Consider the following 265,953-nt stretch of genomic DNA (forward strand, 5'->3'; position numbering starts at 1 on the left):
TACCTGAGTCTTAAGCAGTCAGCTATAATAAATACAGAGCCTGAGGACTACCTAAAGCCATGATTAGGGACATAGACGTTAGAGTCAGATTGCCTAGGTTCAAATCCTGGCACTATGTTTTATATGCTTCTTAATGAGGTGATTCTGTGCCTAGCTTCTTCATCTGTTAATAGGGGATTGGTGGATTAAATGAGAACTAGTAAGAGGCAACTACAACAGAATTAGGTATCTAGGAAACACTCGGTAGTTACTTTATATATGCAAGTGTATTCACCATTTCCTAATTGATTTAAAGGAATGTAGCACCTTCACTTATCTTTCACGCCTTCATTTATCTCCCTCGCCAAAAAAAAACAATATATTTTTAAAAGATGCTGTAATCTGTAAGATCCCACACAATTTAAACCATAAACAGCAGAAAATTTAGAGCCTCACATATAATTAATAACATATATTCCACTGCTAAAATTTTTTTAAATTACATAAGTTAACCCCATGGAATTTACAAAATGGAAGACAGAACTCATGATTTTGTGATAAAGGTGTTACCTCACCAAGCTGCAGGTCTCAGTCTGTACATTTATTTCTCCCTTTACTCATCTATTGGCATCAGTTAATCTAAAGAAAAAAAAAAGAATGATTTGTCCTGACACTAGAAGCACAATGCAGACTCTGCATATTCTTTATACCTCCGGGCATAAGGGCGAGTTGTTTTTATGAGTCGCTAAAATCAGCTGCTCCCAAATCCTTTTATCATTACAACCTAAGCTTAGAGCTGTGTTTTTGCTGGCTGCATAAAGGAAAACAACATCTTGCCTTGCAAATGTTCTGACTTGCTTATTATGTGAACTGGTATCTTAAAATGGGATTGGCCAAATTTTCAAAGAACTTCAGAACAAATACTCAGAAAAACCTGTATTTCAGAAATGTACATTTGTTGACCTGCATCTCAGGCTTTCATGCATTGTTAGAACTGGAATTATCTCCCTGTACGTAAGTTTTATTTCACTTAATCTTTTCACATAACAAATTTAAACGCAATTTCCTCTCAGTTTCATGTTAGAGATCTGGGATGTAGCCCCTATACTTTTTTTTTTTAATAGCCCCTGTACTTTTAATTGTAGCTTTAGATAAAGCCTAGCATACATTTCCATGTTTTAGACTTTGACATAAGACATTTCCAGTCTCAGTTCCATGTAATATAACTTGAAATCTATTAGCCTGTGAAGACATTGGTGTTTCTGACACCGGACATTTTATGTTTCATATGAAAGTTTTCAGGCAGGAAAAAATAGTGGCCCAGCGAGCCAGGAAGCAAAGACAGCTTACCCTACCATAGAGAACAATTTAAGCAATAAAATCCAATAATAATAGTAATTAGTATCAACTTAAGTCAGGCTTTCCATGTGTTTTAAAATTTCTTCAGTACCCAAGGCTACTGCTGGCTACTTTGTTACTCATCAGGGAGTGGTAAAATGCTTCGTTCTTGTCTGTAATTATTGTTGGTGGGATGATGATATAGACCTAAAATCCTTATGAGGTTTTTTTTAAAATTTTTTTCTAATGGCAAGAATAGTGAATAGTCTCTCTTTCTCAGTCTCTTTCTACCTACACACACATGCACACACACACACATGTACTTTTTAGCCACAATTAAAATTTTCATTTTATTTTTTAAATTCTCAACTTTAGTATTATTTGTAAAATCTTAACAATAATCTCAAGGTAATCTAAATTATATTCCCATAGACTTTTCTTTACTGACAAAAATTTTTGTGTCATGTGGACATAACTAGTATCCACAGATTTTTTTAAAGAAACAAAGATACAAATATACATTTCTGAAACTAGGATTAAAATCCACTTGGGTGAGGAACTGTGTAAAATTCACATGATTCAGTTGATTTATAATGTTCATTAGGACAAATTAAGCAAACAATTTAATACAAATTTATAACACAAATTAATACAAATTTATAACACAAGAAAATCTGCCAGATTCTTTTAGCTGACTTTCAACACTTCTTACGACATTTGTACCTAAGTTGAAAATGCCCTTAAAAAACTTTTCTCTGGGTTTCTCTTACCATGAATTTAAGTCACATATTATAGACCCGTCCATGCTAAAGTGATGTTTATGTGCCCTGCAATTTCATAAATTTCCCTTTGAGAATAATTGACAAATATTTCTATTTTTTTCTCTAGTACATGAAAGATCTCATATGGAATTCCATAATGTGTAATGGCTGCACTTGCAGAGACTTTGTTACCAAACAATGACCTTTATGGGTTAACTATGTAGTATTCTTTAGCCAAGATATGCAAGAGAGGGTTTTATTTTCAACTTCAAGATAAAAGGGCCCTTGACATAGCTGTTAGGCATGCCAGAGAGATTGCCTTACTGAGTAGGATGGTTACTTAGAACATGGAGATACAGCGAAGATCAGTATTATCAGCACAGTGAAACCTTTCCATCACCAGGCAGCTAGAAAATGTAGCTGATAACTAATATTCAGGACAATGTACTAAAGAAGAACGTAAAAAGTTCCCTTCACCTGAATTTCCTGTCCTTTTATTCTCCCAGATCTGGCATTTTGTCAAATCCATTAGAGACTAGAGAGGCAATAATGTCTATGATTCACTGTTATTACTGGGTGTGTTCCCTTGGAGAAGAATAGAGTGATTCAGGTTAGATTAATAATGGTGAGGGAGAAGGTAGAGCAAGTGGGTGGAGGGGGAGGGATAGTGAAATAGGAGTTAAGATTCTTAAAAGGTAATGGGAATAAAAGTACTGCTCAGGGCCACATTCTTCTCAGATTCTTTATTAACTCAGAAATAACACCCCTGCATTTATTTGGAGAAAAAAAAAGGCATTAGATGTCAGCAAATCCTTAAGCAAGAGAATATGTCTTTTAATCATCTTTAACCACCTTGAAGTTTGAGAAAACAACCCCCAAGATAATTTCACAGTATTGAAATCTGTTTAAAGTGCCGACAAACAAGTCAGCTCAGTTTTTTTACCCTTGCCTCTCATTACTGCTTCAGTCTTGAAAGTATAAAAGATTTCTTCTTGGTGATGTTTTTTAGATGGGGGAGCAAGGGTGTCTAATGGTGCCAAGAATATAAGGAATTAAGAGACCATATTGTAGGATACTATTGAGAAAATCTGTCAATTTAGCCTATCCAGAAATTTTCTGGCTCACTTCAGGAGCTGAGAGCTAGAATGAAATTTAATCCCTTTCCCACCACTCTGCCAGTCAGGAGAAAACACTAAGTCTCCACGCCCAAAGGCAAGGTAACATTACATTAACACCATCAACCTTTAGGAGTAGCATCAAAGCCGCTGAATGCAGAGCCCCAACCAGGACATCTGAAGTCTCAGTGAGGACCAGGTGGAGAGGGATGATCAAAGATGGGGGAGGTGGCTTGAGCAAAGGCACCTCTTCACGGATCCTCTCTCTTCCACCTCCAAGATTGTGTCAAGATCTCATATCACCCATACTGTGTGTACATTATACCACTTGTCAGTGACAGCAGTATCACGCAGCTCTCCACCTCCATGATACATCTGTGGCTACCAATAAATAATGTATAAAGTTTAATGATGATGTTGGTAATCCTCAGTTGGCAAGTGATATTATTACTTTTTGATATTAAAAATATGTCTTTCTTACAGATAGGATCTTGGAAAAGAAGTATGGAATAAAAAATCATCCACTCTGACATAGTCCTCTAAGATTTCACCCAGCTATTTAGGCTTTATTAGCACAAGATTAAGACAGATAATACTTTTCCTTCAACAACATAAACTTTTAACTCAAACCTTTCCAAACTATTTCACCCCACAAAGTTTCCTCTTATGTTCCACTCTGATTGCTATATCATCTATCAAGCAGCTATTTTTCACTTGATTTAAGTATCTACCTCTGAGTCAAGTTGTCCTCTTCTTACAGCCACCTTCAAATCTTTCTTTTATTATTATTGTAATCAAGAGAAGGGTTATTTAAACAGTTGTTCCCCAACACTCCCTGCTACGTGGGAATGATGGCTTAATCCATCTCCATTTTGCTGTTTACTCTCTTTCTTCTGCTCTGGTATGACATGAATCTACACACTTCTGTGAATGCTGTATATTGAAAACACACTTCTATGTTGCTGAAGGTCTGATGTGAAGGGAATTAATACTAAGCACAAGAATAACACCCACCAGCAAAGATGGTCTTCTTAGGCTTTTGGAGGCCTGTCATTTGGCAAACAGCATTCCATGATACCAAAGAATACAGTTTTGGGTTTTGGAGGCCAGGCAACTAATCACGTCCGCATTTGTTAAGCAAATTCCTTTGAAACTATAAATTATAAGGTACCCATAGGTTAAAAAAAAAAAAAAGCATTACTACAGGTTGATATTATCTGAAATGTTTTCCTAGTCTAACTCTGGGGCATTGAAATAGAGATTTCAAACCTGCATGTACAAGTTTAGGATTTTTGTAAAGCTGCCAAATCTTTACTGTAACAATAATTAGCATAAAGCTTGTGCATTTAAGTTGCCCTGAAAAGAATGAGTTTGAATCTTTTGCAAGATGTCTTTTTTTAAAAAAAAAAAAACAGTTTTACCAGTATGTATTATTTTCACTCAGCACTGTTTCCCATCGGTTTTGAAGAAATGTAAAGCTGACTTTGCTTTATTTCAATAATTGTCTGTAAGGATAGCAGTTTATTTTCAGTCACTAGTTTTTGGAATGAATCAATCAATCACATTTACTCACCAATATCTCATTTTTGTAGTTGAGAAGAATCAGTTTTATTGCTCCCCACAATCTAGATAAAATTCCTTCGTGCTCAAAATGGGATTAAGTCCCCAAATCAAATGTGAGAGAGAGAAATTCAGACATATTAAACAGTAGATGCAGTAAGCCAGTACCTATAGTGACTTGATTTTGATGGGTGAAAAATAGCATGTTATCACAGGTTTGAACCACTACAGGTAAGAATTACATGGACTAATGAGAATTCTTACGAAGCTGAAATTAAACATTTGCATACTAATTAGCAGTTCTCAAGGCAAGTCTTACAAAACGCTCAGCTTCCAATCAATAACTGCTCATACTGAGATTACAGGAAGCTTTCTTGTACCACTATGTTAGTAACTGAAGTCAGTCGTCATGAGTGTTCAAATGTTTTCTGCCAAGAATTATGCAGGAGGAGAGGGAAGAATTGAGGAGGTAGGGGCAGTAGGGAAAGAAGGGAGCTTAGGGAGCTGTATTTACTACATGTTTCTGCCCTTAAGCAGAACAAAAACTAGTGTTTCAAAATGAAGTTTTTCATAACAAACTACTGACTACTCCATAGTTTCTTGTTCACTCCATGCTAAAGTTATTCTGCAGATTTGACCTGTGTTTTGAGGTCTAAGCATCAGCTCAAACACCAAGAATCCTGGGCACACTTAATTTGAGCTAAATTCTGACAAAGTCATGATTTATTTATTTATTTATTTATTTTTACGGCAGCACTTTTGTTTTTCCTTACACAATGACGTGTTGCTGGGGCCTAATGTTCTCACATACAGTAGAAAACCAAAATTTGTCATCTCTTTAAAGAATCGAGAGTTGCGTACAAAAAAACCTTACATAAATTAAAAGGATGAATACATTTACAGGTGTAAATGCAAACTGCTTCCAACTCAAGGCAAGTAACAGCCCATGATGCTCTGGCAGGAAAACATCAGCTAAGAAAGGAAACCGGGTCCTATGGCTTGGACTTTCCAACCCTAACAGACTGGCAGCCCTTGCCAGCCTCTAGAGCAATCCCAGAACACTCAGCCCTGACACATGAATACCCTGCACAGATAGGAGACTGCTGGCCACACAGACTTACCAAGCCAGACTTGTCTGCCCACAAGCACGTTTTAACCTCAGCCACGAAGTGACCAAGCCACATATATACTAAAGGTTGAAATCAAAGATATGTACAGGGTACCAAACAAATAACAAGGGGAACAGTTAACTTGAATACAAGGTCAAAATCAGCAACAAGTTCTACAATCCAGTGCTGATATCATATAACAAGCTTCAAGGACAATTTCTTTTCGAAGGCTTATTCCAGTTTCATGAGGCTAGCATGAGGTGTATGCATTTGCCAGGGGCAAATTTATACTTCCGAATTAACCCATGCAGCAACTGCTCATAGTCCGTTTAGAAGCATTTGCGGTGGATGATGGAGGGGCCCGACTCGTCATACTCCTGCTTGCTGATCCACATCTGCTGGAAGGTGGACAGCGAGACCAGGATGGAGCCGCCTATCCACAAGGAGTACTTATGCTCTGGGGGTGCGATGCTCTTGATCTTCATGGTGCTGGGTGCCAGGGCAGTGATCTCCTTCTGCATCCTGTTGGCGATGCCTGGGTACATGGTGGTGCTGCCAGACAGCACAGTGTTGGCGTACAGGTCTTTACGGATGTCCACGTCATACTTCATGATGGAGTTGAAGGTGGTCTCGTGGATGCCACAAGATTCCATGCTGAGAGAGGAAGGCTGGAACAGCGCCTCTGGAGACCGGAACCGCTTGTTACCAATGGTGATGACCTGGCCGTCGGGCAGCTCATAGCTCTTCTCCAGAGAAGAGAAGGATGCAGCGGTGGCCATCTCCTGCTCGAAGTCCAGGGTGACATAGCACAGCTTCTCCTTGATGTCACACACGAGCTCCCGCTCAGCCGTGGTGGTGAAGCTGTAGCCGCGCTCGGTGAGGATCTTCATGAGGTAGTCGGTCAGGTTCCGGCTAGCCAGGTCCAGACGCAGGATAGCGTGGGGAAGGGCATAGCCCTCGTAAATGGGAACCGTGTGGGTGACCCTGTCTCCAGAGTCCATAACAACGCCAGTGGTGCGCCCAGAGGCGTAGAGGGACAGCACGGCCTGCATAGCCACGTACATGGCCGGGGTGTTGAAGGTCTCAAACATGATCTGAGGCATCTTCTCTCTGTTGGCCTTGGGGTTCAGGGGGCCCTCGGTCAGCAGCACGGAGTGCTCCTCTGGGGCCACACGCAGCTTGTTGTAGAAAGTGTGGTGCCAGATTTTCTCCATGTCATCCCAATTGGTGACGACGCCGTGCTCGATGGGGTACTTCAGGGTCAGGATGCCACGCTTGCTCTGGGCCTCGTTGCCCACGTATGAGTCCTTCTGGCCCATGCCGACCATCACGCCGTGGTGCCGAGGGCGCCCGACAATGGAGGGAAACATGGCTCGGGGGGCGTCGTCCCCAGCAAAGCCAGCTTTGCACATGCCGGAACCATTGTCGATGACGAGCACAGCAATTTCTTCTTCCATTGCGACCGGCGGAGGAGTAGGGCGGCGAAGCAGCGAGAGAGCACTGTACGCGAGCTGGTAGCGGTGACTGAGCGATTTCTTTCTTAATGAGAAATGTATCCTTCATATTCTTAAGGCCTTTTGACACAATTGAATTAAAAGGATTATGGAAGTTCAAGATTTCGTGTTTAATGCAGGTGTAAGCGTGCATTACAGATACATGTGTACTTTCTTAGCACTGGTGGAATAGTATAATGATCAGGTTAAACTTGATTATACCTTGTAAATTAGATAAGCCATTTCACAGTAGGTGAAACTTTGGATGGGTAAAGCCACAGACCTTACTTATTTGGTTTTTTTTTTTTTTTTCATTCCAAATCTTTTCTTTGATGAGATTTGTTGCTGTATGGAGTCAATTGGGGATGAAATGGTCTGTGGTCACAAACTGTGAAGGTTGCTTAAATCTGTACTAAACATGAGATAATCATGGGTTGTCAGTTTAAATTGAGGAAAATGGGGAAGTCTTTTGGAATTTTTGTTTGAATACAAGTTTTGGTGAATACAAATGACACTCATTGATGTTTACAACATTTTTCTCCAATTCGTTCATTCTCTTAGAAATATGGCTGCAGAAAGGGGTGTAGGCCTGGGTCAAAGCATCTGAGTTATTTGCTGACCATGTCACTAAGAACTAATGAGCTGTATTGACTTTGGTGGGTTCAATTCAGTTTTCTCATCTATAAATTTTGAAGAGAAAACTGATCTTTTCCTAGTTCTGAGTTAGTTCCTACATTTCCAGGTTGGGTCATTTTGGTATACCTAAAATTACCACTTCCCACTAGAGTGTTAAATTAAGTTACAGGTAAAATTCTCTATAGAAATAACCATTATGATAATATGATCAAAGATGTACATTTATGACAAATATAAATATAGATGAGAGTGCAGAACAAGGAAGAGGAAATAAAGCTGTATGACAGCACAGTTTCTATATATATTAAAAAAAGATGTATTAGGTGCTGTAGATGGAAAAGTAAATATATTCTTTAGGAGTTTACAAATGGATACCAGTACTTACCACATTGATTAAACCAGAGCCAGCTCTGGGGAAAACTAGCACACAGAAGATTTTTTTTCTTCAGTGACTTTTCTTTCCTCTTCGCAGAACTCCCACATTATCCTAATTTGACCCTTTCAAGCCCAGGGTTTTAGGCTAACTCCCGTCAACCACCTCTTGCCATTGCAGGGCATACTCCAAGTTATTTTTCTTACTTGTACTATCATCTTCTGGAACTCATCCCCCTGCCTTTATTAACACTGGATGCATGGAGTTTGTGCTCAATAAATGTGTTGAATGGATGAATTTCAGAATGAATGGATTAATTATTTAATCAGTAACTCAAAGAGCATCCCAAACAAGGTAAGAAGTGGAAGTGATGCTGTAGCAGTCTAACAGAGAGAGAAGCTGGTGAATATAACAACCAGCAGACCTTTCACTGTGCCCTTCAAATTACTCATAGAACCTATGCACTGAATTTACCCTTCTCTAAACAAAAATAGATGACAAAAAGACAGACTAAATACAGTCAATACAAGCAATATGGCTAATAATTTTTTTTGGCATGGTAAGTAAAGAGTGAGTTATGGGAGAAGCAATTACAAAACCCAGGCATAATTCTCTTTTCAAAAAATCTCTTGCATTGCTGGTGGGAATATGAAATGGTATAGCCTCTGTGGAAAACAGTATGGTGGCTCCTCAAAAAATTAAACATAGAATTACCTTATGATTAAGCATTTCTGGGGATGTACCTGAAGAATTAAAGCAGGGATTCAAACAGATATTTGTATACTTCATTTATAGTGGCATTATTCACAGTAATCAAAAGGTGGCAATAACCCAAATGTCCATCAGCAGATGAATGGATAAACAAAATGTGATATATACATACCACAGAATATTATTCAGCCTTAAAAAGGAATGAAATTCTGATATATGCTACAACATGGATGAACCTTGAAAATATTATACTAAGTGAAACAAGCCAGACATAAAAAGATAAATATGTATGATTCTACTTATATAAGGAACTTACAGGAATAAATCAATAGAGACAGAAAGTGAAATAGTGGTTACTAGGTGCTGAGAACAGGAGGGAATTGAGAGTTATTGTGTAATAGGTATAGAGCTTCAGTTTGGGATGATGAAAAGTTCTGAAGATGGATGGTGCTGATGGTTGCACAACAATGTGAATGTACTTAATACCACAAAACAGTACACTTAAAAATGGTTAAAGTGGTAAATTTTATTTTGTATATATATATAAAATCATAATTTAAAAAAATCTCCAGGGAAGAATATTTTTGGTGCAACAGATACCAATGTGGAACAGCTTCTGCAAGGGGAAAACTGTTCCTCCAATCGAATATAAACCTTTCAGCTGTATGTTTTCTAATTATTTTTTATCATTGCTTTGTATTATTCTGTCATTTGACCAAGGAAGATGACTTTTACCAGTGTAGAAACATACACGAAACTTGTGGTTCCTTTCCAGTTGATGATATTGGCAATATTTGAAAGTGGTGCTTCTGGTTGGGTAGGGTGGCTCACCTGTAATCCCAGCACTTTGGGAGGCCGAGGCAGGCAGATCACAAGGTCAAGAGATCAAGACCATCCTGGTCAACATGGTGAAACCCTGTCTCTACTAAAAATACAAAAATTAGCTGGTGGCACACTCCTGTAGTCCCAGCTACTCAGGAGGCTGAGGCAGGAGAATCGTTTAAATCTGGGAGGTGGAGGTTGCAGTGAGCTGAGATTGCACCACTGCACTCCAGCCTGGAAACAGAGTGAGACTACATCTCAAAAAAACAACGGGTGCCTTTTGTTCACAATGGGATGGGTTTTAACGGCTTTGTCTTTCCTCCCCCTTACCCAGTTCTTCTGTGAAAGGTAGTATAATTTTTAGTCTGTGTAGCCAGGAAATAAGAGTGAAAGTAAATGAAGTTTGTGGAAACCAACCATAACTTCCGCGTCAGGAAAACAAGATACTGTAGCAGGAAGTAAATATATGTTGGGTGGTATACAGAGAATACTGATTTTCATTCCACAATGTATACAAGTATCAAAACATCACATTGTACCCCATAAATATATACAATTATTTGTCAATTAAAAAAAATTAAAAAACGAATTCTAATTTTATTAATTCTGCTAACTGTGCTGTATACTTGTAGTACAACTTCTGAAAAAAGTAGAGAAATGTGCGTCCTTTCAGGGATAACATAACAAGGTAAATAAGTTTAATTTTTTTATCTGAAAAATTGAGGTTACTATTTTATTTGCTTCATTTCTCCATTTTATTTGCCTAAATATGTCCTGTCTCTCACTCCTCTTCAACATCACTGCTGCTGTTCAAACTCAGGCTGGCCTGCCTACCTACAATAGCTCCTGACTGGTCTCCTAACTTCTGGATTTATCTGCCACTTTTGCTATACCATCCCATTTCCCATGCCCATCAATTCTCTCTACATCGCTGCTAGAATGATTTTTTAGAGATATTAAAATCTTTCAATGACTCTCAATTCTCTTCAGGATACATCTAAACTCCTTACCAAATCACTCATACATGTCTTTCCAGCTTCATCTTGTGCCACTCCCTGCCACTCATCCTGCACACCAGCTTTACTGAATTATGTACTTAAAATTCCCAGAATGGACCAAGCTCCTCTCCTTATCATCTTGCAACTTCCTTCTGCCTGGAAGGCACAGGCATGTGTATGCGTGTGCATGTGTGTATGCATGCACACATGCACATGCTTTCATCACCTGGCTAATGTCTACTCCTATCTCAAGATTAGGATCTTGTGTCAAAATCCCTACTCCCTCTCACTTGCTTCCCAATTGCCCATGTTCTCCTTTTATTCTTCCCCTCCTTAGAGTATTCTGGCTAGAGTTAGATGCCTTTCCTATTCCATGGTACCCTGTAGGTGTCATAATACATATTTATCATGAGCTATTTGAGAACAGGAACTGTGTCTTTGATCTCTATATCTGCAATCCCCCAACAACAAGCTTAGCAAGTTTTCTTGGGTTCAAGCAGAAGATGAAGTGCTAAGAATACACAGGGAAAGTGCTAAGGGAGTTCAGAGAAGTTTGAGTCAAGGAAGACTTCATGAAAAAAATGGTATTCGAGTTGTATTTTGTTGTCACAATAATCTTGATAAAATCATTTTGCTTTCCAATCAAAATTTTTAAAAAAATTGTTAAAACTGTCTGGGCGTGGTGGCTCGTGCCTATAATCCCAGCACTTTGGAAGGCCGAGATGGGTGGATCATGAGGTCAAGAGATCGAGACCATCCTGGTCGACATGGTGAAACCCCATCTCTACTAAAAATACAAAAATTAGCTGGGCATGGTGGTGCATGCGTGTAGTCCCAGCTACTCAGGAGGCTGAGGCAGGAGAATTGCTTGAATCCAGGAGACAGAGGTTGTGGTGAGCTGAGATCGCTCCATTGCACTCCAGCCTGGGTAACAAGAGCAAAACTCTGTCTCAAAAAACAAAACAAAACAAAACAAAAAAATTGTTAAAATTAACTTTGTAAAATATATTCTACAAATATACAAACCTGATTACAGAAAACAGATCTCTCTTGGGTGATATAGTAATAGATTTATGATTGAAAGGTTTTTTAAACACCTTCCTAAGAACTGATTGACTGGCATGTGTAAAACGTCATAGGTTGGTATTTTCCACTCTTGTTGGATCATAGAGTAGAAAGCACAGGGTAGCAGTTAAGGGAATGTACACTGGCGTTAGACATACCGAATTTAAATTTCAACTCTGCCCTTATAAACTCTATTGATGATAATCTCCCTAAATGTTTCCTCATATATTAAATGGAGAAATAATATCTACTCCATTAAATGTGATACTGCAGATAAAGCAATTAACACAGAACTTGGCACATAGTAACATTCAACAAAATGGTGGTGAAGGTCATGGTGGTAGAGGTGGTGGTTACCTTGAAGCCAGGGATGGAGATGGGTGGATGGGGCAGTACAAGAGAGAGCTGCTTGATGAGAGTTTTCTTATCTCTTTCATTTAGCCAAAATGTCTCAAATTGTGCTCCAGGGGCACAATGGTTCTATGAGCTGATCTAAGGTGTTTCATAGGTAAAATAAAATTCAGGTGATAATTTCAGATTTATAGAAAAAAAAATAAAAAGTAGAATGTTTTCTATTTTAATTTTTTTCTATGTCCTTTAAAAATTTTAGTGCTTACAAGTGGATGATAGCAGATAACAGAATGAGTAGGCTACAAATAAATATTAAGAAGAAAGATCAGTAAACTGATTTATTTTTTGTTTTTGTTTTTGTTGTTTGTGAGACAGAGACTCACTCTTTCACCCAGACAGGACTTCAGTGACTCAATCATGGCTCACTGCAGCCTCAACCTCCCAGGTTCAAGCGATCCTCCCACCTCAGCCCTCCATGTAGCTGAGACTACAGATGCATGCCACCATGTCAGCTAATTTTTAGAATTTTTGTAGAGATGGGATCTCACTATGTTGTCTAGGTTGGTCTCAAACTCCTGGTCTCAAGTGATATTCTCTCTTTAGCCTCCCAAAGTGCTGAGATTACAGACGTGAACCACCATGTCCAGCCTGATTTATTTTAAATATTTGTTCAACATTCAACAAATATTTGCTTTTTGAAAGATTGTGTGTGTGTGTGTGTGTGTGTGTGTGTGTGTGTGTGTGTATCTGTTTTGTAAAGATTCATACTCATGTAGTCTGGTCATTTTTCTTGCTAGTATTATTGCTCCTAGTTCATACAACAGAACCAAATATGGCTGCATTTCATGCTGTTCTGCAAAGAGCACCATGACACCCCCATCCTTGACCATCAGTAGGAGTATGTGGTCTGCTAGCCATCATCCCATTGTCTGAAGCTTTGGAGCCCTGGTTTTTAAGACATACTTAAGATTTTATTGTGATAGGCCAGGCACGGTGGCTCACGCCTGTAATCCCAGCACTTTGGGAAGCCGAGGCGGGTGGATCATGAGGTCAAGAGATCGAGACCATCCTGGTCAACATGGTGAAACCCCGTTTCTACTAAAAATACGAAAAAAAAAAAAAATTAGCTGGGCATGGTGGCGCGTGCCTGTAATCCCAGCTACTCAGGAGGCTGAGGCAGGAGAATTTCCTGAACCCAGGAGGCAGAGGTTGTGGTGAGCCGAGATCACGCCATTGCACTCCAGCCTGGATAACAAGAGCAAAACTCTGTCTCAAAAAAAAAATAATAATAATAATAATTTTATTGTGATATTTATGGAGAGCCCAACCATTCCTCTCCTTATTCCTCTTATATTAGAGGAGCACTTCTTTACAGATACCGATTTTAAAAACAAAGAAAATCTTGGTTGCTGCACACTTGTATTATTTGTGGCATATACCGTGAATAAAAGACTACCTCTATGCCTCCTGGAGTCACTGTCCACTAGGATATTTCAAAGAGTTGGAATTAGAAGACATGGAAGTAGAGAGAAAACATACCCTGCTCCAGCCGTATTCTATACCAGTTATCCTCAAGAAGAGAAAACCAAGCTGTTCACAGCTAATGATTGAACAAGGTTTGGAAAACACAAATGACTAATTCTTGACTCATCTTCCTCTCAGAAATCCTCTGAGACTTAGAGTCACTTGTCTATTGCTTGTTCTTGATAAGTGAGTGAACCTAGAACATTTCTATGTTTTGACAAGCCTGACAGATTTCCGAGGACTGTAGGGAGCCAATTTGTCAAATAGCTCTGGGCAGCTCTCATATCATGCATAGTATGGCTCAGTGTTACATCTTCCATGTTTATCCTAATAAGCCTTCTATGTTTATTCAGAGGTATGGAAGAAAAGAGATTGGGAAGGCTCATTATCCAGACACAAATGGAAAGGCTCAAAGGACATGGCATAAATTTTCGGACCCACGTCCTGCTTTTCCAGGTGGTCTCACCCTGCTGAGAGTCTGGATGAACCTTACCTCAGTTTAAATGAAGTTTCATTTTTGCAAGTATTTCTTTACATTCAGGAAGGTATCATGGACATAAATTTAATTTGTATTTTTATTAATTGCTTGCCTCAATTGCTAGCTTTACTGCATTAAAGTGAATCTAATATGTGAACAAAAGCTAGAAATAGCAATCCATCTTCCTAATGCTTCTGTACCTAGAACACAATTGATTTTATTTTAAGAAATTTAGATGGTAAGCTCTGGTTCGAAACAAGGAGAACTCATAATGCTTTTAGAAAAGTTTTCTGAAAGATTCATCTTCTTTACTGTAGCATGTGAACCCTGATATTGCTAAATATACTACAAAGAAATCCTTAAATCCACAAAATCTTTTTCTGTACTTTATCAGCTTTGCACTTAAGGAATTAGAATCTTAACATTTTTTATTCCTAAACAAAAAAACTAGCCAAATCTCTAATGTATTTAAAAAATGACCAAACTGGGTTTATTACAGGAGTGCAAGGCTAGCTTTAATATTTGATTATCAACATATTAGCAGAATAAAAAATTTGAAAGTTATATGACTATCCAAATAGATGGTTAATAAAAAGCATTAATAAAGCTTAACATTCATTCATTTTTTTAAAAAAAAGGAAATTAGTTATTAAAAGGAATTTCTTTATATAATAAAGGATTTAATCAAAATATCTATGATAAATGTAATAATGAAATGTTGAAAATTTTCCCCCAAACTTGAGAGTAATAAGGATGCTGGTTATTATTGTATCTATTTATCATTGTACTGAAGCTCCTACAAAGTATAATAAGGTAAGAGAAAGATACACAATAAATAAGAATTGGAAAGGAAAAAATAGAACTCATTATTTAAGATATGATTGAGTATATAAAAAATCTGAAATAACTTACAAATAAATTATTCAAATTGATATGTGAGTATAGCAAGTTTACTACATACAATGTCAATATAGTAAAAAAAAATCTATTAAACTTTAACAGAAAATATAATTTCAAAAGACATTGTTTCCAATAGCATCAAAAACATGAAATAGTTAGGAAAGACATAAAACCTCTACTCAGAAAACTATGAACCATAAACTGTAAAACATAAAAACTACATATTTATAAAACATATAAGCATATAAACTATAAACATTAAAATGTAAAATATATGTTCATAATGCATATAAACTATAAAATAAATAAAACACTTAACACATTATTACAAAAAATTATAGACCTCAAATAAATGGAGACATAGACATGGCTCATGAGTTGGAAAACTCTACGTTTTACAGATGTTGATTCCAGCTGAGTGCAGTGGCTCATACCTGTAATCCGAGCACTTTGGGAGGCCAAGGTGGGCAGATCACTTGAGGTCAGGAGTTCAAGACCAACCTGGCCAAGATGGTGAAACCCTGTCTCTAGTAAAAATACAAAAATTAGTCAGATGTGGTGGCAGGCGCCTGTAATCCCAGCTACTCAGGAAGCTGAGGCAGGAGAATTGCTTGAATCCAGGAGGCAAAGGTTGCAGTGAGTGGAGATCACACCACTGCACTCCAGCCTGGGTGACAGAGTGAGACTCCATTTCAAAAGAAAGTAAAAAATTTTAAAAAAGATGTTGATTCTCCTGAAATTGATATATGGATTTTGTGCCATTTCAATTTTTAAAAATTCTTGACAGGTGTGTGTGTGTGCGCGCGCGTGTGTGTGTGTGTGTGTGTATGCAGTTGACAAGCTGACTCTAAAGTTTAATTAAAATGCAAAGACCCAAGAACAGCCAACATGTCTTGAAAAAGAACAAAGAGGACTAACTTGCTTTACTAGATATCTTAATACCTAGGCAGTGTGGAATTAGAGCAAAGACAGATGAATAGCAGTGAAACAAATAGAGTCCAGTAACATACCCTTGCATGTGTAGGGTCTTCATTTGTGATAATGGTGGCACTGCAAAAAATGGGGAAAGAATTATCTTTTTATAATGGTTGTAGGTCAATTGAATAGTCATATGGAAAAATGCAAAACTTGACCTATACCTCACATCATATACAAAAATCAGTTCCAAGAGGATTTAGATACAAATGTGAAAACAAATTTAAGTGACAACTTAGGAGATTTATACAAGAGAATATCTTTATGACTTTGGGAAATGGAAGGATTTCTAAAGTAGAACACAAAATGCACTGATCGTTAAGGAATTGATTGATTAAGTGGACCATATTAAAATTAAGAATTCTGGGCCAGGCACAGTGGCTCACATCTGTAATTACAGTGATTTGCAAGGTCAAGGAAGGAGGATTGCTTGAGGCCAGAAGTTTGAGATCTGCCTGAGCGATATAGCAAGATCTCATCTTTAAAAACTTTTTTTTAAATAAAGAATTCTGTGGCCAGGCGAGATGGCTTAAGCCTGTAATCTCAGCACTTGGGAGGCTGAGGCAGCCTCCCAAGTGGGAGGTCAGGAGATCAAGACCATCCTGGCTAACATGGTGAAACCCCATTTCTACTAAAAATACAAAAAATTAGCCAGGCGTGGTGGCACACACCTGTAGTCCCAGCTACTCAGGAGTCTGAGGTAGGAGAATTGCTTGAACCAGGGAAGCAGAGGTTGCAGTGAGCCGAGATCATGCCAATGCACTCAAGCCTGGGTGACAGACAGAGAGTCTGTTTCAAAAAAAAAAATGAATTCTGTTTATTGAAGACATTTTTAAAAGTTGAAATGAGTGCCACAGACTGGGAGAAGATGTTTACCACATATATAGCTGATAAAGGAAATGAATAAGGAAAAGACAATCCCAATTTAAAAATGACGAAGAGACTTGAATACGCACTTCACAAAAAAGAATATCCAAATGATGGCCAATCAATGTATGAAAATATAGGAAACCTCATTAGTAATCAGGCAAATTCAAGTTAAAACCACAAAGAAGCCCAGGCATGGTGGCTCATGCCTATAATCTCAGCACTTTGGGAGGCCAAGGTGGGCGGATCACTTGAGGTCAGGAGTTCGAGACCAGCATGGCCAACATGGTGAAACCCCATCTCTACTAAAAATATAAAAAATTAGCCAGGTGTGGTGGCAGGCGACTGTAATCCCAGCTATTCAGGAGGCTGAGGCACAAGAATCGCTTGAACCTGGGAGACAGAGGTTGCAGTGAGCAGAGATCGCACCACTACACTCCAGCCTGAGTGATAGAGTGAAACTCAGTCTCAAAATAAATAAATAAATGGAACCACAAAGAAATACCACTACACACCCACCAAAATGGCAAAAATGAAAAAGATTAACCATAACAAGTGTTAATGTGGATGGAGAGCAACTGGAACTATAGAAGAAAATCTGGTATTATTTACTAAAGTTAATACATGTACCCTAATATTCAGTAAGTATACCCCAGGTATAAATCCAGTGAGAATTTTGTGCATATGTTCAACAAAAGACATGTCCAAGAATGTTTCTAGCATCATTCGTCATAATAGTCAAAGTCTGGAACAACTCAAATGCCATCGACATTGTGAAAGGAAATTAAATTTCAAGACCCCCAAATCACTAAGCCAAAGGGAAAAGTCAAGCTGTAAACTGCATCAGGCGAACATGCTTCCCATTTTATTCCTAAAAAAGATAGCTATAAAGATTTAAAAAAAAAACAAAAACAAAACAAAAGCTACATACCTTCTCCACATTTTGCCCACTAGGAAATTCCTTGTGGGCCCTAAGGCCTTCACCCTAAAATGGTTCTGTTGAATTTTACCCTCACAATATATGTTGATTGCTTATCTTCACAGGTGTGGGGCAGAATGGGGGGTCATCCCTCTGCTCACCTGAGACAAATGCATTACCTGATTGCTTCCTCTAATGTAAAATGGAGATTCACTGAGCTAGATGAATGTATAAGTGACTATTTCTCTACCCTCCTCTTACATGTAAATTGTTATTTGGTCAAAGGCTGATCAAAGACTCAAAAAAATGCAACAATTTATCTCTCTTATCTACCCACATCCTTTACAAATGTCTTCCTCTTTCCCTAATATCCACCCTTTCTCCTTTAAATATTAATGCCCTCAAAATCATCTTTGGAGAAAGGTACAGGTCTACTTCCCAGGCACACATCCTGAATCATGGCAAAGTAAACTTTCTAAATTGATTTCGAACTGTCTCAGACACTTTTGGCTTACAACATAGAATAGATAATAAATTTAATGTAATATATTCATACAGTAGAAAACTTCACAGCAACAAAAATAAATTACACATGACGACATGAATGAATCTTATAAATATAATGTGAAGCAAAAGAAGCCAGACACGAAAACAGTACACACTATATGATTCCGTTTTATTAATTTCAAAAGCAGACAAAATTAATGGTGTTAAATGCTTCTAAAAAGTGGGTTTCTGAGGTGCTGATAACATTTTATTTCTTGCCCTAAGTGGTGGTTACATGAGTGTGTTCACTTTGTGATTATTCATAAAACTCTATGTTTATGACTTAAATACCTCTCTGTATGTGTATTATTCTTCCATATTTAAAATATTTTTAAAATGTCTCAACATTTATTCCTTTTTTGAATTTAGGCTTTTTGAGGCAGCAACAATAATATACGTCAGATACATATTTTATATATAAATTGTTTTTCTCTTTGTTTTGTTAATAGACTTTATTTTCTACAGTAGTTTAAGGTTTACAGAAAAATTGAGCAGAAAGTATGAAGAGTTCCCATATACCCCTTTATCTCTACCCCCAAACACAGTTTTTCCTACTATTAGCAACTAGCATCATTACTGTGATACAACTGTAAACAATTGGTGAGCCAATATTGATATATTACTATTAACTACAGTCCATAATTTACACTAGGGCTCACTCTGTGTTATACATTTTATGGGTTTTGACAAATGCCTAATGATACATATCTACCATCACAGCTGAATGAGTTTCTAAATTATTTTTAATTTGTTAGTGTTTGGTTTCCTAAATTCATACCATTTCCATAATAATTATTCTTCACATTACTGATTGATTTTATCTTCTTTATAATTAGTCCTATTTTGAAAGAGGATGCACATTTTTTTTTATGCCATTAGCCAATGGCTTAAGTCAAGTAACAACAAGATAAGGATTTAAGGCCAAGTTTTTAGGCAAAAGATTTGCCCAGGCCTAAAATTTCTAGGATAGCCAATCTTCCACATGTCTTTGGCAGTTAGAAGATGTGTCAACATTATAGTGAAAGATTCTATTACAATGTTTCAGGGAAGACCTGCCATGGGCCATTCTACCTTTGGCCTCCATATTAGGGATCACTGAGTCAAGCTCTGAATCAACATTAGACTCAGGACAGGATGTATAAGTCCTGCTCTAGTACAGTTGTCTCAAAACGTCTAGTACACTCAACCTGAAGTGGGTCTGACAGCAAATTTCTTCCCCTGCTCCTCCCTCTACATTCCTCAGGGAAGCATCTCAGAAATGACTAACACTACGAAAGGAAAGGAAGACAACTGTTCTCACCTGTCTTAGTTCACAAAGAAGAAGCAGTAGTGGTGGCTTCTAATAAATACTCAAGACTAAAGAAAAATCTCTAATGACTGTTTTAGTCTTAGAGTGAACTTCGTTGAACCTGTAACTATGAGCACCGGATAAGAGACAAATCTACTTATTCATCATTAAATATAACAACATACGGGAGTGTTGATTACATGTTGGAAGAAGAGAAAGCAGATATAGTCAAAGATGTTTTAAAACAACCAAAACTGCACGTTAGCCTAGGCAACAGTGAGACTTTGTCTCAAAAACAAAAACAAAATGAAACCACAACCAAAAACCTTGTCACACAAACACAATCCATAAATATAACTGCTGAATTCTAAAGTCAAGAAACATCAAAGGCAGCTCAAAGTTGTCATGGGATGGGTTTACCAACATGTTAAACCAGATGATATCAAAATGACCACTAGCACAGTCTTTTTATAATGCTAACTTTACTAAATCAAAGCACTTTACTAAATCAAAGGGAAGGATTAGATTGATGTTTACCCTAGGCTTAATGAGATTTTCTTCATGTAAATATTAAAACAATAAGATTATGGAGAATTACATAGAGCTCTAAGAAAATGAAATTATCATTAAACACTTTAAAACCTATTCATACACCTACAGTCATGATGACAATTACCTACTCAGCAAACAGTGCCACCTGGGGCTACAACAAAGCAATGTGGGTGTTACCCGAGATTCAGTTACTACAAAACAGAAACTCAGAAAGTAAACTCTGGACGTTGGTTATTTCAGATTTTCTCGTGTATCATAATTCTCTGCATGAAGCTCACAGGAGCTCTCAGAGTAACCTCCTCTATCAGTCATCTTTGCTATTATTTAGAGATTTCCATTCACCATATCATAAGTCTTGTTTTAAAATGGTAAATATGTAAAATTATGCTTTTCTGAACACATTCTTACCTGATGATAAATCATGACCTGTGCATTCAGGAGTAGCTGAAAGGGTCTTCAAGATAGCAACAGGCTTCCCATTCTGAGGCCAAGTTGAGTCTGCTCTCTGATAAAATGCTGTTAGCTGCTTTCTACAGGGCAGAGTTCTCAGAAATGTTTAGGTAAATAGAACTGCACAAATACCAGCACTGGCAATGGACTACAGGGTTTATCTGTGGGGTAGGCATGATTTGCGGACCATCAGGACCCATGTGAAAGTGGGCTCTGTGCTCATTCTGTTTGCTGTGTGGTGGGTGTCATTTGCTTTATTAAGAAAGGATGTGTTCTTTTTACATAAAAATAATTCTTGCCTTTGAACTCCCATGTTTTAGGACAATCCTTTGAGTTTATGTGGTTGTTGTGTCCTAAACCATACTGTTGCCATATTTCTTGTGAGCACCATGCCTGAAGGCAATAGCTGTTATAATAATTTTTAATATTCATTTAGACTAGAAATCTAAAGAAAGCTCTTGATAGAGTGAACAGTGTAAATAATTTGTTTCTATGAGTTCTTGTATTGTTTTGCTTAAAGATTGCAAAAAAGAATATGCCTCAAGTCTCTGGGACATCCGAGGGTTTCAGCAGGAAGAGACCTCCTGTGTTCATTTTCATAACCTGCCTCACATGCTGACTGAGGGAGTTAGTTCACAAACTCTTGCCCATTTAGTAAAACTCTTCATTCCAATAGAAAAGCCTCCCCCAGGGATACCAGCAGCTGTGGTGTATAAATTGATAGCATGTGAGGACAGCTACCTTAAGACTAGCAGGTGCTTCCACAGTGTTTAAAAAAATCACAGGAGTCCTCTAAGCTTCTTTTCAGAATAAGTGTTGAAAAAAATAATTTCTCTGGAAAATGCTCCTTTTATAGATCTAAGTGCCCTTTAAAACGATCAAACATCAGCATGCCAAGCTCCTTACAATGACAGAATATTTCTTATAGTTTTCCCTGTGGGCTAGAAAGTTCCTCTCACAAATAAAATCAAGGAGTGCCTGCATCTTGCCTTTATCTGAAAATGTCTTGGGGTTACAGTTATGACATGTCATCACTCAAGGAGATTAGAGCATTAAACTTAAAATAAGCTCACAACAAAACCCCAAAAAGAAAACATACAGTAAGTTACAAGATTGCAAAAAGTCAAGGACCAGAAGAGCAAGCCAGGGTTTATCCCTTTACCTACCTAAAGCAAAATGGGGATCGTTCCCCATGGGAAAGACAAATGAACCCCAGTCCCAGGCTTATTTCAGAGCCTCATCTCAAGAACTATGAGGTTAGGAATGAGGTGTCTGATCACACTTTTTACTTTGTTCACTGCTATACAGTCATACTAGTGCAAAAGGACTCAGCCACTATTATCTGCAGGAGTGGCTGAAAAGGGTGGAAGTGTGCCGATAAGTCCTTTCTCTCATCACACCCACAAAACATTCAGAGTCTAACCCAAACTGCACGCAGTTAAGAAAACACTGGAGGGGAAGAGGAATGAGATGAAGAATTGTACTTTTCTATCTAGCTCTTGTTTGGAGGGTTCTACATTCTTTCTACCCCTCCTGCATTTGGGAAAACCAACCTAAAACAGTCTTCTTACTCCTAGCCAACTTCTTCTTCTCCTTTTTCCTCTCTCTGGCCTTCATGACTTCTTTATTTTACTGGGTTTTTTCTCTTTTTTTTTTCCCTGTCCTTCCTTTGCTCACTTCTCTACTCATTCCACTTTCAATGAATACTTACAGTGAGCCCAATACAGAGCAGGCCCTGCAGACACAAAGATGGCTACAACAGCAGAGTCATGGCCAAGTAGAGGAGAGAGAGGAGGAGAAAGAAGTAACAGGTCTGGTTTTTAACATGTTGAGTTTGAAGCACTTGCTGGACATCTATGGTGGTAGACAGTAGTGGTTGGGAATGCTAAGCAGGAGTTCAGGAGAGAGGAAGTTTAACCAAAAACTATATGTACTGTGTTTGGAGTTGGGAATACAGTGAAAAGATAAAACCCATCCATTTTTCCAAGGGCCTTAAGAAAACAAGCAAGAGCATTAAAGTGTTTGAGGTGCCCAGATAAAAGCATGGGCAGGTGCTGAGGAGATAGAAAGCAAAGCAGTCAGATAAACCCGAAGTGGGGGAATGGGAAAAACTAGCCAGTTCCTCGGCTTCATAGAGCTGATCAGCCAGGAGGATCTCTGTAGGCATTATGTGTGGGGTTGGCACTTGACGCTTTGTTGGTGCTAAATTGTTCCAGCCAGTCTCATCCATGGAGGGTTAGCTTTTCAGATTTGGGTTCTCATTTCTATAACTGGATATTGACCTTCCCTTAGCAGAACAGTCTCCATCTCTAGATGGGGAAGGGAAACTCATGATTACCTGCAAGTCCTCCTTCCCATGACTTTTAACACTATGCTGATTTGGCAAAATAGTGTAACTGGGTTTTTTCTTGGGTGCTGGCGAGGCACAGCTCCCCCAGGAGAAGGCTGTGAGTTCTTGCCCTCCAACCTCTTAAAGAATAAGCAGTGGGGCCACTGCAGGTGCACCATATGCTGGTAAAAGTAAATATCGGACCCAAGAAGTGTTGCAGAAAGGTGATCTTATTAAGGTAGAGAAAAGAGAAGGAAAGGAGAAGAAGAGAAAGGTTTCCACAAAGAATGTGGAAGGGGATTTCAGAGGGGAAATCCCAGAGGGGAAAGGGAGTTCCCACCATGTGGGAGGGGATTCCAGAAAGCTGGAAATCCAGCATGGGTGAAGGAGCAGGGGAATTTATCCTGGGAGAAATTCTTACCTTCCCAAGTTCCTTTGGCCAATGAAGGGAGTTCCTTAGAACTTCCGCTGGAGTGATTGACCTTTAGTTTCTTCCTGTGCCAGCAAAATTCAAACATAAACTGTTGAATCTCCTGGATGGAGAGAGATGGGAGGGGGGCATGGCACTGGGAAATTCTTGCCCTTAAAACTATGCCCGCTCAAGGACCCGGAAAGAGAACACAGTCCCTCATTAGCCAACAATCTCTTACACTTCTTCCTATTTTATAGGCCCAAGAATAAAGCCAAGGGTGTTCTAGGGTGAGTGTATAGACTTAAATAAATTTGTACAAAAATTTCCTGAGAGAATAAGCAGACCATTGCCATGCAGTTTTCTTTCTTTTTTTTTTTTGACACGGAGTTTCGCTCTTGTTACCCAGGCTGGAGTGCAATGGCGCAATCTTGGCTCACCGCAACCTCCGCCTCCTGGGTTCAAGCAATTCTCTTGCCTCAGCCTCCCAAGTAGCTGGGACTACAGGCACATGCCACTATGCCCAGCCAATTTTTGTATTTTTAGTAGAGATGGGGTTTCACCTTGTTGACCAGGATGGTCTCGATCTCTTTCCCTCATGATCCACCCACCTCGGCCTCCTAAAGTGCTGGGATTATAGGCGTGAGCCACCGTGCCTGGCCTGCCATGGAGTTTTCTATCTTGTGAGATCTAGTGAAACTAACTTTCTACTCCAGAAACACTTTTCAGTTTTTGTGATGAAATCCTTTTGACCATTAACTTATCAAATCTTGGAGCTAATGGAAACTCTTCCACCCTAATCCACCCCAACTCTATTGTGTGAGCATCAGAGAAAACTTTCATACTTTCATCAGTTTTCATCTGTGTTTCTCTCTCCTAGCCTAAAAAATCCTCATAGGCCAATTAAGTAAATCATGGTGAGAAGCAGGAGCCTGGCAGCCACTAGCATGTACAGAACGAGTTCGGAGTTCCTTCAAAGCTGCACTTACAGAGCATTGTCATGATTTGGCCTGTCTGGTGGTTTTTGGAAGACTCCACTTACAAGGTTGTCTTTATTTGACCTGTCTCAGAGCTCATTCAGTGTAAAAAGCCTTTTCCATGGAGCATTTGTCAAAAACAATTCAATGTAATTGTCTAACTTTGTAGCTACCCAAGGATAACTGTTGAGGCAGATAAAAGGCTAACCAAAAAGCTTAAAAGGAAAAGCTAGGAATAAGATATCCATAGGGGCTTTTAAAAGTTCTAACATATTTCTGGGAATCTAGAAGACCATGTACATGTATAGACATGTGTACATATCTAGGGCTGTGTACAATGCTCAGGAAAGACCTAAGAAGGCCCTATGGATGACTTTGAGGCTCTGTGAAAGAAGAAAGTAAAGGCTAAGGAAGAGTTGTCAACTGGCTGGCTGAATGTTGAATGTGTGTCCCTGCATGCACACAGAATCCCTTGTCAAAGATTCAGAGACTATTTGTTCAGGGCATTTAAAAAAAAGTCTCTATCTAACTATTAGCTTACCACTGAGCTAACTGGGCAAAAACTTTAGTGGTCACATGTAACAAAGAATACAGACTTTACATAACTACTCCAGGAAAATTATGGCCAAAATATAAGAAAAAGTAGCAAACAACAAAATCTGGAGAGAGAGGAGAATCTAGTTTTCAGAGTTGCTGTATTATATTATTTGCAATGTTGAATTTTCAAAAACAAAATAATTATGAAATATGCAAAGAAACAAGAAATTGTAGCCCATATAAAGTTTTAAAAAAGCAATTAGTAGAAACTGTCCCTGAGAAAGCCTAGACATTAGATTTATTAGACATAAAATTTAAATCAGCTATTTTAATGTATCCAAAGAGATAAAAGAAACCATACATAAATAACTAAAAGAAAGTATGAGTACAATGCCTCACCAAATAGAAAATATCAGCAAAGAGATAGAAATTTTTTAAGAACCAAATTCTGTTGAGGGAGGGGGTATAAACGTAAAAGTGTATATAAATGTATTTATCACTGAAATGTACGCTTAAAAAATAGTAAAGATAGTGAATTTTTTTTTTTTTTTAATTTTGAGACAGAGTCTTACTCTGTTACCCAGACTAGAGTGAAGTGGCATGGTCATCACTCACTGCAGCCTGAACTGGGCTGGAGTGATCTTCCCACCTTAGCCTCCCGAGTAGCCGGGACTACAGGTGTCACCACCTGTAGTATGCCTGACTAATTTTTAAATTTATCTGTAAAGTCATGGTCTTGCTTACATTGCCCAGGGTGATCTTGAACACCTGGCCTTAAGTGAGCTTCCTGACTTGGCCAAGCAAAGTGCTAGGATTACAGGTGTGAGCCACTGCATCCAGCACCCCCACCAAAAAAAAATTATTAAAAAAAAAAGAATTTGCTCAGGAGGGTAGAGGGTGTAAAAAAAAGAAAAAAGAAAAAAAAGAATTTGCCAATCTGTAAGCTTTGTGAGATATAGTAGTAAACAGTTAAAAAGAAAAAAGAGAAAAAAAATTTAAAAATCAATGTAACCACCATATCAACAGACTACAGAAGACAAATAACAATTATTTTAAAGATGCAGAAAAAGCATTTGACGATCAACATGCATTCATGGTTTTAAAAAACCAAACTCTCAGGAAACTGGTAATGAAGAGACTTTTCTCAATCCAATAGTGAGAATCTACAAAAATCCTATAGCTAACATGATACTTAATGGAGAAACACTAAGTGCTTTTCTTCTCAGATGGGAATAAATCAAAGATGTCCTCTATTTAACATTGTATTGAAGATTCTAGCCAGTGTGAAAAAATAAATAAAGAGTATTTCTTTATTAGAGAATAAGAAATAAAGCTATTCACAGATGACATGACTGTCTACATAAGAAACTCCAAAGAATATCCAAAATTGTTTAGCAACATTACAGTATACAAAGTCAATATATAAAAACTAACTGTGCTTCTATATATCACTGATGAAAAATTAGAAAATAAGATTTTTTAAAAGCACTTTAAATAGCACCATAAAATATTAAGTACTTTGGTATAAACCTAACAAAGTATGTGCAAAATCTGTTTGCTGAAAACTGTAACACTAATAAAAGAAGTCAAAAAGATATATGTAAATGAAAAAATGTGTCATTTTGTGGATTAAAAGACTTACTGTGGATAAGATATCATTTATTTCCCAAATAGATCTATAATTCAATGCAATCCCAATATATTTACAAACAAGATTTTCTTCTCAAGGATCTAGAAATAGAAATTCCATTTGACCCAGCAATCCCATTACTGGGTATATACCCAAAGAACTATAAATTGTTCTACTATAAAGACACATGCACACATATGTTCATTTCAGCCCTGTGTACAATAGCAAAGACCTGGAACCAACCCAAATGTCCATCAATGATAGACTGGACAAAGAAAATGTGGTACATATACACCATGGAATACTATGCAGCCATAAAAAACGATGAGTTCGTGTCCTTTGTAGGGACTTGGATGAATCTGGAAACCATCATTCTCAGCAAACTGACACAAGAACAGAAAGCCAAACACCACATGTTCTCACTCATAAGTGGGTGTTGAACAATGAGAACACAAGGACTCAGGGAAAGGAGCATCACATACTGGGGGCAGTTGGGGGGTAGGGGAGAGACAGTGGGGGGTGGGAAGGGAGGGGAAGCTGGGGAGGGGTAACATGGGGAGAAATGCCAGATATAGTATGCACCTAAAGTAAAATTAAAAAAAAATAAAAATAAACATAAAAAATAAAAATAAATAAAAATTCTTTTAAAAAAGATTTTCTGTGGAAACCAAATTTATATGAAAAAAACAAAGGAACTAAAATAGCCAAAACCCCAAATTGAAAGATTTACACTCTCTCAATTCAGAGTCTAGAGTGTACACCGTTATGCAATGGAAAACATTCACAGGATTTGTACCTTCTGATTTCAAGACTTACTATATTGTTATAGCAATTAAGGCAGTATGGTGTTTGTAAAGGATAGACACATAGATCAATGGAACATAATAGAGGTATGAATAAATCCATACTTATGTGAGTAGTTGATTTTTGACAGATTTGGAAGGAAAATTCAATGCAGAAAGAATAATCTTTTAAATAAATAATCTTTCAAATAAATCTTTTAAATAAATAAATAAATCTTTTAAATAAATATTTGTTTTAGAACAAATAGACAGTTTTATATTTCAAAATGAACCTTGAGCCAGGTACAGTGGCATATGCCTATAATCCCAGCTACTTGAGAGATTGAGGCCAGAGGGTCACTTGAGCCCAGGAATTTGAGTCTAGCCTGGGCAACATAGGAAGATCCCATTTTCTAAAAATAATAAAAAAAAAAGTTTTAATTTTTAGAAATGAACCTTGATCCACACTTTGTACTTTACACACAAATTAACTAAAAAAGGTCCACAGGCATAAACGTAGAGCTGAAAGTATTAAAATTTATAGAAAAAATATGTAAGAAAATCCTTGTAAATGTGGGTTAGGCAAAGATTCCTTAGACATGACATCAAAAATATGATTCATAGGAGGAAAAAAAATGACAAATTGGACTTCCTCTCTCAAAGACCTTGTTAAGAAAATGGTCATCTAACTGTAGAATGGCATAAAATATTTGGAAAAACACTTATCTGATAAAGGACTTGTATCCAGACTATATAAAGAACTATCAAGATTCAATAATAAGAAAACAACCCTGTTTTAAAATGGGCAGAGATTTGAACAGACGCTACCAAAAAAGATATATGAATGGCAAATAAGCACGTAAAAGATGATCCACATCATCAGTCACTAGAGAAATGCCAATGAAAACCACAATAAAATATCACTCTACCCTTATTAGAATTGCTAAAATCAAACAAACTGATAAAGTCAAAAGCTGATAAGGATGTAGAACACCTAGAACTCTTATACACCGCTGGTAGGAATGCAAATGGCACAAAATTTTGGAAAACTGTTTGCCAGTTTCTTATAAAATTAAATATACATTTACTAGGCAAGCAGTTTACTCCTAGGCATTTACCCAAGAGAAATGAAAACTTACATTCATATAAAATATGTATATGAATGTTTGTAACAACTTTATTTATAATTGACAAAAATGAGAAATAATTCAGATGTCCATAAACATATAAATGTGTAAAAAATTATAGTTCCACAAAATGGAATATTACACAGTAATAAAAAGATATAAATTATGATGCTCACAGCAACATAAATGAATCTCAATGCTAGGTCAAAAAAGCCAGACTCAAAAATTTACATTTTGTATGATTCCATTTATATGACATTCTAGAAAAGGTAAAACTATAGAGATAGAAAACAGATGAGTAGCTGCCAGGGGCTGAAGATGGGAGTGGACCACAATGGAGCATAAAATAATTTTACAGTGCAATGGAACTGTTGTATATCTTAAATGTGGTTGTGATTACATGACTATATGTATTTGTCAAAGCTCCTAGACCACTAAAAAGTGAATTTTACCAAATGTGAGTTTTTTTGTTTGCATCTGATTCTGGCAAATTGCTGATACCAGGATCCTCAAAACACATATTGGAAACCACTGGCATAATGACAGTTCAAAAACTTTTAGATGACTGTTATAATCAGTGGAAAGTTAAGTCAATGAGTATGTCAGGCAATGAGACCCGATTCTTGGCATGAGTTCATGTACTATGGATATATCCGTGAGGAAAATAGTGGCAACAACAAGCCGGGTAATAGGGTGCGGTCTTTATATTAACGAAGACAGTCCTTGTGTAGACATGTTTTGTTAAAACCAAGCCCATCTCCTGAATCATGGCCTGCAGCATAAGAGAATGTTCATCACCTAACGCAGACTTTTCAGCTCTCTGGCAAATCCATCGATCAGGTGGCTTCCAGCTGTTTTGCTGAATTTTTTTTGTTGCCTTCCCCCAATAGGGATCAAACCTAACACAAATTTCAAAGAACTGGTCTATTTTTAAAAAATAATCAGGTTTTGAGAGCCTATCTTTTTCTGTGAGCAGTATTAAACTTTTTCTCTTGTTGATGCTTCTGACATCCTTCCCACGTCATTTCTGAGCAAATAAAGTACAGATGACTTGGCTTGCCCCAGTTCTTAGAGAGGCTTAACTCTACCAGGGTGGGCAGCTAAACACTGCCAAGCATAAAACTAGAAGTTACTTCCCATCCTGATGGGAGGATTTTCATTTCTTCTGCTAATAAGGGGAATCTTTTGGAATCAAAGGGATATTTTTCTCTGATTATAAAAGGTGTCCTAGTCTGATTTGTGCTGCTATAACAGAAACCAGAGAGCAATTTATTTTAAAAAAAAAAAATTCTCACAGTTCTGGAGGCTGGGAAGTCTGATTCAGGGGCTGGCTGCTGGTGAGGGCCTTCCTGTCGTGTCATAACATAGCAGAAGGCATCATATGGGTGAGAGAGAGAGAGAGACAGAAGGGGGTCAAACTCATCCTTTTATAAGGAACCCACTCCAGAGATAACAAATCCATTTTTGAGATAATGCCATTAATGCATTAATGAGGGTAGAGTCATGATCTAATCAGCTCTTAAACGTCCCACCTCTTAATACTGTTGCATTGAGGATTAAGTTTCTAACACATAAACTTTGGGGAATATATTCAAACTCTAGCAAAAAGGGTACAACTGCTAAGGCTAACACTTTACAGGTTTTTCTTTGGCTCATTTTTGTCTTTTGATAAAGCTAATTTATAATTGTTAAATTCTTAGAAATAAGTTACAGAAAATTTAGTAGGCCGTGTGTTAGAAATAACCTATGGTAGCTTTAATTAAATGCATCATCTATAGGTAATCTTATATAATCCTATAGTTTTAATATCTAAGTTCTTCAAGTCCAGAGAATGGAACATTTTATTTTTTTAATAAACCTCCTATTGATAATATGTTAGGTGGTGAACACAGGACAAAATGGGAGCAGGGAAGAGTGCAAACCAAAGGGAATAATCTTTTTGTTGTTATTATTGTTTTCATATCCTCCACCAGAAAGTAAGCTCTAACATGGGGACTTTTGAAAAAGATAACTTGGCAGAGACGGGGAGGGAAGTGCTGTGGTCAGTGGTTGGCTTGGAAACATCTCAGCATCATCCTAGGCCCTGCCGTCTCCCTCATCTTAACAGCAACCACTAAATGTTATTGTCTCTGTCCAGCCTTGCTGATCTTGCCCTGCTCAGTTCCTTTCTCTTTTTCATCCTTGCCTTGCTAAAGCTCAGACTCTTCGCTAAACTACTGCCAGAGCGTCCCCATAAGTCTATCTTGTCTCTTTCTGTTCTACTCCGCTGTTTACACTATCACCAAATTTATCTTTGTTCAGCCCAGCTGAGCCTTCGGCAACTCCCCCTCACCCTCAGAATGACATAGATGTGCCGCAGACTGGCACTTCAGACTCCCTTTGAAGGGTAGGTGCATCCTACCCTTCCCACCTCTCCTCATCTTCTCTCCTTTCTCACACTATGCTCCACCACTCTCCACCAAAGCCTTACTCTTTCCTGCATCTGTACCTCTCGTGCTGGACTCTGCTTGAAATTTCTTCTTCACCCATGGCTTCTTACCACCATCCATCCTTTAAGGCCCAGCTCAAAGGACACCTCTTTTGTGTAGCTTTGGCTGATGCTCACAGCTAAGAGTGGATTCTCATAGTTCTTAACTGTTTTCTTGTGGTTTATATTCTTCCGTACGTTGTAATTATTGGTATCTGTGGTGACTGCATTCATATATTTTTCCTTATTACATTGTAAATTACTGGAAGGCAGGTTTTATATCTCACCCTCAATTGTACTACACACCTCATGCCTTGCTCATGATAGACACACCATAGGTAGTAGTCGACTCAACACATGTAAGTTTTGAATGGAAAAATGAATGAATACATCTGAAGTTGGGAATGGAAAAAAGGAAACCTGGGTGCTTTCTTATTGTAATCAAGGCAGCAAGGAACACAACTGGTGATAATTCAAGAAGCCCACATAGGAAGGGCAGGAGTTGGTACTCAGCTCTTCTTCTCAGCTTTGTGCTTCCAAAAGCTAAACAATTCCACACACCATGACATATGATGTTGTCACAATTGTGTATAGAGAAGTCTTATCCAGGAGCATGTGCTAAGCAAAGAAGCCAAGCAGGAAGATGGTCTTTCAGTCTTAGAACAGTAGTAGAAAACTGTAACAAATAATTGTTGTATTATTTTTATTTAATATGTGAGAATTAGTTTTTTTAAAAAAATCAGTCGCTTTACTGTCCAACAAAAGAGCTGAATCAATAATTGTAGATACTAGAATTATCTCAGTAAATATAAAATTATTTTCTCTCACCTCCTTCTCAGAGTACTTCATTTCTTGTTGTCTCTTGAGAATAGAGGGAAAAATGTGTCCCAAAGCTGTAGGATACCTGGGTGAAAGGATCACGAGCACATCATGGCACTATCATGTGATACTGTTTTTATGAGAGGAGAGTCATAGAATAGGTAGAAATCCACCTATTGGGTACACCCCCTTTAAACCAAACACATAAAGAAAATCTGCATCTACAAAGAGTTGTGAGGTAGTGAATAGTCGCTTGACAAAAGCACTCACCCTGATCACCAAAAACAAATCCCTTTTCAGAAACACATCAGCCATTTAAAGCAGAGTCTGCCTGTATTCATGCTGCTGAGAGAGTGACGCATCTGGTCACCTGGTGCCAATCTGGGCCACATGTGAAAAGACACTCTTTCTCCCTAGCCTATTTAAAAATCAGTAGAGAATTTTGGAAGTATGACTATTTTTCCAGGTTGCCTTTTAAGGGACTTTTCTTTCTAGTCCATCAAAAATGGATTAGTGTGACTCATTAACTCCAAACGCAGTCAGAAAGCAAGAAACACCTTTCCGGTTTCTTAATCACTTCAATTTCCTAAAGCTGACTCTTTGCTTCTTCATTTTGGCAAGAATTTTGTCGTTTTCTGGTTAATTTAAAAACATTTAAAAGACTACTCCCTTACTACTAGGCATATTAGGTAGGAACCTAATATATAAACGTTAAATGAATATAAAGTTTATTTCACTCCGTGTACCAAGTCTTACGGATTTGCCAAGTACAATAAACTATGAACACTGAGTAGCTAGAATGTGAGTACTTGAATTCTTTTTTCTTTTCCCGCAAAGTGCCTAGTATTGGACTCTATGAACGCTATTCACACATGCACATCTGAATATGTGAGAACCTGCACATGCACACACAGACATGCAGTCTTATTAGCTGTCGAGTTAGCTTAGAGGATCCTTGATTAATTAACTTTGAGGCTTATCTGTTATAGATCTGACTGTTCTATTTTACCTGGAGAATATCAATATTTTTATAGGAACTCAAGGGGAGGAAAATACCATCTATGCTGATTCTGATGGTTGCTTAGCATGTTATTTTATTTTTTAATCTATTTTTATTTTGTAGAGATGGGATCTCACTATGTTGCCCAGGCTATTCTTAGACTCCTGGCCTCAAGAGATCCTCCTACCTTGGCCTCCCAGAGTGCTGGGATTACAGGCATAAGCCATAGTGCCTGGCCTGTGTGTTTGATTTTATATAGTTGTTACAGTTGAATAATTGATTGGTCTGTGGTTGCCGAGTTGTATAAACAGATTTCTATCTAAAACTATCAATAAGTTATTCCAATACCATACTGCTGTTAACTGAAAACATCCCCACTGTTCAGATGGTTTTGGTTTTTCTTTAAGTTGTAATTTCCCCTCAGTCTATTCTCTTCTGATATTGCCTATTTTCTTTCAGTTCAAAACTATGAGCAGATTTAAATTTTAATAATATACAAGTCAGTGGGAAATGAAGGTTTAAGGGTCAAGTGGAATCTATTAGTCTGTCACTTATGAAATGTAAGACCTTTGGCCTGTTACGCAACCTCTCAAACTTCACTTTTCTCAGCTATAAAATGAAGATAATAATGGTATACAGCTCTCAGAGTTGCTGTGAGGATTCTGTTAGAGAATGGATGTGAAATATCTGGCTCACGATAGACCTAGAAAGCATTAGTTGTAGTTGCTCTTCTTTCCTGGGATCTATAATCCAAACACCCACACAGTGCCTGTAGGGAGTTGCTCCTTAATGTCAACTTAGGAACATTTGCCACATAACCCAAAACATGTCCCTCCATGGCCTGTGTGGCCCTGTGTGATCTAGTCCTTCCTTGCCAGCCTCTCACCTGCTGCCTCCCTCCCTTCACTTGATGCTTTTGAGCAAATTGGCCTCATCACTGTTCCCCCAACTCATCATGCGGCTTCCACCTGAGAGCCTTCTCAGAGACTCTTGCCCCATCTAGATGTTAGAACACTCTCCACCCTGCCTTTCACCTGTGTGATCTCTTGTCAGACTTCATCTATCACTTACATAGCAGGACTTTCCATAACACCCCTCTCCAAGATTATGTCTCTTATGCTCTCACAGTAGCTGTACTCTTTCTTTCTGATCTTCTTCTGTTATCCAGGCTAGAGTGCATTTGTGCCATTATAGCTCACTGTAACTTTGAACTGCTAGGCTCATGCGATCCTCCCATCTCAGCCACCTGAGTAGCTGTGACTGCATGACTGCAGGTACACACCATCATACACAGGTTTTTTTTTTTTTTTTAGTAGAGACAGAGTCTTGCTATGCTGCCCAGGCTGGTCTTGAACTACTGGCCTCAAGTCAGTACACTTTCTTTATAACAGTTATCACATTCTTAATTATATATTGTACATAATTGTTATGGACTGAATTATATCCCTCCAAAATTCATATGTGAAGCCCCCATCACCAGTACCTCAGTAAATTTATTTGAAGATAGGCTCTGTCAAGAAGTAGTTAAATTTAGTAAAAATGAGGCCATGAAGGTGGACCCTAATTCAATCTGACTTGTGTCCTTATAAGAAGAGGAGATTAGGACACACAGAGAGAGACACCAGGGATGTGCATGCCCAGAGAAAGGCCATGTGAGGACACTGCAAGAAGGCGACCATCTGCAAGCCAAGGAGAGGGGATCTCAAGAGAAATCAAACCTCCTGACACATTGATCATGAACTTCCAGCCCACAGAACTATGAGAAAATAAAATTCTGTTGTTTAAGCCACCCAGTCTGTGGTGGTTTGTTACGGGAAAGCTCACTGACTAATATATTTTGTAAGCCCTGTCTTCCTCCATTAGACTGTGAACTCCATAAGCACAGGGAATATGTCCATATTTCACCATCAAACTCTTACCACATAGTTTAATGCCTGGCTCCAAGCAGCCAATATATTTTTGTTTAATTTATGAATGAAGGAATGAATGATGTAGGGCCATGTCAATTTTATGCTGAAAGCTCTGTGTGTTCTGGATTCTTCAACGTTCTTCTCTTCTCCTATGAGATTGACAGAAGACATGTTGAGTATTTATTTGGGGAAGGCAAGAACATTCTAGAAAGCAAATGTCAAATTCTGCATAATTGAAAAGGTTCTGAAATGCATGACTCTAGTGCAGAATATGGGCAGCTTGGGAGCAAGAGCCCCACAGGTGTTCAGTGGTCTGCTATCCTTCCATGGGATGCAGTGCCCACAATAGCAAGGTGCAGTCGCACGTCAGTGCTATGCTGTAGGGGTCCCACAGCTCCCCTCCAGTATCATAGGATAACACCTCAGAACTGGGAATCTCAATGTGATGCTGGGTCCCAGGAATGTGCTATGGCCTCAAAGGACTGCCTAAGTGAGTTCCAGGTTCAGACTTCCCATTTTACCAACACAAGGGTCTCAAGCTAGTCTTTGGGCCCCCTGAAAAGCCAGATACCATCCAGGTATTCATAAGAATTATCCTGACTGATGCAAGTTGACCCTCTAGGGAAATCTAAAGGTCCCAAAATGTACTTGGAGTTGCAGGACATCTGGGAGCCCACATATGTCTTTAGGTGTATGGAGACTATGTGGTCACCTGATTTGAAGGACAAAAAAGTCCGTATCCCTCCCCAACAGCGCCTCTCTCCATTATTAGGTGGCCAAATGCCTAAAATCCCATCATTAACATGTCACTCTTTTAGGTCAGCATCACTATATCTGGTTACCTTTTTTGTAAAATGAACCCCTGGCCCACCAACTGCTCAGTACTTTCAGTCATTAGCATATTATGAGTTAGTTCACCAGCTATTTTCTCCAGACGGGCTGGACCTGGCTTGAGTTAGAAGAGGGGAAAGAAGACAAAGACATCTATAGGGGAAACAGATCTTGAATATCAATCCTGCCAACTTCAGTTTCTCTAGGGTTCAGGTACTTTGACCACAGGCCATCCATATGCCTAGACCACCCGTGAATCATGCACTGGGATTCCAGTCCCCATGGCACTGAGGAAGGGTACTACCACAAAGCTGTGGCAGTTCTCCAGCTGTAGAAGGTAGGCAATAAAAGGGAATTTCCTTTATGTTGGTCCTTTGTTACTTTTTCCCCACGGACCTATAAATGGTTAACCTTCCTAAGCTGGAAGGAGACATTTCTGAGTCCTGTAAAGTTTGATTCCTGGAGGCAGATTTTTTTTTTTTAAATCCAGCAAGTGTCAGATAATTGGAAGGGTGGAGTAACGCTGTAAACCACGACACACCTTTGTCAGGACTTGTTTGGAAGCAAAGAGTTGAAAGAAACAAGGTGGAGAGAAAGAGAAGAGAACATTTTTCAAAGATCACTCAGCTTTAACACACCTTGGCAGGGTCTGGATAAAAAAAAGTGAGCCCTGCAAATTTCTAGAAGAAAACATCAGGGGAAGAAAGAAAGAGGGGGATTTCTTCAAAGTTGTTTTTAATTCCTTCAAAACCTCAAGCCAGGTAAGTAACAGGAAGACTGACCTTTCTCCCTTTCTCTGAGTCTTTGATTTAAGGTGTGTCATTTAGAAATTAAATGTTTATTGGAAAATAGAAGATGAAGGTCTGTAGTTTCTAGCATTCTGGTTGACGTGATTAATTGGTTATAAAAGATGACTTTGGTGTATGCATTCTGCTTAGGGTAGGTCTTTCAAAGGAAATAAGTGGGGAAAAGGAGAAGGCTGGTTAAAATATACTGGGCTGTAGTGGCAAGATCATTCTGTATTGTTTTCAGTATTGTAAAATGACTTGTGTTGTTTTATTTAGAATATGATATGGGCTTAAAATTCCTTCTCTCCCAATCTCAATTCCTCTCTCGCTATCTTGCTCTCCTCTTCCTTCTGTCTCTCTCCACTGGACAGAAGAGAACAACTCAGAGGTGAAGTTAAAGTATAGGTAAGGGGCCCTTCTAGAAGCAGCGCCTGTGCTGACTGGGCCTCTCTGATTGAGCTAGACATGGTAAACATTGCTCTTTACCATGCTTAAATTAACCTCTAATCTAAGTAAAGTCTGATCTTTGAAATGATCTAATTAATCCGGGAATTTTCCAGGATCAAACTTAGAGGAAGAAAAAAGAAGAAGAAAATTGTTTCCCGTATATACACTCTTATGGGTCAACTTGGGTTTCCCCCTGTCAAAAAAAAAAATCACTTTGAGATGAGAATTACCAGTTTAGATACCTAAATGGTCAAGGTTAACTGGTAATTGACAAATTATCACCTTACTTTTTGAAGCAGAGGCAAAACCTCTGGCACATGCCTTCTTTTGAGCAGCAGTTAATCAGTAGTCCAACAGTGGACTTGTTATATCTGTAAAATGTAGCAAGATTTTTTTTTTTTTTTTTTTTTTTTTTTTTGAGACGGAGTTTCGCTCTTGTTACCCAGGCTGGAGTGCAATGGCGCGATCTCGGCTCACCGCAACCTCCGCCTCCTGGGTTCAGGCAATTCTCCTGCCTCAGCCTCCTGAGTAGCTGGGATTACAGGCACGCGCCACCGTGCCCAGCTAATTTTTTGTATTTTTAGTAGAGACGGGGTTTCACCATGTTGACCAGGATGGTCTCGATCTCCTGACCTCGTGATCCACCCGCCTCGGCCTCCCAAAGTGCTGGGATTACAGGCTTGAGCCACCGCGCCCGGCCTGTAGCAAGATTTTTAAAAGGTATTTATTTGAAAAGCAGAATGGTTTCTTCTTACCTCCATATGTTCTCTCTTAGAGTTAAGGCACAGATCTGTCAGAGCTAACCTAAGACAGATGTCTATCCCCACACAGACGCACTCCAGAGAATCAGAGGGGTCCTGCTTTATTCTTAGGCCCTGCAAAACACCCACATGAATCTGATCAGAGTTTACGCAGGAACAATTAAAGTGAACAGTCCTGCTTCAAACTTGCATAGAAACTTACCAGCCTGGGTAACATGGCAAAACCCTGACTCTACAAAACATATAAAATTAGCCAAGCGTGGTGATGCACACCTGTAGTCCCAGCTTCTCAGGAGGCTGAGGCAGGAGGATCACCTAAGCCCAGGAGGTCCAGGCTGCAGTGAGCTGTGATGGCACCACTGCACTCCAGCCTAGGCAACAGAGCCAGATTCTCTTTTATAAAAGAATAGGAACTTTGGGAGGCCAAGGCTGGTGGATCATCTGAGGCCACCAGCCTGGCCAACATGGTGAAACCCCGTCTCTAATAAAACTACAAAAATCATGGGGGCAGGGTGGTATGTGCCTGTAATCCCAGCTACTTGGGAGGCTGAGGCAGGAGAATCACGCATCCAGGAGATGGAGGTTACAGTGAGCCGAGATTGTGGCACTGTACTCCATCCTGGGCTACAGAACAAGACTTTGTCTCAAAAAAAAAACAAAAAAAGAATAGGAAAAAGACTCCTTACATTGGTGAAACTGACCAGACCTAAGAACTATCCACCTTCTCAGATTATGAAAAACAAAAAGAAGTCTGTTCACATTGTTTCATTTGCCATTATTAATGGTGGCAGGACATAGCTGTAAACAAACCAACATAATCACAAAGCTCGTGCCCTATCCCACCTGCCCCCAGTTATGAAAATCCAGGATGCCAAATTTAGCAAGCAGCAAACCCATCTCCAGGGAGCTGTAGAGACAAAGCCTCCAATACAGTCAACTCCAGGGAATTGGCTTTCCTGGCATCAAACTGCTGGGCCCTTCTGTGTTAACAGGTCAATAGCCAGTGGATGGTTTTCTAATACTTTGGCAATTTTGTTGTTGCTTTGTTTTAAAATTTAAAGTGTATAGAGATTGGAGTAATAGAAGCTATAAAAATACTTGCAATTCATTAGCAGAGTATAGAAACATGTGTTCCTAAAACAAAAAATAGAGAGAAAAACACTTAGCTTCTTCATTCTCTTTGTTATATCAAGAATAAAGTGTTTCATGTGTGATTAGAATAAGATAATGTGATGGTTTAAATCCAAATGTGATGGTAAGCTATAAACATGATGGTTTACTATCACAAACAGTGGTGTGTGTGTGTGTGTGCGCGCGCACGTGCACGTGTGTGTGTGTGTTGGACAGCAGCAGTGTCTGAATAGTTTTAGATCAATATGACATTATTTAAATAAAATGGAAAGGAAAAAACTCATAAAAGTAGAAAATGATTTAACATTGTGCCTTCTTGCATAGGAAAGTGACATGGGATCATTTTTACGTCTTCAAAAAAACATTAGCTATAAAACAACCACAAAGCAACCCTCCAGAACTGTGGGTGGAAATTAGTATAATTTTGGAATTGAGAGCTTGGATGATCTGCTTGTCCTTAGTTCTAGTGAAGTGGCCCAAATATCTAAGAAGTTAAAAATCACATTATTTGACAGTGTTTCCATTAAGTAGGACTTTTGGAAGATAAACGCACTGGTGAATCCTGCTGGGGTAGGCAGGCTCAGGCACATACCTGGGCAGGAAATGTTCTTTTTCCTAATGCTACACTTTAAAAAACTATCAGCACTTAAAATGTGTAAAAAAGGAAGTCCTGGGACTACACTGTAGGTCTTATGGGAAGATCCTAGTCCAGGGTTGTGCTCCAAGCCATCGTTCTCCACTTAATATAACTCACTTATAGAAAGTTTCCTCTTATATTTGGTTTAAAAGAATCAGTCTCCCAACAGCTCCCTGACACCTCAGGTTGGCAGTGGGACACACAGACATTGGGGTGGCTTCATATTGAGAGAGAGACATCTACCTGTACCTGCCTAGAGCAGGTTCTATACACAGGGTACCTTCCAATGAGGAGCTCCCAGGCTCTGAAGGAGGGCATCTGATTTCTAAGGAGGTCAACACTTCACCCTCTGGTAGTTGGGAAACCCTTGGCTTTTTACTGCAGAATCGGGGCTTTTTCATTGGGATTCAGGGAAAAGATGGAGGGCCCAGAAATGCCTGCTATTTTTCTGGATAAAGAAAGAACAAGCAAAACTTTCCAGGTTTGCTTCCTGGAAACTGTACTTTTTTTTTTTTTTTTTTTTTTTGTGAGACAGAGTCTCCCTCTGTAGTCCAGGCTGGAGTGCAGTGGTGCAATCTCGGCTCACTACAACCTCCGCCTCCTGGGTTCAAGTGATTCTTCAGCCTCAGCCTCCTGAGTAGCTGGGACTACAGGTGCATGCTACCATGCCCGGCTAATTTTTCTATTTTTAGTAGAGACGGGGTTCCACCATATTGGCCAGGCTGGTCTCGAACTCCTGATGATCCACCCTCCTCAGCCTCCCAAAGTGCTGGGATTACAGGTGTGAGCCACCGCGCCTAGTGACCATAATCTTAGTAAACAGAGTCATGATCCGTCTGCCTAAGTGGCTGCAAGTGGAACCCATCCAGCCAATCCCAAATGTATAGCTGCCAGCAGCAACTTTCACTGAAAGATCAAAATAAGCAATAACTTGTGGGAAGTAAAAGATTCCATGGATTGTTATAAACAGTTCATTTCAGGATGATATTTCATATCTATTCAGGTACCATCTAGAAAGCTATAAAAGTCACCTCCCTACTGACTGCCAGGGGCATTTAAAGGTTTTATCTCCCCAAATGCCTTCCAGTCCACAGCCAAATTTCTATTTTTTAAAAGAAAGTCAGAGAAGGGTTTCAGAGCTATTAAAGGTAATTAATGCTTAAACAAAGGATTGCAAAGGTGTCCAGTTGCACGTAGGTTTGCATGACATAAGTCATACAGGTTATAGCTGGAATGCAGAGAGAGTCACTGGCCAGATTTGTCCTTGTAATGAGGCTAGACTCCTTTGTTAAGCTGTGTATGGAGCCCCTCCTCTGGGCTCCAGGAAACATACCTATAAAGACATTCTGTGGCTTCTCAGATCCAGCTAGGATATTTTCATGATGCCTCATTCCTTGCCTCAAGCTGTGTTTGAGAAACACCGATGAGCAAGAAGTTGGCACATTTACCAGGCCCTGAAGCTAACTGTACGGATCTTGGTTATTCCACCAAGTAGTTAATCAGTTGGTCTCGGTTTTCATCAGGGAAGTCACTCAGAGCTACATGATGACTTTCATGGTCCCTAGACACTTTCGCCTTTTTGGGCCCCTTCCTCCATCAAAAAAACTTTAAAATTCTGTTTTACAACTGCATTGGTATAAAGAAGGACTTAATACAGATTAGATTCTGTTTGTTTTTCCTTCTGATTTTAAAAGAAATTAAAACATTTGTGGGCTCCAAAATTGCTGTGGGCCTAGGCACTGTGCCCACTTTGCCTACTGGGTAAGTCAAGCCTGAAGGCACTAGGCAGAGACTGGAAGAAGTGCTCTTCAAACAAGGGGTACCTGGCAGAAGCAGTGTGCCTCAGCATTCTAGAACCCAGTTTGAACTACAATCAAAAGATAAACTAGGAGGAAGAGAAAGTTAGAGAAGGAGAGAGAACCACAGGGAAAGTCAGATTTCAGGTTCTTTCAGAACCTGGGGCCAGGCAGCACAGCAAGAAGAGCCCAGTTGGGACAGGACCCTTGCTATGCATTCCTGTGTGTTTAAGACTTAAGCCTTCATCCCCATCACACTTTAGCATCAGCCCTGCCTCATACCATCCTTGCTTAGGGACACAGTGGACAAGATCGCACTGATTTTCTTTTTCAAAGCAGAGTAAGAGTGAAGGGAGAACATAGATAATACACACAAATATGTATTTTCCTACATGTCTCTATAGATTCTGCAGGCTTTCTTCAACTGTTTTTCATTCTTATGTCTGCAGATAAGCATGTGAGAGCCGATTATAGTGAATGTTTCATAGTTTGAAAAGAATAAAGTTCCATGCAAGTATGACAAATATAATTATTTTATCCTGATTTAAATCTATCAAGTGCCATTCTTACCTCCAGACTCTTAAATAATGAAGCATGAATGTCTCATATAGAACACTGAACATTATGGGAGACATTAAAATGAATTAGATGATAGCACTAAGTGCCTTGATAGACCCCCTTCAGCTATTTATTACCATGGCAAAGAATGGAGGTTGTCTAGTCAAACAAAAGTCAGGACACCCCATCTTGATGCTCAGCAGGGGGCAGGCTGATCAACTAGACGCTGAAAAATAAGATCCCAGCACAAAGAAATAAAATCCAAAGTGAAACTATTAAATTACTCTCTATTATACCTGTGATAAGAAATGGGAATGACCCTTGTAAAAAATATGCACATGAAAGAATTATGCTTTAAATTCTTGAAATCATGTTTTTGATTATCAGCTTGAAGAGTAGGGACCTATACTTACTAAAAACAATGGCGGCTGGGCACAGCGGCTCATGTCTGTAATCCTAACACTTGGGGAGGCTGAGGCAGGCAGATCATCTGAGGTTGGGAGTTCGAGACCAGCCTGGCCACATGGCAAAACCCCACCTCTACTAAAAGTACAAACTTAGCCTGGCTTGGCGGTGCATGCCTGTAATCCCAGCTACTCAGGTGGCTGAGGCAGGAGAATCACTTGAACCCAGGAAGCGGAGGTTGTGGTGAGCTGAGATCGTGTCAGTGCACTCCAGCCTGGGCAACAAGAGCGAAACTCCATCTCAAATAAAAAAAAAAAAGAAAGAAAGAAAGAAAAGAAAACAATAGCAAGTATGGCTATCATGGTTTCTGACTTTTCTTACAGGTGGCTATGGTATGGATGCAACCAAGAAAAACAAACGAGATGGTACTGAAGTCACTGAAAGAAGTAAGAGCATTGGAATTTTTTACATGCTTTATTATAAAAGTAATAAAAATTTGGAAACAGAATAAATAATTCATTAATAATTCTACCACAACCACTATATCATGTTTAAATGTGCTCCTAAATGGACTTTAATCCTTCTGATAAGATAGATCTTGTTGATTTTTTTTTTTTTTTTTTTTGAGACGGAGTCTCGCTCTTGTTACCCAGGCTGGAGTGCAATGGCGCGATCTCGGCTCACCGCAACCTCCGCCTCCTGGGTTCAGGCAATTCTCCTGCCTCAGCCTCCTGAGTAGCTGGGATTACAGGCACGCGCCACCATGCCCAGCTAATTTTTTTGTATTAGTAGAGACGGGGTTTCACCATGTTGACCAGGATGGTCTCGATCTCTTGACCTCGTGACCCACCTGCCTCGGCCTCCCAAAGTGCTGGAATTACAGGCTTGAGCCACCGCGCCCGGCCGATCTTGTTGATTTTTATGTCAAAAGATGTCCTGCTTTTTCTTCAATGATGAAGGTTGTCATTTCCACATAGTTTTCATAACCTTCATTTTTAATAATTCATAGCATTCTACTAAATAAATTTACCATACTTTGTTTAACCATTTCCAATTTTAGGGGTACAAGGCAACAGAAATCTAAATAACATCCTAGTTATTGCAGAGACAAAGTTGAAATAAAACTAATATTATAGTTGACATCTACACTGAAAATTGAAAACAGATACACTTATTTTGTGAAACTGCCCAACAAAAATTTAAGAGACATTTAAACTGTCCCCCTAGCAACTCTAAGTTAGGAAACTTTTCTACTTATTCTGTGACTTTTTTTATCTCCAATAAAAAAAAAAAATTCTGGCTCCATAGACATGAAACTTCTGATTAGGAAATAATTTATTTTTATGTGTCAAAGAATCCCAAAGTTCTATACAATGAGAAGTTTAGTGAAAACTCAAGGACTATTGTTCAAATCAAGCTGCAACTGTACTCTGGAAAACCATTTCCTTTTATGTGCTGTTTCTGGTATGTCCATAACCACATGTTCTTGCTAACACAACCAAACTAATTAGCAAAATGCAGTATGAAGAACAGTGTGAATGAGAGTCATATGGGATGGAGCAGGTGTCAGCAGCACAGCTGAAAGGCGCACAAAATGATCCTGCACCATCTTCCTTTACTCTTTTCTCCTTTCACCGCCTTCCCCACATGTGTGTGCCAATGCCTGCCACACACACACACATGCACACATACACACATGCATGCAAGCATGCACACTGGAAACCTGCTTTTAAAGGACAGAGACCCCAGATAGGTAGGTGCTCCTGTATACCCACCAGAGACAGAGGTAGTGGTGAGGGCCACAATCAGAGGATATGATGGATTCATCATCACTCAGATCAACAGGAACTAAATTTCAGAGGCCAAGGGACTGGTTCTTCAAGTCTATCTGTGATGTGCCTGGATCACTGATTTTGCAAAACCCCAAATGTGACTTACCAGGAGCCCCCTTCCTTCCCACAATTCCCCACATTCAGAGGTTGCCCTAAAGACATTAGAACGAATCATGTTCTTGAACACCTCCAAATTCATGAAGAAGTACGCAGTGAAGTCAGTCAGGGTGTTGGTCTCAGCTGGACTGAGAGACCATGGGGAAGGAGCAATGCAGAGAAACAGAGCAACTTGAGACAAGAGGGCCTGGTCTTCCTTTAACCTCAGATCAGGCCTAGACTGGATCTAATTGTCCAAGGAGAGACATCAACACCAAAATCAGTGGGTAACTTGTTTTGGCTCCAAAGAGATATAAACTTATTTTCCAAGCACATTAAACCCACTGTTGTTGCTCGTATCTTTTTGCACAGTGAATCAGATCACAAACTTTAAAGCACAAGCATAGAAAAATCAATGTCGAACCTAATTTGCTTATCCAATGACAGAGCTTAGACCTTGCCAAGATCCAGAGGTGTTAGTGCATTACATAAGATCTTATCTTTTCTTTGTCTTTTTCTAGTTGTCACTGAAACAGTAACCACAAGACTTACATCCTTACCACCAAGTAAGTAACTACCTCAATAGCTCTCTTCTCAGGAGGTCCCATTTGAAGGACCCCGCACCTGTAACCTTTTCCATGAGAGCTCCAAATATTTTGAAATCTTTTTTAACAGCTATATTGACATTAATTTGTAGACAACAGAATTCACCAGTTCAAAGTGTATACTTCAGTGATTGTTAGTGTATTTACCAAGTTATGCAGCCATGATTACAATCTAATTTTAGAAGATTTCCATGGCTCCTCAAAAATAAGTGACCATTAGCAGTTATTCCTCATTTTCCCTCCTCACTCCCCAGCCCCTGGAAACCACAAATCTACTGTCTATGTAGATGTGCCTATTCCGGATGCTAAAATATTGGAAATCTTACCTAACCTGAGCAGAGATTGGGGGCCACCAGTCAAGCTTCTGATTGAGGCCACTTTTTTCCAGGAGCTCCTATCATTCCTGTAATATTGATCTGAGCCCAAAAGCTACCCCTTCCCCCCACCTTCAGGGAGCCTAGTTCCTTGGGGATGGGGAGAGCCCACCAATCAGCAGGTGAAGTCGGAGCAGTGATGGGCTGCCAGGTGGAAGGCCAACAACGCAGAGCTGCCACGCACCCCTCCAGCACTTCTAGTGGCTGCCATGCCTGGGCGCTGACCAGGCACTCGGAAAAAGCAAGCCCGACCAGGTCCTGGACTCAAGGAGCTTTCATTCCTCAGCCTTTTCTAATATTTAAAATTTCCTAATATGCAACTTGCTATATTCCATCCAGGCGACTTTTCTTTTAAATCAGGTGGAATAGTCACTCTAGATATTTGTATCAAAAAACAACAACAACAAAATTGGAGCATGGCAGCTTGCATCTTATAATGTAGGTGGGAAAGGGACCCCAAACCAAGAAGGTCCTGGTGAAAAATCAGGGAAGGCTTCCACAGGGTGGGGGACAAGGGGACCCTCTGGTCTGACTTCACCCTGAAATTGTCACCTGCTTTTGTTCCTGGCAGAAGGCGGGACCAGCAATGGCTATGCTAAAACAGGCTCTCTTGGCGGAGGGAGCCGTCTGGAGAAACAAAGTCTGACTCATGGCAGCAGCGGCTACATAAACTCAAGTGAGTGCCTACTGGTGCCAGTGGTCAGGGAAGAATGAGGACAAAGAGACACCAAGAAAGTCCTGCAGAGGACACAGGGCAGTCACGATTTTGAATCAGCGTACAAGAGGGACAATTACAATCACCTGTCATCCATTCCAAATGCCCCAAAGAGTTATCTAAATAACACACAGCCATTGGGCAGCAGGGGTGGAGAATGGGGGTGCAAATTCTAAATCATCAGCATTTGAAGCCTACTTAAAATCAGATCCATTTTCATTAAGTCCACAATATAAATTACTATTAATTAAGAAGACTTCATTGATAGGTTGCTATTTTCCCACTAAATCACTCTCTTTAAGCCATCTCTTTAGAGAAGGATGTGCACGCCTGAAGGTTTACAATATGAATTAACAACAACAACAAAAGAAACTTAATGATTGGGTTACTGTGCTAAGGGAAGCTGGTGACATGTTATCCCATGCCCTGCAAGGTTCCACTGGGCAAGCATCCAACACAGGCCCGTTGTTCCCAGTGAGACACTCTTTCAAACTAAAACAAAAGAAAGCAAACCAAGGCAAAACCGAACAAAAACAAGAAGCACCCAGATAGCTCCTGAAGCCATTCAAGATACTTAGAAGTGAAACTAAAAAGGAAGCCCCAAGGCATAAGAACAGCCAGGCTGACCAAAAGAAACACTTGCCCCTACCTGTTGAGGCACACTTCCATGCTGGATTATATTCCAGTCCAACCAAGCAGTGTCTACAGGAAAAATCCTGCCAACTCCTTTCCATTTCCATGCACGATAACCATGCATAGGAAGGATGTTCCAGGCCAATGATTCCACCCTTCCATTTCTGAACAGCTGGGGGAATGCTGAGGCAGCCCCTTTCAATTGTGCCCTCGTGAAAGCCCTCCCTGAGAGTACTTGGTTAATGTAGCTGGGTCACAGTAGCCATTTAGTTCACCTCTCTGCCGAAGCACTATGAGAACTTACGCTTTTCCCCTCTTGCAGGTGGAAGCGCACGAGGCCATGGCTCCACCTCTAGTTACAGGAGGGCTCACTCACCTGCCTCCACTCTGCCGAACTCCCCAGGCTCGACCTTTGAAAGAAAAACTCACGTTACCCGCCATGCATACGAAGGTATCAGTTCTACTGAGCGTACAAGAGGACTATTCTCTTCCACAAGCAACATCACTCGTTCTTTGAAGATTTACATACTGGCCACCTGTGTCTGCCCCTCACCTTTCTACTCCTTCATTTTTTTTCTGGGGTCTGGTGTGGTGGCTCACGCCTCTAATCCGAGCACTTTGGGAGGCTGAGGTGGGAGGATCATGAGGACAGGAGAACAGGAGATCAAAGCCATCCTGGCTAACACAGTGAAACCCCGTCTCTACTAAAAATACAAAAAATTAGCTAGGCATGGTGGTATACACCTGTAGTCCCAGCTACTTGGGAGGGTGAGGCAGGAGAGAATCACTTGAACTCAGGAGGTGGAGGTTGCAGTGAGCCGAGATCATGCCACCACACTCCAGCCTGGGTGACAGAGCGAGACTCCATATCAAAAAAAAAAGTACACTTAAACTCATTTCTTTTATGGACTTCCATTACTTGAAGACTTCATTCATTCATTCATTGCCTCATTTATTCATTCATTCACCCATTTCGTTACTTTTACAACTAGTATTTTATCCAGTACCTGTTATGTGTTTAACACTGTGTAGAATGCCTTGATGAATGCTTAAATGAATCAGACATGGATCTTGTCTTCAGGATCTGTAGTCCAATAGACATGTTAAGATGACAGATAAAATACAACTGTGCAAAGTAGATGGGGATTATCATTTTCAGCTGAGGAAATCAGGGAACACCCTATGCAGGAGGTAACATCTGAGCTGGGCCCTCATGATGAGTAAGAGTTTGATATCCAGAGATGGAGAGATGGGGCTGTCCAGGGTGTGGGAGCAGCAGCATAAGCAAAGACAGCCAGGAGACCCCAGGGCTTAAGTGGGAAATTCAGTGGTACTTACGTGCAAAAGGTTTGAGGGACTCAGATTCAGTGCTAGGATAAGATGTTTAGACTTATTCCATATGCAATGGGAAGCCACAGAGATTTTTCAGCAAAACAATCATATTTGAGGTCCAGGACTAGAACTCTTGAAGCCATGTGTTGGGAAAATTGGTGAGAAAGAGACTGAACACAGTGACAAGTTAAAAGGAAATCCTCATCCTCATACAGTCATCCAGAGAAGGGACATTTTGACTGAGACCAGGTTTGTAACAATGGTGCTGAGGAGCTACAGGTGAAAGGTATCTCCGAGGTGGAATTGACAGGTTTGGCAATTGATTAAATGTAAGGAAAAGGCTTTACACACAGGTGGGTTCTTGGTGGTGCCAACAACTGAAACAGGGAATCCAGATGAAGGACTCCACTTGATGAATCCAGTAATTTCATCCTGAAGTACAGCCACTCACCCAGCTCTCTGGTGAGGGTAGCAAGCAGGCAGTGGGTGATGCTGGACTTGAGTTTAGGGAAGAAGTCAGGGCCCAGATACCCAGGTGGAAGCCATTCACAAAGCGATGTTAGAGGAAATCAGAAGAGTAAGGGAATTTGCCAAGGAAGAGAGTATAAAAATTGAAGGAAGCAAATAAAGGTAAAGTGGAGGGAGGAAGGAGAAAGAAGAGTCTTTTAGGGACATGGGGAGACCAGGAACATGCAGCAACGCTGAAGTCAACACAAGAGAGTGCTCAGAGTCAAGAAGGAGTCATAGACACCTGGGTTCCATTACTAAGGTTCCTGACATACCTGGTGATCTGCAGAAGCAGTTTTAGTGGGAAACCGACAAGCCAGGCAACCAAGGAGTTTAATGGTAAGAAGAGACGGGTGGTGGTGCTGGAGTAGCAGGAGTAAGGCCCAGACACTCTAGTGAATGATTACAGACAGCCGGCATCCCACACCCACAGCAGACTCCCTCCTGCGGCTGTAGGACCAGAGCTGCTGGGCCACTGGGAAGCTCCAAATCCAGGTGAGGTAGGTTGAATCATCACAGGACTTTCCGATGTCAGGCCTGAGCAGGGATTTGTACCTTCGTTTTAACTGGCTTGTTTGGGACAAGCCTCACAGGTCAGAGAGGTCGCTGGTACTGAGGGCAGGTTACTTGCTCAGGGCAGGTCACTTGCTCTAGCACAGGCACAGGGCAAGTCCAGTGGAAGAAGTGAACAAAAATGAAAGAAATGAAAACCCCTGCTCCCTTTGTTCGTCCTTGTCTCATCCGAAGTAGGTCCTTGACCAGAGTGAAGAGTTGCGACCAGAGCCATGATGTGTCGTCTTTACATCATGAGCCTGGCTCCTTTGAAATGCATGCTGAGGAGCACACCTCACCCCCTCCTGAAACACCGAGGGCTGTGGAGGTCTAGAAAGAAGTAACAGGCACTACTTCCCCTTTTGGAAGCTTTATGGGCCTAAGAAGCCATTTGTTCTAAGTATTTTATCTCCTCTCTAGGGAGCTCCAGTGGCAACTCTTCTCCGGAGTACCCTCGGAAGGAATTTGGTATGTCCTCTCCTTAGTTTCTAAAGAAATGGTCAAACGAGGCACTAGGAAGATGCCTGGGGGAGATGAAATGGCAGGAGTAGGAGACATCATGAGCTAAATGGATTCTTCTAAAGGAATTTGACCTCTGCTGACCTATTTTTCCCTTGCTCTTTATCCTGAAGCATATTAAGGGGACTGTCAGCCACATTAACTTGCCTTAAGCCTTTGTTCATGGCACCATAGAAATGGTAAGCCGTGGCCAGGCGTGGTGGCTCACGCCTATAATCCCAGCACTTTGGGAGGCCGAGGCGGGTGGATCACGAGGTCAAGAGATCGAGACCATCCTGGTCAACAAGGTGAAACCCCGTCTCTACTAAAAAATACAAAAATTAGCTGGGCATGGTGGCGCGTGCCTGTAGTCCCAGCTACTCGAGAGGCTGAGGCAGGAGAATTGCTTGAACCCAGGAGGCGGAGGTTGCGGTGAGCCGAGATCGCGCCATCGCACTCCAGCCTGGGTAACAAGAGCGAAAACTCCATCTCAAAAAAAAAAAATAGAGAAATGGTAAGTTGGCTCAGGCTTGGATGGATAAACCCCTAAGGCCAAACAATAACTGTAGGGATTCTTCTTTCCATGAGATGCACATGAGACCAACATGGCAGACCAGCGAGTAGAACACACAAATGCCAGGGATCCCAGCACCTTCACTACTGCTTGCTTTCAAGGGCACTGTATATGCTTCGTGAACCCCCAGGCTGTGTCTTCACTTGGCCTTAAGTTTTTGATCCATATTCTTGGAATCTCACTATGCATATAAATTGATACTATGATCATTGATTATACAGTGATTATAATTTTATGTATTTGCTTACAGTGGAGAAACCATGACACTCAAATAAATAATCAAAGGGAAGACTTGGGAGCTTTTTGATACATTTGATCAGTGTAGTCAGCCAGTCCAAATGGATCACGCTCCCCAACAGATTACCTTAGCTAACTTAACACTAAATTTTAGCTCACTTAACATTCGTTTAGCTAATTTAACATCATAAATGCACTACAGCATTGCAAAACATTCTCTGCTGTTGCTAAGCGGTCATCATTTATTAAGCAATTGCTATACAGAAAAGCCCCTATCTGGATTTAGACACACTATGAAAGTAACCCCTCCCCAAATATATCTGCCTCCATGTCAAAAGTATTTAGCATGCCACCTCTTATATATGCCTAAAGTTGTATTTCTTTGTTTCTCAGCCTCTTCTTCAACCAGAGGACGGAGTCAAACACGAGGTGAGTGCTGTCACTGGGCTCAGTCCAATTCATTCAACAAGTATATTCTGAGCAGCTAATGTGTGTCCAGCCTTGAGCCAGGGAGTGTAAGGGGTACAGAAGAATAAACAAGGCATGCTTTCTGCCTTCAAGGAGCTTCGAGTATCCTGGGAATCTTCCACTGGCTCTATTAGGAGGGGCAGGGTAGCTTTTGACAGTAATCTAACAAGCACGTAGAGGCAGGAATCAAAACACATAACAACAATGTGGGGCATCATTTGTTTTGCTGTGGATCATCTGAAGATGCAGATACCACATCTGCTTTCATTTCTGGTCTCCTGGTTGACTTTAACAAAATATGCTTTAATCGCCTTTACACATCAAAAGATGAGCAAAATCTCCCTAACCTTTTTTTCAAAATTCATCTAGTAGATAAACGGCTGCACAACAGTTTTGTGATCTCATCATCTAGACAATGATATAGGAGAGAAATGTGGTCCTGAGAGAAGCAGCCCTTGCTAAGCTTTGCGCAGGGTGGGAGCAGCATGTTAGGGCTGGTGAAGGCAGAATTCTTCACAATGACCCACCTAGACTTCCTTATTATCATGAATAACTTGGAAGTTAGGAGTACACCAACCACCCACAACCTAAGGTTAACAGTTGAAAGATGCCAACTGTCCACCTGAAACTAACTAATAATGTTAAGCTGCCAACTTCCTGCCCTTCCCATCTCTAAAGAGGCCAAAATGGTAAGTAAACACTCTGGCTTTTAGAATCTCTTACCAATGCCTGAGACTATGGAGGCAGGATAGAACCTTGGTTCTGGCAACTGTGAGGTGGATGATGGGGAAAGGGTTGACCATTGTTGATTGTACTGGAACCTTCTTGCTCAGCCTGGGATTTTATTAGAACATCTCCAGCTGCCTAGGAGGTGTGCAGTTGGCAGGATGGGGAATTGTTGGAGATGGGGTGGTCTTCCTTTTTAAGCAGCACTTGTCTTGGGCACACCTAGATTTCCTGTTTCCAGAACTCAGAAATCTCAGAGCAGCCTAAAGGATCATGTGCTTCTAAGAGTTCAGTGTCAGAGATTGTGATCTAAGCTCTTTCGTTCACACCCTTCTCTATCTCTTCCCTTGTATAGAAAGCGAAATTCGAGTTCGACTGCAGAGTGCATCCCCATCTACCCGATGTAAGTGATCATGATCTTGCTAAAAAGAAAGGGTCCAGAAATTCAGGGCTAATGCTGTGAGTGTGTGTCCACGCATGCGTGTGTGTGCATGCAATCATAAAAACATCTTTAAGGAGTTTCTGTGAATTGGACCTTGGGTGAGGTGCTGAGGTTGAGCTGCTGAGTAAACCGTGGTTCCTGCTGCATAATAATTCACAAACTAATAGGGAGACAGTAAGTCAACCAACCATCAATCACAACTCAGTGTGGTGAGGGAGCAGGGAGGAGCAACTCTACCTTAGCCCAGGGAGATCAGGTCAAAGAGGCCTTCCCGGGTTAGGTGTTACCTGAAAGGAAACTGAGGAGTGGGTCAGTTAGGCTTAGAGGGGTGAGCCTGCATGAGACATCACTGGGATAGCTGAAGATTAGAGAAAGGTCAGTAGTAGAGTATAAGAGTTTGAAGTTTATCTCAAATGCCAGAGACCCCCCAGTCTCTGTCTATTGAATATGTTAGATATCTGTTGTTCTTGCTAGAGGTATTTGACATTTTGAAATGAGCTTAACTTTTAGGACAGCAGCCAAGTACAAGGAGTAGGAGAAGAAAGAGCAGGGTCAGTGGCTCAGGACAGAGATGGGGGCTGTCCAGAGAGCTCAGTACCTAGGGTTGTAGAATCTGACTACAGGCCTGACACCTTCTCACCTGAGTCCTTCTAGGCTTAGGGGCAGTGGGGCAAAGAGAATGGGGACTGAGAGTTCCTTCAGCATACATTGTCTGCAAACCTGTGTCTCTTCTCACGCACTACCCATGCACGATGCCTCCCACCTCTCCTGCTTCCCTGCTTCCTGCGTGGGAGGCACAGGGAACTTGCTCCATTTTCCACCTTGCTACAGATTAAATCAGCCAGACAGACTTGAAATTAAATCACACATGAACATAGCATAATGTTTAGGAGTTATGGGCCACAAATTCCTTTTGACACCCCAGGCATACAAGGTCAGGGACCCAACATCTGATGCATGCTGCGGAGGGGATGAGACTACTGTTAAAGCATCTGTTCGAAGGGACCTGGTTCTCTAACCACCTGATCCTAGATGATAGTGTCTTCCAGCCACAGAATCATTCCTGTGGTGTTTCATGAGGTCTAATTAAGAAATATCTCCCAAGCACCTTGACCTCCTTATGAGAGGCAGAAGATTTATGAGGCTGTTAATATGACAAAGTACCAAGTTGATAAGTGCTATTCATTGGTAAAATGTGAATATTATAAAGCCAAGCAAAAAGTCCCAATGTGTGAAGCAGATGCCATTCTCCCTGGTAGTCAGAATGCCACAAATGTTCCCCCAACTGCACAGGGACTCAGGAAAGAAGACTGGACTTAACAGAAACATCTGTGGATTCTTTTACAGGGACAGAATTGGATGATGTTAAGCGTTTGCTCAAGGGGAGTCGATCGGCAAGCGTGAGCCCCACCCGGAATTCCTCCAACACACTCCCCATCCCCAAGAAAGGCACTGTGGAGACCAAAATCGTGACAGCGAGCTCTCAGTCAGGTAAATCTGACAGCCCAGGCTGCAGAGGAGTGTGAGAAACAAACTTACACATCCAAACCAGGCTGGAAGTGGAGGACTGATAACTCAAGAGACAGGGTTTGAGTTAGAAGTCCTTTCAGCCCAAGGGATGACAGGGTAGAGGATATGGCCAGTATATAATTTCTAAAAAATTGGTCTTTGGTTTCCACAGTAGGAAGGTCAGTAGTCCTACCTAAATATGGTAGTCTATATAATAATATGTAAGGGGACAATCCCAAGTCTTTCCTTGGGGCTGTTCTAATCCTAAGGAGTGCTACTGGGAGACATTAAAGGCATTTTAGTTTTTAAGATTAGTTTAGTAATATGCTTTTTGACAGTTTGATTTATTGTACTTTTCCAGAGGAAGGGGGATACCAAGGGGCGTGGTAATTCCATTTAATGTGTAAACTTTCCATAATTCCCTTCAGCACCCTAGGGGTAAAGTGACTCCCATTGTCTAAATTAATATTTTTTACCAGGCCAAATCTAGGTATAATTTGTTTTAAGATTTTTGGCCAGTCACAGTGGCTCACACCTGTAATCCCAGTATTTTGGGAGGCCAGGGTAGGCAGATTACCTGAGGTCAGGAGTTTAAGACCAGCCTTGCCAACATGGTGAAACCCCGTCTCTACTAAAAGTGCAATAGCTGGGCATGGTGGCAGGCGCCTGTAAATCCAGCTACTCAGGAGGCTGAGGCAGGAGAATCATTTGAATCTGGGAGGCAGAGATTGTAGTGAGCCGAGATCCCCCTACTGCACTCCAGCCTGGGGGACAAGAGTGAGACATTGTCTCAAAAAAAAAAAAAAAAAGATTATTTTTGCCACATTCCCAATGGTGGCAGTTGGAAGGGGAAGGCCTCCACCCAGCTGGAGAGGTGGTTTACCATTACAAGTAGATACTTTAGTCTCCCTATTTTGGGCATTTCTGTAAAATCTACTTGAATGCTCTGAAATGGCCTTAACCCAGGAGGTCTTCCTCCAGTAGTCTGTTTTCTAACTACCTTTTTGTTTATTCTCTGGCAGGTTACACAACACCCACACACTTGTTTAGCAAGGGTATAAATCCCTATACACCCATACTTTTTGAGTATTGTATCACAAATGACCTGGAGACCCCAACAACTTCCCTTATGCAGTATGGACGTTAGTTTTCTCATTATGGGTTTGCTTATCATTTCTCTCCCATCAGGGAGCACCTATCTCCCTTCCTCAGTTTGAGTGGCCCCCATCTTGCCCAGCTCTTCCTCCTCCTTTTTAGAAAATTGGGGTTTTAATATCACCTTAGGGATATTTGGGATTAGGTTAAACAATCTACCTTCTTCCTCCAGGGAGGCTTGCTTAGCGTCTTTATCCACAAGCCTGTTCCCTACAGCTTCTATGTGTTTTCTTTCCGGGGGTCATTTACGTGAACTATGGCTGTCTCTGCTGGAAGCAAGAGGCTTTTTAGAACTTGTTTGATCAGTTTCCCATGTACCAATTCTTTCCCCCTGCTGTTTATTAGGCCTTGCTCTGTCCAGATCTTTTTTAAGGTATATACTACTTCATTTTTTTTTTTTTTACAACTCAAGAAACCACTTTTTTTTAAAGAAAGAGAAAAAAGAAAGAGAGAAAAAGAAAGAAAGAGAGAAAAAAAGAATGAAAGAGAGAAAGAAAGAGGGAGAGAAAGAGGCAGAGAGAACGAGAATCTTGCTCTATTGCCCAGGCTAGAATGCAGTCTAAAAATAGGTATTAAAAACCTCTTTTATGCCAATGATTGTGCTTAACAATGAAGATAGGAAGGAATAAGGGAGGAAAATAACAAACAAGCAGCCAACCAATATTTCATTTAAACCTGCGAAATACTATGCAATTGCTGAGGAGTGATTTACTTCCAATTATGTGGTCACTTTTAGAATAGGTGTGATGTGATACTGAGAAGAATGTCTGTTTTGTGGATTTGGGGTGGAGAGTTCTGTAAATATTAAGTTTACTTGTTCCTGGTCTGAGTTCAAGTCCTGGATATCCTTGTTAACTTTCTATCTCGTTGATCTGTCTATTATTGACAATGTGGTATTAAAGTCTCCCACTATTATTGTGTGGGAGTCTAAGTCTCTTTGTAAGTCATTAAGAACTTGCCTTATGTATCTGGGTGCTCCTGTATTGGGTGCGTATATATTTAGGATTGTTAGCTCTTCTTGTTGTATTGATCTTTCTACCATTATGTAATGCCCTTCTTTGTCTCGTTTGGTCTTTGTTGTTTTAAAGTCTATTTTATCAGAGACAAGAATTGCAACTTCTGCTTTTTTTTTTTTTTTTGTCTCCATTTGGTTGGTAAATCTTCCTCCATCCCTTTGTTTTGAGTCTTTGTGAATCCTTGCATGTGAGATGGGTCTGGATGCAGCATACCAATGGGTTTTGGCTTTTTATCCAATTTTCCTGTCTGTGTCTTTTGATTGGAGCATGTAGTCCATTTAAATTTAGGATTAATATTGATACATGTGAGTTTAATACTGCCATTTAATGCTAGCTGGCTGTTTTGCACATTAATTGATGTAGATTCTTCATTATGGTGATGCTCTTTACCTTTTGGTATGTTTTTGGAATGGCTGATACTGGTTGTTCCTTCTATGTATAGTGCTTCTTTCAGAAGCTCTTGTAAAGCAGGCCTGGTGGTGATGAAATCTCTGAGTACTTGCTTGTTCACAAAAAAATTTATTTTTCCTTCACTTATGAAGCTTAGTTTGGCTGGATATGAAATTCTGGGTTGAAAAGTCTTTTCTTTAAGGATGTTGAATATTGGCCCCCACTCTCTTCTGGCTTGTAGGGTTTCTGCTGAGAGATCTGCTGTGAGTCTGATAGGCTTCCCTTTGTGGGTAACCTGACTTTTCTCTCTGGCTGCCCTTAGTATTTTCTCCTTCATTTCAACCCTGGTGAATCTAACAATTATGTGCCTTGGGGTTGCTCTTCTTGAGGAATACCTTTGTGGTGTTCTCTGTATTACCTGGAGTTGAGTATGGTCCTGTCTTGCTAGGTTGGGAAAATTTTCCTGGATAATATCCTGAAGAATATTTTCCAGCTTGGATTCATTCTCTTTGTCACATTCAGGTACACCTGTCAAACGTAGATTAGGTCTTTTCACATAGTCCCATATTTCTTGGAGACTTTGCTCATTCCTTTTTACCCTTTTTTCTCTAATCTTGTCTTCTTGTTTTATTTCATTGAGTTGGTCTTTGACCTCTGATATCGTTTCTTCTGCTTGATCAATTCGACTGTTAAAACTTGTGTATACTTCGCGAAGTTCTCGTATTGTGTTTTTCAGCTCCATTAATTCACTTATATTCCTCTCTAAATTGTCTATTCTCGTTAGCATTTCGTCAAACCTTTTTTCAAGGTTCTTAGTTTCTTTGCATTGGGTTAGAACAGGTTCTTTTAGCTCACAGAAGTTTCTTATTATCCACCTTCTGAAGCCTGATTCTGTCAATTCATCACACTCATTCTCCATGAGGCCTTGTTCCCTTGCTGATGAAGAGTTGCAAGCCCCTGTAGGAGGAGAGGCATTCTGATTTCGGGCGTTTTCAGCCTTTTTGCGCTGGTTTCTTCCCATCTTTGTGGATTTATCCACCTGTCGTCTTTGTAATTGCCGACTTTCAGATTGGGTCTCTGAGTGGACGTCCAGCTTGTTGGTGATGAAGTTTTTTCTGTTTCTTAGTTTTCCTTCAGTGGACATCCCTCCCCCACAGAGCTGGACCTTCCCGGGTTCAGCTGTGCTTGCCGTGAAACTCTCAATCCTCAGCGTTTCCAATTGCTGTTTTTTTGTGGGGGTGGGACCAGCTGAGCCTGATCACTTGGTTCCCTGTCTCAGAGCCTTTTTTTTTAGTTGAACGGTCAATTCTCTCCCAGGCGTTCCAGTCGCCTGTTGAAAGGGTGCTGGAATCTGTGTAATTTCCCTTATGTTGACCCACTGCACCGGCTGAAACAGCGGCATTGAGATTCGTGGTGCTTTTTTGGCCAGGAATCTCCTGGTCTGGCTCCCTGTTTCAGTCCCATTTTCAATCAGCTGAATGGGCAACTCTGCCTTCCCAGAGCTCCAAACGCCAACTAAAAGGGCACCCAGTCTCGTATGCTCCACACTGAGAACCGCCGCACTGGAGCGCCGGCAAAACAGCTGCACAGGCCAAAAGAGTCGCGCTGGCAACCCATGGGACTCCTCCGCTGGGAATCTCCTGGTCCGTGGGCAACAAAAATTCGTCTGGGAGTGTGGCGTCCACTCTTGCGCTTTCACTGGGAGCTGCAATCCTGAGCTGCTGCTACTTGGCCATCTTGGATCTCTCCCGGTATATACTACTTCATAGGCATATTTGGAATTAGTATATATAGTGCCTTTCTGGCCTTCTAAGAGCTTTAGGGCCTGGTTAAGAGCATGTAATTTACAGGTTTGGGCTGACAATTATTGGATAATCTACCTTTTTCACATAAGGATTGTTTGTTTCCATTAATGATAGCATAGCCATTGTGTTTTTTAACATTTATTACTTGGGATGACCAATTTACAGTCTCATCCTATCATGTCGTGGGGTGGTTTAACTTTAGTTTGATATTCTATGATATCTAAACAGTTATGGTTTGATGCCTCTTTATTCTCCTCTCCTTTTCTTAAGAAACTGGCTGTATTCAAGCAAATATATGTTGTCAAGACTAAATTATCTTTTTCTAATAATATGGCTTCATATATTAAATTTTGGGAATTAGTTAACCATTTCCCAGCTCTTTGATTTAATATATTCCTGACCTAATATGGGGTGCTCACTAACAGGACCCTGCCGAAGATCAGCTTCTGACTCCTCTCCATCAGCAGGGCCATGGCAGCCACCGCCCACCTGCACCTTTGCCTCCCTTTCTCCCATCTTCCATAGCTCTCTCTCTTTCTCTGTCTCTCTCTCTTCCTCCTGTGCTCTCTTCCTTTTACATTATCTCTCTCCCCTAGTTTCACTTTCTGTGTCTCTCTTTATTCTCTGTCTTTTCCAGTCTTTCTCACTTTTTTCTTTTTTTATCTCTCTCTCTCTCTTTCTCTCTCTCTCTGTCATCCCCTGTTTCCTCTTTCCCTCACACTTTCTCTGGGCACCAGAGCATTCTCCATGCTAAGTAACAGCTTACTTACATTAGCTCTCTCACACTGTCTACCTTTATCTTGGCTGTTTGCTTTGGGTCTGTGGCTCCTGCTGCCCCTACGCCTGTAACTGCACAGCTGACTCTCCCTTGCCTTCAGGGTCAGCAGCTTAACTCTCTCTCTCTGGGCACCAGTGTGAGCCGTTCCACGGCTCCCTTCTGTCCATCTGCAAGATGGATAGCTTTGGCTTTCTCTCTCTCTTTTTCCAATTTCTTTTCTCACTTTTTACAAAAACCTTCTGAGCTTCCCTCAGTAATTCCTTAATTGGTTTTTTATTCCATCCATCAATTTTTTTTTTTTTTTTTTGCAATTTCTTAGTTATATCAGGCCAGCTTTTAATCACAAAATTAACCTTTAAAAGGCCTTACCCTACTGGGTCCTCTGGATCTAATCCTGAATTTTATTATTATTATTTTTTATCCCTGAGCCTCTGCAGAAACACAGAGGGAGTCTCCTCTTTTTCTTGTTGGATCTCCAATGCTTTAGAGACATTCTGTGTCCTTGGAGAGAACTCTTTAATCTCTTTAATTATTCATTCCCTTAGGTCATGCATTTGGGCCAATCTTTGGGGTTATTGTTATTCCATCTGGGATTTGCATTTGGGAATTTCTGCTCAGCTGGCAGGACTCCTTGCCTGAGGACGCTGTCTCTTCCTAATGCTCATGGCTGCCCTTTTAATTATTCCCCTCTCTTCCCCAATAAACAGAATAGTTGTGATTGACATCATCTTAGCCCAAGTACAAAAATTGGGTCCTAAAAATTGATCTAGCTGCTTTGCTAAACTGAGGGGATTTTCCAAGAGTGGCCTTATTTCCTGTTTAAAATTCCTAACCTCAGTACTTCTTAGAGGCACACTCAGAAATCCAACTCCTCCCTGTCCCAGAGGGACTTCTTTAAAAGGGTACATATTAGACATCTGCTGTTTAGAAGGAATAGGGAAATTCTCAATGTCCTTCTTACATTGTTCTAACTCTTTCCTCAAGTTTGGATAAGGATTTTAGGGAGCATTGGGTTTAGCTTCTCTGTGACCCCCAGATTCCTCCTCCTTCAGCCTTCTTGTGGCCTCTGATCTTCCTCTCCTCTACTTTGTGAGATGTAAGGTGGGGGCAAGCGTGTTAGGGGATCCCAGGGCTTTTTATTGAGCAAGGGCTTTTTACTATGCTCTTTTTTTTCTTCTTTCAGTGGGAGCATGGGGGTTAATTTACTAATTTAACAAAGAGCATAACCTATCTCCTCTTGTGAGGATGGTGTTTTATTACTCACATAGAGAATTAAAGCTTGGCACACCCAATCTTCATTTGAGGCAAACTAAGGCCAAAAGACCAAAGGCTGACAGATGGGCTCTTTGGGTCAGATAAAGCAGTAATACTTTAGCATTTTTTGCTTTTCCTTGTCCCTGGTCCAAGGGTTATCCCTTAAAAACCTGCAGCGTTTTGTCTAAGGGACTCTTTGGGAGAATGCTAGAAGGGGTCTTTCTAGTTCCCTCTTGTGTTGGGTAGGGGCTTTAGGTGAGTTTATAGGGTTGTCTTGCTGCATTTTGTTGCAGCCCATAATGCATTGCAATCCTAATTGGCTTAGGGGTTCTTCAAGTATTTGACTTATGACCTAAGTAGCTGGGCAAACTGATAAGAACAGACAAAATGAGCTATTTTGCAGTCTAGTAAACTTTTATCTTAGACTAAACTTCTTTGGTTTGAGTGGGGGAAACTAAGAGCAGGGGACGCCGGCAGGGAAGGGAGAGGCTGATAAGTAGGCATTAGCGATCCAAGCAAGGGCCTAGTATACGCTGTTTCTTCTGAGTTTGCTGACCTAAGCTAGTTTAAGGCACTTTTCTTGGAAATGGACCACTGTATACATTATTTCTTTCAGGAGGGAAGGGAACAAGGTGGCAGATCTATCCTGACTTGGGGATTCAACCACGCTTTGGCAGGCCTTTCGGGCTTTGCCAGAGACCTTGCAAAGTGCTGAGCATCTGCTCTTCAAGCAGTGAAAAATGTGGGCTGTACCTATCCTACCCCTCACTGGTCACCCATTCCACATACTTGCTGTAGCCCAGGCCTAAATCCTAGAGATTCTTTCCCAGGAGAGTATGTTGGCCAAGTTCCCCAAATGAAGAATATTGGGGAAATTTGTAGCGTTTTCATTCATTTATTCAATGACTATTTATTAAATGTCTCCTCTATGCCAAGCACCAGGCATTGAGGAAAAGCAATGGACAAGAGAGACACAGTCACTGCCCTTGTGGACAGTGGGTCTCTGAAGGAAGTCAGAAAACCAACACGTCCCAGTTGAGTAGGATGAGTATTGTTCAGTTGTTCCATATTATGCAGCCCCCAAGTGCAAGGTAGGTTCTATGGGAGGCAGAAATATAAATTAGCAGAGCCGTGGAAGGAGATGAGGGAAAGAGCCAGATCTACTATGATAGGAAACTTCCCTCCCATTCACTACTGGAGAAAAGCCTGGAGATTGTGATCTTTCTTGTTTTTCACCCTAAAACCAAAACCTCAGGGCACATTCTGACCTGCATGACTGGCTCCCTCTCAAAGGCAAATTAGCAGAACTGGCCCCAAATATGAAAAAGCATGAAAATCTCCTCTTGAGGCACAGTGTTCCTTGTGTCTGACTGGTACATAGGAATGTTTAAGGAGGGTGGAACCAGAGAAGGCTGCCATGCATGCAGTGTGGCCCAAGACCAAGGGTTCCCCTGCCCAGGCATGCACCCTGCAATGGCCATGGTGCTTGGAATTCTACTGAAAGAAGTTCACTTTGGGGTTTTATTTATTGCTCCTGAGAGAACTGTTCCCTCCGTGTCTTTGAAGATGGAGGAGTTGGCAACATGTGGAGAGGAAGACCATTGGTGGGACAGCCCACCACAAGATGGGAAGCCAGGTTTAGAAGGAGAAATGGGTGGACCCCACAGCAAAATCTGGCGACCTCAAATTTCACCAGGAGCCAGCAAAAATTTCTAATCCAAGAGATAATGTTTTCACCAACTCTGAGATTTCAGATGGAAACTACCTCAGGTTCCTGGACTGAGAAAATTCCTGAAATGTGGGACCTTCAATGCCCAAACCAGGAAAATCCCAGCAAAATGAGATGACCAGGTTCCCCAGCAGGGAGTGTTGACTTGTCTCTCACCTGGGGTGTGTGCACCTGTCTGTTTTCAGTGTCAGGCACCTACGATGCAACGATCCTGGATGCCAACCTTCCCTCCCATATGTGGTCCTCCACCTTGCCCGCAGGGTCCTCCATGGGGACCTATCACAACAACATGACAACACAGAGCTCGTCTCTCCTCAACACCAATGCCTACTCTGCAGGATCAGGTACATAGTGGGCAGCCCACACCCTCCCTCACCCCTGAACTCTGCATGTCTTTATCCTGGAGCTGAATGACCCCTGGAATGTTTGCCATTCTCAGGACCTCCTGGAGAGGCTTTCTGTGGCCAAACATCCCAAGAGATTGCCCCTGGAACTTCAGTTCAATTCAATCTAAAAGGTGTAGGCCGGGTACAGTGGCTCATGCCTGTGATCCCAGCACTTCGGGAGGCTGAGGCGGGTAGATCATGAGGTCAGGAGTTCAAGACCAGCCTGGCCAAGATAGCGAAACCCTGTCTTTATTAAAAAAAAAAAAAATGCAAACAAACAAACAAAAAAACCTAGAAGGTGTTTCTTCCAGTGTGTCCCCTTTAGAATATATAGCCCAATGTATCCGGAAAAATGGAAAGAACACTGAAAATGGATGTAGGAGACCTAGTTTCATTTCATATGAATTGATTGTGGGATCTTGAATAAGTCATTTGACTTCTCTGAGCTTCCAGGACCATCTCTGTAAAATGGGGTCACTCACAAGAGAGCCTTTGGCTGGACCCACTGTCCACTCCAGGTCTGACTGACCTGAGATCACCTATTGGCTGTGACTCAAGGTGCAGTGCAGGCTAGTGTTTGATTCTGTGCTGCAAGGCAAGAGTCTGTTTTTCCTAAAAACAAAAATTTACCAAAATATAAAAACCCAATCCTGGCATTTCTTCTGGTGCTTCCATGATACCCGAATCTCTGTCCCTTTCTGGACCAGATGTCCCCTTCATCAGCCTTCCTCCTTGCCCCTGCAGTCTTTGGAGTTCCAAATAACATGGCATCCTGCTCACCCACTCTGCACCCCGGACTCAGCACATCCTCCTCAGGTCAGTGTCACCGTCTTGAGATGCCTTTTCTAGGCTATTTGCATAAAAATGTTAGAATGCTTTGCCCAAGAGCATGAGGGACTTTCCTCCATGCATACTGCAGCCCAGAGCAGAGGCCAGGGGCTGCACAGAGCCTGCCCTCAACCACAGGGAGAACTCGGACCCCAAGGGAAAGGTCTCAGGCGAGGGGACATGAGCCCACACAGACACGCGTATTCTAAGGTGGTGCCTTTATTTTCTGGAAGAGTTGGAGGATTGGAAAGGAAGGGTCTAGCTGAATCATAATGTAGAACATTTTCAAGGTAAAGGCATTGTTAGTTTAGAAGGATTTTACTTCGGATCTTTTTAAGAAAAGTAGTAGTTCATCGAGTAACTACTTTCAGATCTTTCTATAAATACAGCACATAGTTTGTTGGAGTAACTACATTGGGGTAAATAATGTTACTGCTTAGCTTCCAATGAAAACATGCAACAATTTAAAAGAAATATTTATTTGCTATGTTTTCACATACATCTTAAGAGCCTATATGTAAATGTTACCAGCCTACGTCTTTTCTTTTTAAAGGAGTCTGCCTTCTCCCTGTGATATTGTGACAAATATCATGATGTGGGCCTTGTTTGTTTGCTTGACTGATACAGTTGCAAGTACAAGTTTTGCATTCAGATTTTCATCACCTTCCTCTGATTAGAGGCCCACCAAATCCAGAAGACATTGACTACATGTTTTATTTTTTCTGCCTTTGCTATTTTGCTTTGCAAAGTCCTGATAAAACCAGGTCCCAAGGCTTATATCAAATCCTTGATCTTGTGCCCCAAATACTAGATAGGCTGGAACAACAGAAGCTGCTGGCCAGGAGGAATAAGCTTCTGCACATTGTTGAAAACAAACAAGCAATCAAATAAACAAGGAGCCTTGGAAATCATAGTTGAGGTGGGGGAGTTTTATGTGTTTGTGTCAGGAGAAGGAAGGGCTAACGGGAATACTAGGAGTTTGCCAAGTTAGTGCCTCTCAGCACCCAAGGTGTCTCTGTCCATATCCCACATTTACAGTTCCCACACTGTGCACCAGGCACCCCAGGGTGTCCGAGGAAACAGGGAACCCCTACGATATTTTTAAATTTTGAGAGATCTGTCGGCAACATCTGTCAGACCCTGTGTGAACTACTGCTTTTAAGTTGCATGTACCTAACTATGTGATAAGTGGAATTACTCGTAATTTTTGGCCTGGGGTAGGTAGGTGGGGGCATTAACAAAATTACTGTGTTACAAAGAGTATGGAAACTGAGGAAGTTTGGGAATCCCTGTCGTCAGTAAAAACATTGATCATAAAAGTGGTTTAGGGACTCTGGGGGTCCATCTTAAGCCAGGGCGCATCCCCTGTGCACCCTGTACTCACCTGCCTTCCGTTGCTTTCACAGTATTTGGCATGCAGAACAATCTGGCCCCCAGCTCGACTACCCTGTCCCATGGCACCACCGCTACTTCCACAGGTCAGCAGGCTAGGGTTGGAGCTTAGGGGCTGGGAAGTGACACCTCTTTGCAGCTACAACTCACTGAATTAAAAGACCCAAAATGTCCCTGAAAATCAGTTGACCTTTCCTACCAAAGAAATAGCACCCCCTGCCCTTATCTGGAGATGTCAGTCTTGATCATCAGCTGGCTCAGACATGAGTCAAGCACACAGGGATGCTGTCAACAGCATCACCTTGTGAGGTATCACTTGTATGTTCCTGTGTCTCTCACAGCCAAACTGGTCAGGTTGGTGGTCTTGCCAGCTCATTGCTATCCTTGACAGCCCACTGTCACTGCAAATCAATCATCTGGCTGATTTTATGGTGCACCCCTTACAGGTTGCTGCTGTGCAAATCTGTAGGGTGGGGACACGAAACCTAGGTCATCCTTTGCCCCCAACTTACCTGCTACTTAATTGGAGGAGAAAGTCTAACACACATGAGACAATGAGAGGCTCTATAAGACAATGGGAATAAGTGATAGGCTGTGCAAAGCAGGTGTTAAGGGCTGTAGGAGTTCAGGAGGGAAGGAAATGCATGAGGTCTAGGAGGACTTCCTGGAGGTGGCTAGAAGGATGAAGAGGATTATACCCAAGAACGTTCCATCTAAACCCTCATTGCTCTCCCCATGGCTGGAGAGAGTTGATTCATCATCTGCTTCTCACTGAAGGGGGTCGGGGGCATCTCTCTGCCAGAGCTGACCAGGCTTCTCCTGAGTCATCTGGAACCACCCTCCCATGCTGACCCATTTTCCTTTTTTGCAGCATATGGGGTGAAGAAAAACATGCCCCAGAGCCCTGCGGCTGTGAACACTGGCGTTTCTACCTCTGCTGGTGAGTGCTGCTCCCAGCTGCCAGGGGTCAGGCTGGTACACAGAGAGGATTACTCTGCAGTACACATGGTATACTGGAAAAGGAAATAGGACCCATGATTGGTCTTAGGCCTACAAATGCAACTTGCCCCAAGGGCCTCTTGGATATTTCTCTGAGTGAATAAAGGTGAACGTCCTATCTGAAGGAGACAGGAAGCTCCACCCTCCATATCTGCCTTGGGCCAGGCACTTACACATTAGCCACTGACCTTTTCTGGAAGCTGTTGGCCTTAACCTGTTATGTGCAGTCCATAGAGCTCTCAGAAGCTGCTGGCACCCTCCCTACTTTCTATAGAATCTGTATCAACTTTGTCCACATAATTCAGCTTCCGTTGTTCTTATCCTGGAGTGTGTTGTCTTCCATTCGACAATTCATTTATTGGAAAGCCTTTACTGAGCACCTTCTTTGTGTCAGATGGACACCGTTCTAAGTGCTGGCAGTACAGCAGTAAACACGACAGGATAGATTCCTCCCTTCACTAAGCTGACATTAGTAGTGGAGGCAGATGACAAACACACAAAGTATGCAAGGCAATTACAGACAAGGACACAGATTTTTAAGGACAGCAGTAAGTGATGTGGTAGAGACAGGAGTGTGTGTATGAGGTGAAGTGCTTTAGATGGGGTGGTCAGGAAAAGTCTCCCCAATAAGGCAACACTTACGACCTGGAGAATAAAAATGAACTCAAGTTAGTTACGAAAGGACTTACCTGACTATGGAGACTCTTACACATTCAATAAAGATCCTATAATCTCCAGGAGGGGAGGCAGCCCCATAAGCCAGCCATCCAGAGCTTCTTATATTGACCCAAACTCTTGGTGGCCAGGCCCAGCCAGGCATAGAGGGTGTCCTTGGTCCTCAAGGTGCTTCGTAGTAACCACTGTCAGCAAGAACAGGAGACTCATACACACCTGCTAATTTAACCACCCCACCCCACTTCTTTTTCTTCTCCTTCCTCTTCTTGTCTTTTCTGCCGTTTCCCGGCACATGTCCTTCCTTCTCTCCCATTTTCTTCCTCCCTAGCCTGCACCACAAGCATGCAGAGTGATGACCTTTTGCACAAGGACTGCAAGTTCCTGATCGTAGAGAAAGACAACACACCTGCCAAGAAGGAGATGGAGCTGCTGATCATGACCAAGGACAGTGGGAAGGTCTTTACGGCCTCACCAGCCAGCATCACTACAAGTGCGTCAGAGCCTGTGTGACTTGGGTTTCAGAAGAAAGGCAAATAGTGTAGGAGACCAAATGTCCTAGCAAGGTGATCTGAGACCCTGTGAGTCAGGAAACCACAGCCATCCCATTCTAATGAAAAGCACCTGTCTGAATAGCATGTTCCAGGTCTTCCCTGAATGCAGATGAGCTGAGAAAATTCAGGCAAAGAGCTCTCAGAGAGGCATTTGGGCAACAGCAAGTCTAACCACAAACACAGATCAGGGAAGATGAACCCCAGAAAAGAGGGGCTCTTTTTATCAGGCTAACCTTAACCTTCCTAAGCAGGGTAGTGGGCAGGGGCAGGGTGGAACATGGGACAGAATTCAGAGGTTGAGAAGAAAATATGCCAGGTTATAATGGGTTCTGTGCACAGCTTCTTTTTCAGAAGACACCCTAAAAAAAGAAAAGCAAGCTGCCTACAATGCTGACTCAGGCCTAAAAGCTGAAGCTAATGGTAAGAACAAATATGATTGTTGTCCACCTTGACTTCAGCCAGGCCACATTTCATTTACTTGTCTTTGAAGACCTTGCTAATCAAAGTGTGGTACATGGGCCAGTAGCATCGGTCACACCTGGGAGCATGTTAGAAAAGCAGGATCTCAGCTTTAGCTCAGATCTGCTGAGTCAGAGCTGCATTTTAACAAGCTTCCTAGGTGATTCACGTGTGCACACTATGGAAGCAAAAGCCTGCCTCTGCCGTGTCTGCAATGGTGTTTACTCATTTCATTATCTCTATCATCTTCAGAACTAATAGAAAAATGCTTTTCAAAGCACTTGTTAGCTTTATTTTTTTTTTCTTCCCAAATATCTGCATTCTTTGTCTGATAACCACATTTCTTCACAACGCCCTGTAGGACTCTCTCCAAATCCCTGATTTCGGGGAGGTCAGTAAAGGAAGGAAAATGTTAAGTCATAGAACATTTTTAAATAAATGCAAATTATATAAGTTATCACTTTAACAAGGTGAGAGATTGGAACCTCACTCTTAAGTCTTTAAAGTAGGTCTAGGGTAGTCTTTAGGGTAGGTCTAGGGCTGTGGAATCAAAAGATCCTTTTCAGAATCTGATGAAAGATAAGAACAAATTGGCCAGTAAATTCTACATATGCCTACAAACATTTAACTTTCTTCCTTTTCTTTCTTTATTATTATTATTATTTTTTGAGACAGAGTCTTGTTCTGTTGCCCAGGCTGGAGTGCAGTGGCACAGTCTCGGCTCACTGCAACCTCTGCCTCCCGGGTTCAAATGGTTCTCCTGCCTCAGTCTCCCAAGTACCTGGGACTACAGGTGCATACCACCACATCTGGCTAATTTTTAAATATTTTTAGTAGAGACGGGGTTTCACTATGTTGGTCAGGCTGGTCTCAAACTCCTGACCTCGTGATCCGCCTGCCTCAGCCTCCCAAAGTGCTGGGATTACAGGCGTGAGCCACCATGCCCGGCCTAATCACTCAACTTTCAAATAGCATCACGGACTCAGGAGCAACCCTCCACCAAGCTTGGCCTTCTCATTCCCAATTCCTTCCACCCCAGGTCAGGAACTTGGTGTTCAGAGTCCCTTAACCAAGAAATCAGAGTCATTTCTCACAACCACACTTACTGTTTGAATCCAAATGGCACCCGTAACCTGGTCTTCCAAAAATGTTTTGAGGTGTAAAGGTTTAAGGTCGTAAGAGAATTAAAACATGGTGCTTTCTTCCACCATTAATTGCCACCATGAAGGCCGTGCCTTCATGGATGCAATTATTGCAAATATCAGATTAGTGAGGACTGAGCTGCTGGATGTTACTGCATGTCATTGTTCTGCAAAGTGTCTGGGGGTCGTCTTTACTTAAATCCCTACCCAGAATCAACATGAGGGGCATTCTTGTGGGCTCCTTCAGTTTACTGTTTATTTTTAACATGAAAGCAAGTTTACTGAGAAAGTAAGCCAGGCTCAGTGGCTCACGCCTGTAATCCCAGCACTTTGGGAGGCCAAGGTGGGTGGATCATGAGGTTAGGAGATCGAGACCAGCCTGGTCAACATGGTGAAACCCCATCTCTACTAAAAATACAAAAGTTAGTAGGGTGTGGTGGTGGGCACCTGTAGTCCCAGATACTGAAGAGGCTGAGGCAGGAGAATCGCTTGAACCCGGTTGCAGCGAGCCGAGATCGCACCATTGCACTCCAGCCTGGGCGACAGAGCGATACTCCGTCTCAAAAAAAAAAAAAAAAAAAGAAAGTAAAGGATAAAAAAAAATGGCTACAACATAGGCAGAGCAGCCAGCTTCTCCAGTTTAAAAGCTCAAGTCAAAACCTGTGTTTGTCCTTTCAGGAGACCTGAAGACTGTGTCCACAAAGGGCAAGACCAGCACTGCAGGTGGGTGAGAACAGCGAACTGTGCAGTAACAGGATCCATTGGGGCTGCTTATGGCTAAGGCACCAGATGATGGTCCCTTGCCTGGAAGCAGTGCACAGAAGTCACCAGACTCTAAAGAGTTTCCCTAAAGGCTGAGAAGGGAGCAGGGTGGCGGGCAGGGGAGTGGCAGGCTGTGCGTCAGAGGTGACTGCAGAAGGAGCTTAGCTCAGGAGACGGAGCTAACAAGCGCCCCCCACCAATTAACACTTGCTAATTAGTTTGTCCCCGCAACACAACAGGACGACTGTGTCTTTTTACAGCAGTTCAAGATGAGACTAAGCCTTGCATGCCTCCAGCCCCTCAGTCTTTCCTCATTTCCTCCCACTGCCTTGTGATAGAAGCAGGTCCTTACCACCCCATTTTAGAGAACTAAAAACACTTTTCATTATAAAAAATTGTTTTAATTCACTGGGGACCCATGAAGTGCTGAGTGTAATTCTAGGTACTGTGAGCACTGCGAAGAGAGCACTGTGTGAACTGAGGCATGGAGACGGGAATGCTTTGGGTTTGGGCCCAATCAGATGCAGATCGATGCCCTATTCATAATAAAGATGTTTAAGCCTCGTGCTGTGCTGCTGACTCCTCCACTAACTATTTTACATGCCTTGTCTCATTTCATTCAACAACAACCTTCCAGGAAGTAGGCAATCTTTTAACCCCATGTTATAAAAAAGGAAACAAAGGTGAAGTGACCTTCTCAGGGTCACACAGCTGGAGTCCAGGATTGCAGGCTTCTGGTCAGCACCAGCCAGGCTCTGTGCTCAGTCCAGGAGCCAGCCCTGTCCTGCGTGGAACAGCACAGGAACTTGAAAGCCCCCAGCACAGTCACTCAGGCCAGAAAGTCACCAAAAGTCAGAGAATCTGGATGGAAAAGGCGGGAGCTATCTGCATTTGCTTCATTTTCCCTGTCCTTCCACAGATATCCACAGCTACGGCAGCGGTGGTGGCGGTGGCCACGGAGGAGGTGGCGGTGTTGGTGGCACTGGTGGCGGCCCGTGGGGAGCAGCGCCAGCCTGGTGCCCCTGCAGCTCCTGCTGCAGCTGGTGGAAGTGGCTCCTGGGTCTGCTGCTCACCTGGCTGCTGCTCCTGGGGCTGCTCTTCGGCCTCATTGCTCTGGGTACGTGGCGAAGGCAGCAGGGCAGCCTGTGTGGTAAGAGGCAGGCTGGCCACACTGCCTGTCAGAAGGGCAGGGATCTGTGAGTGGGCCCAGGCGTTAGGGGGTGAGGGGACTTGAACACATTGGTGTAGACCCTTGTTACCACAGATGAAGAAACTGAGGCCCCAGGAGGTACCTAGCCAAGGGCACTCTGCCACTTAGTGGTGGAGCTGAATTTGGATGGAGCGCCTGATGCCCAGCCCCACCCTCGCTGTACGTGTAGGCCCGACTCTAAGCATCTGGCTGCCCTTAGTAACAACGTCAGGACTTTCTTAGCCTTTTTGCCTTTTGCTGTTTCCAAGCAGCCCTATCTAGTTCTATCAGCTCTCATGCCGCCTTCCAGGGAGAGTGAGGACAAGCTTTGTCACACAGCTCAGATGAGAAGACTGATTCCCAGGCCAGGTTTCTTTAAGGCTCTGCTGTGATGGTGAGCAGCTAATCCTGCTGGTGACCATGGCAGATCGTCTCTGCATGAGTATTCCAGCGTGAAGAAGCCACCACAGGCCCCTGTGCCCTGTGTCAGGCTCCCTACGAGGAGCGAGTGTGTGGAAGGTGAAGGATGGGGCCCTCGGTGACTCAGTCTGTGTCCATTTGTTGCAGCGGAGGAGGTGAGAAGGCTGAAGGCCCGTGTGGACGAGCTGGAAAGGATCAGGAACAGCAAGCTGTCCTACGCGGATAAGCTGGTGAGAGACAGCAAGGACGGCCTCCAGGGCATAGCACCTGCAGTAGGAGCAGATCTGGACAAAATTGGGCTGGACAGCGAAAGCCAGGAGGCGCTCTGGTTGTTCGTGAGGAAAAAACTGATGACAGAACAGGAAAATGGTGAGAGCATCGCCGGGCGCAGGGCCAGCTCCCCTGAGTCCCTTTCTCCTTTGCATCCGTGTGACGTGTGCATGCGCTATGGGTGCCACCATCCAGCCCACTCTCAGCCTCTCTCCTCCTCCGATCCTCTCAATAGCCCTGAGAGGTAGGTGGGACCAAGACTGTGGTCCCACTTTACTCTTGGGAAAACTGAGTTCTGGAAAAAAGAATTGCCCAAGATCATTGGACTAGCCAAATTTAGGATCTGATCTCTAGTCTTTGCCTCAGTTTCTTCCTCCCATACCATGATCTCCTTATTGTGTGTGTGTGAGGGACATGAGATGAGAAGCTGACTCAGGATTTCCTTTCTCTTGCAGGAAATCTCCGAGGAAGCCCTGGCCCTAAAGGTATCACCGCGGATTGAGCCTTGTCCCTGCCTTCATTTCCTGCAGTTGGAAGCGAGTTTTCTGGGTGGATTAGAAACCTTTTTCTTTTTTCTAAATGGAAGATGAATAGCTGAATGATCTTATGGTATCTGTTGGGAGGACTGAGAATTGGTTTTAGAGTCAGAATGTCTTCGATAAGGCAGCATCTAAGAAAAGCCCAGCAATGAGCCCAAGTGACATAGACAGACTGGGAGGGACTCACACCGCACGTTGCCTCACCTTGAAATACAGTTTAAGTCTTGTCAAATGGTTTTAAAATACAAGGCAGAATATGGCCTTTGGGTTCTTGCCCCATCTCACAGTTTTCATATCTTTCTGGTTTCAGGTGACATGGGAAGCCAAGGCCCTAAAGGTAATTATAACATGGACATTTTTACCTTAAATATCAGCGAGCATTAATTGCTTCAAACAATCACCAAGTTTCAGAAAACCCACCTTGCACTCCAAGAAGTAATTTGACAACAGTTGGGACAGGCGTGTAGAGAGGACTGGGAAGGTCCCAGTCCAAGGGACCTTCGGCTGAACACAGAGCAGCTCTCCCTGGTCCAGCTGAACTGGGGTTGATGAGCTTCCATGTGCACAGCAATCTCCAAAAGAGTCTGGGCCCCATTCCCGGAGCCTCTGACTCAGAGGTGTGGACGTGGGCCGGAGTCTTTTATCTTAGTCATCCTCAGTGATTCTGCAGCTAGAAGAATACTAAGTACCAAATTCAAGATGACAGGATCCCCCCCATTCTGCAGCCCCCTCTCACTTCCTAGGCGACCCCGGGGCAGGAAGTCAGCTCCTCCACTTTGGGGCCCTCCGAGTCTCTTCTTTCCATTCAGATCCTTGCCACCCACACCCTTGCATTTTCCTGGGTCATTGTCCCAGTCCTCCTTCCCCAAGGCTGTAGCCTGCATACCCCTCCTAACCATGTTGGGGATGGGGACTGATGATGCCAGAGTGCCTGAACCTGCAGTTGTCAGGTAAAATACAGGACTCCCAGTTAACTTTGCAGATAAACAACAAACAATTTTTCACTATAACTTGTCCCAAATATTTCATGGGACATACTTATAACTAAAAATATGTGTTGTTTGGTAACTGGACATTTGCATTTTTCTTTGCTAAGTTTGGCAACCCTATCCGAATCCCACTAGAGACTTCTTTGGGGAATTGGGAACAGTCCTCTGGCTGACCTCTCTCTTTTGCCTTTGTTCCTGCAGGAGATCGAGGGTTCCCTGGCACTCCAGGTATGTATTCTCTGATGATCTCCAGGGCTGCTGCTGTTGCAGCTGCTCAGTCCTAGCTGACGGCTTCTGGGAGGAAAACAGGGACTGAGATACCCTTATGTGTCCACAGGTATCCCTGGGCCCTTGGGCCACCCAGGTCCAGAAGGACCAAAGGGTCAAAAAGGCAGCGTGGGTAAGAACACTTTTTTCTTTACTCATTTATTCCTCATTCTTTCATTCATTTAGTAAACATTCATTAAGTGCCCGCTGTATGCAAGGCCTTGTTTTAGGCTCAGGAGAGACATCAGTGAAGCAAACAGAGAAACCCTGCTGTTGTGGAGCTGACATTTGGGCTGGGGAGAAAGACAATAACTGTGATAAATAGTGAAGTCTATAGCAGGTTAGGGGGTGATGCATGACATGGGAAAGACAGAGCCTGGGGGGACTTTGGGAGTGAGAGCCGGGGAGCGTAATTTTACACAGGGAAGCCAAGGAAGGCCTCCCCGAGAGGTCACCATTTGAGCAAAAATTTGAAGGGCAAGAAGGAGCCAGGCAGGGGAGATCTAGGGAAAACATTCCAGGCAGAGGGAGAAGCCAAGGCCAAGGCCCCAGGGCAATTTTTAAGGAGCATCAGGAAGGAGGAGACCTCTGAGCTGGAAAATCTAAAGGGATGGTCGGAGAGGAGGCAGGCTGTGTGGGGCCTCACAGGCCAGTGTAAGGACTTCGGCTTTGACTCTGGATGAGTTGAGAGGCCATGTGCAGGTTTGGGGCAGAGGTAGAACATGATCTACTCAAATTTTCAAAGGGTCGCTCTGGCTTCCGGGTTGAGCCGAGGCTACGGGGTCCGAGGAGAAACAAGGAGGTCAGGGAAGGGCTCCAGGCAAGCGTTTGCCATGGGAGGCTGCCTGCGGAGCCCTTAGCTGGGACACAGGATCATAACTCGGAGGCTGACCATCCCTGTTTTTAGGAGATCCCGGCATGGAAGGCCCCATGGGCCAGAGAGGGCGAGAAGGCCCCATGGGACCTCGTGGTGAGCCAGGGCCTCCTGGGTTTGGAGAGAAAGGGGAAAGAGGTAAGAGACAATTCCTTCACCTGCAGAGTCAGCTACGCCTGTGCTTCCTTCTCTCTGTCAACACCCGTCCCTCCTTCATTCCATCTCTCTCTCTCCCTCCTTCCTTCATTTGCTGAGCATCCACCCTAAGTCAGGGTCTGTGCTAGGCCCTGCTGAGACAGCAGGCTAATGCTGGGCCTGGGCTGGGTTGTGGGGCCAGGCCTAGGGCTGAGGACTCATCTGCCATGCCTGGAATCCACAGAGAAAGTGGTCACAGGAGCAGCGGCCTTCCCGGAGTTGGGTGGTGAGGAGAGTGAGGAGTCAGGCCAAGGTGGGGCTCAGGGGGCAGGGGCAGGACCGAGCAGAGTTCACTGTGAGGCAGAGTGGGGCACAGGCCTTTGAGCCTCTCCTGGCTGGAAGGAGGCCAAGAGGGAGGTGGGAAAGGCCCCAGACATAGGTCCAGTGCTAGAGGGACTGGGGAAGGTGTTGCAATTTCATCCTTAACTATGAGACTGCTTTTGTCAGAGGAAACCAAGGCAGATACCAGAAACCCTCTCAATGCTAATAGACTGTGAGCAGGAAGCTTTATTTTTAGTTTTACTTTCTCTTTAAAATACTGCTTAACCAGAGAATAAAATGTATTGAGTGCCTACTAGGTGCCAGACTTCATAGACTATAAAGTCTCTGGGGGTAGAAACTGAAGGAGTTTTGCTGCTAAGTGGCCTCACTGGGGCACCAAATGGATCCAAGACCACTAGCAGGGTGAGAAGCATCCCCTCCAAATGACAGTGCCAGGATAGGCGGGCCGTCACACTGGGGCCTCTCCCAAAGTACTCATCCCTCCATTTCTCCACAGGGGCTGCTGGTGAACCAGGTCCTCATGGCCCTCCTGGTGTCCCAGGTTCTGTGGGTCCCAAAGGTAAGTCCAGTGTGCAGGAAGGAATCAGTTTGCCAGAGGGGAAGCCACATTCTGGATGGATCACAGAGAAGCAGGCCCTGGGACCCCAGACAGCCCTAATCCCCTGCCCCAGGCCTGTGCAGGAGTGGTGGGTGCGTCTAAAGAGCATCCCAACAAAGCAGTCCCTGGGGAGTCAAGATTGGGGCTGTAAGTTTAGCCCCATAATGGGCTTGGGGCTATGTTTCCATCTCTCTTCAATGGTCCTGTTATGTGATCCCTAAGCGGGTAGATGGATCATTCAGGAAATCAGAAGTTAGACCATTTCCTTGACTGACTGCAGCCTAGATGCACGCATCAAAAGTAACATGTCTGGGTGACCCAGGGAAAATGGGCCCCTCCTCAAAGCCCAAATGTTCTATGGCCTCAGCCCAAATGTTCTACTCTGACCAGGAAAGAACAAGGGTCATTTGATCCCACCCAGCTGCAACCCCCTCCCTAAGGAGGACAGGCACTGGGGTCACTACTGGCCTGTAATGCACACTCACACAGCCCTCACCTGGAAGACAGTGTCCCCAACCCCTACCTGCCCCGCTCTGTGGCCAGATATCCCTGCCTGTACCTGTGCCTCTGCTGATCGCTGTCTCGTTCTCCTTCTCAGGTTCCAGCGGCTCTCCTGGCCCACAGGGACCCCCAGGTCAGTGTGCTGCTTCTTGTAAATAGGTTCTGTTTCTGGAGCAAAGGTGGCAATGTTAAAAGGAAAACCAAATTTTTTGGGTTTTTTTTTTTTTTTTGAAACAGAGGTTTGCTCTTGTTACCCAGGCTGGAGTGCAATGGCGCAATCTTGGCTCACCGCAACCTCCGCCTCCTGGGTTCAGGAAATTCTCCTGCCTCAGCCTCCTGAGTAGCTGGGATTACAGGCACGTGCCACCGTGCCCAGCTAATTTTTTTTGTATTTTTAGTAGAGACGGAGTTTCACCATGTTGACCAGGATGGTCTCGATCTCTTGACCTCGTGATCCACCTGCCTCGGCCTCCCAAAGTGCTAGGATTACAGGCGTGAGCCACCGCGCCTGGCCGAAAACCAAATATTTTTAAAGCAAAAGAAGCAACTATAAATCTAGCCTCTTAGAGATACAGAATTCAAATCTGCATATGTGTCCCCTCCGGCAGAGGTTGGGCACCCTGATGGGTCCCGTCCAGATTCCTTCTGACCTGGCTTTGGGCCTGAGACCCTCCAGCATCTTCAGCAGTAGAAGTCCCCATTCTGCCTTCATCTGAGCAAGCACCTGCCTCTGTCTTGCCCGCTATGGGCCACAGAGCTTGTCCTGCTGTCTTGAGAATCTTGAGCTATGGCCAATGCCTCTGCCAAGGCTCTACAATGTGTTCCAATGCCTGTTCATCAGCAGGGGCAAGGAGCCTGGGCCAAAATGACTTAGCAAGGACTTGGGAAGGAGTCCATGGGAAGCATCCTTTGACTTTCACTTTAGGGTGTGTGCCTGTATGTGTGCATGTGTGTGCATACATGTCTGATCATTCCAAAGCTAGGGATACTCATCTGTGTGTATGGTTTCTTCTGTCGGGCAGGTCCTGTAGGTCTCCAAGGGCTCCAAGGTGAAGTGGGACTTCCTGGTGTCAAAGGTAAGCTGAAGGGAGATCTGGGAGGGACAGTGAGGATCTGATGGACAGAGCCCACAGCCTATGCAGGCCGACAAGTGTCAGAGGGGAAGGTGAAGTCAGGATTGGGGGAGCCTGTCTTCAGAGACAGATATTGCCTCTTCCTGGTTGTCCCCTGCAGGGCATTTGACACCAAGGTGTCCATTTCCTTTTTAGGTGACAAAGGACTGATGGGACCACCAGGACCTAAAGGTACGTCACTCACTGCTGCTTGGTCATTACTAGGGCCTGCCTCGCTCATAGAAGCCCAGATGGGACCCTTACTGCAGGGTCAGAGGGTGCACAGGACCGTGGCTCCTGACCCTGGAATGAGAGGGATCTAATATCTCATTCTTATTCAACCTCTCAGATAGGGAAACTGAGGCACATAGAGGGGAAACCAAGCACTAACATCACATTAAGTTCCGAGGTGGTGAGTGTCTCTCAAGGTGGTAAGGATACAGCATTCCAAGGCATCTGTCCTCTTGTGTCCATGGCACCAATCTGCAACAGCAGAGGCTGGGGGCTCAGTTTGTGGGTGCGTCCTGACTCTGCCAAAGATCAGATGTGCTCCTTTGGCTGCATTAAGGCTGCGTTAATGCTGTGTCCTCACCAACATCCGCTGGCAGGAGTTCACAGATACAGTGAGGACGATCCTGCAGCTGGGGACCCTGTTATTGGGTGAGATTGTTTTCTTTGCTCACAACAGTGGTTTTCTCCCCCTCCCCCTTGTTTATTTAGGTGACCAGGGTGAGAAAGGACCTCGAGGTCTCACAGGTCAGTCTGTCATGAAAATCTACTTTAATCCATCCATGACTTTTGCAAATCCATCAGTCACTAGGTTGGAAAAAATCCAGAAGTATGAGACAAAATCTATTTGAAGCCCTTCAGGGAACTTGTAATCTAGGAAAAAAAAAACACAAGACAAGAGAAAATAAAGCCTGGAATGGAGGACAAGGAGGTATCCAAATGTATAGTCCAAACAGTAAAGGTTTGGAGCAAAAAAAGAAAATATAGAGTTGTCTCTGATTCTTTTGGGGAACACAGTTGAGAAAATTAAGCTCTTCCCGAAGCAGCAGAAAGTTTGTACCACTGGTATCCTCTCAACCACTGACCTCCTGCTAACTGGCAGGATTAAAAAGGAAATTGATAGTAATAAAGCTGTGACTCAAGGCGTGATTTTCAGTTTTCAAGGAAATAGACTCATGCGCATGCCCACGGTTCTGATTAGGTGTGGTTTCTGGGTTAGCCCATGCCACTGCCCAGGGGAGCCAAGTGGCCCTGACCTTGGAAGCAAAGCAAAAGCTGCCTCCTTGACCTCTTCTTGCTAAGGAGGGGCAGGGCTTGGATGGGGAGAAGGTAAAGGAGGGAGCAGACTACCATTGTGGAAGCATACACAGCTTGCAAGTGTCCAACCAGCTAGTTCTTTGTCCTTTGCAGGCGAGCCTGGCATGAGAGGTTTGCCTGGTGCTGTTGGTGAGCCCGGAGCTAAAGGGGCAATAGGTAAGTGTCCCAAAGGAATGGATGCAGTGAGTTCCCCATTTGAGGGGTCACCACAACCCTGAAGAAATCCGTCTTCTAGAGCTACCTCTCCTGCTCTCTAATCTGCCCACCCCTGGTCGAGTCTCCCTTGACCAGTCATTTCTGTGTCTGGGCATCCTTTCTGGGGCTCAGAGAGCTGCAGGTACCTCTGTGGGTTTCTTTCCTCTTTGGGAGAGGCCTTGTAGGGCATGGCCCATTCACCTAAGAGCTGGCTGTGAGCTCCCCACTCCCTGGGGAAGACAGTGTTGAAGTCCTTAGGCACCTCAAGTGTTCCAGGAATCCCAGGGCCAGTCTCATGGCCAAATCCAGATTTTAACCCTTTTGCTGACCTTTACTGAGGTGCCTGTCAGCCTGGCTGCAGAAACTGATGAAGAATCTCAGAAGTAGCTGGTTGCAGTGATTCACACCTGAAATCCCAGGGACTCAGGAGGATCACTTGAACCCAGGAGTTGGAGGCTGCAATGAGCTATGATTATACCACTGCACTATAGTCTGTGTGACAGAACAAGAATCCATTTCTCAAAAAAAAAAGAAAGAAAGAAAGAAAGAAAGCCAGTGTTGAGTATCAAACCCGAGAAGGGTTTAAGCCCCACCTGTAGAGATGTAGCATCTTCACTCTCGTTCACTTACCCAGCTGTTAGTGCTGACACCGTGCTAGGCAAGTGAGATGCTTTACCTGCCTCAAGGGGAGATAAGGCTTACAGGAGGTGACAAGTGTCATACAAGGTACAGAGCGCTGTGAGGATACAGTCAAAGGAGAAATTTCTTCCAACAGGAAGGATGGAGGAGGGGGCATTTTAGGTGGTTCCAACAAGTTAGAAAGATGTTAATCATGACCAGTTTGGAAAATTCCATGCAGGGATGACGGCACGAGCAGGGAAAGACAAAGAAATGGGAAAGAGCAAGACATGGTCCCAGAAGGCCACTGTTTTGGATAGAGGTTACAATAACGCCTGGAGCAGAGGAGACAAGAATGTGGAGGACCTTGACTTCTAGGCCTTCAAGTAAATGCAACAAGCATTGAACATAGAGGCTCAATGTCATGAAAATCTACTTTAATCCATCCATGACTTTGAGGTGCAATGGGGAGGCACTGAACAATTCTCAACAGGAAAAGAGACAATTGCTGGTTTAGGAGAAGAGGCAGGGAGAGTACTGTATCCAGAGAGTGTGACAGACAGGGCTGTCGCATGGCTAATGGCTGTGTGGACTCCTGGGACACAATGGGCTTCAAGGCCACTGGGGCAGGAGAGGGAGGAATCACAGAAGTCACTCCAGGAGCAACCGACAGACTTTGCTTCTACTTTACCAGGTCCTGCTGGCCCAGATGGACACCAAGGCCCAAGAGGTTGGTCACTGATCTGCTGCCTCCAGCGTCACTCCCATCACAGTCCATGTCCCAGCATGCAGCCCCCAGTCCCCTTAACTATAATGCCAGAGGAGCGCATGGCATGTGCAAATGTGCAGTGTCCAGTTCTGTTCCCCTTCTCCTTTCTACTTGCCAGCAAGTCAATTAGGAAAACCCTATCAGCTCAGATGTGATGATCAGTTTAGTCTTCCTAAAAGTAAACCCTTCCACGTTGGCCATTCTCTAGGTGAACAAGGTCTTACAGGGATGCCTGGAATCCGTGGCCCACCAGGACCTTCTGGAGACCCAGGAAAGCCAGGTAACAGAGCAGGAAGAGGAGCCATGGCCCTGCTTAGTGTGTGTGTGCTTTGTGTGTGTGGATGTAGGCATGTGTGTGTGTGTGTGTGTGTGTATGCACGCGCGTGCACAGGTGTGTGGGTTGTGGGGGATGGGGTGTATATGTGCATGGTTGTGTGTGTGTGCATGAACATGTGCACAAATGCACCTGTGTGTGCCTTATCCCATTTTCCTCCAGCAGCTCAGCAGGGAACTGCCATAGTGTTAGGTTGTTTTGTGCGCAGTGGCTATAGGCCCTGGCACCTCTGAGTAACTAAGTCTGGCAATTCAGAAGAGTGAGATTAACAGCTGAATACAAGGAGTTCTAGAAAGGGGGAAGGACACTCTTAAAATTGCAGACTTGAAGGTCACCTCACTATCTTGCTCCTCTGAGCCCTTTCCCTGTTGTCCTTCTCTCCTGGGGCTGTACCTGGACCCCCACCAACACCCACCAGGCTAAGGAGGAAGCCATTGTTAGAGTCTCCACCAAGAGCAAAGAGCAAATTCTCAGGGCTGCAGGAAGAACAAATGAAAACCAGCTAAGAAAGCTGTGTGGTCAAGGCGGGTGGGCATTCATCGGGGCTTCTGAGAGTAGGGGCCCCCTCAGCCTCCTTTGGTGCGTGCCCAGACAGGAGACATAGAAAGGGAGCCTGGGGCAGCATTGGGGTCCATGAGTGTTGAGCATTCTGGGCTCATGGCTCTCCTCAGATTCCAAAAGGGTTTGTGAACCCAAAAGGCTCAGAACCATTGCCTGAGAAAGCGATGGGTCGCTTCACTGCAAAGCCAAAAGCCCACTGCTCTCCATTCAGAGCTGGGAGGGCCATGGAGGCTGGCTGCCCCGGCATGAGGCATGTCCTCCTGTACCCACTGACCCCTCCACCGCAATGTCTACCGGTTTCTGCAGGCATGGGTGTGGCTACCAGGGACAGCCTCAGCCCTTCAACTTTTCCCTCTTGTGTCTGATTTTCTGCAGGTCTCACAGGACCGCAGGGACCTCAGGGTGAGTCACTGGATCACTCCCACCTGCTGCCTCCCACCTCCTCCCGGGGTAACTGCTTGGGCCAGGGTTTTCCTGAAGTCACCAGTTTTCTCTCCTCTGCCAACTCCCTGGCATACAGTCCCTTTCACTGTGAGCCTTGAGAAGCACCTTAGGAAGGAAAAATAGGCAAAGAACAATCTAGAACACCATTCTAGTAGAAATGAGATTAGATTGTATACCAATTTTGTCTGCCTATGCCCTGTTCCCCTCAGGTATAGGAATCTGAGAGGAACCCCAAGCCCATAGCGATGCTCCCGCTAGAGGCCCAAGTTCCCCCACTGGCCTGCCAGGGCGTGGGTGCTTAGCCTTGTTCAGGAAAGCCCAGTTTCTCTGGAACAGCCTCAGTGTTAAAGCCTGTCCTGTAGTTGGACCATTATGCCCCCATAATGGACAAGCTCACTACACCTATCCCCTAATGTCCTGAAAGAAATTAGGCAAAGATTGAAAATGAAATCAGGCAGCAGGCCCCCCAGCAGTTGAATGCACAGGGACATGCTTCCGATGCTCTTACAGAGGAGTTCAGTGGCTGAAGGCGAGAGGGTGCTGCTGCATTGGACACAGGAAGCCCAGCCCCTCCTCTGCAGGGGAGAGGGGAGACAGAGGCCGCTCTGCAGGTTCCCAGTGGCTCATAACCCTGAGGGATGGAACCCCCCAAAGCAGAGCCCACGGGCCTCTGCCCACTTCAAGCCAAGCTGTTGCCCCATTTCCCAAAGAGGGACAAGGGCTCAGAACAAGGCTCCCCAGGGGTGACCATCTAGACTAAAGCAAACAGCAAAGCTGGTGAGTCTCAGGGTTTCAATCAGCAGTGTGGCTGTCCTGAGTGACAGTGCACTAGTTACTACCCGAGGGTATCTGGTTGCTGGGCCTTCATCATCCTGACTTACTTGTTCTAATCACATCAGGACTTCCTGGTACCCCCGGTCAACCAGGAATAAAAGGTAAGTGAATTTCTAAATGAGATATTCTTTCTTTTCACTGGCCATTTTTATAAAAGGAAGGGATGGACAGGAGGGAGGTCTTTCTTTGGCCAGAGCCTGGATCAACAGTGGCATCTAGTGGTTCTGGCAGAGGGCCGTGAGGCTGGGAGCCCAGGGATTTGTGAACCGAGCCCTGAGTCCTCAAGCCCCACCTCTCCCCAAACACCCACCCCACAAACCTGAGCATTGCTTTCATACTTGGATGTCTCTAGGCCATTGTTGCAGGAGGTTCTGGAAAGGCACTGCCGCCCCCCAAAGCCTTTCTATGCACTGTTTTGCCTCTAAATGCCCCCATTAGTGCTTCATCCCCCTGGCATGTAGGCTTGGTCCCCTCCTAACAAATCTCTTCCCCTGGGGAAGGAGCCACCTTTGCCCTTATCATTCACGTCTGCCTTGGTGTGAACGGCTACACCAGGCCCTTCCCGAGCAGTGGCTTTAGTACAGGAAGAGAGGAGTGTTCAAATGCTACTGAGAGGGCAAGTCAGGGTACTCAGAGGGAGCCCATCCTCAGGGGTCTGACTAGGGCAATGTGGTGATCCTCTCGACCAGTTCTGCCTATCAGCCCCCAACCCTGAGCAAGTTCAAGGATCCAGTCTCAGGGATGGTCTTTCTCTTTCTGTCCCTATGACCCTACCACGCTCCTGAACTTTAACATTCTATGGAGCTGTGCTCTGTCACGGCCGTCACTGTCACTCTTGGTGGGACCCTAAAATAACCACTTTCCATAAATGATTTCCAATGACTGGTTGGGCCAAGTTCTTTAGGGCTAACTAAATGTAATTCCAAAATAATGATAACTGAGTTTATACATCCCAGGCAGACCACACTAGGTCCATGGATCTGTTCATGAATGGATGGTACCTTTTGTAAGAGTCTCACAGGTTTTGGAATTTCCTAGGATAACAGAAACCCTCCCTTTTTGAGGGCCTGTGACTTCCTATCGAAGAGGGAGTTCAGACCCTGCCCGGACAACATGGACAAGAGGGGCCATTTCGCCTAATGTTGGATTGCATCCCAACAAAACAGGCTCGAGTGCTTTCTCCTCTCTGTTCATGAGCCCTGGCTGAAGGATGGTGAGCGGAGACCATCCCTCTGCTTTCCCTTAGGGAGACAGCAATATTCTCCTTTCATATGTGAATGATTGAATCGCTCACTGAACTTGGGGGAAAAAGGGCCCCTAAAGAATGGTTTCCCCAAGCGAGTCCATGGATTGCCAGTTGTCAGCACTGTATCCGGTCGATAGGTTTGGAAATGTCCTCTTCTCGAAAGGCCTCCACACGCTTTCATTTTCAGTGCTCTGAGACACAAAGCAGAAAAGAGATCTTGTTAACCTTTATATAACTCAGAGCTTCTCAGACTTAACACACTGCAGAGCCTCCTTTTTAATCCTGCACAGCTCCTACAACTGTCCCACAGAACACTCGGAATCCCGCTCTACCTGGGGCGGGGGAGGGGGGTTCATCGCCTCTGTCCTTTGACCTTTGAGTAATTTTCCCACCTAAGGCAATTCCCAGGCAGAGGTGATGGAATGTGGGAGTGTGAAGGACTTTCCAGTCAGCCTCATCCTGGGCTCACTGAAAGGCAAGCTTTCCACATCCTCAAGTGAAGCCACTTCTCTGAATGAAGACGGATGCTCTGGCCTCTGGGGGCTCCAGCTGAGCGATTAGGCTTAATGCATCCTGCATGCTTCCCTTCGGTTCATTAAAATGCCTTTAGTCTGAGGGTGAGAGGCCCAGAAGTGGGTCCCAAATGCAATCAGAAGCCTTGAAAATGGATTATTGAGCCACTAATTGATCCTCAGAACAACCACTCTCAGCCTTTTCCTCCCTTCCCAGGTGAACCAGGAGCTCCAGGCAAGATCGTGACTTCAGGTAGGCAGGTCCTAGAGGGACCCTCCTTCCTGTCTTTCTTATGCTGGGCACCTACCTTGGGTCTGCAGTGCTCTGGGCAGGATGTGGCAGGGAGCTTTCTGGATCCCCATAGAGGAGGAAGGAGGGAAATTCAGCAGTGATGAGAAGAAACGCCAGCCTGCCCACCACAGCCTGGCTCGGGTCCAGCGCCTCTGAGTGAGAAGGGTGGGGCTCAAGGTTTCATGTGCCTTCTGTTTTCAGAGGGGTCATCGACGCTCACTGTCCCAGGCCCCCCAGGACCTCCTGGAGCCATGGGACCCCCAGGACCTTCAGGTGCCCCAGGTCAGTCTGTTTTCTTGCTTTGCCCCAAATCAGCAGTAGGTCTTGGAGGTAGTGATTCTAGCCATATTTGTTCAGATCCTGAAACCCAGGGCAGGAGCTGAACCTGGTAAAGAGAATAAGGAGCTTGACCTGAGGAAGGCAAACTCTTGCATTCTCAGACAATGAGGTAGATCAGTTATCCTGCTTCACAGCATAGGAGGCTGATGTGCAATCAGCATTTACAGAAGGGGAAGCTGAGGCTTGGAGTGGGTGACTGACTTGCCCAAGTTCCCATGGCCAATAAGCAGCAGGACAAAGGATCTGGCCCAGATCGTTCTACCTCCAGAGCCTGTGCAACAAAAATGCCAGGTATCTATTTGAAGAAAATATCCCCAAGTGGGATGGTGACAAAAACACTTCCGAACAAAGTTGCTACAAGATAAAACGTTTATTGAAAGAGCAGGACATTCAATAATGCCTGCTCTGTGGTTGCAACTGTATTTTTATAAGATACAAAAAAGAAAAAATGCTAGAAGAAAATAAAATGCCCACTAATTGAAGAGTTGTGGACAATTTGTTTCCTACCTTTCCAAAGTGCCTGTGGTCTTGTTATACGTATTTTAAATTATTTTACATTTTTGCGTGCAAATGAAATACACAACTTATCACAACAAGTGCCAGAATGTACCAGCCTTCCCTCCTGACAAGCTCCAGTGAGAAGGAGGACATGGGGGCATGTAGAAGTCCCTAACCATTAAAGGACAGCAGCAGGGAGGGCAGTCCCGCCTGCCCCGGGGTCCTGGTACCTGTCAGAGATGTTCTCACACAGCTGGACCACAGGGCTGGTCTCAAATTGCTTATTGCTCTCAAACAAGGTGGCCTCTTTGGGTCTCTGTTCCATGCCTTGGGAGGAATTATGCCAGGTGACTGCCCTTCCTTCAGTTCTTCCTATGACCCTACAGGCATGATTTAGCCTTTTCTTCCCCAACCCCATTTCCAGGCCCTGCTGGCCCAGCTGGTCTCCCAGGACAGCAAGGTAAGTCATGCCCTGCAAGAACTCAGGGCAGTGGGCCCAGTTGGAAGACTTCCTCTTAGGGTGGACATGGGCCCCTCTGTTCTAGATGAGGTGAAAGATGTGTTTAGGAAAAGGAGGAGAGGGCCAGGGCTCTTCACCGGGGCCTTGCAAGGCCTCAGCTGCCAGGGAAGACACCTCTTCTCACCCACTTCCATGTTTCTGAGAAGGTGGGGTTCTTGGAAGGGGGATTGAGGCTCTGTGGGCCCCTGGTCAGGGTAAAGTTTGGCTATTTTTACAGACCTCAGGCCTCTTGTAACCAGACCCTGATAATCATACCACTGTCCAGTGATATATCTGGATAGAGTCAAGGTTAGGAAAAGCTGGTTCAGGTCGTCCTGGGGTGTTCTGGCCACTAGTCAGCAACCCAACCCTACCCTGCTCTCTACCAGGCCCCGGCCCCTCTGCTAGGCCCTGCCTGACACCTGGGCTCACTCCCAAGGGAAAGCAGGCGCTGGTCTGCAGGCAGCACCCACCCCAACTCTTATGTCCTCCCACGGCCCTGCCTCATAGCTCTCTGCCTTTTTCCCTCAGGTCCCCCAGGCCCCAGAGGACACCAAGGTACAGTAGAGCTTGCATTAAATGACACCTGGGGTAGGGGGAGGGGTGGTAAAAGCTCACCTATCAAGAGCTTTGAGCTTGTTAGAAAGGCACTTGGTACAAATAAGCAAGAGTAGAGCAAAGTGTCTCTAGGAATGGTTGAGTATGTGCAGGGGTGTAATGCAAGTGTGTGTGTGTGTGTGTGTGTGCAGGGGTGTAAAGCAAGTGTGTGTGTAGGGGTGTAATGCAAGTGTGTGTGTGTGCAGGGGTGTAAAGCAAGTATGTGTGTGCAGGGGTGTAAAGCAAGTGTGTGTGCAGGGGTGTAAAGCAAGTGTGTGTGTAGGGGTATAATGCAAGTGTGTATGTGTGTGCAGGGGTGTAAAGCAAGTGTGTGTGCAGGGGTGTAAAGCAAGTGTGTGTAGGGGTGTAAAGCAAGTGTGTGTGCAGGGGTGTAAAGCAAGTGTGTGTAGGGGTGTAAAGCAAGTGTGTGTGTGCAGGGGTGTAAAGCAAGTGTGTGTGCAGGGGTGTAATGCAAGTGTGTGTGTGCAGGGGTGTAATGCAAGTGTGTGTGCAGGGGTGTAATGCAAGTGTGTGTGTGCAGGGGTGTAATGCAAGTGTGTGTGTGCAGGGGTGTAAAGCAAGTGTGTGTGCAGGGGTGTAATGCAAGTGTGTGTGTGCAGGGGTGTAATGCAAGTGTGTGTGCAGGGGTGTAATGCAAGGGTGTGTGTGGGAGTGTAATGCAAGGGTGTGTGTGGGAGTGTAATACAAGTGTGTGTGTGCAGGGGTGTAAAGCAAATGTGTGTGTAGAGGTGCAAAGCAAGTGTGTGTGCACGAGTGTAGTACGTGTGTGTGCAGGGTGTAGTGCAAGTGCGTGTGTGTGCACGTGCATGCAGGGGTGTAGTGCAAGTGTGTTTGTGGGAGGAAGGGGCAGCTCTAGGGACTGCCCAAAGCAGCTCCAGCAATCATGGATCTTGGGGATTCTCTAAGGGACTGATAGTGGGTGAGAAAAGTGAGACTGAGTGTCCCTCTCTTGGTGTGTCCTCAGGCGAGCAAGGCCTCCCAGGTGTCTCAACCTCAGGTAAGGACTGAGCCCCCTGCCATTCTGGCTCTAGCCAGAGCCTCTGCAAACCCTGGCTGACTACACTGTGTGTGTTGTTGGATTCTAGGGTCTGGTTCTCTCGGACTCAACCTTCAGGGACCACCAGGCCCACCTGGCCCCCAGGGACCCAAAGGTGACAAAGGTCAGTGAGGGAGCAGCCGAGGTGGTGAGGAGTGAGGGTGAGCCTGGTGCCCAGAGCCTGAAGAGATGGCAGCAAGTACTTATCAGTGTGAAGTCTTGGGGAGAGAAGAGGCTGGAGGAAGGAAAGGCCAGAGGGAGGAAGGGATAAGGACATGGAGATACAGTTTCTGTCCAAGGGAGCTATAGTATTGTTACAAATACAAGGTGAAGAGACATGGGACGATTGTTGAGCCACACACTAATAATTGTGGTTCGGCTTAACCAGGGAAGGCTTTCTGGGGGAGGTGATGCAAACTTCTCATTTTGGATTCCAGGTGATCCAGGTGTCCCAGGGGCTCCTGGCATTCCTGGTGGTCTTTCTGGAGGTAAGAACTGAAAGTGACCAAAGTTCTTTTCCCCTTCCTCCGGCGAAGGCTGATCATTCCAATGAGGATGTTGCTCTATTCATTCATTCATTTCTCCGTGATCCATTGTTGATTCTTCTCCATGTGCTAGGACCTATGAGCTGCCTTTAAGGAGGTTACATGATACCTAACAATGTAGACACTGCGTGATGGAGAACAGACAGACCCTGGGTGCTGGGGAGTTCAGAGAAGGGGGATGCAATGTTGGGGTTCCTTCAGCAGGTTGCAGAAGGAAAGGGCGTTTGGCCTGGGGCAGCTCCCTCGCTCTGTGCCCCTTTCAGACAGTGGCTGCTACAGGCTCTCCTTTCCTCTCTTCTTGGGAACGTTTCTTGTCACTATCCTATTTCTCCCCCTGAGAAGACCCTCCCTCCTCAGACCATGAAAGCTATGCCTGGGTCCCTGTTTGTCTGACCCTAGGGTGGAGGAACCGACGCAGGACACTTTCTCTTTCCTGCAGGGGCATCATCAAGCACCATGTACGTGCCAGGCCCGCCAGGTCCCCCTGGGCCCCCTGGGCTTCCAGGCTCCATCAGCAGCTCTGGCCGGGAGATTCAGCAGTACATCTCTGAGTACATGCAGAGTGAGTGGCTGGCCACCCCAAGCTGTGGGACAAGAACATGGAGATACAGTCTCTGTGCAAGGGAGCTGTGGTATCATCACAGAAATGAGGCTGAGAGACATGGGACGACGTAGGGCAACGTGTGTGTGTGTGTGTGCGCGCGCGCACATGCACGCGTGGGTGCGCAAGTGTGCACACGTATTGAGGAAAACAGTCTGTGCTGCCAGGCCCAGGTCCTCCCCCTGTGAAGCCAGGCCTACAGGCCCATGAGCTCCCCAACACCAGCCTTCTCATAGCTGCCCCGACACAACCTCACCCTCATCCCACACCCTGGGTAGGAGGCTGGGACAGGCACTCACCCACATGCACGCACATGCTTTCACACCTCACTCTGCACAGGCTCATTTGTCAAATGGGCGGCTGGCTGGAGTCTTGCTGCCCCACAGCCCTCATGGGCCACCTGACCCAAGTCAGGCCTCCGCCTCAGTTTCTCCATCTGTAATTATGGGAAGGATAGTGAGGGGAGTCTAGGCTCCCTCCTGGCCCAGCCTTGGGTCCATGTCTGGGGTGTGGCAGGCATGTTATCATGTGCTTTGGGTCACCTTTGTGGGGAGAACATGTCCTCCTGGGGACAGGCTTGACTTGGCTTTGCTCCTTGGTTGGCAGGTGACAGTATTAGGTCTTACCTATCTGGAGTTCAGGGTCCGCCAGGCCCACCTGGTCCCCCAGGACCTGTCACCACCATCACAGGCGAGACTTTCGACTATTCAAGGCTGGCAAGCCAAGTTGTGAGCTACTTACAGAGTAAGCCTTTCCCTGCGCCCTGCACCTGGCACCTTCCTCCTGTGGGTCCGCTTTTGCTCCCAGAGCCTCATCTCCTCATTTGCTGTTTGCTTTGCCCTTCTCTGGAATATGAGTTTTAATTCTGAATTCACAATAATCGGGCCACTGGGATACAGTGTCAACAAGGATCTGTTCAGATTCAGTGCAACCATGTTGGAGAGCCACTGAGTGAGCCTTCCTGCAGTCAACTAATGTGTTCCTAATTATAGGTTCTTCCTACCTGTGCATGAAGGTTGGCAATTATCTCGCAGGCATTAGGCTAAAGCATGCTCTTGAAAGTAAACTGTATTTCTCACCAAAGGGGGAAAAAAACCCCAAAAACATTTGACCTTGTTATCCTTTCAAAATGGCCTCACAATACCCCATTCATCCACTTCCCACAAAGACAAACAGCTCGGTAACCAGGACTTTCAGATTCTGGAAAAATGAGGGTGTTGCTTCAGTATCTGCTAAGCAGGTAACCTGAGGTTTTCTTCTCGACAGCTTCGGGGTACAGCATCAACTTGTCCCCCTCGTCCTCCATTTCTTCTGAAGACATCCTGGCTGTGCTGCAGCGTGAGTCACCTGTGAGGGGACCGAGTGTGGGACCATCTTTGCTTTCTCCTGACCTCACTTGTCAGGCAAATCTTGTCCTCATCTGAGCCTTGGCAGGGCTGCAAGAGGGGGGCAATCCTTTGGGACAAAGAGCCACTTACTGCTGTGATCTGCTGGCAGAGTCAGCAAACTGGCTGGAAAGGGGACAGGAAATGTCCTCCCAAACCCCCATGCCAGGCAAGCTGGCAGATGCCCCTTCCAGAACCTGGCAGCTTGCTGGTGTCCCCCTGACCACTGTGGGCCTGTGGACCCAGAACTCACAAATGTCATGCAGGAGCTGGTTTGTGCAGGGGAGCCCAGGCTGTGGCTGGACCATGGGTGGGACCCCCTTGGCCTGGGTGGGTCCTGCTACTGCATCCTCTCCTCTCCAGGGGATGATGTGCGTCAGTACCTACGTCAGTACCTGATGGGCCCTCGGGGCCCGCCGGGGCCACCAGGAGCCAGTGGAGATGGGTCCCTCCTGTCTTTGGACTATGCAAAGCTGAGTAGTCACATTCTCAGCTACATGTCGAGTAAGTGTCTGCAGGAGGGGTGGTTGGGAAGGGCCTGGGATGGCTGGGATGAGGACTCGGCAGGGTGTGAACTTCCCCATGATCGCCCCACTGACTCCCACCTGCCAGGCTGGACCAACCCCACCAATGAGCAGTGCTCAGAGCTGTTCAAACCTGTGAGCCTGGGGTAGGTCAAGAAGCATGGCAAGGAAGGGGGGTTACAGGCACTGTCTTGTGTGAAGTCTACATACAACTCTCTCTCTCTCTCTCTTCTCTCTCTCTCACACACACACACTCACAGAAGAATGAAGCACACAGGCACCTTGACCTGCTTCTCCAGCCCCGCGGAGCCCTCCCCTCCTCCCTTGGTGCTCCTCCTCTCTGCCTCTCTTCCTGCCATATCTCTTCTCTTTCTTGGACTCCACTTTTGTCCAAGCCTCCTCTGTGTCCGACCTCCTCTCTGACAGGTGCTTCCATCTGCCTTCCCCTGCCTGATCTGAATCCATCACATCCCTAGGTTCTGGGATCAGCATTGGGCTTCCTGGTCCCCCAGGGCCACCTGGCTTGCCAGGAACCTCCTATGAGGAGCTCCTTTCCTTGCTACAAGGTAAGGCCTAGCAGGGTACATCTGTCCAAGTGGTTGGGGAGGAAGCAGAGCCCCTTGGCCCAGGCCAGGACTGACTCTGTGCCCTTCCTTGGTGTCTCAGGGTCTGAATTCAGAGGCATCATTGGACCCCCAGGTCCCCCGGGGCCACCAGGGATTCCAGGCAATGCGTGGTCCAGCATCAGTGTGGAGGACCTCTCCTCTTACTTACAAAGTAGGGCACTGTGGAGTGGGATGGGAGGGCAGGGGATGCAGCCTGGCCTCGGGGGCTTTCTTGGGTTTTAGCAAGGGCAGTCCAAGTACTCCTGGAGCTCGTACAGGGCTGGGCGCGGGGTCCTGGAGAGCGCCATATGTTCTGGCAAGGGGGCTTCAGCCATAGCAGGGACAGAGATGGGGAAGAGATGGTGTTCCCAGGTGTAGCCCAGTGTGATGAGGGCCAACCTGGGGCTCCCACTCTCAGTGACTGGAGGGCTGAGTTGAATGAGACTCAGAATTGGGAGTGTGAGGGCCCCAGGAGCAGCCATTCCTGGATGATGCCAGGAAACAGCAGGCTCTGGGTCTCCTGCTGTTCTCCCCTCCCCTCACCTGGAGGCCTGGCCTTATCCCCTCCTTTCCAGAAGGGGCTCACAGCGCTCCAGCACAGGTTGGGAATTCAGCTTCCTCCGTAGTACGAGCCTGACCTTTCTTCCTCTTCCCTCTGCCCAGCTGCTGGCTTGTCATCAATCCCAGGTCCTCCAGGCCCTCCTGGTCCTCCAGGTCCTCGAGGGCCCCCTGGTGTCTCAGGAGCTCTGGCAACCTATGCAGCTGAAAACAGCGACAGTTTCCGGAGTGAGCTGATCAGCTACCTCACAAGTAGGTGCCCCTGACGGTGATGCCCCACCAGGCACCCCGCAGGCCTTGCTTCTCCCTGTAAGTGGGACAGGGAAGCCACACACATGAAAGCCACCAGTGGGGTAAGCCCAGTTTCCTTCCACAACATCATTCTCGCACTCGGGTACAAGAACCCTGAAGTTCACTTCCAGTCACTCAGGGTAGTTGACACTCTGGGAAATACTCCCTAACTCTCTTTCTCTCCGCTAAGATCTGAGCTCCCACTCACGCAGCTTCTTACCCTGCAGGTCCTGATGTGCGCAGCTTCATTGTTGGCCCCCCAGGCCCTCCTGGGCCACAGGGACCCCCTGGGGACAGCCGCCACCTATCCACGGATGGCTCCCACAGTCGGAGCAGCAGCTCCTCCTCACACAGCTCGTCCATCAGGCGGGGCAGCTCCTACAGCTCTTCCATGGGCACAGGAGGAGCCGGTGCAGGCTCCCTGGGCACAGGAGGTGCCTTTGGTGCAGCTGCAGGAGACGGGGGGCCCTATGGCACTGACATCGGCCTAGGTGGAGGCTATGGGGCAGCAGAAGGCAGCATGTATGGTGGCAATGGTGGACCATTCGGGGCTGACTTTGCTGGAGGTCTGGATTACAATGAGCTGGCCGTGCGGGTATCAGAGAGCATGCAGCGTAAGTGGGGACATTTAGGCCTTGGTGCTGGGGGAAGGAGCGCGGGAGCATCTCCAGACTGGCTGTCTTATTTGTGGAGCACCCAGGCTGTGAGGACAGAATCAGACAGGGAGGGACTGGAGGGGACAGGCAGCCCCAGCCTAGTTCTCAGCCCGCTCAGCTCACAGAGCCCAAGCCCTGGGACCTGAGCTGTGGGGAACAGAGCATGCTGAGGGCTTTGTACTTTGCTTTCCCAACACCTAACTCGTTCTGGGTCCCAGATGAGTCATAGGACCATGCTGGTTTTTCTGCTGGGGCTGAGCAGGACGTTGGCTAAGAGTCCCTTCCCTGTGTAGCTTAACAGCACGGTTACTCAGTCAACAAGCCTTTGATGCAGGCCTGCAGCAGGAAGAGACCTGTGTCAGTTGGAGGGCTTCACCCTTGCTGCGGCTTGATCTAGTTCAACTGCTTTGGGCGTTAAGATACTCGGAGGGCACTGCGTTCCTGCTGAAGAGGGTGCTGGGCAATCCCTGCTTCCTCTGCCCATGCTCTGGTGTTTTACAGGTCAGGGCCTACTGCAAGGGATGGCCTACACTGTCCAGGGCCCACCAGGCCAGCCTGGGCCCCAGGGGCCACCCGGCATCAGCAAGGTCTTCTCTGCCTACAGCAACGTGACTGCAGACCTCATGGACTTCTTCCGAAGTAAGGGCATCCAACTGCTTTTCCAGCACCTGCCTCATTGCATAGGCTCCCACAGGTCTGCTCCAGAAACATCAGTCTCATGAGAAACCTCCAGTTATTAACACTTGAGATGCTCAAAATTAGATAAATTCTATAAAATTCTGAACCTTGTTTCCTTACATGTCCAAAGTCCATCACTATCTCTCTGCTACTCTGCACAAACGACTTCATGTCCCAAGCTGCCACACAATCGCTATTCTAAGCCAGTGATTCCCTGCTTTTACAGCTTATGGAGCCATTCAAGGACCCCCTGGGCAAAAAGGAGAGATGGGCACTCCAGGACCCAAAGGTAAGTGGTGGCAGAGAGCCAGCCCCCCGGATCCTGTGTAACACCCACCTCTTACTGAAAAGCAGCTCCTGTGCTGGTGGCACACCGGCTACCTATGCCCTCAGTCCCCAGACTCATGCATTACTTAGTTATGCCCCATTTGTCCTTCTAGGTGACAGGGGCCCTGCTGGACCACCAGGTCATCCTGGGCCACCTGGCCCTCGAGGGCACAAGGGAGAAAAAGGAGACAAAGGTAAGCGTTGACTGCTCCATGTTTTGCATGTTCTGGAGAGCTGCAAGGCTGACGCTCAGTAGAAAAGCACGTGATTTGTTCCAGAGCAAGCCTGAGACATTTTTCAGGCTAATGTCAATTACTCAAGGCAGACACTGCCAACAGCAGAATTTGCGTAACAATCCTATTCACAGTGAGGAAGAAAAGGAGAGTGCCAAAGCAGGGAGAAAAAGGAGAACCAAGCTGGTGCTGAAATGGGGCAAACAAGTTAAATAAATGGATAGTCTCACAAAAGACTTAACCTTTGAAGCCTTCTTTGCAGTGGTCACGGTTGCCATAATTGCCCAAGCCGAGATCCTCACAGGACACAAGATATGTTTAACTTCCTACTGATTTTCTAACTTTCAGGTGACCAAGTCTATGTTGGGCGGAGAAGGAGAAGTATTGCTGTCAAGCCGTGAGCTAGCCGTGGCGGGACAGCTCCTGGACCAGTTCTCATCATGCATGTGGCACTTAGGTCACAGTTCTCCAGAGGGTTAAAGCTGGAGTCTGGCAATGTCCTACTGACACAGCATAGCCAATCTAGCAACACTTGTTTTAGTCTGAATAATATATACATATGGAATTCAGTCAAGGATACACAATCTGAAACAGCTTCATGGGTGGACTCTAAGAGTAGTTGCAATGTTTTAGAATGAGACTTACTTCTCTGCTGTATAGATCTGAACTCCTTGGCTTCTTTACTTCAAGCCCCAGCCTAGGAAAGCTGGGAAAGTTGGGAGTCTTAGAGCTTTGCCTAAATATGAGCCCAGAAAAGGGAGGGTGGGGATGGGGTGCCTTGCTGGAGGTGACACTGGATGGGGTGTGTTCTGGTTACTGTGGCAGGGCTGTCAGCTCCTTCCTCCCCGTTCACTCTGCATTCTCCAGTCAGTTGGCTAAGAAGTGACTCTTGTAACTAAAAAAATTAAGAAATTCACTTCCCCTCTCTGAGGTGGCAGAGTTTCTAATGGTTATCATATATGCATATCACACTCCCATTTGCTTAGAAAGTCTGATTGCAGCTATGACTGTCCATAGGCCCATGCTAGAGTTCATGGATATGTTATACTGAACCAGGCCACAGCAAACAGAAAAAGAAGGGTGAAGGGCAACAGGCAAGGAAGGAAGAAGGGGTGGGGAACAATACCTGATGCTGGGGACACAGCCTCGGCTCAAGACTCACCCTCCGTTCTGCACTCAGAAAACGGCACTTGGGGGACTGGGCGCAGTTGGTCTTTGAGCACTTTTTAATGTCTAAAACATTTGTTTGTCGTCTATCAGATGAAACTTCATTTCAACTGTAACATTTCCAATTAAAGTTTTTTTTTCTTTTTTACTATCAGGTTTAATATGATTCCTCTGACCAAAGAAAGGTTAAAAAAATATTCTGGGTTAGTTGGGTCTGACTCTAACACTGTTTACTACAAACATAAAACAAAACTGGTTGTATTTTGGGACACAGCTTCTGGTATTTCATTCAATCCCTGAGGTCTTTAAAGGCAAATCTTTAGATACCTGCAACTATGAACTCAATCTGGAGATATTACAAAGCATATGAAAGTTTTCCCTAAGCATAAGTTATTTGAAGTAAACATGCAACAAATGAGCAACAAGATTATTTGCAATTAGGTAATGCTTTATCCTGGGGCAACGGAATTATGACTGTGGGGCAAGTAATATATGAAATATCAAAACTATTACAGAAAAATGTACACATCTCAAATGTCTCAAATAAATTCATAGTAAAATCAGACACTCCAATTCAGAAGAGACTATACTTGGCCACTCTGTGAATCTGTTACAAGTTGTGACTCTCAAATTGCTGGACAATTAAAAATGGAATTAAATTACATTTACTTCTACACTGCTACTCTTCTAAAAAGACTGTTTATTTTCCCTAAGGTCTCTGCTGAGTATCTCATATTAAAAAAAAAAAAAAACCACACCAGTAATTTCCTCTGTGTCAGACGACTGCTAGCAGCAACAACCAGTCAAGCACTGCACACTCTACATGGTCTTTCTGCCTTTTTCATCATATCCTAATAGTTGCCTGCTATCAACTAATGATAATTATTTTTTTAAAAAATGAGGCTGAGTGTAGCAGCTCATGCCTGTAATCTCAGGACTTTGGGAGGCTGAGGCGGGCAGACTGCTTGAGCCCAGGAGTTGGAGACCAGTCTGGGCAACATGGCGAAACCCCGTCTCTACTGAAAATACAAAATAATTACCTGGCATGGTGGTGGGCACCTGTAATCCCAGCTACTGGGGAGGCTGAGGCAGGAGAATCACTTGAACGCGGGAGCTGAAGGTGGCACTGAGCCGAGATCTCACCACAGCAATCCAGCCTGGCGACAGAGCAAGACTCCGTCTCAAAAAAAATAAAAAAAGCAAATTCCAAAAAAGGAGGGAGAAGATGTTTTGACCCTTTTAAAAAAGTAGCTTTAGGGGCTCAAGTATTATATCCCCTTTAATAGTGATCCTTATGTTGATTAATCAGACATAGTAATTTTCCATTGTTACTAGATTTACCTTACTAGGATACCCAAAGTCTTCATAACGGTTTATGCTCAAGTAAAATAGGGTACAAGTCCAAACTTACTACCTTCTCTGGACAAAACTCAGAAAGAGGATGGGCAGATATGAGGTTATGTCCTCAGCTGGATGGCAATGGATCTGAGCATCTTTTGTCTTTTTTTTTTTTTTTTTTTTAATTCAAGAATGAGTTCAATAGTTCGCAACGCTCCCAGATTAGAAAATGACACTCCATGCCTCCCTCCAGCTGGACATGTGCCAAGTGATGCTGGCTAGTGTCTACTGAATCTTGCATGAACGTTAATAATGACGAAGAGATTTTAGCCAAAGTGAGGTCATATGATTTGCGAAATACTTAGTGAGAAAAATCATCCATCCCAAGGGGGGAAAGAAATTTAAAACATACACATATAAACACAGACTGATAGAAATATTTTAAGCACCTCCCAAAGGAGGGGTTTGCATGCTGAAAGACACCCCCCAGCAAGTTACCGCTAAAAACTAGATTTGTGAGTGTGTGTTTGCATGTGTGCTGTGGACTACAGACAGCTAGGAATAAATACTAAGTCTGGAAGGGTCAGAAGACCTGGAGGACTGCACGTTTTACAATATAACTAGGACCAACAACTGCAAAGTGTTCTTAGGCAGGACACTCCAGTTTCAAAGATTCTCAATAAAAGACTGCTTCCCAAAATTGATTAAGAAATAACTTTATTTTTCATATGTCAGTCCCATGACTGAAAAGACATGTTGCTCCCAAGTAGACAAGAGGCATAATCTGAAACAAAATTTCTGAAAATTTAGCTTATGAACTCATTACACTGCAAACCAGAGGAGGAACACAAAAAGCTGCAGCCAACATTTAAACCTGGCAAACATTCTACGCCAAGATTAGTAGCAGGAATGTTAAAGCTTTATCAAAACCATGTCAGCAACAGAACAGCAACCGTACAGCCATTAACTGTTGTGCCTTCAACTTAAGAAAAGCATTTAAAGTATCACCCCATTTCTTATAAAAATCATTTCTCAGAAAAGAATTGTTCACGAAAAGACTATTAGAACTGGAACGCTCTTTTTTCACTTCAGTTCTAGATTTTCTTTAATTAACAATATCTCTAGTTAATACTTGGATAGAATTTGGCTTCTCAGAAGAGTCTTTGTCATTTAAGCACAGTGTGGAATGGGAAAAGTGTGTAGTTACAAGGAAACTAGAAGAATACAAAAAATAGTCACTTCTGAAACTCGCTGATGCTCAAGAAATCAGAGACCCTTCATTGAAGTGGGTCTCATATGCCTGAGAGCTTTGTGCTTGAGGAAATATGACTTAGAGGTAGCTTTGGTTCTGGTTTATATTTAATTACAATTTGCTGTATACTGTCACAAGAGAGTTCTAATATTTTCAGCAAAGTAAAAGCACTCAACATTTTTTCCTTACCCACCCTATAGCTTCCCCACAGAAAAAGGTAAGAAAAAGCTTAATGTGACTCCACAGAGAACAGCAGCTAATTCAGCAATTCACACCCTATGGTTGTTGACAGGAGGAAAGGTGGCTGGATGCCCCAAGCTCTAGGAGCTGGATCTGCAGAAGTGTGCAGGTCTGGTGTGTTCACAACACTCAGGGAAAAGAGGGGAGGTGACTGATGAGGGTGTGTTTCATGGCATATTCTGCCACAGTAATAAAACAACCAAATCAGGAGTAGATTTGATGGTACTACTTGATTTCAAAGAAGTCTGTGCCCCTCGCCCACTCCCCACCTACACTTCATGCAAGAAAGATAGATCACTATCATCTATTTGAATACAGGACCTCAGAAGAGGTGGGCTGGTCTGAGTACAAACAGCATATTTTAGAACAAAACACTTTTTGAAAGGATTTATAAAACTTTAAGTATTAAAATGAGTGCTTTACCTCTACATACGTATCACTGTACATTCCTGCACCCACACGAACACGGTCATATTTGAAAGCACGAACACTGAATCCAAAAGGCAGTTTTAAGGGAGATCCAAGAGTTGCTACCACCTTACCCCAGCGTCAGCCATTCCAATCTCAGCCTCTCTCCTTGAGTCAATACTCTGAATGTCAAGTTGAAAGGAACAGAAAGAATCAAATATTCAGATCAAATTAACAGGCACCACAAACTAGCACAAAGAGTATCAATTAAACGATATTGGGAAAAAAAAGTCTACTGCCTGAAGTATTCACTTTTTAAAAGTCAATAAACTGAAAATTTCAAAGGAGAAAGTGGTATGAAAACCTTCCTCCCCAATCCCTCTTCAAATAAATCATTAAATACACTGGGCAACATTATACTGTTATTTTTATCATAACAATATAAACAATTTTTATCATCATCTTGAATATTACTTTATAAAGATATATATTTTAAAAGGCTTTCAAAACATTTTTCAACCCAGCATTTGAGAATAAAGCATTAAGAATTTTGTATACAGTAACACATTCATGTGATGTGTATGAATTTACAACCATACATAATATGTGTATATGTATATATATTTATATAAAAAACAAACTTGGCCAGAAGTTAAGGCTACCTACAAAGCTGTCCAATTATGCCTGTCAAAACAATTACAAAATTAAAATCGCACATGCATTTTTAAATCATCTAAACCACTGACAAAGTAAGGTTCGGCATCCAAAGTTTTCAAATTAACTGCAAGAAAGTGCTACAGACATTTACATTTTCTAAATATGAATCAGTGATACCATAAAGTTACATTTAAATTTTTCACCAGCCTCGAAAGTAACATAACTAAAAACAAGCTTTCACAATTTGGTACCTAGCACTCTTAAGAGCAAATAGGTTGAAAATCGCAGGCAGCAAGCATCATTTACAAATGTGCTGTCTCACACAGCAAAGTCCAGTTTATAATACTGTCCGACCTGACACGTGGTTGAAATTCTAAGCCTCATAAGGGACTAGGAGTGAACATTTCATTAATAATTATACACATGAGCAACCACATGATAAAGGCTTCCGGCTTTTCCCACTCAAATCAAAGTGAATGATTTAAACATGAAACAAAATAAAACCAAGATGTAAGTAGCCTCATTTCAAGATAAGGAAAAGTAATTTCTGACATTTGCCTAAATATAAAATAAAAAGTATTCTGAACAAATGCTTCTTTTAAGATTAAGTTCAGAAGATATATTTATAAATATAACTCAGAGCCTGCAGGCCTGTAACAGTTTTAAACAATTTGCTAAGATGGAGAGAAATCATTTAACCAGCTTAGGTATTATTTTAGAAAATAAACAGAGACAGCTAAATCTGTATTCCTTAAATTTCATGAGTTTTACATTTCCAATTTGCAATCTAAAAGCTACCTCTTTTTTTCATCTTTCCAAACTTTGTACGTGTATTTTAGGATGAAAATTTCTATCAAATGGCAAGAGAAGCAAAAATTCCAAAACAATAATGTTTAATTCTAAGGACGTTTTTATCCCTGGCGACCAAAAAGAAAATCCTACTTAGGACTTGACTGAAATTTAGTGTTTTAGGCACTATCTTAAGAAAATTAGCACCCTCAATTATTAGCTTATGCCTTAAAGAGGTAATTCATTTTGACAAATCACTGAAATAATTTTTCTCTTTTAAAAGAGGTTGATCCTATTTAAAGATAAAATATATTCATTTACTGAGTCAATAGCATATTTTGAGCAAATCATAGCTTTTTTATGAGAGCTGATCCACCAAAAGAAAATTATCCCAACTCCCTACAGCAGAGCTTCAACTACAGATTTAGGCATCATTGAGAAGTTAGGTCAGGTAAAAAGAATTTATTAATACTTAGTGATGTAACAGTTTTTCTTAAATAACTTCAAACATTATTTCTCCAACAGTTTTCAGGTAGCAGTGTCTAAAGAACATAATTTTTAAGATTAATACACAAAGTCACTTTAGGGAATTACCACAAGATGCTACTTTGGCAACACGGCCTAGCATCTGTCTTAGTTCATTTTCCCTTCATCTTTGCTTTCAAAAAACAAACCCAAAAAAGAAAAATGCCTAGAAGGTGAGGCAGGTGATTGTCTTCGTGAGCTATCTGATACAGACTGTGACAGAAGATGAGGAGAACAGAACTACATACTGAAAAAGCCAAACCCAAGCACAGATGCTTCCATTGTTATGATCCGGTGGAATGCAAGCTAGGAATGGGATAAAATTTGGAAATCCGGCTCTGTGTTGATGGGTTAAGGCATTCAGACTCTCCAGTCATTTTAAAGAACACTTCCTGTTCCTGTAGTTTCCTGGCAAACTCTTCTTCCAGTGTCTTAAAAACAAAGAGAAAAAGAAATTGTTATGTGCTGGTATTACATATAGAACTTATGCCGACAGCCAAGATAAAACTACTTGTCCAAAACACTTTCTTTGTGTATTATAACAAGAAGAAAAGCTTACTCGATTTTTTAAGATCATAAGCTTTCCACAGCCCTATGTGCAAGTCCAGCCTGGCCATATAAATGGACGATTTGGGTCCACTATTTGCCTTATCTATATTAGAGAACCACTTAATTCTTCTGCTGTAAAAATAGGGACAATTTGCTACGTGAAGACTAAATGTGATAATGATGTACTTACACATACTATGCACGCCAATCAATGGTACCTATTATTAACTATTATGCTTCTCCCACATGGCACTTACCCCTGCCTACTTGTTACTTTACTTATGATGCGCCTGTTTTTTCTTTCACACTAGACTATAATATAAGCTACTTAACGGTACAATCTAAACCAGAATCATTTTTACCCCCATAATACAGAGCAAAAAATAAGTGCTTGAGAAATATCAGAGGCACTGTTGTGACGTGAGTATCTGTGTCCCCTAAACCCATATAAAAACCTAATCCCTAATGTGAGGGTACTATTGATAGAAGGTGGGGCCTCTGAGAGGTGACAAGGGTGGAGCCCTCCAAATGGGATTAGTGCCTTCATGAGGGGCTAAGGAGAGTTCTTGCGCCAGGCGAGGACACAGTGAGAAGTAGGGAGTCTGTAACCCAAATGGTGGCCCTTACCAGAGCCTGACTGTGTTGGCACCCTGGTCTCAGACTCCCCAGCCTCAGTTTATGGCATTTTGTTACAGGTAACAATGGCTTTGCAGACAACTGATTCAGGGATAAGTGGTGCTGTAGAGGTACAAAGCACAGGAAAAGAAGGAAGGATATAGGAGGGGTTCTCAGAAGAGGTGAAACATGAGCTTTGTGTTGAAGGAAAGATAAGAATTTGATAAGTAGGATGTCCCCAGGCAGGCCAGACAGATGGAGACAAAACGTGGCACAAAGGCAGGAAGCTGAAGAGCTGGAGTGAGGAGTAGTGATTATACCCAAGGTTGGAACGTGGACTGGGAACAAAGTGGCTAGTGGGAGAGGAAGCTAGAAAGGGTGACTGTGACCAGGTGTGGCATTATGAAGGCTTCACAGTCAAACTAAGGCATTCATTTACATTTTGCTCTGATGAAACTGAAGATTTATCAACATCACTGTGACAGTGTCAGAGATATTCTTGAGGATAAATCCTCTGGTGATGTCAGGCAAGTGGGAAGAAAGGAAAGCGCACTTTCCTTTCTTCTAAAAGGCGCATTACAACATTCCTGAACAATGTAAGCAAGCAGGATAGCAGTGAGAAAGAAAGGAGACACATTATGAAGAGGCCAAATTAGTTGGCATCTGACTGAATGTTGGGTGTAACAGAAATGAAAAATAATTGTGGTTTCTAGCATAGATGTCAATTAAGAAAACAGGAATGTAGAGAAGAACATCTGATGGTGAGTGGGACTGCAGCAAGCGGGGAAATGTGAGAGGAAGGTGAAGGAATTGGATTCTGAGTTTGATTTTATGTCCACTGAGTTTATAGTCTTTAGTCAACAATGAACAGGTATGTAGTCATCTGTACACTGTGCCAGGAACTGTTCTAGAAACTGGGTATACATCAATAAATGAAGCAATCATGGAGCTGCTTTTAAGGAGTTTATATTTTCACAAGAGGAGACAATAAACAAATGTGTCTGGTGGCGATGAATTGTTATAAAGAAAAACAAAGAAAGGAGAGCAGGTACAGAATGTCTGGGGTTGAGTACAGGTGCTACTGATATACAGTGATCAAAAAAAAGAACCACCAGGCGGAGATGAAATGAGGAGGAACAGAACACCCAGATGGAAAATGGGCGCTTAGTGCTCAAACTGACAATAAAAACAAGAAACAATAATAGCAATAGCAACCATTCGCTGAACCATGACTATAGCTGAGGCACTGGACAACTGCTATATGAACAACACCAATTAGGTAGGTGGTATCATTCTTATTTTACAAATTAGGAAAACCAGGCCTAGAAATAAGAAGTGACAAAATTAATCAGTAAGTGTCAGTGCTGAGATCTGAACCCACATCCGTATGATTCTACAATTTGTGCTCTATATAACTGCTACCATTTAAGTTTTGGAGTTGTCCATATGCAATAGTTGAAGCCATGACTAGCGATAAAATCATCAAGGCAAATAATGTTCTTTACTAAAGGGCAAAAGTGAGAAATGTCTACATTTCAGGAAGACAAAAGGTGATAAAGAACAGACAGCTGTGTCACAAAACCCAGGTGAGAAGAGAATTTTAAGAAACAAGACTTTTAATGAGAATAGTTAGGTAAGGCCATAGGATTTGATTATTAGCAACTCACTTGTGACCACTGTCAACAAGTTCAACAGAGGTGTCCGAGGCAGATGCTAGGCTGCAAGGAGTTAAAGGAGATTTTTCACTGTTTATCATTTGTACCTTTTGAATTCTAAACTATGTGAATGTATTACCTATTCAAAAAATTTGACAATAAATACAATTTAAATTAAAAAGCCACACTATGGGCTGGGCATGGTGGCTCACGCCTGTAATCCCAGCACTTTGGGAGGCTGAGGCAGGTGGATCACCTAAGGTTAGGCATTCAAGACCAGCCTGGCCAACATGGCGAAACCCTATCTCTACTGAAAATACAAAACTTAGCCAGGTGTGGTGGTGGCGGGTGCCTGTAATCCCAGCTACTTGGGAGGCTGAGGCAGAAGAATCACTTGAACCTGGGAGGCGGAGGTTGCAGTAAGCTGAGATTGCACCACTGCACTCCAGCCTAAGCGACAGAATGAGACTCCGTCTTAAAAAAAAAACAACACACTATGAACTCATTTAGTCATTTCACTTCCTTTGGCACATAGCTACATACATATTTCTTTGACTGATTTGATGGATGGAAGAAAGGAATGGCAGAAATGTCTAGTAGGCAGGAAGCTCCCCCAAAACATAAAGGTTTAAGTTTGAGGGTAGCAAAGGGTCAGAGATCATATAGTGAGAGCAAAGACTCAGGTGAAATGGTTAGCCAGTAAGACCAGGTGAACAGGGAGTCAAGTACAAACAAGGGGTGCGGGGGAAACACCATCCCTATTTTACCAGATTTCAAGTTTACATAGAATACCAGGGCCTTTTAATATGGCTCCAATTGGCCTGTTCAGACTCAGCTGTCATGGCTTCCTTCCCTCCTTTTCTTCCTCCCTAATGCCTACACACCGGCACACACCCCCTCTTATACTCCAATGATAGAGAACGATGTGCAATTCTCTATACGATTCTTTTTCACTCATTCTCTTCTCTCTACTCAAATTGTTCTATTCCACTCCAATCAGCCCAGCCTCCTAGTAAGCTCTTACTCCTCCTTCTTCAAGACTCACTTGGCTTGCAAAGCATCTCCTCTTGGAAGACCTTCTCTGACTTACCCAGGCAGACTGAAGCTCTCCTCCTCTGCTTATACATTCTGTTCCTTTCCCCTGTATCTTGTACTTACCACCTTCAGAGCAATGACCCTACCAATTCATAACTGCTTGTCACTAGATTCTGAACCTTTTGTCTTTTCATCTCTATGTTTCCTGCCCCTGTCACTGTACCTGACATATAGTAGGTAAAGAGCCAATAAATGGGTAGAAGGATGAGTATACACATACCATTTTAAAGCTTTTAAAATTACCTTTTTCCTAGGTCTCAATTTCTCTCTCCACTCCTTTAATTCTTGGCTATGTTCTTCATCTAATTCCTTCAGTTTCTGAGTCTCATGCTCAACCAACAAGTGGCATTTTTCATTCTGAAAATAAAGTTTGGATTTAAAAAAAATTCAGATCAACTAAGCAATTTTTCACAAATACAATTACCTTCCAAAATAATAAATTACTCATCAAATATCATGCTATTACTGAGATTCAAGTTTTCCTCTATAAAAATCAAGGGCCACTAATTAGGAAATGAATCACAGCTTCATTTTTACAAGTTTAGAAGCTAGATCTATTACATACCATACAAAAAGAACTAGCTTGAACTTTTGTTTCTCCTTTCTAGGATGATTTGCTCATAAAAGTGACACTACAGAAGGCAGCTTGCATACATTTTACCCATGAGTACAGAACGTGGGATCCGGTACTAAAGGGTGGGCCTAACAGATCTACTGTTCTAATAGATCTGTTGGCCTATTAGGCCAATCTATTAGGATCTGTTCTACTCTAGTAAATTAAGCAAATATATAGTTGCCCACATTTATACACTACTCTGAAATCTTAAACATTTTAGATGGGCTGTACACTCTATGTAAGGTCCTAAATCAGCCCTCAAGTAACTTTTAAATTTCCTAGGAGAAAAATTCCCATAAACTTATCATTTATTTCAAAAATCTGGAAGAAAATAAATTATTTTCCTCTAAATTGAAAAGAAACTTTAAATTCAGAATCTGACAAAGAAAGTCAGAATATAACAAAACTGTCTACATCACTTTGAAACTCTCCATATCTTCTTGTAAAATATACTAAAAACCATACTCAATACTGTTTTTGAAAGACTCAATTTCTTAGGTTACAATTTAACTTCATATTTACATTAATCATGGTTATATATAATCTACACAAGTGCCTATGACACTAAACTAATCTTCATTTGGATCTATACAAAAAACAGAACCTTTCAACACCAGCATGCTCGTAAGTAAGGTGCAGTTGACTTTGGCTAGCTACTGGTCTCTCAAAACCAGCCACGCGTGCTGCCAAATCCTAGAGCTTTGCTGTGGGGCTTCTGTATCTGACCTGCAGCTGATGCAGTTCGCGGACATTGGCTTCACACTGCAACTGAAGATCCCGCATTTGATTCTCATGTTTTTGATGCTGAGCCATTCTCTCATTTTTCTGCCTCTTTTCTTCTTGTGCAGCAAACTATAAATAAGAAAAAAAGATAAATTACAGTTAAGAAGCATGTGATTTCTATATATTCTGAAGATATGAAGAAACTTAACAAAACAAGGCACAATAAACCGAAGCTACAAGTAATAATATGCTGTGACTCAAACCTGGAGTCTACATCACAGCTTCGGGGGGAGTGGGAACTTCTGATTAAAACCTTGATCCTCCTATCTGCTTAGTGATCTGAGTTAATTTGTGTGTGTGATCGTGACTGCAGAAGTATCACGGTGAGGCCATATGTCTTGACTTGAAAAGTTGTCCAAGTCATGTCATTCCCAGGGCTGGTCTTAGGATCAGTCTACCTCAGGAGTTGACCACCATCCAGGGGAAGACTAATTGGTATGTGCCGTATATCTAGCGCCAGCCTGCAGAGTTAAAGTGAACATCAACAAGCCTAAGGTGGCTCTAAATGTTTAGAAAGAAAGGAATCAGTGGCACTTCTAAAGGTCATTCAAAACTTTAAAATCTAAAAGAGTAGAGAATAATTTGCATATTTACCTGTTTAATTTTATCACGGTCCTGATCTGGTGTGGCTGTTGAGTTAATTCTCAAACTTTTCTTAAACATGGCCATTCGAGTCTTGGCTTCACTGCGCTGAATCTTGGGCAGTCTTGCTCTTTCTTGAGTCTGTCTGTTTTTCAATTCTTCAATAAGTCGTTGATTGTAACGCTGCATTTGCTCTGTTTCCTAAGAGAGTTTTACATAGAATCCAGTGATACAGAAAAATTAGTCAGTACCAATATGCATATTCAAATATGTCACTTTGTTGTTGTTTCCTATAATTACTCCCTCCCTTGTTGCAGTGACCAGCAAAATACTAGGCAAAAAATAACTTTTCATAAGAAGTTAGGTCACGTCTGGTGGCTCACACTTGTAATTCCAGCACTTTGGGAGGCTGACATAGGAGGATCACTTGAGCCTAGAAGTTTGAGACCAGCTGTGCAACATAGTTAGACCCTGTCTCTACAAAAAAAAAATTTTTTTTAATTAGCAGGGCATAGTGGTACATGAATGTACTTGGGAGGCTGAGGTAGGAGATCCCTTGAACTCAGGAGTTCGAGGTTAAGTGAGCCCTGTTTGAATGCCACTGTACTCCAGCCCAGGTGACAGAGCAAGACTCAAAAGAATAAAAAGAAAAGAAAGTTATTAGTGATGAGAGTCTTATATTGAACTCTTTTGATAAGTACAAGGAGTCCATATTTTAAGACATTTGAACCACAAATGGAGCCAAAATAGCTACCTTTGAGAGCCAAGATGAAGATAACAATGTGTAAAAACATTTTTATGCATTGAAATTAGTCATTTACTCATAATTTGTAGAAAAGAAGTTTGCAGTCATTATCAAGATACAATTAATTACTCCAAACTTCATCCAAGAAATTGTAGGATAAAAGGCAGAAAGGAAATGTAAAATTCATTATCTAAGAAATGAAAGCTTCAAAACTAAACAGGTTTGCAAACTTTAAAACAAACAAAAAAATGAATAAATTTTCCTTTCATTAACCTTCTCATGGCGCTTAAGCAGCTGATGTCTTTGCATGAAATATTGATCCTTAAGTTGTTGTTTGAGCAGCTGGTGTTTTTCTTGTAAGTGTCGTTCTTCAAGCTCCCAAATTGCAGCTTCTCGAGCTAGAAGACAGCAGTTTTCAAAACGTCACTTTGCTCTTTTTTACTAATGTACTTTGCTTTTCATTTTAATATTTACATAAAAGTATTCTATATACACTAACTTATTGACATTCTGAGCTGTAAGTGAAATTTTAACCAATGCAAGACAGTATCTATTGTCTCTTTTCATTCTGTTCTAATGTCATTTACACAGAGAATGTCCTACCATGAACACCAAAATTCTATATAACCTTTCTTAATTAAAAAAAAAAAAAAAAAAAAATAAGCTAATTTGTTAGGGGAAATAAGTACCTTAAATGCCATTCTAACACGAAGCCATTAGGTATACTAACAACTATAAGCATAATGAGTACACAAAATTCTTCAGCTATATTTCCAGCATCATTTGGGCAAGAAGAAATTTTAAGAGTTATATGTTTATGTTCACTTCTACTGTCATAAAGGAATTCTACATTTGCAGTATTTCTTATTTTTAAAAAAGTTACCTCTCATGAGCTGTTGCTTGTTATTCAGGCACTCTCTCTCAATGTTAGCTAACTCTGCCTTCTGCTGCTGGATGATCTTTTTCAGAAAGCCATCTAATTCTTGTTGTTGTTTCTGAACAAACTCTTGTTCCTATTAGACACAGTTAATCATCAGTTAATAAGTATCTAATGAACTAAATATCCATTTATCTATATGACTGCATATATTAGTGGTTAATAAGATTTCTAAACCATGTTTGCAAAGTTAGCTGAATTTTAAAATCACCAAAATTATACAGCACAAATGTAATTGTATTAATCACCCAATTCAGCCCAAGAAAAAAGCATTAGAATACATAATATTCTAAACTCACTACTAAGAATAAAATACATACAGAATAAACATATAGCCTACTCATAAAGTGCCCTATACACTAGCATCTTTGAGAGAACAATAAATTTGCAGCTTCTAAAACTGATTACTCACTCCACTATGGTGTGACTAAAACAAGGATAAATAAGAAATACCCTTTAGTTGCTAGGCGAGGTGGCTCATGCCTGTAATCCCAGTACTTTGGGAGGCCAAAGGGGGGGGGGCACGAGGGGGGGCAGGAGGGTTCTCTTGAGGTCAGGAGTTCGAGACCAGCCTGACCAACATGGCAAAACCCTGTCTCTACTAAAAATACAAAATTAGCCAGGCATGGTAGCGCATGCCTGTAATCCCAGCTACTCGGGAAGCTACGGCAGGAGAACTGCTTGAACCCAGAGGGCAGAGGTTGCAGTGAGCCGAGATCGTGCCACTGCACTCCAACCTGGGTGATGGAGCGAGACTTTGTCTCAAAAAAAAAAAGAAAGAAAAAAGAAATGCCCTGTAGGAAGAAAGGCAATTAAGAGCTAATAGGTAAAACAGATACCAGAATGTGGGGAACTAAAGATGAAGAATTTTAGGAGATAAATTTTAGTAAGAAATACCATGGCTATCCTAACAGAAGATAGTTTATGTATCTACAGCATGTGCCTAAAAAGAATAATAATAGTGTGAGGACTTAATGAGAAATAATGCATTGCTAGAGAAATGTAAACTGGGGATAGGAAATTGAGTTACATACTATAAATCTATCAAGAAAATTTGTGTAATCACAGAATTCTACAAACATGTTTGGGATTCACTAATTCATTGAGCAAATATTTATTGAGTACATACTATCTGCCCAAATATCAAATTTCTGCTTTAGAAAAACATCCTTCAATTATTGTATATATAAAAAAAAAGGAAATGTTAAAGTGACTTAATAGTCTTTCTGCTAGAATCATACATTTACAGAAGAAAAGGAATAACATCCAAATTGAAGAAACGTGAAGTTGGATCTCTCCATCCCTCTCTTGGCAGTTATAGCAGGTGGCGATTAGCTCAAGGACTATTCAATCAATTTTTGTGTGGATTTAGAATTTAGAATTGAAGCAGAACTTCACTTGTAATCCCCTCTCTTGCACATCCTCAAGATCAAAACCTAAGATGCATTTGAAACTACTCTCGAGGCCTTATGATGAGGTCTGGATCACTGCCGGGCAGCTCCTCAATGCACAGAGAGTCTTACTCTGCTCCTCAGGATGGCTGCCTTGCTACCATCCTGAATCTCTGGAGGTGATACAGTTTGTGCCTGAGAGTGAACTAATTTGGTGTCATAAATGCTGCTGTCTCATCTGCATCATCATTTGTATTTTAGCATAAATACATATATAGTAGCAGAAAGAAAAGACTAATGAATGCCTCTATAAAATACAATTACCAACTTGGCTATAGTCACCTGTAAAATTTTATCATTAAAGCAGTATCATTGAAAAAATTTTCAAAGAATATTTAAATTCCACTATCTAGAATAAGGACTTTTGAATTTTACGTAAAGAGATGAGAAATCTCCAAGCCTATCTTTTAAGTAGTTACAGAAAGTTGCTCAAGCTTTTCTTTTTCCTACCAACTATTTGCAGTAAAAATTAAAGTTTCTCTAATTTCAATTATAAAATTTCTATATAGAAATTTGTTCAATAAACAATGTAACCTGCAAAAATTTCAAAGGGTTTTCTTTTGTTCAACATTTTTATCATTGGTTTACATACAGGATTTAAAAAAAAAAATCTGTGTAGATACAAACAATGGGTCTAAATTAACTAGCATAAATATAAATCTTACATTTAAGGCACAAAAAAAAATCAAATGCAAAAGTGAAGGACAGGGTGAATAAATATTTATGGGAAAATGAAAAAGGTAAATATAAGCCAATGTCACTAAAACAGTAAATGTAATTTCTCATCTATGCAATTTTTGTTCATATTACTATATTTATGTCTAAATTAAGCACGTTCAATTCAAAGAAAACCTTTATTAAGCACTTAGTAAATGCTGAGCACTATACTACTTAGAAGGTTACTAAAATTAATGAAAGATAGTTCTGACTTCAAGAAGCTTCAGTCAATTGGTCCCAAGTATCAACAGCCTCAGTCTCAGACCACATAAAGAGCAGTGGATGCCTTCCCTTAGTATCACATTTTTAAAAGTTCAAGAGTAAACCACAGAAAACTCAAAGCTGGGAATAAAGGGTTCAGAAAACATGCCTCACAAAGACTGCCTGACAGAACTAGAGAAGTGTTCCTTAAAGCGGCTAACTCATAAGAGGTAAAGAAGCGCTATGACTGTTCTATATACTGAATTAGGTAGTACTAGCACTGTGTGGCTCCAGAAAATAAGATAGGGATCAACAGGTAAAAGTCAAGATAGGCAGATATAAGTCCAATGTATACAAGCCCTAACAATTAGAGTTAGCAAAAAACCCCAGCTGCCTTACAGAGCTATGGATATGAATAATTAAGCAAAATCTAGATGACTATGTAGTCAGATACTGTTTAAAGGATTTTTTATATTAAAGCTAAAAATTATCTGAAAAGGTCCCTTACACACTAAATCAATATATTTCATTACCTCAAAACAAAATGTTGTTATTACATATTCACTAAATTTCCTAACTTCAAAAGCCAAACACAGTAACATTCACAATGGAATTTATAATTAGAAATTACTTTCAGGTACAAAAAGAGTGCTCACATTTCAAAAAGATTACACAAACTACATTCACCTAAAAAAAATAACAGATGAACTTAATCACTTTGATTAACAAATAAAAGACAACAACAAAAGAACCCAAACTATTAAGGCCAAAAATCATTTTTAAAAATAAAGACATAAATTGTAAAATGAGTGCCCTTTAAAAGTATAAGTTTTAAATTTAGATAATCAATTTTATCATATTAATCAGATAACTGTAAACATTAAAAATACAACTTTGGGTTCTAGAAAACTGTAAGAAAGGGTTATGACATATTGGGCTATTTGTATAGAATTTAATCATTTTAACTAAAAAGAAAGGTTAAAAATGGTAATGATCAGAAAAGTGACCATAATTCATAATTTCTCCCTCTCCTTTTAAAAATCAATGTTTTGCTTACTCTCTTAGAAAACTGTAAAAAGAGTCAAACAGCTGCCAATAATAAAAAATAAGTTTAATTTCAGGAGAGGAAAAAGGAGGGGTTGAAATCAAGCTGTATTCTATCTACTGTTGTATATATCAAACATCACAAACAAAAATTATAGTGTTAAATGAGCTAGTTATTTCCCTATGGAAACTGCAAGAAAGAATACAGCTTGGAATTTCAGACTTGACTTAAAACTACAATAAAGAGAATAGCAACTCACTATTCTTTATTGACTACTTGAATCAATGGAAAATAGAGTTAAATGGAATGAAAATCACTACTTTTAACATGGCTTTTCTGACCATATCCATAATTAAAACATCTACACAAACATATATGCAATCAAAATGGCACTTCACACAAAAATAAAAATCTAATCACAGCATTCAATTTCTCACATGTGCAAAGCTTGTACTATTGAAAGGATATTTTATTTTTCTGAAAAATATAGAAATCTCAAATTAGAATTTGTGGTGGGGCAGACAGAAAAAAGAACACTGTTAAAAGTGCTCTAGTTCCAGCTCTACCCTTAATCTCTTATGTGACTTGAGGCAGATCACAGTCTTCTGTGCCTCAATTTCTTCATCTGTAAAATGGTTATTCAACTCTATCCCTATATTAGGGTGGTGGCTGTGAGAATCAAATGTGAAAACTCTGAAGAATACGGTACTCTAAAGTCAGGTTATTACTATTATTGTCATTACAAACATTATCATCTATCAATCATCCAGATTTTGGCAAATGAAGCCAGCAATGAAAAGGCACATGTGAGTCAAAGAAAAGGCAGGTAAAACGGAGAAGCCATCCTCCCACTGGCACGTGGGACTTACGTCCTGCATTTGGGCGTTGAAGACAGCACAAGATGACAACTGAAAAGACTGAATCATGACCTGAGCAACACCCTGCGGATCAAAATAGAATGCACCTCCCAGGTAAGAACATATCTGAATGACTTTTTGTAAATGGAAAGAATAATTATACAAATGCGAGTTTCTTGAGGCTGGAACAAGTCACTTAACAGAGGAACCTCCTTCTCATGTGTAAAATGAAGGATTTGAACTAGATCAGTGGTTTCCAAACTGTAGTGTGTTGCTGTTGTTTTTTAAACCAGTAGAACCCCCTTTTTAAAACTCAACCCAAAAAATCCCAGTTTACAAAACACAGCAAGAGTGGTGGGCTGCTTTAGTTGAAGCAGAAGCAGGGAATTACAGCCCAGACTTCTTGCCTTCTTAGGGACTCCCAAAGTTGCTTCTTCCAAACTCAAAAGTTCCTGTGCGTATAGTTTGAAAACCACTGGACTTAAATGATAAGATATATTCTAGCTCCATAACTGTATGACCATTACTTATGAATTCTCAAAAAAAAGTTTGAAATAGACTGTAAAGTTATAAAGCTTTTGCACCTTCACTTAAAGCAGTAGATAAAAATACTTTTAAAATTTGTAATATTACTAAATTTCTCATTAGGTTTACTGAAGGAATTTATGATTACTTTCAGCTCTACTCAGAAAATACAGGCCAGTTCCCAAAATTATATGAAAATCAACGTCTTATTAAAACATAGGATTGCCTAATTCATTCAACACTAATTCTCAGTTTCAACTTTAGAATTTGATATATGGCCTTTGGATTTAATGAAAGTCTATGTTCCTTTATAAGGCAAAAACCATGTTGTTCTAATCTGGTTTGAAATCCAAATTAACCAAAAGTACATGTGTGGCCAGCAAGAACTTCCTCTTTACTTGTTAACAAGACATGGCCAAGAACCACTGGGTCAAGCTGATCAGAGTTTAAGTTGCAGCACAGAGTAGGTAGCTTAAATATGAGAGGCAGTGTGATGCAGTGAATTAGCGTGTGAAACATGTACCCAAACTTATCCGGATGAGAATCCTGGCTCTACCACTACCCAAGTGACCTTGAGAGGGTCACTCAACCTTTCTGTGCTTTAGTTCCCTCAACTCTAAAATAAGGAAAGACTACCTCAAGAGTAATAACTCAGATTAAACAAGCTCATGTGCATAAAGCATTCAGAACAATGCCTGACACACGGCAAATACTGTGTCTGCTATTAACCACCTTAAACTAGGAATCCCCCCATCAGGCCAAGACAAAATGTTTCAATGGCTCATAGCAAGAAAAAAACAAAAGCAAACTACATTTATTCAGACAAGCTAGTTTTATTTAAGTTTTAAATTCTAATATTATATTTTCCTTATTTTTATTTTCCTCATTAAAAATATTCTCTCCTGGGCCGGGCGCGGTGGCTCACGCCTATAATCCCAGCACTTTGGGAGGCCAAGGCGGGTGGATCACAAGGTCAAGAGATCGAGACCATCCTGGTCAACAAGGTGAAACTCCGTCTCTATTAAAAAATACAAAAATTAGCTGGGCATGGTGGCGCGCGCCTGTAGTCCCAGTTACTCGGGAGGCTGAGGCAGGAGAATTGCCGGAACCCAGGAGGCGGAGGTTGTGGTGAGCCGAGATCGTGCCATTGCACTCCAGCCTGGGTAACAAAAGCGAAACTCTGTCTCAAAAAAAAAAAAAATTCTCTCCTTTGAAATGATGGTGACAAGTAAATAGCAGTTTTAAAATATCTTTACTTAGCAAAATTTAAAAAAAAAAATTTCAATGGCAGTGCATGTCATGGTCGCCAGTGGTTTTTATTGTTTCTATGTTTCTTTTTATAGGTCTATAAAATCCAGAAGTCTGGGAACCACTTGTTAAATCAGATAAAACAACATTAAAAAGATAATCCAAAGAACAATACATGATCCACATCTCTTCTTCCTTTCACTGACTTATGTAATAGAAAACTGAGCTCATTTATCCTTGCCTCCAGGCTTAGTATAAATTTAATCAGAAGATTCACCTTCCTTCATATAAAAGACTTTGTCATATGAGATAACTCTAGAAAATTCTGTTAAAAATACTAATTTATCTCACTTTGTAAAGAATTTATCCACCTTACGACAAGGCTCAACTTTATCATAGCCTAGGTTAAGTTGCTTTAAAGTTGCTTTCTACAGGTAAAAACAGTCTATTTGTTTAAATGCTAGATTCTGAACCAAAAAGAACAACAAGGTACTTAATATTTAAAATCTGGTCTTAAAGTTGCTTAGGTTTTCAAGCTTAAAAGTAATAAATGTTTGAGTTACCATTTAAAGTTACCATTTGCCATTTTTCTTCTAACTGAACTTTATAGAAATAATGGCCTTTTAATAGGCATACTTTTTGTAAGCACAAAGCTTATATACCATTCTCTATTTTTACGTCCTAAAAGTTTTCTATCAAACATTGGCATTACTATCTAAAAATATAAGCTCCCATCAAGATTAAAATCAGGTAACAGTGGTTTATACATTCATATACTTGTTTATTTCATCTGGAGTCGAATTTCTAAACATTTCACTTAATTTCATATTAGCAACTTAAATGTCACCATTAGTATGAATTTAGTATTAAATAAAGAAGATCCCAGGAGTTTTTGAATGGGGAGAAGTCAGCATCATGAAAAAATAACACTTAAAATTTACCCTTTCAACCACGGTTTATTGAGCTGTGAGAAAATGGTGCTTTCTGTTTTTAGTAGCATTAAGCTGCTGCTGTTACCTGAGCATGCTGGCTTTGTGCAAGCTCCTCTTTCCTGCGTTTCATGAGCTCTTTTCTCAGCTCTTTGGGTGCTTTCTCCACTTCATTTATAACCTACAGTGTATAAGCATGCAGGAGGTGGGGAAATAATACTTTCTCCACAGCAAGCATTTATGTGAGCAGATAAGCTACAAGTCAAATATTAAAGTTGTTAAAAAGTTCCTTTCAACATGCGTTAGCATAGGTGTTAGTCTGGTGAAAAAGAATGAAAGAATAGAACATGCATAATCTCAGTGCAGAAAGGGACATTACACCACACAAAGGTTAATCAGTTGCTAAATATCCCTATACATCATTCTCTCTCTTAAAGGTCCAAAGACAACCAGCAAAGAATTACTTGCAGTACTGATGATAAACTAAGGTGATAAATTCAACTGACCTTGTTGAAAGATCATAAAATTATAAACGTATCTACTGACATAGCTGGAAATATTGAACATAAGGAAAGCTAATGCCATTTATAAAAGTGTAAAATTTCATAATTGGCTTGATCATACTAAAGAAATAATGCTAAATAAAATCTACTTAATGAGGCCAAAAACAGAAAAGCAAGTTTTAGAATACACAAAGGAGAAATAAATGGACACTAAGTTTTTTCATAAACACACCATTTTATACATGGTGTGGTAAAAATAAATGTATCTGATGATCTTGTGTAGGATTAGAATAACAGTCCCCTTTGCTGACAAGTTAAGCCAAGCCTGTCAACTTAAAAATTGGTAATATAAGCACTCTTAAAGTAACAGTTTAGTAAGCTATGATTTATTATAGCAGGTAAAATATAGGATGAAGTATATTTTAGAGCTCCTTCTTTTAATCATTTCAAAATCCTAGAAGTATATTCATCTAACAATAGATCTGTAATCCAACTATGAAAAACAATCATGTATTTACTAGTAGAAGCACCAAAAGAAACCAGATTCCAAATCACCACATGCTATTGATGGTTTGTGAAAGAGACTGATTTTGATTTAACACAGTGTATTTAAAATTTCCCATCAGTAATCCCTCATGAAACCAAATCACCATTAAAAGGAAGAGACTCCCCAAATGCAAGAAGTTCAGCAATAAGGAAAAAAAAAATACATAATGTAATTATTTAAAATATGCATATCATGATCTCGTACATGATTAGTGGCTGAAACTCTCCCAAACAATAACTGAGACTTTTATATTTAGGATTAAACCATATATTTATCCGTACAAATATTTTAATTTAACTGATATAAAGAATAACATCTCAAAACTACTTGTGAGAAAATTAACATTTAGCCTCAGTAATATCATACCTCAAGTATATACAGCAATTCTACATAAAAAAGAAATAGTAATAGCGATTTTTAAAAATGGAAGCTATATCAAATAAAATTACCTATTATTTCATTCATCTTCATCTAAAGAAATCATAAAATCACTGTATTTATTTGTTTGACTATCCTTTTTAAAGCAAATCCTTAAGATTCAGCAATATGACATTTAATTTTCTTAATTTAAATGTTAAAGTCATTGAATCTGAGTATTTGAGATGTGTAACAAAAGTGAAAATGCATTTATTAGTTTGGCTGAGGCTTCTGTTTGTTCCAACCCTAATAAAATTGATCATAATCATTGTCCCTGGAATCTTTTGTATCATGAAAAGGCAAATCCTCTTCCTATCCTGAAGATGTAGAATAAATCATAAAATTATCTCTGAAAATTGCTTATATGTAAAACTCTTTTAGTTTTGTTTTAATTTGGGAAAAAAGAGATACTAATATAATATGTAAATCTTCCTTCTGAACCAACGACAAATCTTTCATACTGCAAATAGCTTCTATAACAATATGAAACAATTTCAGGAAAAATGAAAAAACTCATTCTAATCAAATGACTTTACAGATATGTTCCACTTCTAGTTCTTCAAAGTACCTCACAATTTGATAAGTTATAGATATCATGTCAAATTTCAGGTTATTCAGCTTTTGTTTGGCACAATATCCATGAAAGGAAATAAAAGCTAATCAACAAAATTATTAAAAGTATTAATTAAAGATAACAAATAACATAAATAATAAAATGATTAACTGCTGCCCCTGGCAAACACACCATAGTAAGTTTTTGAAAAAGCACTTTTATATAAGGATTTAAATGTGATGCATTAATAAAAGGACAATGGTAGACTGGATGATGGATTAAACTCAATTTGAAGACTTAGTTCAAGGTTTAGGTGGATATTTAGGGGTCGTCCATGAACAGGTCACTAAAACCTCTCTTACTACACTTTTCTTGGAGTAAGTAAAATGGAAATAATGCCTGACCTTATTACAACCCTATATGGCTGTTGAGAAGACCAAATGAAAGAATGAATGAGTGCTATTTACCTATCAAGTATTATTAGTACTCCTAATTCCTTAGATAGTCTTAAAATTTCATTAAAAAAAGCTTTAGTAATTAAAAACAGTAGTTTATACTGACCTCCTTCTTTCGGTTCTTCAGCATATTCTGAAATTTGGACAGCTCTTTCTCTTGTTCTCCTTTAATGCGTTTGGCTTCATCTCGCAAGCGATTTGTGTGCTCTTGTTCCAGGCGTTCGATAGTCTGTTTCTGCTGTTTTTCTAGATTCTCAATTTCCTGGTCATATTGTCGCTTTTTACTCTGTAAAAATATAGCTCAAGATGATTTAATTTTTCTGTCACCTATGTTAACTCCCTATAGTAGAGATCTTTCCTAAGAGAACAAAACTAGTACTTAAATTTAGTAATGTTCTTTAACCTTTACAATACTGAAAAAAGTCAAATGCACTAAAATATGTTATGAAAATTCTCAAAAAAAATTGAGTTTTTTTTTTTCTAACATGGAAAAGTTTTTCTACTTTATTTATTTATTTATTTATTTATTTATTTATTTATGAGAGACAGGGTCTCACTCTGTCACCCAGGCTGGAGTGCCATGGCACAATTACAGTTCATGCAGCCTCGACCTCCTGGATTCAAATAATCCTCCTGCTTCAGCCTCCCAGGTAGCTGGGACTACAGGTACATGCCACCATGCCCAGCATTTTTTTGGAGAGATGGGGCTATCACTATGTTGTCTAGGCTGGTCTCTCGGCTCAAGCAATCCTCCTGCCTGGGTCTCCAAAAATACTGGTATGACAGGCATGAGCCACTGTGCCTGGTCTTTTTTTTTTTATACTAGTAAAATGTTAAAAAATTTTTTCTTTTCTGTTTTTTTTTTTTTCTCTTTTTGAGACAGAGTCTCCCTCTGATACCCAGGCTGGAGTGCAGTGGGCAATCTCTGCTCACTGAAACCTCCGCCTCCCAGGTTCAAATGATTCTCATGCCTCAGCCTCCTAAGTAGCTGGAATTACAGGCATGTGCCACCAATGCCTTGCTATTTTTTTTTTTTTTTTTTTGTATTTTTAGTAGAGATGGGGTTTTACCATGTTTGCCAGGCTGGTCTCGAACTCCTGGCCTCAAGTGATCTGCACACCTTGGCCTCTCAAAGTGCTAGGATTACAGGCATGAGCCACTGCGCCTGACTCAAAATTTGTTTTCTATTATACTAGTAGAATGTTGAGAGTTTTTAGGTTATCCAGAAGAATAACCAGTTGCTGTGAAGTAGTAAAGCAAATTAGAAAAATTTCTATATTTATCCAATAAAATTTTTGATAAAGAACTTACTTGAAGTCTACTTTAATAAAATAATATTAATATATCACCATTATTTAATAAGATTACTTGTAATTTTCAGATTTACTCTTCCACATAAAGATTCTTTTTTTTTTTTTGGAGATGGAGTTTTGCTCTTGTTACCCAGGCTGGAGTGCAATGGTGTGATCTCGGCTCACCCTCCGCCTCCTGGGTTCAGGCAATTCTCCTGCCTCAGCCTCCTGAGTAGCTGGGATTACAGGCACGCGCCACCGTGCCCAGCTAATTTTTTGTATTTTTAGTAGAGATGGGGTTTCACCATGTTGACCAGGATGGTCTCGATCTCTTGACCTCGTGATCCACCCACCTCGGCCTCCCAAAGTGCTGGGATTACAGGCGTGAGCCACTGTGCCCGGCCAAGATTCTTAAAATAAACATCTTATTCTATTGGAACAGATCTTTTGGAATTATAAATCTACTCTTTCAATAAGACTCCTGTTTATATAATACTCAGTAACACTATTTTTGCACATAGGAATAGTTAAATATTTGTAATAGATGCTTCCTTTTTTAAAAAATTGAAAAGCAAAACATTTTAGAAAGTATGGTGAGGGAGACATATAGTTTTTATAAGGTTTTGGAAAACAATATAAGTACTATAAAAATATTCAATAAGAACCAGTTCATTATTTTCTTAGGAAATCTCAGTTAAGATCCAACACATGTAATCAACAACCCCACAGTTCACACAAAACAATCTTTATCAATTAAAATTACAAGACAACACAAGACTATATGCAAAACATAAATTCCGTAACATTTCAAATGATACTTTAACTAACCTACATTAAGGCAGACAGTTAACATAAATTGCAAAAATTTTGCATTACATTACTAATTCCTTTTCCAACTTTGGACACAAAGCAAACACTGAAGGACTCAGTGACAGCTACCCTAGACTAGTCAGCACTATTTTCTCTAGCAGCAGTAAATAGAGATGTGGAGGCTTAACTGTAGAGTCAGAGAATAAAGCACATTTTTAAAAGGTCCCTGAGGAGCCCTAGGTTTGAAGGCAACCACTCTAAACTGGCTTAAAATCTTGGATTCCAAATCTGAAAGATTGAATTAAAGCACTGAAAAATTATCCAGCAATAGGCAGATCTAGGAACTTTGTTTACTGGCTTCATGATTTAAAGTTTTCATGAGAGAAAAATAAAACAACCCAGCACACCATAAACCAGCTTGAGGTAGCCTGAGATAGAAAATCCTTTCAAAAAAAAGAACCTAAATAAATAAATAAAAGGCATCCAGAACACCAAAAGGACAAAAGCACCAGAAATAAATCACAAAGCTAGAGAAATCTGGCAATCAGAGAACAAGTTCTACAACCAGGTATTTTTTTCTTAAAATTCACTAATGTCATTACTAACAAAAAATGGTATACAAATCAGACTTTACCATCATTTCCTGCTCAAAGCGCCGGAAAATTTGTTCTCGTTGTTGCTGTAGTTTGCTATTTAGCTGTTGCTGAGCTCTTTGCTCTTCTTTTTGAAGAAATCTTAACTCCCGAAGTTCCTGACGTCTGATAAAATTTAATGATAATGAGAGAGAAGACAGCAAAAATTATACTTCTAAAACACATTTTTTTAAAGCTTTAAAAATTTTCTTTCAAGTGGAATGGTAGTAAAAGAATAATAAAAAATTGGCCAATAATTTACACTTATTTCTCTATTCTTCTGACTTTTCAGAGACTGAAAAGAGGTCACAAACCAGTTTTAATTACGTTGTTTTTCTACTCACCTAAGAAACCTCAACTCTTCAGTTTTGGAATCACTATCTGTAACTATCTTTGACGTTGTTACACTCACTTCTACACCATCAACAATAAATTTGCGTGTTTTCTTCAATGTTTTCTTTTGTCTTCTTGTTTCCTGAGTGAGATTTTATTTTAGTTAGGCTTTGTACAGGGAATACTGGGGATTGAAAACATTTTCTTCTTTTTTCAGACAAAACAACTCAATAGCCATGCAGACTACATACAGAAAGTATAAATATGAAGCAACAGACTCATCGGTGGAACCAATTATATCACCTTAAATGTTACCTGACTTACACGTCTTTACAAAAGAAATCAAATTTTTTGGAAGTCAAAGTATGTATTTTGATCTTGTTCATGTATAGCTTTTAATAAGCAATTCACATAACTCATCAGTAGAACTTTTACATGTTATCCTTTTTTTTCATCTTTTCACTTTGTAGTTCTCAGATACCTCTGCTTTTTCACTGACAAAACAATTAAAAATGAATTCCTGGGGCTTATCCCTTAAAAAATCTAAACTGACGGGTCTAAGGGTAGCTAGAAATCTATTTTTTTTAAAAAGCTCTCAGGTAATTTTTAAACACTGCCAGCACTGGAAATCAAAATCTATTTCATCAGTATCAATAATATCAACAGCCCTCCCTCCATCTCAGGCCAGATATATATATATATATATATATATATATATATATATATATATATATATATATATATATGTATATATGATTTTAAGGTTACCAGAAAAGACAGTGCCTCTACTTCATCTCAAAAGAACCAGATTTGGCTGCTAGGTATGGCCTAAAATTCTTTATGAAGACTAAATCTTTATTCCTCAATTGGTATTCAAAAACATTTAAATGCAAACAGAAATAACAGAAGTATAAGACTCCTACAAATACATTTTGGTAAACAAATTAAGTGTTCAGAGCATATACTGGGTTTTGATATAGAAGGGTTAGAAGGCAGAAGGAGCAAAAATGGAATATGAAAATATTAAACTCAAAATGCATCCAAATTTTAAGTAGTTTCTCTTTGGCACCTTCCAATCACCTTTCTGCAACCTCTCGTCTTACTGTTCTCTTCTCCAGGGTTCCAGGATCCCCATACTCTTCTTCCTGAGACCAGGACTATGGCACCCTACCCAGGATTCCTCTAAAATCTAAAGTTGGCACACTCCAAAAAATACACCTACCTATACCTTAACCTCCAAACTTCCCATTTCTTCAGCTCCTACTAAAAGTTCAATATCTCCTTCATTCTTATACAAGTTATTTGCATTTTTAAAAGAGGCTGATTATTAAGTCAATGCATGAATTTCAGATTGGTGGTATTTCAGTCAGTGAAACAAAGTAAACTGAAAAAAAAAAGAAAATCCAAGGAATATATGTAACAATTTGGGGCAGTTAGGTAGGCTGATCACTCAGGCCCTGGAGTCCCATCAACATCAGTTTTCCTACGCTGTTCCTGCTTTTCTGTCTTCTCTTCTGCAACTATCAACCCAGAGGGTCTAAGAAGTATTTTCTAAGGTGCAGCCCATGGATCACCTGCATCAGAATTCCATGGAATCTTTTGTAAACAAACACTGATTCTTGGGACCCACTCCAGACTTCAACATAGCTACCCCTAGTAATTCCTAAGCATAAAAGCTCCAAGTGTTCTGGGCTTTACTGTCTGTTTTGTTTTCCCCACAATGGTTCTTGTGGCCGCAGCAATGTCTGTGACTATGACTATATGGACCACTGGTAAATCAAGGATTGTTACACCCTAATGTGCTTAAAAAGAGATCATTCTTTCAATTTCTAATTCTCTCATATATTGTTGATTCTTACTAATGTTGCATCTAGATATGTCCAATAAAAGAACCTAACCACACCAAGCAACCATATTACACTGTTTATCTGTTTCAGCTTTGTAAAAACAGGTAGATCCTACCACAAAATTTAAAGATTACATCCAGAATCTCCTTGGTTCTTAATTAATTGCTTTCATAGGCTGTAAGAATTTATATGGTTAATACTACATTGATTTAATGCTGTTTTATTTTCAAGACATCAGTTTCACATAAACTCTGAATTGAGAAAATGACAAAGGAAATCCCAAACAATGACTCATGTACACTTACTTGTAAAGATATTGATCCACTGTCTTTAGTTTTACTTAGGAAGCTAGAGATGGATAAATTCAAGTCAATGCTGCTAGTATCAGCAGTGGAACCAGTTCCTGAATCAGTATCATTTTCCTTTGGATTCTCAGATTCTGGTGGCAGAATAGTTTCAGTTTTTGATAAAGAACCTACTTCTTCTTTATTTTCTCCATTGTCAGAGTTGATATTAATACTGGGTATTAGAACAGGCTGAGGTTCACTGCGCTGTGAAACTGCAGTAACATGAGGCTCTGTTTTAACTGACACTTCACATGGAATTTCTTTTTTCTCTTTATCTATCTGAGTAGTGACTTTAGGAGCATCCTGGATTTCAGTTCCTAAAGCCTTCTGGTCAGTATCAGCCATCACACTTCTGACCTCTATTTCTTCAATACTACTTGACTCAGTAATTTCTTCAACTTCATTTGTTCCTGGTTCCTCACTGATGTCCATTATGTTCTCTGAACTGTTTATTACTTGTTCCTTATTTTTATTTTCTTCTATTTCATTTGTTTCAACTATTTCTTTAATAGGAACTTCCTTAGTACCACCAGCCTCAGGACCCACCATGGGCTTATTAATTAATTTCTGGTCTACTTCGACCACTTCTTTCTCATCATTACTCTGCGTATCCTCAACACTGTCTTCATCTGCTTTCTGAGCCACATCTGCTGCCTCATTTGATCCTATCACATCACTTGCATTGCTGATCACATCTTCCTGAGTTTTGGCGTCTTTCTCCAATTTCTCTTGAGTGCCTTCCTTTGTAAACCCAACTTCACTATCCACTGCCTGAATATTTGCCTCTTTTTCTCCAGTCTCTTGAGAAACAAAATCTACTGTTTGCAAAATAGTATCTTTAATTTCTTCAGATTTTGTAAGCCTATTTTCAAACATCTGTTGCTTTTCCTGATCCTTTTCTTCCTCAGATGTTTGATTATGTTCAATATTTGTTTCTAAGGTTATCACTATATTATTCTCTTTTCCTTCACCGACTGAATTAATGTCCACAGTTTCTTGGTCTTCTGTGTCAGGCAGATTTTCAAGCTTGGGTCTCTTCTCCTCTCTCTCATTCTCCTTGATTACTGCTGTTCTGTCATGGAGTTCAGTCACTGCTTCTAACTGAGCATCAGTAACATGTTCATTAATACTCTCCAAAGCCTTTTCAGGTTCATCAGTGGTGGGCTTTTCATTAAGAATTTTACTGTTGAGTTTATCTTCGGAGTTATTACGTTCTGTTTTCTCTGAGACAGATTCCAAAATACAAGCATTTTGTGAAAGTTTATCTTCTTCAGAGCTGGCAATACTGAGGTCAGAAGAGGCACGTTTACTTGCAGGTATTGGCTAAAAAAGATTTTATATATTTTTAGTGTTAAAACAGGATTTCAAGAATGACCAAAACGATGTTTACAGACATATAATGATTTAAAATCTTTATTCAGAAAATGTTGCTGAATTAAAGAATTCACAATACTTCTTGTAAGAAATATAACGAAAATGGGCCAGGTGCAGTGGCTCACGCCTGTAATCCCAACACTTTGGGAGGCCAAGGTGGGCGGACCACCTAAGGTCAGAAGTTCAAGATCAGCCTGGCCAACATGGTAAAACCTCGTCTCTACTAAAAATACAAAAATTAGTTGGGTGTGGTGGCACACACCTGTGGTCCCAGCTATTCAAGAGGCTGAGGCATGAGAACCACTTGAACCCAAGAGGCAGAGGTTGTGGTAAGCCTAGATCACACTACTGCACTCCAGCCTGAGCAACAGAGCAAGACTCTATCTCAAAATAAAAAGGAAATATAACAAAAATATGCTGCAAGGAGCAACCTTGCTACTAATCTTCACATCTAAATTTAAAGATTTTGTACTGCCACCCATCAATCCTTAGATATAGGTGCAACTACAACTCAAAACCCAACTCTAAAAATTAACTAAATGAAATTTCTTTCCTAAATACTGACCAGAGAATTATCTGTTTCCTCCTCTTCATCTTCTTCTTTGCCATCTTCAACTTCTTCTGTTACTTCAGCCTTCGCCTCTGCAATCAATTCTCGGATGGGTTTGTTGGAATCAACGGTAACAAAGGGATGCTGTTGATTATTAAAAAGAGTATACTCAACAACTGGAATACTTACTACTAAACTAAGTTTCAAACACACACAACACACATTCTTATGTGGTAAAAATATGAACATGTGGGCAGGAAAATGACAGACAACTTCAGATAATGCTACATCTGAGAAAGAAAGAGGGGAGGGGGCTTGAGCAAAAGCAAAAGCAGGGACTGCCTACAACTGGATCTGTACATTTTTAAGAATCTGAAGCAAATTTGTCAAAAATGATAAGAACTGTTCTATCTGGGTAGTAGGTACATGTACTTTCTGTACGCTTGAAAATTTCATAATCAAAAATTTCAATTGAAATTTAAAGCAAGCTTCAAGTCAGTACATTATTATTACTTTCTTTTTTTTTTTTAGATGGAGTCTCACTCTGTCACCCAGAGTGGAGTGCAGTGGTGCGATCTTGGCTCACTTCAACCTCTGCCTCTTGTTTCAAGTGATTCTCCTGCCTCAGCCTCCCAAGTAGCTGGGATTATAGTTGGTTACTTCCATGCCCAGCTAATTTTTATATTTTTAATAGAGAAAGGGTTTCACTAAATTGACCAGGCTGGTCTTGAACTCCTGACCTCAGATGATTCACCCATCTTGGCCTCCCAAAGTGCTGGGATTACAAGCGTGAGCCACCACACCTGGCCTCATTATTACTTCTTAAAAAGTAACAACCTCTATAAACCCTATCAAAGCCCTCAAAATTATAAAAAGCTTTAGAGTTCTGTTAAAAGTATCTACAAACCCCTGTATTTTTGACATGGTTCTAATACTGTTGAGACTAAGAAGACATTTTATTCATCTCTGTATACTCAACGTTTAACAGTGTCTATCACAGACTAAGAGCTTTGAATGTGGGGGTAACAAAATAATAACAAAGTGTGTTCCAGCGATATACTTACTGCACACGACAAAGCAATTTTTTCTAGCTTTATTCCCCCAGATAAATAGGTCAACCTAAAACACCATGATGCAGGAGTTACATAATAATCCAACCTAACAGTAATTGCCTCAAGATTTGTCATTTTATGTGCCCACCTATAAAATCATTTGACAAATTTGTATTTAATATATTACAAGTAGTCCTTCTATAAAGCAAAATTAAATTTACCCAATCACTTTAACAACATTTTTAAGTCAACAATATTTACTATTTATCCTCACTGTAAGACATTTTTTAATTAATTAGTTCATGGTCCCTGTCCCTAAGGAGTCTGCTTTCTAGTAATTAGAGAGACATAATGAAAATACCAAAATGAAAATAAAACTGAATCAAAAAAGCACAGGAGAATGATGTTTCAGCTGAATGCCTGTGGGTAACAGCAGCGCTTATTTTTGTAAAGCAAATGTTAACTACTGCCATTTTGACCCTCCACAGGAAAACTTAGGTGGAAAGAAAGCACACTGACTATGAAATTATATTCTTAAAGAGATGTTAAAATAATTATTTGCTGTTGTCATATTCTCTTACCTGCAGTAACTGAGATGTAGTCCACCTGGCATCCACATTCTTTTCTAAGCATTTCTTTAGAAAGTCCTTAAAATTTGAAGACCTTTAAAATAAATTTTAATAATAACATTCTATTTTGTTGTTAATCAAATCAAACAAAACTCTTTGATAAGTTATGTTTAAATTTCATTATGTATGTAATAGTATTAATTCAACATTTAAAAAACTAGTCGGCTGGGCGAGGTGGCTCACGCCTGTAATCCCAGCACTTTGGGAGGCGGAGGCAGGCGGATCACGAGGTCAAGAGATTGAGACCATCCTGGCCAACATCGTGAAACCCCGTCTCTATGAAAAATACAAATTAGTCAGGCGTGGTGGCACGCGCCTGTGGTCCCAGCTACTCAGGAGGTCGAGGTGGAAAAATCACTTGAACCCAGCAGGCAGAGGTTGCAGTGAGCCGAGATAGCGCCGCTGCATTCCAGCCTGGTGACAGAGCAAGACTCCATCTCAAAAAAAAAACAAACAGTTAATGAGACTATTAAGATTTTATAAAACTTATTCAATCTGTAAATACATGTAGACATATACGTAAGTAGGTACACAGTCAATGAGACACAGCCATATACTCACAAGTATGCCAAAAAGCACGAAATTTCTTCTAATAAATTTCACAAATATAGATCAATCTATATGCCTCACTTCCTCATAGTACAGAAAATACCCTTCTCATGCAAAACTCAAATCATTCATATTTTCAGATATATGGAAGAAGTGAGCTAAAGAGTTTTAATGGTCCTTAAGAGAAATAGGCCAAAAATTACTTTTCTAATTAACATAGTCTTTGTACCATGTACCCAAATTTAAATACTCTTGGAAAATTATGAGAATATAACAAGTTTTGCTTCCTAGTTTCTTACTAAGCTTTTTTAAAGAATATTTTACCATCTTGATGGCTGTGCTAATGTAGGTGGCTCAGATTTTGCTATTTTTAGCAGCACTCGCATTGGATTTAATTCATGATGAGGTGGTTCTATCTCAGCCATTTCTATTAAGGTGATACCCAGGGACCAAACATCAGCTTTGTAATCATAGGGTCTGTCCTTAGATGTTTCACACATGACTACTTCAGGAGCCATCCTATGAAGACAGATAATTAAAAGTTAAGATGTTTAAGAACAGTGATTGCAAACCACATAGTATAATCAACTATGTGGACAAAATTCATGGGTAATGATATCTGCTGACATGACTAATACTGTAAATTCATAAAACTGAATACATACCAATAAGGTGTACCAATAAAGGAATCTCTTCTTTGAATTGTCCGCGTGTTTTTAGCTGATACTCCAAAATCCGCTTGAAATAAACAATCATAAAAAAGCATTAATGAGAACTTTTAAGCATTGTTCAATGGGGAGAAAAAGCATTTCAAGTCTTTAATAAGGCAAATCTTTTATTAAAGAATAAGTAAAACAGAAAGAAAAAATATCTCTCCCATCTTAATCTTGACCATCTCTTTCTACCATCTCCCCCAAAAAACTGCCAAAGATCCCATCATCAATATATTTAATACCACATCTTCAGATGACAAATTCTTCAAAATTGAAAATAAAAATTGTAAATTTTAATGCAGACCAGTATATCCACTTTAAAACAAATGCCAACTAGTACTACGTGGCGCAATTAAGAGTTATTAACATTTTTTCTATAGTGTGAAAAATAGAAATTATACTAAAGCAACCTTTATGACAGCATATGTCTTGCTAACTTCCTCATAAAATTATACTGCCAAGAAAAGATTGGGAACCTTATGTTTTCTGATTTAAATTATAGTGAACGTAACGTTATAGCTTTTTCAGTTGTTAATCTCACCTTTTCAGCCTGGAGTTCAGACAACATTAATAGCGACATAAAATTGCTATTGCTGCATAATTTACCTCATGCCATAAATGCGCAAATTTTTTAAGTTTCACATTTGATGCCACAATTCTCAAAGTTGAATAAGTACCAAAATTTCAGTATTTGATGCTCATGCCTAGCACAGAGTATACACTCAATAAATCATAGCTACTATTAGCCATATTCACAATTCTAACCTTTGTCATTTTTGTTGTAGAACTCTTAAAGGTCATACAATTCTGCCTGAATTACTTTTATCTATTATATGGTTCTTGGGGATAAGATTGTTCTATACATCTGTGTTGCACAAATGGAAGGTTCGCTGGAAGTATTTGTAAATTAATAAAACAGAAATTACAAATATTTCAATTGTCAATTCAATATTTTAGAATTCCTGAACCTTCAGTGTATTAATATTTAAGGTATACATTATTTTACACAAGTACGTCCCTATATTCAAATAAAATTTCAATATATTTACAGAAAAATATGCCCCAAAATGGATCAAAACTGTAATATCCTATTTAAAATAAGCTAGGGCACTTTAAAAAATGATGAAAAACATGAAACAGCAATGTAAGTCAATTAGAAAAACTCTGAAAAGGCAACAGAACTCAAGAAAAAATTAAAAATTAAAGAAAAAAATCATTTTAGAAAAAAAGACTAAACTAGGGAAAGCAGGAGCAAATAGCAAATTCATCATACCCATTACCACTTCACACCCAGTAGGCTGCCTATTCTTTTTTAAAAAGCATAGAGAATAGTAAGTGTTGACAAGCATGTAGAGAAGCTCGAAGCCTCCTGCCTTTCTGTTAGAAATGTAAAATGATGCAGTTGCTGTGGAGAAGAGCATGGCTATCCCTCAAAAAAATTGAACATAGAATTATCATGTCATTCAGCATTTCCACTTCTGGATACATACTCAAAAGAACTAAAAGCAGACAGGAGGACAGACATTTGTACACCAACAGTCATAGCAGTATTATGCACAATAGCCAAAAAGTGAAAGCAACCCAAGTGCCCACTGATGGATGAATGGATAAACAAAATATGGTATATACATACAATGACATGTTATTCAATCTTAAGAAGGGAAGACATTGTGAAATATGCTACAACATGGGTGAACCTTGAGAACATTATGCTAAGTAAAATACACCAGTCACAAAAGGACAAACGTTATATGCTTCCACATATAGATGATACCTAGAGTGGTCAAAATCAAAGAAACTGAAAGCAGAATGGCAGTTGCCAGGAGCTGGGAGGAATGGAAAATGGGGACTAAGTGCTTAATGAGTATGGACTTTAATTGTTGCCAGATGAAAAGAGACATGGAGATAGGTGATGGTAATGGTTGTATAATAATGGGAATGAACTTAATGCCACAGAACCGTACACTTAAAAATGATCAAGGCTGGAAGCCTGTAATTCCAGCACTTTGGGAGGCTGAGTTAGGCCAAGGTCAAGAGATCGAGACCATCCTGGCCAACATGGTGAAACCCCATCTCTACTAAAAATACAAAAATTAGCTGGGCATGGTGACGCAGGCCTGTAGTCCCAGCTACTCAGGAGGCTGAGGCAGGAGAATCTCTTGAACCCAGGAGGAGGAGGTTGCAGTGAGCCGAGATTGTGCTGCTCCACTCCAGCCTGGCAACAGAGTGAGACTCTGCCTCAAAAAAAAATAAAAAAGATCAAAAAGGTTAATTTTATGTTGTGTATATCTTCCTACAATAAAAAAGAAAGCTAAAAAACAACTTGAGAAAAAGTTACAAACATGGATAGTCAAAGACCCAACAAATAATAAAAGTCTCTAAAGCAGCAAGTCAATGCAAAGGAACAGAACAAATGCTCAGGTCTATAACACCAGAAAACTTTCCTGGCGGGGGAAAAGAAAGCACTTGAATATTGTAAGAACATAATATTTATTAGAAAAGACTGGTCAATCTATTGGTCTTTTAAAAGAAAGAAAAAACCTGGCCAGGCGCCGCGGCGCATGTGTGTAATCCCAGCACTTTGGGAGGCTGAGGCAGGCAGATCACTTGAGGTTGGGAGTTCAGGACCAACCTGACCAACATGGAGAAACCCTGCCTGTACTAAAAACACAAAATTAGCTGGGCTTGGTGGCACAGGCCTGTAATCCCAGCTACTTGGGAGGCCGAGGCAGGATAATCACTTGAACCCAGGAGGTGGAGGCTGCAGTGAGCTGAGATTGCGCCATTGCACTCCAGCCTGGACAACAAGAGTAGAACTCTGTCTCAAAACAAACAAACAAAAAAAAAAACTTTAGCATCTAAGCAAAAAGAGCGAATGACTTACAATGGAGAAGAAAATCAGATTATCAGACTTTTCAACAGCAACACGTCATGAACTGAAGACAAACTTACAGCCTCACTGTAAGACATTTTTAATTAATTAGTTCATGGTCCCTGTCGCCAAAGAGCTTGCTTTCTAGTAATTGGAGAGAAATAATGAAAATACCAAAATGAAAAGAACATACATTTCAGATGCTGAAGGAAAGAAATATGTGCCAGGGATTTGTTATCTAGCAAAACTAACCTTCAAGTATAAAGGGTACAACTGTTACCTCTATATAAGAATTCAGAGAGCCCTTTCAGAGGAATCTATCAAAAACTGAGCTTCAGATAACCAACATGACCAAAGAGACATCAACATGAGGAGTGGTGGTGAGCATTACATATAGAAATGAGGGTTAATTCCCAGAAGTAGGTCGAAAAAAAAAAGAAATGAGGGTTAAAATGAATTATGAGATGCCCTAAATCTATCAATGTTCTTGAGAACCAGAACTCTCAATACAGAAGAAAGGAGACGCACATGTATTACAGAAGTTACATTTTAAAAGCCTTTATCCTGAATTTGAATAGGAAATACACAGGAAGTCTTGAGGGGTCTAGCTCTGTTCTTTGAAAAGTCCTAGAACAATGGCCAATATAGAAAACTGAAAGTATCTCTTACACCCAGATTGTGGTCTTGAAATACTATACCCTACTAAAAGAAACCAGGGCTGCTTGAAGAAATGGCTAATTACACTGGGTGCAGTGGCTCACACCTGTAATTCCTGCACTTTGGGAGGCTGAGGCCGGCAGATCACTTCAGGCCAGGAGTTCTAGACCAGCCTGGTCAACATGGCGAAACCCCGTCTCTACTAAAAAACAAAACTTAGCCGGGTATGGTGATGCATGCCTGTAATCCTAGCTACTCAGGAGGCTGAGGCATGAGAATTGCTTGAACCCAGGAGGTGGAGGTTGCAGTGAGCCAAGATCGGCCACTGCACTCCAGCCTGGGCAACAGAGCAAGACTCTGTCTCAAATAAAAAAAAGAAAGAAAGAAGAAATGGCTAGTTACAGAAAATAGGAAATACATAGATGAGCCTGTAACATCTCAGAACTGTCAAGTAAGCTATCAAAGATTACTAGTCCTATCAAAAAAGACTAACAAGCCAACACAAAGAGGACCCCACTGATTAAAGATGGAACAATGTGAGCTTCAGTAAGAATAACAACTTCAATGGATTTGAAACCCACCAAATAAAATTAAATCCAAGAACTAACAATATTTTTAAAAATACTGGTCACCAACTGAGGATAAGAAAGAACCAATTCATTATCTTCATTACTAATTTTATAATGAGTGAAAATAATGAAATAATTGGTGTTTATATCAAAATCATTATCAAAAATAATAAATGAAAATAATATAATAGAATTCATTTTGTAACCCCAAAAGACAGGTGTGTAGGCACTAAGCCTCAATAGCTGCTAACATCGAAAAAGGGCACAAAGTAGACACGATGTGCTTCCAGTGAGAGAATGCAAAACCACCTAGAAGTCTTGCCAAAGGATCAGGCCTGAGACTGATCAAGTCTTTGAATTCATCGGCCAAACTGAAGGAAATACAGTGAAGCATTTTAATCTTCAGGAGTATGAATGGCAAAATGCAGTTTGAGGGAAACACTACAGGCCAAACAGCCCAGGTTCCATGGATCAGTTTTTCTCAGTGTTTCTTTCATTATTAGCCCCTCTAAGGAATCATTTTAAACCTTTTCTCCACATCATCCCTCCTCCCATAAAATTTTAATGCCACAGATACAGTGTTACATCTCTTCATGTATTGTGGGCCTTTGGAAGGTCACAAACCATTGTAATGTATAAGGTGTTTTTGGCCCCAAAGAACTAATTTTTGCCCTCATCCCCCCAATTAAGCATGCTATAATATAAAGAAAAGAAAGGAATGGGGTAAGGCCTATAAGTTAAGAGACTTAAAAAAAAACCCAAGTTTTATATGGGCAAGTTTAAACCCTAACATCTAGAGATGAATACTGAGTGAACAAGCCATAAAGAAACACAAGGAAGAAAATAATATAAAAGTCAAGATAAAGTGTGGAGAAGAGAAGGGCAGTGACTGAGATGGGCACATGGAAGAGCTTCTGGGGTGCCTGTCAAAGTTCTACTTTTTGATCTAGGTAGTGATTGCAAGGTTATGTCTAGTATCAAAGCAAAGCTACACAATTTTTGGTGTGGTTTTCTATATCTGTATTTATTTCACAATCAAAAGGTTAAAATTCACTTTGAGAGGCCAAGGCAGGAGAATCACTTGCACCCAGGAGTTCGAGACCAGCCTGGTCGACAGAGCAAGGCCTCATCTCTACAAAAAATTTTAAAAAATTAGCCAGGCATGGTGGTGCATGCCTGCAGTTCCAGCTACTAGGGAGGATGAGGTGGAACGATCCCTTGAGCCCAGCAGTTCAAGGCTACAGTAAGCTATGATCACACCACTGCACTCCAACGAGGGCAACAGAGCAAGATTCCATTAAAAAAAAAATTAAAAAGAATAAAATTTAGTATACCATCTGTTTAGATGTCTTGACAAAGTGAAGTGAAATGACTATAATCTCTGGTATCGACTTGGCTTTTGAATATATTTTGTCCTTTGAATAGCCTTCCAAAATACACAAATTTGGACTTCATCTCTAGACTTAAAAAAAAATTCCTACCTTGGGTACACTTAATGAGGGCCATATCTTCCATTTGTAGGTGTATATATGAAATTAACTAATTTCCAATCTAAAACCTACGTCTAATTCTTCTTATGAAGGTAACATTTCTTCCCTCAATATAAAGAGTAAAATTAAAAACTGTAGTCCTTATGATTAGGTATTCTCTTTAGAACTAAGATTACTTTGTCAGTTTAGTCAATGTACCATATCAATAAAATAGAATATAAAACTAAACATAGGGAGAAAAACTCACTAGACATGAGCTTTGGAAATTAAAAAAAAAAATGAGTTAGCAGTTTTATATACTATACTATATTCTAAACATAAAACATTTACAAGTATTAAGTCTACATACAAAAATTTAAAGGAACAAACTTGAAACCAGTCTTTATTGCCTTTTTGAAAATAAAAACTCATTATTTCTTATCTTCTTTTTAAAGCATTTAATTAGGTGCTGATATTTAGGAATTCCAGAAAAATTAGTATTTATCTAAGAAAGTGTTTTAAAAACTAACATGGAGTTAGTTCTCCATGTTTCACATATTTAAGTAGTAATAAAACCACATTAAGTCACATACATAAAGATGGAAATTTCAGAGCAAAACTTCAAATGTTTTATTTAAATGAGTAACTTACCCAATTTAATATCTCCATCTAAAGTAAAGAGAATGTTGCCAGCCTTTAGATCTCTGTGGATGATCTTATTATCATGTAAGTAGTTCAATGCATCTAAAGTCTGTTTGCAAACTACTTGTATTTGGGACTCAGTTAATGGTCTCTCGAGTTCTATAAGGAGAAAGTTAAAAAAAAAAAAATCTGCTTTTTACACAGTGAAAACATATTAGCAGGCTATATACCTTTCTGTATGCATCATCACTGTCAAAGATTCTATGTAGTGAATTTATTTTAGAAGAACTAAATATCTACAAAGATTACTTTCTTGACATACTCAACATTTCATTTAAGAATTTTACTATAATTATTCAAGAATATAAAAACATAATTGAGTCGATTTTTTAACTTACTGAACTTTACTCAATAATTACATATATTTGAATATATGTTTATATATGTTTGAAATTCTTTCATCTTATCAAGTATAATTTAAGATATGAACATAAAGAACAAAAAGTTATTTACCAAGCATCACAGCATCTACTGCTCCACCTGCACAAAATTCAATGAGGATCTGCATGCAAAAAAAAAAAAGCACATGTCTAACACTACATTGAATTTTGAGTTTCAGAATTTTTTCTTCAACTTAGCAAAAAAGATAAATAGCTATCAAATAATCTGTGTTATGGAAACAATATACTAAACGAAGATTTTGTCAAAAGAGTTACAAATCTCAAACAATACACATTTGAGAAAGCCCACTGTGAAAGTATGGGTAATTTTGTTAATTGTCATGTTTAGTGTCCCCGCTTCTCTAAAACTACCAGGTACAGAATTTTCATTTGGTATCGTATTACATAGCCATTTGGTCACCAATGAAAGATTTTATTACTTATATTTTTAAGGCAACTTGTGCTTTAAATGAAAAGTCTCTCTATAAATATTATTATAATAATATATATATAATATATATTATATAAACATATATAATATATATATATATTTTTAAACTTTATTAAATAGGAATAAGCCCTAAAAATATTTATAGAGAGACTTTTTAGTTTTTTAAAAAAAAGAAAACAGAAGAAATACACACACAAAAGCTTCAGATCCTAGCTCAATTATTTCCTGCTGATAGGTGCCTATCTTGACTTCCCTGGTAAGCTATAACATCATGTACCTTTCCTCCTTTTTTTTTTTTTGGAACGGAGTTTCGCTCTTGTTACCCAGGCTGTGGAATGCAGTGGTGCCATCTCAGCTCACTGCAACATCTACCTCCCGGGTTCAAGTGATTCTCCTGCCTCAGCCTCCTGAGTAGCTGGGATTACAGGAATGTGCCACCATGCCTGGCTAATTTTGCATTTTTTAGTGGAGACGGGGTTTCTCCATGTTGGTCAGGCTGGTCTTGAACTCCTGCCTTCAGGTGATCTGCCTGCCTCAGCCTCCTAACGTGCTGGGATTACAGGTGTGAGACACTGTGCCTGGCCTGTACCTTTCCTTCTTAACCCTTACTACAGTTGTAATTTTATCTTTATTGTGATTATTTGATTAATTAACATTGATGTCTCTCACTAAACCGCCCCTCACAGTTGTCTAAATTTTTATTGTGCAATAGTCCCAAGTAAAGGTCTTATCTGTTTATTAACTAGTCTAGGGGTTCATTTCCATTATAATCTTTGGAAACATTCTGCTACAACCCTGAACAATGATTTCAGAAAACACATAAATAATAAGAATAATTAAAAAAAAAATAACATTTTAAATTAATAAGGTAGCTTCCTGCCTTTTTTTTCCTCAGCATAATACTTTATTTTTTTTGCAGGTGCTTGGCAGTTAGAAATTGTTTTCAAATTTGTTACATTATTTGGAAAATAATTTGGGAGGTAGATCATTACTCATCCTACGGATGAGTAAACAGACTTGTAAAAGTTAACTGACTTATCCAAGTTCCATAAGTGGCAGCTCTAGGATAAAAAAATACAGACCTTTAGGCATCCAGTCAAGTATTCCTTATACTATTTACTCTTCTCTCTCATAAAACTTTGCTTCTTCCTTCAGGAAGGAAGACCGAAGCTTTGTTTTTAAAAGTCATCTTGATTAAACTTATGTTGGTATAGAACAAGTGACTGACAGGTTATTACAATGAATTAAAAGTTTTGTTTCTGTATCTACTTGTGTCTAATATTTTCTAAAAATGAATAAAATTTATATATACAGCTTTAGTCATTAAATCATCCACTAAAGTTGAAGCTGATAATATATGATAAATATTTAACATTTCTAGTATTTTACGGTTTATTACAAGATGTACAAAAAGTTTAGAATAAAAAACTATAAACAATTTCTAAGAGAAACTTTTAAATGATTAAATTTAAATTAAAACAAGGACATCTAATTTCATATTTTAGGAAATTTAGTATTCTTAACCAAATATTTCCACTGGTGGATCCAATGTCAAACAATCATGATGAAACTGTACAACCTGAAACATAAATCTGAACATCTGTTGAAGCTGAGAATAACTTTGTTGTTATTACTCTCTTATCAGCGGATCAACTCTCATTCAAGTGACAAAAGTAACTAAATAGAAAAGACATAAAATAGGTTTTTAACAATTCATAAACATCTTTTTAGGACAATTAACTAATTTTGGCTACTCCTTTAGATCAAGAGAAAACACTTACCCAAAGATTGTTCTCATAATAGAAGGCATCTAGAAGCTTGACTATATTTGGGTGATCACAAGATGCTAATATATCAATCTCCACCATGTAATCTTCAAGTTCTTCTTCAGATTTAGTGTCAATCACTTTTGCAGCAGCTAAAACACTGGTCTCTTTATTCTGGGCCTGAAAATGAAAGTATCAGATATGTCACACTTCAAATGCATCGTTTTCTAATTTTTTATTATTTTAATAGATTTTAAGTTTTAGAGCAGTTTTAGATTCACAGCAAAATTGCATGAAAAGTACAGAAGGTTCCCTTGTGCCCCATGCATAACCTCCCTCCCATCGACATTGCATACCAGAGTTATACATCTGTTACAATAAAGTACCTACATTAACACATCATCACCCCAAGTCCAAAGTTCACATTATACTTTGCTGTTGCATCTGTAGGTTTCAACAAATGTGTAATGACATGTATCTACCATTATAATATCATACAGAATAGTTTCACTGCCTTAAAAATCCTCTGTGCTCTGCCTACTCATCCCCTCCTTCCTCCAACCCCTGGCAACCATTGATCTTTTTATTGCATCCATAGTTTTGCTTTTGCTTTTTCCAGAATGCCATATACTTGGACTCAGAGTATATATAGACCTTTCTGATTAGCTCTTTCCACTTAGTAATATGTATTTACAGTTCCTTAATGTCTTCATGGCTTGATAACTCACTTCTTTTTAGCACTGAATAATATTCCATTGTCTGGATATACCACAGTTTATTTATCCATTCATTTACTTAAGGATATGTTGGCTGTTTCCAAGTTTGTCAATTATGAATAAAGCTTCTATAAACATGTATGTGCAGGTTTCTGTGCAGACATGTTTTTCAACTCATTTGGGTAACAACCAAGGAGTACAACTGCTGGATCATATGGTAAGAGTATGTCTAGTTTTTTTTTTAAGAAACTGCCAAACTGTCTTCTAAAGTGGCTGAAAGAGTCTGCACACCCACCAGCAATGAATCAGTTCCTGTTGCTCCACATCCTCACCAACATTTGGGGTAGCCAGCATGCATGGATTTCTCCAGTCTAACAGGTATATAGTAGTATTTGTATCTTGTTTTCAATTTACAATTCCCCAGTGACATGTGATGTTGAGCATCTTTTCATATACTTGTCAGATCTTTGGTGAGGTGTCTGTTCAAACATTTTGCCCATCTTTTAACTGGACTATTAGTTTTCTAACTGTTGAGTTTTAAGAGTTCTTTGTATATTCTGGATAACTTTCCTTTATCAAATCTGTGTCTTGCAAATATTTTCTCTCAGTCTGTGGCTTGTCTTCTCCTTCTCTCGACACACTGTTTTGAAAAGACAGCCTACACATAAATATGAATCAATGCATGCTATGCACTATGCTAAGGGCTTCATATGCACAGAGGACAGAATTTCAAATCACAGTCTCTGGTGGATCAGATTGCTAGGAATTCAATTCTGGTTTTGCCACTTACTAGCTGTGTTGCTTGGGGCAATTTACAAAATCCCTCTTTTAGTTTCCTCATCAGTAAAAGTTTCCTACACCTCACAAGTTCATGAGAATTAAGATAACATGTATCTGCTAAGTAAAAAAAAAAACACATATAAACATTGAATATAGTATCTGGCATGTATAGAAGGATCCAAAAATGTTAGCTGCAATAACTACTATTATTTAATCCTCACAACCCCATGATATATTATTATCTCTCTTTTTAAGGAGGATATAAATAAGCTTTCAGGGGTTAAAAGGCTTTCCCAGGTCATGTAGCTAGTAAGAGGCAAAAACAGAATTTAAATCCAGGTCTGTTTCCAAAGCCCTTTCTGTACCTTAACCATTTATGCCGGAGGTTGCAAAATTTTTTTGTGAAAAATCAGACATTGGCAATTACCTTGGGCAGTAGGACATAACTCTCACAAACTTAGTGTTCCAATAATGGAAGACTAGGCATAATCATTACCCATGAAGTGTTGGAGAATACACCACCTCAGACATGCCACTTTGACATAAGGATTACTTTGAGTGAAAGGTGCTTGAAAAATAGCAGATGCAAGAAGGGCATTCTAATCTTCCACCTTTTCTTCCTGAAACTAGGAGATAAAATCTTTCTGTGAAAGATGTCTTCTCTATCCCAGGAGAAAAGAAACATTCTTTGATAGGGAGTAATAGCAAAGAGAACTGTGTACAAACAGACCTTGTTAAATTAAATCTTCCTTAGCCTCTGCATATAACATATTTACTTTTCCACAATCGCCTCTCTTTGTCAACCTAACACAAAAGCATGTAGGTTCTGCCATTTCTTTATGACTTCAATTTCTTTTGAGGGCTCTCATGTCATATAAAACTTATATTAAATGTGTATGCTTTTCTCTTCTAATCTATCTTGTGTCAATTTAATTCTCAGGCACTGCAGGGACCCTAAGAGGGTAGAGGCAAAGCTTAACCTCCCCTAGGCCCTTTCCAGTCTCCCCATATTTCTATCAATTTGGTCATTTTTCCTTGTTCTTAGTACTTTAACTTTCTCGTTTTCTTTCTTTGGTTGAACAGCTTCTCACCACCATTTATTACAAAGGAAAGGTTTCCAAATATGTAGTAGATACTAGGATCACTTTTTTAACATCAGGAATCATATCTTAAAATGCTAATTAGGTTGCTTTTATAAAACATTTCAATATCATCTATCTTACCATCACTTTAGCAAAACTGCACTTATTACATTAAAAAAAGATACTAAATTTTTAAAGCTAATGATAAATGTTTCAATAAATAAATGTCTAAATCTCACTTCTAAGAATTTATCAGGAGATAATTCTTAATAAAATAATTTATAATAAAACTCATGTATATACAAAAATATTCATCAAAGCATCATTTGTAATAGAGAAAAAGTGAATCAGCCTAAATGTCCATTAACAGTAACCTGCTTAAATCATGCAGTACAGTTCTACAATGGAAAATTATGCAGCCACTAAAATTAGTTAACTGATGTCCTAGAGACTTTAAAGACGTGCCTTTTATACTTGTGAATGGGCTGGCATGAAGGAAGAAAAATAACTCACACTAGATAATCTCTAAAATTCCTCACAGTAACAAATTCTGTCATATATTGATTAAACCAACAATGGTATCATCTGGTTTAATATAAGTAATAAAATTTCCATTAGAAAGAACAAATCAAATTATTGCTTGAAAATAACATGATTACTCATCAGGATCTGGTTCTAAAGAACTCTAAAAAAACAAAACTGAAACATTTTATAAGTGTATGACACTATTCTCTACACTAATATAACTGGGACATAAAGTATTAAAAATAAAAGAGCTTATCTACCTAATATCCAAAGGCATTAAAAACTCTTCACATAAAGGCTTAATGAAATAACTAAACCAGGAGTCTGCAACCACGGGGCCACAAACCAGTACCAGTCCACGGCCTGTTAGGAACCAGGCTGCATAGCAGGAGATGAGAAGCAGGCAAGTGAGCAAAGCTTTATTTGTATTTATAGCCACTCTCCATTGCTCACATTACCACCTGAGCTCTGCCTCCTGTTAGATCAGCAGCAGCATTAGCTTCTCATAGGAGCACGAACCCTATTGTGAATTACAAACCCTATCGTGAACTGCGTATGCAAGGGATGTAGGTTGTGTGCTCCTTATGAGAATCTAACGCCTGATGATCTGTCACTGTCTCCCATCACCCCGAGACGGGACCATCTAGCTGCAGGAAAACAAGCTCACGGCTCCCAATGATTCTATATTATGGTGAGTTGTATACTTATTTCATATTACAATGTAATAATGATAGAAATAAAAGTGTTCAATAAACATAATGTGCTTGAATCATCCCAAAAACATCCCCCCATCCAGTCTGTGGAAAAGTTGTCTTTCATGAAATCAGCCCCTAGTGCCAGAGAGGATGGGGAACACTGAACTAAATGATATTAAAAACAAGAATGGAATAACAAATAACCAATCTTAATTTAAAAATATAACTTCTGTTGATAAAAAGATTTCAAGTATCAGTCATGATCACCTAAAATCACTGTTTTTATTTTCATGAATCATCAATAGAGCTTGGCCACATTACATGAACAAATGAGGGCTGCTGAGAAACATAAGTTGTCTGAATGTTCCATACTGATTTAATATTCTAAAAAAATTACACCCTCTTATATCAGTCTTGTTTTATCAGAAGGTATTCCCTGGGTAGTGAGTACAGGAATAATTTTTAAGTCTTCATTTATTTCTATATTTCTACATTTTCTAACACTACATAATATTTTACAGTGAAGAATATCTTTTAGTAAAATTTTCAGCTGAAAATTGAAAGACCAGCACAGAAAATAGAGATGATTTCAGTCCCACAGAGGTGTTAGCCCATCAAAGGCAAAAAAAAAAAAAAAAAAAAAAAAGATAAATATGAAAGGAATCAAAAAAACAAAGAATAAAAAAAGAAAAAAATTAATCATTGGGATTGTTTCTATCAATGAGGATGATTTCATCTCAAGGCTGAGGTACTCTTTCCCAACCAAAATAAGAAGAGCATAATTGTCCAGTGCATAACATTTACAAATTATTATATGCAATAATATTATATGTTAATATGCAATATTATTAATTATAATAATATAATAACCATCAAATGTAAAAACTAACTCAAATCACTGTTGATGAACATCCACTACAAGGCACTGGTCCGAGCTTCGGAAAACACAAAGACAAAAAACAACCCAGTGAAATGTGCTCTAGAAAAGAAACGCAATACAGCCGTCCGCTCTATCCCCAGGGAATACATCCCAAGACCCCCGGTGGATGCCTGAAACCTTGGATAGTACTAAACCCTATGTATACTATGTTTTTTCCTCACATACATACCTATGATAAAGTTTAATTTATAAGTTAGCCAGACTAAGAGATTAACAACAGTAACTAACAATAAAATAGAACAATTGTAATAAGATACTATGATAAAAATTATGTGAATGTGGTCTCTCAGTACATCTTACTGTACTGTACTCACATATTTTCAGACTGTGAGTAAATAAAACTGTGGAAGGTAAAACCTCAAATAAGGGGGAAGTATTGCATAAAAAAATAGTAAAAATCTTTTTTGACCGAAGGAATTGATCTCCTGAAATCCATTCATTCTTCCAACAAATATTTACTGAGTGCCTTCTATACATTAGGTCACTGTTCTAGATGCTGACAATATACAAAATATGCAAAATCTCTCTGTGCTGGTGGTACTTATTATAATTTCGGGGAGTGGTCAGTCAACAAATAAATAAATTAGCATATCAGCAATTCTTACTGTGGGGAAAAGTAAACCAATAAGAAAGACAAGGAGGCTGGGCGTGGTGGCTCATGCCTCGAATCCCAGCACTTTGGAAGGCCGAGGTGGGCAGATCACTTGGGCCCAGGAGTTCAAGACCAGCATGGCAAAATGGCAAAATACCGTCTCTACCAAAAAACATAAAAATTACAACGCCTGTAATCCCAGTTACTCAGGAGGCTCAGGCACAAGAATCACTCGAACCCAGGTGGGAGAAGTTGCAATGAGCCAAGACTGTACCACTGCACTCCTGCATGGATGCCAGAGTAAGACCCCATCTCAAATAAAAAAAAAAAAAAGATGAAGAAATGGAAGGATATGGGAGCACACAGGTAAGAGTTTACAACTTAACTGGTGCTAGCACGAACGCCCTGCAGCGCCTTGTGGAGCAGCTCAAGCTGGAGGCCGCTGTGGAGAGAATCAAAGTCTCTCAGGCAGCTGCAGAGCTTCAGCAGTACTGTATGCAGAACGCCTGCAAGGATGCCCTGCTGGTGGGTGTTCCAGCTGGAAGTAACCCCTTTCCGTGAGCCCAGATCCTGTGCTTTACTCTGAAGACTCTAGGAGAGAAGTTCGCTGAGGAGTGCCTTCAAGCACAAAGTGATGAATGACTGCCTTCAAGTCTCAAGAAAACACTTTTCCCTAGCCAAGTGACTTTGAGATATTTCAGCCCTTTCCTGGGGCCTGGTCTTATAGCCAAAATCATAGAAATTCATGAGTTTCTCCTCAAGTAAGGAAACTGGGTGAAAGAACAGAGTTTTAAATAGTGATAGCCTGATTTTCTGTGGAAATACTTTTATACATAAGACAAAAACCTTACCACCAAATATACCAAAACGCGCCTCCTTCGTGAGTTGCTAATGTTTCTGTACCTGGAATATCATGTATGTTTTATTTACTGGATGTTTACATTTTAGGAAGGAAAATATTTTTGTTTATTTAAAAAATTGAATACTTGTAATTTGTTCCTGGTAGATTTTTATACCATAAAAAAATTGTTCTCTTCTCATGAATTTACAATTCCTAAATGAAGACAAAGAGTAAATTGCGGGAGGGGGAAAGAATAGGTTTTACTAATCGACTGATGTCTTGATTTTTCTAAATGGGAAGATCGTTTTATTTTTAACACTAAATATGGCAGCAGTTTCTTAGCAGACTTGTTTGGAAAAGTTAATGTTGTGATGTGCATTAGGCTGTCCCATTGTGTATATAAATGAAGCAGATTTGATCTTTGTATTCTCAAGGTCCTCTGCTTTGTAGTTGTGGCTGTACTTAAAGAAATAGAGGATTTCATATATTTAAAAATGTTTAAAGTGTGACCCACAGAACATTGTAAATGGTTAAAAACTAACATGAAAATATTACAACCTAAAAGAATTCTTAATGTCACAAGTGTTTTACTTTGATGATGTGCCTTTAATTTGGGACACTTTTTTTTTTTTAGAAGAATACATTATTTGTGTTTGTAACAGTCTTTGAAGAGCTTGGAAATAAAATTTCTGTTTAATTAAAAAAAAAGAGTTTATAACTTAAATAGGGTAGTTAAGTTAGGTCTAACTGAGGTGACATTTGAGCATATTAATATCAATAAAATTCAATCATTATTTTAATGTTTTTAGCTACATAAATTAGAAATTTTAGTATTTTGCAAAGAAATTTGCAAGAAAAATCTCAAATTACTTCAAGTATGTTATTCTATATAGTAGTATCCATCATGCTTTTAGAAGAGGCACTGTTCTCTGCACTTTACATTTAGTAACTTATTTAATCCTTGTATCAGGGTCCAGACAGGAGGAAAATCACATTGATTATTTTAATAAAGAAAATTTAATAAAAACAATTACTAACTCTGTTGCTAACTGAAAAAATAATACAAAGGACATGGAGGTAACAACTACAGGCAAAAGTTACCACCCCTAGGACTATGAGAACAAAAGGAAAAGACTGGAATTATTAAAACTCAGAAGGTTGGAGGAAGCGTTCCACAGGGAACTCAGACGGACCCCTGAGGAGACAGTGATGCTCTGCTGGTGCTGTTGTGTCTGAACTGGAAGAGGGGTCCTGTAAGACTGGGACCCAAACTTTTGAGGAACAGGGTACCAGCCAACTGGCGCTGGTGTTATGAAGGGTTATGATGAGGCTAGTTCTGTGAGAGTTGGAAAAACTACAAACTGTATTAAACAGCTGCTACAGAAAGAAACTGCTGATGCTGAAGCAAAATAACTTCTACAAGGCTGATGGTCAAAGTAATAAGAAAGCAGACAGGAAGCTCACGGGAAACAAGACAAAGGTGTAAGTTATTTCTTACTCCTTCTTGCAGCCTCTCTCTAGTGCTCTATACTTTTGAAACAGAAATGAGCTGCTAGCAAGGAAGAAATGGGATCTGCAGTCTTCGAACCAGCATCACAAAGCAGAATATAGAAGGGCGTATTTGGAACTGAGATTAAGAACTGGCACAATTCTTCTAAAACCTATGAACAACACAGATGGGAGAGCTAAGGCACAGACTAGTAGTAAACGTTTGGGTAATAAATATCCAAAGTTCCAACGAGCTGTTAAGTGAAGAGAGGGAAACAGCACTGGGAAGCACATACTTTTAGACTGCTGATACTGTTGTTACCTGTTTTAAATTACATGCAAATTATGGTGATCTTTTCAGTCCTACTAAGATTTTGGTAGGAACAAGTACCAATATTAAAAGAGAGTAAAATTACTCATCATCACTTAGCAAAGATAAAAAGTTAATTCTCACTATTTGCAGTAGTTATGTTCTATAAAGTCACTGCATGCACTGAATTAGCGACTACTGAACCACTGCTCATAGGGAAAACCATGCACATACACATACCCCTCACACAGATTATTATAATCTTAAATCCTGAAAACAATTCATCCTGGGAGATTCTCCTTTATTTTACAAAAGAGAAATGAGATTTTTAAGTGTTAAGTGACTTGCAGAAAGCCATTCCAAAAACAGATCTCAGACTCAGGATTCAAACCCTGTCCAACTGGCCCCCCAGCCGGACCTTCTTGCACTACACTACACTGCCTCTGCTGTCTCCATCCTCTGGTCATCTCTTCATGAGAGCTGAAATAGCAAGGCAGTGTCACCTTGTTCAAATTTAGCTGAGAATGTGCTTGTCAGAGGATTCAAATTTTTTGCAGCTTTGTGCATACACGCAAATAACTGAATAAGTGTTGCAAGTATAGACTTTAGGACTACAAGTAAACTTTAACAAGTAGACAAATTCACAAATACAAAATCTGCAAACAATAAGGATCAACTATACATATTCTTTCCACAATTTCTGTAAAGTATTACAGAAATCCAAAGGATTGTGTTATTTTCTGAATTCTACAAAAGGGAAAGATATATACTTTATATTTTCCTTATATTTTCTTTACATTCCCAAACTCTTTTATTTATATTGTTCTGGTTATTTATTCAAAATTTAGTCATTGGTCAGTCAAAATATATCACGAAAATGATGTCAGTAATAAGTTAAATTTGGCTAAGTCTGCAGTTTTCAAAATGTTTTACCAATTCTCAGATCACACAGGTTTCCCGCCTATTTCAAGAACTTATTGACTCTGAGCAGCATGAATATGCAGAAAGAAACACAACTGTGTAATAAAGAAGCTGAGGAAATGTGCATAGATTGAATAGCTGGAAAAGATGGAAAAAAGAATACAAAAAGACATTTTAAAAATATATTTTAAAATAGGACAAAAAAATGTAGCACTTCTGGAAATTAATTCAAGAAAAATAAAGGTTTTAAATAGTAAGGAAAATAATCTCATTTACAATAGCATCAGAAAGAATAAAACACTTGGGAATTAACCAAGGTGGTAAAAGACTTGTACAATGAAAACTAAAAAACAATGCAGAAAGAAATTCAAGACATAAATGAAAACACATCCCATGTTCATGTATTGGAGGCTTAATATTGTTAAAATGTCAATACTACCCAAAGCAATCTACAGATTCAATATCAATCAAAATCTCAATGCCATTTTTTACAGTAATAGAAAAACCTATCCTAAAATTCACATGGAATCTCAATGGAACTGGAATAGCTAAAATAATCTTGAAAAAGAACAAAGCTTGAAGACTCACACTTCCTGACTTCAAACTTACTATGAAGCTACAGTAATCAAAACAGTGCAGTCCTGAAATATAAACCAATGGAATAGAGACCAGAAAAAAAAACTGGCATATATATGGTCTAACGATTTTTGGCAAGGGTGCCAAGAGCAGTCAATGAGAAAAGGGCAGTCTTTTCAACAAATTGTGCTGAGAAATCTGAATATCCATATGTGAAGGAGTGAAGTTGGACCCTTATCTAATAACATACACAAAAATTAACTAAAAATGGACCAAAGAACAACTTAAATGTAAGACCTAAAACTATAAAACTCTCAGAAGACAGCATGAGGCAAAAGCTTCATGACACTGGATTTGACGATCAATTCTGAGACATGACACTAAAGCACAGGCATCAAAAGAAAACACAGACAAACTGGACTTGATGACAATTGTAAAATGCTGGACATTTATTAAAAGACAACATCAAGAAAGTAAAATGGCAACCTATAGAGTGACAGAAAATATTTACAAATCACGTATCTGGTGAGGATTAATATCCAGAATATACAGATAACTTCTAAAACACAACAACAAAACCAGAACTAGCTCAATTCAAAAACATAAGGAGTTGAACACATATTTCTCCAATGAAGATATACAAATGCCCAATAAGCACATGAAAAGATGCTCAGCATCACTAATATTAGAGAAATACAAGTAAAAACTATAATAACTACCACCTCACACCCACTAGGATGACTATTATTTAAAAAAGAAAGAAAAGAACAAGTGTAGGCAAGAATGTGGAGAAATTAGAACTCTTGTTTTGTGCACAAGTCTATGGAAATGTAGTACGGTACAGCTACAGAAAACAGTATGGCAGTTCACCCCCAAAATTAAAAGCAGATTCCCACATGATCCAGCAATTCCATTCCTGGGTATATACCCTAAAAAACTGAAAGCAGCGTCTCAAAGAGATATTTGTACACCCATGTTCATAGCTAAATACACAACAACTAAAACATGGAAGCAATTCAAGTGTCATCAAGAGATGAGTGGATAAGCAAAATGTGTATATACATACAATAAAATATTATTCAGCCTTAAAAGGAAGAAAATTCTAACATATGCTATGACATGGATGAACCTTAAGGACATTATGCTAAATGACCTACGTTAGTCACAAAATAATAAATACTGTAAGATTCCATTTATATGAGGTACTTAGAGTAGTCAAAATCATAGTATCAAAAAGTAAAAGGACAGTTGCTTAGGGCTGGAGGAAGGAAGAAATAGGAAGTTAGTGTTTAACAGGATAGAGTTTCATTTTAAAAGATGATAAGAGGCATGGAGCTGGATAGCAGTGATGGCTGCACATTACAAATATATTTAGTATCAATGAACTAGACATTTAAAAATCATAAAGATGGTGAATCTTCATAGGGTATAAAAAATAGTTGAGACAGTAACTTTATGTGTATTTTACCAAATAAAAAAATTAAAAAATAAATTTGCACAAATTTTGTAATTTCAAAGTAAGCATTAATAAATAATCATTTATTTTGCTCTAACAATTCTCCTAAAAATTTAACCTAAAAGAATATCATGGAAATATACTATGTGCATATGGGCATCCATTATACGATGGAAGCATTGCAAAAGCAGTAAAAAATAGGATGGTCTTTAAAGTAAATGGTGCTGGGACAACTGGTATCTACATAGAAAACATAAAATTTGACCCTTATACCTCACTGTATAAGTGAAAATCAACACCAGTTTAATCACAGATCTAATGTAGAAGGCAATACCATAAAACTTGACAAAGATAACGTAATAGGATATCTTCACCATCTTGAGTAGAGAAGAATTTCTTAAAACAAAAACATTAGCCATGTGGGAAAAGTTAATAAATTGGACTATATTAAAACTTATGTCTACACAAAAAAGAACATCATAAAGAGAGTGAAAAGACAAACCATAAAGCAAAAGAAAATAATGTACATCATATATAACTGACAAGAGATAAGTATTCAAAATATATAATGACCCCCTATAAATCAATGAGAAAAAGAAAGAGGACCAAAAGACTTTAACAAGCACTTCAGAGAACAAGAAATCCAAATGGCCAATAAACATATGAAAAGGAGCTCAACCTCATTAGTAATCGGGGATAGTATTACTTCACATCCATCAGGGCACAGACAAGAAAAAAGGGGCCAGAAAAAAAGTTCTATCAAGGTTAAAGATCCAAAATTAGATATGGTATGTTAGTTTCTTGGCCATTTTTAATAAAATTTTGGCAGAATACTCTGAAATAAATTATGTAATATTACTTTATCTTAAATGTTAATATGCCATAATACAGACCTTTAAAATTTTAAGAGACTTTATAAAGCTCATGCCATACAACATACCAAATGGAAATAAAACATATATGGTTTACAAGTAAAAATAAAATATCTTGCCTGGATACAGTGTCATGCCTTAATCCCAGCACTATGGGAGGCCAAGGAGGGAAGATCACTTGAGCCCAGAAGTTGGGGACCAGCCTGGCCAACATGGTGAAACCCCATCTCTACTAAAAAATACAAAAAATTAGCCGGGTGTGGTGGCACATGCCTATAATCCCAGCTACTCCAGAAGCTGAGGCACGAGAATCACTTGAACCTGGGAGTTGGGAGGTTGCAGTGAGCCAAGATCATGCCACTGCACTTCTGCCTGGGTGACAGAGAGAGACCATGTCTCAGAAAAAATTACAATTAAAATTTAAAAATAAAGTATCTTGATTTCCAGTATATTTCTTTTAAATTGAGATGCTAAAATGACAGCATACAAAGAGAAATTAAATTTATTAACTTTGCTCACACTTTCCAAGAAAGGAGGAAGGATAGAAGGAGGGATGATTCAAATACCTTCCCTTTCTAAAGAAAGCACTAAAATTAAGTAATATTTCAGCATTAATGTTTAGAAAGAAGTGTGAGCTGATAAACTGGTAAACTGGAAAAGTTGATCATCTTATAAATTAAAAGAACAACAACAAAATATTGTTTTTATATTCCATATGTACATTCAGTAGTTATATCCTTATACATAAAAAACAGGTAAGAAACACAGGGATAACATAATTGTGGGTCCTGAAATTTTTCTTCTCATTATCTTGAGATGAAATGATCACTTAAAAACTACTTTTGAAAATGATTTCTCTTCAAGAAAAAAAAATTATTCACTGAAATTTTGACTTGTTCCTTTCATTGAAATTTTTTCTGGAATTTCAAAACCATCTCAGTTCTCATTTTGGTACATAAAAGTGACAGATTTTTATAATAAAAAGGCAACATTTCATACAGTAACAGTAATAGCATCTTATATTCAAGCAGAAGTGTACCTTGGCATAGAGACACAACTGTGGCAAAATAAGAATTAACTGCTTCTGTCACTGAGCTGTGTTAAAGATCTATGTGAACTTAAACACAGATGTATAAAGAAGAAACATGGGAATATAGTAATATGTCACTTTATCTAGAAGTCTATGTCAGCACATAATAACATTCTGGTTGAAAACAGAAAACTAAGAAGGAAAGTTTAAAACTTTAAAATTGTGCCAGAAAATATACTGTAAAATAATTCACTAAATTGCTAACATTTTCAATGTCAAGTTATTTAAAATTGTTCAGGAAGGATTAATTGACATAATTTGATAAGTGAAAAAAACAAGGGTACAAATAATTGAAAGAAAAGAAAATCCTTAAGAAAATGAAAAAGAGAAACAGAAAATAAATGGATAAACAGATGAATGGATGGATAGACATGTGTAATAAAGTCAGCATAGCAAAATATGAACACCTGTAGAATCTAGGTAGGATATGTGTATGTTCACTATACAACTTTTTTTATGTATCAACTTTTTTATAGAATTGAAAAATTTCAATGAATGAATTCATTCAAATGATGAATCCTAAAAAACTACACTCAACCAGTGGTGCTCAACTTAAAGGTGATTTTGCCATCTGGGAGACATTTGGCAATGTCTGGAAGTATTTTAGGTTGTCACAAAGGCGTAGGGGTCAAGGATGCATCCTAGAGCGCATAGGACAGCCCTCCACAAAAAAGAATTATCCAGTCCAAAATGGCTGTAGTGCCAACATTGAGAAAACCTTGTGCTGAGTGCAAAAAGCCATACATATTAAGAATACATATTGTATGTTTCTATTTATTAAAAAATTCTAGAAAAGGCAAAACTCTAGAGCCACAAAGCAAGTAAGGGCTACCCTGGGCTCAGTGTGGGAATGGAGACTGACTGCAAAATAGGCACATGGGAACTTTTGGGGGATGACAGAAGGGTTCCAAAGCTGGATTGTAGTAATGGTTGCAAAACTATACCGGTTTACTAAAACTCACAAAATTATATACTTAAAATGAGTGGATTTTGTGATATATAAATTGTACCTCAAAATAGAGCTTCTTTTTTTTAATTGGGCAAATAACCAGGAATTCCTCCAAAAAAAGATACCCAAATATGGAATAAGCACATAAAAAGTACATAATGATTGACTTCATTAATCATCAGAAAAATGTAAGTAAAACCAGGCCGGGTGCGGTGGCTCATGCCTGTAATCCAAGAACTTTAGGAGGCCGAGGTGGGCAGATCATGAGGTCAAGAGATCGAGAGCATCCTGGCCAACATGGTGAAACCCCAACTCTACTGAAAATACAAAAATTAGCTGGGCGTGGTGGCGCACGCCTGTAGTCCCAGCTACTCGGGAGGCTGAGGCAGGAGAACTGCTTGAACCCGGGAGGTGGAGGTTGCAGTGAGCCGAGATCGCGCTACTGCACTCCAGCGTGGCGCCTGGCGACGGAGCAAGACTCTGTCTCAAATAAATAAATAAATAATAAAATAAAATAAAAAAATTAAAATGTAAATAAAACCATTCACACTCGACAGAATGACTAACATAAAACATTTTAAAGATAATATTAATAACAATACCAAGTGCTAGTGAAGACATAGAGCAACTGTGAAAACTCCCATACCCTACTGATGGTAGCGTAAATTGGTACAACCACTTTGTAAAACTGGTAGTATCTTCTAAAGCTGAAAATACATATAACCTATGACCTAGAAAATTCTTTCCCAGTATATATCCAAAATGACATATGTGCACCAAAATGCACAAGAATATTCATGCATCATTTTTTATTAATTAAAAAAATGTAAGGCTGGGCACAGTGACTCACACCTGTAATCTTAGCAATTTGGGAGGCCAAGGTGGGCAGATCATTTGAGCCTAAGAGTTCAAGACCAGCCTGGGCAATGGCAAAATCCTGTCTCTACAAAAAATACAAAAATCAGTTGGGTATGGTGGCAGGCACCTATAGTCCCAGCTACTTGGGAGGTTGGGGTGGGAGGATCACCTGAACCTGGAAGGTTGATCCCACCACTGCACTCCAGCCTGGGTGACAGAGGTGAGACTCTGTCTCAAGAAAAAAAAAAAATTAAAACAAACAAAGATGGCTTCTCCCTATGTTGCCCAGGCTAGTCTTGAATTCCTGGGCTTAAGCGACCCTCCCACCTTGGCATGCCAAAGTGCTGGGATTACAAGCATAAGCCCCTGCACCAGGCCATGAATTGTATTCTTAATATACAAAAAGTGAAAACAATCCAAATACTACAGAATGGATAAACTATAATACTTCATAAAATACCATACAGCAAAGAAAAAGATCAAATGACTACTACATTCAACGACATGAATGAAACTCACTCATATAATGTTTAGCAAAAGAAGCCCAACACGAAGGAATATATTAAATGATTACAGGATTAAAAGAATCATGTAAATGATTATATTTATATAAAGGCCAAAACACCAATAAGATTGCAGTAGTCTGAGTAAGACACAACAGCAGTTTTGACTAGTGAAATGACAGTGAAGAAAGCAAGATTTGAGAAATATTTAGTAGGTAGAATTAACAGTCCTTGGTTTTTAATTAGGTTTGGTGGGGAAGGCAGCAAAGGTGTTAAAAATGACCTCTAGGTCTCTGGCCTATGCAACTGGTAGATGGAAGTAGTAATTACTGCATGGGAACACAGAAGGAGCAAATTTGGGGCTGACATCAGAAGCTGAATTAGTTCGTGTTTTGGACTTAACAGTTTAAGGCATCTGTGAGACATCCAAGCACAAATCTCTAATATACAGTTGGATGTGTGGATCTGGAGTTCAAAAGGAAGGTCTTAGGGTAGAGATATAAATTGCATTTAGATGGTAATTGAAGCCATGGGAGAAGATGGGTTCTCTTAAGCAAAGGAAAAGGTAGCCTATACCCAAGCCCTGTGGAATTTCTACACCTTAAAGTCAGAAAGAGGAAGAGCCAGCAAAGGAGTCTGAGGAATAGACACAGAGGTGGAAGGAAAATCAAGAGCATGGTGACTTAAAAGCCAAAAAACGAGCTTTTTAAAGGAAAGAATGGTCAAGTATCTCAAGTGGTCCTGAGAGGTCAAGTAAGTGTCCACTGAACCTAGGGACATGAAGAATCTTAAAACCACAGCAAGAGCTATTATTGGGGAAAGTGTAGGTGGAGGTTGTCAAATAAATAATACAAGAAAATGTCACAGAACTGAAGGACATAAGTCTTTGAACTGAAAGGACTAATCAAGAGCCCAGCAAAACGAAAGAAGAAGACAAAAAGAACTACAGCACCATGAACAGAGGATAAAAGAAAATCCTAAAAGCTATTAAGAGAAAAAGATGGCAAAGGATCCAGGAAACAAAATGGCATCAGACATGCAAGTGCAACTCTTGAAGCCAAAAGACAATGAATAGAAGAAAGTTTTAAAAACTATAACAAATTCTAAATCTTAAAAATTCTTTAAAAACATACTTTTGAACTAGAATTATATATATTAAGTTGTGACATTATTATAAAGACATATTCAGACAGGAAAATTCTTAAAAAATACATTTTCCATGGATCCTTCCTCAGAAGGCTACTAAAAGTTGTACACAACAAAAACAAGAAGGAAATTCTAACAGGAAAAACAAAGTATTTAAGACATCCTTGAAGTAGTTTGTGTTCCAAAAACTTCTAGGGAAAAAATTGTAACTCATTATTAAGATACTAAAAAAATATCTAAACAGAGTTAAAACATATGCATAGGTGAGAAGACTCAATATCAAAGAGAGGTTAATTTTTCCAAAACTAAATTATAAATTCGATAAAATCTCTCCAAAAAAACACAAGTTTTTTTGCGGAACTCAACCAAGCTAACTCGAAAATGTAAACAGAAGCCCTAAAGGCCAAGAATAATGCTAAACTATGTTGAAGAAGAAGCAGAGACTTACTTTAATGCTTTCCTCATTAAGATAGTGGGATACTGGTACAGGAATAGACAGATCAATGAAGAGAACAGAGACTGCAGAAACAGACACATGCTATATAACAGGGGACGGCAGAGCAGTGGGGAAATATTTTTTCTTCCCAGTGAATAGTTCTGGGATAATTGTGTATTCATAAGGGGGGAAAAAATGAAACTGTACCCCTACCTCATACTGTTTAAAAAATCTATTCTAGGTAGATTACAGACCCAATTGTTAAAGATAGACAAAATCATAAAGCTTTTAGAATATAGGAGATTATCTTCATTATCACAGGTTAGGAAAAAATGTCTTAAACATAACACAAAAAGCATCAACTGTAAAGGAAAAAAAGGACTAATTGGACCATGTTAAAGAATTATGTTCACAAAAAGGCACTATAATGAGAAGGATAAGACAAGTCACAGAATGACAATATATTTGTAATAACTATCACCAGCAAATGGTTAAAATTCAACACACACACGGCCGAGTGAGGTGACTTATGCCTGTAATCCCAGCACTTTGGGAAGCCGAGGCAGGCAGAACACAAGGTCAGGAGTTTCAGACCAGCCTGACCAACATGGTGAAACCCTGTCTCTACTAAAAATACAGAAATTAATGGGCATGGTGGCAGGAACCTGTAATCCCAGCTACTCAGGAGGCTGAGGCAGGAGAATCACTTGAACCTGGGAGGCGGGGGTTGTAGTGAGCTGAGATCACGCCACTGCACTCCAGCCTGGGCAACAGAGTGAGACGACATCTCAAAAAACAAACAAAAAATTCAAAACACATATACTGTATACACACACAAACATACACACACTCAACATATAAACAAAAAGGCATCAATAGAAAAATGAATAAGAGACCCGAACACAAAAGAAGAAATTCAAAGTACCAAAAACATATTAAAATAATTATTTTTTAGTAATCCATGAAAGGTGAATTAAACACACAATGAGAAATGTAACACATTATCAAGCTGTCAAAACTTTAAAATTCTGACAACACTAAATGCTAGCAAAGATGCAGGGCAAAGAAATTCTTAAACTGCTGGTGGGAATGTAAATTTGTATAATGAGTTTGGCATCATTTGGTAAAATTAAAGATACACTAACCTATAACCCAGCAATTCCATTCCTGGATTAACTCAGAGAAACTCATGCATATGTGCAATAGCATTTTGTGTAAGAGCCAAAAACTGGAAACAACCAATATATCAACTAATAGTACAATGGTAAATAATTGGTGATATCATCATACAATAGAATACAATGCTACCATGAAAACGAACTACAGCTCTATGTGATAAACATGAACCTCACAAACATAATACTGATTTTGAAAGAGGCAAGACACAAAAGAATATGCTCAATACAATTCCATTCATAAAAAGTTCAAGTACACACAAAACTAAATTTTTAACATTTAGGGATATAAACCGAGATAGTAAATGATTAAGAAAAGCAAGTAAATGAATAACTTAAAGATGGGATAGTGGTTTCTTTTAGGGAGAGAGAAGGTATTAGATACAGAAAGGAGGCAAAAGGGACTCTTGGATGTTGGCAGAATTCCTTGACCCTGATGGTTGTTAGTAAGAAGTCACTTTATTAACTGCTAAATGTGTATGTTTCTGTACTTTTTAATACAAAGATTATATATTTCACTATTTTTTAAAAGGCATACACCCGTCAGTTGTCACATAAAAATCCCTTTCATCCAGCACACAGCCAAGAGTCTAGTTTCAACTGGTTTAATAGATAAAATAGCTTTCTAGAAATGCAATTCAATCCATAATCTTATGTCATTCTTTTTTTCTGTTACAAACAAAAGAAATCCGGCTGAGCATGGTGGCTCACGCCTGTAATCCCAGCACTTTGGGAGGCCGAGGCAGGTGGATCACCTGAAGTCAGGAGTTCAAGACCACCCTGGCCAACATAGTGAAACCCCATCTCTACTAAAATCACAAAAAATTAGATGGGTGTGCCAGCGCATGCCTGTAGTCCCAGCTACTTGGGAGGCTGAGGCAGAGGTTGCAGTGAGCTGAGATTGCACCACTGCACTGCAGCCTGGATGACAGACTCCGTCTCAAAAAAAAAAAAAAAAAAAAAAAAAAAAAAAAAAAACCAAGAGAAATCCCAAGATAAAAAATTGTAAAGGATATTACATATCTTCATTTATATATAAAACACTACTATTTTTAAAAGAGAAATAAAGTAGTGAAGCTTTCCAGGCAAGGAAGTAACTGTTAAATGTGTACAGTGCTGGACTGAGTTGAAGAAATACAATAAGTATATGATTTATTTGAATAATGATTCAAATAAACTAAATACACAACACGATTACCTAGAGGTTACACATCCCAAATCTGAAAATCCAATCTGAAATGATCCAAAATCTGCAACTTTCTGAGTCCTAACATGACATGATGCTCAAAGGAAATGCTCACTAGAACATTTTCTTCAGATGTTCAATAACTAAGTATAATGCAAATATTCCAAAATCGAAAAAATTCCAAAATCCTAAACACTTCTGGTCCCAAGCATTTGGGAAATGGGATACTAAACCTCTATTTACAATACGATCTTTGCAAAAGTTACCAACTTACATAAGCAAATGATAGTTAGAATCAAGTTTACAGATAATTTTCTACTACATACCACTATGTACAACGTTAAGGTTTCATAGCTTTTCCCACCAAATATAAGGCAGTTTATAAATCCTCAATTTCTAGGGAATCTAGAAAAACAAAAACTTTTAGAAAAAGGCCATAAGAAGTCAGATAAGTTTTAATTTCAAATTTTATTTTTTTAAAAACTCATATCCTACTCCTTAGAAGCACAGAGTAGTGAAATGAAAAAAGAAAACAAGGCCGGGAGCAGTGGCTCATGCCTGTAATCCTAGTACTCAGGGAGGCTGAGGCAGGCAGACTGCCTGAGCTCTGGAGTTCAAGACCAATCCGTCTCTACTAAAATATAAAAAATTAGCCAGGCGTGGCAGCAGGCACCCACAGTCCCAATTACTTGGGAGGCTGAGGCAGGAGAGTCGCTTGAACCCAGGAGGAGGAAGTTGCAGTAAGCCAAGATCGTGCCACAACGGCACTCCAGCCTGGGCAACAGATCAAGACTCCATCTCCAAAAAAAAAAAAAAAAAAAGGACAAAAAAGAAAAAACAAAATAGTGCAAGCCCATGCTCTTCAAATATCATACTAAAATACAGACATCAAGATCACAGAAATTATCCTTGACACAATTTTATAGTGCTCAAATAATTACATGAAATAAGACTCCTGTTTTTCAGAAAATTTTCAATTAATGTCTCAGTACAGGAAGACAGATGACATTTTGCAGAAAGTGTCATGAAAGAATAAAACAGGGCTTTAGTATCTCCACACAATCTGCCCATGCCATCAGAAACCAAGAAAATGGTTTATTATCTTCTTGGTTCCTTTTCCTATCTCATCCCATATTTTGCATCTATGAGCTCTAAATGTAATAACAATAATTTCTACCATTTACTGAGCCCTTTCCATGTGCTTTATATTTATTATCTTCTTTAATCCTCACACTGAGGAGGTCTTATGGATGAGGAAAGTTAGGCACAGGACAAATAAGAAACTTGCTCAAGGTCACATGCTGCTATTGAGTGAGAGAGCTAAGTTATATTCCAACTCCAGAGCCAGTGCTCTTACTACTAAATTGTTTATATTCGCTAAAACACATTTACACCATGAAAACTACCCACAATCACCTACCATCTTCTAACTACAAGATTCTAGGTGCCTTGAGAATTTATTTTTGCCTTTCCAGGCTAATTCCATACTTAAAGAACTTTAATGGGTGAAAGAATCTAAACAAACTTAAGGAAATCTGTATTATGGCTAAGAAAACGGAGGTCCAGAGAAGTTAAGTGTTTCGTCCAGGATTAAAACACTGGTTTGTGATAGCCAGCACTGAAACACAACTCTTGATTCCCAGGAGTTATCTCCCCACTACACTAAAGTGTTGCATCTTATGTAGCTCTTGGTGAAGCCTATATTCTACCTTCTACACAAATAACGAAGTTTATTTTGCCAATTTTCACAGCATATGATAGCTTCCACGATGTAGATAAAATACATCCTTTATGTACATCGATGTAGATAAAATACATCCTTATGTAGATAAAATATATCCTTTTATTTCAACAAACAGACACATCACTATATGCTAAAGCAGTGGATGAACCCAAATATGTAATTTGGTCCTTAATTTTATTATAGAAACATAAACATACTAACAGTAATAAGTGTCGAGTGCTATAATAGCCATGTGAACGTGTTCTGAAAGCACACAGAAAGGAGTGCATATTTCAGCCTAGATAAAGAATGAGGACTGGGGTTTTGACAAGATGCATTTGAGACAGGGCAAAGGGCAGGGCAAAGGCACGCAAGTGTACTGGTGCTTAGAAATCAGTAAGCAAAATGCTCTGATTTCTACAAGTTAAAGTAAAAAACAATACTAAATACGGGGTCAGAAGACCTGAGTTCAAGTCTAGGCTGTGACTCATATGGCTGTGAACAATTTCAATATCTTCATCTGTGAAATGTGGATACTAATACTGACCTACCTACCTCACAAGATTTTTGTGGGGGCCAAATTATTTGAAAGTATTTAAAAACTGCAAAGTCCTGTATAAACCTAAGTTATTTTCTTATGTTTTCACTTCTAGGCAACCCTGTGGGTCCTTTCCGTAGATGCTATCTCATAAAAAACTCGCCCTTCAGGATGAAAATAATCCAATGACATCATTCATATGTTCCTTAGGAGGCAGTAAATAGTTAACATTAATGCCTTTAGGCTGAAACGCCAAGCCTCTTCCTATCGAAATAAATAGCTGCGTGTGTTTTTAATTTCTTAAGCGCTGATACTGACTTCCAGTCAATGCTTACTATAAATATATCTTTTAAAACATGAAGGTTTTCTTGTGGAAATTTTGTCAGAAATTCCATTCCATTTCATAGTATGCTGTCAAGAAACCAACTCACGAAGAGACTTCAAGTAGCAATCACTTGATCCCAACCAGTTATGTATTAGCTCTAGATACAACCAAATATATACCCTGGACCCTAAAAAGGGAACGGCTGGAGTACAAGCATGCACGCGAATGCAGTCAGTAGACAAATCCACTGAAAAGTGCAATGAGTTTCTCATTCTAAAATACTTGGAGGGCACAACCAGACCCCTCCTATAAATTAAAGAACACTCTCATTTCCTTTGAAGTTTGACAGAGCAGACTTTATAACCCTGTCTCCCTTTCCGATCGCCCTCTAAACTCCATCCAGGCCCCATTTTGTTCCACCGTAAACCCGACTTCTTAGCTACTCCTTGGATGATCAGCCAAGTAAAGTTGCATCGAACCCTAACAGTCAAAAGAAGGAGCAGGAGACAGGAAAGGGACGAGGGGAGCAGAAGTCCTCCCGCCACTCCAGGCCAGTGGCTGTTTTATCTTCGCAGTACAACTTCCCGTTTTCCCCCTCTTACCTTGTACACTTTCCCAAAGGCTCCGTCGCCCAATTCTCCTATAATCTCCCAAAAGTCTTCGGGGTTCAGGTCCCTCTTCACGTGTTCGTACTGCTTCTTCTTCTTCTCGCTCCCCAACTTGAAGATCTTACGGAAATTGAAGAAGGACATTTTTCCTCCCAACACAGACTTCCTTGCACTTAAGGACTAAAAACAATAAAAGGCAAAGTTTCTCCGCCCTGCTCTCCCTCGCGAGCCCGGCTGGCGGCGGCGGGCGCGGCGTTCCCCGGCTCCCGCAGCTCCGGCCGGGCGGTCCCGGGAGAAGGAGGGGCGGCGACCCGGGCTCCGGCCCGCGGTGGGGGTGCTGCGCGAGCGGCCCCTCCGCCGAACCCGGCCCGCGGGCCGCGCGGTGGGCGTCTCGCCCCCGGCCCACCCTCCGGGAGCGGCACCTGCCCGCAAGCTCGCTCCCACCCGGCCTGGTCCGACGAGTCCGAGCGGTCAGGACGCCGGCGGCGTTGGCGGCGGCTTAGGCCCGTGTCACGGCGAGTCTCCAGGGGCGGCGGCCACTCCGGGAGAGAGAAGCGGCCAGTGGCCTTGGAGGCGGGGAGTCGAGAAGCCGAGCCCTCCTGCCTCGGACCGCAACCCTGGGGTCTCCTCCGCCGTCGTCCGCTCCCGCCGCGCAAGGCCCGCGCGTCCCCTCGGGTCTGGGGCGCCGCCGCTGCCTCCGCCGCCTGACTCCCTCCCTAGCCTACACAGCCTCGGCCTGGAGCGCGCGCCGACGCCGACTCCCTAGCGCGCCCGCGCGCTCCCCCGGCTGCGCGCCCGCCCGGTCACGCGCCCTGCTCACCGCGCGCTCGCGTGGGGGCGTCCCCTATGGCCCCGCGCACGCGCATTGGGTCCCGCAGACTGGCTGTCCCCGAAGGTTCGTGTACGCGGAGCGCGGGAAGGAGGGTGTGGTAGACGCTAATGCTCTTTGATCCCTGACGATTGTTTCCCATTGGCCCTCCAAGCCCCAAATCCTGTCAGTCCACGGCCTTGGTGGAGCGGCCCCGTGGGCACGACCTTGTTGACTGTGCTATGGGATGTTGCCTCCATTCTGGATCTGGGGAAAACTGTAGAGTGAAAGACGAACCTGTTAGGTTTGGGACCTGAAAGAGGACTTTTTCGCTCTCAGACAGGCCCCAGGTACAATGAAAGGAGAGAGAGTTTGTGTGGTGGTAGTGAGCTTGGGCTTTGGAGAGAGAGATCTGTGACCTTGGGCAGGTAACCTCTCCGAGCCGCCGTTTACTCATTGTGAAATGAAGATCCTAATAATCCCAACCAGAAGGTTGTGAATGAGGCAATGGATGGAAGCCCTTTGCGCGACCCCTGAACCCGAAAACGCTCTATCTTAGTTCTTACTCTCATTGTTTTAAGTGTGCAGGCAAGATAGACACAGATACATAAAAACTGTTTTCAGCCCACTACTCAAGTGATGACTGTGACACTCCCTTGGGGGTAAAACTTACTTCTCCTGGCCACCTCCACACCTGTAAACCTGCTGTCACTCTTGATGACTCCACCTCAACTAAGGCTCTCACTTCCTGGTTTGCCTCCAACCCCCTTGGACAGCAGTGCCTGGTGGGGCAGTGTGGGCGTTCGCTGGAATCTGTCAGGTGGTGACCTACCTTCTCCTCCACCGGACGGGAGCACTTTCAGGCCAGTGGTTTGTTGTTCATCACGATATTCAAGTACCTGGCAACATTCCTGCCATATAATAGGAAGGCAGATTTGGTGAATGAATGAATGGATAGATGAATGAATGAATAAATGGAGGTATCTAGAGCAGAGACAATGTATATATATTGCTATTTATATAATGTCCGTCTCCCCAGTCATTTTGCCCTCCAGTCCCAAAATGGCATAGCAAAACCCCCCTTCCAGTAAGACACTTAAGATGATTCAATTCCTTGAGTTCCCTCTATTTTTTAAAGTGTTATTGTAACATATTGATAAACAATAAGCTATACATATTTGAAGTGTGCACTTTTATATGTTTGACAAATGTATAGACCTGTGAAAACAATACTATAATTATTTTTAATTATCATTTATGGAGAAAATGAAATGCTTAAAAAATAAAAGTACCATAATTCTACTATCCAGATAGAACCATTGATAAGATCTTATGTTTCAAAATAGGATTTTTTTGACTGTGCATTAACTTTTTTCAACATGGTTGAGGTTGTACTATGTAAAAAGGTTTGCATCCTGCACTTCTCATATTTCAGTACAATTAATAATTGTTCTCTTCCATTATGAGATATTTAGGTTATTTATAATTTCTCTGCTTTCAATAAAATATGGATAAATATCTTAGTACACAAATGTTTTTTCACATTTGATTATTTCCTTAGGATAAATTATCAGAAATAGATTTTGGTCCATGGGTATATGTCTATTTCCTTATTTTGTTCTTTTCAAAATAGAAAAAACTTTACTGTTTTCTCAAATTTAAAAATGTTATATTCTTGACTGAGTGTGGTAGCTCACACCTATAATCCCAGGCTAAGACGGGAGGATTGCTTGAGCCCAGGAGTTTGAGACCAGACTGGGCAACATGATGAGATCACATCTTTACAAAAAATTAAAAACAAAAAAATTAGCTAGGCATAGTGGCACTCACCTGTGGTCTCAGCTACTAGGGAGGCTGAGGCAGGAGGATCACTTGGGCCCAGGAGGATGAGGCTGCAGTGAACCATGTTTGTGCCACTGCACTCCAGCCTGGGCAATGGAATGAGACCTTGTCTTAAAGATAAAATAAAATTAAAATTAAAAAATAGTATTTTTTTGGTAAGTAATTCAAATAATACAGAAATGATAAATCAGGAAGCTGTCTATAATTCTGTCCTCCTCCGTTCCCCCCACTCATATTTACCCTCGATCTAACCACTGTTAAAAGTTAAGCCTGTGATGATGGATATGTTTATGTAATAGACAGTGGTGACATACACTTATCATGCAACTCATTTAGTTATATACATTAAATATGAACAGCTTTTTGTATGTCAATCATACTTCAATAAGTGGTTTTCAAAAAGTCACTGGCAAAGCAAAGATAAAGTTCAGACACCACATAGAAATAGGCTGGGTGACAGGAGGCGGAGGTTGCTGTGAGCCGAGATCGCGCCATTGCACTCCAGCATGGGTAACAAGAGCGAAACTCCATCTCCAAAAAAAAAAAAAAAGAAAGAAATAGGCTGGGTGCTGTGGCTCAGCCCTGTAATCCCAGAATTTGGGGAGGCTAAGGTGGGTGGATCACCTGAGGTCAGGAGTTCGAAATCAGCCTGGCCAACATGGCAAAACCCAACTCTACCAAAAATACAAAAGTTAGCCAGGCATGGTGGCATGCGCTTATAATCCCAGCTACTTGGGAGGCTGAGGCAGGAGAATCGCTTGAACTTGGGAGGCAGAGGTTGTAGTGAGCTGAGATTGCGCCACTGCACTCTAGCCTGGGCAACAGAGCTAGACCCTGTCTCAAAAAATATATATATATTCTCATAAATTTTTTCATTTATTTTGAAAAAAAGAAATGAGCTTCTTACGAAAGTTTTTCCTTTTAATAAAATAATACACATGGCCAAATAAAAAGAGTTAAGCCTATGAGCATGAGAGAATTTTGGAGGGCAATAAAAAAGGGTTTTATAACTATGGTGATGATTGTACACTTAGAATGGGTGAATTATATGCTTTGTAAATTATACCTCAGTAAAGCTAAGCTGCTTTGAAAAAGGCATATACATGTTTTTTTCTATGTGTGCATGTGTGTATAAATATATATATATATATATATATATTTTTTTTTTTTGAGACGAAGTCTCGCTGTGTTGCCCAGGCTGGAGTGCATTAGTGTGATCTCAGCTCACTGTAACCTCTGCAGTCCAGGTTCAATCAATTCTCCTGCCTCGGCCTCCTGAGTAGCTGGGATTGCAGGCATGTGCTACCACGCCCAGCTAATTTTTTTGTATTTTTAGTAGAGACAGAGTTTTGCCGTGTTGGCCAGGCTGGTCCCAACCTCAAGTGATCTGCCCACCTCGGCCTCCCAAAGTACTGGGATTACAGGCATGAGCCACCGGGCTTGGCTGCATACGTATTTTTTAAAATGTAAAACCGGCATCATCCAATACAGAACATTGACATCTTTCCAAGCCACCCCAAATAGATCTGTCTAATCCTTTTTTTTTTTTTTTGAGACAGAGTCTCACTCTGTTGCCAGGCGCCAGACTGTAGCGCAGTGGCGCTGTCTCTGCTCACTGCAACCTCCGCCTCCTGGGTTCAAGCAATTCTCCTGCCTCAGCCTCCCAAGTAGCTGGGACTACAGTTGCACTCCACCATGCCCAGCTAATTTTTGTAGTTTTTAGTAGAGACGGAGTTTCACCATGTTGGCCAGGATGGTCTCGATCTCTTGACCTCGTGATCCACCCGCCTCGGGCTACCGAAGTGCTGGGATTACAGACATGAGCCACTGCACCCAGCCTGTCTAATCCTTTTTTTAATAGCTGCATAGAGTTCTAGTGTCTAACTATACCATAATTTATTTATATATTTCTCTCTTGGCAGGCACGGCAGGCATCTAGGTAGTTTGCAATTTTTTTGTTATCATAAGCAATTCCACAGTGAACGTGTATACAAGCATCTTTGTGTATTTTTCTGATTATATTTCCTTAAGACACAATTCAAGAAGTGGAATTAATGATTCAAAGACTATGGTAATTTTTTTTTTTTTTTTTTTTTTTTGGCTCTGTCTTGCCTAACTGGCCTCTAAAAAAGTTGGTGGCCAGATGGTGGCTCATGCCTCTAATCTCAGCACTTTGGGAGGCTGAGTCATCAGGTTTGCTTGAGCTGAAGGGTTCCAGACCAGCCTGGGCAAGATAGCGAGACCCCCATTTCTACAAAAAATTAAAAACTTAGCCAAGCATGGTGGTGCATACCTGTAGTCCCAGCTATGTGGGAGACTGAGGTGGGAGGGAGGATCACTTGAGCCCACAAGGTCAAGGCTTCAGTGAGCTGTGATTGTGCCACTGCACACCAGCCTGGGTGACAGAATGAGGCACTGTGGCATAAAAAAAAAAAAAGATAAAAAGATTGGTGTATGACAGTGTCAAATTTCACCACACCCTCAGTAGCACTAAGGTATTACCCAGGCAGTGGCATGATCCCGGCTCACTGCAATGCCTACCTCCCAGGTTCAAGCGATTCTCCTGCCTCAGCCTCCTGAATAGCTGGGATTACAGGCATGCACCACCACCCCAGGCTAATTTTTTGTATTTTTTAGTAGAGATGGAGTTTCACCAGGTTGGCCAGGCTGGTGAATAACTACTGACCTCAAGTGATCCACCTGCCTCGGCCTCCCAAAGTGCTGGGATTACAGGCATGAGCCATCATACCTGGCCTATCCATCTTTTTAATCTAATAGCCCCAAAATAACTTAATTTAGAATTCTCTGATTATTAATGATGTAATACTTTTTCATTTGTCTATTGGCCACTTTGATTTTTTATTTTATGAATTGCTTCATGATATCAATGAGTAATATCAAATAATGTTGTCAGTATTCTATAAATGACATGATCAAGTCTAACATACTTTGATGAAATGATCACAGAGTTAATAATAGCTTATGCCGGGCGCGGTGGCTCATGCCTGTAATCCCAGCACTTTGGGAGGCTGAGGTGGGTGGATCACGAGGTCAAGAGATCGAGACCATCCTGGTCAACATGGTGAAACCCCATCTCTACTAAAAATACAAAAAATTAGCTGGGCATGGTGACGCGTGCCTGTAATCCCAGCTACTCAGGAGGCTGAAGCAGGAGAATTGCCTGAACCCAGGAGGTGGAGGTTGCAGTGAGCCGAGATCGCGCCATTGCACTCCAGCCTGGATAACAAGAGCGAAACTCCGTCTCAAAAAATAATAATAATAATAATAATAGCATATATGTTTTCACCATGAGGTTATACCCACAGAAATTACTTAATAACACCAAGGGAGATGTCATTTAGATAGATCAGATTTTCCCATTGAAGGCCATGACATCTAGATGTTCGTGTTATTTAAAAATCATAATTTGGCTTTCCTGAATTTTTAGACCTTTAAAAGTAAAGTTGAAGCAGTGACCAAGTGTTCATTTTTTTTTTAATTTTTGGATTATACTTTGGTATGCAAGTATATTCATTTAATATATAATTTTTTTGGCTCTACTCACCTTAAAAATTGTTTAATACGTTCTCGCTAAACAGCTTGGTGAAGGGAGTACTATTTCACAATTTACCTGGTAAATAATCTTCTCTGTTAATTATAAAGATATCATTAAAAATTGGAAATTTAGGCTGGGCACAATGGCTTATACCTGTAATCCCGGCACTCTGGGTGGAGGAAGATTGCTTGAGGCCAGGAGTTAAAGACCAGCCTGGGCAATATGGCAAGACCTCATCTCTATAAAAATAAAATTAGTCAGGTGTGGTGGTATGCACCTACAGTCCCAGCTACTCAGGAGCCTGAGGCCAGAAGTTAGAGGCTACAGTGAGCCATGATAGCACCACTGCACTCCAGGTTGGATAACACAGAGACCCTATCTCTAAATAAATAAATAAATGGAAATTTAGTACATTGTGCTAAGCAGTTTACACACATCATCTCATTTAATCCTCATAGCAACCCTATTGTCATTGGCCGTGAGACCGGCACATCTGCCGGGGGTCTCTTGACCAGCAAGAGGGTCCTAATACCTGGAAAAGAGAGTGTGCAGAAAAAAAGGGAGATAGAGAAGATGGGTCCAGAGGTCTGAAATGAGCTATGCTCAGATCAGCGATTTATTCTTTGTGCACAGAAGTTTATATATGATTTTACGTACAGTGACTGACGTCAGTTTTCTTACAGAATCATTATCAGGGGAAAAAACAGAAAGTTACAAGGTAACCAAGGGAGATTCAAAGTAACCAAGGGAGGGGGCAACATGCGAGCTTACCTAACGGTCACAAAAGATTCTTATCCTCTTATCCATTGTTACAGAAAATGACATTAAGACAGGTGGGCAAGCAATAAATCAGGAAGGGAGCAATTTTCTAGTAATACAGTGAATGATCTCAATGCTTCTGTGACTACAGGTAAACAGAGTCATAGAACTAGCCCAGAACAGGGACTTCAACAGAAAAACAATAAGCTGGCATTACCTCAGTCATGCTTTAAGAGCACTGAACTGAGAGTGACTCTCTGTAAGCTTAACATTTCCCCACGTCCTCCTGTAACCACCTCACTCGACTGCACCCAGTGGAGGGAAACGTGTCTGGGCTCAGACCCCGTCATGGCGGAGACATGGAGGGGCCTCTACGCTGGTGGGGGATCCCCACACCCTATGAAGTAAGTACTATGATAATTCCCATGTAAAAGACAGGAAACTGAGGCAGTGAGTTATATAACTTGGTTATGGCCTCATGGATAGTCATAGCAGCTTTACACTTGAATCCAGATCTTGGAAAACCTAACTCCCCAGTATTTAACAACTCCACTAAGATGTTCTCCTTAGCCCCCCTGAGCTTTTACCATAGCCATCTCACAGGATAGTTGCCACTGCTATGTCTTTCTCTTTTCTCTAAATTGAAAACATTGTACTCACTGTCTCCACTTTGTCAGCTCAACTCCCAAGTGTATATGTGGGTAGATGTGTATATATGTGTTCATATGCTAATACATATGTGTGTACATGTGTGAGTGTATAGGACGGTGGGTGTATGCATGTGTGAGCAGGCATGGACATATTGTGTGAACATGTGTGTATGCGTATGAATATGTTTGGGTATATATGAGTGTGTTGGTATGTGAGTATGTATATATCTGCATATGTATGTGAGGCTGTGTATGTTTCTCCTTCTAGACTGAAAGCATTTTGAGGTCAAGGACTGTCATGCTCATCCTTGTACCTCCTGCATCTAACCCAGTGTCTTCCTATTTCATACATTGTTGTTGAATGAATAAATGAAAATGATAAAAATTTACACCTAGTGAAAGAAATTACATGTCAATTCCTTTCCCCTTCCTTATTTAGACAATAAATTTACTAGTTAGTTCTTTAAATGCTACTGTGTATATTAGATGGAAGTACCAAATTCCTTTGATGTACAAGTATTCTGTGGCATAAATACAGTTTTCTATCCTTGTGGAGTTACATATTTAGAAAGAAATTTTTTCGATATTTTAAGAGGGTAACTAACCTGTGATTATGACAATTATTCTCCTGAAATAGAATTGTGATTCAGAAAATTCCAAATCAGATTTTTCATCTCTTTTATTCCTATTTTAAAAACAAGAAAAAGTAAACAAGTCACCTGATTTAAGCTCTTTTTTGTTTCAAAAAGGAATCTAAAAATATCCTCCCTTCTAATTCATCTCTCTTTCTGCGTCATACAGAACTGTTACACACACATACTCCCACCTTCTCTTCATCCCTAGTAACTTCTGCTAAAATGAATCATAAGCATTTGGCAATGTGATAAGAAGACTTAATGTTTCCAAATCTTGAGAAATTAGAACGAGATAGACATCCTTCTTTTACAAGTGGTACTCCAATTCCAGTTTAAAAATCTAGACTCCATACATTTTTTGAACTTTAAGTACTTGAATGGTCAATATTAAATGAGTTTCAGTCAGACACTGACTACATGGGAGTGACCCAACCACAGCATCATCTGGCAACCAAGTCTTTGGGGTTGATAAAAGACTGTGCTATCCCATTGCTCCCTACTTTTATGTATTACATTTGTTCTTTGTTTCTTGAGACATACGTTAGATATGATTATTTTGATCATTGACTCCAAATTATTTGTCCTCTCATTAACCTGGTGACTTTGGGCAAGTTATTAACTTCTCTATACTTTGTGGCTTACACAGGAATTTCATTTTTAACAGAGGTGTCTTCAAGGAGATGAAACAATTCAGAATGACCCAGACAATGGGGTAATTCCTAAGGTAAGATTACTATAAACGTGTAGTCGTTCACTTCATCAAAATGACCATGTGATCTCTAAGAACCTTTGCAGTTGTTAAATTCTATTCTTATTGTGCACCTAATTTTAGTTGCATTATATACAGGTAAGGTGATTGTATTCATTTTTCTGACATAATGGTGACTGAAGAGTAAATAAATGCCGTTAGGAATTTCAAAAAGAAGGACATACAATATCCATCAAAATTCACGGAGAACACTGTTTCCATTGAACACTGGTCTTGGGGTAACCCTTAAGAAATTTAGCTGGTGAGATAGCTAATGCCTGCCACAGGTAATAGGGGAGAGAGTGAAGATGTTTTTCAGAGTAATATCAGTGGCTATTTTGCAAAAGTAATCTTCAGTTTCCTCTATAAAGGAATAACTACTCAAGTCCTTACTACTGTCTTATATGCTTCCTCCTTCCCCCTTCTAATCTTTCAGGACCTAGTACCTCTCCCAGGGTTTTAATGAAAACTTTTTGTTACTATGCATTCCTGTTTCACAAAGCTGTCACAATTATTACAAACCACAATTTTCGGCTTATTACATTACATTATTAACACAGTCATGAGATACTGCCTATTTGTCTGGTAAATCCTAACCTTTTTTATTTCCATGACTCATATTTCATGTTGCTACAGGAGGAAATTAACCAATATAGATGCCTGTTAGAGGCAAATATATTCTTGTATTTTATATCAATGTTAAGTCTTAAAATGATCATTTCTAACAAAAATGAATCAAATGATTTGGGATTGAGGGTTTAGCAGAATAAAAAAGTGTATATATTTTAGAGTTGACTCTTTAAATAACTATATAGACTTGGTATCTTTCATTCTTTCATTTATTCAACATATAGTCATCAGTTTTTTCCTATATGTCAGGCAGTAACCTAGGGACTAGGGAATCAGTCAAAATCAAAGCAGACAGGACATAAGCAGGAGAGAGATCCAAGATGGCTGATGATTAGCAGCTCGGGCACGTACCTCCCAGTGAAAGCGCAAAGAACGAGAGGACGCCACACTTTCAGACGAATATTAGCTGCTCACGGACCAGGAGATTCCCAGTGGAGGAGCTCCACGGGTCGCCAGGGCGACTCTTGTGGCCGGCGCGGCGGTTTTGCTGGTGCCTTAGCACGCCAGTTCTTGGTGCGGAGTCCGGAGATTCCCGGGCAGAAAAGCACCATCAGTCTTAACACCGCTGTTTTGGCCGGCTCAGTGGATTGCTCAGATTTCGGCACAGGGAATCAACAAGTTGGACGTCAGAGACCCAGTTAGAAAGTCGGTAATTATAAAGACAACAGACGGACAAATATATAATGAAGGGAAGAAACCAGCGTAAAAAGGTAGAGAATACTCAAAATCAGAATGCCTCTCCCTCTACAGGGGATTGCAATTCCTCATCAGTAACGGAACAAGGCTTAATAGATTACACGTGTGTTCCAATAACAGAAGCAGGTTTCAAAACGTGGGTGATAAGAAACTTCTGTGAATTAAAAGAACTTGTTCTAACCCAATGCAAAGAAACTAAGAACCTTGAAAAAAGGTTCGACGAAATGTTAATGAGAATGGACAATTTAGAGAAGAATATAAGTGAATTGATGGAGCTGAAAAACACAACACGAGAACTTCGCGAAGCATGCACAAGTTTAAACAGTCGAATTGATCAAGCAGAAGGAAGGATATCAGAAGTGGAGGACCAGCTCAGTGAAATGAAACGAGAAGACAAGAATGCAGAAAAAAGGATGAAAAGGAATGAGCAAAGTCTCCAGGAAATATGGGACTATGTGAAAAGACCTAATTTACGTTTGATAGGTGTACCTGAATGTGATGAAGAGAATGAATCCAAGTTGGAAAATACTCTTCAGGATATCATTCAGGAAAATTTTCCCAACCTGGCAAGGCAGGGTAATACTCAACTCCAGGTAATACAGAGAACACCACAAAGATATTCTTCAAGAAGACCAACCCCAAGGCACATAATCGCCAGATTTATTAGGGTTGAAATGAAGGAGAAAATACTAAGGGCAGCCAGAGAGAAAGGTCAGGTTACCCATAAAGGGAAACCTATCAGACTTACAGCAGATCTCTCAGCAGAAACCCTACAAGCCAGAAAAGAGTGGGGACCAATATTTAACATCCTTAAAGAAAAGAACTTTCAACCCAGAATTTCCTATCCAGCCAAACTAAGCTTTATGAGCGAAGGAAAAATTAAATCTTTTGCGAACAAACAAGTACTTAGAGAGTTCACCACCACCAGGCCTGCTTTACAAGAGCTTCTGAAAGAAGCACTATACATATAAAGGAACAACCAATATCAGCCTTTCCAAAAATATATCAAAAAGCAAAGAACTTTAACACAATAAAAAATTTACATCAACTAATGGGCAAAACAGCCAGCTAGCATCAAATGCCGGTATTAAACTTACATATATTTTAATTGGATAAAAAGCCAAAACCCATCGGTATGCTGCATCCGGGCCCATCTTACATGCAACAATACACAAAGACTCAGAGAGAAGGAGGAAGATTTACCAATCAAACAGAGAGTAAAAATAAACTAATAAACAAAAAGCAGGAGATGCAATTCTCGCCTCTGATAAAGTAGACTTTAAAGCAACAAAGATCAAAAGAGGCGAGGAATGACATTACATAATGGCAAAAGGATCAATGCAGCAAGAAGAGCTAACGATTCTATAGATCAACGAGATAGAAAATTAACAAGGATATTCAGAACTTGAACTCAGACCCGGAACAAGTAAACTTAATAAACATTTATAGAACTCTCCACTTCAAATACACAAAACATACATTACCACCTCACACCTATTCCAAAGGTGACTATATAATTGGAAGTAAATCACTCCTCAGTAATCGCATAGCATTTCATAGGTTTAAATTAAATATTGGTTGGCTGTTTGTTTGTTAAAAAAAAAAAAAAAAAAAATCAAAGCAGACAAAAAAAAATCTCTTGGAACTTATATCTAAACAACTAAGTAGGATTTAGACAAATAGATATTATTTTCTAATCCAGTGATATTTTGCAATTTCTGGAAACATTTTTGTTTGTCACAACTAGGGGAGGGGATGCTACTAGTAACTGGTGGGTAGAGTCCAGGGATACAGCTAAACATTTTACAATGTGCAGGACAGCGCAAAGAATTATCCTACTGAGGTTATGCTAATATTCGGTATTAGAGGTCAAGATTTTGGTTACTTTCGAGGGGGAGGTGCCTGGAGGAAGACATAAGGGGAAGTCTTTTTGATACTAAGTGCATGGGTGAGTTTATTATGTTAAAAGCCTCTGCATTTGTGATCTGTGCATTTTTCTGTGCATACAATTTTGACATATAACCCCTCCATTCTTTGAAATTCCTCCCACTGAGAGTTAGGGATCAATGTCCTTTTCTCTTGCATCTTAGATCTATGACTGCTTAACCAATATAACACAACAGAAGTAATATCGTGCCAGTTTCCAGACCCAGGCCTTAAAACATTAGCTGTTTCAACTTCCTATCACTTGGGACCCTCACTCTTAAAACCCATCACCATGTCCTGAGGAAGCCCAAACAACCCATGGAGACATCCATATGGAGAGACCTATGCCCTCAGTCCTGGTTGAACTCCCAGCTGATAGTCAATATCAACTTGCCAGCCATATGAGGGAACCATACTGAAGTTCATCATTCATCCTTGAGTCAAACTACGCTAGCTGACACCATGTGGAGAAGAAACAAGCATTCCTCACTGAGCCCTGCCCAAACTGCCAACACATGAACTAAAAAAAAATTTATTGCTGTTCATTTAAGCCACTAAATTTTAGGAATGTTTGGTAAGCAGCAATCTATTACTAGAACAATGCTCAATAAATGAAATTTTTACTTTAAGAAGGAGTACTATAGACACATAACTTTGGGAAACTTGGTTAAAGTTTTAAAAGTTAAAAAAAAAAAGTTGTAAAAGTTTCCCTTACTGCAGAATTTTTAATGGTCTATGTTTCATGTTTCTGCATGAGAGTATCCAGTGTTTCTAAAACATTTTTAACCACAGAATCTGTATTGTAAAGTGCCATCTTGCAAGATTTGTGTTTAATGGCCAGACTTTAAGAAAACCAAATGAACTTTTCAGTAATTCAATAAGTGAAATTCTAATTTTTAAAATTGAAAAGAATTAACACTAGGAAAGTTTTAATTTGAAAAGTCATATGTTATTCAGTTAATTCTGGTAATAAAGTAAAATACCCTAAATTTGCCTCATGATTTTTTTTTTAACTATTTGCAAAGCTTTGATGACAGTTAAAAAGCTTAGATAACCCTTCTGTAGTTATTCCAAAGTCCCTGAGGTCATAATCAATGGCTACATAAGATTTTTTTAAAACTAAATTCTGTTTTTCCTTGGAAAGTAATAGTAGCAATGTATACTCTGATTTAGATGTTGAACGCTTTCCACATTTCCTTAAATTCTTACTTGATCTTACACAACATACTTCTAATATACTGATACAAAGGTGTATATTTATTTGTCCAAACCTTAAAAACAACACTGGACTTAAGTGAATAAATTAAGATGTGTCCTGTTTCATGTCTAGTGGAAGCCAAGTTTATTCTTTTTTTTTTTTTTTTTTTTTTTGCCATCATTCAAAATCAAATGGAGGTTTTTTTCTTTTCTTTTTCTTTTTCTTTCTCTTTTTTTTTTGAGATGGACTCTTGCTCTGTCACCCCAGCTGGAGTGTAGTGGCACGATTTTGCGGCTCACTGCACTGGCGTAATCTTGGCTCACCCACTGGGTTCAAGCAATTCCAAACGGAAGTTTTCTTTAGTTTTCCTACCAAAGGCCAATTCCCAGTCTCTTTAACACACATACATCTCCCCCATATTTCAGTTCAAATGTATCCTTTCAGCAGGAGGGAACTTTGGAATAGAAACACAGCAACAAAGCATAGCTTCATGAGGGCTAAGATGCTGACAGTTTTCCAGCTGCCCCATGTCATTCTTTAGCCTTTCAGTTAACTCTGCTAAAACATGACCCCTAGAGATAGATAGAGTTCTCCATTTCCGTCTTCTGTATTCTACTCTTATCTTTCATCAACAGTGCCTTGATTTCTATCCTATGATGCTACCACCAAGTCTTATCCACTCTGATCTCTACCTTATTGCTAAAGAAGTTATTTTCTGTTGGAACCTCTGGGTTTAAACTATGCTAACTCTCATCACCTCACTCTTAAATCGACTGAGTTAGGAATTCTGGTTTCTAGATTTCTATTTGGCTTATGGATAGACCACTTGTTTGGCTTTTGTAACACCACATAAACACACATAGCCAAGGGGATAAGGGAAGATTGAAGTCTAGCTCTCACTTCATTAACCAGGGTGAGTGCCTGTGAGTCTGTGTTGGCCCACAGGAACACCATTTTCTAGTTTTACAAAGGTGACTTATAAAGTAGTCTAGTCCTGGCCTGTGACATAGACCTCAGCATAGCCATTTAAACATCCAAGATCTTATCTGTTGCCTTAGGCTCTTCTCTGTCCTTTTCCATGGTATTTTAGATGTGCCCTTTAAATATGACTAGTTAGGCCCATCTTGGTGGCTCACACCTGTAATCCCAGCACTTTGGGAGGCCAAGGCAGGCGGATCACGAGATCAGGTGATCAAGACCATCCTGACTAACATAGTGAAACCCCTTCTCTACTAAAAATACAAAAAGTTAGCTGGGCATGGTAGCACACATCTGTAGTCCCAGCTACTTGGGAGGCTGAGGCAGGAGAATCACTTGTAGCAGGAGATCATGCCTCTGCACTCCAGCCTGAGTGACAGAGGAAGACTCCATCTCAAAAAAAAAAAAAAAAAAAAAGACTAGTTTGACTGAGTTTTAAAGATTCCCCTCTCTCTTCAAGTACCATGATTTTATATGCTGCTCTTCTTATCCCCTCTCTTTGTATGGATGTGGTGCCCTATCCCTCCACTTGAGAGGCTGTCATCGACCCACCTGCTGCATTAGAAGTTTCAGTTCTTCCTGACTTACCTGAACATTATTGCCTTTTATAACAGCCTCAGTTAGGTGCCCAAACACCAAATTAAAATTTAAAGGTAAACCTTACTGACATAGATTATAACTTTTAAAATAGTGGAAGTCTTTGATTACTTTTTAATGAAGTTTTTGGTTTTTTTTAGAGAAAGCCCAAAATTAATAGTAACATGATATATCATGTTACTATTAATTTTGGGCTTTCTCTAAAATTATATATATATATATCTAAAATTTCTCTCTATATATAAAATTATATATATATCTAAAATTTCTCTAAAATATATATATATCTCATTCATATATATTCTTTTTATTTAATTTTTAATGAAAACAAATTTGATGAATGATAGTTATTGTTGAACATATCTGTAATCTCTTGTTAAGGTGACGTAAAATGATTATGAGTCTGGGGGAAGAGGATACCATTAATTGTTAAGAATGAATAACACAAAAACATAAACTATAAAAGAAATTAATAAATTGGAATTAATCAAAATTAAAAACTTTTCCTCTTTAAAAGTTCTGTGAGCAAAGGTACAACTTCATGCAGCCTCAAATATTTTGGCCTACCTCTTTTCTGAGACATTTCTAGTCTATTGCTTCTTAAGAGGAAATACACACCTTGATTTCAAAAACACATTTTAATATTTTGTAATCAACTAGTTTTTGTAACAAATTATTTTATCCAGATATTTTATTGTGAGAAATGAAAGCAGATCCAAATAAATGGAGAAATATACTATCTTCGTGCATTAGAAGACTTAATATTGTTAAGATGTTCATTCTCCCCTAACTGTTGTCTAGATTCAATGCATTCACAATCAAAATCCCTTCAGGGTTTTGTCTGAAAATGACAAGCTAATGCTAAATATGGAAAGGCAAACAATCTACCATATAACAAAAGAGAGCAACGATGTAAGATTTACACTACCAGGTTTCAAGACATATCATAAATAGTAGTCAAGTGTGGTTCTGGTGTAAAGATGGACAAATAGAAAAATGAAACATAATATAGAACCCAGCATTAGACGTATATACTACATATACACACATACATGTAAATACATACATACGTATATGTATATGCACACACACACATATAGTCAATTGGTTCTTAGCAAAGGTGCCAAGACAATTCAATGAGGAAAGGATAATATTTTCAACAAATAATGTCAAAACAATAAGCCACATGAAAAAAAAGAGTAGCCTCATTATACCATATACAACAAGTAACTCTAAATGGATTATAGACCTAAATGTAAGAGCTACAATTAAAAATTATAAAATTATAAAACGTAGTTAAAAAATCTTAGTGATCTTGGCTTTGGAAAAGATTTCTTAAATATGACACAAGAAGCATAAACTGTAAGAGAAAGAAATTAATGATTTGGACTTAATCAAAATTAAAACCTTTTTCTCTTTAAACAATGCTACTAAGAAAGGCAAGCCACAAACTCAGGGAAAGTATTTTCAAAACATATATCCAACCAAGAGCTTGACTCTCAAAACTCAGAGAAGACTTATAGAGCAGTGGGCTTAACCTCATTTGCAAAAGGTCAAGAGAGGGGAGAAATCTGTGGTCAAATAGTATGGCAACACTGGGACCAGATCTGGAGATAGAACTCAAGTGTCCTAACTTCCTGGGGTGCTTTTTCCAAGCCAACTAACCAATTTAAAAATTGGCAAGATATTTAGACACACATTTCAACAATAAAAAAGCTATACGGGGGCATACAAGCATATGAAAATATGTTCAACATCATTAATCATAAGGGAAATGTAAATTAAAACCCAATGAGATATCAGTCCCCACCCACCAGAATGGCCAAAATTAAAAAAAAAAACTCTCCCTTTCAGGTGTTGGCAAGGATGCTGAGCAACCGGAAAAACTTTCATATATTGCTGGTGGGAATGTAAAATGTCCAACTAATTTGAAAATCGGTTTGGCAGTTTCTTAAACTGTCAAACATATATTTACCATAGGATCCAGCCATTTCACTCCTAAATATTTACACAAAAGGAAAGAAGATATATGTCCAAAGACTTGCCCATGCATGTTCATAGCAGCTTTGTGTATAATAGCCCAAGCTGGAAACAACTCAAATATCTATCAACAGGTGACTAGATAAACAAATCATAGTATATCCATACAAGGGAGTACTACTTAGCAATAAGAAGGAATAAGCCATAGACACACCCAAAAATATGGATTAATCTCAAAATAATTGTGCTAATGAAAGAAGTCAGACCCCCCCCAAAAAAGAGTACATTCCATTCATACAGTAAACAGAAACTAAAATGAAAACAAAGCTAAGTTGCCTGCAGAGAGAGGAGGGAGGAGAGATTACAAGTGAATATATATGTCAAAACTTTATGATAAAGTTGAATTATAAGTTTATAATTGTGAATTATAAATTTGTGTTTTCCTGTATAATCTCTTCCTCCTCCCTCCTTCCTTCTCCATCTTTAGGCAACTATTGATCTTCTTACTGTCACTATAATTTTGTTTGATTATAACCAATTATTATGACCTTATATCTTATTCAAAGGAAAATTCATAGGTTTACCTTAATGATATTAATAAACCCAAATTTACATTACTGCTCTGCAGTTAACATAACTTTACACTCAAAGACTCCAAGCAAAATGTTAAGAAATTACCCTTCATTGGTCGCATTGTTCATTACGACTTCATTTTCCCAGGAAAGACTAATGGTAGCATGTAGGGATGATGTGAGTGGGCTTTAGTGCCCCCGTCATTACCATTGACAACCACCTCCTTAATTCTTTGACATGGACAAGTATTAATATTATAGACATAGTTTTTCTCAATGTTAGGTAAAATGATATGTAAACACAGCTTAGAGGTAAGTCCACCAGTTCCAAACCAACAGTTTAGACCCCCTAAGCCTCTTCCATGTCTGATTTTGAGCCACCACTGGAGGAGGCCTTTCTCTTTTTGTGATTCTTTCTATAATATGGAGCCACTTTGGTGTTTTTTACAACTGATTAGTACCGATACTATACTGAGATTTGTAGAGCATCTTGCTTCTAATTGGTATTCACGAACGTTCACAAAATGTAGGCTTCTGTTGGAACCCTGCAAGTCCCTTCCTCTCACTGGATCTTTCTGCCTCACTCAGGAGACCATTCTAATTCTCTTCCACAGCTTTGCCTTTCAAATGTTTGCTGGTTCACATAACAGCAAGGATTAGGGAATTATTAAGGGATAAAGACTGCTTTGAAGCTAAATATTACTTTCATCCAGCACCAGAACCAATCCTGCTAAACCAACAAACTCAGAAGCACTTGTTCTCTCGAAAGAGCTTTCCTTTATCCTCCCCTCAAACCATACGATTTAGTTTCCCAAGGGAGGCTATGTTCCATTATGGTTTGATAGTATCCAGATTCTCCAGATAAACTTATTTACAATGTGTTATATGCCTATAAACCAGGCCAACAGTTGTTTGCAAATTATTCACTTCTTCATTGAGCTGGCAAAACAAACTAGTTCAAGTATTTGATATAAAAGCATCATAAGGTGATGTGCTTCTTCAGCTTCAATAAAACATCATTTTATTAAGGAACAAGGGTTTCTGTGTAGTCAAAGTACTACTTATTCATCGGCTACATAGAAGGAAAAATTTGGTATCCCCTTAAATCCCAAGACGATGTAGCAAATTAATCAGAGGATTTAAACCCCCTTTAATAAGAGTTTTAAATAATGAGTGGAGGCAGCATCTTGAAAAAGAACAGTGATGCTTCTGATACAAAAGACATTTCATCTTTTTACAATTTGCTGAGCATTGGGGGTAGGAACTCAAAGAGACCAGCAATCAAATGATATGTCAATATTTTAATATGGGAAGCCAGAGCCAAGGAGAAAGGGCCAAAATACAGTGCTGTTCTCAGAGGCAGCATCTGCCTTGGAAAGGGCTAAGTGGGGTTTTGAAAAACTTAAATTGCCATTGGACTTGTGGAAAACAATTTTGCTACAGAGGTGGTGCTACAATGTGCCACCTTCAGGGCTCTTCAGAACTGTCACAGTGGAGGGCCTTCTCTCCCCAGGCCACCCCTTTTCCTGACACAGCCCTTGTCCACTGACTGCTTGATGCCAGGTTTTGTTAAGCTCTAGCCCTCCTTTCTCAACTCAGGACGACCTTCAAGGGCTGTTCCAGGTTCAGATATCTCAGTGGGGCTAACTGAGGCCTTCAGTGAGACAGTTTTATGATCCAACTTCTTCCTGCCCAAACCTGCTTCCTTGCCCTCCCTTCCCTCCATAGGTATTAAATCCAAGAGTATTTGTGTTTCAGCATACTCTTGTCTCACACCTGTCTTCCACTGTTTTATTTTTTTTTAAGTGAAAGTTTCTCTGAACCACAGAAGAGAAATCCTGGTTCTCAAGGCCTTCCACAATTTAGCCTTAACCTACTTTTCCAGGCTTATCTTCCTTGGTATTCAGCCATGAATTTACCATCCCATTCACTTCAATGGCTTATTTGCTGCCTACACAATAGATTACTTATTCCTTAAAGTAATTTCTGTTTCAGTATTTTCAGAGGCTAGCAGAGTTTTTGACATCTGCTAGGCATTCAGTAAATATTTGTGGAATCAATAAATGAGTCAGTAAATGAACCCTACAGTTAAATGTGTCTCCTATATTCCTCTCTCAAATGTGTCTTTTTCCTGCTCTTTGCTCATGAAGATTCCCTTGTCTGCATGGCCTCTCCCCATCTCACCTCCACCAAATTCTTAATTCAGTCTATAAAATCAAATTGTTTACTATAAGGTCAACTCTGGTCATCCTAGTTGGAAGGATGACCAGAGTTGACCTTATAGTAAACAAACTATAAGGTCTTCCTCCCCTAAACTCAATGGTTTATGAGTTGCCTGTACATTCACCTAGTATTTCAGCATGCATTACTTCCTACTGACATTATCTGTATGTTATAGCTTCCTGTTGTGGAAAGCAGTAATCATGTCTTAAAGTCTTTTTATCCTTCATTGCTTAGCCCAGTCTCATACATAATATGTGCTCAATAAACATCTAAATAATGGATCAATAAATGAATGAATGTTTGGTTCCTTGATATCCCAGCCAGGGTAGTCCCGGAAAATGAGGGTTATACAATAGGAAAGTGAGAGTAAGACATTGTTTCTCAAAAATTTTAAACACTGGACTTCATATATATATATGTGTGTGTGTGTGTGTGTGTGTGTGTGTGTGTGTGTGTGTGTGTGTATATATACACAAAGTATTGCTCTGTTGCTGTTGCCAGGGCTGGAGTGCAGTGGAGTGATCTCGGCTCACTGCAACCTCTGCCTCCTGGGTTCAAGTGATTCTCCTGCCTCAGCCTCCCGAGTAGCTGAGATTATAGGTGTCCAGCACCACATCCAGCTAATGGTCTCCTTGATATGAGGACACTTGCTCCTGGAGTCGTTGGTTAGAGGACCCTCAATTCCATAATCACTAGCCATATAGATTTACAATAGTGTAAGTTCAGGTCACAGAGCAAAAATAAAAGGAAGCATTTTTTTGCTCTCTACAAATTGCACAATAAATTAATGTCTTTGGGAGAAATCCCTTCCTTCTGCAGCCCCTGTGAAGCAGAAGCTGTTTGGGTAGCACTGACATCTATGAAGAGCAGTGCTTCATATATCTGCTCTTGTGTGACAAACTACCCCAAAACATGGTCATTTAAAATATCAATGTTATATTGTGTCTTATACTCCTGGGCTCCTCTTTTTCAATCTCACCTGGGGTCCCTTATGCAGCTCTGGTCATCAACCTCTTGCCCAGAACTGGAGGGTCCAAAATGGTCTCAGTCACAGGTCAGGCTGTTGGTGCTTGCTGTTTGTTGGGGCCCATCAACAATCCTTCCTGTAAACTAAACCAGGCTTCTCACAGCAGACAAAGTCTCAGGATTTCAAGATGGTGAAGGTAGAAACTGCCAGGCCTCTTAAAATCTAGGTTCTGGAATTCACACAGCATCATTTCTGTCAGACATTTCTTCATTAGACAAAGCAAGTGACAAAGCAAGCCCAGATTCAAAGGGTGGAAAATTAGACTCCATTTATTGATGGGAAGAACAGCAAAGCCACATAGCAAGAGGATATAAACTAGAAAGGTGGGATTCACTGGGGGCCTTTCTGATGATCTATCACAGGCAGCTCTACAGACATCATTAATACTGCTCATCCCATTTCTACCCCCCATCATTCAGCAAGTGAGAACCACCTGACTACTTATGGTTGAAGGAAGCTAACTTCTGAATTTTCTTATTAAAAAAAAGTAATGTTGGCCAGGCGCGGTGGCTCACGCCTGTAATCCCAGCACTTTGGGAGGCCGAGGCGGGTGGATCACGAGATCAAGAGATCGAGACCATCCTGGTCAACATGGTGAAACCCTGTCTCTACTAAAACACAAAAAGTTAGCTGGGCATGGTGGCGCGTGCCTGTAATCCCAGCTACTCAGGAGGCTGAGGCAGGAGAATTGCCTGAACCCAGGAGGCGGAGGTTGCGGTGAGCCGAGATCGCGCCATTGCACTCCAGCCTGGGTAACAAGAGCAAAACTCCGTCTCAAAAAAACAAAAACAAACAAACAAAAAAAACGTAATGTTGACTCATGGGAGAAATTTTAGAAATACTTTCAAATCAAAGGAAAGAAAATAGCACCCACCTATAATTCCACAGTCTCAAAATAACAATTTTTAGGATTTAGGTGTATATCCATCCAGCCTTTGTTCTAAAATATTGGTAATAAAATATAGACTATATACTAGTATATGTTTTCCAGGCTCTATGCTGTGTACTTAAATGGATTATCTCATTTACTATCATGACTCTATGAGATAGATATGATTGTCTTCTTTTTTTTTTTTTTGAGATGGAGTTGCTCTGCCGCCCAGGTTGCAGTGGTGTCATCTCTGCTCACTGCAGCCTCCACCTCCCACATTCAAGCAACTCTCCTGCCTCAGCCTCCTGAGGAGCTGGGATTACAGGCTGTACCGCCTGGCTAATTTTTGTATCTTTAGTAGAAATGGGGTTTCTCCATGTTGGCCAGGCTGGTCTTGAACTCCCGACCTCAGGTGATCCTCCCGCCTCTTTCTCCCCAAAGTGTTGGGATTATAGGCGTCAGCCACTGCGCCCGGCCATGATTACCTTCTTTATGGGAGAGGAAATCAAGGCTTAGAGACCTTAACTAACTTAATATTTTATATATAATACATTATATATATAATGCCATATAAGTTATATACATATCTTATAATCTGTCTTATATATCTTATACTGTTTTTGTAAACTCCATTTTCATATAGTATTATATCACATACATTTCATTACTAAATAGATTTGAACAGGCTGAATCAAAATTGAAAAGCAACAATGACTTCATAATATTTGGATTTCTGGTTCCCTGCCATGTTTGCTTCTTGAGCCTGTCAGGTGTTTGCAGATTAGAACAAAATAATGATGCGTGCCCTTCACTGAAAAGTACTAGCTTTGAAATTTTAATCTTTTATAAGAGTCTCAAGGCTTGATTTTGGCAAAGTTGGTTGGTGGAGAATATAACATCTGAGTTTTTTTTTTAAATGATAAGACACATTTCCTAAAAGCCCAGCAATGTGAATGCAGAGTTGGAGCTCATCCACTTCCCAGGAGCCAGAGTGGGAAATGACAGCATCAAGGACCATGGGGACATCCAAAGTCTTTTCAGGCATCAGGTATTTGTGTTTTGACGTTAGATATTACTTAATGAAACAATCAGCCAGCTCTCAATAAATGAACAAGTCCTTCCAGTGACATGGGCCTTGCATTTATATCTTTAATCCCTGAATTTTGTATATTCTAGGGCAAAAATTGGCAGGGGTTTGTGGCATGTGGGAAGGAAGGTAGAAATGCTTGGGAAAAGAAATTCAGGAAGGTCCATTTTTACAGGAAATCATAAATTAATAACCTGAAAAGATGTGAAAACAGCAAATATAATATGAGAAGCAACCTAAATGTACAAAATAAAATGATGTGCTTTACAATTACTCTGTAAATTTAGTGCCTGTTTATTCTTGTTTATAAGGGGAATGACTTATGATTCACCTCCATTTCTAGCTGTCAGAAATAGAAGGCTCAGCAAGGTTCACAGAAAAATTTTTAGAAATAAAGACCTTTAATCCACTTATTAAAACTATGTTCACAGTTCTCATTTCCAGCTAGCAATATAATAACAAAGATAAACATAGGAACAAAGCACTTTACTAAGAAGGAGGAAATGTTTTCATAGGCCTGATGTTGCCTTTTTACTTAACAGATATTACTGTCTTTTCAACTTATGAAGAAATACACAAGAAGAATAAACCAATTAAACAGAATGAGCTTTCCTACATGCTGGTGATTATGTAACTCTCCTATGGATATTTACTTCTGAAAATGAGAAACCCTTGATTCCTAAATTTCTCTTTCAAAACAGTACCATATGCCCAATTGAGCAGAGATTAAATGATATTGGCTTGGTACCAAACCAGTAGTAAACTGGTAAATAAGTTTCTTTTCATATTCCAATTACAGTAGATTGGAAATAGCTGCCTAGAACACTAACTTGAAATGGATTCTGAGGTTGACAGTCCGAGCTCAGAAGAAGAGTTCTGAGATAATTCAGTGATTTTTTTTTTGTTGCCACTGAAAGGAAATGCAGGAAATAGCGCTATGAATATCTCAGTGTTGCCATCCCTGTTAAGATGTAAGGAAATAATACTTTGCATGAAACATCTGTTTAATATTAATACTGTTTTTCCACAATTATCCCACACATATTTATTGAGCACCAGTTAGGTTCCAGAAAATGTACAAACAATACACACACACTAACTGACATTTGAATATAGTACTTCACTATTTCCAGTGATCTTTCCTGTATAATACCTTATTTAATTCTCACAATAGACTGGAAAAATAAATGGAACAGGTAGTGATATCTACATGTTACAGGTGAAGAGACTGAGGAATAAAAAATTTGAATGTATTTCCTTAGCTTAAGTATATCCATAGAGCAAACAAAATACTTAATGGTAAAACTTTAAGAACACTTTTATTAAAATAGATTAAGATTCAGTAAGATTCACCACTTTTATTCAATACTGTATAAGAGGAATATAAGAACTGGAAATGTATTATGAAAGTTACTCTTATTAAGGAATACAAATTGTAGACAAATTCCAAGGACCCTGTGTACACAATTAATAAGATGGCACAAGATTTCTGTATACAAAATTAATGTATGAGAATCAACAGCATTTCTATGCATCATTAGTATAATTAAAAAATGTAATAGTAAAAAAAATTATTCTCAACCACAGTAACAGGATGCCAATACAATTTCAACCAAAATCCCAACTTAGTTATTTGTAGAATTTGACAAGCTCATCCTAAAGTTCCTATTGAAATACAAAGGGTCAACAAAAGATAAGACAGTAATGAAGATTGAAATGGAGAGATACTCACACTACCACATAACAAAACTTACTATAAAATTATAGCAATTAAGACAACATGACCTTGGCCCAGGGACGGATGAATAAACCAGTCACATAGATTAGAGAGACTATAAACAGACCTGTACATCAATGGAAACTTGATATATGGCAAAGTTGTATTATCATCAATGGAAATGATTAGTCAATAAATGACCTTGAGAAATTGGCTATTTTATGGAAAAAAATATGTTCTTACACCACACACACACACACACACACACACCCCAAAACTATTACTATACAGGTAGATTAAAGACATAAATGAAAATCAAGTCTTTAAAACTTTATTTAAATCCATGTCACTACAGAAGAAAAAATGTTTTCAAAAGGAAATATGGAAAAACATATTTAGGACTTTGGGATATGAAAAATTCTTACACAAAGCATAAGAAGAAGATTGGAGGCCGAGGTGAGTGGATCACGAGGTCAAGAGATCGAGACTATCCTGGTCAACATGGTGAAAGCCCGTCTCTACTACAAATACAAAAAATTAGGCCGGGCGCGGTGGCTCACGCCTATAATCTCAGCACTTTGGGAGGCCGAGGCGGGTGGATCACGAGGTCAAGAGATCGAGACCATCCTGGTCAACATGGTGAAACCCCGTCTCTACTAAAAATACAAAAAAAATTAGCTGGGCATGGTGGCACATGCCTGTAATCCCAGCTACTCAGGAGGCTGAGGCAGGAGAATTGCCTGAACCCAGGAGGCGGAGGTTGCGGGGAGCTGAGATCGCGCCATTGCACTCCAGCCTGGGTAACAAGAGCGAAACTCCGTCTCAAAAAAAAAAAGAAAAAGAAAAAAAAAAGAAAACAGGCCAGGCGCGGTGGCTCACACCTGTAATCCCAGCACTTTGGGAGGCCAAGGTGGGCGGATCACGAGGTCAAGAGATCGAGATCATCCTGGCCAACATGGTGAAACTCCATCTTTACTAAAAAATACAAAAATTAGCTGGGCGTGGTGGCGCGTGCCTATAGTCCCAGCTACTCGGTAGGCTGAGGCAAGAGAATTGCTTGAACCCGGGAGGCGGAGGTTGCAGTGAGCCGAGATCGTGCCACTGTGCTCCAGTCTGGCGACAGAGCGAGACTCCGTCTCAAAAACAAACAAACAAAAAAAGTAAAACACATTTGGAGAAAGTATTTGCAATGAATACAACTGATACAAGATTGGTTCCCAAAATATATAAAGTAATTCCGCAGAACACTAGAATAACGAACTCCCCATCCACCATGGGCAAGATACAAACAGGCACTCACGGAAAAACCCAAATGACAAGCATTTGCAAAGGTGTTCAGCATCATTCAGGATCAGCAAAACACAAATTAAAACAATGATTTCACACCATCAAACTGTCAGAAAAGTTTTTAAAGCAGGGAAAACTCAGCACTGGTGAAGACGTAGAGCAAGGGAGATTCTCACACACTGATCCATACAGATATTCAGGAGTAAAGACTGATGGAGGCTTTAGGGTCTTCTGATACCATCGTTTTCAAACGTGGTTTCTAGGATCACTGCAGCAGGAAAAGAGCACAGAGAGCTCAGTCATCCTTGTATGCTTACCCTGGAAGTAACACATAGCACATCCACTTACAGTCCATTGGTAGAACTAGTCTCAAGGTACCCATCTGGCTGCCGAGGAGGATGAGAATGTAATCTTTTTGCGTGCCCAGAAAGAGAAAAATGAAATAAGATTTGATGAACACATGGCATTTTCTCGGCCATATTTGAAAAAGTATTAAAATTATATAAAGTTAGGTAGCAGATAAATGTTAATTTTACCATTCTTTATATTTGTATATATCCTTAAATACTTCATAATTTTTCAAAAAGGAGGAAAATGAAGAGAGATTAAATTATCTGTTCTGGTTTACAGATCTAATAAGTGATGGATTGAATATAACTATCTTTATATATACTCTCTTCCTTCGAGTGTCAAATCCAGGTACTGTATTGGGATTATTTATTCAAGAAATATTTATTGGCCAGGTGTGGTGGCTCACACCTGTAATGCCAGCACTTTGGGAGGCTGAGGCGGGCAAATCACCTGAGGCCAGGAGTTTGAGACCAGCCTGGCCAACATGGTGAAACCCCGTTACTACTAAAAATACAAAAATTAGCCAGGTATGATGGCAGATGCCTATAATCCCAGCTACTTGGGAGGCTGAAGCAGGAGAATCGCTCAAACCCAGGAGGCAGAGGTTGCAGTAGCCAAGATCACGCCACTGCACTCCAGCCTGGGCCACAGAGCGAAACTCCATCTAAAAAAAAAAAAAAAAACCCCAAAACCAAATATTTATTGAGCTCCTATTATATTCCTGCCCTTGAGCCTTGAGGAGGGTACAATGCAATGGTAGAAGATACAGACATATAAATTATTACAAAGCAATGGGACATGAAGCAAATTATATACAAAGTGCTCCTGACCATAATAAACTGGCACATATTCACTGGAGACTTACTCATGGTGGTCCTGACTCCCTGAGAGTTTTAAAATGTACATTAGCAGTGCATGAGGTCAATGTCATTTTCAATTATGAGAGCTGAACTTTTGTGCAGTGATCTTAGAAAATGCCTGAAATAGGGCTGGGCAGGGTGGCTCATGCCTGTAATCCCAGCACTTTGGAAGGCTGAGGCGGGCAAATCACGAGGTCAAGAGATTGAGATCATTCTGGCCAACATGGTGAAACCCTGTCTCTACTAAAAAATACAAAAATTAGCTGGGCGTGGTGGTGCATGCCTGTAGTCTCAGCTACTCTGGAGGCTGAGGCAGGAGAATTGCTTAAACCCGGGAGGCAGAGGTTGCAGTGAGCCGAGATCACGCCACTGCACTCCAGCCTGGCGCCTGGTGACAGAGCGAGACTCTGTCTCAAAAATCCAAAAAAAAGAAAATGCCTGAAATAGAACCTTGTCATAAACTCCACCTGATTCATACTCAGCCTGTACAGACTTGCTAGGGAGATCCTGCTGAAACAGTACAGTTTTCTTAAACTTCATGTCTTCAGATAAGAAGTTCTTTGCTGATCTGCACCAAAGCAGAATTGAGAGAACCAAGTTCCCAAGGGAAAGGAGACTTGCTCAGCTTGCTAGTATTAAAGTCTTGTGCCAATGTGGCACAATTCTCAATGGGTCAACTAAGCTGACAATTCTCAATGTGTGGCAAATCTGTGGAGGTCAGAGATGAAAAGACCTAGCATATTTTCTAGATTCTTCCATGATCATAAATTTGCTTCTGATGATTTATCTTCTTACAGTCTCCTCAATGTGATTTTTAAAAATTTCCATTATAGATACCACTATGTTTCTCCAGTGGGTTCCATAGTCTAGTTTATTCATTCATTCAACACAAATGTTTGAGTTGGAAATATAGTAACTAGCAAAACAGACACAGTCTCTGATCTCATGGAGTTTTTATTCCAGTTGGAGAAGTAGACACTAATTAAATAAGTATGCCATTAAATGTTTTATATATGGATAAGAATAATGACGAAAAATAAAGGGTGCTGTAAAAGAGAATAGAGGCTACCAGGAATTCTAATGTAGAATGGAAGGATTAGGGAACGCCAAACTAGGCTGGTGGTGGCTTGGCCTAGGGAAGTGGTAGAGGGAAGTCTAGATATTTGTGATGTTTTTTGGTGGCTAAATAGATAGGATTTGATGGTTCATAGATATGCAGATAGATATGGAGACAGACTATCTGGGATGACTCCTAGGCCTGAATCCTCAATATAAATATTTCCCCTACCTCGTTAGAATATTTTCTCTTATCTGTTTAAAAAAAACACATATTGAGTTCCATCCTCGTCGGTGCAGCGGCACACGTGCTCTCCACCACCATGACTGAGCAGATGACCCTTCGTGGCACCCTCAAGGGCCACAACAGCTGGGTAACACAGATTGCTACTACTCCTCAGTTCCCGGACATGATCCTATCCGCCTCTCGAGACAAGACCATCATCATGTGGAAACTGACCAGGGATGAGACCAACTATAGAATCCCTCAGCGTGCTCTGCGAGGTCACTCCCACTTTGTTAGTGATGTGGTTATCTCCTCAGATGGCCAGTTTGCCCTCTCAGGCTCCTGGGATGGAACCCTGCGCCTCTGGGATCTCACAACGGGCACCACCACGAGGCGATTTGTGGGCCATACCAAGGATGTGCTGAGTGTGGCCTTCTCCTCTGACAACCGGCAGATTGTCTCTGGATCTCGAGATAAAACCATCAAGCTATGGAATACCCTGGGTGTATGCAAATACACTGTCCAGGATGAGAGCCACTCAGAGTGGGTGTCTTGTGTCCGCTTCTCGCCCAACAGCAGCAACCCTATCATTGTCTCCTGCGGCTGGGACAAGCTGGTCAAGGTATGGAACCTGGCTAACTGCAAGCTGAAGACCAACCACATTGGCCACACAGGCTATTTGAATATAGTGACTGTCTCTCCAGATAGATCCCTCTGAGCTTCTGGAGGCAAGGATGGCCAGGCCATGTTATGGGATCTCAACGAAGGCAAGCACCTTTACACCCTAGATGGTGGGGACGTCATCAACGCCCTATGCGTCAGCCCTAACCGCTACTGGCTCTGTGCTGCCACAGGCCCCAGCATCAAGATTTGGGATTTAGAGGGAAAGATCATTGTAGACGAACTGAAGCAGGAAGTTATCAGCACCAGCAGCAAGGCAGAACCACCCCAGTGCACCTCCCTGGCCTGGTCTGCTGATGGCCAGACCCTCTTTGCTGGCTACACAGACAACCTGGTGTGAGTGTGGCAGGTGACCATCGGCACCCGCTAGAAGTTCGTGGCACAGCTTTACAAATTAAAGAAAAAAACTGGCTTTTTTTGAAAAACAAACAAACAAAAAAAACACATATTTATCTATGTGTTGCATTCCTTGCACACATGTTTGACCTTAAACATAGATATTTCCTCATTGGGATATTGACCACCTTTCACCTTGCTGTATTCAATGCCACTAGTCCTTTTGTCCTGTAGGCAGGGTGTTGCTAAATCCAGATATATGGGGCTCTCACCCCTCTCCTACTCTCTGCAGTTAGTCTACACTTTCAAAGAGCAATTTAAAATTTAAATTTCATTTATTTATATTGCAGTCACATATACATTAACATGGTGCACACACAAGGATGTATACACAAAAGGGTATACAATGAAAAGTAAATCTCCTTCAACCCTAGGTTGTCTACCTGCTCTGCCAAAGTCAACCATCATTACGCATTTCATAATAATGCCCAAAAGATCATTTTTGCATATGCAAATGAATATTTTGTAAATAAATGGAAGTGACTATACACACTGTTCAACACCTTGCAATTTTCACAACATATCTGGAAGATCTTTTCATGTCATCTTTTTATGATGGTATACAATTTTATTTATCTATTTATTATTCTTTTTTTTTTTTGATGTGGTGTCTCACTCTTGTTGCCCAGGCTGGAGTGCAATGGTGAGATCTCTGCTCACTGCTATCTCCACCTCCTGAGTTCAAGCAATTCTCTTGCCTCAGCCTCCCAAGTAGCTGGGATTACATACATGTGCCTGCCACCATGCCCAGTTAGTTTTTGTATTTTTTCAGTAGAGACAGGGTTTCACCATGTTGGCCAGGCTGCTCTTGAACCCCTGACCTCAGGTGATCTGCCTGCCTCAGCCTCCCAAAGTGTTGAGATTACAGGTGTGAGCCACTGTGCTCAGCCACAGTTTAATTTAACTAATATAACTTGTTTATTCTGCCCTTTATTGATGAACATTTTCATTGTTTCTAATCGTAGGCCCTTACAGACAATGCTGCAATAAATAATCTTTACATAACTCATTTCACAAATATGAAAGCACCTCTATAGAAAAAAATTCCTATATGCAGAATGTGGAACCAAAAGGCATGTGCATTTGTCATTTTGATAGCTATTGCCATAATTTTAAAGTATATTCCAAGTTACACTTCCACTTGCAAATGTGTTATAGTTCCTGCTTTCCCACCTCTCCACTCATACATTATGTCATCAAATTCTTTGATCTTTGCCAATATGAGAAGTGCAAATATTATTGCACAATTCTGATCTGCATTTATCTCACAGTGAGATTAAACATCTTTTCCTTTGTAACAGCCCTAAGATTATACCTCTTCTGTGAACTTTGCACAACTGCTGTCTTATGTGAAAGAAGCTTTTCAAAATGAAAATTAATAAAAAGTGATCTTGATCAACTATGAGTAAAGATAGATTATCAAATCTGGTTGATAACGTACTGTCTTTTGAATATGAAGAAACGAAGATCAATTTTGATAAAGTCATTAACTAACTTGCAAAAGTTAACTCGTAAAATATTACTGTTTATCACTGAGATAGAACTAAAATTGGCATGTTTTCCCTTTTTCAAAAGGAACAAGTGATTCATTCATACAGCATGGACAAATATTAAATGCATGTTGCTGAGTGAAAGAAGCCAGAATGATAAGGCTACATTCTGGAAAAATTTTATATTCTGGAAAAGGTAAAACTTAGAGAGACAGAAACAGACCAGCCAGGTGTTGCTGGAGTTTGGGAGAGAAGAACATTGACTATGTGAAGCACAAGGGATCTGGGGGGGCATCTAACTATTCTGTATGCTACTGTAGGGGGGGATGCATGATACTATCACTTGTGGAAAACCATAGAACTTTACAAAACTAACAGTGAACCTTAATGTATGCAAAATTTTACAAAATCAACTAGGAGGTTGGAGGATCCCAGAATGAAATACAGGCAATGACAAAAGAACCTAACTATATTACATATTTATAACATAACTGCACCAAAAAGGATTGGTATTCTATAACTGTGGAAATACTGGAAACTGGAAAACTGAAGGCAAAAGAAACTGTACTTAGCACTCTACTCTAGTTGGTAAAGGGTTTCTCAAGGGGTACCAGTTAACGATTCTGAGACTGCTGAACAGGTATACAGGGACTGAGCAAATAAGTAAATGGCTGGTACAAGCTCACTCTCAAGGAGGGAGGTAAACAAGAGGAAGAGGCTCTAATGTCGTGTGTGATTGTGGATTAGAACCAGAAACCTAAACATGAACTTATGTTTAGATTAATATAGATATTAATGAATAGATATAGAAATAATGATGGATATCGGTGTATATACAGGTTAGTATACCTTCATATATTTCTTATCCCTATCCCCTGAAAGGGCCTAGAAACAACAATACTCCAGTAGCAACAGGCACATCTTATGCCCATGTCTTTGTTTCTATTATCATTTTCCAACAAAAGGAGCCAGGGCTTCTTGGAGAAATGGCTGATTCTAAGACTGGGTCAGAGAGTATACCGGGTGACACTGCCGGTATATATCTTATAGTGCTGGAAAGTAAGGAAATGCTCAAAATATAAAGCCCTGGAGATATTTCAAATGGACACAGAAGCTAAGTGGAACAGCTTCCAGTGGCCAAAGCTGGAAACATTGGGGCAAAAAAAAAAAAATTATCAGGTTACAATCCTAAATATAAAACAAATAATCACTAGTTCATACTAATATGCATAAACTATTGACTAAATAAGTAAATAGATGAAAAAAGACAACTCTCTCCCATACAAAATAAACCCAAAAAATTTATGTAGATGATCCCCCTGCAATGAGGCAGAGCATAACTCCTGACCCTGTAAGTGTGGACTGCACTTAGTGACTTGCTTCTGAAGAGCGCAGTACAGAAAGGAGGGGAGAAGTAACTTGGCAATGAAGAAACCTGACAAACACCATCTTCTCCAGGCAGCCGAGGTTAACGTCATCAGTGATAAGTCATCTTGATAGCATGTATTTTTGACATGATGTGTTGAGAATGTATTTAGTTTCTGTGGTCTTCTTCTCAAAGACCCTTAACACCAGGCTCACCAGGAGAAAATGAATCCTAATAGAGGGACATTCTACAAACTACCTAACCAACACTCCTGCCTAAAAACTGTCAAGGTCATCAAGGAAAGTCTAGGAAGAAGGAAAGTTTGAGACACTGTCTCAGCCCAGAGGAGCCTTAAGAAGGCATGACAACTAAATGTAATGTACTGTGATATCCTGAATGGGATACTGGAACAGAAAAATGATATTAATAAATTCCATCAAAGCATAGAGCTCAGTTAATAAAAATGTGTCTATATCATTTCTTCATTTGTTGTAACAAATGGTACCATACAAATATAAGATGTTAATAATTGGGGAAACTGGATGCAGGGTGTCTGGGAACTCTGTACTATCTTTGCAACTTTTCTGTAAAGCTAACATTTTACTTATTTATTTATTTATCTATTTATTTGTTTTTGAGACAAGGTCTCCTTCTGCCTCCCAGGCTGGAATACAGTGGCACGATCACAGCTCACTGCACTCCCGACCTCCTGGGCTCAATAGATCCTCCAGTTTTAGCCTACTGAGTAGCTGGAACTACAGAAGTATGCCACCATGCCCAGCTAATTTTTGTATTTTTTGTAGAGATGGGGTTTTGCCATGTTGCCCAGGCTGGTCTCAAACTCCTGGCTCAAGCAATGTACCCACCTTGGCTGCTCAAAGTACTGGGATTACTAATGCCATTTTAAAGTAAACAGTTTAAAACTTAAAAAATAAGATTGGCCGGGTGTGGTGGCTCATGCCTGTAATCCCAGCACTTTGGGAGGCCGAGGCAGGTGGATCACGAGGTCAGGAGTTCAAGACCAGCCTGGCCAAGATGGTGAAACCCTGTCTGTACTAAAAACACAAAAATTGGCAGGGCGTAGTGGCAGGTGCCTGTAATCCCAGCTACTTGGGAGTCTGAGGCAGGAGAATCACTTGAACCCGGGAGGCAGAATTTGCAGTGAGCCGAGACTGCACCACTGCATTCTAGCCTGGGTGACAGAGCAAGACTCTGTCTCAAAAATAATAAGATTGATAGATGGATAGAGGAATGGATTGATAGCTGTGTGATAAAGCAAGTATAATAAAATATTATAGGTAAGATCTAGGTGCCGGGCATACAAGTGAGTGCTGTAAAATTTTTTCTGACTTTGCTGTATGTTTGAAAATATGCACAATAAAATATTGGCAAAAAGAATATTAATATAATTCAAAGTTATTAACATTGCTCATGTTTTTCTTTTTGCACTGTCTTCTTTTTTCCTTATTTATTTATGATTATACATACAAAGTTTTTAAAAAGAAATTTTTACTGTTGCATTTCATTTCTGACCATTTCTACCATTAATTTTTTTCATGATTATTCCTGAAAATTATTTTTTCATGTGGAAGGTTGTTTAAAAATTATACCCCCTGGGTATCAAATCATTAGCTATGCCACAGCCGAGTACAACCGAGTGTGTACTACCCAGGGGATCCCCCAGCCAGCTCCTGTCCTGGGGAGAGGCTGTGTAGGCAGCGTTCATGGAGCTCTCTGTAGGGTGCTGAGAGCCCAAAGGGCAGCAGCTGCAGTGGCAGCATGAGGGCTGGCAGCCTCAACAGTGGCCTCACTGCCCTTGTGGTGGTGAGAATCATGCTGTCAGCTTCAGCACAGGCATCTGCAAGAGACACTGGGCACTTTTGGCCCAGACGTTGGCAGCCTCAACAGCAGACAGATTCCCAAGGAGCTGGAACAGAGCAGAAAGAGGACCACGGCGATGCCACCTGGTATCTGGGGAAAAATCCAAACACTGGATTGTATGTTTGTATGTATATATGTATATATGTATTTGTGTGTGTATGTATATTTATGAATTTTAGAGCCAGGATTACACTCTGTTGCCCAGGCTGGAGTGCAGTGATATGGTCATAGTTCACAGTAACCACAAGCTCCTGGACTCAAGCAATCTACTCACCTTGGCCTCCTAAAGTGCTGGGATTACAGACGTGAGCTGCACCTGGCCTTGTTGCCTTTTATAACTCTTTTTTTTCATTGCGGTTTTGACTTGTATTTCTCTAATGATCAGTAATGTTGAGCTTTTTTTCATATGCTTGTTGGCTGCATGTATATCTTCTTTTAAAAAGTGCCTGTTCATGTCCTTTGCCCACTCTTTAATGAGGTTCTTCATTTTACTCTTATTAATTTATTTATGTTTATGGATGCAAGATATTGACTTTTGTCCAATGCATAGTTTGCAAAAATTTTCTTCCATTCTGTAGGTTGTCTGTTTACTCTGATGATAGTCTCTTTTGCTGTAGAGAAGCTCTTTAGTTTAATTAGATCCCACTTGTCAATTTTTGTTGCAATTGCTTTTGGCACCTTCATCATGAAATCTTTGCCCGTTTCTATGTCTAAAATGGTTTAGCCTAGGTTTTCTTCCAGGGTTTTTATAGTTTTGGGTTTCACGGTTAAGTCTTCAATCCATCTTGATTTGATTTACACCAGTCAGAATGGCTACTATTAAAAAGTCAAAAAATAACAGATGCTGGTGAGGTTGCGAAGGAAAAGAAATGCTTATGTGTTATCGGTGGAAGTGTAAATTATTAAGCAAAAACCACAATTACTTTTTGCACCAACCTAATAGTTCAACATGTGGAAAGCAGTGTGGCAATTTCTCAAAGACTTAAAAACAAAACTACTCTTCAATTCAGCAATCCCATTACTGGGTATATACCCAAAAGAATATAAATCATTCTCTCATAAAGACACATGCATGCATATGTTTGTTGCAGCACTATTCACAATAGCAAAGACATAGAATCAACCCAAATGCCCATTAATGACAGACTGGATAAGGAAAATGTGGTACCTATACACCATCGAATACTATGCAGCTATAAAAAAGAACAAGACTGTGTCCTTTCCAGGAACAGGCATGGAGCTGGAGGCCATTATCCTCGGCAAACTAATGCAGGAACAGAAAACCAAATATCACATGTGCTCATTTATAAGTGGGAGCTAAATGATGAGAACACATGGACAGAAAGAAGGAATAACAGACACCTGGGTCTACTGAAGGGTGGAGAGTGGGAGGAGAAAGAAGATCAGGAAAAATAACTAATGGGTACTAAGCTTAATACCTGGGTGATGAAATTATCTGAACAACAAACTCCTGTGACACAAGTTTACCCATATATCAAACCTGCACATGTACCCCTGAACTTAAAATAGAAGTCTAAAAAAAGAAAATCACAATTTAAGTGATTCAGAAATATATGGGAAAAAAACTCATTTTTCTCATTTTTTAACAACTCCTCCCCACCTTCCTAATTTGTATGATGATGACTTAGATATGCAACCCAGTTATTAACTGGGGCCTCCCTGTACATTCCATCCTTGGCTCAGCTTCCCTGGTTTTCTCAAAATTTCCAGAGGTACTTGAGTTCTCCATGGTCTTGGAGTCTACACATCCATATTAGTCTCTGTCTTACAGCACATGAATCTGGATGTGAAACCCCACCGCCTCTCACACCCACCCTTGATGGGAGATACCTCTTCACTAAAGATTTGGGGAGAGTGATGGAGGAGTTGACATGGCAATGCAAATGATTTCAAATGCATAGGCCTGCTGGCTACAAGGGCACAAGGGACAGGCTGCTCTCACTACCTCCTGGACCAGCTTCAAAGCCTGGATCCATGCTGGACGTCTTCCCAGTTATTAGCAAAAGGGCTGACACAGTATTTCTAAATGTGGAAGACGCTACCTCTAGAACCCTACCAAGCATCATGCTTCCTTTTCAGTGATGGAGGCATAAAATGCAGCCATTTGTCCTTTAATTTGAAGGGATGTCCCAGGGTAACCCAGGCTCTGTACTGACGTGGCACTGTGTGGCCTAAACATTTCACTGACATGGCAGAGCCCCCAGCCTCTGAAACACAAGTGTCTTATCAAGGCCTCCAGTGTACTTGCACTTCTTGCTCACCCACTATGATTAACATGATATCTTTGATACAGTAGATCAATTTGATGTGATAGTCTCTCTAACTTCCAAGAGGTATTTTAGCAGTGCAACAGCTAGTGTTTCCTGGGGTCCTTGCCAAGGTGAACTTCTACATCATGGGAAAGTGCTCTCTTATCAATGAATTCTTTATCAAACTGTATGCTCTACCTCCCTCAATTATGCATACTCAGGATTGTAAAAAGAAAAACTTTAGCCGGGCGTAGTGGCTCATGCCTGTAATCCCAGCACTTTGGGAGGCCGAGGCGGGTGGATCACGAGGTCAAGAGATCGAGACCATCCTGGTCAACATGGTGAAACCCCGTCTCTACTAAAAATACAAAAAATTAGCTGGGCACGGTGGCGCGTGCCTGTAATCCCGGCTACTCAGGAGGCTGAGGCAGGAGAATTGCCTGAACCCAGGAGGCGGAGGTTGCGGTGAGCCGAGATCGCGCCATTGCACTCCAGCCTGGGTAACAAGAGCGAAACTCCGTCTCAAAAAAAAAAAAAAAACTTTAGACAAATTGAATTTAACAGAGTTTAATTGAGCAAAGAACGATTCGCAAATCAGACAGCCACTTCTCCCCAACCCTGTCTCTCCTCCCAACCAGAGAGGATTTATGGACAGAAAAAGGAAAGTGATGCTCAGAAAATGGAAATGAGGTACAGAAACAGATGGATTGGTTACAGCTCAGTGTTTGCCTTATTTGAATACTGTTGAACAGTTGGCTGCCTGTGAGTGGTGGAAGTGTAGTTTCTGTGATTGGCTGAGACTCAGCTACTTGTTACAAGAGTAGGTTACAGTGTGTTTACACATTCAGTTAGGTTACAGCTCACTATGTGCAGAAAAACCTTTAGGCTGAACTTAAAATAAGAGAGGAGGCAGCTTTAAGTTCAACTGAATTTAACACAATCCCTATGTACTCTTCTGGCTTCTGATCTGACTGGCTTCAGGTCCTGCAGCTCCTTCGAGGAATGGTCTCTCTTCTCCCTGAGCAGGCTCCTCAATTATGTTGTGACTTCACCCTCGCTACTGGTTTGGTGGCAGGATGAAGAAAGAGGTTGAGATTCTGTGGGGGAAAGAAGTTGTTTTCTTGCAAGGCAAAAATCTCTGTATTGACTTCAAAAGTAGAGAGTGCTAACCTTTAACCAACCAGGAGAATGGGCCCCTTCTGCAGGCACAGAGAATTCAGAGGAAATCTGGGAAGTCAAAATTCACAAGGACATCAGCCCATATGTCCTCACCCCAAATCTCAGAATCCCATTCCTTCTCAATTAGGATTGTGACTTTGACACAGACAGCTCACTAAGATTGAGAATTCTGCCTTCACTGGAGCTCTGCGACTTTTGTTTGTTTGTCTGATTTGTTGGTTTTCTTTTTGAGACAGGATCTTGCTCCATCACCCAGGCTAGAGTGCAGTGACATGATCACAGCTCATTGCAGCCTCAACCTCCAACTCCTGAGGCCCAAGCAATCCTCCCCCTCAGCCTCCCAAGTAGCTGGGACTACAGTCACGCACTGCCATGCCCAGCCAATTTTTGTGTTTTTTGTCAAGAGAGGGTTTTTGCCATGTTGCCCAGGCTGGTCTGAAACTCCTGAGCTCAAGCAATCCCTCGGTCTCCCAAAGTGCTAGGATTACAGGCATGAGCCCCAACGCCAAGCCGTGGCTTTCTAATTTAAGTTCTGGGTCTCATCTTCAGGAGGTCCAAACTCTGACTGCAGGAGATGAGAGAGAGTCTCTTGTGCTGCCAAGAAGATCTGGCTTTTACATTCAGCCTGAAATTGGTGGTTAATCACCCACAACCTTTCATTGTCTCTCTCCAATACGTTGAGAGTGGCCAGTAACAGCCATGCTACTTTATCGTCCTTAAGTTACTACTTTCTCCAAACCTCTGGATCCCCAAAGTGTTGTACCCTCTAGCTCACTCCCTTCAGTCTGCAGCCCATTCCAGTTCACCACTGTTGAAAGTTTTGCCCTGCCAGGACTCTATCTACCACTACAGAAGGGTTCTCATCACCAACCAGTCAGTAGCAACCCAGCTTCAAAATCGTATGTTAGAGGCTGCTTCCTAGGACCACCTCACCCCTGTGCCTGCTGTTGTAGGTCAGGTTCCTCTGGGCTCTCAGACTCTGAGATTTGCCTGTAGGGGAACATTAGAAAATGTGTCCAGGAGCTGAGCCCTTAGGGTGTGAGGGAAGCAGGATTGCAGAGAGGGAGAAGTTGAATTGCAGGCCAGTTACAATAGAGGCCTTAGCTGATCCCACAGAAAGTTCTGGAGCTGGGATAGTTAATCAGAAATGTCATGCGCTAAGGTCTGGGGATGTGTCAACTGGTTACTATTCCTGAGGGCAGGGGATAATTTTGGATGAGTTCACCCTACCGTGAAAGTGGCCAGTAAAAGCCACATTTCCCTCTACCCAATCCTGCTTCCCTCATGCCCTCGGGGCTCAGCTCCTGAAAGCATTTCCTAATACTCCCCTACAGGAGAACCTCAAGTCTGAGAGTGGGGAACCTGACCTACAGGTAAGATGACCAGGAGCAACCAGCACTGAGGAACAGCCTAGGACATGGGAACATCAGTGCTAAAACTGAACAGTCCCAAGCACGCAAGGATGTTTGGTCACTCTAGAACATCTGTCCATAAGCCCTGGCCTTATACTACAAGGAGCTACGAATCTGTCAATTATAATTTATCAGTAACAATGGTGGCTCATACCAGTAATGAGCCATTTCGGGAGGCCAAGGCTGGAGGATCACTTGAGGCCAGGATGTAAAGACAAGCCTGGGCAACATAGCGAGGCCTCATCCCTACAAACAATTGAAAAATTAGCTGGGCATAGCAGCACATACCTATACTCTCATCTGCTGAGCAGTCTGAGGTGGGAGGATCTCTTGAGCCTAGGCAGTCAAGGTTATCGTGAGCTATGATGGCATCACTGCACTGCAGCCTGGGTGACAGAGTAAGACCCTGTCTCTTAAATAAACAAATAACAACAATAAAATGAATATACATGAATAGAATATACATCAGTAGTTAAGATGCTGGGCCACTGGATACGTTTTAAGGAGTAGCTCAACTGAAAAAATGCTGCTAGAAGATTTGTGACTATATTTGATTTGTAATCTTTAGTGAATCATGGAGTAGGAATATTAATATCTCTTAGGTCATGTCCATGACATAAAAATGGAGAATTTGCTGAAATAAGGCCGAGGAAACAAGTTGCAAGGAAATAAAAGATCACATCAGAAAAACTAGAAACATCAAGGACATCAGGTTGACTAGCAACAGCATCAGAACCACCTGGGGCTCTTACTGCAAATGCAGAGTCCCACCCGCAGACATAGCCCGATTTGGTAGCTCCAGGATCAGGGCAGGGGGCCACTGGAGGCTGCCTTTTTAACAGGTTCCATAGAAGATACTAATAGAAGTGACACCAAATCTCACTCTAAGAGGCACCGCAGTGTTTCTCCCATTCACTTTCTTTTAGCCCGTTGATTAATCACCAATTATGTTTTTAAATTTTGGCAGGTTAGCTTGCCAGATAAAATACACAACACCTAGTTAAATTCACATTTCAGATGAACGACAAATAGCTTTTTAGTACGTCTCATGGGACTATAACATATTAATAATATAAAAACATAATATACTATAATAGTAATATAATGTTATAATATGAATAATACTGTTATAAATTAAATGATCACATCAAATAGACATAAATAATATAAGTAATAAATATAAAACACAAAAGAGTGTTTAATAAGAAGAAACTATTCATTGTTTACCTGAAATTCAAATGTAACTGAACGTTCTACATTTTGATTTGCTAAATCTGCCAGGCCTGCTATCAAGGGAATTTTCAAACATACACAAAAGTAGAAAGAAAGTAGAATAGACCACATGTAACCATCCCTCTGCCTGAATAATTATCAACATTGTGCTCCACTTAGTTTTTATTTAACTTTTATGCTTATCCCCCATGCAGTGGAGGACATAGAAAAATATGATGTTCTTAAGTAGCTTATCATTAAGTTGGGGAACATGGTACACTATAGAAGAAACAGGTGCTGAAGTGTGTGATGCTGACTGTAAGTTCCACAGGAGTTTGGGCAAGGGCGCATCAGCCAGTGTTGACTGGGGTGGTCTTGGCTGAGGGAAGGTGGGGTGGAGATTGTGTGAGGCCTGATAAAATCTGTGTAGATAGAGATGATTAACCAGGCTTTCCAGGTGGTAGGTGAGGTAGCCAGCATAACCAGGCTGTATTCACTCTGGCTCTATAAAAAAATCTGTCTCTCCATTTGAAAGCACTCACCATACCCAGACCCTCCACCAAACCCCCGTACTTCACACTTTAATCATCTGGGCCCAGAGCAGCTGTCACCCATCAGACTAATATACATCAAGCACTACTGCAAATTACATCATCAGAACCGATTAGCTCTTAAACGTGTCAGCATAATAGCGCTTCGATCTTCTATGGGTGATTCATTAATTAACCTTTGGAATATGCTATCTTTGACATCATTGGGGATTTAAATTTTTTTTAGATTGAAAGTAGCCCTGGAGAAAATTATAAGTTGTTAAGAGAAATGAAATTCTATTCAGTCATCCAGCTTTATGCTAATGCTCATGAAACGCCATGGCTACTTGAACCTATAGGCATGTGAAAGGAAAATAAATCTCAGGACCGCCACATCACCAAACCAAAGGGAAAAGTCAAGCTGGGAACTGCATAGGGCAAACCTGCCTCCCATTCTACTCTTCAATAAGACAGCTACAAAAAATTTAAAAAAAGCTATATACCTCCCTTACAATTTGCCCCGGAGAAAATTCCTTGTGGACAAAGGACAGGCAGAACTCAAAGTCATTCCTCTGCACAAGTGCATATCTGATTGCTACCTTTGGCCTATTGTTTACTAAGCCAGACTAAGGCTTAAGTGACTAGTCCTGTAAATTGCCCTATTCAGTGAAAGGCTAATCAGAAACTCAAAAGAATACAATCATTTGTTCTTTATCTACCTGTGACCTGGAAGCCTCCTCCCTACTTCAAGTTGTCTTGCCTTTCTGGACCGAACCAATGTATGTCTTATATATATATTGATTGATGTCCCACGTCTTCCTAAAATGTAAAATACCAAGCTGTGCCCCAACCACCTTGGGCACATGTCTTCAAGACCCCTGTGGCCATGTCCTGAGTGCATCCTTAACCTTGGCAGAATAAAGTTCCTAAATTGATTGAGACTTGTCTTAGATACTCTTTGATTTACAGGCACATGTCGAAAAATGAAGCCAAGTACAAAATGATGCTCTGTGTCTTCTCTGGAATGACATTAACATTAAAAATTTTTTTTAATATAAGTGACAAGAAGGCAAAATGTGAGGTCTTACACATTCACACACTCATGTTTTAATTCCTCTCAACTTTAAATGTAACTTCGAATACCAAGAATGCAAACTTGAAAAAATACTTTATTGAAATATAGCTACAGATCAATAAACACAAAATAATTAGTAGCCCCACAAGCCCTCTTCATGCTCCTTTGAAGTCAACAGCCTTTATCAAAGGGTAATTGATTTCTTGACTTCTAATAGAATAGAACAGCTTTGACTGGTTTTGTACTTTATATAAACAGAATCATACAATATGTACTGTCTTCCGTGTTTGCCTTCTTTTATTCCACATCACATTTGAGAAATCCAAGAGAAATAGTTTTTGTAATTAAGTAATATATACTCAACATTTTAAAAACTGGGGCTGGGTGCAGTGTTTCAGGCCCGTAATCTCAATACCTGGAGAGGCCAAGACAGGAGGATCACTTGCACCTAGGAGTTCAAGACCAGCCTAGACAACATAGTGAAACTCCATCTCTACCAAAAAAATTAGAAAACATCACTTTAGATTACTTTTAAAATTCTATGTATGTCTGTACACAATTTATTTGACCAAGATTATAACAAGATTATAAACTTTTATAGAGGTCCTGCCTAAAAAGAAAAGTTCTCTTTCCTTTTGGCATTTTTATTAATTCTTTTATCCTGGCCCATTATAATGATTATTAATCCAATTTCTCCAAAGCTTAATCCCTAGCCAGCTCCAAAGGCCTTACAATCTTTGTAGCATCTTTATGAGAAGAGAAATATAAGAATAACACAAAGGTATTTTCCAGCTAGTGCACTCACTAGCACCACTTCCAGCTGGTAGCCACCGGGGAGGTCGACGTGTTACCAGCTCTGTCCCTGTAAGGACATCTGTCATCTGTCAGAGCAATACTCTGGGACTTTCTCAGAAGAGTGCATGTGCATCAAGACTTGGTTGATTGTTTCCATTCACCTAATTATGAGCCAGAATCCAGTTTAAAAAAAAAAGGAAGTTCACCCATCACATAAACTACCAGTAACTAAGGGAACCTCCACCCTTGGCAAGACACTGTGGATTTATGACTTAAATGACCAGGCATAATGTAGAATGCAGACAACTGTCACATAGATTTTTAAACCATAAATTCCATAAACCATGCCCAGTGTTGCCCTGTGATACAAGCTTTATAAAGAAAACTTTGATTTTCTTTTTAATTTTAAAAATTGTGTTAAAATACACGTAAAATAAAATTCACCGTCTTAACAATTTTGAGTGTACAGTTCAGTGGTATTGAGTATATTCATATTGTTGTGCAATTGTGACTGCCATCCATCTCTAGAACTTTTCATTTTGCAAAACTGAAACTCTGTATCCATTAATCAGTAACTCTTCATCCTCCCTACCCCACCCCTGACACCCATCATTCTACTTTCTTCAAGATGCAGATTTTTAAAGCACAAAATGCAAAGTTCTCTTGTGTACTCAATCCAGTCTCTTGGGACACAAGTTTTCCTTAATTAAAGTCATTCTCTGCTCTCCAGAATGAACCCTAGCCCTTTACCTCCTGCTCTCTTCATCTTTGCAAGGGTCATCATCCTTTGGTCAAGCTAGGCCGTTTGAGCAGGAAGGAGAAGCCATTTGGTTTACAGGTAAGGACCCAAGTGGTCCTCTTGGTGCAGTGGGCAGCATTGTCAGTCTCATAAGTGTAAGGACCTAAAGGGTATCTCACCCTCAGCCATCTCTCCCTTTCATTTATACTTCTTCTCATTCTTAGAGAATGAGAAGAAGCAAGAACGAGAAGCAGAAACGGGAATTGCACCCAGTTCACCTGGGGCCTTCTGCTGACCTGCGAATCTCCTTCAAAGTTCATGAAGCAGGATGGGCTATGGGTAACTGTTATCTGCAACTAGGCAATTTCTGACCTTGTTCTACAGTTCAGTCCTTCACTCCTTAAATTCTTGAGCCACCTTATTCCCCCTTACCAAATGGACTTGCTGATAACCAAACGCCATATCATTAAGAACTTCTAGTTATGGGTGATTGAGAAGGTCAGCAAATCATCTTGCCAAAATGCAGACATAACAACTGGACAAAACTGACCAAAACAGCCATTTCAGCGCTCTGAGATCAAAGGTACACAATGGTCTGAAAAGCAGTTATGCTTGAAAATGACTGAACTCCAGGTAAGAACAATGAGCATCTATGGCATTTGGCCTGGGATTTCTCTCATTCCCCTTGCTGCCCCAGCTTGGTCAATGTAAATGTTCTGTCTGGGAAGGGCAAGCTGTCAGCACAAGCAGCACCTCTCTCACAGTCAAAAGGTCTCATTCAATTTGGAGTACCCATTCCTAAAGGGAGAAATGAAGAGTACAGAAGTAATAGTTATACAGATTATTACAAAATAATCTATGGTAATTTTTCTTCTCATTTCTTATCTAACTTCTTTTAAAGACATGAGATTTTATAAAGCAATAATTATAGCATTGTATTGTTGTGTTTATAACATATAGATGTAATGTATATAAAAATAATACCACAAAGAAGGAGGGAGGGATAGAAAAATACTGAAGCAAAATTTACATGTTTTTCAGGAATTTAGTATTAATCTGAAGTACATTATGATAAATTAAGAATATATTGTAATCCTTAGACTACAATCTCTGAAAAATTACTAAAAGTTTTTTTCAAAATTTGGAGTAATTCAAATGTAACCCTAAAAATATTTAACACAAAATGTTACCCTAAAAAAATTTAATTCAAATGTTACCCTAAAAATATTTAACACAAAAGAAAAGAAAAAAGGAAAGCATTAACTGATTAACCAATTAATAAAAAAAGGATTAACCAATTAGCAAAAAAGCTGACATATAGAAAACAAATAGAAAAATAGCAAATATAAGTCTAACCGTATCAACAATTACATTAAATGTGAACAGTCTAAATACCCCTATCAAAATGCAGAGATTATTAGACTGGATAAAAAGACAAGCACCAACTATATGATAGCCATAAGAGGCTTGGATTCAAAGACACAAATAGATTGAAAGTAAGAGGATGAAAAAAGATATACCATCCAAAGAGTAACTATTAGAGGACTGAAGTGACTGTTAATATCAAACAAAACAGACTTTAAAACAAGAAATATTACTAGAAACAAAGAGGAACATTTCATAACAATGAGAGTCAATTCATCAGGAAGACATTACAATTAGGAATATATGTGCCTTTAACAACTAAGCTCAAAACACATAAAGTAAAACTGACACCTATCTCAGAGATAACTCACATGAAGGAAGGGGAAAAGTTACCATCCTCTGATTACCACAACTCAGAGCCCCCACCTTATGGTGCTAAGTTATACAGCATTTATCATGACATATTCTAATTGTGTGTTTACTTGTTTGGCTCACCTGGAGCCTTTTTTACTTCTGTATGCTCAGGATACAGCACTTTTTTCTGTCTTCCCAGAAGGTATAGAACAGTTGACTTTTGTAATCAATTAATCAATAAGTGAATGGTATCCTAGGCAGAGCGGGATAACACAAGACAACGTGGCACATTGTAGGAACTGTAAGTTGTTCCAAATACCTTCAGTTGTGTATTCCAATGTGCACTACTGTATTTAAATTATTCATTGGATTTAAATCCAAACTTATTTGCCCAGACTTTCATCAATATTTTGAGGATGTGTTCTTCAGAACAGCATTGGAGAGATGCTGGTCTGAAGCATAGGATGGCTATGAGGGGCCGGTGGGAGATGAGCCTGGAGAGGCCAGGCCAGGAGGAATTTGGTAAGAAATGCTAAAAGATTTGAGCTTTATTATGCAGGCCACATAAAGCCATTGAAATATTTCAGATAAGGGAGTAACATTGTTTAATTTGCATTTTATAAGGCTCACCTTGGCAGTAGCATAGATGATGAATTGGAAGGAAGCCAGGCTAGAGCAGAGAAACTAGTTGGAAAGTAGTATCAGTAACCCAGGAGATAAATGATAGAAGCCTGGACTCAGGTTATGGCAATGGGAACAGGGAAGAGAGGCTAAGTTAAAAAACCACATTTAGAAAACAGAACTGACAAGTCTTCATGACTAATTACATTGTAGGGCGAAAGAAAGGGAGGTGTCCTTGAAACATTCTGGGTTTCTGACTTAGACAATCAGCAAATGGTGGTAACATTCATTCTGACTGAGAAGGGAGAAACAGGGAAGAGTTGGGGAAGAGGTTTACTCTGAGGTACCCAGGAGAGTCCAGTTGGAAATTCAGATGAGGGACTCAGGAGAGAGATCTGGGCTACATGTGAAGAGTTGAGAGTCACTAGAAGATTGCTTCTTTTGAAGTCATAGGTTTGGATAAGGCCACTCAGAGAGAGTACATAGGGTAAGAAGGGAAATGAGCAGGAGATTGAACCTTGGGGAACGTCAACATGTAAGAACAATAGAAGAGGACACTGAGAAGGAAGAAACAGAGGTAGTAGAAGGAAAACCTAAAAGGTGAAAAAACCTATCAGGAAGCCAAGGTGGGACAGAGAAAATATGATCAAATCAACGTCAAATGCTAGTAAATCAGAAAAAAAAAGATAGAGAATGATAAGGAAAGAAAAGTATTCATTGAATTTGAATGTGCTAAGGTTATTGTGAGTCTTAGGAGAGCAATGTCAGTGGAGTGGTGGGCTGTGGTGGGGTGAGTTGAAGACCAAGATGAGCCAAATGATGGTGGGATGAATTAGAGACCCACCGCAGAGAAGTGCGGATAGGAAGCACTTAGGACTCTTCCAAGGAGCTTTGCTTTGAAATGAGATGAGAGTGAGCTGGAGGGCAGTAGTTAAAGGGGAGGAGGAGGTCTTCAGAGAAGCTTTTTTTGTAAAGTTTAGATTATGTTAAAGAGAGCAGGAGAGCCTGTTTTTGTGCCAACAGGAAGTCAGAGAGAGCAGGAGGATGACATCTTAGGGGATTCAGCAAGGTTGCTAAGGAGGCAGGAGGACAAGTGATACAGATGAGGCCCAATGCATTAGGCCCAGAAATATTTTCTTAATCTAGTTTCTTCACCACCAATTGATTAATATCCGCAAGACACAATTTTCAGGGTAGATTTAGTAAATTGGATTGAGAATACCTCTTATCTATTTTTGTACCCCCCACCATAGTATGTTAGATGTGAGAGGTATACCTACAATTTTTTTTTTTTTTTTTTTTTTGAGACAGGGTCTTGCTCTGTCGGCCAGGCTAGGGTGCAGTGGCATAACCACAGCTCACTGCAAGTTCAGATTCTTGGGCTCAAGTGACCCTCCCACCTCAGCCTCCTGAGTAGCTGGGCCTGCAGGTATACACTACCACGCCCTGCTAACTTCTTCTTTGTTTTTTGTAGAGATGGGGTTTCACTGTGTTGCCCAGGCTGATCCTGAACTCTTGGGCTCAACGATCCTCCCTCCTTGGCTTCTCAAAGTGTTGAGATTACAGGGGTAAGCCACGGCACTCAGCCTGACTACAATTTTTAAATTCATTAAATCATTCCTCTGATGAATGATTAACAACCCCTATTGTTTACAGGGAATAAAGGTAGAAGCTAACTCAAGTCCTTCAGAATCTAGCTAAAATCTTGGTCTCCAGCGGCTTCTACTGCAGCTTCCCTCTCCAGCCAGGCCGCTGTGTTGGCTTGCCCAGGAACATGACTCGCCCATCCTGCTGCCTTTGCCCTGCTTCCCCTCCATCATGGCATCACAGTACCCTTTCCACATAGGGTGAGACTAAGAATAAAAAGCAAACCAACCATGGCCTACAGCGTCCCTTGGATCTGCCTCCTGCCTATCTCTCCATTGCATATGCAACCACTCTCCCCACTCTCTCTTCTGTTCCTTAACCAGGGAAGTATTTTGCGGCCTCCACACAGTGGCCCTTGCTTTGACTGCTGCCTGGAATGCCCTTTGCTTAGCTCTGTGTGGCTGGCTTTTTTACCCTTCAGATCTCAACTTGAATGTTACTTCATCTAAGCACTGAGAACAATTTGTTTATTGTCCCTCCACTTTCCCCCTACAGAATGGAAGCTCCATGAGGGCTGGAATCCCACTGTCTTGCCTCTTTCTTATCCTCAGTTTCTATTACACTACTTGACAAGTGCTTTTAAAGTATGCTTCATAAGTGAAGCAAGAATGAATGAACAGCTCCTCCACGGTCTCAACACCCAGCTTAAATCTCACCGCCATAGGGAATATGAATAATAGCTGACATTTAATTAGGGCTTACCTTGTTCTAGTGGTTACATATATTATCTCACTTAATGAGGTCCCTCCATTTACCTCCTGTAACTCATGCAATAGTTATTATCCGTGCTACTCCTTTCATATTAAATCACAATTTAGCCTCTTGCTTTGGTATTTAATATATCACATGCATCACTCTTTTTGCTCCAGTAGCATAATTAGTGCTCCTCCACAGCCCAGTGCCAAAGCACACAGAAAGAGCTCAAGATATGCTGAATAACTGAAGATGTCCCCGGTCCCCGCCTGCCATTCCTGGGATTATAATAGTAACATAAGAAAAATATTGAGAGATTGTCTTTATGATGTCAAAGATAAACACAGTCAGACTTTAGTTAAAGCAGTGAAAACATTTTACTGAATAACTATTGACAGTAGAGGAAAGAGCTGAGTTACCTTCAGATTCATAGAGAGGTAACTGGGCTTTTTAAAGAGAAAATGAATTGGGGGGCAATGGGGCGGGGAAGAATGGCAGGGGCCTGAGAAGAGTCTGTGAAGCGAAAAAATTACAAAAAAATGGCAAGGGAGGGAATCAGTCCACGTGAAACCCATCTAGGCTTGGTAACTGGTGCGTACTGGGGTTATGCCCCTACCCTCCCACAGAGACTAGGTGACAAGGCCTTGTCTTCAGTTGTTGGCTAGAACAAACAGTAAATTCTTTTGGCAGCCTTGAGTTTTCACAGACAGACACTTTAAAGGGATCTAGGGCCATTCTAGGAATGTAGCCTTTGATTGAAACTATGTTAGCGTTTGTTCAAGTCTTTATAGGCCAAGGTTGAGAACAAGTTGAGAAGGGGACTCAAAGGAGTTTGGTCAAAGAGAGAATCTTTTGTCAACTGTAAACTTCAAACAGAAAATCTAACCCACTTTGCAAGTGGACAAACTGAATTCTACCTGTAAAGATGTCAACAATGGTTAAACCACGATAGTTTGAGCTTTGAGGCATGAGATATCCAGTTCGATCCCCTTATTTTCCAGAACTTGCTAAAACCTTAACTTTCTAGAAAGAATTGCCTATTCTGTCACAAATGCTTCAAGACCAAGTTCACCAAGTTTCACATTAAGAAACTATAAGAGTCTGGGCATGGTGGCTCACGCCTGTAATCTCAGCACTTTGGGATGCCAAAGCAGGTGGATCACCTGAGGTGGGGAGTTCGAGACCAGCCTCACCAACATGGAGAAACCCCGTCTCCACTGAAAATACAAAATTAGCCAAGTGTGGTGGCACATGCCTGTAATCCTAGCTACTCGGAAGGCTGAGACAGGAGAATTGCTTGAACCTGGGAGGTGGAGGTTGCGGTGAGCCAAGATGGCGACATTGTACTCCAACCTGGGCAATAGAAGTGGAACTCTGTCTCAAAATAAAAAAAAGAAGCTATAAGAATGGGTTCCTAGCATTACATCTTAATTGTTAGGTTTTGAAATACCTGCTTTTCAGTGTTGCAGAATTCCAATCAGAAGGGATCTGCAGTGTTGAGGATTTTAGGAGTCCCTTCATACACATCCAGGCTGTGGCTTGGGGAACCTGAAATCTGTGATGATGGAGACTAAAGGGAAGAGGATCCTCCCAAACTCCTCTAAATGCTTCTGCAGTCTGGAATTCTGTTCTACGTCTCACTTTAGGTTTCAATTATAACGTACTCCTTCAGGTTTGGGGCTCAGATCAAAAGGAACACCCCTAGACTCCGAGGAGTCCTCCCTGCATTGTAAAAGATGGCATTGGGAAATTCTGCTCTGCTTATACCACCTGGGTGTGGTCCTTCCCAAGGCTGGCAGTAAGCGTGGAGTCTCAAAGGGCTCTTATATCCAGCACTCTACTCTTGAGAGCCATGAGCGTCATTTCTGAAATCATCTCAGGCTCTGACACCCAATAGTGATTTCCGCCTTTGGGTTTCACCCTGGAGCAGATGTATACAGTCAGGAAAATGTCACCCAACCTGTCTCTCCCCATCTGACAGGTTAGCAGGAAGCACCTGTCCTACTGGGTGTGTTTTCTTGACAAGGGCCTCCCTCCTATAGAAGAAGGTGTCTTCTCTCTCTCTCCTTTTTTTTTTTTTTTTTTTTGAGACGGAGGCGGACTCTGTCGCCCAGGCTGAAGTGCAATGGCGCGATCTCGGCTCCTTGCAACCTCCACCTCCCAGGTTTGTGCGATTCCCCTGCCTCAGGCTACCAAGAGGCTGTGATTACAGGCGCACACCACCACACCCGGCTAATTTTTTGTATTTTCAGTGAAGACGGGCTTTCACTATGTTGGCCAGACTGATCTGGAACTCCTGACCTCGTGATCTGCCTGCCTCCGCCTCCCAAAGTGCTGGGATTACAGGCGTGAGTCATCTCGCCCCGCCCGTGTCTTTTCTTAATTAAGTCTTAAACCCTACATCCCCTACTGTTCATTGCAGTAGAATCTGGGCAATGTATTTTACAAAAGACTGTTTTTGAGCTTCTTAAATGGCCGGGGCGGGCGGGGGGAGAGTAATTAAGTGCCATGGGTCTAATGACATGCACATTTTCCATTCCAGCGGCTCGAAGTTCCTTCTCTGATAAATAGTTTAGCAATTATCTCTTTGGCCACTACCTGCCTCCCCCGGGAATGGTCTGCCAGGGTGATGGGTACTCCCCTGCCATTTTCCAGAGTCTCTGTAAATTAGGAAGAATTATTGACGTCTTGAGTAACATAGCTCTTTATGGGAGTGGAACGTGGCTATCTTTCCTCATTTTAAAATAGAAATTCTGGGGACTAAGCACCATCAAGGTGGCCATGATTTACCAAAATGCCAGTTTTTCAAAGTTCTTAAGTGCACAACCTTCCAGACTGTAGACCCAACAAGGAGAAAGGAGACAAAATGTATTGTCACGATTTTGCACGGCTAGTCTCTGACAGGGTCAAGACCTCACATTCACTCGAGGGCTCAAATTTAATATTGACATCTCCAAGTGAAACTGTAGAGTCCTAAGTGCGTGTGTCAGGTCACTTACCACCTGTAAATGAACATTTAAAATATGCCAAAATGTACTCGTGGCACTGCCTACTTTTTGTTTGTTTTACATATCAAGAATCAAAAAGAAAAATAGTCTGATCCTGCCCCAACCTCTAGGAGGCCCGGGTTCAGGGTCCCGCCACCGGCGGGAGGAGGGGTGAAAGGTGACTTGGAGGGCGGCGTTAGATCGGCAGGAATTTCAGGGTCGGCTCCTAGGCCTCGGCGGTAGAAGCTAGGACGGGAGCGGCGCTTCAGCACTGCCGGAGCCAAAAGGACGCCGCGCTACGGCACCGCACGGAACGGGGCGGGGCTTCGGCGGGATGGGGCCGAGCGCCTGGCGGGGTCGTGGCGGGATGGGGCGGGGCTTCGGGTGGGACGGGGCGTGGCCGCGGGGATGGGTGGGGCTTGGGTGGAACGAGGCGGGACTTCGTGAGAGAAGGGGTGGAGCCGTGGCGAGGCGCTGCCGCAGGAAGGAAATGCGCTGGCGCGGAGAATGGGGTTGGTTCCTGGCGGGGCCGGGGGGCGGGCTCGGGCCGGAACTCCAGAGGCGACCTCCGCCAACTGCTCCTGCGCTGGGTGGGGCGGTCGCCGTCCGCTGTTCCGAGCGCCGGAAGGGCCGGGTCTCAGAGCTCCTGGAGCTGCAGCCGGTGGGTGGGGCTACAAGTGGGTCCATTTTTTGGGTATCTTTCTTCCTCCTTTTCTCGGCTCTTCCCCAAAAGCGGAAGGTTTAGGACAGAGCGACAATCAGACCCATCCACTGTGCCCCAACACGTGCAGGGCTGCGAGGGTTCCCGTTCCTCCCTGGACCCCAAGCGATGTCTGGTACGCCTGTATGGACGTAGCTTCCCAGAGTGAAAAGTTGTTTAGCCGTTCCGAAGTTGGTTTTTTGGGGGAAGGAGAACAGCGGGAGAACCATAATGGAACGCAGGCGTCCTGACGCGAGGAACGCCTCTTTCCACGCCCCGTGGCATGGAGTTTGACAGGGCACTGGATCCCCGGGTTCACGCCTCCTGGAGTCCTGGACGCCCACCTGGGAGCAGCGTCAGGGCCGTGCCACTTTCACTCACGTTAAACGCATTGCATCCTCATTTCTGTGTCCTGTCTAGATGCTTGACTCAGTGATGCAGAACCTCCCAGGGTTAGTTGGAAGCCACAGCCCAGCCTCTTGATGCAGCCTGGATCCAGCCGGTGTGAAGAGGAGACCCCTTCCCTCTTGTGGGGTTTGGATCCTGTGTTTCTAGCCTTTGCAAAACTCTACATCAGGGATATCCTGGACTTGAAGGAGTCCCGCCAGGTGCCAGGTATGTGGCTGGCCACCCTGATGGATGCCCTGGACTACATCTGCCCCCTTTCCCAAAGTCTTAGAAAGCTGGGATTAGAGGCTTTTAGGAGAGCCTTCCCTGCTGCAGGCTTTGAAAGTGACCTCGCTTGGACGTTTGCATGAGTTCATTTATTTGCAAGGTTAAAAAAAAAAAAAGTCTAAATCTTTTTTTTTTTTTAAATAGGTGTTTGGGAGAGTAACCTTTGTACTGAGCTTTTTACCTGCATATAGGGTCTTTCATATTTGAAATGCTCGTTTATTTTTCTTTGGGCCTGCTCCTGTTGGAGAGATCGCTGGGCCAGGCATTCCTAGGCCTGGCTCCTTTCCTAAATGTGCCACTTATCTGGCCTGGGCATGTGACTCACATTCTGCAAAGTTTAGGTTTCTTTGTAAAAATGGAGCTTAACCCTGTGTAATTATCTAATGGAGATTTGTTTTCTTTTGAATTAAGCAGAATCAAAATATTACTAACTCCCTGAGAGGAAGGACATCATCTGCCTTGTTCACCTGTGTATTCCCAGGACTTAGAACGGTGCCTGGCATATAGTTGGCCCTAAAAAAAATAGCAGTTGAAGCAACAAGGCATTATACATGTAAAGTTTAAAAGTTTTTTGGGGGCCAGTCGCTGTGGCTCATGCTTGTAATCCCAGCACGTTGTAGGCTGAGGTGGGCAGGTCACAAGGTCGAGTTCGAGACCAGCCTGTCCAATATGGTGAAACTCTGTTTCTACTAAAGAATACAAAAATTAGCCAGGCATGGTAGTGCATACCTGTAGTCCCAGCTTCTCAGGAGGCTGAGGGAGGAGAATGACTTGAACCCAGGAGGTGGAGGTTGCAGTGAGCTGAGATCGTGCCACTGCACTCCAGCCTGGGTGGCAGAGTGAGACTCCATATCAGGAAGGAAAAAAAAAGGTTTTTTTTGTATTAGATTAGTGGTTATTAGAGACAGGCTTATCATACCTAAAAATATAACAAATATAGTTTGAGGTAGATTTAAATAATTCATGTAGCTGTGGGTAGATTGTCACGTGTTTACTGTGCTATTTGAGAAGTTTGGTTAAACTTCCTTCACTATTTTGAGTGAAGTTACCAGTCAAGGGGCCTTCGGAATAACAAGCTATGAGTCAGAAATAGTCAAGAATCTCAAGCATCCACAGTTTTAATGAGATAAGGTTTTGTTTGTTTCCAGTGAAATGTACAAATATACTTGGATGACCTTATGCTAATACCTTTTGTGCAGATTTTTCACCACACCTTTATTTCCTAACTATTGTTTGAAATGGTCTGTTTTCCGCTTGGAAGGTAGCCAGCCTCCTCCACAGTTTTCCATTTTCCAGTCTGTTATTCTTCATAGCTCATCTCTTCAGAAAGAAATTAATTCACACCAAATCCTAGCTTTCCTTGCTTAATGATCTTCTGCGGGTGAGCAAACAGGTACCAAGGACATGATAGGGGCTTAACTCTTCCTGTAGGCAAAGGACTTTATGATGTATTAAAAACAAACCAACAAAAACAGGACCAGTGATCTTTGATTTATCACTGGCGAGAATGTTTCCAAGGTGTTTTAAAACTGAAACTTCATAGTTGAAGCAGACATCAACTATAATTTTACAGAGTGGATACTTTTAGACCTGGGGTCTTCAACCCCTGGGGCCACACATCATTGCTGGTCCATGGTCTGTTAGGAATGGACCACACAGCAGCAGGTGAGCGGTTGGCCAGTGAGCATTATCGCCTGAGCTCCACGTCCTGTGAGATCAGCAGCGACATTACATTTTTTTTTCTTTTTTTCTTTTTTTTTTTAAGACAAAGTCTTGCTCTGTCGCCCAGGCTGGAGTGCAGTGGCGCAATCTCGGCTCACTGCAACCTCCACCTCCTGGGTTCAAGTGATTCTCCTGCCTCAGCCTCCCAAGTAGCTGAGACTACAGGCACACACTGCCACACCTGTCTAATTTTTTTTGTATTTTAGTAGAGACGGGGTTTCACCATGTTGCCCAGGATAGTCTTGAACTCCTGAGCTCAGGCAATCCACCCCCCTAGGCCTCCCAAAGTGCTAGGATTACAGGCGTGAACCACAGCGCCTGGCCAGCATTACATTCTTAGAGGAGCGCAGACCCTACTGTGAATTGTACGTGTGAGGGATCTAGGTTGCGCACTCCTTATGAGAATCTAATGCCTAATGATCTGAGGTGGAACAGTTTCATCACCAAACCATTCCCCCAATCCCCATCCCTGGAAAAATTGTCTTCTTCAAAACCAGTCCCTGGTGTCAAAAAGGCTGGGGACCACTGCTTTAGACTATATATGAAATTCCACTCACCTAGGTGTTTGGTTTGGTTTATCATAAAGACAAAAATTTTGACTGCATAAAATTTAGGAATGTTTAAACAGCAAAGAAAATCTTAAAATAACAAAGACAAACCCCAAAAATATTGATAAAGTATGAAATGAATGTGTTGTATAATAAAGAATTTGGCTGCCTTTTGCCCTTGGTTCCTGCAGGGTAACATCTAAATTATTATAGTGTCCTGAGTGCTGGGGGTGTCATCGTTATTCATGGTGGCCTCTTGAACCACACCTGAATTTATGTGAATCAGGTGGCTCGTGCTAGACCCCTAGATAGTTTGAGGTGGGGGCTGTCTATGCCTGAAAGACCAACTGTTTGATTAGAGAGTTGGAGTTTTGAGCCAGATCATATTAATCCGACCTTTTGGGAGGGGAGAGGGACTAGAGATTGAGTTCAGTTATGTGGCCAATAATTCAGTTAGTTGTGCCTACCTTATGAGACCTTAGTAAAAACTCTGGACACCGAGGGTCAGGCGAGCTTCCATAGTTGATCATCATGTGTCAGTGGGTGATGTGTCGAGGACACAGAAGCTTTGTGTTTGTGCCCTTCCAGACCCTTCCCTGGGCATCTCTTCATTTGGCTGGCCCTGATTTGTACTCTTCATGGATGAAACTATAATCATAAGTATAGCACTTTCCTGAGTCCTGTGAGTCATTCTAGCAAATTATCAAACCTGACGGAGTATTAGGAACCCCCAAATTTATAACCAGCTGGTCAGAAGTGCAGATGACCTGAAGACCCTCATAAAACTTGGGACTCATGACTCAAGTGAGGGCAGTATTTTGGAGGATTGTGCCCTTAACCTGTGAAATTTAACCTAACTTTGAGTAGTTAGCATCAGAATTGCATCACAAAATGGTTGCAAAATGTCGGGTCCCCTAAATTTGAATTTAGAGTTAAACTAAGAAAAATACTGTGAAATTTGATTGTGGTAGTATTTAGATTTTTGTGGGCTTATTATTTCTTTTTTTGCAGTAAAAAGAAATAGCCCAGGTACAGTGGCTAATGCCTGTAATCCCGGCACTTTAGGAGGCCAAGGTGGGAGGATCACTTGACCTCAGAGTTCAAGACCAGCCTGGGCAACAAAGTGAGACTCCATGTCTAATTTTTAAAAAGCAGTGCCTATAGTCCCAATTAGTCAGGAGGCAGGGGTGGGAGGATCACTTTAGCCTGGAAGGTCAAGGCTGCAGTGAGCCGTGATTGTACCATTGCCTTCCAGCCTGGGCAATAGAGCAAGACCCTGTCTCAAAAAAAAAAAAATGTATTTTTAATAATAGCTCATAACATAGAGAAGTCATATTTATTGTTTTAAATATCTCTGTGTTGAACTTTAATGATGGGTTAAATAATACTTTTAAATTTAAATCAGTATATAATACTTATTCTATTATTCTAGTGGGTACAATGAAGTAGAAATAATATATTAATAAGAATTACATTAAATCTGTTTGAAAAACATTATCTTAGGTGTTTTAATGCTATCAAACATAAATAACAATGATAGCATCTATTAAATAACAGCAGTTAAACTAAAAAGTGAGGAGTCAAAAGTACTTTTAAAAAGAGAAAACAGTCAAATGTCTTGCTGTGGTTGTGGATGTTCAGGGTCAGCTGCTTGAAATCTGAATCAACCTGCCTGTGACCCTGAACCCTGAGCTCTTACAGCTAGATCCTCCTCCTTCTTGGGGGCCTGATGATCCAGGGGGTCCTCTGATGCTTTCAGGCCTCTGTGGGCTGCATGTGGAACAGCAGGAACACAAGGGCCACTTGGGAAAGGCTGGAACATGAGCTCTGTTATCTAGTATTTGTTGCCGTTTTCTTTTCTTAGTTCATTGAGCTTTCTCTCAGTCGACAGAGCAGCCATCCAACTTTCTTGAACTCTCTTCTTATAGAATAGGATTGCTTTGATAGAAGAAAATGGCTTTCTACCGCTTTTTTCCATGTCTTCAGCCATCTTGTTGTAGAGGCTGTGCAACTGATAAGTGCAGTTCACGTTTCTATAGACTTGGAGAAATTTCTTCTTTCTAAGCAGTGTATTTCCTCCTCAGTTGCTTTTCTCCGAGTTTTAAAATTCAAACGACCTGTTATATTCTTCTGATCTCTTTCTCCATTGTTCTGTGATGCTTTTAAGATGGTTTTTTTTTTTTTTTTTTGCATCAGTCACTTGGAACTGGAAGGATTTTGTTGCATCTTGAGTGACCATGTCTGTCCTCAAAGACAAGTCATTGTTGTCGGTACGTGAGATGAAAATTCACAGGGCTCACTTTTCTGTCCTTTTTCAAGAAAGTCTACTGTGTCCACAAGTGAAGACCTATTCAGATTTTTATTAAGTGTTACTACATACAAAGCTTGTAGCATTGGATGACTGGCTTCCATCGAAGGTGACTAGAGGACTTCATTGGCTGTGCCATTAGCCCAGTCTTCTCAGTGCATTTCCCATAGACTTCAATGCAGGAAAAATACCTTTTAGTCCATTCTTTCCCCAGCTGAAAGTGTTTTCACTATTTATTAAAACCACGACAGTGGTACATGCTAGGATCTCCACAGAGACCCAAAGAGTCCTGGGACTTTCAGACATCACCAGCAGAGCATCCTGCTGCTTCTTGACCAACTGGAAAGACGTTTCAGTGGTGGACAGCCAGCGCTCTGTGGGTCCAAAGGGCTCTGTTTCTGCCTCTGATTGCCTGTGTGCTATGGGCCACAGCAGACCCCGTGGAGTGTCTATCTCTAATACAAACAAGTACTTGGCAGCCAGGATAGACCATCACATAGGCTGCAGTAGGGGGAGGCCGGCCCTGTTCTATGAAATATGAAACAGTTCTCTCTAACTTTACTCTGCCCCGGTTACAAATAGTGATACAGAACATTTGGGGAGGCAGAAAGGGCTGAGCACAGCCAGAGATTAGCCTGGAGTTCAGGTCACCTGGCCCTGCAGCAAACCTAGATGACCAAAGCAGCACCATGCCTCAGTCCTGCTCTGCATATAGGCACTCTAAGGCAAAGTGGTGGGGTGTACTGCAGTAGAGGGCATCCCTGGGTGAGGCTTATTCTCCTGGTTTAAAGTTTGCTTCTGCTGAAAGGAAGCCTGCCTTTGACTACACAAGACACAGGGATCTCCCTTCTCTGCAGGCTCCCTGTCCTTTTGTATTTGGTCAGTGCAGGCAGGCAGGGGCAGAGAACTGAGGGTCTCTTCAGCGGTGTTATGGAAAAGACTAGGTTTCAATTGTGAGAACTCGGGAGAGGCCAGTTGGAACTGGTTACATCTTAAAATTTTATGGGCTGGGTGCAGTGGCTAACACCTATAATTCTATTGCTTTGGGAGGCTGAGCGTTTGAGGCCAGCATGGGCAACAGAGAGAGACCCAACTCTATAAAAAGTAAAAGAATTAGTTGGGCTCCCGCTTGAGACCAGGAGTTGAAGCTGCAGAAAGCTGTAATTGTGCCACTGGGCAACAGACAGAGACCCTATCTTTAAAAAAGTCAAAAACCAAAACATGGATTTTCAGTGGAACCACTTTGTCCCCATTCAATTCAAGTGTTCCTGGATGGAGGTGACTCTCTTTTGGGGGTGACACAGTGACACAGGCTCCTTCCCTCCTTGTTGCTGCCATCTTCAGCTCATGCCTGTAGGGTTGTCCTGAGGACAGTCTCCAGCCACCAAGTCATCTTTAGAAGTATGCGTCTGTGGAGGGAGAGGGTCTTACTTTTGGCTAAATTTGCCACCTCTTATTTCTTCAAACCACATCTCACTGCCCTGGTATCTGTCTGTAACTGAGGCTTAGAGGTTCCTCGTCCATTCTTTGGACTCTTCTCCAGTCCCTTTATCTACAAGGGAAACAGAACCATCTGGGGGTTCTAAGGGGCATTGGGATTTAGGCCCTAAGTGCCCCCATGAATGGAGAGAATAGAGTCTGTGACTAGTCTTGATGGTGAGGGAAGATGGCCAAACGCCTGAGGTGATCATTGTTTCTCAGTCTAGATTTCATACATTTATTTTAAAAAGGACTTGGCCAGGTGTGGTGGTTCCCAGCACTTTTGAGACACTGAGATGAGAGGATTGCTTGAGGCCGGAAGTTCAAGACCAGCCTGGGCAACAAAGTGAGACTCCTGTGTCTAATTTAAAAAAAGAAAAAGGAAATCACCATATAAAAGTTTATAACCTGTTTCTGAAAATAAAGAATTCAGCCATCATGGGGGTGGGGAAAGAGGCTGGAAAAGAGATTGAACAGCACTCTTCAGTTGCAGGTGACAGGAACACAGTGCACATAGCTTAAGGTGAAGCAGGGAGCTTGGGTTAGGTTACTGGGGGACAGGCAGAAGGAAAGCCCTGCAGGAGCCAGGACAGCCCTGAGACTATCAGGGACATCTTCCTCTTCCACATGCCCTGTAGGGTGTCTGTCTCTAATACAAACAAGTACCTGGCAGCCAGGATAGACCATCATGTAAGCTGGGGGTGGGGGCAGCCCTGTTCTATAAAACAGTTCTAACTTTACTCTGCTCAGCGTACAAATAGTGATATAGAGCACCCCCTCTGTCTCCTGTCCCAGGTCAGAAAGAAGCCTCTGGGTCTCAGTAGGTAGGTTCCCCCCTCAGCTTTCTACTCTGGCAGGAAGTTGCCTGCCAACATCTGTAGCCTAGGTTTTGAAAATAAGAGTTTTAAAAAGAGAAGTTATGGGGTTGTAATCTGGCCCCAAAGGGTAGCGTTTTGTAACCTACTTACTGTCTTTTTAAAAAAATGCTGTTGCCAGTTCAAAGAAATGATGACTGGTTTCTTAGAAAAGTACTTGTTAAAAAAAAAAAAAAAGCCAAAGAAGCCTTTCTCATGGTTTCCTTTCTCTTTCCTTCTTCTAGTTGCTCCAAATATAGTCCTGTGTTTGGTCCCACAGTATAATGACTGTTTTCAGGCCCCTTGTAAGCATTCTGGACAGAGGTGCATTAACCAAATCTAGCTGGGCAACGCTGGTTTTCTCCCATCTGCACTAGTACAAGCTTTAATGCCAGGCTTTCTACTGAGGACCTGTGAGGAAAAGACATTGGAATTCCTTGGCACATTGTCATTTGTCAAGGACTGATTCTTAAGTCTAGAATTTCAGCAAACAGCATGGCACTGATTTTTTTATACCCCCTTACCCCCTACAAGTTAACATTTAATGATGCAGAAAATGTAATCATACATTATATAGATTTTGTTTTTTTTAAATTTTAGGTGTATTTTTGTACAATGGACATCCAATAAAACAGGTAGATGTCTTGGGAACTGTGATTGGAGTGAGAGAAAGAGATGCTTTCTACAGTTATGGAGGTAAGAACAATTGTGTTTGAAATGGAGTTTATGTAGAAGGCAGACCCTTGCGAGCTGAAAGCTGAACTTCAGCAGCCCTAGCCCTTTAGAGTAGCTGGAGACTATCACTAAGGGCATCTACTTTCTCTATGGGGTGTCCCTTATAGTCCCCAGACATGGACTAAGAATAAAATGAGCCAGTGGGTAGGAATGATACTGATGAATTCAGTGAAGTGGCAGCTGCTGAGGCACTAGGAAGTGGAAGAATTAAACTGCAGCCCCCTAGGAGCACCACTGGACAGGACAGGGGGCACCTGATGCCCAAGGGTATATCTGTAAATAGCAAAGGGTGGCAATACATGGTTATGTGGATTGCTTTAAAAAGCAAAGACCAGATTAATGTTAAGGTAGACTCTAACAACACAGGAAGGTGTGAAAATAATTTTAAAATCTTTATATCCAGAACAGTTAACAAAAAGCATTTTGATACTCAAAGAGGTAAATATCCATTATCAGAAAGTTTATTTTCCCTCATGATGATGGAAACTTAATAAAGAGTTTCTATATTTTGGATACCAGAGACTTGCTAGAATGTGATTTTAGTATAATAGGTCTTTATTTTTTCATTGAGTTGATTTTTAAGCATTTAATACATTGTACAACTCTAAGCTACTCTGTAGTCAAGAGGCCAAGCTAGGTATTTTGTGGGAAACTTAACTTTAAATTCCAAACCTTTGCTGAAATTGACATTGTTACTTTTTGTGCTATGCTTTGAATTTGTATTCTTACTCTTCTTGGGGAAAGACAGTAGGCAGCTGAACTTTGTGACCAAGAGCATTTCTTGGCAGTCCCTGCATGATTGATAATTTGTAGATACAATATCATTGCCTGTCTTTACATGTATTCATTTTCCTGAAGATGGTTATCTTGTGCTTTTAATAAAATAACATGTGAGAGATAAAAGCTCTCATGTTTTCTGCTTTTTCCTAGCATATATATGTATATATATGTATTTTTTTAATTCTGAAAAGTATCATCCTGTCAGACATTCCCATACTGAATCTCTTCTTTGCTTTATTTTACCAAAGATATTGGTCCTGTTTTTCTCGAAACAACTCAACAAATACTAAGTTCCTGCACTGTATCCAGCTGTGGGCAGTACAGTGACTGTGGTATAGTGGACTGCTTTCTCTCCAAATGCCAGTAATGAAAATAGTAGCATCTTTCAGTTTACAAAGCACTTTTATATGCATAATTTCATCTTATTCTCCCCCTAGTTTTTTGAAATAGAAAGGACAGATACTATTTCCATTTTGTAGATGAGAAAACTAAGGCTTAGTAACTTGCTCAAGATTCCACTGATGGAGATTTGTGGGTCCCTTCTGTTTACTGACTAAGGTCTGTTCTGTGGTCTCCATATAACTCAGTTTGATTTTTCTCTCCCTCTTCTTTCTTCCATCCCCCACCCATACAAAACAAACAAACAAACAAAAACAACTGCATTTGATTTTTAGTTTTCAGTTTTTCAGATCAAATAAATGAGGCTGTTTGAGGATTTTAAAATCCTGGCCCTGGAACCAGGCTAGATATTAAGCTTGTGCCTAAAGGAGCTTCACTTAACCCCTTTCCCATTATAAAAAGATTAAGGCAATATGATTGCCTCTTCTCCAATAAGCATTTCCTTCTGAGTGAGCGTCTGAGGAGCGTTACACATCTGTGGGCTTTGGGAAAATAAAAAGCATCTGACTGTTGAAATTATGGAGAGTAGAGAGGCTTTTGCAACTTTAGTTCTTGTGGAGAGCTGCCCCTCTCCTTGCTGTCCTCAGGCACAACATGGCTTTTGGGCCAGCTACCAGGTGGTTGCTCCCTGCTGCTCTGGGTCCTGCTTCCCCTGATTCGCCACAGGCCTGTGCTGGGGGTGCTTCCTGCTCACACTGACTCATCCTGCAGCTGAAACAAAAGGCCTGTGGCCGAGGCGGTGCTGCGTAGCTGCTGAGGACATTGTGCAGCACTGCAAAGCACTGCAAAGATGCCTCCATTCGGGGCATTCCAGCAGCCAGATCTCTGGGCACCAAGGCACAGGGTCTGCTGGGAGTGGTCACAAACCTAGGAAGTTGGGGGGTTGGTGACGGTGCCCAGAATGCACAGAACACTTGGTAGCAACTCCAGCTGAGACCTAGAATGTTGAGAGGCTATAGTCAAGACCAGAATGACCTCACATTCTCTAGGACAAATGTTCATATACTAAGTTTTTTTTTTGTTTTTTTGTTTTTTTTTGAGACAGAGTCTCGCTCTGTGGCCCAGGCTGGAGTGCAGTGGCGTGATCTTGGCTCACTGCAACCTCCGCCTCCCAGGTTCAAGTGATTCTCCTGCCTCAGCCTTCCAAGTACCTGGGACTATAGGTGCTCACCACCACGCCCAGCTAATTTTTGTGTTTTTGTAGAGATGGATTTCACCGTGTTGACTAGGCTGGTCTCGAACTTCTTGCCTCAATTGATCCACCCACCTCAACCTCCCAAAGTGCTGGGATTACAGGCGTGTGAGCCGCTGTTCCTGGCCTGCTAATTTTTATTTTTTTAACTTTCTATTATAAATCAAGCTTTTCAACTGCAGAGATGTAGCATACCTGGAAGTGTCATGCTTTTTTTTTTTTTTTTTTTGAGACAGGGTTTCACCATGTTGATCAGGCTGGTCTTGAACTCCTGACTTAGGTGATCCGCCGCCTCAGCCTCCCAAAGTGCTGAGATTACAGACGTGAGCCACCGCGCCCAGCCATGCATTATAAGATAAAATTTCAAACTACAGAAAATTTTAATGAAGAATATAGAAATCAGGTGAAATACTATAAATCAGGCAAAACAGTGTCAGTGTTTGGGTGAACACCCTTCCTCATATTCTTAACATGTTCCCAATATCAAAGAAATGTAGAAATGCCTCTTTCATTAGTACTCAATGCATATTTCTTTCTCAGTGTTTATGAAATTAGGCTTACAGTCAACGTATACATTGAATGTGGGGTTCCTTCCCCACACTCCAAGAGAAACTGCTGTTAGCATTTAATCTCTTAAAATCACTTCTGTCAGAATACAGTTAAATGTTGCACATAAATTAGATTATATATTTCTGTTTTACAGTGAGCCATGTATATCTTTTTATTCTCATATAGTACATCATTGCAATTTTTTTAACCAATTCCATATTTATAAACATTCAGGTATTTCCAAGTTTCAGTATTATAAAGACTACTACAGTGAACAGCCTTTCGTAAAATGTAAATATCTGTGTACTTGTTTTTGTTTTATCTAGAAGTAATTGCTAAGTCAAAGGATATATACGTTTTAAAACAACATTTTTTAAGAGGCAGGGTCTCACCATGTTGCCCAGGCTGGAGTGCAGGGACTCTCACAGGCGGGATCATGGCACACTACAGCCTCAAACTCTTGGACTCAAGCAGTTCTACCCTAGCCTCCTAAGTAGCAGGCATGTGGCACTGCACCTGGCTTACAGTTCACAATCTGACGCATGTTTCCAAACTTACTCTTTAAGATTTAAATTTTAGAAATGTGTTACTAATTTATACTCCCACTAACAACATATGAGGGTATCAGTATTTTTAATCTTTGTCAATTTCATTGTTGATAAATTATTTATATTTGCTTTTTTAATGGTAACTAGTGAACTTAGCTTACTGACATATTTTTATTGGCCATTTTTATGTCTTCCATGAATTGCATATTCTTTTCTTTGCCACTTTTTCTCTTGTGGTCTTGATCTTTTTCTTATTAATTTATATGAGATCTTTATTTTTTATTTTTTGAGACAGGGTTTCATTCTGTTGTCCAGGCTGAAGTGCAGTGGCATATAATGGCTCACTACAGCCTTAAACTCCTGGGCTCAAGCGATTCTCCCACCTCAGCCTCCGAAGTAGCTGGGACTACAGGCACATACCACCACACCTGGCTAATTTTTAAATTTTTGAAGGGTAGAGACGGGATCTCCCCATGTTGCCCAGGCTGATCTCGAACCTCTGGGCTCAAGTGATCCTCCTGCCTTGGCATCCCAAAGTGCTGGGATTATAGGCATGAGCCACCATGTCCACCCTATGAGCTTTTTATATATTAAAGCATTAACCCTATCATTTGGAATATTGCTATCCAACATTAGTTTTTAGGTGGTCAGATTTATCAGACTTTCTTTAATGAGTTCTGATTTTAAGATTTTGCTTAAGGAAGTCTCTCCCCACTCACTATAAGCCCAGTGTTAAAGGTGTTCACCTATATTTTCTTCTCATCTTAAGTTAACCTGTTTTATATTAAATAAAATCCATCTAGGATTTATTTTATTATAGGAAGTACTCTTTTTAGCTTTTCTTCAGCATGGATTCAGACCAGCAGCCAAAAATGTTGCCGTATATTTCTTCAGTATTACGGTGTGCTTTTACAACGGTCTAGTTGATGATTTATTTTTTAATTATGAGACCCACTGATCCCACGCTTAGCAACTTCTGTTCTGAGTTTGTCAAATTAGGCAAAGAGAAAATGCCTATTATCCCCTAGCAAACATCTCCAAATTCTTCTATAGTTTATAAATATAACTACAATGGGAATTGTTTGATATTTTTTGCAAAAATTAGATAACCCAGGACTAAAATAGCCAGACTAGTACTGTTTTTGTGGCCAGGATATAATTATTTGCTATTATGGAAATAAAACGATACCCTTCTGTGATGTGCTTGGCTTTCCTTACATCCCCTGCAGTGGTGAGGACTGGGCTAAAGATCTTTCACAAAGAGAAACCCAGGCCAAATAACTTGGAACACTTCGTCTTGGTAAGTCAGCATGCTAGCCAAGAGACTGTGACAGAAGGCTGTGCTCTAAGTGCCTGTGCCTCTAACCACAGACCACACAATGCTCTCTTGTTTCAGGGTGGGAGAGAAAGGCTGATTTTGTACGTAAGCAGTCATTCAATTTTTGTACTTAACTTCCTAAGACCATCGTTTTTAGTAGAGAGGTGTAGACAAGCATCATGGGTACCCTTGAGGGTACTAAACATTAGTACCTTGAGGTAGGGTAAGTGAAATGCTGATCATATCCCACTGGGCTTGTGTATTACATTGACTTGTGCAGACAGGCAGTTTATACTTGTATACAGTGAGAGGTTGTTTCAAAGGTGGAAGGAGAGTTCGATAAGAGATTTGCTTCTCCAGGCCATTGAAAGGGGTCATCTTTCAGTATGGCTGAATGCAATGACAGCATGCTAATTCACCAGCCTTGCCCAAATCTCTCTTCTACCCTTTTACATTTCTCTTGCAGTGGATGACAGCACTGGAGTTATAAACTGCATCTGCTGGAAAAAGTTGAGTACTGAGTCTGCATCAGGTAATTTTATTTGCTACATCCCTTTGCTTTTCACCTAACTAACAGATTTTACTCAGTGTGATTCATCAAAACAACTATACGGCTAAATTTTCACATTTATCCACTGATGAGAGCTTTGGCTGCTCTGAAAACTGATGCCATGGGAGAGCCAGTTGCTTTTCTTCTTCCATCTCTTTGGTGCTCACTTCTTCCTAAGCCTACAGAAATGTGAATAGGTTACAGGGAGTTTCAGAAGTTCATTTTGACCATGCCCGATATTACATAAGTCAAGGTATCTTAGCCTAATTGCTAGCCAGGCTCAATCCCCTTGTCCCAGCCATATACTTGACCAAGGAACATTTTGAGGACTGTTTCTCTAACATGGTTGCCACTAACTTCTGTGTTGTCATGGTCCAGATTTTCTAAAATCTCTGTTTTCAAACAAATAATACCAGGAATTCTATGATTGAGAAGGTAAGATAGGATTTCTTTGGAAGTTATCCATTAAGTAATATAAATTAAGACTTAAAGAGAGCCACATCAAGAATGAACTGCCATTCACAATTGCTAAAAAGAGAATAAAATACCTGGGAATACAACTAACAAAGGATGTAAAGGACCTCTTCAAGGAGAACTACAAACCACTGCTCAATGAAATAAGAGAGGACACAAACAGATGGAGAAACAGTCCATGTTCACGGTTAGGAAGAATCAATATCGTGAAAATGGCCATACTGCACAAAGTAATTTACAGATTCAACGCTATCCCCATCAAGCTACCAATGACCTTCTTCACAGAACTGGAAAAAACCACCTTAAACTTCATATGGAACCAAAAGAGAGCCTGCATAGCCAAGTCAATTCTAAGCAAAAAAAAAAAAAAAAAAAAAAAGCAGAAGGTATCACACTACTGGGCTTCAAACTATACTACAAGGCTACAGTAATCAAAATAGCATGGTACTGGTACCAAAACAGAGATATAGACCAATGGAACAGAACAGAGGCCTCGGAGGCAACACCACACATCTACAACCATCCAATCTTTGACAAACCTGACAAAAACAAGCAATGGGGAAAGGAGGCCCTGTTTAATAAATGGTATTGGGAAAACTGGCTAGCCATGTGCAGAAAGCAGAAACTGGACCCCTTCCTGACACCTTACACTAAAATTAACTCTAGATGGATTAAAGACTTAAACATAAGACCTAACACCATAAAAACCCTAGAAGAAAACCTATGCAAAACCATCCAGGACATAGGCATAGGCAAGGACTTCATGACCAAAACACCAAAAGCATTGACACCAAAAGCATTGGCAACAACAGCCAAAATAGACAAATGGGACCTAATCAAACTCCACAGCTTCTGCACAGCGAAATAAACAGTCACTAGAGTGAATCGGCAACCAACAGAATGGGAAAAAATTTTTGCACTCTACCCATCTGACAAGGGTCTGATATCCAGAATCTACAAAGAACTAAAACAGATTTACAAGAAAAAAACAAGCCCATTCAAAAGTGAGCAAAAGAACAGACACTTTACAAAAGAAGACATACATGAGGCCAACAAACATATGAAAAAATGCTCATCATCACTCATCATTAGAGAAATGCAAATCAAAACTACATTGAGATACCTCATGCCAGTTAGAATGGCGATCACTAAAAAATCTGGAGACAACAGATGCTGGAGAGGATGTGGAGAAATAGGAACACTTTTACACTGTTGGTGGGAGTGTAAATTAGTTCAACCATTGTGGAAGACAGTGTGGTGATTCCTCAAGGACCTAGACATAGAAATTCCATTTGACCCAGCAATCCATTACTGGGTATATATCCAAAGGATTATAAATCGTTCTACTATAAGGACACATGTACACGAATGTTCACTGCAGCATTGTTTACAATAGCAAAGACCTGGAACCAACCCAAATGCCCATCGATGATAGACTGGACAGGGAAAATGTGGCACATATACACCATGGAATACTATGCAGCCATCAAAAACGATGAGTTCGTGTCCTTTGTAGGGACATGGATGAACCTGGAAACCATCATCCTCAGCAAACTGACACAAGAACAGAAAATCAAACACCACGTGTTCTCACTCATAGGCGGGTGTTGAACAATGAGAACACATGGACACAGGGAGGGGAGCATCACACTGGGGTCTGTCGGGGGGGAATAGGGGAGGGATAGTGGGGGGTGGGGATTTGGGGAGAGATAGCATAGGGAGAAATGCCAGATATAGGTGACAGGGAGGAAGGCAGCGCATCACACTGCCATGTGTGCACCTATGCAACAATCTTCCATGTTCTTCACATGTACCCCAAAACCTAAAATGCAATTAAAAAAAATATATAAATTAAAATAACTTTAAAATTGTATAGTGAACACATTGACTATAACCTAAATAACATTTGGAATTGCTTGAATATATTTTAATAATTTTTAGATACTTCTTTTTTTTTTTAATTTAAGACAGGTTCTAACTATGTTGCCAGGGCTGGTCTCAAACTTCTGGACTCAAGTGATCCTCCTGCCTCAGCCTCCCAAAGTGCTAGGATTACAGGCTTGAGCCACCATACCCGGCCCGATTTTTAGATACTTTTTAAGGTTAAGTTTATAATATGAAAGAATATTGTGCAATATTGGTGATGGTTTTTGGTTCTAGAGAAGCTATGAAAACTGGAACCTTGTTTTTCCTCTGTTTCACAACATATACAATATGGTGCCGTGCACAGTGGGGTTATTCAGCAAACACTGCCTGCTCTAATATCTAACATCTGGTATCTGTCTACTTGCTTTAAGTATGGTGAGAATATCTAATGCTTGGAATAGTTTCTTCTTTTTTGCCATTACGTGTCAGAATCTCAACTTTGTACTTTGACTATACCAGTCAATGGAATGTTCATTTGCTTAATTTTCTGATGTATTTACATTTAGAATTTGGCCATCAGTTTCATGTAACTTTGTAATTCGAATTCCTAATCTGGGAACATCTAAATCAATAGAATTGCTTTGGTGAGGAAGGTTTGTAGATAGATTTAAGGGAGACAACAGGTTTTTAGGCAGATATCTCATAGGCAAGAAATACACCTATGAGAAAATCAGGTATCTGGATTTTTATGTATGTCTGAGGTATTTTTCTTAATCTGTTTTGTGCTGCAAAACAGAATTACAGAATACTTGAGACTAGGTAATTTATAAAGAAAGAAATTTATTTCTCACAGTTCTGGAGGCCAAAAATTCCAAGATCAAGGTTTTGGTGTCTGGTAAGGTCCGGCTCCCCCCTTCCAAGATGGCGTCTTGAGCGCTTCATCCTCCAGAGGGGAGGAGAGCTGTTTCTCACATGGCAGAAGAGCATGAGAAGGAGAACCACTTCTGCAAACCCATTTTATAGTGGCCTTAATCCATTCATGAGAGTGGAGCTCTCATAACCTAAACACCTCTCATTAGACCCCATCTCCCAACATGGTTGCATTGGGGGTTAAGTTTCCAACACATGAGCTTTTGAGGGAACAAAAACATTGAAACTGTAACAGTATTAAAATCATTTGCAGATTTTTTATTTTTGTCACAATCTTTAGTCAGAAGGTATAGTTTGAGTATGCATACTTGTTCTAGGTTGAGAGTCAGCAGACTTTTTCTGTAAAGGACCATATTTTCTGCTTCATGCACCCTATGTTCTGTCTCTCAACTATTCAGAGCTGCCATTATAATAGAAAGTAGATCGTACATAAACAAATGGGCATGGCTGTATTCCAATAAAACTTTATTTTAAAAAACAGGCTGTGGGCCGGGCGCGGTGGCTCACACCTGTAATCCCAGCACTTTGGGAGGCCAAGGCGGGTGGATCACGAGGTCAAGAGATCGAGACCATCCTGGTCAACATGGTGAAACCCCGTCTCTACTAAAAATACAAAAAATGAGCTGGGCATGGTGGCACGTGCTTGTAATCCCAGCTACTCAGGAAGCCGAGGCAGGAGAATTGCCTGAACCCAGGAGGCAGAGGTTGCGGTGAGCCGAGATCGCGCCATTGCACTCCAGCCTGGGTAACAAGAGCAAAACTCCGTCTCAAAAAAAAAAAAATTAAAAAACAAAACAAAACAAAACAAAACAGGCTGTGGATGGATTTGGTCCATGGGCCATAGTTTGCAGACCTCTGTTTTAGACATTGTCTCAGTTTTCAAAATTAACTCTTTTTTAAAGAAATAGCATCATCAGAAATATGTAATTCTTATACTTAGTATTTTTTTAAATCAACAAGACAGCTATTAATACTGAGAGTCAGATTTTTAAAATATCGATAAGTAGATAAATGGATGAGCAATCACAGTGAGTAGTCTTAATTTAAGATTGCTTTGCAAATATAACAAGAGGGTAAGAGTACAAGGAGAAAACCTAAAAATGATTCTCATCATCTTTAAATTGTTCCCAACCAGCCTATTCTCTCCTTTTAATTTAATTGCCCTTAGTTTAAAAGCTTTCCATTGGAAGGTAGCCAGCAAAGATTGATTTTTTAAACAAAATTTAGTCTGAGTCAAAATCATGTTCCAGTTAGTGAAAGTATAAGAATGTAATATTGGAGCGCAGAGCGGTTTGGCCGTTCGTTGGGTTAGTGTCGTTTCTTCGCTTGTCGACTGCGGCTCTTCCTCAGGTAGCAGAAGCGGAGCGGTGGTCGGAGAAGTGGCCTAAAACTTCAGCGTTGGGTAAAAGAAAATGGCCCGAACCAAGCAGACTGCTCGTAAATCCACTGGTGGGAAAGCCCCCCGCAAACAGCTGGCCACGAAAGCCGCCCGGAAAAGCGCCCCCTCTACCGGCGGGGTGAAGAAACCTCATCGCTACAGGCCCGGGACTGTAGCGCTTCGAGAGATTCGTCGTTACCAGAAGTCGACCGAACTGCTCATCCGGAAGCTACCTTTCCAGAGGTTGGTGAGGGAGATCGCGCAGGATTTCAAAACCGACCTGAGGTTTCAGAGCGCTGCCATCGGTGCGCTGCAGGAGGCTGGTGAAGCGTACCTGGTGGGTCTGTTCGAAGATACTAACCTGTGTGCCATCCACGCTAAGAGAGTCACCATCATGCCCAAAGACATCCAGTTGCCTCGCCGGATACGGGGAGAGAGAGCTTAAGTGAAGGCAGTTTTTATGGCGTTTTGTAGTAAATTCTGTAAAATACTTTGGTTTAATTTGTGACTTTTTTTATAAGAAATTGTTTATAATATGTTGCATTTGTACTTAAGTCATTCCATCTTTCACTCAGGATGAATGCGAAAAGTGACTGTTCACAGACCTCAGTGATGTGAGCACTGTTGCTCAGGAGTGACAAGTTGCTAATATGCAGAAGGGATGGGTGATACTTCTTGCTTCTCATGATGCATGTTTCTGTATGTTAATGACTTGTTGGGTAGCTATTAAGGTACTAGAATTGATAAATGTGTACAGGGTCCTTTTGCAATAAAATTGGTTATGACTTAAAAAAAAAAAAAAAAGAATGTAATATTAGCTCCCATAAATGTCACATTGAATGTACCATTTGGACTTAGCTTATGAGTGAAGTTCAGATTGCCTGGCCCTGAATATTAGAACGTTAAAGGGGATTTATCTTTCATAATGGAATAGACACTGAAAGTGAAGTTCTGTCAGGCTCCAGTCTTCACATTATATTCATTAAATCACACAGCTTGAGCCTCCTTGTGGCAATTTGGCTCCCCCTTTAAGTGAAAGGTGGGCCTCTTTTACTCAGACCAACCATCAGTCTGATCATTTCAGTGGTGCCATGTGAAGCATTTACTATTACCTATAATGTCTGCATAATGGCAGTGAAATTTATAAATACCTTTAAAATTCAGCCTAAGTAGAAGAGGACCTGTGGATGGGAACACAGATGGGATAGCCTTTTGAAAAAGTAGCAGTTGGGGATTTTTTTAAGAAACCCAGTAAGCTCTGAGCAGCGGTAATGCTGATTGCATCCAGGTTCCTACCTCTCACTCACTGAATGCACAGAGTTCTCTGTGCTCCCTGTGTTGCTGTTTCCCTGGGCATAGTAGGAGTGTTCAAGGAAAAATGCCTCTGCACATTACAGGGCCACAGTTGTCAAAATTGTATTAGGTTGATTTTGATGAAGGACTTGTGTATAAAGAAATACGGAGAGTAGATCGTCTTGTATAAGGAGACAGCCTCTCTTGCAATTTAAAAGCAAAATAAGATGTATGGAATAATTATGTATTTGTTAAGGTATTAAAAATCCAAATGACTGAAGCTGGTGTAAGAGTTGTGAGCATGCATGCGTGGCTGACGACATTGTCTAAAAACAGAGGGGCTTGATCATTTTTTTCTGGCAAGCATTCTGACAATATGCAATGCACTGTAAACCAGTTTGTAATTTTTTATCCAGTAATAATCTTGAATGAAAGACCCCAAAGAAAACAGGATGCTTTTTCTAGAAGGTTTAATTATTCATGATCACAAGTAGCTTACATTTATTGAGAATTTCCTATAAATATGGAATTGTGGTAAGTGCAGAATATAAGTGTTCAATTAGATCATGCATATCAACTGTATGTATGAGGTAGACTCTACTGTTACCTCCATTTCATAATTGAGGAAACTGAAGCATAAAAGGAGAAAGGAAACTGAGGTGCAATGAGGTTAAGCAGCCTCCCAAGGTCACACAACTAGTAGGAGGTAAACTGAGATTCAAGTCAGGTGTTTCTGACTCCAATAGCCAAATGCTGATGGCTAAGCTGTACTGCCCCCATACAGTGCTAGTGACAAAAACGAAAGTAAAAAATGATAAAACTGTACCTATAATCCCAGCTACTCAAGATTTTGAGGTAGGAGGATCGCTTGAGGCCATGAGTTCAGTTCCAGCCCGGGCAATATAGCAAGACCTTGTCTCTAATAAACATAAAATGCTGGTCTGTGTAGCTGCTTTGGACACATATGTGTATTTGAAATTATGGTAGGCAGAAAAACAGAACATAAAGTCCTTTACACCCACCAGCTATAACTGGGAAATGTGAGTATCTTCTTGGGGCAGGCAGCAGAGAATAAAGGGTAAGTGGAATGGCTCTGAAGCTAGAGACTGCCTGGGTTCAAACTCCAGCCTTGTCTCTAGCTGTTTTGTTTTGGGCAAGTGGCTTGACCTCTCTGTGACTCAATTTCCTCATCTATAAAATGGGGATAATAATAAGCAGGAGTGGTTTTGAGGACTAAATGTGCTAATACATTGTAAAGTCCTTAGAACAGCACCTGTAGTACCCAGATATTCATGACAATTCGTCTTCTTACTTAACTAATACAATTTGGAAGTCAAATAGTGGTAGAAGTTATTTAGAATTGAGTGTACATTGGGTTCTTTTCATCATGAAGTTGCTTGAGTTTATAGTTTTAAGTAATATGTGTATGTGAGAGAGAGACAGAGAGACTGTGTGTGTGTGTCTGTGTCTGTGTGTGTGTGTGTCTGTGTCTGTGTTTGAGAGAGAGATTAGCCTAGTTCCCCAACAGAGATGAGAGAGGTGAGAAATTGGGATGTTGAGCACTCAGGTGGGACAAGTCTCCTCGCAAGGACATTTGAAATGTTGTTTAAAGCTATTGCTACCATACTTCACTGAACTCATTGCACAGAATTCGTCTCGGGGCTGTGCAGAGCTGGTTGACTGCTCTGGCAATATAAGGCAGGAGGGAAGCCCTGGAGCCTGTCGGAACTTGCCTGGTGGACTTCAGTCTAGACTCTGTTCCCTTCACCCTACTCTTGAATAATTACAGTTATACCTTTTTCTCAGTGGAGGACTCCAAAAGGTTATGTGGATTTCCTACAGTAGAACAATTACTCAGAAGTAGAATAAATAAGCGTATTATGTTGGTCTTACCCTAAAACTGTCTCGCAGATGTGGTAGAGTGATTGTGTTATAACTTTTTCTCTTTCCCTCTGGCTCCAAACAACTATAGCTGCTCCAAGAGCAGCAAGAGAGCTCAGCTTAACCTCACAACTTAAGAAGCTACAAGAAACCATTGAGCAGAGAACAAAGATAGAAATTGGGGACACGATCCGAGTCAGAGGCAGCATCCGCACGTACAGAGAAGAGCGAGAGATTCATGCCACAACTTACTGTAAGCACAAGATATTTCTACCAAATTGGTGGTTTTTCTGGATGTGCGTTCAGTAAACCTGTTGTTCAGCTGGAAGTCAAACTTTCAAAAAGTTCAGTTAAGATTTAACTATATTTAATGAGTGAATTACATTGTTTAACATGCTTTCTTTAGAAAAGCAGCATTTCTTAATTTTATTTTGAAGAGAGTTATTATAAGTTGGGAAAGAAAATGGGTTGGCATTTCTTGGGAAAGAATATATGGTTGGCAAGTTTATTTGGACGACATAATAGAGTTTACAAAGCACTTTGAAGTTCAAAATGTCAGTCCATTGGGGCAGAATATGAATATTCTTCAAAATAATGAAAATTTCTTTATTTTTTCTCTATTTTTTATTTTTTGAGATAGGGTCTCACACTGTTGCCCAGGCTGGAGTGCAGTGGCACAGTCAGAGCTCACTGCAGCCTCAACTTCCTGGGCTCAGGAGACTCTCCTACCTCAGCTTCCTGAGTAGCTGGAACTACAGGCATGTACCACCACACCCAGCTAATTTTTGTATTTTTTGTAGAGATGGGATTTCGCCATGTTGCCCAGGATGGTCTCAAACTCCTGAGCTTAGGAGATCCGCCCACCTCAGCTTCCCAGAGTGCTGGGATTACAGCTGTGCACTGCTGTGCCTGGCCAGAAATTTCCTGAACACCATTAAGTCCATTAATTTTAAGTGAAAACAGCTAATCAGAAATATGACATCCCCATCATCTTCCCTTTGCACTGTGCTGGCTAGTTTTCAGTTGGAAATCTCAGGGACAGCCCCTGCTGTCCACCAGAGGAGGAGACAAATCAATACATTGATGTGCTTTCCTGGTTCCTTGGCCCTGGCCAAGCCCATGATACTTAGGGCATCGCATTCCCTCATGCAGGATGATTGGGAACCATTTAGTGCATCTAGCTTATGCTCCCTGGGCACTCATGAGGAAGGAGGCCCACCCAGCACCTCATTTAGTGTTGTCCTAGCAGGAATTTGGGCCTGGGAAAGAACAGATCTCAATGTAATTTGTAATTTCTGTGGCGTCTTTTTTCCTGTCACTTGTTAGATAAAGTGGATGACCCACTGTGGAACATTCAGATCGCAAGGATGCTTGAGCTGCCCACTATTTACAGGAAAGTTTATGACCAGCCTTTTCGCAGCTCAGCCCTAGAGAAAGAAGAGGCACTAAGGTAAGTGGTGCCTTATCACTGCTGAGCACGTGTCCATGGCAGGAAAGCCAAGCAGCGGAAGCCCAGATGCTGAGGTCGGCCTGGGTTCAAATCCTGAATCATCCATCTATGTGCTATGGGGCTCTGGGCAAGTCCTCTAACCCTCTCTATGCTTCAGTTTCCTCATCTGTAACGTGAAGAGAATAATAGCACAGATGTCCTCAGGTTACTGTGAGGAAATTATGTGTGTAATTGGAGTCACTGAAGGAGGAGTGGAGGCAGGAACAGAGAAAAACACTTTGAAGAGATAATAATGGCTGACATTTTTCCAAGTTTGATAAAAACTTGAAACTCACAGATCCAGGAAGCTCAAAGAACCGCAAGGCAAGAAACCTGAAGAAAACTGTACCAAGTCACCTCATAATCAAAGTATTATACCATAGCATGTCATGATCAAAAGCCTGTTTTTAAAAAACTTACACTGGTCATTCTTAACCTGTGATGGTTTTACTCTTTTACATGGGAGAAAAAAAAAAACCCAGGAGGAATGAGAATGTGTAGATATTTGCTAATATATGCATAAAAGAACTCTGAGAGGAGAGCAAAGAACCAGTAACAGCAGCTCCCTAGGGGGTGAGGACCAGAGGATAGGACAGGAGGAGGATAGAAAGGAGATTTTCACTGCTTACCCTTTCATGGTTTTTAACATGAATATATTATACATTCAAAAAAGTATATTAAAAGCACAAACTATAGACTCATATAAAAAGTAAAAATTCTCCATTTTCCTGTCTCCTGCCTCAGCACCATTCCCCGGAGGTTACAATGTTCACGTGTCTTTAAATTGGTTTCTTCTGTGTTTACACAAGCATCAATAGTCACCCATACATTTGATGGGTTTACATTTGTTTTTTTTTTTTTTAATATAAAAATAGGACCATACCTTACATGCTGTTCTGCAGTTTGACTTTTTTCTCCTAATCTGTCATGAATATCTTAGTTCCTGGAGTACAACCACATGATGTTCACTGTATGAATTACCCTTTATATGAAAAACAAACACCAATATAGTGTTGCATTTTCTAGCTAACTTTCTGTTTTTTATACACCAAAGAGGAGCAAAGGAGATGGCTTTCTGCAGAGCTCTTTAAAACTTTCTCTTGGCAGCAATCCAGGCACCCTGGACCTACCCAGTCTCACAAGTTTGCTGAGTGAAAAAGCCAAAGAATTCCTCATGGAGAACAGAGTACAGAGCTTTTACCAGCAGGAGCTGGAAATGGTGGAGTCTTTGCTGTCCCTTGCCAATCAGCCTGTGATTCACAATGCCTGCTCCGACCAAGTGAGTGCAGCATGCCCATGTGAGAATTCTGGTTCCCTGCCCCAGATCAGCTGCAGGGTGTGGGAAAAAGTGATCATGGCATGAAGATTCACAGAGTTGACCCATGGAACAGAGAGGATGGTGGTGTCACACATTATTTCTGTTCTGGAAAGGTCATTGACCACTAAGAATTTGAAATGAGGCATAAGGCTGGACCTGTCCCTTCCCCCTCCTTACTTAATCTTTTTTTTCCTAAGAGAGAGAGTCTCTCTCTGACGCCCAGAATAGTGATTCTCCTGCCTTGGCCTCCCAAGTGGCTGGGACCACAGGCATGTACCACCATGCCTGACTAACTGAGATAACTTTTTCTAAAAGGAATAAAAAATTACTTAAGTGTTCTTTGAAATTTTACTTATAAACAAGACTGAATACAACTCGGTCTTTCTTTAAACTCCTAACACACAATAGGTTAATCTTATTCTGAAAAACAGCAAGTCATTAAAAACCATGGTTCCAGTTCAAGAATCATTTTGCTGATCAATAAATCGTCTTGGATGGATAATACCTCCTCTCATCTACTCTGTCACTTGACTTCTGCTGAGATTAAACATCCATCTCAATGAATACTAACAACCTAGTACTATGGACCTTAAACTATTATTTTCTTTTCTACTCAAATATTAAGTATAATAAGATTAAGTAAGGAGGGGCCAGGCGCAGTGGCTCACGCTTGTAATCCCAGCACTTTGGGAGGTTAAGGCGGGCAGATGACTCGAAGCCAGGAGTTCAAGACCAGCCTGGCCAAAATGGTGAAACCTTGCCTCTACTAAAAATACAAAAATTAGACAGAGTCTGAGTCAGGGCGACCCTCACCCCTGACTGTCACCCAGAGTGAGACCCTGTCTCAAAAAAGAAAAAGTTGTCTCCATGTTTTTACCCCTAGTATTACTTAGGCAACTTGTTTGGTTGCTTGGTGTTGACGTATTGCTTGGAATTAAGAATTATTTGAGACATTGGTTTTCAGCTTTCCCTTTCATTACAGTTTTAGGTTTGTTGTTGTAACGTGACTCATTTATTTATTTTCTTTATCCCACCAGGGAATGATCTCAGCTTAAATGTCCCTCCTTGCCCTCCCTGGCCATCTATCTGCTCTGATTGCCACGTGGCTCCTCACTCTTACACCCTGTTTTCATATCTGTGACATCACTGGTCTTTTTTTGTTTGCCTACCTATTCCTTCATCCAAATTTAAGTTCTGTGAGAGCAGAGGCCTTGTCTGTCTTGTTCTTTGTTCTCTACCCAGGGCTTAGAACTGGTCTGGCATAAAGCAGGTTCTCAGTAATTATTTGCTGATTAAAGGAATAAATGATTTTTAAAAATTCAAATCGTCCCACAAAGTGTAAAGGTAAACGTCAGTTTCTTCCAATCCTCCCTCTCACTCCCTTTCCCCAGAGACAGGCTCCAGTACTAGTCTCTGGAATATCCTTCTGGAGATAGTCTGTGCTTATATGAACTCTAAGTCATTGTAGCCCCTTCTGTTTTACACAGATGGTAGCATGGCGTAGTATACTAAGAGACACCTCACTTTTCATTGACGTATGTCTTACAGATTCTTCTCTAGCCGTACATATAGGTTGGCCCCTACAGTCTTTTGTTACGTGTACCGTCATGTGTGTGACCAGTCTCTCCATTCTTGAACTGCTTAGATGTTTTCTGATCTCTTGCCATTACCAGCAAGGCAGCTGTTGAATACCCTTGCTAGGTAACATAAGTTGTTTTTGATTTTGGTGGAACAGATACTGAGTCACATCCTGACCTCCTGGGCATGACCACTGCTTCTCAGTTTTGTTTGTGCTCCTAATTATCTCTTCTGGGCAACAGCCTGATGTGCCCAGTGACCCATGATTTCATATGGGGAGATGAGGGATATCGTTTCAGCAAACACCAAGGTGGAAAGGGTCATGACTAGCTGCTTTGTTCTTTGCCAAGGTTGCTTCTAAACAGTTGCAGAGCTCCAGCTGTCTACTGACAGCAAGATTGACCTTCTTCCCACTTAAATCATTTAGAGGCGGCTCAAAGCCAAATTGACCTCCTAGGACTTCTGATGATTCTATCAGCATGTTTGCAAAGAAACTTTAAAGCTTAGTGAAGACCATATTTTTCACATGAAACCAGCTCTTCTGTGATAGCTATAATTAAGTAAAGAGAGAGACTTAAGCACTCTTTGAGGACTAAAAGACTCCTCCATTCAAAATGACCTGTGGGGAACTTTTGGCGTGATATCTTTTTGAAGATGCTTAGAGCAGAAACTTGTGTCTGCCTAGTGCTGTATGTTTAAAAAGAATTGAATATGGCACTAAATTTGTTTTGTCTTTGGAAACTCTTTTTTTCCCATCAATTAGGAATTTGTCCCTCACATTGCTTTGGCTGGGGAGGTCAGTGTGATTAAATTGAGTTCTGTTTAATAGACTCCCGGGAGACTAAAGGTGCTTTACAATGAGAGTGAAACCCTAGATCCTTTGGCACTTTCTGTTGTCATACAGATGAAAGCTTAACAAAAAAAATCATTGTGATAGAGTTATAGTTTAGAGGCAGATAGAGAGCAGGCTTGAATGTTTCCTCCTTTTTTTCATAGTGGCCCTTCTTAGCAAATCCAGAAACATGATAAGCAGGGCTTGCAAAACCATTGTTTCTTTGACAGCTGGATGAATGTCGAGTTTGTTTGGGAATGAAGACTATATATATTTCAGGGATCCACCCAGTTCCTGACCTGAGATGAGGAGAGGCTTGGTAAGGCTCAGCACGTTTAGCTAGTCACTATTTTTTTGTCTGTGAGCAATTTCGGTTTCCTAAATCTGATGAGTCTGTCATTGCTCTTTCGAAAAAGACAAGAAAGACACAGATCCCAGTCCAGGAAAAGCTGCTGGCTAGAAGAGACGATTAGTGGCTTTACCCTTGAGACTATGCTCTTTATAACTAGGCCAGGGAAATATGTCCCAAGGTCAGCTGAGGCAAATGTTTTTGGAAAGGAAGCTTCACGTATTGTTTATATTTACAGAGAGCCATTTCTGTTGAGTCCTCCTTGTTCACAGCTGAAACTGTGTTTTTAATCTCCCAGGCCTAGCATTCTGTCTTCCTGCTATTTGATCTTACTGAAATCTGGGAGGGAGAACTAGGTTTTTTATATGGTTTGGGGATAACCAAGAGTCATTTTTAAAGACAGGAATGATCATGTAATAATCATCTCTAGTTTCTAATTTATTTCTATCTTGCTAAGAGATGTAATAAACCTAATCCTTAGGATCCTTATGTGAAATTGACTAAAGAAGATAGATCTCCTTAGAATTATAAAGATTAGTTTCTCCCTACCCCCCACTGTCCCTCCCCTAGTACCCTCTACAGACTAATTTAAATTAAAAATTTTTTTAAATTTAAAAGAATTTAATTAAAAAAAATTATAAAGATTAAGAAGTTATGAAGGTTTGCAGAGGAGTGTCTATTGTGCCAATGGTGTATTCCCTAAGAGCACTCGTGTATGAAATTAAAAACAGTTTTGTCCTAAGCCTCTGTGACTAAAGAGATGTGTGGCTAAGGATTGCTAGGTGAGGTGTTTATTCTAAACACACCCAGAGAGCTTTTTGCCTGTGGGAGTTGTCAAATATTTCCCAGCCTTATTCTCCCTTCAGAATAGAAGCTTTCATAATCTGGAATGTTTGTCATTTTTAGGGCCCTAATGACGAGGTTCTCTAGCTTGTTCTTTTAAGGAAAAACTTAGACTGTTAGTTCAATTAAGAGTGTTAGGCTGTTATTGTTAGCCCAGGAGGGCACATTTGTGAAACATCACCAGGATCTACTAGAGTAACAAAAAGCCTGTTTGGGAGGCCTGTTCTAGAAAGAGAAGGTTTCTTTGGGGTGGACCTGTGAACACGAGATCTGTAGAGGCTCTTTCCTCTCCCCTTGAGGAAATGTCATTAACAAATCTCAGTCACTCTTCTTCAGCATCTGTGGGTGCTGCCCCACATAGCCTTTGTAAGCACCTTTCAATAGAGGTAGGACTTGCCCTTCAATGCTTTTTTGGAGGCTTTGGCACATTTCTTTGGAGCTCTGATCTTTTCAATATCTTGACAAATTTCTGTCACATTAAAAATGGATCTGTACTTTGAAGGGCAATTGTTGTTCACCATTTTCTTTGTTTTAGGAGGGAATGGAAAATCCCCAATGGAATAATAAGAGGGATACACACTCTCTAATGGGTATTTGTTTCCATTCATCTCACAGATATTTTATCGGTCACCTAACACATGCTAGGGAGGAGGTGACCAAAATGAAACAAAGTCCCTGACTCAAGAAGCACCCCATCTGGTCAATCAGCGGGGACATAGCTGATAGCCTAGCTTCCTTGGGGATAAGAAGCAGGATGACCTGGGACGCTCCCCAGGCAAACCTGTCTCTAGAGAAGGGAAGAAATATGAACATGAGGGGGAGAGCTGACAGCAGCAGAGGTCCCTTCCAGGTGGGGACTGTGCTCTACCCCAGGACTGCGTCTACCTTCAGCCTTGTAGACTCCCCTTGGTGGATCTCTATACAGCCTCCATCATCCTCCATTTAAAATAAGGAGTCTATTTAATACTTCATGCTGGATTCCCCAAATTATTCCAACATACATAAAAATCTTTGAAGTCCCTAGGAAGAGATTGTATATAGCCGCAATTTTAATGGAAAAGGGGGCTAATATATATACAGTATTTTGGTTTTGTATAAAAAAATAAGCCAAAGATTGTCCAACAGTAAAGGTAGCTTTTTTATTCTGTACTACACAGTGTTGAGTTCAGGAAAAAAAAAATCACAACTAAGGTATGGACCAGTTATGACAGGTGACCTGCCAGGGCACACTTCTCAGTCCTCCTTAAATACCATCTTGCTAGGCCGGTACATACCAGGATCTTTTTGACTTAGCAGATGAAAGGCCTGTTGGGTGAATTCATGAACCAGTTGGTCTAGGGAGTTGCTCTCAGGTGCCATAAAGTGAGACTTATTTCTTTTCTTTTTTTCTTTTTCCTCTCTACACAGGTGAATTTTAAAAAGGACACCACTTCCAAGGCAATTCATAGTATATTTAAGAATGCTATACAGCTGTTGCAGGAAAAAGGACTTGTTTTCCAGAAAGATGATGGTTTCGATAACCTATACTATGTAAGACACTTGCAACTTAACTTTTTTCCTTCACGGCTTCAATTACAAATATATTTATTACTTATGAATAACCTAATTGTTCTTAAAAATTATTAAGGAGGAAAATAAAATCAGAACTGAAAGTTGGCCCTTATCCTTCCCCAAGGTATCTCTTTTAATAATATAGTTGACCCATGAACAACACAAGTTTGAATTGCACGGGTCCACTCATATGCAGGCTCTTTCAACCAAACACAGATGGAAAGTACAGTATTTGCAGATGTGAAACCCACATATGAGGAGGGCTACCTTTTTGTATATGCAGGTTCCACAAAGCCAGCTTCAGGACTTGAGTATGTGGATTTTGGTACACATGAGAGTCCTGGAACTGATCCACCGAGTATACCGAGAGACAACTGTGTATCCTTCTAGACATTTATCTGTACATGTACAAATCCATACATATACAAATATGCTCCTGTGGCTTTTTAGTTGTTTCAGATCTCTGGCTTATGCAAGAATCTTTTTGTTTTATAAAAAGCGTGCTCATCTTCTAAATCAACATTTCTTGATCTCAGCACTATCTGTGCTAGGTGATTGATTGTTGTGGGAGCTGTCCTGTGCATTGTGAGATATTTAGCAGCATCCCTGACCTTCACCTACTAGACAGCAGTAGCAGCACCCCGAATGTGACAACCAAAAATGTCCCTGGACATTGCCGGATGTTTTCTGGGAGCATTGAGACTTGCTACTAGAAATAATGCTCTGCAGTTTTTTTGGTACCACAATAACACATCACAGGCACCTTTCCATATTAGTAGTTATAAATCTACCTCATTCTTTTTAACATCCTCTGGGCATTCCATACTATAGGTACCTGTGGTGTATTTTTTAGCCATTCCTTTTTGATGGATATTTAGGGTATTTCTAACTTTTGCTGTCACAAATAGTGTTGCTGTGGCCATTTTTGCACAGCTGTGTTCGTGACCTCATATCAATATTTCTGTAAGATTGACTCTTTTTTTTTTTTTTTGAGAGAGTCTTGCTCTGTTGCCAGGCGCCAGGCTGGAGCACAGTGGCATGATCTCAGCTCACTGCAACCTCTGCCTCCTGGGTTCAAGCAATTCTCCTGCCTCAGCCTCCCAAGTAGCTGGGAATACAGGCGTGCGCCACCACGCCCAGCTAATTTTTGTATTTTTTAGTAGAGACGGGGTTTCACCATGTTGGCCAGGATGGTCTTGATCTCCTGACCTCGTGATCCGCCCATCTCGGCCTCCCAAAGTGCTGGGATTAAGATTGATTCTTAAAAAAGGAGCTCCTGGAGCAGATGGCATGGCCATTTCAGCTTTTGTCGACAGTGTGATGGGCCTGTCTGAAGGCTGTACCAGTTGACTCCCAGCAGAAGTACGGGAGCTTGTTTGCCTCACTCTTTCCAAGTTAAAAGTTCGCCTCTTGCTACATACCTTTAATATTGGAGGAACTAAGCTGGAAATGGGCCTTCTCAGGACCACTGGCATCAGTAGATATGGACTCAGTTATGTGTAGTTTTCTCAGAGACCGTTCAAATTCTGCAGTATCCCAGAAGTCTCACTTGTTTACAAAGCAAGATTCCTGAGGGGAAGCTTTTCTTAATAGGACATTTCTTGATACTGACTTACCCTAGTGACTCCCCACTTTAGAGAGGTTTTAGAAATTACAATACCATTTAAATAACTTTTGAAACAGGTATCCCCGTCTATATAAGGGTGTATGTCATCTACACCATCGCAGGATGGGAGTCCTGGCATGGGAAGGCCGGGTGGGAGTTGGTTGCTTCCTGGAAGCTGGAGAAGCTCATGGGGGCAGCTCACCTTGAGCCCCACTCTGGGACGCACATTTCCTCCCAGGCCTTTAGAGCGCAGCCCTTCCTGGGGAGCGGCAGCCGAGGGCAAGGCGTGACAGGGCTGGGCACTTCCTCCTGTGAATCATTGTGATCAAGCACAAATAGATCTCTTATCGCCATCTCTGACTTCACCCCTCCGTTGCTTTGTAGTCGCCTTTCTCCTGAAGCCCTGCCTCAGGGAAATGATGATAATAAAGTCAACATTTCTGTTTGTCTAGTGCTTTCCTGCATTCAGCAGCTCTCACACATGACCTTGTTTAATCTTCGTCATAACCTTATGAGCTGAGAAGGTGGGTGTTCTCAGGATGCCCCCTCCTGTAAGGCAGGTTAGACAAGCATTCTTGGGCTGTCTTTAAGGAGGAAACTTACAGTTGTTTGTTTGCATGCTTATCTTCTTTCTTCCTTTCCTCCTCTTTTTCTCTTTCTTTCTTATTCTTTCTCTTTATCTTTTTTATTATTAGATTCACTATGGAACATGTAGGTGAAACCCGTTGTGTGCTTTGGCTCTTATCTGAGCTGGTTGAAAAAGACTAAGTTGGCCAGGCGTGGTGGCTCACACTGTAATCCCAGCACTTTGGGAGGCCGGGGCAGGTGAATCACTTGAGGTTAGGAGTTCGAGACCAGCCTGGCCAACATGGTGAAACTTCATCACTACTAAAAATACAAAAATTAGCTGGACATGGTAGCGGGTGCCTGTAATCCCAGCCACTCGGGAGGCTGAGGCAGAAAAATCACTTGAATCCAGGAGGTGGAGGTTGCAGTGAGCCACGATTGCTCCACCGCACTCCAGCCTGCACAACAGAGTGAGACTCCATCTCAAAAACAAGAAGAAGACTAGGTTGTGTCTGCCTTTGAGAGCAGAAAGTGTTTCAGTGATAGGCTAGCTTTACTCTCATGCTAGCTTGTCCTTGCAGGGGTTTTTGTTTGTTTGTTTGTTTTTCTTGTCTTGTTTTTTTCCTTGTGGTTGAGAGAAGCAAGAAAACTGATATAACACAAGATAGGTGTCAGGGCCCAGAAGAAGGAGTCATGGGGTGAAGATCGGAGGCCCTGATCACTCGTACCTCGCTCAAAAATATAACAACAAATAAAAGAAATGTGTTATAAGCATTGATCAAGAAAGTTAGTTGCTCCTTTAAAGTATGTAATTCCAGCTTTTTTTTTTTTTAACCTCATTGCCCCAGTGAACCAACTTCCAAGGACATGTCCTCTAGGCAGAACTGGTTTGACTCGGCCAAGTATCGAAAACCACATTATTGGTGTAGGGAAGATGATTGTTAGGAAATCTTTAGAAACTATCCTGAATACTCATTTGGGAGTCTGGATGACACAACTGCTATGTTACCTAAGAACAGTGTCTCTCAACTATTTTTCCTATTTAGGTAACCAGAGAAGACAAAGACCTGCACAAAAAGATCCACCGGATCATTCAAGAGGACTGCCAGAAACCAAGTCGTAAGTGGTGTAATGTACAAGTGATGCCCTGGTGCCCTGTCTGTCTCCCGGGGAGCACTGGATGGAGAGTCAGGAGACCTGGGACTTTTCCCAGTATTGCCTTGGAAAGGCTATAGTCAAGGTACCTGCCCTCTCTGAGCCTCCATCTCCTCTCTAAAGGAGTAGGCTAGCACAGTTGTGACCTTGGCTGTACGTAAGATTCAACCTTGGAGCTCTCTAAACATTCAGAGCCCAGATTCTACCCTGGGGATTCTGTTTCTGTAGAAGATGAGGTGGGGGCTAGACAGGGAATTCTGATACAGTGAGGTAAGGTCACCACACTAGGACGTTTTGATGTCATTCTGCTTCTCATGTTCTCTCTGATTTGTGTTATTTCTTATTTCATGCTTGCCCCTTTTCTTTGAACACAAACCTGACATTTCCCTCTATTCTAACATCAAAGGCTTTCAGCATTGGAAGAAATGGTTCTAGACATGACAGTTTATGAATGGTATAATTCAGTCATCCTGGAAACTGATAATTTGCAAAAGAAATGGTTTAGAAAATAGTTTCAGTGGAGTTAGTTCAGCCCCTAGTGGTTAGACACTGAAACTGTAACTAGTCTGACAACAAACAATACCGTTTCCACTCTAGTTAGAAAGAGAAAAAAGCATTAGTCCCATCTTTAAATCCTATGTAAACTGATTGGTCTTAAAGGTGACTTTTGAAAGTCTAGCTTTTGCAAGCATATTCTATAATAATAAGTGTTGGAAAGGTTTGTTAATGACCCCAAGCCCCCTGATCTGCCAATGAACTCCACCTCCAGTCCTTCAGCCCATACATCCCTGGGGCCCGGACCTGCGCCAGGTTGAGTGAGTAGGTGAAGCTGGACCAGGTTTCCAGCCCCGGTGTTTATGGTATGCAGCCCTAGTTAGCCTTTAAGAAGCCATGAGGTCAGATCCCAGAGTGTTGTGACAGCAGCTCTTAAAATAAACTCAAAGCAATATATTATTACAATGCAAGTGAATGGACTTTGTTCACTTCATTCAAAACAGTAAGAACAAGTATCCTTTAGTTGAGAGAAAAGCCCATCTGTCCACAATTGAAGGAGCTTTTGAGAGCGGTGCAGTGTGGGATTCCTCAGCCAGGAAGGGATGAGAAGGTGCTCCCAAGATAACATCCCTGCAGTCACCCTAGTCTCGGGCCTCCTGGCCAGATTCTTTATTTTCATCTGCATTAGGAATAGAATGGATTGAAGCCTAGGGCTAGTAAAGTCCATGAAAGGAATTCACATTTCATTTGGACTTGGCTACCTGAGAAGTTCTGAAAGTGGCAGGTTCAACATCTACCCACAGGCCAGCTCATCAAGTGGACAGGCTCTGCCACTCAGTCTGTAAATTGGGGGCCTCTAAAAGCCACTAGCCAATCCCCTGGCACTACTACACTCCCAGGAGCTGAATTCTGGAGTCTGAGTTACTGAGAATGCTGATAAAAGATGTCACAGGGACTGTGTTGGAACATGCTGTGACCACCCCGCTTCATAATTTCATAACATAGCAATTCAGAATAATAATGTATGCCCCTCATAAAAAGCCAAGCAGTGCAAAAATACACACCCAAAAGCCAGACCCCCTCCCAGCACTGAACCCCAGCTTTTGTGTTCCCCTCTCCAAAGGCAGTGGTTATTAGTTACTTGCATATCCTATTGGATATGTGTTTTCTATCAAGGATAAACTATACAGATATGCACTTACAAACATATCTATATAGTTTATCCTTGATAGAAAACACAAGTGAAGTTTATACATTGTCCTGCATTATACATTGTCCTGCTGGGCGCTCACGCCTGTAATCCCAGCTCTTAGGGAGGCAGAGGCGGGAGGATAGCTTGAGCCCAGGAGTTCGAGACCTGCCTGAGCAATATAGCGAGACCCTGTTCTGTACAAAAAGGAAAAAAACAAAAAGACAAAAAAGAAGTGTATATATATATATATATATATATATACACACACATTGTCCCACACCTTGTATTTTAGATCTAACATTGCCTTCTAGGGCTCATTTGGCAACAGTACACATAAAAGTGTCTCTGTCTTTTCATTAGCTGGACAGTATGCTGTTATATGTATAGGTAAATATCTGACCCTCAATCTAACCATTCCTATTGGGCCTTTAGTTCCTTTCTAACCTTTCCTACAGAACATAGCCTGGAGTTTTTGTCAGAATGATTGGTAGAAGGACTTAAAGTATTTCTTCATTTATGAATGTCTTGCAAAGGCTAACCCATCAATAATGAAAGGACTATGGACATCAAACTGTCTTAGGTCCCTGAAGGATTGATACTTGTTTTCTGAAGATGGGCAGTGTGGCGGCATTGTGAGGAGCTGGGCTCTGGAGCCACCTTGCCTGGGTTTGAATTCCGGCTCTGCCACTTGGTAGCTGTGTAACGTTGGGGAAGTGCCTTGGGTTCTTTAAATGCAAAGTGGGGAAAATAATGGTACCTACATGATGGGTTTTTATGAAAAGCAAATGAATTGGCATTTAGAAAGTTAGAATAGTACTCAGCGCATAATTATGATACAAAAAGTGTTAAAAATGAAGTTCTTTTTCCTAATAGCACAAGTGATAGCCCCTGCTCTCTAGCCTGGAGACGTAAAGGCTCACCCTCTGCTTGGTTTAATATTGATCTGGAAGGAAGCAGTTTCAGATAGAATCTGTGTTTGGATTTTGCTCTAATATTGTTGGAGTAAAGTTAACAAAATCTGGATTTTGGCCTTCAGTATGGGTACGACAATGGCAAATAATCCAAAAAGAAAGCTCTACATTGAACACGTCTTTTTATCTCTTTTTATTCTGAAAATGTTCCAATTTATCAAAAACATTGAAAGACTGGTAAAATAAACACCAATATACCCCTCACCTAGAATGACTAAAAACTTCAGTTTGTATTTGCTAAGCATAGGGACATTCTTCCATTTGATCAGCAAATCATTTCATGCCTAAGAAAATTAACATTTGAGCTGGGCTCAGTGGCTCACGCCTATAATCCCAGCACTTTGGGAGGCCAAGGCGGACAGACCACGAGGTCAGGAGTTTGAGACCAGCCTGGCTAACATGGTGAAACGCTGTCTCTACTAACAATACCAAAATTAGCTGGGCGTGGTGGCGGGCACCTGTAATCCCAGCTACTTGGGAGACTGAGGCAGGAGAATCACTTGAACCTGGGAGGCGTAGGTTACAGTGAGCCGAGATCGTGCCATTGCACTCCAGCCTGGGTGATAGAGCGAGACTCTGTCTCAAAAAAAAAAAAAAGAAAATTAACATTTGATGAGTTCCAAAATGGCAGCCTTTCACTAAATGTTACTTTGTACAATTAGCTTTTCAAAAAGCTCCCATGTATTTAGCTCAGATTCATTTTTTAATATCCTAGAGCTGAAGAGAACTGCTTTTGGTAGAAACTGAATACCAAATAACACTACTCATACTGGAGGAATTCTTTTTTTAACTTACAACAAACTTTTTAAAAAGACTTAAAGAAGTTTAACCTTTTGTAGTTATATCTGAAATGTATCTTTATGTCATTTGGGTCTCTAGAACATCAGCATTTTTGGTTTCTGGTGGAGGTATGATGGGGTATAGTACGAATGAGGCTACATGCAAAAGTTCTTGGGAAAATATAAGGGGCAGTTATCACCGCTCATGGAGATACATCATGAGATAACTATATCTGCCAGGCAAACACTTTTCAGAAAAATCTGCTTCAGCTTGTGGGTGTGTTCCAGAAGAGTCGAATTATGTCATTGTACTAACACTGCGGAGCTCCTTGCTGGCTTTTCCGACTTTTACTGTTTTCCAATAGTTTCTCACTTAGAGAAGAATCTAAGGCCGGGCACAGTGGCTTACTCCCATAATCCCAATGCTTGGGAGGATTGCTTAGGCCAGGAGTTCAAGACCAGCCTGAGCAACATAGCAAGACCTTGTCTCTACAAAAAATAAAAATTAAAAATAGAGAGGAGTCTAAGAGTCTAAGTTCATGTTACCCATATGACTGGAAGGTCACTTTTGAACAGCCTCACCAGATAACCCTCAGCAGAACAGCCTTTCTAAATAAATAGTTGAAGGCCTCTGAGACAGTCATCATCACTGCTTCGGGCCCCACGGATGCCTATAAGTCATCTCGATCCCCTGAGTCCTAGCATCCAGGCCTCACAGAAACTAAAAGCTGAGCAGCACTAAATTCCCTGTGCTCCTCCCTGCCGTGTGCAGGCAGGTCTGTGTGGTTGGAGCCCTTCACCCTCTGCCATCAGACCTGTCCTGCCATCGCTGGCTGCTCGGCTCTTCCTCCTTGGGAGTCTTTTCTTCTCGGGAAGGGCTGAAGCTTCTCTAGAGCAGGAACTAAGTTATGTTCATCTTCTTGGGTTATGGATATGATGAACCAAATCCTAGTGGTTCCCCTGGTCTCTCATCCACACAGCCACCCTGAGAAGGAGGTGGTTTTTTTCCAGGAGCCACTTTGCCCTGGTTGTAGAGCCAGGCTTGAATTCAGGTGTCCACTGGCAGCTCTTGGTCTGCCAAGCTCTACTTGCTCCTCCTTGCTCAGCACTGCGCACATAGTAGGTGTTCAGGAAGTCTGTGGAGTGAATATTGAAGTAACAGCCTGGAAGTGTGGACGCCAGCAATCCCAGTCGGGAGGAGTAATGAGCGGACACAGCCACTAGAGGTCGGAATTTAGCAAATCTTTGTTAGCCCAGGAGCTGTCTCTGAGCCTTAGGACTGGAAAGGCCTTGGAAGTGGTTTTCACCACAGCTGAGAACACTGAGGCCTGGGGATGACTTGCTCAAAGCCCCAAAGCACAGCAAACCTTGAACCATGCTTTGCCTTGCACCACAATACCTCCTCAAGCACCTTCCTGAAGCCTAAAGCATTTTTCACCTGAAAACAGCATTCAGTGACTGTGTGGAGCAGCTTTTGTGTGCCAGGTACTAGGTATACGGCAGAGAGAGACCACGCCTGGCCCTATAGCGGAGCTTTACCTGTGACAGCTGGGGAGAGTTTGCTTTGTTAAGCTATAGAGTGTGGATTATAGTGTTCAATGTGGCATTATTAGGCTAATTGATAACTACTTGTGGCAGTCACAAGCAGTTTCAGAGGTGAATACATAGTGAGGAGTAGGGCGTGATTGCTTTTTCATTGTCGTGCCTCTCTGGGCCTGAAAATTAAAAGGACTTGAATTCTTCAGATAAAAGTTCTTTTATTTTCTCATTACCAATGTTCTAAGTCATTGGTTTCAACTAGGAAAGAGGTTACTAACTCTGAATTTGTATTGTATACCAGATGGTCCTAGTGTTGGGCAGAGGGTAAGAGATTGCTGGAATACAGCAATCACAGATAAGACTTTTGGAAGCCAGGAAGAGAGTAATGAGAACAGGCCAAAGGTAGGAATCCCTTCTCAACTTGCAGCCCCATCAAATCAGGATTTAGGGGAAAGCATACAGAGGCTGCAGCAAACCAGCTCTGCTGTGAGTCTCAAGAGGGCTCCGTGGGAAGCTAGAGGTTTGGCACTGAGTAGGTTACACTTATACCTGTAATTACCCCAGAGAAAAAAGCTTATCACACACAAAAAATCCACTGGGTTATGGGTCAAAAAGTCTTTGATTGAGAATCCTTGAAGGTTGAAGTTCAGGGTCCTGAGCAGTGGCTTCGTATCACCATGGTGACATCAGGGGCCTGAGAATAGGTGTTTCTGTTTTGTATCTGTGATCTTGTAGATTATGCATCTCAGACTTTAATGTGCATCAGGATCATCTGGGTATCTGGTCAGACTGCAGATGCCAAGTCAGGAGGTATGGAGAGGACAGGGGAGGGCCTGACAGTTGTGTCCACGCTCAGCTACCGCCTTTTTCCTGCAGACGTGGAGAAGGGCTGTCACTTCCTGCACATCTTGGCCTGTGCTCGCCTGAGCGTCCGCCCAGGCCTGAGTGAGGCTGTGCTGCAGCAAGTTCTGGAGCTCCTGGAGGACCAGAGTGACATTGTCAGCACAATGGAGCAATACTACACGGCGTTCTGAGGAGAGACACGCAGACCAGCCGGGCAGGACAAAGACAAGGTGGCGTTCACCCCCAGGGTCTGACTTTCAACATCATGCAGGGTCTTATCTGTCTGGAGCCAGTTACCTCATAATCAACTATCAAATACGCTTATTTGGGGAATGGGATTTGGCATAAATGTTTTTGGCTGCCTTCTATCTACCGTGTCCTTGGGGTATGATGACTTTGATCTCAGCCATGACACATAAGATAACCCTCCCTGTTGACCCCCCAGCTGGACTGCCCGTTGTTCACAGAGCAGAATGGGGAGGAAACAGTGTTGGCAGCTTAACTGGTGTGTGTGGTTGGAGTCTCTACCACAGCAGAAGGATACCACAGGGTGGTGAACATTCAGGAACTGAAGGGCATGTGGCCTGATCACACAGTTCTAAGCTTTTCAAAACTTCAGATTATCAGAGACCTTCCTGTGAGCCTCTCTTGATGGCTAAGACCCAGTTTAGGGGAGTATTTCTCCCTGGATGAGTGTCACTTGCTTACAGTTTCTGTGGCTTAAGCACCAGCAGTGGGGTTGAGACCTGGGTTGATGCTATTTACAGACCTGCCCAGAGATGGGAATAAATAGGGATCCAAGGCATGACTATGTGTTTGTCATTTTCCTTTTATTTCCTTGGGAATTGAAAGGTGTCCCAGTCCATTTCCCTGCACTGTATTAAGAGGTACGTGACAAATACATTGTCCCTTGATGCCCCTGCAGATCACGGAGGCAGTCAGCCAATTGCCTGGCAGGCGGTAGATGTTATTTTCAGGGTTGCCGCTGAGTGTGCAGGATGTGCTGACACCATCCAGACAAAGACTCGGTTTGTGCCCAGACAGGTGATGGAGTCATGCTTTTGCTCAGAATGACAAGGTAAAGGAAAAACATCTGAGGTATGTTGTAGGCCTGTTCTGACAGCAAAATGACAAATCCAGCCAGCAAAAATAAAGTGTGGAGAAAGATTTGAAGTTAATTACAGTCATTTCACGGAAGGCACTGCCTTCGTCTGCCACATTTGCTCCTGATGTAATAAACTCTTTGTGGCTCAGCTGGAGGTCCTGCAGGCCTGGAGAGTTGCTCCTCTCTCTGTGGAAACAGGACAGTCTTTATACGCAGAAGTCTACTGCAGCTCGATATGTTAGGCTGAGAGCTAGGATCCTTAGATTGCTTCCTGTCATAGACTTTTCTAATGACACAAAGCTTTGCTGATTTCTAACAGTGATTATGTAATGGCTGCCCTGTGTCTGCCCTGTGTCTTCCCTGTGTACAGAAGGGTCCCCAGAGTAGAGTCTGCCTGGTATGATGTCCTGGGCAGTTCTTCCTTGAGGTCAGCAGCTGTCTCACATGGAATACGTCTTTGATTAGTGGGGCTCCCCAGGAAGGAGTCCAGAGTCGGAAGGTAAAAAGGACATATGTTTGCATACAGCAACTCTGCTCTAGGAGATGACCACACAAGTGTGAAAGGATGCTTGCACAAGATGCTCACTGCTGTGTAATCTAGAATTCTGTATTGGGGAAAATACTAACCTATAGGGAAAAAGTTATTTATGGTTCATGGACATGATGAAATACTATGCAGCCATGAAAAAAAAGGTGATAGAAGCAGGCAGACACTGTTGCCATGACACTGTTCCCAGTAGACTTAGTGGGAAGTAAACAGAGTTATAGGTCTGTTTCTGTAGTATAACACCATTATCCATAGCTCCTGTGTGTATGTATGTATCTGTAGAGAGAGAGGGTATGTTTCTGCATGGAGGTCTTTATAAATGTAGCACGTGTGCACATACATACAGTCTACCACTGCCTTCTCTTGGAAGGGAGTACTTTCCGAATTTGGCTTTCAGGACACGGAGCTCTCTGGTTGCTCCTTCTCAGCCTCCTTTGCTCAGTGCTCTGCCTCCCTGAGGGCTCAACCCCAGGCCTCTTTTCTATCTGGCTTGCTTTCTGGGGTGTCTCCAGCAGCCACATGGATTATACCATCTATATGCTGTCCACCTCCTAAATTTAAACCCAGAATGGGCCTCTTCCCTGAACTGCAGACCCCTACATCCAGCTTGCTACTGATATCTCCACTTAGGTCTCTAATGGACATCACAAACTTCATAGGCCCAAAGCCAGGCTCCCAATTCCTCCTGACCCCAGACTTGCTACAGGAGGCAGCCAAATGCCTAGGCAGAGAGGGGCGGGTCCCAAGGGAAACCCCACCTTCAAGCCAAGAACAGCCTGAGAAAGACAGGACTGCTGGTCCTGGATAAAACCTGTGACCCAGAGAGAGAACTTCTGTTCCTGTTTGCCCACCCTTTCCCAATTGATTCTTTCTGAATAATGCCTTTTCACCAGTCGAATGTTACCTTTTCCAATACTACCTAGGGCCTGCCCCACCGACCCCCAGCACGTTCTGAGCCTATAAAAAGAACCGACTCAGCCATATTCCCACCTTCGTGGGTAGGGGGACTACCCCTGCATCCCTTCTCTGCTGAAAGCTGTTTCATCACTCAATAAAACTCCCTACCTCGCTCACTCTTCCACTGTCAGCACATTCTCATTCTTCTTGGGCACTGGACAAGAACTCAACCGGTGTGTAAGCCAGACTTGGCCTGGGCAGGCGAAGTGGGCAGGCCATCTCCTGCAGCAGGTAGCATGGTCAGGCGGGGCGTCACCAGCCAGAGGTCCCTGGCTTGCAAAGTGACTGAGAAAAAAATCCTGCATCACTCCTTTGGAAAATTTCCCTGATTCAGGAAGAGGCAGCCCCATCATCCAGTTGCTCGAACCAAATCCATTGGATTATTTCTTTCTATCATACCTCATATCTAATCTGTCTGCAAGTCATTTTGGCTCTCCCTTCAAAATATCTCCAGAATCTCTAACTGCTTCCCCCTCCTCTCCGGCCTCCTGACAGTCCCCCCTGCTTCTGCCCTGACCCCTCTTGGGCTGCTCACAGCACAGCAGCCGCCCTCACCCTGTTATGCTCCCAATCTCCCACGGCCTTTGGCCTCACCCCAGGTAGGAGCCTGAGGCTGCACAGGGGTCAGCATGGCTCCGCTTGCCCTGCCCTCCTGCCCTCCCAGCCCAGCCGCACAGGCCTTGCTGCACACGTACCTCGGCACATTCCTGCCTCAGGGCCGGCGCTCTCGCGGTTTCCTCTTCCCAGGAACCACGCAAAGTGCCTCCCTCTGCCCTCTTTCCAGTCTTTACTTGAATGTTGCCTTCTCAGCAAGGCCTGCCCTCATTCCTCTTTGGCTGTTTGCAACCCACGTCCTGTCCCTGCTCCCAGAACTCCCTTTCCTACTTGATTTTTCTTCACAGTACTTGATACCGCCTAACACACTCCATGGTTTCTTACTTGCCCTGTTGATTATTTTTCCCCCAGTAGACAGAATGCTCCATGAGGGCAGAATTCTCTTTCATTTCCTTCCATATCCCCAGCACCTATAACAGTGCCTGACACATCGTCTGAGCAATACAACCAACAAGTGTGTGTCTGGCTGCCTTCCAGGTACCAGTGTCTGCCTCTTTCCTGGTGGGTGGGGGAGTGCTTTCTCGCATGTCTTAGTAGGCTGTGCAGTCTGGAAGTGCTCAGAAGTCACACCCCCAGGGAGCAGCCTCAGCAACAGCACCTTGGGTGTAAATGCCCCAGCTCCCTCACCCTCAGGTAAGCATTGCCGAGGCACATGTTCCACACTCTTTTCCAGAGTTCCTCCACAGGACTGAGCACCATCCATCCACCCACAGGAGCAGCTAACCTGATAACCACCCGCCTCACCCTCCCTGCCTTACTCCCCCGCCCCCATTACCACTTGCTGTACCTCCCAAGTGCATTTGTTTCCAATCTCTGTCTCAGGATTGGCTCCTGGATGAACACAAACTAATACCATCTTCACAAATATATTTGGGAAATGCTGGATGAATAATTATACATATCAGACAGATTACTAGAAATGCTCAGCAAAGCGATACACTTGTTACCTCTACAGGGTGAGATCTCAGGTGCTTTTTACCCCACATAGCTATCCTTTGGCATTTTCATAATTAGCAAGTGCTTACTCTTCCACTGTCAGCACATTCTCATTCTTCTTAGGCGCTGGACAAGAACTCAACCAGTGTGTAAGCCAGACTCTGCCTAGGCAGTCTCAAACTCCTGACTCCCTGTATAATTTCTTCAAAAATTATAGAGCTGTTTCCCACTCCTCACCCCACACTCATGTAACCTGAAACATGAGTAAACCAAGAATGAGTTAGGCCTCTTTCTTCTACAGCAACATCAGAACTCTGAGAACATGATGGAAACTCTTAGAAAACTCTCTGGAGCTAACCACAGTTGGGTCACTGCTCATGTACTGAAGACCAACCAGAGGGTTCCCCTGAAAAGGAGGGAAACTGAGCAAACATTCTCCAGTTCTCTTGGTGTGCACATGTTTTGGGAGGTATGAACCCCACATGTAGCTTGTGTAGGCAAGAAGACAAATAGTGCTACTGTCTGGTCAAGGATTTGTTTGAAGAGCCATGATTATTCCCATATGGTAGGCTACCAGAGCTCCCATCCCTGTAAGACACTTCTTTCTCATTATATTCTCCTCTGATGGTGTGCCAGGATGCTGGCCAAGAGAAGCCAAGTGGAAAGAAGGCTGTTCAGTGACAAGGAACCCAAGACTTCGTGCCAAGGACTGAAACCAAGTAAACTTGTAATTTTCCATGGTGGAAACATCTACACTTTCTCATTAGTGGCCTCTACAGCGGTTGCCCCAAAGAAGTGTCTCATTGCTTTCTTAATACATTTATGTGAAGCACACAGGCAAACTCAGAGAGACTGTGATAAGGCTCGCTGGAGACACGTGCCCAGGTGCTGGGGAAAAGCAGGACCGTCCTGTAGGGAGGTGGTGTCTGTGGACAAAGAACTCCGCAGTGCCTGTTATTTGCATGATTTCCACTGGTGGAGGCTCTAAATGCAAGCCCAAACTCCCACATAAGTGAGTTTTCATTGTAATCCAGATTTTTTTTTTTTTTTTTTTTTAAAGACAGAGTTTCACTATGTTGGTCAGGCTGGTCTTGAACTCCCGACCTCAGGTGATCTAACTGCCTTGGCCTCCAAAGTGCTTGGATTACAGGCGTGAGCCACTACGCCCGGCCCAGATTTTTTTTTTTAAATCAGCCTACTCCTATTGAACTTTCACTATCTATTATCTATTAACTCTACTGAATTTATTAAATTAACCTAAATAGGTAAGTCACCGCACAGCAAAAGGTTCTGTGTTCACCAACATTCTAAATCAAACTCAAAATTCCTGAAGAGGCTCTGGTCCTTTCCTGTATGTCAAACTTAATGATAGGTTTTCATTTTGGAACATAAAGAGAGGGATTTTGAAGACCATGGCATAGCCCTGGGGTTTTTGGATAGAGATAGTAAAGTGGTGTCTTCATTCAGACTGATTTGAGAAACGTCAATGTGAATCAGTGAAAAATCTGGGTTTGAAATAGTGCTGTTTTATTACTTCAGGTCTACCCAGTGGTCTTTATTAAACTTGAATTACCATGAAGGAACAGGTTTCTGCTCTTAGGGAATTTGCTTTAATAAGAATTAATTGTGTATCAGTTATTAGTATCATTTAATTATTATGTATTTATCATTTAATTATTATATATTTATCATTTAATATTTGAACACAAGAGAATTGAAAACATGTCCACACAAACACTTGTAAACAAATGTTCACAGCAGCATTATTCTTTTTTTTTTTTTTTTTTTTTTTAAAGTTGGGGTTTCACCATGATGACCAGGCTGGTCTGGAACTCCTGACCTCAGGTGATCCACCCACCTTGGCCTCCCAAAGTGCTAGGATTACAGGCGTGAGCCATCGCGCCCGGCTAAGCATTATTCTTAATAACCATAAAGTAGAAACAACTCAAATGTCCCTCAGCCAATGAATAGATAAACAAAAAGTAGGCTATCCATACAATGCAATACTATTCAATGAGGTATTGATACACGCTAAAGCATGGTGAACCTTGAAGAAGTTACACTAAGTGCAAGAAGCTAGACCCAAAAGGCCACATATTGTATGATTCCATTTTTATAAAATGTCCAGAAAATAGGCATAACCACAGAGAAGCAGATGAGGCCAGGTGTGGTAATCTTAGCACTTTGGAAGGCTGAGGTGGGCAGATCACCTGAGGTCGGGATTGCAAGAGCAACCTGGCCATGGTGAAACCTCGTAGATGAGTGTTGCCAGGCATGGGGAGGGTGGGGATTGGGTGGTACAGGGCTCCTTTTGGAGTTAATGGACATGTTCTGGAATTAGATAGTGGTGATGTGTGCAAAACTCTGTGAACAGACTCAGAACCACTGAGCTATGGGCTAGGTTGGGATTCCTCACATCATGGTGGCTGGGTTTCTAGGGCAGGCATACCAAGAGCTAGCAGGAGCCACATGGAAGCCACATGACCATTTTTGTGTAGCCACAGTGTCACTTCATGGCCTTCTAATTGTTGGGGCTATCACAAAGTCCCGTGCAGGTTCGAGAGGAGAGGAATAAACTCCACCTCTTGATAGAGGTTCTAGAAGGTCCACAAAGGTTCTAGAAGGTCCGGGAATATTACCGTCTCTCACAGACATCTTTCAACTTTCCTATAAATACAGCATCATTCTTTAAAGAGCTATTCTTTTTTATTTTTATTTTTATTTTTATTTGAGACGGAGTTTCACTCTTGTTACCCAGGCTGGAGTGCAATGGCGCGATCTTGGCTCACCGCAACCTCCGCCTCCTGGGTTCAGGCAATTCTCCTGCCTCAGCCTCCTGAGTAGCTGGGATTACAGGCACTCACCACCATGCCCAGCTAATTTTTTGTATTTTTAGTAGAGACGGGGTTTCACCATGTTGACCAGGATGGTCTCGATCTCTTGACCTCGTGATCCACCCGCCTCGACCTCCCAAAGTGCTGGGATTACAGGCGTGAGCCACCGTGCCCGGCCCGAGCTATTCTTATAAATACAAAAGAAGTACAAAGAAGGGAGAAGAATGGTCTACCACTTCCCAAGTACTGTGTATCTTTTTAAGATGATAAGTATATTGTTAGGAAAATAACCATATTAACAATATTTTTGTGTATCCTTCCAGGAAAAAGTCAACATTTTATATGCATTTTGCATTTTTATTAATACTATATTTTGGAAGTTTTTTTTTCTTTTCCACATTAGCATGCAAAATCAGCATCTTTTAAAATGGCGACATAATTCCATTGTATTGCTGTTCCATAATGTACTTAATCAGGCCCCTACTGAGAAACATTTAATTGGTTTCTGATTTGTGGCTATTGCAAGCAATTCTGCAGGAAACATTTTTCTTTTCTTCGTATACATTTAAAGTATGTTTGTATGGTAAATTTCTAGCAATGGAACTGCCAGGAAAAGGGACATGAGCATTTAAAATTTTGCATAGGCACTAACAAATTACCCAGTAAAAAGACCATTGTACAGTCCTATCAATGATTTCTTCATCTACAGTTCACCCGTGAGTTCACCCACACTTTGTATTACCAGTATTTTGAGTCCCTGTCCATCAGATAGGTGAAAATGATTTCTGGTTTCTGTTTGCATTTATGTGTCTTTAGTATGAGTAGTATTGAGCATGTGTTCATCATGGGAGCCTTTAGATAAAGTTCTACCCTGGACAGTAGCCACTGCTTCCAGCAAGGGCTAAAGACAGCCAGGCCTGTGTTCTAGCAGTGGTATCTACTGCAGAAGCAGCGCAGAGCGCAGCTGCAGCTGGAATAAACATCCGGAAGAACTCAAAACTCAAAATTCCAAGCCTGCCACTCCAAGTGCTTTGTCACATGCCCACCCAAATATTAAAAATAATACCGTATTGCAACAACCATGGTTTTATTTATTTTTCTTTTTTCTATATCACAAGTCTTCAAGCAAAGAAAGGGCAGCAATCTTTTTAAAACCAGCCACCATATTATTGACTCAGATCTCTCATAGACCAGATGCCATTTAGCTCTGGTTCAGTGACTGTCCCCAGTCAGATTAATGTGAAAAACTAAGACTGTTTTTAAGAAAGTGCTAATTAAGTAGAGAAGGTAGTTTTAGTAATAGAAGTGGTCTCGTAGCAGCTGCCATTGACTCAGCATAGCTTAATTATCATAATAAACTGATGCTTTCACTTTCATCATTTACTGGGTTTGGTACAGTTAATTGGGGCATTGGGCAACACCGTTTTTGATCATCTTCTTGGCTAGAAATTGCTCCCTCGGGGAGGACTGCGTTTATTTTTTATTCTGGGGACAATCTGTGATTGGAGGAAATAATGCAGGGTGAGGATAGAATATCCTTCAGTTCTTCAGCTCTGCTTTACAGCAAACAGCAGCGGTGTTGCGTGAGCTCTGATGTGTGGCACAGGCATCTGTGACAAGGGCTGAATGGTACACTGTACTGAAATTTGTGAATGATTAATATAATTTAGGTGGCAGAATAATACATTGAGCTATTGGTATGGGTTTTGTTTTTCCCATATTTGATTTATTCTTTCTAAGCTGGAAGCCAGCCTTGCCTCAGGGAGGTTTGGCTTAGGGGCTGAATTCAGAAGTTATTTGTACAGACAATCTGTTTTTTGGTTTTTTGGTTTTTTTTGCGATGGAGTCTTGCTCTGTCACCCAGGCTGGAGTGCAATGGCGCAATCTCAACTCACTGCAACCTCTGCCTCCTGGGTTCAAGTGATTCTCCTGCCTCAGCCTCTCTAATAGATGGGATCGCAGGCACATGCCACCATGCCCAACTAATTTTTTGTATTTTTAGTAGAGACAGGGTTTTGCCATGTTGGCCAGGCTGGTCTCAAACTCCTGACCTCAGGCGATCCGCCTGCCTCAGCCTCCCAAAGTGCTGGGATTACAGGCGTGAGCCACCGCGCCCAGCCTGACAATCTGATTTATGTTTTCTGGAAGCCTGAAGCCTGGGCAGGGATTGGAGATTGGTGGCCTCCAGCCATCACAGATGGGAATGTGCTCCCTGTGACAGGGAGTCCTGTGGCAGATGCCAGCATGGCAGGACTTCTGAGGAGAGGTTTTTGTGATATCTTTCAGAAGGTCAGAGCTTAGTCTAAGATTCTCCGCTTCAGCAAGATTCCCTTGCCTCAGCTTGGAAAGGAGGTGGCCACAAGCCCTTCCTGGAAGATTCGCGCAGGCTGGAGCCCTGGGGATTTCCACAGCGGCCTTGGCCTCAGAAGAAGTGTGGGCCTGTCCCTGTTTCCAGGTACTCTGTAACCTCCTGGATTTTCACGTATCTCCAAGGAAGGGGAGAGCCTGCTCCCTCCTGTTACCGCAAATCAAATTTTCATGCCAGCCCCAAGGGTGAGGGCTGCAAGGCTGAGGTAACTTGAAATAAAGAAAAAAAGGACTAGGAAAAGTCTCACCCACCTGCATTTTGGGAGTAAGGCTCATACTGCACCACAATTAGAATAACATTCAAGGTGAACCTTACGGTCATGCTCCCCACCCCCTTCCTTGCCAGGATGCTCTCAAGTGAGGGAGAAAGGGAAGGCATCACTGTACAGTTCCAGGGACATTGCCTGTGGCCCTCCCTTGGGAGTGTGCTGTGACAGGAACCACCTGTCCTGCGTCACTGCAGACACAGGATTGGACATCGCTGCCTCTGAGGATTCAGGAGAGACATGTAAGGTCTTGTTACGAATCCTCAGTGGGGGGCACCTCATCATGAATGAAAATGCCACCTTGTCCCCTCTGGTACCTGTTGCCAGAGGGGAAGAACAACCTATGAACACAGGCCCTGTTCCTGCCAGGCTGCATGGGAGCAAGCAGAGGACTCAGCAGAGTGAGCAAATAGAATCTATTCTAGGAGATTCCAAAACAACCTGAGCAATGAGTCTTCTCCCAACATGAAGAAGCTTGAATGCCTTACTCATCGCAGCAGCCAGCCCAGCCCTGCCCTGCCCAGCCCAGCGCCTCGGGAGGAGTCAGCAGGCTCTGCCCATGCCTGTGGTTTCAGTCCTGTCCCAGCTTGACTTGTCCTCGTGGAGGGCGAGATGTGGAAGCTCCGCTGCTGGGAATGACAGCTGGTGTGGAGGTGCTGGTCTCAGCACCCTGCCACAGCTTAGGCCGTCAGCATGAGCAAATGCCCTGTTATTGTGGGCCTGAGAACTGAGAACAGGAACTGTGATATGCTATTTCTGCCCATTTGTTGTTGACCCAGGTAACTGGGAACTATGGGAGGCAGGCAGATTCTGGTTGTTTTCACAGGACTTGAGACTTAACCAGACAACGAATTCTCCTGTGTGCCTCTCAGGTGGCCACGCCACGGTTCACTCCGTAGTCTGTGGTAGACTCAGCATTAGGCACAGTGATGGTGCTTAAGAAATGTTTCCATGGACAGGCAGTGTGCTTATTGAGTACCAGCTGTGTGCAAGGCATTGTGCCAGGTATCAAAGAGGATGCCAGGACAAAGTTTCCTTTCTTCAGGGAACTGTCAGTCAAGTGGATCATAAGGCACATGCCTGTGTGATCTATAATCCAGGGGAACAAAAGTGTTTTGTTTGACCCTCAGGGTTTCAAAACTTTATACCAATATTTAAAAACTGGCTACCATTTGTATGAAAAAAAGACAGTGTGTACATGTATATATAAATATATATATATATATATGTTTGTAGGGTGTGTGTGTGTGTATGTCTGTGTGTGTGTAAGGCAGCACTGCAGAAGTACCTGGTCACAGTGATGGCCTCTTCAAATAGGAACTGGGGACCAGAATTGGGTGAGAGACTTATTGCAATGTTTTATAATTTTTTTTTTTTTGAGACAGAGTTTCACTCTTTTTACCCAGGCTGAAGTGTAATGGCGCAGTCTTGGCTCACTGCAACCTCCACCTCCTGGGTTCAAGCAATTCTCCTGCCTCAGCCTCCCGAGTAGCTGGGATTACAGGTATGTGCCACCATGCCTGGCTAATTTTGTATTTTTAGTAGAGACGGGTTTTCTCCATGTTGATCAGGCTGTTCTTGAACTCCCAACCTCAGGTGATCCGCCCGCCTCGGCCTCCCAAAGTGCTGGGATTACAGGTGTGAGCCACCTTGCCAGCCTTATAATTTTTTAATATGTAAAATATAATAACTTTACAAATAAAAAAGGATTGGGGAATTCACATAAAAATCCAGTTATTTGGCTTTTCTTGACAATGCAGAAGCTCTAGCAGGACTGGGAACATTTAGTCTGGAAATGGGTTAGGGGAGATCAGCATTAAAGGATTTTCAGCTGAGAGGGGCATCAGATTTGTGTTTTAGAAAGTATTTCAGCAGCAGAGTGGAAGAGCACTGCTTGAGAGTGAAGTCAGGGGCAGGTAGATCAGAGAGACACGTCTGCTGCCGTCATCCAGGAAGGGCTGGGGAGGGTTTGAAGTGGACAGTGGCAGGGAGACATTAGTGTCAGAGAACCAACAGGTAGGAAACCAATTTGGGGGAGTGGAAAAGACCAGGTGAACCGCCAGGTTCTGCAAGGCAGACCACAGTAAGGGTTATAGGATTTTTAAAATAAAGGGAGGGGGAAAGGGGACTCCGAAGATTTCTGGGGGTCTGAACTGGTGACAGCAGAAATGCTAAAGGAATACATCTCCTGAAATGTAAGGGAAAACCTACATAGAAAATGGGCTTTCATGAGTAATTGGCTCCTCTTCCCCTTCCCAGGCTCCAAGAGAAAATGGCTTCTGGAGAGTACAATGTAGGAGAAATGGAATTTCAGACCAAAATTGAATGCATGTGGCTTAAAAGACAAAGAAGCACCAAGTGCAAAGTAGTTGAAATCATATTCCTTCAGGGAATGAATTTTCTTGGATCTGTGTGCATCCTTTATGGCTTTATTAGTCATCGGTAAAGCCCTTTTGGGGTTGCAAAACTGCCAGCAGGGTGCCGTTCCTAGAGGATTACCTTGAGCAGCAAGCCTCAAACAGCAGCCCAGGCGGGTGTGTTAGCAGGGAGGCTGTCCTGGCAACACTGCTGTCCAAGGGGAGAGGGCGAGCCCTGCCCCTGAGGTTTGAGGCCAGAGGAAAAGAACCAACCTGGAGATTCTGTGACTCTGTTTTCAGTTGCTTTGGCCGTTTAGGGTCTTTCATGAAGGTCAGAAACAGGTCCATTCCCTGAAGGCGGAAAGCAAGTTTTTACTGCTCCTGCAATTGACAATGTTAAGTTATATTTGCCACTTCAATCAGAGTTGAAAATATCTTCCTTTTTTTCTTTTTGAGATGGAGTCTTGCTGTATGTCGCCCACGCTGGCTGGAGTGCAGTGGAGTGATCTCGGCTCACTGCAGCCTCCGCGTCCTCGCTCCTGGGTTCAAGTGTTTCTCCTGCCTCACTGTCCTGAGTTGCTAGGACTGCAGGAGCACACAACCATGCCCAGCTAGTTTTTGTGGAGGTGGGGTTTCACCATGTTGGCTAGGCTGGTCTCAAACTCCTGACCGCAAGTGATCCACCTGCCTCAGCCTCCCAAAGTTCTGGGATTACAGACATAAGCCACCACGCCCAGCTGAAAATATCTTCCCTTTGAGACTTGGTGGCCAGCTATTGATTTGGTATTGGTGTGGCCTCAGACAATCCATGATGTAAGAAAGATATTTAAAGTAAAATCTACCCAATATTATATTTAATAATAACAAATGAACAGTTATGCACCAATCACTTGGCAAATTTAAATCTACACATAAGCCCAAGTGGGCAGATACTGTCATTCCTGTTTTACAGGTGAAGAAACAGAAGCTGAGAAACTAACTTTCCCAGGGGCGTCTATCTAGTAAAGTGGAAAACCCAGGCTTCTACCCAGTGAGTTTAACCACAAGGCTTTAATTGCTTTCATGATCAGAGAAGCCTGTTCTCTGGTAGCTCTAAACTATGAACCCAACACAAAGTGTCTTCAAATTTGGGTTGATATATAAATGTTATTTTGCCACAGTTGAGGGTGCACCGAGGAGACACTTCTGGTGATGAATGGCATATGGGGGCGCTGGGCTGAGTGGGTGGGGTGACATCACATCATACCTGTGACAAAGAGGGAGCAGGTATTTACTGAAGATGCAGGAGCCCTGGGTCAGGGTGGCAAGCATCCGACCTAAACAACTGTGCAGTCCCAGAGGGAGACCAACAGAATGGGGCAGTAGCCTCTGAGGAGTTTTGTTTGGTTATTAAGTAATTATCCTGTTCCTTAGTGTTGGTCTTCACAGGATTATTTAATTTTGATTTTAATTATGAAATATTTCAAACACACAGAAAATAATAAAGCAGATACCTAGTTACCACGGAGATGAAACAGCTGTTAATATTCTCCCCTGGCCGGGCGAGGTGGCTCATACCTATAATCCCAGCACTTTAGGAGGCCAAAGCAGGATTGCTGGAGCTCAGGAGTTCGAGACCAGCCTGGGCAACATAGTGAGATCTCATCTCTACTAAAAATTTGAAAGATTAGCCAGGCGTGGTGGCACGCTCCTGTAGTCCCAGCTACTTGGAAGACTGAGGTGGTAGGATCACTTGAGCCTGGGAGTTCAAGGCTGCAGTGAGCTATGACTATACCATTGCATTCCAGACTGTGCAGCAGAGCAAGACCCTGTCTCAAAAAAGAAAAAAGAAATCTCCCTGTATGCTTCAACCCTCTATCTCTTTAAAGAAACATGTTAGAAATACATATAAGGCCAACCCTATTCCCTTCCTGCCTTTGTCCTGAGACACAAGTATCATGTGTATCATTCCCACCCAGAGTTTTTTCTTTTTTATTGTGGCATAACTTACAAGTGGTAAGTTGTACAAATTTTAATGATACAGTTTGATGAATTTTTGCTTACCCTATACATGGATGATGAGCTTTTATATATGTATACACCCAAAACAAGATAGATAGAAGTCAAGATATTGAACATGTCCAGCACCACCTCAGAGGGCTCCTTTGCCCACAGCATTTCAAAAATAAGCAGATGGAGGTGCCAACATTTAAGTTTTAAAATCTAGAGATTTAATGTAAAAATTCAAATTTGTGGCTCTTGGAGTTTTGGAAAATATGACCACATTAAGCTCACATTCTAGCATGGGGACAGAGTGGCAACTGCCCACTGTAGACATGGCATGAGTGCCCCAGTTTGCCTACTATGCCTGCCATGCCCTGTGGGCATATCCAGCCTACTGCATTCACTTATAGAACCTGAAAGGTGCCACTCTATTTGTAAAATTTCAAAAGTGCCACAAATAAAAATGTCAAGAACAGTTGCCTCAGCTGTCTTCAGGAAGGCAGAGTTTGAGAAAATGTGTCCTCCTCCCCACCTGCTAGTGAGTGACTTAGGAAGCTGCTGACAATGTCATAAAACAAAAAGGAACCAGATTCTCTAGGTCCATGCTACTCAAAGTGTGGTCCTTGAACTAGCAGCATTAGCAGCATCCAGGCGCTTGTTAGAAGTGCAGAAAGCTCAGTGCCCTCTCACACACATGAATGAGTTTGCTAAGGCTGCCATAACTAAGTATCACACACTGGGTGGCTTACATAACAGAAAGGTATTTTCTCACAGTTCTGGAGGTGAGAAGTCCCAAGATCAAGGTATCAACAGGGTTTGTTTCTTCTGAGGCCTCTCTCCTGGGCTTGTAGATGGCTACCTTCTCCCTGTGTCTTCACATGGTCTTTCCTCTGTGTATATGTGTCCTCATCTCCTCTTCTTATAACCACACCAGTCCTATTGGATTAGGAGCCATTCTTATGACCTCACTTAACCTTAATTACCTCTTTAAAGACCTTGTCTCCAAATATATTCACATTCTGATGTAGGGGAGTTATGATTTCAACGTATGAATTTTGAAGGGCATGACTAGGCACGGTGGCTCACGCCTGAAATCCCAGCACTTTGGGAGGTCACAGCGGGTAGATAGCTTGAGCTCAGGAGTTCAAGACCAGCCTGGGCAACATGGTAAAACCCCATCTCTGCAAAAATACAAAAAAACTAACTGGCATGGTGGCGCATATCTGTGGTCCCAGCTACTCAGGAGGCTGAGGTGCCAGAATTGCTTGAGCCCAGGATGTGGAGGTTGCAGTGAGCCAAGATCCTGCCACTGCACTCCAGCCTGGGCAACAGAGACGGATCCTGTCTCAAAAAAACAAAAAAACTGAGGGGCAGACACAGTTCAGCCCAAGACACCTACTAAATCAGGATTTATATTTTAACAAGACTTCCAAGGGACTTGTGTACACATTAAAGTTAGAGAATGGCCAGGCACTGTGGTTCATGCCAGAATCCCAGCACTTAGGGAAGCCAAGACAGAAGGATTGCTTGATCCCAGGAGTTCAAGACCAGCCTAAGCAACATAGTGAGACCCCATTTCTAAAAGAAATAAAAATGTAGCTGCATGTAGTGGGCATGCCTGTGGTCCCAGCTATTCAGGAGTCAGAGGTGAGAGAATCGCTTGAGCTCAGGAAGTTGAGGCTACAGTGTGTTGAGAACGCACCACTGCTCTCCAGCCTAAGTGACAGAGGAAGACCCCGTCTCAAAAAAAATAAAAATAAAAGTTGGAGAAGCTTGGCCCAGGTCTGCTCCCTGGTAAATAAAACACTAGTGGGTCTGACTAAGAATGGGGAGGAGAGAAAGGGGAAGGCTGCAAGGATTTCTTTAGGTGAACCTTCTCTTCAGTTCATAGGTCTGGGAGGGTGGAAATGCTGGAAAACTTGAGGCCAGTTCCCTCCTGGGTGGGAGTCCCTGCTTCTCGTTGTGGAGCAGGGATCTTCTGTACTTTGGAGCAAGTAAGCAGGTTAACACGTAAGGATTGATGAACCCAATGGATATGAATCTGGCCTATAGGAGCCAAGAGAAGCCTCCTTCTGAAAATAGGTTGGAATGCTGAAAATGTGGCTGCTTTTAGCAAAAAGCTCATTTTTACTTAATCACCATCTGTAGACTTCCTCTCTTAAGGTGCAAAGTCTCTGGGATTTTCTGGAACGGGGACCAGGAAGATATTACCCTGCATTCCTCCCCACTCTTCATAGGTGCATTTTCCACCTCTGTCATAGGCCAGATGCCACAGCGACAGTTGCCATGGAGATACTTCTATGCATGGGTGAAGCTAATCCACACCTATAATGGTCAATCATGTAGTTTAAACTAGAGATTTTCAAGCTGTGTCCCATAAAACTGTAAGGTGCTTCCAGAGTTTCACAAACATTTCATTCAAATAGCAATTAAATATATGTGTCTTCAAGAACAGAAAATCAAACACCGCATGTCCTCACCCATAGGCGGCTGATGAACAATGAAAACACATGGACACAGGGAGGGGATCATCACACACTGGGGTCTGTTGAGGGGGCGAGGGGAGGGATAGTGGGGGGATGGAGAGGTCAGGGAGGGATAACATGGAGAGAAATGCCAGATGTAGGTGATGGGGAGATGGAGGCAGCAAACCGCATTGCCATGTGTGTACCTATGCAACAATCCTGCATGATCTGCACATGTACCCCAGAACCTAAAGTACAATTTAAAAAATATAAAAATTCAAAATAAAACTAAACATTTTATGGCACATTATTATATATTTCTCATTAACATCCGTACTAATTTTTCTCTTGTTCAACAATAAACTTTCATAAAAGTAAGAAAATAAATAAATATATGTGTCTTGGTATGTTGCCCAGGCTGGAATGCAGTGGCTATTCACAAGTGCTAACATAGCACACTATCGGCTTGAACTCTGAGGCTCAAGCAATCCTCCTAGCCCAACCTCCCAAGCAGCTGGGGACTACAGATGTGTGCCACCATGCCCCATACAATTAAAAACATTTTAAATTTATTTTTAAATGACAAAGAATGTAAACAACATCAAACCATATTTAATATAGTATTTGAACTAAAAAGTGAATATTCAAATTTTGGTCTAAGAGGAGTGATTTATAGAAGGCTAACCCCTCCTACAGATAATAATTACAAACTCTTGACAAGACAAAAATAAAAACCCGTTTGATGCCACTGAACAGCAACCAGCCTAAAGGAAGGGGACTTGTTCCTTGAAAGAAGGAAGAGACTCTGGGTGAGAGCCACACTTGTATGACTTTCCCCTAAGGGCAGCCATTCTTGAACTTTAGTGTATATAGAATCCCAGAGGAAGATAACAGAATCCAGTCTCTACAACATATCATTTACAATGTTCACTATATAAAAATAATTAGATATGTGAAGAAAGAGAAAAATGTGACACATAATCAAGAGATATACTAGTCAATAGAAGCAGACTCACAAACAACTCAGATATCAGAATTGGCAGAGAAGGGCTTTATTATTTATTTATTTATTTATTTTTTGAAAGAAAGAAAGAAAGAAAAAGAATAAAGAAGAGGAAGAAAAAGGAAGAGAAAGAGAGAGAGAGAATGGAAGTATTGCTTTCTTGCCCAGGCTAGAATGCAGTTTAGTAATGGGTATTGAAAACCTCTTTTATACCAATAATTATACTTGATGTAAACAGGAAGGAATAAGGGAAGAAAATAACAAACGAGCAGTCAACCAATATTTCATTTAAACCTATGAAATGCTATACGATTACTGAGAAGTGATTTACTTCCAATTATGTAGTCACTTTTGGAATAGGTGTAAGGTGGTAATGTATGTTTTATGTATTTGAAGTGGAGAGTTCTATAAATGTTTATTAAATTTACTTGTTCCAGGTCTGAGTTCAAGTCCTGGATGTCCTTGTTAATTTTCTGTCTCGTTGATCTATAAAATCATTAGCTTTTCTTGTTACATTGATCCTTTTGCCATTATGTAATGTCCTTCTTTGCCTCTTTTGCTCTTTGTTGCTTTAAAGTCTACTTTATCAGAGGCGAGAATTGCATCTCCTGCTTTTTATTTATTTGTTTATTTTTACTCTCTGATTGGTTGATAAATCTTCCTCCTTCTCTTTGTTTTGAGTCTTTGTGTGTCGTTGCATGTGAGATGGGTCTGGATGCAGCACACCAATGGGTTTATATATAACTTTAATACTGGCATTTGATGCTAGCTGGCTGTTTTGCCCATTAGTTAGTGTAAATTTTTCGTTGTTAATGTTCTTTTCTTTTTGATATATTTTTGGAAAGGCTGATATTGGTTGTTCCTTTATATGTATAGTGCTTCTTTCAGAAGCTCTTGTAAAGCAGGCCTGGTGGTGGTGAACTCTCTAAGTACTTGTTTGTTCGCAAAAGATTTAATTTTTCCTTCGATTATAAAGCTTAGTTTGGCTGGATAGGAAATTCTGGGTTGAAAGTTCTTTTCTTTAAGGATGTTAAATATTGATCCCCACTCTTTTCTGGCTTGTAGGGTTTCTGCTGAGAGATCTGCTGTTAAGTCTGACAGGTTTCCCTTTATGGGTAACCTGACCTTTCTCTCTGGCTGCCCTTAGTATTTTCTCCTTCATTTCAACCCTAATGAATCTGGCAATTATGTGCCTTGGGGT

The 265,953-nt window shown here is 41.2% G+C and overlaps 6 protein-coding genes and 1 pseudogene across 16 annotated transcripts; 5 read left to right on the forward strand and 2 right to left on the reverse strand.

Annotated features, from left to right (window-relative positions):
• Window positions 1-6,191: 6,191 nt before the first annotated feature.
• LOC105708243 (actin, cytoplasmic 2-like) lies at window positions 6,192-7,364 on the reverse strand. Of its 7 annotated transcripts, none has more exons than XM_064373906.1 (2): window positions 7,194-7,364; window positions 6,192-7,070 (listed from the first exon to the last, which is right to left on the reverse strand). In XM_064373906.1, the coding sequence occupies exons 1-2, from the start codon at window positions 7,317-7,319 to the stop codon at window positions 6,192-6,194; spliced, it is 1,005 nt and encodes a 334-aa protein (XP_064229976.1). In that variant the 5' UTR covers window positions 7,320-7,364. The 7 variants fall into 7 exon arrangements, with proteins under 7 accessions (XP_064229976.1, XP_064229973.1, XP_064229972.1 ...); XM_064373903.1 differs by having other exon boundaries at window positions 6,192-7,103; window positions 7,188-7,364; XM_064373902.1 differs by having other exon boundaries at window positions 6,192-7,040; window positions 7,095-7,364.
• A 28,980-nt stretch (window positions 7,365-36,344) lies between these two features.
• Window positions 36,345-94,173, forward strand: COL17A1 (collagen type XVII alpha 1 chain). The gene is made up of 52 exons (XM_021673004.2): window positions 36,345-36,389; window positions 42,535-42,597; window positions 44,601-44,645; window positions 45,630-45,734; window positions 46,729-46,857; window positions 49,218-49,265; window positions 50,500-50,535; window positions 51,656-51,703; window positions 53,090-53,233; window positions 61,564-61,722; window positions 62,509-62,580; window positions 63,999-64,070; window positions 64,856-64,924; window positions 65,987-66,148; window positions 66,549-66,629; window positions 68,489-68,533; window positions 69,492-69,689; window positions 70,329-70,550; window positions 70,907-70,936; window positions 71,301-71,327; window positions 72,181-72,207; window positions 72,317-72,379; window positions 73,154-73,258; window positions 74,094-74,156; window positions 74,794-74,829; window positions 75,719-75,772; window positions 75,965-76,000; window positions 76,529-76,564; window positions 77,228-77,290; window positions 78,642-78,677; window positions 78,925-78,996; window positions 79,987-80,013; window positions 80,955-80,990; window positions 82,865-82,900; window positions 83,141-83,221; window positions 84,201-84,236; window positions 84,807-84,833; window positions 85,858-85,890; window positions 85,979-86,053; window positions 86,367-86,417; window positions 86,914-87,036; window positions 87,682-87,819; window positions 88,342-88,413; window positions 88,824-88,964; window positions 89,461-89,550; window positions 89,651-89,761; window positions 90,253-90,399; window positions 90,666-91,052; window positions 91,596-91,733; window positions 91,999-92,061; window positions 92,213-92,293; window positions 92,681-94,173. The coding sequence occupies exons 2-52, from the start codon at window positions 42,546-42,548 to the stop codon at window positions 92,731-92,733; spliced, it is 4,281 nt and encodes a 1,426-aa protein (XP_021528679.2). The 5' UTR covers window positions 36,345-36,389; window positions 42,535-42,545; the 3' UTR covers window positions 92,734-94,173.
• A 1,364-nt stretch (window positions 94,174-95,537) lies between these two features.
• Window positions 95,538-157,820, reverse strand: SLK (STE20 like kinase). 3 transcript variants are annotated; one of them, XM_012439541.2, is made up of 19 exons: window positions 157,053-157,820; window positions 134,743-134,907; window positions 132,584-132,632; window positions 132,080-132,229; window positions 125,814-125,886; window positions 125,473-125,667; window positions 124,552-124,633; window positions 122,934-123,062; window positions 120,953-122,317; window positions 118,812-118,942; window positions 118,470-118,593; window positions 115,840-116,019; window positions 113,347-113,439; window positions 106,232-106,361; window positions 105,622-105,746; window positions 104,616-104,804; window positions 103,965-104,090; window positions 102,866-102,979; window positions 95,538-99,139 (listed from the first exon to the last, which is right to left on the reverse strand). In XM_012439541.2, the coding sequence occupies exons 1-19, from the start codon at window positions 157,200-157,202 to the stop codon at window positions 98,993-98,995; spliced, it is 3,717 nt and encodes a 1,238-aa protein (XP_012294964.1). In that variant the 5' UTR covers window positions 157,203-157,820; the 3' UTR covers window positions 95,538-98,992. The 3 variants fall into 3 exon arrangements, with proteins under 3 accessions (XP_012294964.1, XP_012294965.1, XP_064229978.1); XM_012439542.2 differs by lacking the exon at window positions 113,347-113,439; XM_064373908.1 differs by lacking the exon at window positions 125,473-125,667 and having other exon boundaries at window positions 157,053-157,290.
• On the forward strand, window positions 140,400-140,771 carry LOC110568729 (guanine nucleotide-binding protein G(I)/G(S)/G(O) subunit gamma-10-like; annotated as a pseudogene).
• A 27,577-nt stretch (window positions 157,821-185,397) lies between the features above and the next one.
• On the forward strand, window positions 185,398-186,417 carry LOC105708276 (small ribosomal subunit protein RACK1-like). Its single transcript, XM_064373660.1, has one exon. It carries the CDS (start codon window positions 185,436-185,438, stop codon window positions 186,054-186,056), a length of 621 nt encoding a protein of 206 aa, XP_064229730.1. The 5' UTR covers window positions 185,398-185,435; the 3' UTR covers window positions 186,057-186,417.
• A 22,084-nt stretch (window positions 186,418-208,501) lies between these two features.
• On the forward strand, window positions 208,502-248,490 carry STN1 (STN1 subunit of CST complex). Of its 3 annotated transcripts, none has more exons than XM_012439607.3 (10): window positions 208,502-208,543; window positions 209,152-209,346; window positions 216,918-217,013; window positions 222,305-222,370; window positions 230,302-230,463; window positions 231,537-231,660; window positions 232,807-232,978; window positions 238,027-238,149; window positions 241,390-241,462; window positions 247,351-248,490. In XM_012439607.3, the coding sequence occupies exons 2-10, from the start codon at window positions 209,214-209,216 to the stop codon at window positions 247,506-247,508; spliced, it is 1,107 nt and encodes a 368-aa protein (XP_012295030.1). In that variant the 5' UTR covers window positions 208,502-208,543; window positions 209,152-209,213; the 3' UTR covers window positions 247,509-248,490. The 3 variants fall into 3 exon arrangements, with proteins under 3 accessions (XP_012295030.1, XP_012295031.1, XP_012295029.1); XM_012439608.3 differs by lacking the exon at window positions 208,502-208,543 and adding an exon at window positions 208,677-208,692; XM_012439606.2 differs by lacking the exon at window positions 208,502-208,543 and adding an exon at window positions 208,704-208,867.
• On the forward strand, window positions 226,594-227,526 carry LOC110568727 (histone H3.3A-like). The gene has a single exon (XM_021673003.2). The coding sequence runs from the start codon at window positions 227,071-227,073 to the stop codon at window positions 227,479-227,481; it is 411 nt and encodes a 136-aa protein (XP_021528678.2). The 5' UTR covers window positions 226,594-227,070; the 3' UTR covers window positions 227,482-227,526.
• Window positions 248,491-265,953: the final 17,463 nt, after the last annotated feature.

Source organism: Aotus nancymaae, unplaced genomic scaffold (genome assembly GCF_030222135.1).
Source record: "Aotus nancymaae isolate 86718 unplaced genomic scaffold, 86718_ANA_hifiasm-v0.15.2.pri h1tg000010l, whole genome shotgun sequence".
Classification (NCBI taxonomy): domain Eukaryota; kingdom Metazoa; phylum Chordata; class Mammalia; order Primates; family Aotidae; genus Aotus; species Aotus nancymaae.

Excerpts from the sequence above, each read along its gene's own strand:
- LOC105708243 (XM_064373901.1), bottom strand. The coding sequence starts at position 7,319 with ATGGAAGAAGAAATTGCTGTGCTCGTCATCGACAATGGTTCCGGCATG.
- COL17A1 (XM_021673004.2), top strand. The coding sequence starts at position 42,546 with ATGGATGCAACCAAGAAAAACAAACGAGATGGTACTGAAGTCACTGAA. Across the intron at positions 51,704-53,089 it reads TGCATCCCCATCTACCCGAT|GGACAGAATTGGATGATGTT; the intron begins GTAAGTGATCAT and ends ATTCTTTTACAG. Across the intron at positions 89,762-90,252 it reads CCTCTCCTCTTACTTACAAA|CTGCTGGCTTGTCATCAATC; the intron begins GTAGGGCACTGT and ends CCCTCTGCCCAG.
- SLK (XM_012439541.2), bottom strand. The coding sequence starts at position 157,202 with ATGTCCTTCTTCAATTTCCGTAAGATCTTCAAGTTGGGGAGCGAGAAG. Across the intron at positions 132,230-132,583 it reads AGTAGATGCTGTGATGCTTG|AACTCGAGAGACCATTAACT; the intron begins GTAAATAACTTT and ends TTCTCCTTATAG. Across the intron at positions 123,063-124,551 it reads CTACATCTCAGTTACTGCAG|CATCCCTTTGTTACCGTTGA; the intron begins GTAAGAGAATAT and ends AATAATCAACAG.
- LOC105708276 (XM_064373660.1), top strand. The coding sequence starts at position 185,436 with ATGACTGAGCAGATGACCCTTCGTGGCACCCTCAAGGGCCACAACAGC.
- STN1 (XM_012439607.3), top strand. The coding sequence starts at position 209,214 with ATGCAGCCTGGATCCAGCCGGTGTGAAGAGGAGACCCCTTCCCTCTTG. Across the intron at positions 230,464-231,536 it reads GATTCATGCCACAACTTACT|ATAAAGTGGATGACCCACTG; the intron begins GTAAGCACAAGA and ends GTCACTTGTTAG. Across the intron at positions 232,979-238,026 it reads ACAATGCCTGCTCCGACCAA|GTGAATTTTAAAAAGGACAC; the intron begins GTGAGTGCAGCA and ends CTCTCTACACAG.
- LOC110568727 (XM_021673003.2), top strand. The coding sequence starts at position 227,071 with ATGGCCCGAACCAAGCAGACTGCTCGTAAATCCACTGGTGGGAAAGCC.